This window comes from Mirounga angustirostris, unplaced genomic scaffold (assembly GCF_029215605.1).
Source record: "Mirounga angustirostris isolate CCGP_5_RB_7025 unplaced genomic scaffold, mMirAng1.0.hap1 SCAF_11, whole genome shotgun sequence".
NCBI classification, from domain to species: domain Eukaryota; kingdom Metazoa; phylum Chordata; class Mammalia; order Carnivora; family Phocidae; genus Mirounga; species Mirounga angustirostris.
In genome coordinates, this window is record NW_026991719.1 from 97,113,651 (window position 1) to 97,355,051 (window position 241,401).

Below are 241,401 nucleotides of genomic sequence, written 5' to 3' on the forward strand. Positions count from 1 at the left end.
AATTAACATTTCAATAAAAATGCATTAACCAGAACATCAAGAGTTCAAACTGGAAAGGTTTTGAATTCTACTTTGAAATGCATTCTAAAAACCACCTCCATCTCAATAAAATGCTCTGCAGATTTTTGGTTTCGCTGTTAATTCTCTCACCCGTAAAGGTAAGAGGAGGGACTATCTCTTCCAGAGAACATACTTCATCACTGAAACTCTACAGCAAGGTCGTTTCTGTATCCGGCTGCATCACCGTTATAATCAACTCATGAGAAAGGGAGCGGCTTCTCATTAACATAAGTCAAGGGTCTCAGCCAGGATCAACAAAGCTGGGTTCCAGACTGCTCTTCTTTGAACACTCTCCGTGTGTGCTCATCACTTCAGGTTGCCGGGGTTCCCGGGAAGACTCACAAATTGCAAAGCATAATTAAATGAAGGACCTCACGACGCTGGAGGAACCCTAGAATTGGGCCCTTCAATGGGCAGATCTGGAGAAGGTGGGAGAGGGCAGGAAAGGAAAGTGAGGGATACACACCGTGTGTCTTCGGTGTGCTGGGCGACCTCCGGATCGGCAGCGGTTGCAGTTTACAACAGTATCATTTTTATAAACATTGTTGTGATTACTTAGACATATGATATGTGATTACACTCTCCGCTACTGTTCGGAACCTAAGAGTGCACTCAAGCTAGCAAGTAGGTTTTTAAGGACTTGTCTGGCAAATGCTTACCCACTGCAGGGATTAAGGGGCTCAGTAAGCACTTGTCCATTAACACAATAGCTGTCAATCAAATTCTATTGATTCCTCTAAAAGCTTCTGGAGTTCAGGAATCTACTCAATCCAAGAGCACTTTACTTGGCGTCCAAGGAGCTAAATGCCAACCTAGTTCACACAGCCTCTTAACCTTCCTGGTACGACCTCTTTATTTGGCTTCTGGCTAAAATAATGCCTCCACCCCCAGCCCAGTCCTTTGGCCTCTCCTCTGCCAATTCCCGGCAAGATCTTTGTTAAATCGTTTTTGCAAACCAGAGTCTGGGGCACGCTGACAGTGTCCCAACCCTGCTGTTCCCCCAGTTTCCTCTGGCTTCACCGGGGAAGCTCCAGAGCAGTGCCAGGTCTCGGGTGAAAAGAATGAGGCTCCTGCCCTAGCACAAAATTTAAGGGGCACCAAACAACTCAGCAATCAAATCAAATCAAATGATTTTTAGTGCACCATTTCTAAAAAGTCAAAAATAAGGCCAAGGGGCGCCTGGGTGGCTCAGTCGTTAGGCGTCTGCCTTCGGCTCAGGTCATGATCCCAGGGTCCTGGGATCGAGGTCCGCATCGGGTTCCCTGCTCAGCGGGGAGTTTGCTTCTCCCTCTCCCACTCCCCCTGCTGGTGTTCCCTCTCTCGCTGTGTGTCTCTCTCTCTCTGTCAAATAAATAAAATCTTAAAAAAAAAAAAAAAAAAAAAAGTAAGGCCAAAATCCATGATGAACAGATTAATCAACATTTTAAAATAAAGACAAGACCGCACCCCGCACTCGCAGGACCCTGCCTCATCTGCCTCACCCTAATCCCAACCCTGGGGCTCCAATTCAACTTTATTTGCAGAAACGAGCGACCGGCCGTCGTTTGCCCACGTTATTTTCTTTTTAAATATTATTTATCTTAGCTTCCGAGATTTGGGGGGGGCGTCCCCTTAAATACTGCAGAGGCTTCTATCCAGGCACACCGTGACCTCACCCGCCCTCCCCACCCGCAGGCCTCTCCCAGGGTCCAGCGGCCCGGCCCCGGGTATTCCCTGGGGCCGCCGGGTCCTCGGCGCCGGGTCAGGTGCGGCGCGCGAGCGGCGCGGCGGGGAGGGTTGGCCCCGGGCCCGACTCCGACTCCGCGGCTCCGCCCCCCGCGCGCCGAGCCACTCAGCCGCCCCGCCGGCCCGCGCGCCGGGGTTCGGCGCCCGCCCAGGCCCGCCCAGGCCCGCCCCCGACGCCGGCCGCCCGGGCACCGGCTCGCCCTATATAAACCGGCCATTTGTTTCGCTCCGCCCCAGAGTCCCGGAGTCCCGGCCCGTTCCTCCCGCAGTCCCGCAGTCGCCCGTCTCATTCCTTTCAACATGACAGATGCCGCTGTGTCCTTCGCCAAGGACTTCCTGGCGGGTGGAGTGGCCGCGGCCATCTCCAAGACGGCGGTAGCGCCCATCGAGCGGGTCAAGCTGCTGCTGCAGGTACCTGCGGGGATGGGGGAGTCGGGCCCAGGAAGTGGGGGAGGGGGCGCGCAGAAAGCCTGGCTGGAGGGGGTACAGCTCCCCAGCCCTGTCGGGGGAAGCGGCCCCGTGCGGGCAGGGGTGGCCGCGGAGGCGGACCAATAGGCCAGCTCGAGGGAGCTGCTTTGGTGACCTGGAGTTCTAGAGCTAGGAAGGGGTCGGGGCGGAGGGAGGCGAGGCGGGCCAGGGCCTTGGCATCCCCGGGGCGGGGTGGGGGGGTGGGGTGGGGGGAGGCAGCGAGCTCGGAGGGGCAGCCCGGCAGCGGCCGTCTCCCCGGGGCCTGGAGGGGAGGGCGAAGCCTGGAAGCCGGCGCTGGAGGGAGGGACACCTGGCCGTGCCGAAGGCCTCAAGGTCGCGGCAAGGAGATAACCTCACGGGCTTGCGGAGGCCACGCGGCAGGTCGAGGGGCCGCGCAGCGGGCGGACGCTCCCTCCGCTCGCCGGGCCGGAAGCCGGCGCCGGGAAGCGCGTGCGCCTGCTGCGTCCGCCCCCGCGCAGCCGCCGCGCGTCCCCGCCGCCGCGTCCCCGCCGCGCTCTCCCGCTCCGGCTCTAGGGGGCGCGCCCGGACGGGCAGAGGGCTGCTGGCCCCGCGGGTCACCTCTAGGAGACGAGCAGGGGCGGAGCGGGAGGGAGGCGGCTCCGGAGACCCGAGGCGTAGGCCACGGTCACCAAGGTGACCGCGCCCTACGTGGGACAGGCCCAGATGCCTCAGAACCTGGGTCTGAGGTAATGACCTTTCTCCCAGGTCTAAAGGTCACGGGTCCAACCGAGGGTGCCCCCTCCCCACCCAAAGGGGTGGAGGCTCAATGCCTTCTGGGGGTGCAGAGCACTTCTCCCACGGTGACGGCCTCAGAGGGTCGGAAGGGTCCATCCTGTATGAACTAGAAGACTAGATGCGGGAAGTAGCTAACCTTAAAGCCCCGCCAGAGATTCAGGGGATCATATTCGCTTCCTTTCTCCCTTCTCCGTGGTTGTAACTCTCTCCCTCTTGGCCTCCTCCTTGTCTGTCAGGTGCAGCATGCGAGCAAGCAAATCACCGCAGATAAGCAATACAAGGGCATTATAGACTGTGTGGTTCGCATCCCCAAGGAGCAGGGAGTCCTGTCCTTCTGGCGCGGTAACCTGGCCAATGTCATCAGATACTTCCCGACCCAGGCTCTCAACTTCGCCTTCAAAGATAAATACAAGCAGATCTTCCTGGGTGGTGTGGACAAGAGAACCCAGTTTTGGCGCTACTTTGCTGGGAATCTGGCGTCAGGTGGTGCCGCTGGGGCCACGTCCTTGTGTTTTGTGTATCCTCTTGATTTTGCCCGTACCCGGCTAGCAGCCGATGTGGGCAAAGCTGGAGCTGAAAGGGAATTCAGAGGCCTCGGTGACTGCCTGGTTAAGATCTACAAATCTGATGGGATTAAGGGCCTGTACCAAGGCTTTAATGTGTCTGTGCAGGGCATTATCATCTACCGAGCTGCCTACTTCGGTATCTATGACACCGCAAAGGGTAAGTCCGCTCCGTGCTTTGAAGCTGTGTACCTTTCATCTGAGAGATCATTAATGCCGTCCGAATCTTACTGAGCCAGAGATTTTCTGTAATTGCTATAGGAAGCTACTGTCATCCCGTGCAAACTTCATGTACGGATGAGATGTTGCGGGGGCGGGGGTGTAGGAGACAACAGACCGCTAAAACTCTGCTTTCTAGTAAAAGTGTCTCTTTGCTGTTCTCAGGAATGCTTCCAGATCCCAAGAATACTCACATCTTCATCAGCTGGATGATCGCACAATCCGTCACAGCGGTTGCCGGGCTGACTTCCTACCCGTTTGACACTGTTCGCCGCCGAATGATGATGCAGTCAGGGCGCAAAGGAAGTAAGTTTCCCCTTGAGCTAAAGATAAAAAGACTGTCGGGCCCGGGACAAGCTGGGGCCACAGGCCAGCGATGCCTGGCTTTAAAGCTGCAGTCTGTTCTGGTGGCGGGCTGGGGTTGATGGTGCCTGCCTTTGAGCGGGCCCTCTGGATGCCTATGAATGAGGGTGCTTAAACGGTATTAGAGGTTAAGACCAATGAGTAGGCTCCATAGCCCTGTTCTCTGCTCGGGCGTTAATATTTCAGTGCCGCCCACGTGAATGTGTAAATGTCGGGTTTCCCGGAACTGCCATCTGCTCTTAGAGGCGAGGCTCCGGTTTTGTCTAGTAAGTCTGGGGAGGGCTTTCATCAGCCTTTAGTCCCCAACTCTGTGTCTTTACTCTTTGCAGCCGATATCATGTACACGGGCACAATAGACTGCTGGAGGAAGATTGCTCGGGATGAAGGAGGCAAGGCGTTTTTCAAGGGGGCGTGGTCCAATGTTCTCCGAGGCATGGGTGGTGCTTTTGTGCTGGTCTTGTATGATGAAATCAAGAAGTTCACATAAGTTATTTCCCAGGCTTTCCCCCACTGTGAACAGGCATGTCGTATTATATAACATATCTTGAGCATTCTTGACAGACTGTTGGCTATTTATCAATGGCAACTATTCCACTGGTTGAAAACGGGAAGCAATAATATTCATCTGACCAGTTTTCTCTTAAAGCCATTTCCATGATGACGGGACTCAATTATATTTTTTATTTCAGTCACTCCTGATAAATTTGAAGAAATAAAAAATACCTGAAATATGTTTTTGTCTGTGACTTAATTTGCATGCTTTAGTGAGTGCTACATTTGAGTAGATGCTCCATGTTGAGTAAATGCTACAGTATTTCCTGAGATGGAAAGCTTTCTTTTCAAACCCAGTCTCTAGCCCTTCACTTCTCAAAGAATACCTTGGTTGTGTGACCCATCCATATTCCCAACACAGTAGCAGAATTCAGGCCCTGTGTATCCAAAACTACGGGTCCATTGCCTGTGGATGATCATAACTGAATGAGCTTTCTCCGAAGAAAAGGACCACGTACCCACCTTTCCTCATCCTGTGGTTATTAATCAAGAAATATAAACTGAATTGTCCACTTTAAAATGGCCGTTGTGTGAATTTCATCTAAACAAGAAAAACCTTGGGGCGGTTGGGTGGCTCAGTCGGTTAAGCAGCTGCCTTTGGCTCAGGTCGTGATCCCGGGGTCCTGGGATCGAACCCCATGTCCGGCTCCCTGCTCAGTGGGGAGCCTGCTTCTCCCTCTGTCTGCCGCTCCGCTTACTTGTGCTCTCTATCTGTCGAATAAATAAAATCTTCAAAAAAAATAAACAGGATAAACCTTAAAATATAAGGTAATGGCAAGTTTTCATCCAGTTGCCTTCCCTCATCCACCTTGACCTGGCCCAAGCCATTTTATTTTAATCCCATTCAAAGCGGAGGATTAAAGCTGGCTCAGTTAACACAGGGCTGAGGTCGCAGCGCCGGTCAAGATTACAGAGAACGAGACAACTGCCCCCACCTCAAAACTTTCACAAAAATGGTAAATGTGGCATCTGCTGCATTCTGTCAGACATGCTAATAATAAGCCCAGTCAATGGAGGACATGTATGTTTCTTTTGGATAAGCCCTTACTTGGAATCTACATGAGAAATGGTTTAGGGGCACCCAGGTGGCTCAGTCGTTAAGCGTCTGCCTTCGGCAGGGTCATGATCCCAGGGTCCTGGGATCGAGCCCTGCATCGGCTCCCTGCTCAAGGGGAGGTCTGCTTCTCCCTCTGCCCCTCGCCCTGCACCCCTGCTCATGCTCATGCTCTCTCACATGCGCGCTCTCTCGCTCTCAAATCTCTTTTTTAAAAAAAAAGGTTTCGTTTCTGTAGCTCCTGGCTAGACCTCGGAAATCAGTGGATTTTGCCTGTAACCCAAGATTTGTATGAAGAGTAAAGCCCCACGGCTGTCAAACGGCAACATTGAAAGTAGAAAGTGATGGGGGAGCCATGTGCACAGGCGAACCCCATTCCTGAGCAAGAATGCGCACCCGGCACGGTCAAGTGCGGCTCCCGGCCGGGGTCTTCGGGCTGGGGAGTAATGCCCAGGGGAGGCGCTTGGTGCATGCCCCCTGGCCAAAAATCAAGATCGAAGTATGGCTTAGTTCAGAACACTTCCCAATGTATACATATATCGAAACTTCAAGTCGTACACCTGAAATATATACCACTTTTATATGTTAAAGATATCTCAAAGTTCTTTTGGGGTTTTTGTTTTGTTTTTTTAAAGAGTTTATTAGAGCACACGAGCAGGGGGAGAGGCAGAGGGAGAGGGAGAAGCAGGCTGCCCGCTGAGCAGGGAGCCCGATGCGGGGCTCGATCTCAGGACACCGGGATCATGACCTGAGCCGAAGGCAGTTGCCCAGCCAACTGAGCCACCCAGGCGCCCCGATATCTCAAAGTTTTTAGAAACCTGAAAACTCGTGGTATCAGAGAAGCCTGGATTGTGCTGTTCAGTTGTGCTATTAGGCAAGTTACTCGATTTCTCTAAGCCTTGGTTTTCTTCATCTGTAAAATGAGGATAATAGTGCCTCAGAAGGTTGTTGCGGGGATTAAATAATTTATGCAAAGCATCCACCATAGAACATACGTAATAACCACTCTAAGTGCTAACTATGATCATTGTTAGGAGGCAGTGAAGTTTTCGGGGCTCCAGAATCAGAAATACTTGGATTTGGGGGGCACCAACCTGGCTCACTTCATAGAGCATGGGACTCTTGATCTCAGAGCTGTGAGTTCAAGCCTCACCTTGGGTGCAGAGCTTACATACACACATACATACATACATTAAATTAAAAAAAGAGAGAAATACTTCAATTTCGCTCCTGGCTCTTGTGTACTTAGCTGTATGACCTTGGGCAAGTCACTTCATCTCCCAAGTCTCAGTTCCCTCATTCATAAAATGGGGATATAATAGAGCTAACCATATTTCCTAGGGGTGTTGTGAGTGAGGATTAAGTAACATAAAGCATTAGAACAAGCATGGCATCTGGCATCTAGTAAGTAAGCACTCCAATGTGAATTTTTCATAATTAGGCTCCATTTTGTTCAATGAAGATTTGCCTAAGCAGAGCACTACTTAAGAATGAATTCAGCTGTCGGATACATGCAAAGCTACTCAACATCACTCATCATCAGGGAAATGCAAATTAAAAAACCACAATGAGGTATCACCTCACACCTGTTAGAATGGCTATTATCAAAAAGACAAGAGAAAACAAGTGTTGGCGAGGATGTGGAGAAAAGAGAAGCCTCGTGTAGGTTGGTGGGAACGTAAATCAGTGCAGCCACTACGGAAGTTTCTCAAAAACTTAAAAATAGAAATACCATGTGATCCAGTAATTCTGCTGCTGGCTATTTACCCAAAGAACGTGAAAACACCGATTCAAAAACATATATGCACTCCTGTTCATTGCAGCATTATTTACAATGGTCAAGATATGGAAGTAACCTAAGTGCCAATGGATAGATGAATGGATAAAGATGTAATATATACATACAATGGAATATTACTCAGCCATGAAAAAGAATGAGATCTTGCTATTTGTGACAACATGGGTGGACCCGGAGGGTACTATATTATATTGGAGAAGTCAGAGAAAGCCAAATACCATATGATTTCATTTATATGTAGAATGTAAAAAACAAAACAACAGGCCAACGAACACACACACACACACACATACACAGTCTCAAATACAGAGAACGGTGGTCGCCAGAGGGGAGTAGGGTCGGGGGGATGGGCAAAATTAGGCGGAAAGGATTAAGAGATACTGACTTCCAGTTTTAAAATAAGTCACAGTGATGAAATCCATAGGGAATACCGTCAATAATATCGTAGTAACATTGTATGGCGGCAGACGGAGACTACACTTACCTTGTAATGTACAGCATTGTCGAATCACTCTGTTGTTCCCCTGAAACTAATATAACATTGTATGCCGACTACACTTCAATTAAAAAAAAAAAAAAGAATGAATTCAAGCCTACTTTTCTTTTTCTACAACAGATTAGACACATTATATTATGTAGAATTTATATAAAATAAATTTCAGCTTAGGTCTTTTTCAGCTATAGATTTGATCCTGGAAGAGGGTAAGGGGCTCTCCGCTTAGGGCCGCAAACCGCAATACAAGGGAACCCCCACCCTCTTTATGGTTATTATGATAGATGTGGACTCACTGATCCGGTAGCTATTAAAATAAACCTGGGACCAGGCATTAATGATCAGAAAGCAAGAAATGGTGTAGCCTACAACTGGGTGGCTGACATGGATGAGGGGTTTTTGTTGTTGTTCTTTCTATTCTTGTTGTTCAATGATTTTTGAAATTTAATTTAAAAACAAAGTGGTTTTAATCTCTCCAAGCTGTGCAGGATAGTGCTATAGAATTCATTATGTCCATTATGTTCATGTGAACATTGATGGTACACAATCTTAGCAACACCCTAATTTATGCCGTTGTTTTGTTACTATTCAATGCATAACAGAATCCGTGAAGCCTGATTCCAGGTGAGAGAGCCAGAATACAGGTCAGCTCTCGCACAGCCGCGCTTCTCATTCCAGGGGCCTCTTCACTCGGTCACTGGAGGCAGCGTGCGGCGGGTGCTCCGGACCGCTGGAGAAAGAAACCAGGGGTCTCCCCACAGGGGCAGTTTTCGTGGATGGTAAGTCATTTAAGCCATTATTTTGGTATTAAAAGAGATGCAGATATGTTAGAGAGTCTCTTGCACAATCTGAATGCATTTTAAAAAACATAAGCTGCGAACGAAGAGAGTTCTTGCGTACCGAGGACCATTGATTGCTGGCACTGTCCCCAGACCCCTGGGGAAAACCTATTCAGCCTCCTCTGCCACTGTGGATACTTTGGTAGAAATGTTTTAAAAGTACTGCGGTACCAGGTAACAGATTTTCAAGTGTCAGGGTTACTGGGATGAATTTCATTTCTCCTGTGAAGTTTGCAAATATAGTATCTCTAATTTGTTGGGGTTGTTGTTGTTGTTTTCGATTTTTAACACCATTAATATCTGTACATGGTAATCAAAATCAAAGAGTAAAGGAGAGACACAAGACGAAAGGCAAATCTCTTGTCTTCCCTCTCCCATCCCCTGTGCCCCTCCTCAAAAGTAACCATTATGAACAGTTTCTGGTAAATCTCTCCCCTCCAAAATTGACGCATATGGTAATAGCAGCTGATTTGTTTTTATCGGAATCATATTCTGACTGCTTGGCTTCAAAATGGAATGATTCTTTCAGACTGGTGTCAGACTGTGGGGTCTACCAGGACTCACAGATGCTGTCGGAGACAGGGGCGTTGTGGAAGGGGTAGCTTCTGGACTCGGAGCAAGGATTTATTTCTAAGCGCGACCCTTTATTAAAAGCCCAAACCAGTACTCTCCTTTCGCGTTTTAGCTTTGGTTGCTGAGCGACCGGGGGGCAAGCCACATCTCGCATCAGAGCTTTGGTTTCTCCTGTAAAGTCCTCTCCAGTTTTAGATGTCCTCAGGCTCCATCGTTTTTATATAAAGCCGAATCGGTGAAAAGACTAGGATTAGGTGATTTAATCCTTCCAGAGAACATTTTTAAATATCGAACACAGTTGTAAGTGAATAGTCTCTGACTCAGAGCAGTCATTTGCAGACTGTGTGGGTGGGTTGGCGTTGGCAAGTGAAATTACAAATGTAAAGATTTACATTAATTTCGGGACCAAGAAGCTGAGCAACAAAATTACAGCTTGGAGTTTGGGTCAAAGGTGACCTGATTTACCTCCAAATAATTAACATCTGTCTTTTCAAAGCCCGATCTTATTATGTATAATGTGCACTTCGGTATGCAGATGGAGATTTATTTGAACAACAAATACTGGATGTGGCAATTTCTGGACACAAAAAAAATGCCTTGTGTTCCACTTAAAATGTTTGGAGGAGCTTTCCCATCATTTCAGCCATTATTTGCTTTATGTGCAGGTGAACAAGTTCAGATGCATGGTGCTCTTCTTAGCCAAAGGCTTAACAGAGCCTTTGGTATCCTGGCAACAAATATAAACAATGTTCAAGTGACAGATTGAATGGTTGTTTTTACTGGACCCTCTTCAGATACAAAACTGAGTTAAATTAAAAGAGTCTATGAATCCATGCCTTTTTCATGACTGTCAATGAAGGGGACACGGGAAGAGAGGTCTGCTTTTGATGGTGAACATTCATCCTGGGTTTTCATTTCCTTGGGCAACTTTTGCAAGGCAGGCAGGAAATGTAGCACTCTTGAGATTTAAGAGAACGTGCCAAATGTGATCACATGACCCATTTCACCGACTCTAACGTTTTCACTCCCCAATTGGAGATGGTTGTGGCTGGAAAGGCAGAACCAGAGAGCGAAGTCTGTACTTCGCGGTGGACGGATGGATTCCCCAGGGCCTCGTGTCGGGGAGTGAAAAGGAAAAGTCTTCCATCAAAAGGAGATTCCAGTGCCCTGCTCAGCCAGGAGCAGAGACGTCTCCGGGCCAGAGGCAGGTGCATGGCGAAGCTAATGACGCTTGGGTTTCAGAGCCACCCCTTGCCCGGGCCCCTCCCTAGCCCTGGAAGGCACCATAGCAACGTATCCATTTGGTCATGTGGTCTTGTAAAATGTTCCAAAGTAAGATATGCTTGTGTTTTTTTAAAAGAGGGTTCCAAAATTATATAAGCTGATGTCCTCCACAAAACCTGGACTGACTCCTGCTGGAGGAAGGAATTGGGGGCCAGCCCCGTACGTCGGGGCAGAGGCCTCACCCAAGTCTGGGACTTCCTTGTCACCCGATCTCCCCGCTGTTCCCCACTTTCCCACTCGGGACTCACTCGTGGGACTCTTGAGCTAGAGGTCTCGTTTTCAAACACCAAACTTTCTCATGGAACAACTATCCAACTCAACTGCTTTGCACCTCAGTTTCCCCATCTAGCATATGTGGATACCACCAGCACCTACCTCATAGGAATAGATTAAAAGGGTTAATATGTGTAAAGTGCTTAGAACAATGCTTTACATTATTTTCATTTTATTCATGGGCTCTATCCCTGCCCTCCAGATTTTCTGAAGCAGTCTCAAGAAAATGCCACAGGTACTATAGACAGTGAATCACTGGGCGCCTGGGTGGCTCAGTCGTTAAGTGTCTGCCTTCAGCTCAGGTCATGATCTCGGGGTCCTGGGATCGAGCCCCGCATCCGGCGCCCTGCTCTGCCAGAAGCCTGCTTCTCCCTCTCCCACTCCCCCTGCTTGTGTTCCCTCTCTCGCTGTGTCTCTCTCTGTCAAATAAATAAATAAAATCTGAAAGAAAGAAAGAAAGAAAGAAAGAAAGAAAGAAAGAAAGAAAGAAAGAAAGAAAGAAAGAAAGAAAGAAAAGAAAGAAAGAAAGAAAGAAAGAAAGAAAGAAAGAAAAGGGCACTTTTGAACTGGACTGAATAGGGACACTGCTTATAGTGATAATTCTGAGCTCTAACTCAGAACACTCATTTTACAACAATGATTATGAAACAGAGCAAAGGTCAAAAAAAAAAAAAAAATCCCTCCGGCCTCACACCCAGACCCCACTCACTGCCGGCCCATTGGGTACTGTGTGATCACCAGAGCTGCCTCTGCTCTTAGAGAATTTCAGGGAATCCACGGGGTCGCAGCCTGATTCCCCAGCCCTAGGCCCTCACGCCCCAGGGAAAGAAGCTGCTGGAAAGAGGCAACACACCAAGACCTTTGAAAGCAAGAGATCTCTTTTCACTTTTGCAATGAAGCTCACAGCTCAGGAGTGCATTTATTATAAAAATTGAGCCTTGAGGTGGATTTATCTTAGAAGGGAAGGTCAAGGGGTAAAGGCAGGTGCGTGGGCCACTAGGCAAAAGCATGCCATTTGCCAATTAGGATAGAAAGCTGAAAGCTTGGCCAACCGACATCGTCATTCCACTTCAGCCCCATGCTTCTCTGCGTGTCTTGGGTCATCATGGGTTAGTGCCTTGGTCTGTCCACCAGGAAGACTGGAAATCAACTTTTTCTTGTTGGAGTTACAATACCGTTTCTTAGTTCTCCTACTAGGGGCTGTGGCCCTTTTCAGAATTTCTAGAGCCAGACAGATTGGATGAAGTGAAGCCTGTTTCTTGTGATAAAACAATTGATAAAACCAAATACCAGGGACTTCTCAAAAACTACAGAATCAGGGTAGGATCATGGCTATTTTGACCTCTTCTGTGCCCGATGTCATGCTAAGCGCTTCACAGGATGCAGATGAACTCTCCTGATCCTCTCAACAGGCCTGAGAGATAGGAATTCTAATTAATTCCATTTCACAGCTAACAAAACTGAGGCTTGCCGAGGCAAGATAATGCATGCGCTCTGAGCTGTCTGACTTGACGGGAGTTTCCAACGAGCACGGCAAGGTGAACCTGTCCAACTTTTTATTGCGGGTCATGAAACATATTAAAATATGAAAGCCGGCTAGTTTCAATAACAAAAGACAGAATCCACTTGACAAATAGTGAAGAGAAATTGAAATAACCAAAGCATGGTTTACAGAATCCATTTTTAGAGGATAGGTTATTTTCTCTTTTTATTATTTTTATTATTTTTTTTTTTGTTTTTTAAAGATTTTATTTATTTGAGAGAGAGAGTGAGAGAGAGAGAGCACGAGCGGGGGGAGGGGCAGAGGGAGAGGGAGAAGCAGACTCCCCGCCAAGCAGGGAGCCTGATGCGGGGCTCCATCCCAGGACACCCCCCACCCCCCGAGATCATGACCTGAGCTGAAGGCAGACGCTTAACCGACTGAGCCACCCAGGCGCCCCTATTCTCTCTTTTTAGCCAATTTAAGAATTATTGTTGTAAAAAATCACTGGAACCTAAAGCTCTTGAGTTAAATTTGATTTTATTCAAGTTTCGTTAACCTTCCTTCTAAATGAAGGCTCTTAGCAAAGAACACTGAGCCCCCTGTAAGGCTGCATGCCTGGAGGCTGGGAATATGGGGCCCTGGGGGTAGGCTTAGCCCAAACCGAATACCACAAGCACATGGCCAGATGGTGTTTGGCACCCCTTCGCCTCTCACCAGGGTTGGGTCTCAGAAAAACGCGGAGACCCGGCTGGGCCTTGGTCTATTTTACCCGACTGTGCCTTACCTGGAGAGACATTTCTACCACTCTTTTCAGGGCATGCTCTGCGGTCCCAAACCAAGCCACTTGCCATTCCCTAGTCACACCGCCCGTCCACTTTCAGGTTTCCAGACTGTGTTGTATTATTACTCCCCCCTCCCCAGCCCTTGGCCAGGACACAGTCCTTCAAGACCCAGCTGAGATCACAAGTCCTCCTCCTCGAGCCTTGCCCAGACTCCCCGCCCAGGTTCTCTGCCCTTGTCTTCTTTGAACTGCTCAAGTAGTCTATTTATATCAGCTCCAGGAGCACAGTGATTTTGTCTGTTCTATTCATGGTTGTAGCCCCTGTGCCTAGAGCAGTGCCTGCCACATAGTAGGTATTCAAGAAATCATCGTCAAGTGATTGCATTATAATGTTTATTTCATGGTATGGTAGCCACGTGCTTCCTTGTCTGTTCCATTAGGGGCTCTGTCTTGCTCCTCTTTACGTTCCTAACACCAAGCACAGACCCTAACGCATAGTGAATGTCCACTGGAGAGAGAAATGAGTGAACGAAGGAAAGAAGGAAGGAATGAGGGGCGCCTGGGTGGCTCAGATGGTTGAGCGTCTGCCTTCGGCTCAGGTCATGATCTCGGGGTCCTGGGATCGAGTCCCGCATCAGGCTCCCTGCTCCTTGGGAGCCTGCTTCTCCCTCTGCCTCTCTCTCTCTCTCTGTCTCTCATGAATAAATAAAATAAAATCTTAAAAAAAAAAAGAAGGAAGGAATGACACGTGGGATCTGCTCCTTTGGTTACCCATCAGCATGAATGATTCGGGCTGGATCCAGCCTCTCGATACCTGGGGACAACTCAGCAGGGCTAAATTGCACGAGACCTTTCCTGTCTTGCATCTGTTGTTCGCCCTGCCCCTGGATACAGCCGGGGTTTGGAAATCCTGTACTACTGTTATGCTGTCCATGCTAGAGAACTGGAGAGCCAGGGGCTGGGGACACCTCCCTCCCCAGATCTGTGTCAAAACAGATCTGAGTCCACAGGAGGTGCCCCTACCATCCCGGGAGCACACGGTGCCCGTTGGATCATCAGCCCCTGACACAGAGCCCTCCGTATGGTAAATACGAGGTGGGTATGATTGTGATGGTGACAGTGCGGAACACCGACTGTCACACCAGATGACTCAGGCCACTCCAGGGGAGAGGAACAGGCATGTTACCGGGGCACCTGAGGACACTGCCATCAGAGCTGTACCAACGGCTGTCACCCACGTGACCTATTAGGGCTGATTAGACCCGACATACTTCTGCGCCTGGGCCTGATGTTCCCAGCTCCCAAGACAGCATGGTCACTGAAAGCGGTCAGAACCCTAGAGTGAGCGTGACCCTCTTTGACCTGCTCTCAAAGCAAGTGAGTCTTTTCTTTCCGTCCCTCTCTCCCTCCATCTCTGTCTCTGTCTCTCTGTCTCCTTCTCCCTCCCTCCCTCTCTCTCTCAGGCGGATGGGAGGCCCTTAGGGGTACCAGGGTCTTGGTCTATTGCTGCTCACCCATCGTCATTTCTTGAGCGTTTTACTGGGGGCCAGCACTCTTCTAATTGTGTATGGATTCTCTCATTCAGTGCTTTCAGCAGCTTTATGATGCGAATGCTATGAGGACCATTTCTCAGATGAGAAAACTGAGGCAGCTGACAAGCCACATAAAGCCCCTGCCGCTGAAAGCAGAGGCCCCGCCACTCAGAGAGGGCCAGGGAGCAGCACAGGATAGTGCGGTGCCTGGAAAATGACCGTGGAGAGCTGGGGAAGGGGACTGCTTCAGTCTGGGAACCATCGGCCTGTTTGGGGACTGACCCGACGTCCGCCGTCAGCCGTGAGGAGAGGCGCTTGATACAGTGCTTTCTTAAGAGCATGACTCGGCCTCCTTCCAGCTGCGAGACCGTGGGCAAGGAACTAAGCTCTCGGTGCCTCAGCCTACTCGGCTGTGAAATGGGGTCAAGAACAGCACCGCAGTGCGGACGGAATAAGTGAGTCGGGATCTGCGGGGGGCACGGGCGGCAGCTTGGCACAGAATGTGTGCTTAGCGCGGAAGGCCGCCGGCTCTCGCAGCGACAGGCCAGGCTCCTCCGTTGGGAGGCTGGCTTTTCCCAGGGAAGCTTCGTCGGGGCCGCTCCCCGCGCGGGGGCTGTGCGGCGGTCTTCGCTGTCAGCGGGCGGGTGGCACAGGGGAAGGTCACCGCCGGGCACGGGGGGGACTGAGGACGCGTCCTGGCCGGGAGGAGCGCTGGGCACGCCCTGGGGGGCACAACACGGCTGCCGAGGGCCTCGTGACGACTGACAGCCGCGGGCTGTGCCAGGCTGGACGGCAGACGCGGGCTGAGAACGTCCCCGCGCAGCCGCCGCCGCGCCCCGGGCGCCTCCTCGCGGCTGCCTGCAGGGGGCGCGCTCCTGCGCCCCGGCTCCCCTGCGGCCCTGCGCCCCTGGGGCCCTGCTCCCCTGCACCCTGTGGCCCTGCGGCCCTGCGCCCTGCGGCCCTGTGCCCCTGCTCCCCTGCGCCCCTGCTCCCCTGAGGGCCTGCGGCCCTGCGGCCCTGCTCCCCTGCGCCCCTGCGCCCCTGCGGCCCTGCGCCCCTGTGGCCCTGCTCCCCTGCACCCTGTGGCCCTGCGGCCCTGCGCCCTGCGGCCCTGTGCCCCTGCTCCCCTGCGGCCCTGCTCCCCTGAGGGTCTGCTCCCCTGCGCCCCTGTGGCCCTCTCCCCTGCACCCTGCGCCCCTGCCGCCCTGCGCCCCTGGGGCCCTGCTCCCCTGCACCCTGTGGCCCTGCAGGCCTACGACCCTGCACCCTGCGGCCCTGCGCCCCTGCGGCCCTGCGCCCCTGCTCCCCTGCGCCTCTGCGCCCTTGTGGCCCTGCTCCCCTGCACCCTGTGGCCCTGCGGCCCTGCGCCCTGCAGGCCTACGACCCTGCACCCTGCGGCCCTGCGCCCCTGCGCCCTTGTGGCCCTGCTCCCCTGCACCCTGTGGCCCTGCGGCCCTGCGCCCTGCGGGCCTACGACCCTGCACCCTGCGGCCCTGCTCCCCAGCGGGCCTGCTCTCCTGCGCCCCTGCAGCCCTACTCCCTGGCGGGCCTGCAGCCCTGCGGCCCTGTGGCCCTGCGCCCCGCACTGCCGAAGGCCGGCTCCGGGTGCGGTGCCCTCCGCGCAGGCTGCTCCCCGCCCATGTTGTGCCAGCCCACCTCTGTCCGCTGCAGCCGAGAACTTCCGACCTAGAACCCCCCCAACCTGTCGTCCGCACTTGCGGAATTTGGAACTTGGACGTGTGCTGGTTGGTTCCCTAAGAGGCGGCGCAAGGATAACATAGCAGGTGTTTCTCCCCGCATCAGACACAGCCTCTGGCACCCTGGGAGCGAGCGCCCAGCAAACCCTTGGCTTGCCTTTATGAGGTCTCGCTGTAGTGGCTCCCGAAGGAGAGCCCGGGGTGGGGGGGGGGGGCGGCGGTGGCAGGAGAGGCGCCTGGCAGATTGACTGCATGGCCTCAGTTGTCGCCTGGAGCCTTCACTAACTGGGTGGGACTGGGAGGCAAGTACTCGGTGCGGAGGCTACCGGTCCGCAAGGGAGCGCGCTAACGTGGAACATTTCAGTACGAGCCTTGAGCTGGGCACCCAGGGCGCAGGTATGAACGAGCCGCTGGCCCGCGTGGGAGGCAGGTGGAAAAATTGAAATGAGAGATTTTGAGTTGGAAATCCGCCCCCACTAGCTGTGCGACGTTGAGCACATGTTTCCTCGCCCCCATCTCTGAGGGGGTCTAGGGTGGGGTGGGCCGGGGTGCTCAAAGAATACTGGAGCCGGGTCTATAATGTTTGCCTATTCACGAGGAGAATATATTTAGCTACTAAGTAATTCAAATTACATGTTATTATTAGTTTTTAATTTATTTTTGTAAGATTTTATTTTTTTAAAGTGATCTCTACCCCCAACGTGGAGCTCCAGCTCACAGCCCCAAGATCAAGAGTCGCACACTCTACGGACTGAGCAGCCAGGCGCCCCTAAATGACATTTAATAGTTGAAAAGTAAAATGGCAGTGGTAGCATTTTGTAACAATCAAGTGGTCAAATGTTTATGAAAGCTCTTTGTTCATTCAGAGAGGCTCCACAAAGGTCCTTCAGTTTTTCCATCGCTAATCTTCAGTTTTTCCATCGCTAATCTTGTTTTTCCATCGCTAAAACACACAGTAGCCACTTGCTAACTGCTTCTTGATGAGAAAGAAAGTGTGTTCTGGGTGATGATGTGAATAGTGGGCAAGTTAAGTGACAGAATCCATATACCAATGTGAAAGTTAAGGATGCAAGACTGTCTGGCATGTGTCAAGTGACTTGTGCGGACACCCGAGTTGTCCAGATGGCAAATCCTGAGTGACCTCAGAGCCGGGAGTAATCACCCGTCACTGTGAGTGGGTGGAGGCCAGGCTCAAGACGGGCCTTGAGGATTGGACTGGATTTCAGTAAAGAGGCATAGGGAAGGGCATCTAGACAGAGGGAATGGCATGCGTAAAGGTGCAGAGGCAGGAAGGTATGAAAGGTTGGGCACGGCAAGTGCCCGAGGCCGGGGACCTCTGCTTGGGCTCCCTGTCATGTCCCGGTGACTAGCACGGTCCTTGGCACATAGTAGGCCCTCAGAAAGTGTTTGTGGAAGGAACCAATAAATGAGTGAATGAATTTGGCCGAGTTGAAACCAAAATCTCCCATACGTTGAGAGAGTCAGGACAAGCAGACAGAAACCAAAAGGACACAGTGGCTTTCGAGAACATTTTCTCCCCGGCCAGATCGGAAGCTCTAAGAAGCGGGCCCAGAACCATGCCGGGCCTGTTCCTCCCTGTATCCTCAGCACTGAGAACGGGAACCAGCACCCGGAAAGAGCTCTGTAAATATTCGCCGAAGTGAGTGGATGGATGTGGCGGTTCGCGGGGAGGCATAGACTGTGGAGTCAGAGAGGCCTCAGTTCGGGGGCCGGCTCTGCTGGTGATCGCGTGGGTGACCGCCGAGATGTTCATTTTCCCTTCTGATCACAATTCCCACTTCACAGGGTTGTCCTGAAGATTCAGTGACAGCGCCTGCTGCCACCTGCAGGGACGGTCGGGAGCCCTCCCGATCACACCTGTTGAGCTGGAGCAGATGCGGGTGTCCGCGCCGGCAGTGGGGCAGGCGGAGAGAAAGGGGTGAGGGCGAAAGGAGGATCGAAGGGCCCTGTTATTTCCGAAAGGAGACCGCAGGGTGCATGCGTGCATGCAAACTCAAGGCAGAGATATGGATGAGCTCAGAAAGGGGCCGAAGAGCATGGAGCCAGGGCTGGCTGGAGCCCCCAGGAGCCAAGCAGAAGAACCCAGACGACTCACAAGGGGTCCTGCCGTGCCTGGTCAAGGAAAGCCACCGTAGCCGATTCCCAGACCCTGCCAGGTTTGCGGGCAATGGTATTTTCGCAGGACTTTGGAGACGCGTCTATTTTTTTCTCTTCTCCCAAAATGTCAGAAAAGCACAGTCCACAAGGGGGCAGATGCTATCTGGCAGAGTCCAATCACCGTAGAAACACGGTGATATTAAAAGGCTGCCTTCCCTCATAGATGCTCCAGGATCCTTGGGGGCAGTCCCCTCCCCGGCCTCATTAGCAGAGGTGTGCGAGTCATGACGGGGCCACGAGGTGAGCGCGCTGGGAAGCCGCCGGGCCCTGACTGACGCCAGGGGACATCGGGTCTTGCTCAGACTTGGCATGGCTCCCTGCTTCTGGTCTAGCTCTTGGCCGCCCTGCTGTTTGCGTCTCCCTTGCAGGACCAGGGAGGAGCCAAGGGCCTGATGGGGTGAGCAGAACCCCTGCAAACAGATCAATCTGGCTCGTGCCCACTCCACACAGGGCCCGGGATTGGGTGTCGGGAGCTGGAAATCCAGAAGAAAGCAGAAGATTCTAATGGAAGCAAGGAGGCAAACCCACACTGATTCAGAGAGAGGCTCTGGGATCAGAGAGACCTGGGGTCAGATCCCAGCTCTACCACTTCTTAGCTGTATGTCCTAGGACATGTTACTTAACCTCAGTTTTCTCATCTGGAAAATGGGGAGAGTAATAACAGCGCCCACATCATAGGGTGGTTGTGGGGTTTCAATGAGACAATGTATCAATGAGAGAATGCCTGGGCAAACAATACTCAGTAAATGGTGGCTGACATCCTTGTTACTCTTTATAGTAACAGTAAAGCAATCTGGTACATGCTGAATACCGAAAAAACCTGGAAGACACAGTGGCAAGGTAGTAGGAGGTGGGTTTTATCCTGAGTTGTTGAAGATGAAGAGGCAGGAGTTGTGAGCACAGAATGGGGAGGGCGTCCGAGTAGAGGGAAAAGGGGAATGTCTTCAAGGTTGGCAGGGAGCTTCGCGTGGCTGGCCGCTCGGTCTGCATTGACTAGGGTGAGGCTGCCTCGCTGGGGCTGAGTGGCTGCAGGCGAGGGAGGCTGCTTGGCTCCCCATCTCAGCATTAAGAAGCTGGGGAAGTGATGTGAAGAAAAGAGTGTCTCAGGTGATTGGCAGAAAAGTCTCTTGGTTTCCAGCCTCAGCATTTTAGAAGAGGAAGGCAAATCCAAGAGAGCAAGTGCATTAGAGTTCTCTAGAGAAACAGAACCGATAGGAGGTAGATATAGATCAATGAGAGAAAGATAGATAGATAGATAGATAGATAGATAGATAGATAGATAGATAGATTTTTTTAAAGATTTTATTTATTAGAGAGAGAGAGAGAAAGCACGTGTGTGTACGTGTGTGCAAGAGAGAGAGAGAGAGAGCAGGGGAAGGAGCAGAGGGAGAAGGAGAAGCAGGCTCCCCGCTGAGCAGAGAGCCTGATGCGGGACTCGATCCCAGGACCCCAAGATCATGACCTGAGCCGAAGGCAGACACCTCACCGACTGAGCCACCCAGAGAGATATATATTATAGGAATTGGCTCATGTGATTATGAAGGCCAAGAAGTCCCAAGAACTGCCATCTGCAAGCTGGAGACTCAGGAAAACTGTTGGTGTAACCCCATGCCAGTTCAAAGGCCTGAGAACCATGTGGCCAGTGGCATGAGTCCTGGTCCAAGTTCAAAAGTCCAAGAACCAGAAGCATCAATGTCTGAGGGTAGTATAAGATGGATGTCCCTGCTCAAGCAAAAAAAAAAATAAAAAATAAAAAAAGAGCAAATTTGCCTTTCCTCCATCTTTTTGTTCTATCTGGGCGCTCAACAGATTGGCTAATGCCCACCTGCACTGGTGAGGGCAATCTTTGCTCAGTCTCCCGATTCAATCGCTGATCTCTTCCAGAGACACCCGCACAGACACACCCCAAAATCATCTTTTACCAGCTAGCGGCGCCTCCCTTAACCTGTTTGACACGTAGAACTAACCAGTACAGCAAGCCGAGGAAGAGAAGCGTCCCAGTGTTCTCTCTGCAGGTGCAGACCCAGGGGGAATAAACTGAGAATACAGAATAAAGCAGTCAGACACATATCTAGAATTCCATCGTGGTGACCCAATGGGACCTAGAAGTCAGCTTCTACCCACAAACCCCTCAGCCAGCAGCTGCAAAATGCTTGTCCCCAGGCAGTGCCCTCCCCAACCCCCACCCCAGGGCAGCAAGTTGGAAGGAGGTTCCTGACATTTTGAATCCCAGGGCCTGGTCTAAGGCTTTCATTTCCATACTGATTTTATAAGTTTAACTTTCCCTGTTAGCAGATCTTTTTAGGGCCTTGACTCAGGGCCAGCAGAGCTGGGTTTATTTCCTGTCGGCCCAAATGGTAGGCACCCAGAGAACCCTTGGTCCCACAGGCCCTTGGGGCGAGGCCTCAGCCCAAAGAGCCCCAAACAAGAGATAATAGAAGAGCTTTTTATATTTAGCTTTAGGATATCCTAAGTGATTTTTTGGCAGCACATTTCCTTCCCTAAATAAGGTCGGATTAGGCAAAGATTAAAATTAACTTTATGAGAGGCAGTCGAGCAGAGTGGTTAAAAGCCTCTAAGTGCCCCGGTTATGGGCTCGTAACCACATGGATCGATTTCCAGTGGGTCCCCACCACTTACTAGCTCTTTCTGAGAGGCTGAGTTTCTTCAGCTATAAAACAAAGACAGCCAGAAGCCCTTCCTCGTGGCATGTCCATGAGGACTGCTTGGGAGAGAACGCGTGTATAGCGCTGAGCTCCGTGCCTGACCCACGGGAGCATTCCCGAGAGGGTCGTGATCATGCTTATTGTCACATGGTTACTATTTCCCAGCAGATGGGATGCGCTTCGCAGAGAGGAAGCCTGAAGGTAGTCTGGGGGCGGAGGGCGCAGAGGGAAAAGTCAGAGCCCACGATCCAGAAAAACGACGCCACACCGGAAAACTGACTTGTCCATTTGCCCTCGCCAAAACCACCAGAACCTACTTTGCCGACCCTTGTTCTCAGACTGGGGCTAGCTCTTTAGCAGGTTTCGGCTGGATCCAGCCGGAGGCATTGACCCCTGCCCAGCTGGCCAGAGCTGATCGGGAAACACTTCTCTGGGCCAGGGCCAGGGCCAGGCGGGGACAGGGGCGTGTCTGCAAGGTGACAGGCTGTCACCCCTGGAGTCACCTTTGTCCGTGAAAGGCGGATGACGTGGTCAAAGCCCGTGGAAGGAAAAACTCCCTTCTGCCTTGGGCAGGGCTCACCTGCCTCCGCATTCTTGCCGGGTTATCAGTCTCCTCATGTGATGTGCTTGGAAAAACACCCGCCTTTTTGTAGCCAGGACGTGGTAAGAAGACCTCTTGGGCGTAACCGCCACGGCGAAAGCCCGAAGTGTGTCCCAAGCCAGGAAGACCGATGGGTCAATTCCGTCGGTGTATCCTGGATCCTTCGTTGTTGTCAACAACCTTGGCGCTTTAAATCTGTTTTTTAAGATTTTATTTATTTGACAGAGAGAGACACAGCGAGAGAGGGAGCGGGAGAGGGAGAAGCAGGCTTCCCGAGGAGCAGGGAGCCCGATGCGGGGCTCGATCCCAGGACCCTGGGATCATGACCTGAGCCGAAGGCAGACGCTTAACGACTGAGCCACCCAGGCACCCCTAAATTTTTTTTTAAGTTTTATTTAGTTAAGTAATCTCTACACCCAACATGGGGCTTGAACCCGCAACCCCGAGGTTAAGAGTCGCACGCTCTTCCACCGAGCCGGCTGGGTGCCCCTCATTTATTGTCTGCATAGGTAACGTGTGCTTCTGATAGCAAATTCACAAGGCAGAAGGGGTTTGCGGTGACCCCTTAGTCTCTCTCCCACTGCTGTTGCCCTCCCCGGATGATCGATGGCATGTGCGAGCGTAGATTATATCAACACAGATGGTTGCATTTTTACTCCTATTTGTAGTCCCTGCGCCCAGCAGAGAGCCGAACACGTCTCCCTTTAAAGAAAGTTTGGTGGTTGGTTGAAGGTTTTGGCTCCAAAGTGTGTTGCCCTCGTCCCAGCCCCGGGTGCGTGCGCGGACTGGTTGATATTTCCACGGGAAGAGCAGCACGTGCGCGTCGGGGCTCGCAGCTCTGACCATACTTTCCCAGGACTGAGATTTATGAGGCGGCCACTGGGGCCTTGCTCACTGTAAACAACTTGTTATCTACCCCGATGTACTCTTTTCTTCCCAGTTCTGTTCCATGTCCAGCCAAAGCTTGGCTCTGGCCACTCTTTGGTGGTGGTGTTTGCCCAAGGCTAGGGTTAGAAAGATTCTGATGCCGTGGTCCTCTTTGGGGTGTCGCTAAGCACACTCAGCTCAGAATTTGGGCTACATTAACTGCAGGGGTTTCTGAATCCTGGAGGTACGCCTCAGCCACTGCCAGAGCTGACTTTTCCAGAAGCATCCGAGCATCCAGACAACGTCCTCATTCTCTTTCTCCCTCTCTTTGTCTCTGATGTGACTAGGGGACAGGCTGGACTCCTGCACTTGATCCATATAAAAGGACCTACGGAAAAAAGGAAAAGGGGAGGTGGGAAGATTGCTCCTTGTCCTGCTCTGTTCTCACAAGGATGATAAGCCCAGGGAGGCAGCAGGACAGAGGAGTAAAGAGAACGGGGTCTGGAGTCACACTACCTGGGCTGGAGTCACTCTGCCATTTAACAGCCGTGTGACCTTAAGCAAGTTATTTAACCTCTCTGTGCCTCAGTTTCTTCAACGATCAAATGGGGATGATGACTGGACCTACCTTAAAGGGTTGTTATGAGAATTAATGAGTTAACAGATTGCAAAGCATTTAAAACAACGCCTGGCACATGGTCAATGCTATGTAAGTGCTTTAGAAATAAAAATGAAAATGTTCATGTTAGTGGCTCCTGTGTTAGATCCATATCCCTAAGTCCCCGGCTGTGAGTTTCAAGGCTGCCACTGATGGATCTGGGGCCCGTTGGTGAGTACTTTTCCTATTGGGAAAAAGCTGAATGCCGTGGGGTGGACGGCGCATCTCTGACACAGCGGGAAGGCTGAAGAAGAGCGTCTATCTAGACAAAAACCCTGTACAAATCAGGACTGTCCTAGCTAAAGTCCGATGACACCGACCTTTGCCTGGGGCTGCCCTTGGGGCCCCACGCCATCTCTAGGGGGCTGAGAAGAGCCCTCCCGGGAGCTTCCGGAGCCAGTGCCTTCTGGGAGGGGTTGCCCTGGCTGCTGAGCTGGGCTCAGCGAGACACCAGCCCGAATCCAGGCCCAGGTCTTGGCGGGCATCGGAGTTCATTCTGCCAGATTGGCAGGCTGGGCTCCAGACGGCGGAGGTGCCCTGTGCTCTTCAAAGGGCTGGGTTATCAGCCCGGCTCCTCCTAGGCCTTCTCTCCAAGCCTCTCCTGCTTCTGTTTTATCCTGACCCAAGCAGTGTGCCTTCCAAGTGCCCTAGCCCCAGAAAGACTTCCAGAGTCCGCTGGGCCAGCGGCTCCTGGAAAGTTCCATGGGAGAAGCCAGGGACTGTCATCTAGGAAGACTTCAGAACCCCAAGGATGGGTCCCGGACAGCCCTCAGTCACCTTTGGAGACTCACTCAGGTTTTGGCATCCCTCGGTAATGGGAGCCCTAGTGACCCTGACCACATACACTTACATTTCCTGTGCTCAGGCAGGGCTCGGCCCAACTGTGCGGAACAGCAGGGGTTCGAAGGGCACACCCCCTGGTTCCCAGGTGTCACCCAAACAGAGTTTAGTGCAGTTCTGCATAAAGGTGGGGGTGGGGAGTGTACCCTGATCAACCCGTACACATCTGGGCTTACTCAGCAAACCTTTGTTGAGTGCCTGCTATGAACCAGGCCCTGTGCCAAGTACGGAGGGGAGGGGAAGAGGATGCAGAGATGAATCAAGTGTGGTTCTTGTCCTTAAGGACTTTGTCCTCCACCGGAGAAGCCAGCTATACATACGTATATTATATATACATATATAACTAACTATAACACGAGACCAAACCCGTTCACTGGTCTGACATTTGCTGAATACATATTCTAGGCGGGGCACAGCAGAGAACAAGAGAGGAAAAGTCGTACCCTTAAGGAGCTTATAGCCCAGTGAGGGAGGCAAAGAAGTAAGAAGACAATTACAATGTAGTGTGACGAGGGTGTTGATAAGGGTCTGCAGACAGAGCTTGGGGAATCTGGGAGAACTTCCAGGAGGAAGTTTCATCTAAACCAAGACCCCCCCCGGCTGCCCCTTGGCATGGCCACGATGTGAATGGCGCCCCCTGGAGTTGTGCACCATTTGTGACAGCCCAGGCTGGGGGACGAATAAGAGTTAGCCAAGAGCTCTTGGCAGATGTGGCAAACGGACAGTGGCTCACAATGGCTAGAACGCAAGGGCCAACCGGTGACTGTGGATGGAGGGAGCGTGGGAGTCGGAGACTTGTCATTTTTTGAAAAGACTTATTTATTTTGAGAGAGCGTGCGTGCACACGAGAGCAGGAGGAGGGGCAGGGGCAGAGGGCGAGAGAGAATCTCAAGCTGACTCAACGCTGAGCTCAGAGCCCGCCGCGGGACTCAATCCCAGGACACTGAGATCACGGTCTGAGCCAAAATCAAGAGTCGGACATTCAACTAACCGAGCCACCCAAGTGCCCTGGAAACTTGTCATTTTGCAGCGATCATTGCAAAGACTGGATCGGACAAAAATTATCAATGGATGCTAAACCGAGCGGAGATTTTATTTTTATTTATTTATTCATTTATTTGGGGGGGAGGGGCAGAGAGAGAGGGAGAGAGAGAGCCTTAAGCAGGTTCTATGCCCAGCACAGAGCCCCAGACGGGCTCCATCTCACCACCCTGAGATCAGAACCTGAGCCGAAATCACGAGTCCCACACTTAATGGACTGAGCCCCCCAGACGCCCCCCAGTGGATATTTTCATGAAAAGCAGGATATTTGATGGTTTTAAAGTGTCTCCCCACAGACTGTTTGTTATATGCAAGGGAGAAAAAAAAGTAGCTATAGGGTAGAGACCTCGGGCGCCACCTTGAACTGGTGATCAAAATTAGCATCACCAATGAGAGACAGATATAGGCTGAGCGCCCCCAGATGGGACACCATATGACCTACACAGCAGAGAGGCAGATCCCCAATCGAATCATGAGGAAACACCAGGCAAGCACAGCATGAGGAGCATCCTGCTGAGAAATGTTGGCAGGAAAGAAAAACGCGAATATTTATATTGGCAGGAGGGGGAAGTGATCTGTCCAAAAACAACAAGGTCATAAGAGACCCAAAGATGCTGTGGGGTGTTCCAAATTAACACAGGCTAAATAGAAAGAACAACTCCATGCAACACCTGATGCTAGATCAGCTCCTGTACTGGAAGGGAAGAAATGTTCTAAAGGGCATCAGTGTGTCACCTGACAAAACTGCGATATGGACGGTAGATTAAAATATTGTGACACCAGGGGCGCCGGGCTGGCTCAGCCGGTTGAGCATCTGACTCTTGGTTTCGGCTCAGGTCATGATCTTAGGGTCATGAGATTGAGCGCTTCTCTTTCTCCCTCTGCCCCCCCTCTCCTTCTGTCTCAAATAAAATAAATAAAATCTTTAAAAAAAGAGAGAGAAGGAGAGAGAGTGCTCAGAGGGGAGGGGCAGAGAGGGAGGGAGGGGAAGAAGCAGAAGAAGAGGATGTCTCTCTGTTTAGGAAATTCACTGAAGTGTAGGAGTAAAGGATCATGATATATACAACATACCTCACATGGCTCAGAAAAAAGTGTGCATGTCCGTGTATCAAATGGCATACAGGATGTATACATGTAATGTGGGTATATGTATGTGTGTATATATAATGTATATACATAACGTGTGCGTGCGTGAGTGTGGAGAGAGAACCCAAACAATAAAGGCAATGGGATAAAATGTTAACTATAGGCTTATCTGGGTAAAGGCTATACAAGTGATCCTTGTGCTATTTTTATTCTTCCAATGCTTTCTAAATTAGAAATTCTTTCCAAATAACAAGTTAAAAAATGATGACCAGGTGTCAGGTCCAAAGGAATGGGGGTTGGGGGGAGCGCTGAGAGGTAAAAACTGAAGCCAGATCTTTGTTTTCGCAGCTTCACTGAGCTATATTTCACAGAGAACACTGCGTGAGTTTAAGGTGTACAACGTGATGGTTCGCTGCATTTATATATTGCAAAATGATGCCCATCAGAGTGTTAGCTAACACTTCCATCACGTCACAAACCATTTCTTCTTTGTGCTGAGAACATTTAAGATCTAACTTCCTAGCAACTTTCAAGTATATAATGCAGTCTGATTAACTATAATCACCACGCTGTACCTTAGATCTCTGGAACTTAGTCATAAATGCAAGTTTGTACCCTCTGACCGACATCTCATTTAGCAGCGGCCAGATCTTGAAGAGACTTGCAAATTATGATTGGAATCTGGACTCTAATCCTGAGGACAGTGAGGTCTATACAACCCGTATCTGTAGGAAAAAAAAAAAAAAAGACCTTGCATCATAATGTTGACTCATGTTTTGTTTTGTAATTTGTAGCTTTGGGTAGATTACAGATTTGGGAGCCTCGTCACCTCCTCCCGTGCGTTACAGGGCTTCGGGGCTGAGACAGGTAAAAGGTGGATTCCCCACGAGTTCAGGGAAAGGGGTTGGTCTCAGAGGAAGAACCACCGCAGAGGAAAGACGGGCCCATTGCAGGCTGAGCAGAGAGAGGCATTGGGTAATCTTCTGAGCCCGTGTTCTGTTTGGGGGGGGGGAACGTGGGGCTCTGTCACCTCTTCGAGTCAGAGGTCTCAGAGGGGAGAGTGGGGGCTACTTCTACAGCCCCGCCCCCGGGTTTCGGCCTCCCTTCTGGAAGGAAGCCCAGCCCACCTCCTGGGAGATCAGAGCCCTCTCCCTCTGGGAAGTCTTAGATGGCTCCACCCCTGAGAGACGGGGGGGGGCAGGGGGGGGCGGGGGGGGGAGGGAAGTTTCCACCCAGTCACAGCTGGAGCTGGCCGGTTCCTTCCCCAGGGCAATGCCTTCCTCCTGGCACACTTTCTGCTAGATGGTCTCTTCGGGACCCAGCCCCAGCCCTTTCCAGGAAGCCACTTTTCTCGAATCCTGGGAATCCCCTCTAGCCCCGTGGACCTGCGCATTACCCTACTCTGGGCCTTCCCCTGCCTTCCTCATTGGTGTCAAAACTTACTTTTCATCTCACATTCCTCCCTTTCTGCCCAGGAAAATTCGATGCCAGTAGGAAAAGTCAGAGAGGCTGGGTTCTGCTCCAGAGTGAGCTAGCTAATATGTCAGTATGTGTCCCCAGAACTTACCGAAATAAGAGGCGCTTCGGGCACCTACAAGTTGGAGAGAAAGATGCGTTTGGGCCGGTGGGCCTTCTCCCCGCTGCCTTGGGCACATCATTCAGGGCTGGTTTAGAGACAGGGCTGGGGATGGTGTGGGGGCTGGAGCAGGGATGACGGGACGACTGGAGGCAAGAAAGCACATCAAGAGGCTGTCACTGCGCTTCGAGAAGTTGGTGACCTGGCCTAAAGTCTTGGCAGGGTGTGCAGGGCCAGCTGGATGAGGCACAAGTGTGCAGGAGAGAACAGGTTTGACTTGGTGGCCGAGGGAAATAGGGGGATGTGGGGTGAGGGAGTGCCCAGGTTTCCCGGTTGGCCACGTAGGTGAGTGGCAGCGCGATTTCTTGAGAAAGGGATCGTGGGACAGGACCAACTGTGGGCTTGAGGGGGAAGGAGAGGACGAGAAGCATAGGGTATGTGAAATTGCAGTTGCCTGTGGGACATCCAAGTGACACTTGGATTGGGGCTCTTGAACACGGGAGCAAAGTCTGGTCTGGAAACACAGTTTTAATATTTTAACACACACACACACGGACACAGACACCAGAACTTCAACCTGGTACACTCCAAGGGTCATTCAGCCCAGGACATGTTGGGAGAAGGGGCGCTGTGCTCCCCGGAGACAGGCATCTGGCCTTATTAGAAGGACTGATTGGCCTCCGGCCTTATTAGAAGACGGGCAGTAACAGCGGGCTCAGAGACACCTCACTCCCGGCACTGCAGTGCCGGGCCTCTCTGTGGACCTCCTCGTAAGGCCTGCCCTCTCGCTCGAACCCCCGTGAATGGTGTTGTCCGAAGGTGGTCGCCGGCGGATGCGTGTGGATGCTGGGGTGTGGGTTGGGTGGGACGCGGGGGCTTGGCAGGGAGCGGACCGCTGGTACATCTGTCCCCAGGGATCCCTCCCGCTTCGGAGGGTACTGAGCCCTTATTGTCTGCGTCCTCACCCTGGTCACTTCCCACCCCGTGTCGTAGAGGGAGGGCCGCCCCGGCCTCTCGGCGCACAGCCTGTCCTCAGGCTTGATGCCAAGAGCAATCGCTCCCGGTCAGCACTTGGGCCAGCAGCCCCGGGAGCGGAGGCGTGCGGGGGGGGGGGGGGGGTGCAGACGGAGGGCTGAGGGGTAAAGGTGACTGTTCTCTTAGGGTGGTAGGAAAACCACTGGCATCAGGACTTCCTGGTTACCGAACAGCTAATTGGTAAAAACCCGTGTCGGCGTGGGGGTGGGGAGTGGGGAGTTTGCCCTGCCCCCCTGCCAAGTGTTAGCAATAATAGAGGAGACTCCTTGGACAAGGTTCCAAAATGAGCGCTTCCACACGGGGCTCCACACTGTGATTCGGCTTCACCAGGAAGAAATCTTGACTGTCCGCCAGGCTTTCTCATTGCTGCATTCCGTCACTGAGGACTGCTCTTTGTACTGAGTGGGGGCGGGGGGGGTGCTGGGGACAGGGCCCTCGGAGAGCCACCAGCCTAGGTGCAAACACAGAACGCTCATTCATGCGGTGGCATCCAGAGCGCAGCATGGCCCAACCGTATCCAAGCAGTTGGACCTGCTAAGTTGCCTGGCGGTGACCTGGAGAGCAGAGACCAGGCCATGTGGCCTGAAAGGAAACAGGGTTCGTCTGTGGCCTGCATGCAGAGGATGGCCCAGAATGCTGGGCAGACTTCCCACCAGATTCCAAAACAGACTCAGCCAGTCAGCAAGAGGCCCAACCGAAGACCCAAAGTCACTGCCACCCCTCTCCTGCTGAAAAGGAAACGGGCCCCAAAGGTAGACTCCAAGAGCAGACATTGGACAGCCCTCGGGAGTAGCTTCCAGGGCTCTGGCTAACATCCCAGAGGCAGGAGGGAAGGGTTTGTCTCGGCTCCCCCCTCCACTAACCTATAGTCTCCAAGGTCACCAGCCTTTCTGGAAAGCCTTCAACGAGAAATTATAGCCCAGGAGTAGAGCCAAGTGGACAGAGGGCTGAGCCCGAGCTCTCTCCTGCCCTCACCCCTTCATCCTTCCTTTCTCTCTTAGCCGTGAGTGCTTGCCAGATGTGCCTGCCTTCCAGAGTCACTGCGAGTGTCCCTGACTCTCTTCCACCTCTGCTTTTGCTCCTCAGGCAGAAAGAGGCCACCCAGTCATGGAGAAGCCACTGGTGTCACCCTGTCCCCAGGGCCCTCATTCAAAGTGGCCACTAGGGTTAGCTCCGGAATCTAGGAGCTCCCCATCCATGGCAGTGGGCTGGAGGGTCCCGAATCAATGACAAAGGGGCGTGGGAGTGGGGATGAGGGTCATTCAGGGCCTGGAAATAGAGTCAGGCCCAGGGGTGTGCTGGAGCCGGCTCTTTCTAATGCTATGTTGTCACAAATGTGAGCTGGCTGTGAAAGTTATACTGAAATAAATTCTATTAAAAATTAGGTAAGAGGGGCACCTGGGTGGCTCAGTCGTTAAGCGTCTGCCTTCGGCTCAGGTCATGATCCCGGGGTCCTGGGATCAAGCCCCGCATCATCGGGCTCCCTGTTCGGCGGGGAGCCTGCTTCTCCCTCTCCCACTCCCCCTGCTTGTGTTCCCTCTCTTGCTGTGTCTCTGTCAAATTAATAAATAAAATCTTTAAAAAAAATTTTTTTTAATTAGGTAAGAAATACCCCCGAACTCATCACTTCATCATTTTACTCTATTTCACAGTGATCTGTGCACTTAGGTGATTATCTGCCACGTCCGTGTGGCGGAAATACCGTGGGATAGTGGGCAACAACCTCGCAGCAAAGCTGGTGACTTGCCATGGGCCACGGGCTGAGCGCTTGTGACTCAGAGATCAGTAAATACTCTTAATCAGGCTTTACTTTTTCTGTTGATTTTCTAGACCTAAGAAAGTGAGAGGGAAAATGTTAATAATGCAGATTAAACTCAACTGTGAGCCATGTCGGTAGCTGTCACTTTGTGAAATAATACCAGATAATGAAGAAATAATCTTCCAGTGTCTGAAAACCATTATCCTATTCAAGGAAGAAGTCACTCACATCATTGAGGAATGAATGAAGTTCCGACATATGTCTTTGTTGTTTCACACGTAAATGAAAAGATCAACTCACCTTCATGTCAGAACTCCATTTGTTTAGCAATGGCAACCACAAGTTGGTTACGGATACGAGAGTCTGGCAAAAACCCACAAAAGCCATCTGTGAGAATCAGTTAGCTACTGATTAACAATTAACATTAAAATTACTAATTAATACCAACAATGTTATTAATACTAATAATGTGCTGATAATAAACTAGTTGAATACATTTACAAAATTAATTACCTTATTAATGATATTTTGTACATTTTATACGTAATTTGTGAGGCACACATACTTTATATCAGTAAAATTTAGAATTAACTTATGTACATATATACATGCATACACTTCCCTCCAGAGAGCTAATTGTTAAACATTTACCAACATTCCACTGGTTAAGCCCAAGATTCAGGACTACTTTGGCACCAGAAACACAAGTTTCAAAGGTCTGAGAGGTACTCCAACCCTAACCAAAACTTGGTAGAGGATGGACGCATGACTAAAAATCATATGTGCGTGTGTGTTTTTAAAGCCAACAAATAAAAACCTTTTTGGGATCTCACGAGGCTACCAAGTCTACAAAGGTAGGGAAGGACTTTGCCCTTCTCATTCACAGTGATATCCTGGGCACCCACTCAGCGCCTGGCTTGGAGAAGGTGCTCAGTCACGCCTTCCTGAAAAAAAGATGAATGCCTGGCTGGCTCAGTCAGTAGAGCATGTGACTCTTGATCTCAGGGTTGTGAGTTCAAGCCCCATGTTGGGTGGAGATTACTTAAAAAAAAAAATCTTTAAAAAAAATGAATGGTTCTTCTATACCAACTCACTTAGATCTAACTTCCTCACAGTATTACCCAGAGATGGCCCTGACTGGAAACCTAGGCCTGTAGTCCTGAGCCTAGAAATTCCCCTCTCCACAGGTTCCTTGCTTCACCCTCAGTCGGGCCCTGAAAGGACTCCGGCTCTCGCATGTCACGTGGGCGCCTGACAGGAAGGTCCACTGCTTTGCTTCCTGGCCCCTGGCTCTGCAGAAGTTAGCCTAAGCTAGCTTGGGGCCTCCACCACCTGACAAACCACTTTGGTCTAGCTGCCGACTGTACCAATAAGGACAGAATGAAAGAAAATTAGGGCAGGGAAGGAGAGTAGAAGCAATGAGGGAAGTCCAGAAAAGTATGTCCCAGATGGGAAGCCATTTGGCCTGGGGGAAAAAACAAACACAGACCAGTCTCCCGACTAGGAACCTATGGAAATTTCTAGTTCTACCTACCACTTAGTGGCTGTGAGACCTTTGTCAAGTCACTTTACCTCTCTGATCCTCAGTTGGCTAATGTAGAGAACGATCTCGAGGGGCTACTCTAGATCTCCTTCACCAGCTTTGCTGGCACTGGGGGCCGCTGCTGGTACATATGCCTGCCATCTAGGGGGGGATTCCGATGCACCAGAAGACCACATCGCCTGACACTGGGGAGAGATGTGTTTTTCAGAAAAGAATTTCTCTGTAGGAGGAAGCAAAAGTGTGCGGAAAATGTTCCAGTTGGTGAGGCCGACTGAAAAAAATAGTACTGCAACATCCGAAAGGCTTGGATAAATTCACAGCTGACAGTTTACTAAAGGACTCAAGGGCGTTTGGGTCTTTGCGTCCCATGATGTCCTTGTCCAAGTCCGAGGAATCGGGCCTCACGCACAGCGTGGCATATTCATACTCTTGTGTTCTCATGTCCTTCAAATGCTCTGGCTCAAGTCCCTGCAGCTACAGAGGCATGCCCACACCTTCTCCCCATATCCTGAAACCACCGCCCAAAAGCAGGCAAGGTGATCTGCCAGATGAAGCCCAGCGGCTTCCTGGCTTCAGGAAGCTTCCTCTCGGCTCCGCCCCCGCTCTCGCCACTTCCTGTCCCCAACTGCAGTGTGGGCTCAGCTCCCCGGGGAGTGTAAGTCCTAGGCCCCTCGCTCTGGCCCTATGTCCTGATGCTGTGGAAAGGGTAAGGCCGGCATTTTTCAATCCTGCCACTACACTGCAGGTAGGAGTGGAGCCTTCCCCAATGGTGTTTTCCTCCTGCTTCTCTTCTGCTCAGAATACCTCCACCTGCTTGCTGTTTTGAGCCCAAATCCATGGCCCGACCTTCAAAGGGAAGTTACCATGAGTCGACACTTGCTATGTGCCAGGCATGGAAGCCAAGCCTGGTCATACCCCCTGAACCCAGTAGCTAGTCTAGGTTAGGCTCAAATGAATGAGTAAAGAAGTCCTCAGAACAGCCCTGAAGGGCAGGTGCTTTAATTCCCTGTTCTACCAATTAGGAGACTGAGGCACAGGGAAGTTAAATAACTTGCCCAAGGTCATGGTTAATAAGAGGAAGAGTCGGGATTCAAACCCAGGTCTGTCTGACTCTGAATCCTGGAGACGCTCTGTATCTATGGTTCTTCAGGTCTCTCCCTCCCTCCCGGGGGGCGGTTCTGGCCTAGCAGACACAGCCCTGTGATAGTTTGGGTTCCAGTTATTCCTGTGGAGGCGGCTACAGCCCTTGGAGGGGGGGAGTGCCTATGCCGGCCGCGCCGTCTGCAGGCACTGCCGTCCACAAGTGGCTTGTCGCATCCAGAGGACTGGCCGGGTAATAAGGCGCTGCCCCTGGGAGCTTCCACAGCCTTCCCGGGATAAGCAGACCATTGGCCTGTCCCAACCCCTGGTACAGCCGGGGAGACGCCCGTCCTAGAAGCTCTGGTGGTGGAAGGATTTCCTTCCAGGCTCCTGCCGTGCAGCCAGGAACCAGGTCGGCGATCGGGACGGGGGCGCCGCCTTCCCACAGGAGGGACGCCTCGCATTCGGCACTCCGCGGCCACGGAAACTGCTGACCCCTTGTGGGCAGAGTGTAAATGCGCTGTGGCCAGACAGCCTTCCAGCGCCAGCCCCGCAGCCGCTTGCCTCTCGGGAGCCCGGCTCCCTCGTCTTCCTGTCCTTCGGCAGCCGGTTTACCAGCCTTACCAGGTTTGACTTGTCTCTGACAGTGCCGGAGTAGGTAGGTCTCTGGACCTTGGCTTCTTTCCCTATCAAATGGGGATTAAAAAAAAAAAAAAAAGACCCCCACCATATTTTAAGACACGAGGAAAAGCTTCAACTGGGGGGAAATGTAAATTCAAGACGCCAAAGGCCCCCAGTGCCCACTCAAGAAATTCTTGGTGCCTGGCCAGAGTGATCAGAGATCATTCGACGACATGAATCAACCCTTTTCATGTCACAGCACACCCAGAAAATACTTGGCTAGCACACTGGGAGAGACAGGAAGAGGCTTCTGTGGACCAGAGCTGTGGAAGGAAGGAAGGAAGGAAGAGGCTTCTGTGGACCCAGGCTCGCGGCCCAGCTAGCCCCAAGGCCAAGGGCGCGGACAACGCTGCAATCCTGAGCTGTCCGCGCCAGAGACAGAAGCGGTGGCCGAAGCGGCAGCGAGCCTTGCTGACCTTCTCTTTCCCCTCTTTCCTGGCCGTCAGCCGGCCCAGGGCTGGGGTGGGAGGCCCTGCTCGCCGAGACTCGGGTGGGAGTGGTCGCTGAGCCACGGGCAAGGCTCTTCTCTGCCAGGCTGTGGCCAGAGCGTGGCCGGCTCGCTTGCGCTCCCTCCTAATGCGGGAAGGTGAGGCCATCCCAGCCAGCCGCAGAGCTCGGGGCAAGCAAAATCCTGAGAGGGGCACCTGCCTTCGGTCTCCTCCCAAGCTTCTCGTTCTCTTTCCTCCTCCTGCTACCCCTTCGTGCCTCATTGACTCATCCACCCCCCAAGCCCTTAATTAAGTGGCGACCGATGGCCAAACCCCGTGCCCGGTACTGGGACTGCAGGATGGAACTGTTGGCTTCAAAGAACTCAGTCCGGCGGAAAGAAAGACCTGGAAGGAGAGGCAGTGAAGAAGGTGCCCTAAGTCTAATGGATGTCTGCAAAGAGGAGGGAAAACCCGGGGGCCAGAGACAGCCTCGGAGAGCCTGGGAAGTTTGCAAGGACACTTGCAGCATAGATGGGGCCTGGAGGAGGGAAGAGGAGCCCGGGGAGTAATGGGGCAGCTTTCCAGAGAGAAGGACATGCACAAAGGAGGCTTTGAGACATGGGAGAATGAAGCATGTTCAAAGCACTTCAAGTAGTCCGGTTGTTCGAGAATATAAACCACTAGATGGGGTCGGGGTAGGGGGGTGAGGAAGCCAGGCAGGCGGTAGCCAGATGAGAGAGGTGCCAAGTACAGGAGTTTTTACTTCATTCTAAAGGCCACAAGGGGCCGCTGAGGCATTTTGAACAGGGGAGCCCCACGATCCCAATGCCTTCGAAGGAACACTTCTCTGGCAGCAGAGGCAAGGGCGGGTGTCAAGGCAGAGAGGCTGCTGAGGAGGCTTGTTGCAGTCATTCATTTGAGTTATACAGATCCAAAGCTCGAACTAGGACATTGTCAGTGAGGGCGGGAAAGAGGGATTCGAGAACCTTCGAATGAGCAGAATCAACAGACCATGATGGTTGTGGAGAAGGTGACAGGGGAGAGGGGTCGTGCCGAGAACAGTGGCAGTTTTCCGGCTCGAGCCACTGGGTACGCGGCGGTCCCATTCACTGAGATTGGAACACAGGGAGGACGCAGGCTGGGGCAGGGGTGGAGACGAGCGCCATGGCGTTGAGGTACTTGTGGGACGTCAAGGGGGTGCTGTCTCATAGCTTGGCCTGGAGATAGGAATTTGGACACCTTCGACCTATGGGGGTGGTTAAAGCCATGGTCATGAATGACTTTCAGAATAAGGAGAGAAGAGGACTAAGGGTGGAGCTCTGGACATCACACCATTCAAGGAATGTAAAGAAAATGGGAGAGAGCCACGTGTCCTGGAAATAAAGAGAGAGGAGGGAGTGGCCATCAGAGCCAGACGCCCCAGAGAAGTCAGATGAGACAGGGCCGAAGCCAGATGGCAGCGGGCCAGTTCCAGAAGCTTAGACTGCGAAGGGGAAGAAAGAGCAGAAGCTCGAAGGGGGCTGTGTCAAAGGAGGTTTTTGTTGAAGACAGTTGTTCAGGTTTCCATGCCGAGGGGAAGAGATGGGGGGGGGGAGGTTGAAGCTTCGGGAAAGAGAGAGGAAATGAGTGAGTGATGGAGCAGGGCCCAAGGGGAGGTGAGGGGGACTGGACCCCAGCACACCGGGGAGGTGGGTCTCAGCCTTGGGCAGGAGGAGGGGGTGGGGGTAGGAGAAGAGAGTGTGGCAGGTCGGGTTTGCTGAAAAGCCAAATCTTTCTATTTTAAGATTTTATTTATTTACTTGAGGGAGAGATCACAAGTCGGGGGGGGGGCAGAGGGAGAGGGAGAAACAGGCTCCCCGCTGAGCAGGGAGCCCGAAGCGGGGCTCAATCCCAGGACCCTGGGATCATGACCCAAGCTGAAGGCAGACGCTTCACGACTGAGCCACCCAGGCGCCCCAAGAAGCCAATTCTGAGATCAAGATCAGCAGGTTTATTAGGGAGTGCTCTTGGGAGCACTTCCACCACCCATGGAAGGGAAGGAGTGGGAGCAGGATGGGAGGAAGGAGATGTTGAGCTGCAACATCGGGTCCCCAAAGCCTCAGGCAGCCCTATGGGAAGCTCTGAAGCTAGGAGTGGGGACCAGGGGACGGGCCTTTATACTCAGTCATTCATGGGGTGCAGGCTGCCCTAGGAAGGGGGCCTGCCCTCGGGCAGAGCAGCTTTCTTCAGCTGAGGCAATCCCCAAAGGGGTCTGAGAGCTGACGGCCATGTACCACAAGCACCACTGAGTCCAGTCCTCAAGGGGGTCCCAAGAGCACACCCAGTGCCCACAACAGAGAGGAAGGGGGCGCTGTTGCATTTGAGTTGAATCTGTGGGCCAGCTGGTGACACTGAAGAGGAGCTGCTCGGGGACAAACGACAGGATTGCCAAGTGGTGTTGGGATCTTAGTGAAAACTAGAGGACAAATCATTTAGGCACGCCCAAATAGTGTTTAGATTTCAAGGTCCCTCATCTGTGGCCACATGGATCCGCCCTCTCTCCCTTGGATTAGTTTGTACCAGGAAACGTGTGTATTATTTAGAGAAGAACTGTGTTGCTAAATTCCCCAACTTTTTACCTCAACTACTTCCTTTTTTTTTTTTTTAAAGATTTTTATTTATTTATTTGACAGAGAGAGAAATAGTGAGAGCAGGAACACAAGCAGGGGGAGTGGGAGAGGGAGAAGCAGGCTTCCCGCCGAGCAGGGAGCCCGATGCGGGGCTCGATCCCAGGACCCCGGGATCATGACCTGAGCCAAAGGCAGACGCTTAACGACTGAGCCACCCAGGGGCCCCAACTACTTCCTTTTTTAAAAACGTTTATTTTTTTGTTGTAATCTACACCCAACATGGGCCTCCAACGGACAGCCCCCGAGATCAAGAGTCACATGCTCTTCTGGCCGAGCCAGCCTACCTACACTACTTCCTAAACGGGACTCAGATCCCAGGATTTGGGTAGATAACCACTATTTTTGTTACGACAATCACTACTTATGTTAATGCCAACAATCTAGCTAATAGGCAAATAAAATTATGTGGATATTGCATGTTCTAAAAACCACTCAGAAAACTATTTCTGAACGGACAATGAATAAACACTTGTCTCTGAGCAGATGAATGAAAATTACAGGCGTCAGGACTAAATCTAATTAGTAGGCAAATACAATATGTAGAAAATGACAAAGGAAAACTAATTATAAAGCTACAAAGGAAAACCCACGACGGTGGTGACCCGACATAGAACCGGAGGCTCATCAGGTACTAGAGTGACAAAAGAGAAGTATGCTGCCTAATTACATGGGCTTTCTGAATCCATACAGGAATGACATAGATGACCGTTCAGAAACAGTGCGGTCTGTTCTGAGAAGAAAGGGTCCCTGATTGGGGGGGGGGGGTGCGGCGCAGAATGAGAGCCCCCCTCGGTTTACAGGGCAGGCCAGGCCACCAACTGTGCCTCACTCAGGAAGACAGCTTGCCACCCCTGAGCAACTCTGAGTGAGTAGCAACGACTTTTCTAACCGGCCGTAGCAATAGGGTTCCTAGGACGAAATGAAATATCCAATTCAAGAACAAAGTCAGCCTTGATGACGGGGCCTCACCCTGTGTCCCCACACAGGTTTGCCGCCGAGCATGCATTTTAACAAAGGCTTTGTCGATAGGGCGATGAGTGACTCTGATTGCAGGAACATTAGGACAGAGAGAGTGGCAGACCGGGAGGGGAGATATTTAGGAGGGATCACCTTGGTGTGCCCTAAAATCATTCTAGATACAAGGGGAGTCAGTCCTGCTGCCAAGCCTGGCCTTAGGGGAGAGATGGGGCTACCTACAGCTTCTAGGGGCAGATCCCTCCTAGTAGATACCATCTTCTAGCTCTTGCCGCCAGCCTGCCAGACCACTAGGTGTGAGTTCTGGGAGTGCCAACTCTTGTTCGCCATCCCATACCTCCTAACCCTGGAAACACACACGCGCGCGCGCACACACACTCACACACATGCACACACAAACACATGCACACACACATCCCACAGGTGATCTTCTGAATCTCTAATGACAGTACCTACCTTACCATGTTCCAGACCATCCACTAGGGGTTTTGCCTTGTCTTTTCCCCTCAAGAACCCTATAAAGTAGGCACTGCTGTGTTCCCCACTTTATAGATGAGGACATGGATGCAAAGACGTAAAGTGATTTGCCCAAGGTCACAGGCAAGCTGAAGGTAAGGTTGTGCGTTTCCCATAGACTATTATGCCTCCCACAGTTTGAGTAGATTCCTCTCACAGACAGGTGATTCCTAACCATTCTTTCTTTCTTTCAAGATTTTATTTTTTTATTTGAGAGAGAGAAGGAGCAGGGGAGAGAGGCAGAGGGAGAGGAAGAAACAGGCTCCCTGCTGAGCAAGGAGCCCGATGCGGGACTCCATCCCAGGACTCCAGGATCATGATCTGAGCCAAAGGCAGACACTTAACCAATTGAGCCACCCATGTGCCCTTCTTTTTTTTTTTTTTTTTTTTTGTAAGATTTTATTTATTTATTTGAGAGAGAGAGCATGAGCAGCGGGGAGAGGGAGAAGCAGACTCCCTGATGAGCAGGGAGCCCAACTCGGGGCTCGATCTCAGGACCCTGGGATCATGACCTGAGCCAAAGGCAGACGCTTAACCGACTGAGCCACCCAGGCGTCCCTAACCATTCTCTCTTCATGGGCCCCTCTGGTGAAATCAGTGACTCCCCTTCACAGAAAAATGCCCATCTCTCGCATGCACACAAAACATATTTAATTTCAAGGAGTGCAGGGACTCTCTGAAGCTCAACCTGAACCCTGTGGAACCCAGTTTAAGGACCTCTGTTGTAGGCTAGTCCACTCCCAGGAAGCAGCTTGTCCCAGACCCAGCTTGGCTCATCGTGCCCCTAGCTTCCTCTGGGAGAGCTGACGTCCCGGCTTGGGGGCTACCCTCACAGCTGAGGTTCAGAATGCTCGGGCTTTGTAACCCTGCACTCGCGACCTCCCCCACCCCCACCCCCCCAACCCCGTGAGGTTTCTGGTGGGCTGGCCCAGCCGCGGGCCAGAGAAGAGAAGAAAGCTCTGAGCTGTTCCACAACGAGACCCGGGCACTGGGCTCGGACTGCGGAAGCCGAGAGGGAGGGAAATCGAGCTCCCCGGCAGAGCCGGTGAAAACAGGTGAGGCCAAGGGCGCCCCAGGCCCTGCCACAGGTCAGAACTGGAAATGAAGTGGAGAAAGGATACAAGGGGGCCCGCAGAGGGAGACTCGCTTGAGGGCCTGTAGGGTGGGTGCTGCGGTGTGGCCTCCCCTCCCAGAAGGGCAGTAGATGTGAGCCGTTCCAGAGCTCGAGGAGCTGGCTGTGCGGCCGAGCCGTGCGAGATTCCCCTCCGAGCTCAGGGCAGAGGGGGCGACCCCGTCGGCGGCTCATGCACGAAGCAACAGGTAGCCCGGCACCCGTGCTACGCACTTGACAAATGCGAACCCGCTCAGTGCTCCCAGCGCCAGGGCAGGTGGGTACTACCGTCGCCTCCGCTCGACAGATGGGGAGCCCTGAAGCCCGGGGGCGGGGGGGGGGGGTCAGGCGACGTGCCTGAACTTACACAGCGAGTAAGAGGCAGAGCGGGCTTCAGCCTCCGGCAGTCCCCGCTCGGCAGCACGGAGCTCGGCGCAGAGCGGGACCAGGGGCCGCGCCCGCGACGGGCCAGGGAGCCGGGAGCGGCGCCGACGCAGACGCGGTCTCTGCCCCGGAGGGGGCGCACGCCTAGCGGGCCACAGGTGACCACGGCCCGAGGGGATGCGTGTCCCCACCAGGGCGGGGAGGCTGTGGCCGTGCTCCAGAGTGGCCGGGGAGTGGGGGGGGGCGGCCCAGGCTCCAGAGCGGCAGCCTGCAGCTTGCAGGGGCTCCTTTCTCAGGCCCCGGTCGGAAGCAGATACCTGAGGGAAGAGCATTCCAGGCGGGGGAAGGGCAAACGCGAAGGCCTCAGGCGGGGAATGTGCCAGGCGTGTATGAGAGCCCCTGACGAGACCGCAGGGGCTGGAGAGGAGTGAGTGCAGGGGCATCTCGTAGTAGGAGCTGGGGGTCAGAATGAATGAACGAGCACTGGAGATTGTGCGTGGTGCCTACGAGCAGGGGGAACCAAAGTGGTTCCCCAGCTTGGAAGCCCTCCAAATCGTGCTGGACTCACTGCGGGAGGGTGGGAGGCCCCACAGGAAACTCTATTAATAACTCGCTCTCTCCAGAGCTCCATTCCAAAGGCATGACTGGATTCCCTCCTCCACCCCCGACCCCCAGCCACCCGGGAGGACAGGCAGGGACTTTCTGGAAGCTCATCCTCCCTCTCGGTCTGAGGCTGGGGCTGAGCCGGCAGGAGCAAGCTGAGATTAAGACCTGACCTTTTCGGGGCGCCTGGCTGGCTCAGTCGGTAAAGCATGAGACTCTTTACCAAAAAAAAAAAAAGACGACCTTTAGAGTTGACACAGTCTACCCTTCTACCTCCAGAGAGTACTCCGCTCACTCGTCCTCTTTGAGCCTGCGATGGAGGCCATGATGGGCTGGGCCCACCTGTTCCTTCTGGTCCTTCTGAGACAAAAAAAACCCCTTTCAGTGAGGGTCTTTAGACAGCAAATTCTCTTTCAGAGTCCTACTTTCCCACTTCCCTCCCTCTCTCTGGCTCTACCTTCAGAGGCAAAAAGAGTAAGTGGCCTTGCCCTCCTTGTGGGATGTCTGTGTCTCAGTCCCAAAGTCAAACCCTCTGTTGTCTAGAAGATAATTTGTAGTTCTCTAGAGGTTTTGGACATGAGCTTTATACTTTCCTGTATTAGAAATATCTTCGCCCGCTCTGTGGTTTGCTATTACACTCTCTTAATGGTGGTTTTTTTGTTTTTGTTTTTTATGAACGGAAGCTCTTAATTTTAATGTAGCCAAATGCATACATCTTTTATGGTTAGTGCTTTTTGTGTTTTGATTGAAAGGTCTTTCATTTCCCAAAAATAATGAAAATATTTTGCTATATTATTTCCTAGACTTTTTTTTAGAAGTTTTGTTTATTTGTTTTGTTTAAAGATTCTATTTGACAGAGAGAGCGCAGGCGCACAAACAGGGGAGTGGCAAGCAGAGGGAGAGGGAGAAGCAGGGATCCCACGGAGCAGGGAGCCCGATGGAGGGCTCGATCCCAGGACCCCAAGATCATGACCTGAGCGAAAGGCAGCCGCTTAACGACTGAGCCACCCAGGTGCCCCTAGAAGTTTTTTTTTTTTTTTTTTTTTAAGTAAACTCTACACCGAATGTGGGGCTTGAACACATGACCCTGACATCAAGAGTTGCATTCTCTACCAACTGAGCCAGCCAGGCACCCCATTTTCTAGAAGTTTTTTTTTTATTTAACCTTGCTCAAAATTGCTCATTTAGATCTATGATTTATCTGGAATTGATATTTATGGATAATATGAGGTAGTGGTCAAGTTTTCTTTTTGCCATTCGGCTAGATAATTGTCCTAGCAAAGTTTATTGAAAAAAAAAAAATCCTTTTCCCACTGAAGAGCAATGGCACCTTTGTTATATAGCGGTTATATCTGTGTGGGTCTGTTTCTGGATTCCCTATTCTGTTCTATTGGTCTATTTGCCTATCACTGGGCCAACATCATATTGTTTTAATTACTTCCGCTATATAATAAGATAATATCTAGTAGAACTATCTTCCCACCTAGTTCTTCAAGAGTGCCTTGGCTATTCTTGGACCTTTTCCATAGAATTTATTTTTTAAAAGATTTTATTTATTTGTCAAATAGAGAGAGCGCACAAGCAGGGGGAGCAGCAGGCAGAGGGAGAGGCAAGCTCCCCTACTGAGCAGGGAGCCTGGATGCGGGGCTCAATCCCAGGACCCTGGGATCATGACCCGAGCCGAACGCAGATGCTCAACTGACTGAGCCACCCAGACGTCCCAAGAATTTAAATTACCTTGTCAAGCTCCCCCCCGCCCCCAAACACACACACACATACAAATGTTGGGATATTTGAATGGGGTCTCATTGAATCTATAAATCACTCTGCTGAGAACTGATGCCTTAAAGCTATCGAGTCTTCCAACCCATGAATATCACTACATTCATTTGGGTTTTAATTTTTCTCGATACTCTTCCATATTTTTCTATGTAAAGGCCTTACCCGTTTTCCTAGATTTATCCCTAGGTATTTTTTATGTTATTATAATGACTTAATATTTATTAAGTTTCCAAATGCTTGTTGCTTATATTGACAAATACAATTAGTTTTCCATATTGACCACATGTTCAGCAACCTATCTAAATTCATTTATCAATTCAAATGTTTATCCTTCAATTCTTTTGGATATTCTTTGTACACAGTTGTGTCTTCTATAAATGATGACAGCATTATTTCTTCCTTTCTAGATCTTTAATCTTTTTGTTTCTTTTTCTTCTTTTATTGCACTGGCTAGGCTTTCCAATACAATAATAATAGAGGGAATCCTTGTCTCATTTCCAATTTCAGGAGGCAAGCTTTTAAGCATGATACTTCCTGTATAATTTTTTGTAGATACCTTTGATCATAATGAAGAATTTTTCTTCTATTCTTAGTCCCTTACTCCCATGTGTATCCTTACAGTAAATCCCAATTATTTAAGATAACTTGAGTATCTGTTCCTAATATCCAAAAAAACCCTAATTAAAACAATGATCATTTTGTCACTTCCTTTAAAATATTTATTCCTCTCAATTTTTTTATTTTATTCAGTAAGGTAGAACATCCAAAATAATATTGAGTAATAGCAATGATGGCAGGCATCCTGGTCTCATCCCTAACATTAATGAAAATGCCTCTAGGATATCATCTAAATTTTACTTGTCAGTATCTTATTTAGAACTTTGAAACATCTATATTCAGGATTTTTTATATGTATATTTTTAGGTGAGATTGGTCCACACATTTCATTTTCCTGCTATCATTGTTAGGTTTGGTATCAGTTATCCTACTTTCATATAAAGAATTGGGGGAAATGACCTTTTTCTAGTCTCTAAAACAGTTTAAGAACTGTCTGTTCATTGAAGTTCTGCTAGAACTCAATGACACATTTTCATTACCCAGAGATCACCGCTGTATCTTAACGCATATCCTTCCAGATCTTCCCCCTCCCCGTGTATGTGTATATACACATGAACAGATATATAATAAACCAACTAAGATCACTCCAATACTGTTCTGCAAACTGCTTTTTTCAGCCACTAGTCTTCACAATTTTAATAAATTTTCATCTCATCTAATCCCACATATTTATATTTTTCCAATTGACCCTGAAATGACTATCCAAAGCATAACCCAATCCACAACAAGGCATTAATTGCATCTGATTGGTTTTTTTTAAATATTTATTTATTTGTCAGAGACAGAGAAAGAGAGCACAAGCAGGGGGAGTGGCAGGCAGAGGGAGAAGCACGCTTCCCGCTGAGCATGGAGCCCAAGGCGGGGCTTGATCCGGGGACTCTGGATCATGACCTGAGCTGAAGGCAGATGCTTCACCGACTGAGCCACCCAGGTCCCCTGCATCTGATTGTTTTGAAAAGGAAAGTTTTTCTAACAATTATATCTGCCTTAAAATGGAAATGGCTGCTTTGGGAAATGGTAAGACTGGAGACTCTCAAGCACTGAGACATGGACCAATGTGTCTGGGGGGCTGCCCGGAGAATTCCAGCACATGGGAGATTAGAGCACATGACTTTTAAGGTGGTTTTCTAAAGTTGGGTGATGAAGATACTAGGACTGATTTTCTACAAATCGTATGATTGTATCCCTTTTGCCCTGGCTCCTATCCCCTCCTGTCTACTCAGGTATATTACTCCAGTAATTCTCTCTCCAGCATGATCAATTTCTACTTCTCTCTTGGCTTTTTCCTCACCAGCATTCAAGTATGCTGTTATTTCTTCCATCTTGAAAATACCTACTGTCAATCTTACTACCCACTCCACCCACATTTCCCCTTTACTTTTACAGCAAAACTCCAAAAAAAAAAAAAAAAAAAGGCATCTGTATTCACTGCCTCCAATTCCTCTCCTCCTGTTCTCTCTTGAACTCACTCCTGTCAGGCTTTTTTGCTCACACCACTCTATTGAATTGCTCTTGTCAAGGTCACCAATGACCTCCACTAAATGCGGTACTCATTTCCAAGTCTTCATCTTATTTACATGTGCTGGCTATTTGCCTATTTGCTCTCAGAGCCACCCCCCTTCTGCTCTGTTGTGTAGAACAGACAACTACATTTCCCAGGTGCCCTTCCCCTCTGACTTCCGGTCAGGCTTGGCCAATGGGAATTTCTGGCTGAAGACTGGAGAGCAGGAGGGGAGAAGCCAGCCCCTTCCTTCCCTATGTGTGGAGGGTCCTCTGTAACCGTGACTGCCTCTCTTCCATGGCTCCCCCTAGATAGGCCCTCCCTCCACAGACCAAGGTCCTGCTGGGCCGGCCTTTCTGCTTCTGCTGGGTGGTCCCTGATCCTGGACTTGAGTACCACCACCTTCTACTTTTACCTCCTGTGGAGATGAAGCAGCTAGAGGCTCTAGAGGTGAAGCAGCTTCCTGCCGTTGCTTAATTTCTGGGTTAATTCACCATCTCCACCTTCGCTTCTCAGCACTTCCTGAAAAGAACAGCTCTCACCTGAGTAACCAATTCCTCATGTTAAGTTCTTTCTGTTTAAAATTCTGTGTGGTTTCTATTTTCTAACTGGCCCCTGGCTGAAAGAAAACATCCACTACTCAGGAGCGCCTGGGTGGCTCAGTCGTCAAACGCTGCCTTCAGCTCAGGTCACGATCCCAGGGATCGAGGCCCGCATCGGGCTCCCTGCTCCACGGGAAGCCTGCTTCTCCCTCTCCCACTCCCCCTGCTTGTGTTACCTCTCTTGCTGTGTCTCTGTCAAATAAATAAATAAAATCTTAAAAAAAAAAGAAATCCACTTCTCTTAGCTTTCAGGATGGTTCCCTCTGCTTCCCTCCAACCTTACTAGCCTAAGTAATAGTAAGCCTAAACTTACTATTTCTATTCAGTCTTCTTGGCTGATTTCTCATCTCCTCATCAAGATCCCATTAAATGTTGGGAGTGCCCCAGGATTCAGTCCTTGCACCCATGCTCTTTGCCATTTACACTTACGTCTTTGGGACTCTCATCCTGGCTCGTGGCTTTGAATAACATCTATCTACCAAAACCTCCCAAATTTCTATCTCTAGCTAGACCTCCCCAGTTGAGCTCCAGACTACATAGCCAACTGCCTACTTGATGTCTCCACTTTGATAGCCAGTAGGCATTTCAAACGTAACACATCCGTCCAGTGTTTGGCTTTTCCCCGCAAAAGCTATCCCTCTCCATCTCAGTAAATGGCACTTCGATTCACCCAGTTATTCTAGCCACAAATCAAGAAGTTGTCCTTGATTTCCCTCTTCCCCTCACTTCCCATGTCCAATCCATCAGCTCGTCCTGATAACAACGCCCCCCAAACACATCTCCATTCACTTTCTCCAACTCTTCCTTTTCTACCCTGGCCCAACCACTCTCATTGCTCGTCTGGGCTACGACTGTCGTCTGATTGGTCTCCCTGCTTCCATTCCGGCCTCCCAATGACCAGCCATTTTCTGTGTGGCAGCTAGATTCATTTTAAAGCATAAATCATGTTACTCTTCTGCCTAAAAGTCTCCAATAATTTCCCCACTGTGCCTTTAAGGTCCAAACTCCTTGTTTGGGCCTGCAAGGCTGTATATGGCCGGGCTCCTGCTCACTCCTGTGACCGCACCTCTTGCTGTGTGCTCGTTCTCTCGCTCAGTACAATCTAGTCCTACTGGCCTTCTTTCTGTTCCTCCAACGTGCTCAGCTCACCACTCCGCAGGGCCCTCGTATTTCCTATTGCCCTCATCTGGGTTGCTGTCCCCTCCCATCCTTAGCTGGCTGAAATCTTTCTCATCCTTCAGGTCTGAGAGGATCAACGGCCCCTCCTCAGAGTCCATCCCTGGTCACCGGTCATTCTCTGTCACATCACGCTATTTTAACTGATCCATTTCGTGTTTACTTGTCTGGCACCCCTGCCCCCAGAACGTGAGCTCCTTTGTTCTCCACTCTGTCTCAGCATCTCGTGCAAAATCTAGCATCATAACAGCTACTCAGTATAAAGTAGTTGATTGAGGAAGGTACCAGAGTAGCCTTGAGCAGGAAGCGGGCTACCTCTTCCTCCGGGACTGGAAGAAGAGAAGGTCGGGAATGGATGCAACTAAGGATGCCCCTATGTCCTCGATGCTTTGGGAAGAAAAATGTCTGCTGCGAGAGAGGGGGGGCTTGCAGGCAGAGAGGTTGGGGGAAAGCACTGAAGGCTCTGAATTGTTCCAGGGGAAAACAGGAGGGCTGCTGACGCGAACACACGGGGGGATCGGCTAGCTGTGGCGGGACCCCATCTGATATGAAACCAGATATTCATGATGTCGGACTCCACCCACTTACAAGACCTGGACACTCATCTATTTGGGCAAGAGGTCAGAGAAAGCAGATTGTGGGGCTGCTGCTGAACTGGGAGTTTGCAGGGCAGATGGTATAATATTAAAAGGAGGTAAGGGGCGCCTGGGTGGCTCAGTTGTTAAGCGTCTGCCTGCGGCTCAGGTCATGGTCCCAGGGTCCTGGGATCGAGCCCCGCATCGGGCTCCCTGCTCGGCGGGAAGCCTGCTTCTCCCTCTCCCACTCCCCCTGCTTGTGTTCCTTCTCTCACTGTGTGTCTGTCAAGTGAATAAATAAAATCTTTAAAAAAAAAAAAAAAAGGAGGTAAGATTTATCTATTTATGTTTCCAATGAAGCACGGTTGCTGTAACAGAAAGCAAGTCCAGAGTATTGGTCAGAATGCTTGATAATTAGGAATCGTTGGCAGTGGCTTAGAATATTTGGGCAGAGGGCACCTGGGTGGCTCAGTTGGTTAAGCGACTGCCTTCGGCTCAGGTCATGATCCTGGAGTCCCGGGATCGAGTCCCGCATCGGGCTCCCTGCTCGGCAGGGAGTCTGCTTCTCCCTCTGACCCTCTTCCCTCTTATGCTCTCTGTCTCAAATAAATAGATAAAATCTTTAAAAAAAAAAAAAATATTGGGGCAGAAGAGCGCTACTGTATAAATTGGTGTAAATTTTTTTTAAAGAACTGTAGGCCTGGCCTCTGCACGCCGGACTCTAATCACTGTCATTGCCTCTCACCCACTTCCCAGACCTGCTGTAACTCCATACCGGCTTACCTCGAGACCTCTGAGCCAAGAGACAATAATGTGTCCCCTGGACACTGCCACAAATACATATTATGAATTTTCCTTATGGCCTTCCCCAAAAGGTCCGGCAGCTACTGACCACAGCTCCTGTCAGCTAGAGAAGGAGAGCCAGAACACAACCACACGATAAGTCAGACTGGGGGCTCAGAGCAGGGGGTCAGGAGATAAATGGGAATTTCAGCCAGAGTTCGTATCAGAATAGGTCTCAGGGAGTTTGCAGATCCACTCGGAGATTATTTTCCTTGTTTAAAAGGAAGTAAGGCTTGGGGCACCTGGCTGGCTCAGTTGATAGAGCATGTGACTCTGAGTCTCGGGGTTGTGAGTTTGAGCCCCATGTTGGGTGTAGAGGTTAAAAAATAAATTAAAATTAAAACAATAAAAAAAAGAAGTAAGGTTTACAATAGCACCAGAAAAAAACCCAAGTACTTAGATATAAATTTAAACAAAATAATTGCCAGATCTGTACAAGAAAAACTAAAAAACACTGATGATGGAAATCAAAGATCTAAATAAATGGAGAGATAACTGTGTTCATGGGTTAGAAAATGCACTATTATTAAGATGTCCATTCTCTCCAACTTGATCTTTAGTTTTTACACAATTCCAATCAAAATTTCAGGAAGAATTTCAGAGATACCAACAAGCTGATTCTAAGATGTATATGGAAAGGCAAAGGAACTAGAATAACCAAAGCAATATTTAAAAAGAGCAAAGCTGGACAAGTCATCCTACCCAATTTCAAGACTCACTACAAAGCTATAAGAACCAAGTCAAGCCAGTGTGGTATTAGCGCAAGCATAGACAACAGACAAAAGAGAAAGTCCAAAAATAGTTAATTGACTTTTGACAAAGGTACAAAGGCAACTGAATAGAGAAAGTCTTTTCAGCAGATGGTGCTGCAACAACTGGATGTCTATATGGGAAAAAAAAAAATGGGGCGCCTGGGTGGCTCAGTCGTTAAGCATCTGCCTTCGGCTCGGGCCATGATCCCGGGGTCCTGGGATCGAGCCCCGCATCGGGCTCCCTGCTCCGCGGGAAGCCTGCTTCTTCTCTCCCACTCCCCCTGCTTGTGTTCCCTCTCTCACTTGTGTCTCTGTCAAATAAATAAATAAAATCTTAAAAAAAAAAGAACCTCTACACATGCATCACACCTTATACAAAAATGAATTCAAAATGGGGGCGCCTGGGTGGCTCAGTTGGTTGAGCGTCTAATTTTTTATTTCAGCTCAGGTCATGATCTCAGGGTCATGAGATCAAGCCCCGCATCAGGCTCCATGCTCAGCGGGAAGTCTGCTTGAGATTCTCTCCCTCTCCTGGCTCGCTCTCGCTTTCTCTAAAATAAAAATAAATCTTTTTAAAAAAATTAATTCAAAATGGATCACAGACCTAAATGTAACATATAAAACTTACAGAAGAAAATCTGCATGATCCTGGGTCATGAAAGCTACTATACTATTAAGAAAAAGACAACCACCACCCTGGGAGATATTGCAAATCACATGTCTGATAAAAGATTTATATCTAGACAATCAAAGAGCTCTTAAAACCCAACAATAAAAAAACAAACCCAATTTAAAAATGGGCAAAAGATCTGAAGAGATGCTTCTTCAAAGAAGACATACGGGGCGCCTGGGTGGCTCAGTTGGTTAAACGACTGCCTTCGGCTCAGGTCATGATCCCGGAGTCCCGGAATCAAGTCCCGCATCGGGCTCCCTGCTTGGCGGGGAGTCTGCTTCTCCCTCTGACCCTACCCCCTCTTGTGCTCTCTAATAAATATATAAAATCTTAAAAAAAAAAAAAAAGACATATGGATGGAAAATTAGCTAATAAAAATGTTTAAGACAACAAATCAAACAATCCAATTAAAATGACTAGACCTTTCTCCAAAGATATTATACAAATGGCCAAGAATCATATGAAAAGTTACTCAACATCATTAATTGTGGGGCGCCTGGGTGGCTCAGTCAGTTAAGCATCTGCCTTCGGCTCAGGTCATGATCCCAGGGTCCTGGGATTGAGCCCCGCATCGGGCTCCCTGCTCAGCAGGGAGTCTGCTTCTCTCTCTGCCTCTGCCCTTCCCTCCCACTTATTCTCTCTCCTTCTCAAATAAGTAAATAACATCTTTTTAAAAAATTAAACATAGAATTACCATATGATCCAGAAATCCCACTTATGGGTATTTGCCCAAAGATTTGAAAGCAGGGTTGCAAAGACATCAGCTGTCATTAGGGAGATGCAAATTCAAAAGCACAAGATACCACTGAGAAACTGTCATGGATCAGAGGAGACTAAAGAGACACGGCAGCTAAATGCAGTGTGCAATCGTGAATGGGGTCCTCGAACAGAAAGAGGACATAGTGGAACAGCTGGTGAAATCCAAATAAAGTGTGTGGCTTAAGATTATTGTACCAATGTTAACTTCTTAAGTTTTGGGCACTGTACTATGGTTTTATATATATTAGTCTGCTTGGGCTGCTATAACCAAATACCATAGACGTATGGTGGCATAAACAACAGACATTTATTTCTCACAGTTCTGGAGACTGGGAAGTCCAAGGCCCAGGTGCCAGCTGATTCAGTTCCTAGTGAGAGCTCTTTTCCTGGCTTGCAGATGGCCGCCTTCTTGCCATGTCTTGCGGCCTTCTTGCCATGTCTTCATGTGGTAGAGAGAGAGGCAGGTAGAAAGAGAGAGAGCTCTCTGGTCTTTTCTTCTAAGGGTACTAATCCCATCATGAGGGTCCCATCTCATGACCTCATCTAAACCTAATTACTTCCCAAAGGCTCATCTCCAAATCCCATCACACTGGGGGTTAGAGCTTCAACATAAGAATTCTGGAGAGGACATGTTCAGCCCAAAGCATTATATAAGATGTTAATATTAGGGAACCTGAGTGAAGAGTATACAGGAACTCTCTGGGCTATCTCTGGAACTTTTCTGTATATCTAAAAGGATTCAAAGACTTTAAGGTAAAAAAACCCAAGGTCAGAGGCACCTGGCTGGCTCAGTCAGTAGAGTGTGTGACTCTTGATCTCAGGGTCGTGAGTTCAAGCCCCACGTTGGGCATATAGAGCCCACTTTAAAAAAAAAAAGAACAAATGGGGCGACTGGGTGGCTCAGTCATTAAGCGTCTGCCTTCGGCTCAGGTCATGATCCCAGGGTCCTGGGATCAAGCCCCACATCAGGCTCCCTGCTCCGCGGGAAGCCTGCTTCTCCCTCTCCCACTCCCACTACTTGTGTTCCCTCTCTCGCTCTGTCAAATAAATAAATAAAATCTTAAAAAAAAAAAAAAGAGGGCGCCTGGGTGGCTCAGTTGGTTAAGCAACTGCCTTCGGCTCAGGTCATGATCCTGGAGTCCCAGGATCGAGTCCCGCATCGGGCTCCCTGCTCGGCAGGGAGCCTGCTTCTCCCTCTGACCCTCCCCCCTCTCATGTGCTCTCTGTCTCTCTCATTCTCTCTGTCTCAAATAAATAAATAAAATCTTTAAAAAAAAAAAAAGAACAAACTCAAGGTCAGAAGGTTGAAGGTGAGAGGACTTCAGATCCCCAACCATAGGATCAGGCTGGGTCAGAAAGACGATGGGTAGTGACAGAATGGCAATACTGGGAGAAAACAGGAGGATCGAGGTTCTGTGAAGTGTAGAAGCAGGTTTAGTTCATCATAAGTGATGGTTTTTGTTTTCCTGGAGGAGTATCAGATACTAAAAGCTCAAGTGTAATGGACTGTGCTTTGTTTTAACTGAGTAAAAAAATGGAGTAGTTGGGGACACCTGGGTGGCTGAGTCGGTTGGGCATCTGCCTTCGGCTTAGGTCATGATCCCAGGGTCCTGGGATCGAGTCCCACATCGGGCTCCTTGCTCAGCAGGGAGCCTATTTCTCCCTGTGCCTGCCACTCCCCCTGCTTGTGCTCTCTCTCTGACAAATAAATAAATAAAATCTTTTTAAAAATCTTACAAAAAACAGAGTAGTCAGAGAGGTAAAGCAGCAGCAGAATAAAACATCAAGGAAATTAGAAAGGGAAGCTTTTGCCTTAAGAAAAGGAGGTGGTCCACAGTGATAAGGATTGCAAAATGGTGGAGACAAGCTAGTTTTTTAAAAAGATTTTCAATTTCTCTTATGCGGAAGAATTACACTTCCAAATGTCACTAATTATTAGTGGAAACATTTTATAACATTTTACTATTTTATTACAGTTGACAATCTGCACAAACACACAAAAAAATAGAGTAAGAGTCTCCAAAATTTTAATATGGCTCTTAGTACTAACATTTTTTTTTAAAGATTTCATTTATTCATTTGAGACACACAGATACAGAGAGAGAGAGCATAAGCAGGGAGAGAGGCAGAGGGAGAGGGAGAAGCAGGCTCCCCGCTGAGCAGGGAGCCCGATGTGGGGCTCGATCCCAGGACCGTGGGATCATGACCTGAGCCGAAGGCAGACACTTAACGACTGAGCCACCCAGGCGCCCCTCTTAGTACTAACATTAAAACACCGTATTTGCTGCTAAAATCCTACAAGAAAATAAAGAGAATAGAGAAACCATGGCATATCATTTTAGTAAGTATTTCAATATGAAAGAAGCAAACATTAAGGAGCACATGTTTATTTGGTGCTAATGACATCATGATTTGCAGTCTTTTTTTTTTAAGATTTTATTTATTTATTTGACAGAGAGACAGACAGAAGAGCACAAGCAGAGGGAGTGGCAGAGGGAGAGGGAGAAGCAGGCTCTGCATCGAGCAGGGAGCCTGATGTGGGACTCGATCCCAGGACCCTGGGATCATGACCTGAGCCAAAGGCAGACGCTTAACCATCTGAACCACCCAGGCGCCCCATGATTTGCAGTCTTAAAGACGAAGCAAAATGTGTAATTTGAACCAGATGTTAAAATGGTTTAGGGATAGTATCTAAGGACACATATTTCAGAAAATATGTGGAAACGTGACGACACATCTGCTACAGGGAGTCCTTTATGCAAGTGTCTCGACATCGCATTTTACTTGGCTTCTCAACATGAAATTGCTATCTGTTCTCAATATTAGATTAAAAAAAAAATCCTACAGGAGAAGCAATTCAGCCTAGTTCTATAGTCAGATTTTTGGCTTTATCAGTTCTTGGCTATGGGATCTTGGGAAACTTATGCTCTCGGAGCCTCAGATACTCGTTTGTGAAATGAGAATGAGAACAGTTAGACCTATCTCATGGGACTGTCGTCTTGTTTAGATCTGGATAATACCCCGGTAAAGTGCTTTCCATGGCACGTGACACTTAGTAAGTACCCATTAAAGAGTATTATCCTCATCGGTAAACTACTGCTATTTTTGATTATAAGTACTGATAAAATAACCATCCTTCACATCTAAAAACAAACAGAACAGGTTTAGTGGAAGTAAGAGCATGAGAGCAGCAATGTTAGGAGGCTGTGATCACAGAAGTTTGGATCGCTCTAGAATCTTGGATCTCAGAGGTTGTGGACATGGCAGCCAGGCTGCGGTCATGGGAGTTTGTGGCTAAAGTGGCATGAAGGTAAAGGTCACTGTTTGGAGGGGAGGTCAAGGAATTGTGAGGAGATTATGGTTGGCCATCCACATGCTGCTGAAGTACCTTTCAGAACAAGGACAGGAAATGAGGTGGGGAGAGGACGACTCCGTTGCAAAGACCTCACTGGATGCAGGTGAATAACTTGGGAAGATGGTAACACAGCCACACCCGTGCTTTCCCAGGACCCCGGCCACCCCTCTTTCTCCCAGTTCTTGCTAGCTCACATCTACCCCCCTACTCCAAGCTACTTTGCCTTCCAAATAAGAAAGGCAGGAAAAAAGCAAAGAAAAATGCCCTATTATTTCCCAACAGCACCTCACATACCTGTCTTGGGCGACTGCTCAGTGCAACCCACTGTAGAGAGTACAAGGAGGTTCAAGGCCCCTTCTGGCCCTGGCAGCTTGTAATACAGGTGAAGAGATCACAACAGGCATGTGACACTCCATACTGCTACCACTGAGACAGCGTGACATGAAATATGTTTTTTATTTTTAAAGATTTTACTTATTTGAGAGAGAGACAGCGTGAGAGAAAATGAGAGAGAGCATGAGTCGGGGAGGGGGAGATGGAGAGGGAGAGGCAGACTCCCCGCTGAGCAGGGAGCCCGACGTGGGGCTCGATCCTCAGGATCATGACTGAGCCGAAGGCAGATGCTTAACTGACTGAGCCACTCTGGCACCCCTTAATATTTAAATAGACAACACTCCTCTACAAATAGCAAATGTGAAATACAAGCTAGCCAACAGATACTTTTGTTTTGTCTCAGTATCATTTCTTATTCTAGGTCTCCCTCCCATACCCACATAGGGAAGCAGTACTCTTCGTAGCTGCCTAATGGACGCTAGTTACCTTGGGTTGCTTAATGCGAGCCCGTTTTCCTTTAGATCTGGGCTACCCTACCCACCCCCCCTTACTCTAATCTGGCTGTTCCTTCTTTAAGTACAAAGTCCGATAAGGACTCACCTATAACTTTACCATTTGAAGTAAAGGAAGCAAGACTATACTTTCAGGGATCATTTCTGTAGTTTGTTACCAGGGAAGTTTCTCTGAACGTGAAGTTAAAGGAAGCTTTATGTAGATTCTGGCTTTTCATGGATTCTTTTTCTGACAGTAGAGAGATTCAAACCCTAGCCAATTCCTGCCCATCTAAGAATAGAGTCACTTAAAAGAATCAGAGTTGCTGTAACTTTAAATATAATCCATGCCACTTTTTCTATGACACATCATACTACTTTTTTCAAAAATCTATAAACATTTTATTAACTTTGAAGAGGGAAGAAGAACAGCTACTTTAGAAACGAGAGACACTCGAGCACTGATGTGTTCATAGAGTTTCCACACAGCTGAAGAAGTTTACATCAAATGGACAAAAAATAGTACAGAAGACCTATATACAGAAAGATTTAGAAAGCCCATCTCTAGAAAGCAGGTCAGATGGACTCAAAGACCTCACCAAAAGTAGGAGGAATCGATGGGAAGCAATGGAAAGCCTTCTGCTGGGGCAAAAACGTGGCCACCTGCCCATGGAGTCAAGAAACGGTTCTTTTTCCTCCTCCTCTAAACGCCTGCCTCCGGTCTGGGTTGAGAGAAGGGTCCTGATCACTTGAACTGGTTGTCAATCAAGGTCCCCTTCATCTTTGCTTTCTTGGCTTCCAGTTCAGCCTGGAAAGGAAGAAAAGTATATGCCCTGAGACGTGCCATAGAAATTCTGACTTTCCTTCCTTCTTCTTACTGCCCAAACACTATCCTTTGGTGTTCATTTAGTACAGAAACTAGAATAGTGGTTGGCAGGTCGTTATGAATCTCTGGCAACCGCTTTCCACCCCTTCTGATATTACGGTACAGACAACGATGGTGTCTGTGTGGTAAAAGGCTGCAGTCGAAGGTGATCAGCGCAGGGCTCCTCCAGCCCCAGGCCCCCCAAAGGGCCAAGGGAATGGATACTGTGGTATACCACTGTCCTATACCTGGCAGAATAGGAAGAGAAACACTGTTCTAGAATGGTGTTACTTCAGGTCGTGCGGTCCACGAACTGTTGGTTGCTGGTTCGTGCAAGATACACGTAAAACCGAGTTAGCATTCAGAAACTTACACAATCATTTGCCAGAGTAATAACAAAATAAAATAATTTAACAAGAGCACTCGAGGCAAATGCATTTCTGTGGCATTTTATAAATTACAAATCTGTTCTTGACAAATAAGAGACTTAAAAAAAGAAGCAAGCCCCGGTGTTTCCCCTGGGCAAATGTGACAGGCACGGCTCTCGACCACGAAGGCAAGGCAATGCCGCTCCCAAGACCCACCACCTTTGTCAGCAAAGAAGCCTCTCTGGTCATCAGAAGGGCCGGCACAGCCCCTGATGGGGCAGCAACGCAGTGACGTCCGATGGTAAAGAGCTAGCGGAAGCGCATCAGGACCCAGAAGACCCAGCTTGCAGGCGCCATCAGACGGGAAGGGTGCGCGCGCCACGAGGAGCCCGTGACCGACACAGAAAGTGGGGGCAGCCCCCGTCCCGGTGCTGCCGATGTAGGCCCTGCTGCCCGCCCTCGCACCCCGGGAGCGCATCCACAGACCCCGACCTTCACCTCCTGACCTCGGGCCCCAGGTAGCAGGTGCAAGTACCGTTCTGGTCAGGGCGAGCCGACAAGCCCTCTAACTTCGGGCCTGGAGCCCTTGGTCACTGGACAGGGTATGCCGACCGTTACAGGCCAGGGTTAGACAGCTGGCCGCCAGCTACACCAGGGCCCCCCCGGACTTCCTGCAGGAGTTCCCTGAGCGAGGCTCTCTCAGACCGAGAAATGCCTGCCGCCCTGGGCCCACTCACCAGCTCCTGCAGCCGCCTTTTGCTCATGCCCTTGCGCTCCAGCTGCTTTTCGATCACTTTGGCGTTCTGCGCGTACGAGTCGGCGACTTCTCTCTGGGGGAAGAAAAGCAGCACCCGTAAGCCGGCAGTACCAGAGTCAGAGACCGCAGGTGGCAATTCATGCTACTCACATCTCACAATTATTCCGGAAATGGACTCTGTTCCCTTTAAACTCATCAGCTGTTCAATAATCCAGGAGAGCTCAGGTTTCGGCCGAAACCATTTGAAAAATAACCAATGGCATCTCCCTGTAAACCTCATTATACTGAAGGACCATAAAGGTTAGGAGAGCCTCATAGACCACTCGAGCCGGACTGGACGGGACCCGAAACTGTGGAGTCCAATAGGCTTTACACTCAAGAGGGATGAGGGATTTGCCCCATGAAAGTATCTCAAAACACATTAGGAAAACGCCACCGATCCAGTCCAACTCCCCGGTTCTCATTTTACGGATGTCCTCGGGATCCAGGGAGACAGGAACCGGCCCAGGCTCCTCTAGTTTCTTACTAGCAGACTAACGCCTGGGAGCAACATTTCTTTCTTTCTTTTTTTTTTTAAAGATTTTATTTATTCATTTGACAGAGACACAGCGGGAGAGGGAACACAAGCAGGGGGAGTGGGAGAGGGAGAAGCAGACTCCCCACTGAGCAGGGAGCCCGATGCGGGATTGATCCCAGAACCCTGGGATCGTGACCTGAGCCGAAGGCAGACGCTTAACGACTGAGCCACCCAGGCGCCCCTGGGAGCAACATTTCTAATTACTCCACTACTCGCTACTCAAATGGGCTGGTTTTAGAGTCCCCGTTCCTTCCGGGCCCACCCCCCAATCCAGTTCCCTTGAGAGCAGAAGCACTCACAGCCTCGATCTCCTCTTCCTCCTCATCAATGGTCGACACCGTGACGGAGCTGAACTTGCCCATGTCTTTCGTCCGTTTGGTCATCATGACCTGGAGTCACAGGAGGAGGAATCAGTCTTGTTCACTGCAAGAGGCTCTGTGAGCTGCGCGCGCGCTCCTGCGTGTATCCACCCGCGGGCGCGCACACATGACTGGTTGCAGGGGGAGGCGGTTGGGGGGGAGCACACACCTCTTTGGGACAGGCTGACCTATCTAAAAGTGCCAATGGGGTGGTTTTTTGTTTTTTTTTTTTCTATTTGGATTCTATTTTTCTAACATTTGCCGTCAAGGCTTTTAAAAGTATATTCAAAAATGAGCCTCCTTCCTTTCGTTTTAACGGTCCACACTGAAAAAAGAAGACATTTCAAAGGAAATCAATGTGAATCAAAACCATACAATTTCTAGCTTTACTCCTGGGACAGCCGTAGGAAAGAAAAAAGAACACATACTGGATGTTACATGTAACATCGGCTTACCCATAAAGATGGCGTCCTCTTAATAAAGAATGCATCCATAAAGGGCACTTTCCCATTATAATCTTATTTAAAGATGGAGGGTGATCCGTAGATTCGTAGCTATATAAACCAGTCAGTCTCCTTCAATAATTACCTTCTTAGGAGGCTCTTGTTTCTGAGTATAGATGTTCGTTTTGCCAAAGCCCTGGCCGAACTTGACCACTGCTCCGTCCACAATGAAGGTCACGGGGGCATTCTTAGGCTGGGACTGATAGAAGAGTGGCAGGCCACACCTGCAAAGAGCAGAGCCAATCTCTGGGAAGCTCACAAGCCAAATCCCCGAAACACTGACTCCCAAAGCGCGCTCAGACGCTGGGGAACAGTTTTGTTTGTGGCGTAAACTAAGGATTCACTCCTTCCAGTGTTTCCCAAAACAACTTCGTAAGAATCACTGAGGAATCACTTTAAACAAGTAAGAATTTGTTACAACTGCTGCTTGGATTCCCAGGTCCCTCCTTCTGAAGATCGTGATTCAGCAAATTGGGGAGCTGAGGCCTGGGAACCTGTCACTTTCCTCAGCATCCCAAGTGATTCTTATCATTGGAGAAGTTTGGGAAAGGCTGGTCCCTGCCGCTGTTTGCTTTCCAGTTAAAGCTGCTGCCATTCTGGGGCACCTGGCTGGCTCGGTTGGGAGAGCATGCGACTCCGGGTCACGGGGTTGTGAGTTCAAGTGCCATGTTGGGTGGAAAGCTTACTTAATAAATAAAAATTTAAAAATAATAAAAGTTTCCTAAAAATACGTATTTTTAAAAAAACTGCTGGGGTGCCTCGGTGATGCATCCAATTCTTGGTTTCAGCTCAGGTCAGGATCTCAGGGTCGTGGGACTGGGCCCCGCGTCAGGCTCTGCACTCAGCATGGAGTCTGCTGGGGTTCCCCTCTCCTTCTCACATAAATAGATATATCTTTAGGGGGGGAAAAAACTGCTGCCATTCTTCCAAGAGGTCTGGGTACCTAGCGTGGGGTTTTGTCCGGTTTTGTTTGAGTTTTTGCGGTGTCGAGAGGGAGTATGAAGGCTCCACTGCAGTGGTTAGCAAACTACCCTGTGGAGTAATCGTCGTACTTTCTTTGGTCGGGCAGTTTTACTGTACTTTTTCAGCTACATGAAGTAGACTCATAAGACATGATAAAATGGGGGGCACCTGGCTGGCTCAGTCGGTGGAGTGTGTGACTCCTGATCCTGGGGTTGTGACTCTGAGCCCCACGCTGGGTGCAGACATCACTTAAAAACCAAATCTTAAAAAAAAAAAAAAAAAAGACATGAAACGAAGTTAACAACTCTAATGTGGCTGGGAACTAAAATGCCTTCTCAGGCATTTCCGTGCCTTGATTCTTCCGTCATGAGTCTTCTGAGAGCCGAGATGTAACTGTCGTGCCATCAACAAGATGAACCTTACTGTAGTTTAGTATTCTCACTATTAACGGCCTAAAGCTGGACATGTATACATAGCTTTAAAGAACAGTTTCTAAAGTTCTTGGGTCTGGGGGCCTACAACAGGCTTTATAAATAAGTCTGGATAACATTATGCTATGTTCCATTTACCATATGACCCAGCAATTCCACTCCAAGAGAAAACGCATGTCCCCACCAAGATTTATACTAGAATGTTCATAAGAGCTTTATTCAGAATAGTCAAAACCCTTAGCAACTCAAATGCCCTTCTGCAGGTGAAGAGCAAAACTGGTGCTATGGATACTACTCAGCCACAAAGAGGAACAAACTAGTGATAAATGTGACACCTTGGCTGAAACCCAGAAGCACTGTGCTGAGTGAAAGAAAGCAAACGTAAAAGATACATACTGTACGTAGCAGAACACATGTTGTAGAATTTAGATAACACTTTTAGGAAAGGCAATAACATTTTTAGAAAAGACAAAACCGTAGCTACAGAAGGCAGATCAGTGGCTGCGGTGGGCGGGGGGGGGAGGGCGGTGGAGGGTGAAGAAGGGGACTGACAGCAAAGGGCACACGGGGAACCGGGGAATGGCCTGCATCGTGGCAGGGGTGGTGTTAGAGGACCGCATGCTTCTGTCGGGACTTCTCAAATTGTATGCTTAACACAGGCAAATATGGGGGGCACCTGGCTGGCTCCGTCAGTAGAGCATGTGACAGTCTTGGGGTTGCGAGTTCAAGCCCGACAGTGGGCACAGGGATTACTTAAGGAAAAAAAGGGCAAATTTTGTCATATATAAATTACATGTCTATTGAAAAAATGATACGATGTTAAAAAAAAAAAAACATTTCTGTGACCACCTGGTCAGAGATGTGACTTTGACTAGTCTATCCGAGGAGCATATTGGTATTTGTGTAGCTGAAGTTCGAAGGCAGCTGGGATTGTAAGGATAAAGATACAACAGAGAATTGTACCCGCCTAATTCTTTTCCAAACACGTTATTGCCTCTCCTTTCTTCTGCTTGGAGAAAGCCGCGCTGTTAAATACCTACTTGGCACACTTCTTCCTGTACTGCCGTTCAATGCCTTCAGGTCTGTGCAGAAACGGAATTAGAAAAAAAAAAGAGATGAACAAATCTCATAACCTACCCGCCTTACTACCTCATTTCTTCAAATGCTAAAAAAGGGCCTTTCGAAAGTTTTCATTTCCTAGATGAACCGGCTAGTTGAACGTGTATTAATCTTAAGACATCCCCGCCTCCCACACGTTTCCTGAGCCCCGAGGACAGGTCAGGCGTCCCCCTGACCCGGGGGGGAGGGGCAGAAGCCATAGTCATAGCAACGGCCAGGGTCACGGGTAACAACAACAAGAGCAGCGCTAATACTAGCAACCACGTGTACACCGTGCTCAAGATCACCCGGAGTAAGTCACTTGCGCCTTAGAGCGACGCTGTGAGGTCGTTCCTATTACCATTCCCATTTGACAGATGAAGGCCCCCGAGCACAAACCAAGCACATGATTTGCCCCAGGTCAGAGTCCGGAAGCAGAATAGGCTGAATTCAAGCCGAGGCCGCCACGCTCAAGAGCCCACAAGACTGCCTTAGGTAAGCAACTCTGCCACCCACCCAGATGCTTAACGGAAACCTGGGGACTCATCCTTGATTCTTCTCTTTCCCTTATTTCCCACACCTACTCCATCAGCAAATCCTACGGATTTATCATCTCCAAAAAAAGATCCTGAGCCTGTCTGCTCTGCTCTACCTTCCGGCCACCATCTTAGCCCAGGCCACCAGTATCTCTTCCTTGGCCAACTGTCATAGCTTCTGGACTGGTCTCCTCACTTCCCCTCCCCTTGTTTGTTTCCATTTTTAATAAGCAATATGCATACATGGTATACATATGAGTACAAAGAAAAGCAAATATCCTCCCCACCCACCCTTCACCCACCCAGTTCTCTTCCCTGGGGGGCAAATATTGTTTCTGGTTTCTTCTGTTCCTCCCAGAGATAACTGATGATATAAGCAAAGAATTCTTATTGATATATAAATAAAATATATTTTATTTCTTTTCCTTTTTAGACAAATGCAGCATACCTTACACTGTTCTCTACTTCTTTTTTTTTTTTTTAAAGATCTTATTTATTTGACAGAGAGAGACACAGTGAGAGAGGGAACACAAGCAGGGGGAGCACGAGAGGGAGAAACAGGCTTCCCGCGGAGCAGGGAGCCCGATGAGGGGCTCAACCCCAGGACCATGACCTGAGCTGAAGGCAGACGCTTAACAACTGAGCCAGCCAGGCGCCCCTCTTTGTTTGCTTAAAAATGTGTCCTGGTTAGAAAATATATATGTGACCCTTCCTTACCAATTGACAAAGAGGTGTCCCATGCTTCATAAAGGCTGCATTGTATTCCTTTGTGTGGATGAACCGAAATGTCTTTTACCTGTTGGATAAATTCCTAGAAGTGTATCCACTTTATTTTTTTTTTTAAGATTTTATTTATTTATTTGATGGAGAGAGAGACAGCGAGAGAGGGAACACAAGCAGGGGGAGCGGAAGAGAGAGAAGCAGGCCTCCAGCCGAGCAGGGAGCCCGACGTGGGACTCGATCCCAGGACCCTGGGATCATGACCTGAGCCGAAAGCAGACACTCAACTGACTGAGCCACCCAGGCGCCCCGCGTATCCACTTTAAATTCTGTTAAATACTGCCAAATTACTCTCTAGGGAAGTTGAACCAATTTATGTTCCCACCACCAAAGTGAGAGTTCCTGTTTCTCTCCAGTCTCACCAACACCGAATGTTATTAAATTGCACGACTGCCAATCTGGCACGTGAAAACTGTGCTCTCACAATTTGCATTTCCTTTTTTAAAGAGTGAAGTCAGGCATCTTTTCCATATTTTATAGGCATTTGTGTTTTCTCTTTTTGGGTGAACTGCCGGTTCATATCTTTTGCCTGTTGAGTTGTCTTTTTATTGTCTATTAAGGAGACTTGCAAATGTTGACAGGCCTCATAAATATTTCTTCCCCAGTTTGACATCTGTCTTTGACTGCCCCCCCCCCGGCAATGTGGAAATTTTAGATTTTTGTGCAGTCAAATCAACAGCATGTGTGCATGCGTGCGCACACGTGTGGTATTCAGTTAGGCCTTCTCCATTCTAAATCCATACCTAACATACAAACTTTAACTGCTATTCTAGAATCTGCTTCCACTACTGTTTCGCTCCAAATCATTCTTTAAACAGAGGCAAGAGTGGCTTCCTAAGACACCTAGAATAAAATCCAGCCTCCTTACCATGTAGGCCTCCCAGGCACAAGCTGAGCACAAAATTGGGCCCCCGTCTCTCTCACAGATGCCCTCCCTCACTATGAACTAGCCACACCAGGCTTCTGTTCTTTGAACAAACAAGCGCTTTCCCACCTCAGACCTTTCACACACACGCTTCTCTCTCCCTGGAATGCTCTTTTCACTGCTTTCCCCTTCTCATTTTCGGGGTCTCAGCCACCTTTTCAAAGAGGTTTTCATGACCCACCTCAGACCTTTCACACACACGCTTCTCTCTCCCTGGAATGCTCTTCTCACTGCTTTCCCCTTCTCATTTTCGGGGTCTCAGCCACCTTTTCAAAGAGGTTTTCATGAGATTCTTTGTATGAGCCCTTTGTTTCATTCACAGGACTTCCCCTAATCATAATGACTTTATTTTTCTGTCATCCCACTAGACTGTAAGGTCCATGAGATCAGAGATTAACGGAGACCATGCCTGTCTGACCACTCTATCCCCAGAGCCGAGCAAAGTACTGGAAACAAAATAGACATGCAATAAACACTGGTTGAAAGAATTCTTTTAAGAATTCGGTTTAGTGAGGAAAATTACCATCATGGAGGTAAGTTCTTACATGGAGAAATGCGTACTGGGAACGCAGAGGTGGGAGCACCAAGTCTGTCCGAGGCAGTCATGGAAAGCTTCACAAGCAGGTGATTGAAAGCCAACAGTCCTGATAGAAAGTGGTATTTCAAGCAGTGGGAATACTATGTGCAGAGCCAAAACAGCACAGCACATTCAGGGAATTACACAGTCTAATGTTAGTAGGACTTTAAAAAAAATCAAGAGTACTACTGGTCTGACAGAAAAAGATCTGTAAGATTATACTATGAATGACCATATGGCAACAAATTAGATAATTGAGATGAAATGGGCAAACTCCTAGAATAGAACAGAAACTGCCAAAACTCACTGGAAAAGAAACAGAAAATCTGAATAGACTATTCCATGTAAAGAGATTTAATTAGTAATCACAAAACTCCGCACAAAGAAAAGCCCAGGACGAGTGGCTTCACTGGTGAATTATACTAAAAGTTCAAAGAAGAATTAATACCAACGCTTCACAAACTTTGCAAAAGAGGAAACACTTCCCAGCTCATTGTATGGAGCCAGTATTACCCTGATACCAAAACCAGACAGAGGCACAACGACAACAAACTAGAGATCAGTATTGCTTAAGAATACACAGGCAAAACGCCTCAAAAAACAAAAAATACTAACGATCTGAATCCAGCAGCATTTAAAAAAGATCATACATGACCAAGTGGAATTTATCCCAGGAATGCAAGATTGGTGCAACACATAAACAATACCCAAAGCAAGACACCACAGTAATAGAAAAGAGAAAAAAAAAACACACGATCATCTCAACATCTCAATAGACACAAAAGAAAAGCATTTGACAAAATTCAAAACCCTTTTAATATTCCAGGAATAGAAGGGAACTTTCTCCACCTGATAAAGGGCATCTATGAAAAACCCACAGGCACTAACAGTTACATAAACTAATATCATACTTAATGGTGAAAGACTGAAAGCTTTTTTCCTAGGATCAGGAACAAGACAAGGATACTCACCCTCAACCCTTCTATTCAACATTGTACGAGGAGTTCTAGGAAACACAAGTAGGCAAGAAAAAGAAGTAAAAGGCACCCAGATTGGAAGGGAAAAAGTAAAACCATCTCTATTTGTAGATGACATGATCTTACATATAGAAACCCTAAAGAACCCACAAACATATACACAATTAGAGCTAATAAGTTTAGCAAGGTTGCAGGTTACATGATCAATATATAAAAATTAATGGTAGTCCGATATACTAAAAATGAACAATAAAGGGGCGCCTGGGTGGCTCAGTCTTTAAGCATCTGCCTTCGGCTCAGGTCATGATCCCAGGGTCCTGGGATCGAGCCCCACATCGGGCTCCCTGCGCCGCGGGAAGCCTGCTTCTCCCTCTCCCACTCCCCTCCTTCCTTGTGTTTCCTCTCTCACTGTCTCTCTCTCTGTCAAATAAATAAATAAAATCTTTAAAAAAAAAAAAAACAATAAAAAATAAAGTTAAGAAAATTCCAGTTACAATAGCATCAAAAATAATAAAATACTTAGGAAAAAGTTAACAAAATAAGTGCAAGACTTGTGCAATGAAAACTATAAAACATTACCGAAAGAAATTAAAGAACACCTAAGTAAATGGAACGACATCCCATGCTCGTGGACTGAAGACTTAACATTATTAAGATGGTAATACTCCTTAAATGAATCTACAGCTTCAACACAATCCCTATCAAAATCCAAGCTGGCTTTTTGCAGAAATTGACAAGCTGATACTAAAATTCACATGGAATTGCAAGGAATCTAGAATAGCCAAAACAATCTTGAAAAAGAACAAAGTTGGAGGACTCACATTTGCTGATTTCAAAAACCACAAAAGCTACAGTAATCAAGACAGGGTGGTACTGGCATAAAGATAGACAGATCAATGGAATGAAACTGAGAGTCCCAATAAACCCACACATACACGGTTAATTGATTTTTGACAAGTGTACCAGACCATTCAAAGGAGAAAGAACAGACTTTCAATAAATGGTACTGGATACCCACATGTACAAGGATAAATTTATTAGATCCTTACCTCACACCATCTAAAAAAATTAACTCAAAAAATTTTAACTCAAAATGGATGAAAGGCTTAAACCTAAGAACTAAAACTATAAAACTCTTAGAAGAAAATGTAGACATAAATCTTCAAGACCCTGAATTAGGCAATGGTTTCTTAGATAAGACTCCTACAGCACAAGCAAAGATAAAAATAACTGGACTTGATTAAATTAAAAACTTTTATGCTTCTAAGAATACCATCAAGAGAGTGAAAAGGCAATCCACAGAATGGGAGAAAACATTTGCAAATCATATATCTGGTTAGGGGCTTAGTATCCATAATATATGAATTCCTATGACTCAGCAATTAAAAGACAAATACACCAATTAAAAAATGGGCAAAGAATTTGAATAGACATTTCTCCAAAGAAGACATGCAAATAGCCAAAAGGTACATGAGAAGATGCTCAACATCATTAGCCAGCAGGGAAATGCAAATCAAAACCACAATGAGATACTATTTCATACATACTAGGATAGCTATAATCAAAGAGACAGACAATAACAAATATTGGTGAGATATTGGAACTCTCATACATTACTGATGAGAATGCAACCGCTTTTGAAAATACAGTAACAGTTCGTCAAAAGGTTAAACATAGAATTACCATATGACCCAGCAATTCATTAGTATACACCCATGAGAACCAAAAACACATTCACACAAAATCTTGTACACACGTTCACACATTTACAACATTACCCGTAATAGTAAAAAAAAAAAAAAAAAAAAGGAAAGAGCCCAAATGCCCATCAACTGATGAACAGATAAACAACATGTGGTATGTCCATACAATGGAATGTCATTCAGCCACAAAAAAGAATAAAGTACTGAGTCATTCTACATCAAGGATGAACCTTGAAAACATGCTAAATGAAAGATAGTAGACACAAAAAGCTATAATATTTATGGTTCCTTTTTAATGAGGTATCTAGAATAGGCAAATCCATAGGGACAGAAAGTAGATTAATGGTTGCCAGGGGCTGGGGGAGAAGGAAATGAGGAGTGACTATTATTAGGTACAAGGTTAGTTTTGGGGGGTGATGAAATGCTCTGGAATTGGTGATGATAGTTGCACAACCTTGTGAATATACTAAAACCACTGAATTGTACACTGTAAAATGGTGAGTTTTATGATATATGACTTACCCCTCAATTCAAAATACTAAATCTCTGAGGGTGGAGCTGAGGCATTAGGGCTTTTCTTTTTTTAAGTGTTTTTTTTTTTTTTAAGATTTTATTTATTCATTTGACAGAGAGAGAGATAGCAAGAGCAGGAACACAAGCGGGGGAGTGGGAGAGAGAGAAGCAGGCCTCCCGCGGAGCAGGGAGCCCAATGCGGGGCTCGATCCCAGAACCCTGGGATCATGACCTGAGCCGAAGGCAGATGCTTAACAACTTAGCCACTCAGGTGCCCCGATAAATGTTATTAAAAAAAAAAAAAAAATCAAGGGGCACCTGGCTGGCTCAGTTGGTAGAGCATGCGACTCTTGATCTCAGGGTCGTAAGTTCAAGCCCCATAATGGGCGCAGAGCTTACTTAAAAAAAGAAAAAGAAAAAAAAAAAATCAAGGAGTACCAGGAGACAAGGATCACAGAGAGCCTTCAGGCTTCGATTTTACCCTGCTAACCATGATTTCTAAAATTGTACTCAACCATGACCCCTAAATGAAACTAGATAGGGGGAGGGGAGGAGTCCTTAATGGGTTGGGCTCGACTCTTCCCCAGTCACAGCAGCTTCCTGCTTATTTATACTTCTGGACAAGCACTTCATTTGAAGAAAGGATTCATTGTCTAAAAATGTTTGAAAAGCACTGCTATAGGTGACGAAGAGTCACTGAAAGATTTGAAGCAGGAGACTTATGTAATGTGCATCTGAGATCACTCAGACAGTAGACAACAGACTGGAGGAGAACAAAGTGAAAGGCCAAGAGACCAGGTAAGAGGCTGCTTCAACAGCCCAAGCAAGCGATGGTAGGTACTGGAAAGATGGCACTGCAGCAGGGCTAAACAGGAGGCAACTGCGAGAGAGACTGGAAGGCAGAGTCAACAGGACATGGTGAGCGACTCGACTGGTGTATACAGGGGATGGTGGGGTTGGGGACGGATGAGACAAAGGGAGGACTGGCTCGCAGATTCCGGCTTGGGCCACTGCATGAATGGGGGTGTCATTGCAAGAGGAGGAGGAGGAGGAAGGAACTGTATTTGGCTGATAGTTAGAGACCTGTCTGCAGTGGCTTCAACACCATGGTTTGTTCTCCTGTAAAAGACATCCGGAAGAGGGGCGCCTGGGTGGCTCAGTCGGTTAAGCGTCCGACTCTTGATTTCGGCTCAGGTCATGATCTCAGGGTCGTGAGATCCAGCCCCACATTGGGCTCCATGCTGGGCATGGAGCCTGCTTGGGACTCTCTCTCTCCCTCTACCCCTGCCCCCCACTGTCTCTCCCCCTCTTAAAAAAAAAAAAAAAAAACGTGGTTCATGGCCATGACCGGGACCCAAGGACAGTGATGGCGAAAGCTCTGTAATTTTTGTGGCCTTTCCTTCCCGGTCCCAGGATGGCTGCCAGTCCTCCAATCATCACGTCCGTTTTCCCAAAAAGCAGGAAGGAGTAAGACTAGAAGAGTAAAAAGGCCTTCCCTTGGAAGCCTCATCCAAAAACTTCTATCCCTTTTACTTGGCAAAAGTGAAGTCACATTCAGAATCTTACGGGTCTTGGGGGGGGCGGGCACTGGACTATACACCCTAACTTTGCAGATGCCAGTATACAGGCAGGTATAAAAGAGGAGTGTCTGGTGGTGCTGGGTCAGCCCATCTGCAGTATTTCCTTACTAGAGAAATGAGGAGTTTGGCCTTGGTCATGTTGGATCTGAGACAGAACATCAAGTGAAGAGGTAGAGTAGGCAGTTAGATATACAGTTCTGGGTACAGGAGAGAAATGTAGGCAGATCTAGATTTTGTGAGTCACCAGCACGTAAGTGTAACTGATGCCATGAAAAGTTGTGAGAACGTCCAAGGAGAGTATAAAGAGAGAGGGAGTAAGATCCAGGTCAGAACCCAGGGGAATACCAACATTTAAGGGGCAGGCGGCAGAAGAATCCAGAAGACTGAGAAAGCCAAAGAAGTACGAGAATCTCCAGAGCAGCTTCACAGAACTCAAGGAAGGAGAGCATCAAGGGAGGCAGGGTCAACAGACAGACAGAAAAGCACTGGATTTGCAACAGTGGGACTGCTGGATGGGAAAGGGGGCCCGGGGAACAACAGTGTCAAAAGAGAGGCACTTTAGAATGGAAGGCTTGGAGGGGGACCGTGATGGGCTCCAGGGCATATGTACTCTTTTTTTTTTTTTTTTAAAGATTTCGTTTATTTGGCAGAGAGAGAGGGAACACAAGCAGGGGGAGCGGGAGAGGGAGAAGCAGGCTTCCCGTGGAGCAGAGAGCCCGATGCGGGGCTCGATCCCAGGACCCTGAGATCATGACCTGAGCCGAAGGCAGACGCTTAACGACTGAGCCACCCAGGCGCCCCCCCCCCCCTTTTTTTAAAGTAGGCTCCATGCATGTAGCCCAACACAGGGCTCAAACTCACGGCCCTGAGACCAAGACCCGAGCTGAGATCAAGAGCCAGACACTCAACCGACTGAGCCCCCCCCACAGGCCCCTGGGATCCTGGGCATATGGTGTGCAGACTGCACGTGTTCCGCAACTGGTGCTCTCACACACAGCTGGCTAAGGAGGGAGAATGGGCCGAAATGCCCCCAGGGAAGCACGCCAGAGTGGGCCACTGGACAGACTGCTCATGATTAGTGCAGGAATGACGTCAACTGGGGGGAGGGGTGGGAAGGGAAGTTTACCCTGCCTTGTTGGTAAACTCTTGAGAACTCTCTGGCCCAACAGAGTCACTTGGCCAGAGGCCAAGAGCCTGGGTAATACCTGGCCCTAAGGCTAGGTCCCAAAGCTGGCTCGCTTCCAGGAACAGGCTGGTTCGATGCCGGGGTTTCCACTTCAGACTAAAGCCACTCCGTTTTCTGGCCTCTGGGTGAGGGCATCTGCCTTTTAGTGCCATGGGGGCCTGTGGCCTGCTGAGTTCTTAGATCGGTTTCAATATATAGTAATACTATTATAATTACTGTATGTAACTATGATATATATATAATAAACACATCATAAATATCTTAGTGATCTTAAAGAGAGCGAGAGCGAGTGAGCTCAAGCAGGGGGAACGGCAGAGGGAAAGGGAGAAGCAGACTCCCCCGCTGAGCAGGGATCCCGATGTGAGGCTCGATCCCAGGACCCCAGGATCATGATCTGAGCTGAAGGCAGACACTTAACAGACTAAGCCACCAAGGCACAGTTGGCAATTTTCAAAATGAGAAAACTAAATAAGGGTTAATGGAGGGAGAAAAAGCATAAGACAACGGGTTAGCTTTAGATAGGGCATCTTACTTGTCAACCTTCCTATTTACCATAATGGAGTATTTTCCCCATGTTTCCCAAAGGGCATTCCTTTGTAGATTTCATCAATTTTATAATCTGGTTGTATTATTGGCCTCGAGTTGTATCTGGTATATAACCAATTTCCTCTTCAGCTGCACAGTTCTAGAAGCCCAGTTGTCACAATGGTGCTCGAGGCCTGATTTGCTATTGAATGGCACCTAGCGGTACTTCCTTTCATTACTGTGGGCTGACAACAGTTTGGTTTCTTAAATTAACATAGCAAGATGTCAGCCTGTCACTTTTCCCATCTCAACACTAGAATACAAGCTCCATACAGGCAGGGTTCTTTGCTTGTTGACTGGTTGTACGGGGTTGGATGGTATCCCTTAAAAAGTCATGTCCTTCCAGGAACCTCAGAATGTGACCTTATTTGGAAAGAGGGTCCTTGCAGATATAATTAGTTACAATGAGGTCATGTAGATGAGTAGAATGTGCCCTTAATCCAATGTGACTGGTGTCCCTATAAAAAGAAGAGAAGAAAAACAAGAGACCGAGACACAGGGAGAAGGCCATGTGTTGATACAAAGACTTAAGTGTTGCATCTACAAGCCAAGAAATGCCAAGGATTGCACGCCTGGGTGGCTCAGTTGGCTAAGCGTCTGCCTTCGGCTCAGGTCATGGTCCCAGGATCCTGGGATCGAGCCCCGCATCGAGCTCCTGCTCAGCGGGAAGCCTGCTTCTCCCTCTCCCACTCCCCCTGCTTGTGTTCCCTCTCTCGCTATCTCTCTCTGTCAAATAAATAAATAAAATCTTTAAAAATAAAATAAAATTAAAAATGCCAAGGATTGCTGGCAACCACCAGAAGCTAGGAAGGGCCAAGGAAAGATCCTCCCCTAAAACCTTCAGAGAGACCATGGCTCTGCCAACAGCTTCATTTCAGACTTCTAGCGTCCAGAAATGGGAGACAATTTCTGTTGCTTTGAGCCACCTAGTTGGCGGTACTTTGTGACAGCAGCCCTAGCAAATAATACACTGGCATATCACAGGCTTCTGGACAGGACCTGGCACAGAGCGGGAGCTCAGGAAATGAAATGCGTGGGAAGGAACATCTGGACTTTTTTTCTTTTTTTAAAGATTTATTTATTTATTTTGAGAGAGCGAGAATGAGAGAGAGAGAGAGTACATGAGTGGGGGAGGGTCAGAGGGAGAAGCAGGCTCCTCGCTGAGCAGGGAGCCCGATGCGGGACTCGATCCCGGGACTCCGGGATCATGACCTGAGCCGAAGGCAGTCGCTTAACCGACTGAGCCACCCAGGCGCCCCAACATCTGGACTTTTTAATTCCCTACAACTGACCTCTCTGTGGCCTCAGGCACCTGTTGATAACCACCCTCCCCAGACATACGCACTTCCTGATACTCTCGCCTCCCGTTTTCCACATCGCCAGGTTCCAATTATTTTGTCTGCTTTTTAAATGTCAATGTTCCCCAGGATTATATCTTCAGTCCTCTCTCTTCTTGCTCCACATTCCATGCAATGTTAGCCCTTCCCAGGTTTCAATTCCTTACCTCAACCAAGGACTCCCAAATCTCAAACAGATCCAACCATGTCACTCCCCTGCCTAAAAGAGAGAGATGGCGCTTGCCGGCAGGTACGGTCCAAACTTGCCTACTTCAGCATTTTACTCTGTCCCCACCTCAGGATGCACAAACCCCTTCCTGTGAAGTCACCTGGGCTACAGTCACCAAGGACCATTCCGAGTTCCCAAGCACACCGTAAGTGCTCCTTTCAATGCTTCCATATTCCCTCCACCGGGATGCTCCTCAGCCCCCTCATCTCCTTGGTGAAATCCTAGTTCGAGGCCAAACACAAATGCCATCATCTTTTGGTGCCTTTCCTGAGCATCTTTCAGGAGAATGACCCGCTCCCATCCGTTTTCCCATAGCTTTTGGCTCACAGCTTTAGGCATTTTATCCTATCACAACAGGTGGCCCGTTCCCCCACTGAGCTGTGGGCTCTGCAATGGGAAGGGCAGTACCTTATTCATCTCCACAGAGCCAGTCCCCAGCTTGGTGCCTGGCACATGGCACACTCCAAGACATCACAGGTTGAATGAACTCATTCTACTTGCAAAAAAACCAAATTACAGCTATCAAATAGCACATTAGCACATCTCAGCAGCATTTCAACAAAGCACAGCAAAGGTACTGCTGCATTAACAGAAGTTAGAGAGTGAACACAAATGTCAAAGTGTTGGGCCCATAAGAACAACCTGTTTAGCACTAGATGGGGTACCCACATTCCTCAGAACCAGACCGAAACACAAGAAGGAAAGCCTAGCATCAACCTCTTACCTCCGAAGATACATGGTCTCCTCGTCTTCCGTGTTACAAAACTTGTGGGCGTGTTTGGCAGCATCAATCACACGGGACCGATCCCGGGGCCTCATGGGCAATTTCTCTAACTGACAGTCTGAAGAAATGGAGTAAGATTCGGTCACCAGAGCCACTGAAAGATACCCTGGGGCAATCACAAGTGTTCAGTGGGGCCCTTAGCACTATAATGTTTTACTATAATTACTAAGGCTTATGGAAGCCTATTATTGAATTTCCCAACTGAAAATGACGTGGTGTCAGAAGATCTGGAGCTCTGTTACCATCGTGGCGATCTTTGGCAAGTTACTTCCTTTTGTTTTTTTTTTCTTTCCTTATTTGAAGGATAAGTAGATGACAATATTTCAAAAGTCCCTCCCAGCATGGCAAGTTTGCTGTGTTTCTGTGATCACAGTACACTTGGTTTGAGTTCTAATGCATGAGAATCAGATGAGACAATCAAGCGTCCTGAAACGCCTATGAGGAGGGCATTGGGAAAAGTGGTTAAGCGCTTAGAAAAAGAGAGAGAGGGTCGGTGCTATGCTACATGTGGCGAGGAGTGTCAGTCTGAAAACAATGAAAACATACAGGAAATAAATGAGGTGCAGTTAAAAAGCAGACGGAAATTGATATAATGCAAATGAAGTACCTAAAGGGTCACAGAGAAGTCAAGTGATCACAGTGATTTGAGATTAATGGAGGAAGGGGCGGGGGAGTTAGCACCAGGCAGTCTGCATGTTCATTAATCTTCACAATGACCTGCTGGAGTAGACATTTTGTATTCCTAGTTTAGAAATGAGGGAACTGAGGCTTACAAAAGGCAAGAGACTTGCCACACATTTACTAAGAGGGAGAACAAGAATTCAGACTCAACTCTAGGTGATTAAGAGCGAACTCATTTATACAACAAAGATTCGAGGGCTCTCTACGTACCAGGCGCAGTTCAAACACAGTGCTGGGGATTCAGCAAAGGACAAAGCAGAGTCCCTGCCCTGATGAAGTTTACATTCTAGTGGAAGAGGCAGAAAATTTAAAAATAAGAATTATATAACATGACCTTGGATAATGATAAGTGCTAATAAAAAAAATTAGCAGGATATTAAGAGGATGGACAGTGATCTCAGATAGTGACAAGGGCTACCAAGAAAAATCAGGCAGGGTAAGAGGACAAAGTGTAATAAGGGTGCCATTTTAGATAGTCAGGGAAGAGTTTTCTAAGGAAGGGATATTTCAGCAGAGACCTGGATGAAATAAGAAAGCACCAAGGTTAGAGGGTTTGAGGCAGGAAAAAACAGCAACCCCAAAGACCCTGGGGGCAAAACATTTTGACATGATGAAGAAAAATCAAGAAGGCTACTGCAGCTGGAGCGCAGTGAGCCAAGGGAAGAGTGTTAGGAGACGAAGTCCAAGAGGTAACTGAGGATCTGAACATGCAGGGTCTAGGTACGGACTTTGGTTTTACTCTCAGTTTTACAGGAAAACACCAGTTTGGAACAGGACTCTGGTTGCTGTGCAGAAAACAGACCACTGGAGACAAGGAGTGGAGAGTAAGAGGCTGTGGCAATTCCAGGTGAGGGATGATGGTGGCTTGGACTAGAGCGGCAGAAATGGAAGTGGTAAGAAGTAGTCAGATTCTGGAAAGATTTTTAAGTACTGGCAGGATATGTTGATGGGCTGGATGGGTGTAAGGTAAGGGAAAGAAAAGTCAAGCCTGATTCTGAGATTCTGGGTGACTAGTGCTACCACTGACTCTGCACTAGGGTGGAACAGTGGCGAGCAGGAAGTACGGGATCATGAAGTCGATTTGAACACGACTGTTTTTGAGAGACCCATCAGACATCCAAGTGGAGACAGGGAATAAGCAGCTGGAGTGTGAAGGGAAATGTAGGTTAAAGATGAACATTTGGGAGGCATCAGCATGCAAATGGTATCTAAAGCTTGGGAATGGCTGTGGTCACTTAGGGAGCGAGTACAAATTGAGAATAGGTGAGAGGACTGAGCCCTAGGGGCTTGCAGTGCCTAAAAATAGGAGTCAGAGAAGGAGCTAGACACTGAGGAGGGGCAAAATCAAGGTAGGAGGAAAATCGGGACATTGTGGAGTCTTGGAAGCAAATGAAAAAAAAAAAAACTGTTTTAAGAAGGATGGAATCATCATCTCTGTCAAATGACACAGATGAGGACTAAAATGAGCATTGATAATCGACCACGGGGACTACTAACAGGTTCAGTTATTGACCTTGACGGTGAGGTGGGAAGAGAAGTCTGCCCCAAGTGAGGTCAACAGGCAATGTGAAGTGAGGATGCAGCGACAGGCAATATAAGCAACTCTTTTTAGAAGTTCTGCTAAAAAGGAAGCAAAGAAATGGGGTTACAGCTGAAAGAGAACGTAGGATCAAGGGAACTAGTTTTATTCTCGTTTAAGAGCTATGACAGCATCCTAGTACGCAGCAAAAAGGTTACAAAGTTTCTAGAGGCGGAGTGGGAGGAAAGGGAGATAAACAGTCTATTTTTTCTGAAGGAGGAATTTAGTTTTGAGGGAAGCCTGGATACACTCAAGGTTAAACAGAAAAGCTGCCCTGGAGTGGGGCAGGGAAGCATCAGCATGGAGCAGGAAAGCCCACCAATCTTCCAAGAGACGCGCCTCCCAGATCACAGCCAGAGAAAATCTGCCCTCGAGAACCCGAAGTTTCGCTTCTCGCAGACGCCCTCCGGTTCCCGAAGATCACATCCAGAGAATATCCGCCCTCGAGAACCCGAAGTTTCGCCTCTTGCAGACGCCCTCCGGTTCCCGACTACTTACCCAGCACCAGGACCATCTGGCCACACAAACAGTAGTAGACGTGGAGGGGCTTCTCGCCGTCGTCATACTCCTCCCGATCCCGGGTGTCGGAGCAGACTACCGACCGGGACACTACTTTCGGCATCGTTCGCAGGAGCAGCCCGAAAACGCTCTGCCAAAACTGAGGGTCGCGCAGAAATGACGTCACAGACGGGCGTCGAGCCTTTTCCCAGCCGCAACGCTGGTCACGTGTCAGTAGCGTTCCTGTGGACTTCCGGGCCGGTCCATTAGGCCCGGATGCGCGGGGGCGTCCTGAGCCTTCAGAACTTCGTTTGCCTCGGCCTGAGTTAGGTGCAACTGCTGTACTTGGGACACTCTTAATACTATTTAAATTATTCATGTATATTTCTGTACACGTATGTATATGCAGATACAATAAAACCAGATATAACAAAGAACTGTATTTACACGTTATAGGCATAATACAGGTTTTAGGTGTGCCTCTAAAGAGGATTCTGATTTTAATGGCTGTATTCAGGATGAGTACCTAATGAAGTAGAGGTATCTTTTTTAACTTGAGATATAATTCATATGACATAAAATTCACCCTTAAAAAGTGTATTATGTGGTGGTTTTTAGTATATTCACAAAGTTGTGCAACCAGCACCACTATCTAATTCCAGAACATTTTCATCGTCCCATATAATTAGCAGTCACTCCCCACTTCTTCCCAGCACCTGGCAACCACGAAGCTACTTTCTGTTCCCTAGGGATTTGCCTCTTCTGGACATTTCATATGAAAGGAAGTAAACAGCGTGTGGCTGTTGGTGTCTGGCTTCTCCACGTAATGTTTTCAAGGTTCATCCATGTTTTAGCATGAACGGGTAAAAATAGGAATGAATCCGTAAAAAGGAACTTCATTCTTTTTCATGGCTGAATATCCTGTTTATGGCTATCCCACATTCTGTTTATTCATGAGTTAGTGGACATTTGGGTTTTTCCCACTTTTTGGATATAATGATTAATGCTACTGTGAACATCGGTGTACAAGTTTTTGTGAGAACATATGTTTTTAGTTCTCTTCGTTGTATACTTAGGAGTGGAATTGTTGGGTTATATGGTGACTTTATGTTTCACCTTTTGAGGAACTGCCAAGAGTGTTTTCCAAAGCAATTTTACCATTTTACATCCCCATCAGACTATATATGGAGGAGGGGGTCTGATTCCTTCAAATCCTCACCAATAATTATTTTTGTCTGTCTTTTTGATCATAACCATCTCGGTGGGTGTGAAGTGATATCTCACTGTGGTTTTGATTTTCCTTTCCCTGGTGGTTAATGTTGAGCACCTTTTCACGTGCTGACTGGTTATTTATGTATCTTCTTTGGAAGATACTGAAACAACATACTGAAACTCTGCCAGGACCCTCTTTGTGGAGGACAAGAGCCTGGAGCAATCCAGAATAAGGACACTGAGACAGTTTACATTGGCTAACTTCAAAAATCCAAATGAAGACACCAAAATAGTGGATTTTTAACAGAGAACTTAGTGAAGGCCGTAGGAGCTTGTGTCTAGAAATTGACAGTTTGGCTGCAGGAAGAGTAGTGTTCAAGACACACAGGATGTAAACCAAGGGGAATTTAAAGTCATCTGCTAGACCTCAAATGAACATGAATTAGATAAAATATGCAAGAAATGTGGTGTATATATATACAATGGAATATGACTCAAGCATAAAAAAGGAGATCTTGTCATTTGCAACAGCATGCATGGACCTGGAGGGTATGATGCTAAGTGAAATAAGTCAGACAAAGAAAGACAAATACCATATGATTTCACTTATATGTGGAATTGAAAATACAAAACAAAGAAAAAGCAGAACAGACTTCTAAATACAGAGAACAAACAGTTGCCAGATGGAAGGGGGTGGAAGAATAGGCAAAATGGGTGAAGGGGAGTAGGAGATACAGACTTCCAGTTACGGAATGAAGGAGTCGTGGGAATAAAAGGTACAGCATAAGGAATATAGTCAATGGCATTGTGTTAGTATTTCATGATAAAGGATGGGAGCTACACTTGTGGTGAGCATAGCATAATGTATAGAGTGGTTGAATCACTATGTTGTACGCTTGAAACTAATGTAATATCGTGTGTCAAATATAATCAGATTTTAAAAAATCAATTCAAATCTTAAGGAATCACAGTGTTCCTTAGATCTTACTCAAATGTCATCTCTATGATTTCATGTTATTCAGTATTTATTGATCTTCTACTGTGTAATAGGCACCGCACTATATACTAGTTGTGTAATGATCAATTATAAATAATCTCACCCCCTCATGTGTCTTAGTCTGGTGCAGGGGTGAGGAAACTTTTTCTGTAAAGGGCTAGAGAGTAAATATTTTAGGCTTTGAGGGCCAAGAAGCAAAATCAAGAAAATTATGTAGACCTATATAACAAGAGAGAAAACAAATTTCCACAAGTGTTTTATTGATGAAATTCAAAATATAATAGTAATTATATTTTTGTAATATAGGTCTGCTAATGAGAAGAATAGCATTCTTTTATGGAGGGGGACAATATTTCACTTAATTAGGGTTCAAAGTGAGTGTTCTCTACCATCAGAATCATTTGCAATCTCAATACACCTTTACAGGTTTTTAAATTGCTTCATATCTGGTCAAACTGAAATTCTCAAGAACCTCATTTTTCATTTGTAATACAAGTTTACAACTTTTTTCAAGAGTCAACAAAATGAAAGCACCTGTTAATAAAAGTCTCTTTTAAAAGATTTATTTATTTATTTTTAGAGGGGTGGGAGGGGCAGAGGGAGAGGGAGAGAGAGTCTTAGGCAGGCTCTGTGTTGAGCGCGGAACCCAGCACAGGGCTTGATGTCATGACACTGATATCATGACCTGAACCGAAACTAAGAGTCAGACGCTTAACTGGCTGTGCCACCAGCACCTGTTAATAAAGGTCTTCATGAAATAAATCAGTTGCAAATACTCATCTGTTAATACTTACCTGTAATGAGATTTTACATATTTCATCTTTGAAAAATTTTTTTAACACGGCTAAGTACTGCCAAACACTGATACCAAATACCTGATTTTAATTGAGCATATTTATCTTTTAGAAGGCATTTTTGAAATTCCGTTAGATTCTTCTCTTGGTATTTGCCTTTTAGCATGTCATTGCGTACAGAATAATCACTTCCAATTAAAATTTAGGTGGAAGCTCCTGCAATGCACAGTGAAACTGATTTGTTTAAAAGATTTGATTCATTTATTTGACAGAGAGGGAGAGTGGGGGGAGCACAAGCAGGGGGAGTGGGAGTGGAAGAGAGAGAGAAGCGGGCTCCCGGTCTAGCAGGGAGCCCGATTCCGGGGCTCGATCCCAGGACCCTGGGATCATGACCTGAGCCGAAAGCAGACGCTTAACTGACTGAGCCACCCCGGCGCCCCCAGTGAAATTGATTTTTAAATATAGAAATTTCCTTTGCAATTTTTTTTTCCTTTGCATTTTGCATTAAGTTCAAAAAAACACCACTGGAATTGTAATTTGAGCCCAGAAAAGATATTCATTGCAAATTGGTGTGGGAATGCAAATCTTGATTTTTGTTTTCATTTTTGACAGCACAGGAAGAGATTAAAGTAATGACATTACTTGCAATTCAAACAATGTTAGTTGTCATTGCAATGACTTTACTGAAATGTAAGTTTCACACATAAGCAGTGTTTTGCCTTGTAATTTTAGTTTAAATGCATTAAGTAACGTTAAGTCTACAGCAAAAGTTAATTTAAAAAACCATCCAGCGTTCAACAATAGTGGTTGCAGGTGGTTCGTCTCATTCAGAAAACTTTCCATCTCAGCCCCAAGCTCAAAAAAAAATTTTTTTAACTCAGAAAAACTTTGCCACTGCTAAGCTATTGAACTGCTGTTGGTTGGGCAAGTCAAAATCTTCGGCTTCTACTTCTGACAAAAATTTATGTAACTGACAGCGGTTTAGTCCATGAGTAAATGAAGTGTTGACACTAATAGTTGAAATACACAAGATAGACTCAAATATGTTCCTGCAAAATACCTGCAGATTAATAATACAATGAATAACCAGAGGATTTAAACAACTCACATTCTCACAAGCTTTTTACAATTGTCCAACTAAGCTTTGTTCTGCTCCATACGTATTTGTAACACATCTTAGCAGAGTCTACTTCAGGTTGTACTGAATTAGTATTTTCTTGACTTCTTTGAGAATTTTCTCATCTGGGGCACCTGGGTGGTTCGGTCCATTGAGCGTCTGCCTTCGGCTCAGGTCATGATCCCAGAATCCTAGGATCGAGTCCTACCTCAGGCTCCCTGGTCAGTGGGGAGTCAGTTTCTCCCCCTACTCATGTGCTCTCTCTCAATTTCACTCTCTCTCTTTCTCTCCCCTCTCAAATAAATAAATAAGGGTTAGGGTTAGAAGATTTTATTTATGTATTTGAGAAGGGGAGAGAAAGAGAGAGAGCATGAGCGGGAGGAGGTGCAGAGGGAGAGGAAGAAGCAGACTTCCCACTGAGCAGGGAGCCAGACATGGAGCTCGATCCCAGGACGCTGAGATCATGACCTGAGCCTAAGACAGACACTTAACGGACTGAGCCACCCAGGCGCCCCAAATAAATAAAATCTTTAAAAAAAAAAAAAGAAAATATTCTCATCTGAGTTATTCCACACAGGCCAACTCAGCATTGGCTCTTTGAGTAAAGTACAACAACTGAGCAGTATTGGTAACATCTGTCACCTCATTGAGAGCCGAGGAAAATCACTTGAAATCATTTTCCCTGTTTTTTTTTTTTTTTTTTAAAGATTATTTATTTATTTGAGAAGGGAGGGAGGGGCAGAGAGAAACTTAAGCAGACTCCGCGCTGAGCACAGAGCCAGACGCGGCCTCGATCTCACCATCCTGAGATCAGGGCCTGAGCTGAAACCGAGAGTCAGTCAGCTCAACCGACTCTGCCACCCAGGTGCCCCTGCCCTGTTTTTTTAATGACTGTTGGTGTCGCTTCCAACGTCCTCAACTCTTTGAGCCACTATTCTCTCTGAAAGGCTAATAGTCTTTGGAAAGTTTATTTTCCCTGGACACCTTTCTTTGGCTTCGGCAATCAAACACGATTTAATTAACTCATCATCAGTAAATGGCTTTCCTTGCTTGGCTAACAAATGAGCCACTCAGAAAATTATTGTGGCTGCAGCCTCATTTTCTTTTTTTTTTTTAATTCTTGTGACGAATTTTGCTATGATAAGATATTCCATTTTAAACTTTCTAGTTTTTCTAACCACTGCTTTCCTGGGAGTCAGGAACATTGCAATGAGTGCTTATTTTGGTGATGTTGTTGCATACTGTATTCTTATAGCAACACTACAGGGTCACTGAGTAATAAACGCAGTGCTTTGACATCTAATGTGATAACCAAGTAATCTATGTTCACTGTGCCTTAAAAGCATGACATTCGAAACCCCTTTCGTTTTCTTTTTTTTTTTTTTACATGATAGGTATGCACATCTAATAAAAAAATGAAATGCCATAATCTGGGGATACACGTGGCATTCAAAATGCGGTCGAGTTATAACCGCGTCACTGCGATGTATGGTACACCCACCAACAAAAATGGCCACAGACAATACATGATTGAAATAGCATGGCTGGGGGCGCCTGGGGGGGCTCAGTCGGTTAAGCGTCTGCCTTCGGCTCAGGTCATGACCTCAGGGTCCCGGGATCGAGCCCCACATCAGGCTCCCTGTTCGCCGGGAAGCCTGCTTCTCTCTCTCGCTCTCCCTCTGCCCCTGCTTGAGTTCCCTCTCTCGCTGTGTCTCTGTCAAATAAATAAACAAAATCTTAAAAAAAAAAAAAAAAAAAGAAATAGCATGGCTGTGTCCCAATGAAACTTTATTTATGGGCGTGGAAAATACGAATTTTGTATTATCCTCATGGGTCCTGAAATATTAAATAGTCTCCTTTTGATTTCTGCAACCATTTAAAAATACAGAAAATCACTTTGGGCTCACAGGCCCTAGGGGAAAAGATGGTGGGCTGGATTTGGTTGTAGCTTGCTGGTGGATGTGGCCAGTTTGAATTCCTATACCCAACGTTGAAACCATATGTATTCGTTTTCTGTTGCGGCTGTAACGCACGACCAGACCACAGACTTACTGGCTTAAGAAAACGAAAACGTATTATCTTACGGTTCTGGAGATCCGAAGTCCAAAATCAATCTCACTGGCTGAGAGTCAAGATGTCAGCAGGGCTGGTTGCTCCTAGAAGCTCCAGGGGAAAACCCATTTTTGCCTCATGCAGCGTCTAGAAGCTACCGGCATCCCTTGGCTCCTTGGCTGGTGGCTGTATTGCTCCAATCTCTGCTTCCATGGTCACATGACCTTCTCTCTGACTTCAGACTTTCTTCCCTCTTATGAGGACTCATGTGATTACATCAGGCCCACTGGTTTATCCTGGATAATCTCCCCATCTCGAGATTCTTAATTTAACTACATCAGCAAAGTCCCTTTTGCCATATAAGGTAACGTATCCACAGATTCCAGAGATGAGGATGAGAAGGTCCTGGGGTAGAGGTGCATGATTCAGCCTACCACGCCACGCCTTTGTTTTTGACTCTGCAACTTAGCAGGTAGTGAAAGTCTATGTTCATGGCCCTAATGTCCCCGTTTCTCTAAACTTCACTATTTCTCTCTCCGCTCTCTCCCTCTCCCCTCTCTCTCCCTCTCTCTCCTTATGTCCTAGGGTCTGGAGAGGGACAGCATACTCCTGTTACTGCCAAGAATACATATTGTGACAACTGTTGTTTCCTATAGGCAATTTCCTTGACTTGTCTTCTGAGGCTATTGGAGTCAGGAAAGACCCTGTGGTTTTATATTCTGTTGCTTCTTGGTTGCCATTTGTACTAAATGTTAGTGATAGAAGTGGGAACCATAGGAAAATAAAATTCCTTGCCTTCTCTGGCTAACAGAAATACAAACTCACAGCCTCATAAGGCAGGAAATGACAGTTTATTCAGTCTCTCTCCCCGACCCAAAATAGTTCAGGAAAATCACAATCCAGTCTGCATTTTGAAAGCCCCATGAACAAAATCCCACAGTTTCCCTAGTTATATATTCCTGTACCTCACGGTCCTCCCTTTTAGGAAAATTCTCAAGTCCTTGCCTGGGGATGGTTTGGAACTTTTTATCTTCCCAGCAGCTGCATTGCTAACACACTTTTCTTTCCAGTGAAAAGAACTTCTATTCTGGACCCCTGCTTTTGGGAAGGGGAGTGGTGCTTGGCTGTGAAGAGGGTATTTCTTCAAGAAGTCAGGGTGAGGGGTGCCTGGGTGGCTCAGGCAGTTAAGCGTCTGCCTTCGGCTCAGGTCATGATCCTGGGGTCCTGGGATCGAGCCCCGCATCAGGCTCTCTGCTCAGTGGGAAGTCTGCTTCTCCCTCTCCCTCTGCCTGCCTGCTCTGCCTACTTGTGCTCTCTCTGTCAAATAAATAAATAAATAAAATCTTAAAAAAAAAAAAGATGTCAAGGTGAAAAGGGGATGGAAGGAATGCTTGGCCAAGTAGGCTATGGTTAGCATGTTCTAGCCCGATAATCATCTGTGCTAGAGAACGATCTTCCGTGTTGCTGCTTGTTATGACAACGCTGTTTCTGGTGAGGAATGTGGGGGCACAGTATTTCTGCAGTGGGATTCCACCGTGCTGTCAGGGCCTGCCCTCCCCATCCCCTGGTGCCACGGGGCTTCCCAAACTGCTGTGGTTCGTGTCCCCGAGGTTTCTTGATTAGACAGAGAGCTACTCATGAGCTAGGGCAAAGGAATTTCAGAAAATAAACAAGCCCACAACAAACCCAGCTACATCTCTGACCTTCAGTGAGTTTCAGACATTTCTATCCAGCAGCAGGAGCCTCCCCTCCCAGCCCCTTCCCTGCTCTCCAGTACGGTATAGGCAGCTTCTCAGCACCTCTGCAAAACAGACCTGGAAAACCTCTAAAAGCCCCCTGTCAAGCCTAAAGCCCCCATCCTTGTGTTTGAGGGCATCTAACCAACTTCTGTCCCCCTCACTTTTCCAAGCAGGGGTCTCATCATCCCCCATTAGCCCCGCTAGTCTGTCCAGTATCCCCAGAACCTTCTTGAGCTCCACGTGTTCCTTCATGCTGTTGCGCTCATAGAAACTGCTTGACTTCTCTCCCGGGGAAGTCTCTCCCTGCTGTCACTTCTGTTGAAACAAAACTGAAACAGACCCATTCCAGGAAGCTCGCTCTAACCCCCACCAGACTGAGGGTTTCCCCCGCTGCGCGGTCCCTCCGCATTTGTAGATTCGCACGCTTCTGCTATGTTTCTTGAGGCTGCTCTGGCAGGCAGAGTTCAAAGATCCCTGGCCGTGGACGTACACACACCTTCTCCCAGTTACTCGAACGTTAATCTAGGTTCTGCTGTGAGGGAATTTTGCAGATGTGATTAAGGTCCCAGATCAGATGATATTGGGGGTGGGGGGTAACCCAGGATGGGCCTGACCTAATTAGATAAGCCCTTAAAGTGAACTGGGCTCTTCCTGAAGAAAGATTCCAAGTGTGAGGGGGATTTCATGGGAGAGAAGTTCTCAGGTGCTGGCTTGAAAATGGAGCAGGCCACGTGGCAAGGAATGTGGGTGACCTCTAAGAGCTGCGAATGGCCCCTGGCTGGCAGCCAGTGAGCAAATGGGGGCCTCAGTCCTTACAACTGCAAGGCATTGAACTTGACCAACAGCTTGTGGTGATTTGTTAAGTAGCAATTGAAAACAAATGCACTTGCTTTTGTAACTTACATGTGTATTAGTAGACTGCCAGTTACTAGATGAGAGGAAAAGGACATTTTTCAACTTATTTTTGTACCCCCTGCCCACCACAGTCACAGTGAGATGCTATTAGGGAGACTTGCCTTAGCTCCTGATATCTTGGTGTCAATGGGAGATATAAATCCTTTCCCACGAAAGTACCTGTGTTTAAACAGCAGCTAGAATCACGACCATCGTCAAGTGTCTCCCACCTCCCACCTTAGAAACAAATTTCTGCACATCTGATATCTTACGGACATCTCTGCTCGGATTTCTCACCAGTCCCATGCACTCAGTAAGTCATTGCACTCAGTAAGTCCCCAAACTGCCCCCCTTCCCACTCTGTTCCCCAGTTCTGTCTGTGGCACCTTCAAAGCCCCAGGTATCTTGGGGCTTAGAACTCCAGCCGTTGTTGACTCCTTCCTCTCTCTTGCCTCCAAGTTCAATCTGTTGCTGAGTCCTCTCCATTCATCCCATCCCCTCCGTTTTTGTTGTCACTGCCCGGTTCAGTATTTCTCACCTAGACTACTTCAAGCGTCTCCTAGCTGCTCTCCCGGGACCCACATCTCTGACCAGCCCGACTCTAATTATGCACAGCCACCTTCCAAGGAATCCATTAGCTTGACGTTCAAAACTCTCCATGACTTAACCCAAACTTACCTTTCTCATATTTTCAAAAATCCTTAAAATGAGTGTTTTGCCTACCTTCTAAGTTATTTGAGGTTGACCTTTACAAATTATTCTTTAAAACTGTTATTGCTTTTGCAGGTCCACATAGTAACTGTGACTCTTCTCTGCAACCTGCAGCTTTTTCACGTGCGTCTTACCGTTACTTTTACTTCAGACTCTCTGCCCTTGCAATTCTCCGCAGTCGGATATTCTCACACCTTGGACTCTTCCGAATACATAGTAGCCGCTTGGCTTGTTGAACTGCCAAGGGGAAATGTGGTTCCAGAGCCAAATTGTGAGTGCCCAGAGCTACAACCTCATTGTGCTTGCCTTAAGCTCTCATTCCCTCCCCCAGGACACACACCACCATTTTATCCTGCTTGGGGGTGATCATTGGCCTAAACATTGGGACCGGAGTCCCGCACGTTCATCTCATAGACGAGGGACCCACAGCTCCCTGTCATAGCCGAAGCCGATTTATTCTTTTGATTTTCAGTGATTTGAACCAGTCACACACCCTCCTCCCCAGCCTCCCGGGTCCCTGGAGTTCCCGCTTTCCGAGAACCAGATTTGCCTCCACCCACTGTCTCCTCCCTTCTACTTAGGGACTTCCATCTTCTTCTCTCCCCCTCCCGCCCCCAGCCAGAGTGCGCACTGCCGTAAGTGATCTGATCTCAAAAAAAAAAAAAAAAAAGGAAAGAAAAAACAGAAAAAAGCTTCCCAGGGTCCGTCCGAGCCTGGGCAGGTGGAGACGGACCCCATTCCGCCACGAATTCCTAGTGAATTACAGGCTTCCGCTCGGCCGGCGGCGTGCCTCTCACTCCCGCACCGGCCCGGCGCTCCCCGCCTCCCGCTGGGGTTTAATGACCTAAGCAACTTTCCCGGCCGCCCCCCCCGCCCGGTCTTGGTACGGCCTGTCCGGCGTTCGGCATTCGGCGTTCCACCCCCCCTCTCCTTCCAGGTTGGTTCAGCCCCCGTCTACTCCGGGGTGGTGCTTAGCCGGCGCCAGACCGACCCTCGACTTCGGAGGGGCAGTGCCGTTCCTCTGGGCGCTTCCTCGGCGGCCGCTTCGGCTCCTTCAGCCTCCTCGGCCTCCTCAGCCCCCGCCGGGACCCGAGACCTCGGTGTATGCCCCACCCCTGACCCCGCTAGAGATATGTCCACCCCGGCTCGGCGGCGCCTCATGAGGGACTTCAAGAGGTAAGGCGACGGAGGACCGCCGAGGCCGGGGGCGCTGCCAGGCGGGGCACAGGGCGGGTCCCGAGGCGGGCCGGGGGCGGGGGGGGGGCCCGGAGCGGACGCGAGTGCCGGATCGCGGAGCCCCTGTCTGTTTCCCTGAAGGTTGCAGGAGGATCCTCCGGCTGGAGTCAGCGGGGCTCCGTCCGAGAACAACATAATGGTTTGGAACGCGGTCATTTTCGGGTGAGTCTGCGTTCCGGGAGGTGGCGAGAGGTGGGGGACTCGGGCCGGCCCAGCCTGCCGTCGGGGACCGGCCCCCGGCGAGGACGGAGAGGGAGAGGGGGAATGTTTGGGTCCGGCTGGGCCTAGGCGCCTCCCCGGAGCCTGTGCCTCGATTAGCTCAGTTCCCGCTGCCCGGGGAACCGTTTGGGGTTCTGAGGGGGGCGGAGCGGGGAGCGGTGGCGGTTAGGCGCGGCGGCCTGCGCCGGTTTCCGAGCCCCAAACATCCATTTGTAGTGGCTTTCTGACCCAGGAAGCGGTGGCTTCCCAGCGGGAGAGTTGCCAGAGCTGGGAATCGCAGTGTCTTAAGGGGGAAGGGAGCCCCTGAAGCGGGAACTGACTGTGTTTTCTCTGTGTTGCAGGCCTGAAGGGACCCCGTTTGAGGACGGTAAGAGAGTTTCTTTACCCACCTTTCAGGGGCCTGATCATCTGGGGGAAAGGGTTCCCAGTCGTCCTGGGAGTGCCTCCTACTTAAGAACCCGCTTCTCCCTAGCCTCTGCCTGCTAAAGGCTTGAGTGAACTCCCATACGTGGCAGGTTGTTCTGGCCCTTGTCCGCTGGACTAGGACTGCACCTTTTTTCTTGCTTGCTCCTTTAAGAAAAAAAAAAATCTGGGTAAGGCAGTCACTTTTTAGAAGGAGCCCCATAGCACTGATGTTAAGGATTTTTGAGGTCTGGGCTGTGATCCAGCTCAGTTCAGCACCCTGTCTAGATACTGACTTAGTATCAACCCAACCACTTGCTGATAGACTCAGAGACCCCAGAAACCACCTAGTTGGGAATTCTACCACAAGGGCAGGAACTGTGTTCAGCGGGTGCTTAATATGTGTTTGTTGGGTGTTGGATGGGTGTGAGAGTTCCTTGCACAGAACTATCTGGTTTCTACAATCTGGCGTTGAATACCTGTCAGCCTCTCGGCTCCAAGATGGTCTTTAATGGCACCTTTAATGGCCAGTTTGAATATAACATTGTTTCTTATTTTTAAATGAGTTTTCAGTGGGCTTTTATCGAGACTTGATGGTCCGTATTCTCAAAGCAGCCTCAGAATTGAGGGGAGCCTTCATGTACCCTCTTGAGAAGTGTCCAGCCTACTTGAAGGTACTCTGTGTACCTATAGGTACAGGATTTTTAATGGATTTAGGCTTGACTTTTAAAAACACGTTACTTGCTTTTTAAGTTTTTCTTTAAACTTTCTATTTTGAGATAATTACAGAGTCATGTGCGGTTGTAATTAATACCGCTAATACAGAGAGACCTTGTATACCTTTCACGCATTCCCCCACCCCTTTGGTAACATCTTGAATGACTGTACTAGAGTCTCATGACCAGGAACTTGACATCGATGCAGTTTTATGTACATTCAGTTGTGTGCATGCGTGTGTAGTCGTTCTTGGAAAGCTTAATACATTTAAGACACAATTAAAAGTATTTGAACTACTGATCGACATCTTTAATATTTGAGGTATTTAAAAAAGCAAAGGAGCTTTGTTACTTTTTTCAACGACCATCTTCCTTTACTCATTTAGCGTGTGATACACACACACGCACACACTCATACGCAGAGCTCAGTTTGAAGGTGGGAACAAAAACATTTCTGCAAACTACTAAGTATATACTTATATTGCCGAGTCCGATTGCTCTCTGATTCTCCCAGTCTGCAAGATGTGGTGAGGAAGGGCAGTATCAGCCAACTCTCGGATTTGTCTCAAATGCTCAGATTTCCCTAGGAGACTGTGGACGGTCACCTGAATACTTTTAGCTTCCTCCCTGCCTCCACCCCCTGGGTAAATGTCACTGCTCTTCAGTGCTGCAATAAAAAGAAGTGACAGCAAGAGAGTGATTCTAAAGGCATACTGCTTTGGTGCAGTAAATCATTTGAACTGATCCATAGCAAGAGCTAGCTCGACTTAATTTTCCTCTGCTAGATTGGTGCTCGTTCTTTCTACCTAAGCATTGTGTGCAGATTAACTGTGTTTGCTTTAGCCCTGGCAGGCTTTATTTTCATTGGCTTCTTTTCTTCCTCCTGACTTTACTCAGACGGCTTTATGCTGGGCACAGCTTTATTAATAGTACATCACTTTGCTGGAGGATTGGCTACTTAAATATTTCAAGGGTGCTTCACTCGTTTTAAGTGGTATGCATTGAGAAGGTGCTTAAGGAATCCATTATCTACCTGGATCTTCCCCGTTGACATCACCGGTTCTGTTTTTGATGATGTGTATCTCCATACTGGCATTACTGAAAGGAACTACTCCAGCTAAATAACAATACCCTTTTCTGATTCATTCTCTTGAGCAGTCTGCTATCCATGGATGCTTCCTCAGGTGTCTAGAACTGGGGCTGTGGCTACAAAAAAAATATTTTGACCATTTTTTAATACCCTTTATTTTCAATTAGGGAATTTACTAGGAAAGCCTCATTAGGGACAAGTGGCACAATTGATTTTGCTGTTTCCAATGTATTATATAAATCAACAACCCCAAAACTACTTTTGCTGTTTCCTTGTAAATCATTTGTGGTGGACATTTCTGGAACAGCCAGACCCCAGTTAAAGAGATGAAGACTTAAGAAAAGGAACTCTTGAAGGTATTTTGACTTAACTTCACACACTTAAAGTAAGAGGAAAATGTTCTCAAGAACTTACACTACCAGACAAAACACCGGGGGGCAATGCTTCCTCATCAAAATATCTTGGCATGGATGCTGAATACAAAGACTTTGGAATAAAGTAGTCTCCATCACATCACCTAAAAATTGTTAATACACACAGTGAGATACTAGTATTTGCTTCTTGTAAGAATTTGGTTGTAAGTCCTTTAAAAATTATTCACTCAAAGTCCACTGAGGGTGTACTTAAGGTAAACACATCCTATGATGAGGAGTATTTGGGTATTATCTTAAAAATCAGAATCTCTGGTCATCAAAAAAATTTTTTTTAGGTGCATGTACTTTGTTTTCTCCTCCGGGGTCACAAGCTGGTGGCCAAATGGCAGAAAACACGCAGGTGTTTTTTTGTGAATGTCTTCAGCGAACATACACTCTCTAGTCTAACCATATCACTCCTTATTGCCACGCCTCTGCCATTGAACACAAAGTTTGCCTAGTCCCCTGTATAGATGGATTGATACTTTCCTTACAATGTTTTGGCCTCCTCAGGAAGATGAGCAAAAGCAGTACAGATTGTGTACAATAGTGAGGCTTACGTCTTCCATTATTTTAAAGCCTAACCTTCTGAATATCCAGAGGATAAGCTCTGGTCTCAATTGCATCATATTCTAGGATTTTAAATTTCCTTAACGTTTGTTTTGGATCTCAGAAATTGCATTGAGGGTTGTATTAAAAAGGTTCCAGTAGTATAATGTGGCTGAAAGTATGAACTATCCCCTTTTAAATACGTATTTGAAATACGATTTGGGGTAAGTCCTAATTTATAGTCAAGTAGACATAAGCAGGTTGTTTCACTTCCCAAGATAGTAAATGAGCTGTTTGAAAAGACTTGATTAACTTACTTGGTATCTAGTGTTGAACTTCTGGGCAAGTGTTAGGCAGAAAGTTCAAGTCAAGGGTTTCGAGAGCCACCAACCTCCATACTCAACTTGAATTCAGCTGTGAGCGTTTGGTGTAGGTCAGAAAGAAAGTAGTATTTAATATTTAAATTCATTAATTGTGTATTTCTTACTGATAGTCAAGTTGGGATATTTGGGTTTTGCCTCCTTCAGCTGGGTCTAGGAGTGTGCAACTTTAGAATTATTATAGCTACCATATTTATGGAGCACTTACTTTGTGTCACTGTGCACATTTCCCTCATTTAAACCTCACAACAATGTAATGTGGTGGGTACTATTACTAACCCCATTTTACAGATGAGGAACTTGAGGTTTAGTCAAGTCGAGTGGCTCCTAGTAAGTAGCAAAGCAAGGAACTGAGCCCAGGTCTGACTGCAAGGCTGTGCTCTTCCCCACTATGCTCTACTGTTTCCACTTAACGCCTGTCTTATGTGTTCCTTTACCACTTTTGGATATCATATTTAATGATGGTCTTAATTTAAAGTACCTGGGCCCTAGTACCTGTGTGCTGTTAAATCCGCCCACTTTTAGAGCAATTCCGTGATGATAAATCTCTTACCTCTAATTTAATCAGATTTCAACATTGAGCCAAATGTGTTTATACTTGAGATGCATAAGGAAGCTCAAAGTTTTGAACTCTCTAACACTCATTCCCACTTTTTCCTGTGTATTATAATATCAATGGCACTGAAAAGGAAGAACCAATATTTCTTCCTCACAAATAGGAAGATTCATGACCAGGTGGTAATAAGGTGAAGTAGGTTCTGACAGACTGTAGCGTGTTTGTCCATTCCAAAATATTTCACTTTTTGCCCTTAGTTATAATATACAGTATCTTCAAATCTGTAGCAATTGTTTGGGGAATATGTCTGTATATGTTGCACTTTAAAGTATTCTGAAACTTTGGAACATACGTTCATCATACTAAGGGCAACTCTGTTAGCAAATTGTTTCCTGTGAGTTCGCTGGTAGGAAACAAACTTTGGTATTGTTATGTAATGGATCTAGCAATAGAATGTAGTCTTTTTTTTCTTAAGTGGTGATAAACCTATTGATGGAGGAAATTGCCAACTCTGAAGAAACCAGAATCAAGTTGTACTCGACCTGAAGTGTGGTCTATAGTATTAGAATAAATTTTTTAAAAGGACCAGAGTAATAGTGGAACATCCACCCCCTTATGCCAGACAGTGATTGCTTAAGTTTACTTGAAGAGATTTCAGTCAGGAATAAACAGTTGCCCAATTGTTTTCTTGGATTTATTAAACCCAATTTTAAAAATATTTTGAAGGAAACAATCTCCCCAAAGCAGAACATCCTACAATTCTTGAATGAGATCCAGTTTGTTCATTCCTTATAAATAAGTCTATAACCTAGTATATGTCAGGGCCTCCTGCTACCTGGGTTGACACATATTCAAGGAAAATAAATTCATTTCATTAGAATTGAATGAAACAAACATCATTAGAAAGATAAATTTGCTGGAGACATGAATGCAATCTAATGTGATTTTTTAATTATTTCTGCCATTAATTCCCTCCATTAGTGTGAATAATGGAGTTGATTTTATAGTGTAGTATCTTGTGAGTCATACTTAAGGATTTTTGAGAGAGACTATAAAGTTTTTTCTGGCTTACATTCAATTGTGTTTTCATTATAGAGTCGCTATTGTATGAAAAGGGGCTGGTGAACACTTTTATACTTATTCCCTTCCGTTTTTAAAGACAATTGGGTTATAGATTTGTATTTCTAGCACTGACTTTGGAGGCTTTGTACTCTCGTTCTCTTTAGCCCGTGTCAAAACCACTGGAGAGTTTAAGATGGCGGCTGGTTAAAATAGGCCTTTGAGGTCTCTCAGTCTTCTGAGGCAAGAGCACCAAACTTTGGCTCTAGTTTCTTGTCATTTTAAGGATATCTTCAAAATGGAGAGTGGCTAAAGTTCTCCTGCAGGCAGTACTTTTGAGCTTAAGATGACTGTATTTAAGTTTGGGGGAGAATGATGGCAAAACAAAAAAATCCCCGTTGCGTGGTGGTTCTTACAATATCTGTTTTTAGAGCAGTTCCTAGAGATCATGACTTACCTTGTCTCTCACCTGGCCTTTCTTTCCTCTCTACCCTCTATCTTTGCATTATTTCATCTAGTACGGGAAAAAGTGTCATGTAGCATTAAAAAGAAAGTACTACTGAACAAAGTGATAACTCTGTTTCTTAAACCTTTCTTTTCTAACTACAGGAACATTTAAGCTTACAATAGAATTCACTGAAGAATATCCAAATAAACCACCTACGGTTAGATTTGTCTCTAAGATGTTTCATCCAAATGGCAAGTATCACTTTTAATGCAATATTTTAAACTACACTGTTAATTATGGGAGGTGTTCCGCGTTTCCTGTGTATTTGTCCGTAGTACCTGAGTATTTGTTTAGGCATCTTGCCGTTTCCCGAAAACAACTTGTTCATGATGGTCTGTTGCTATCTTGATCTCTAGCCCTAGAACTGAAGCAGTGAAGGTACTCTGCTTTGGCTTGGAGTCTGCAAGCCTCCTGGTTTTGATGATCTTTATCATTTACTTATTATACAAAAATAAGGACGCTCTTGACGTTTCCTGTTAATGTCGGATTGGGGTGGTCTTGGGTTGTGACTATTTTCACCACATTTAGAACTGTTTATTTAGAACAACAGTTTTCAACTTTAGATGCAGAAGAAAATTACCGTGGAACACTTTACAAATAGAGATGCCTTGGCACCACTCCAGACCTGCTGAATCTGAGATTCTGTGGCTGAGGGCTACGGTGTATTGGAAAAGCAGCCCAGTGATTCTAACTTACATTCTGCTTTTCTTGGCTAGTAGTAAGCCTAGAACAGCTTGCTTTTTTATTTAGGTTAATAAAGTATTTTCCGGGATATCAGATAGTTTGATCTTCATGCTGAAATGAGACCTTGTGAACTCCGAGCTGTCTTTTGTTATTTCGGATAGGAGACAGAGTTTGCAAATTTAGTGGAATAAACTTCCCACGTGTCTGGATGACTAGGGACCCCATTGGAAAACGCGTATGATTTCCTGGTTAATAGGGCAGTCTTTTCAGAAGAAAGTGCACTAAGTATCTTCTAGTTTTATACCAATTATATTTGACATTCTTTGACTATTTCACTAGCAATGATTAGAACTCTTCTTCTTAGGAAGGTAACTGAGAAGCAGTTTAGGAATCTTTTTAAACCTCACAGGCAAAGTATTCTTGACTATGTTTGTCTTGACTGTGATGTTAAAAATCTTAATGGTTTTATTACGTTTAACATACCTACTTCTCTCTTAGTCTATGCAGATGGTAGTATATGTCTGGACATACTTCAGAACCGCTGGAGTCCAACCTATGATGTGTCTTCCATTTTAACATCCATACAGGTGAATTTTCCTTAATGTGACCAACTGTGGCCTTTGATATGTTTCTGTTAGCACTTGGATTGTTTCTGGAAGTCCTAACTTAAGGTAAAGGGCAGGTCATTAAGACCCAAGCCCCCAGAAAACGTATTTGCCTAGCTACTAGCAGATTAATATTACTCTAGGTTAGTATGCTAAGAGATCCACTGTAGCTGTTACTGAGGGCAACTCAGCTGAGTGTTTTGAATATATAGATATAGATATAGATATTTTTTTTTGCATTGAGGAACTGACCTTTTACAAATTGTCTCTGTAGTCCCTATTGGATGAACCCAATCCCAATAGTCCAGCAAACAGCCAGGCTGCTCAGCTGTACCAGGAGAACAAGCGGGAATATGAAAAACGTGTTTCTGCGATAGTAGAACAGAGCTGGCGTGACTGTTGACCCGGGTGCAGCAAAAGAAGAGGCTGGTCATAAGGAAAATATATATTGATGTGTGTGTCACCTTCCTGTTCCTCAATGTCATTACATTACTTTATTAAAAGCAAAATAGCTGTCGTGCTGTTTCCATCTTCCCTTGCCGAGCTTTTCCTACCCCTTGTACCCTCTCCTCGAACCTCAGCAAACACCCTCTACAAGATCAAATGTACTGTACCTGGGTTACGTGCGAACATTACTAATGCTTCATCCCTTTTCTGTTGTGTCTCAGCTCCAGTTTTAGGGCAGGATTGTGTTACCGTACTTTACACTAAGCTTTTAAAGTGAATCGTTATACAAGTGGTGCTTATGCAGAGCTTCATGACCAGGATGTTATTTTTAACAAAAGGATTGCTACAGTGTTTCATCCTGGCTGGTCCTTCACTTGTGTTGGATTTAGAAGTGGATGTTTGGAATAGGCCTATGGGAAACAGGGGAACAAATCCATATAAGCATCCATTCTGAAAGAGCAGTGGAGGCTAGAAATGCTATCATACTAACATCCAACCAAAATGAATTACAAGACGGTTTTTACTGGTACGAGGGAAAAAGTTAAAGGACTCGGCCAAAGGAACGCAGCGATAATTGCAACTGACACATCCTCTCCTTGCAAGATACTCACTGGGCTCACCCATGCTAAGTTTCAGAATACTGAAGTCTTCTGGGTTTTTGCTGTTTAAAGAGGTGTGGGAGCAGAGGAATGGAAACCATCATTCGTTTTTAAGCTAGGGAAGGTGGGAGATCCTTTAATCTTTTTAAGGGAGCAGTGCCACCCTAGATAAATTTATAATCCCCCATCCTTTTTTTAGAGTTTTAGTTAACCCAAGGAAGGGAGCGTATCTGTGGCAAACTATTTTCCACTCAAATCCTGAGTTAATGCTGCATATGCTTTAGTTTCGTCTTCCCTTTCAGTATTGTAAGAACCTCGAAGTCCCGCTTGTGATCTTTCGTTGGCTATTTATACTTTAGATAGGACAGTACCTTTAAGTAGCAGCGTGGGACAAGGCTTGTACATGTTTTGTCTAATGTTCCATCGTCACCTTTGGTGTATTTGTCACTCTTCTAAATCTAACTTTGCACAAGTAACCCATGTAAAAAATGTACATTTTTCAAAACTTGTAAATAAAAATAACCTTAAAACTTTGTAGTCAAGGTATAATTATATTTTAGCTCACTATGAACTTTTAGTATTAACTTATTGGAATCCCATACCTACTCACTTTCCCCCTTGAAATAAACATGGTAAAAGAAAAATACACACGCTGGGAGAGGAAAAAGAGGAGTAGACACTGTTGGAGAGGACCTTCTTTCTTGTCATAAGTGTTAATGCTTTGTTCTTTTTTTAACGTTTTAACAAGAATGTAAAACTGTTAAATAAAACAAAGTTCCTTCAGCACAGAGTATGGTCAATCAAGCAAATGAAGTTGTGTTGGGGAGGGGGTGATAGACAAAGCTGGGTATTTACCAGTGCCTCCAGAAACCAAGAAGCCCTAGCTTCAAAACGAATAGTATCAAACCATTATTAAGTGGTATTTTAACTCCCGAGTGAAGTTTGGTGGGAGTCCAGGTAGCCTCGATCTTATCTAAACAAAACTGCTTTCTTCTGGGGAGCAACCGGTCTCATTTTAAAGAGCCCAGAACAGTGACTTTGTAGAAACGCTCGCCTCTCGTCTGGGGTAGGGGCTAAATGAAATGAAGCTAAGTCTTTATATGGGGTGCCTGGGGGAGCTCAGGTCATGATCTCGGGGTCCTGGCATCGAGTCCCACATGGGGCTCTCTGCTCAGCGGGAAGCCTGCGTCTCCCTCTCCCTCTGCGCGCGCTCTCTCGTATAAATCTTTAAAAGTAAGTCTTCATGGTGTATGGGCTACGCTCATCTTTAAGACATGGCACTTAAAGGAACGTCAGTGTGGCAGAGTTCCTTCAGTGCATACGTTGGTTGGTTCCACCTAGGAGCATCATCCTTCAATGTGCTCAATATTTTCCCTCAAGTCCATTTCTGCTTCAAAGTAGAACCACATGAAATTGGTCTTTATTTGGTAGATGCGTTTTACATTAACTTTTTCCTCCTACTGTGGCTGGGGACCTTAAATAGTGACACTCTTAGTCACACTTTAAAAGGTGAGATCGGTAATGTGCAGATTTTTTTTCTTTTTATACACCTCCTGAGAAACACCATTCCATCTTTTTCATGGGATAATCCTTTTAAAACGTTACAACAGTCAACAAGCTGATCTCTAAAAGCATCATATCCAAGGTCAAAGGCACTACAAAAACCATTCATTCAAACATTTAATGCTAATTTGCCTTTTTCTCTTTACAATGTTTTTTTTACAAATGCCACAGGCTGCCTGCATGTAAATAGAATAAGGTTAAAACAGATTTGTGAGGTCCCCTTACAAATGGCAGTCTGATTTGAACTTGAGTCTTCAATTCTACACCTGCTGATACGGGGAAAGGGGCATGAGGGAACCATGAGGATTATAACCAAGTTATAATCAAAGAGTCCTTTATATAGGACCCATCTCCAGCTTCAGGGGTTACTCACAGTGAAGGGAATGCACTGCATCCTACTAAAAAAAAAGTGTCCCAGCAGAATGCAGGAAATTCCCATTCATTTTGCAATCAAAGGAGAGGGAAAAAAAAATCTAAAAAGTAGATCTGTGAGACTTGAGGCTATCTATGTACCTGAAGGTTACTTAGTATCTAACTTACTTAAGTAATTCAAATAAAACTTGAGGCAGCTCATTTATCTGTGCAGGTTTTATAGCAAAGTTACTGAGCTACAAATGACTGCTCTTTAGAAGAAAAGGAAAACACAGGAGCCAACAGAATGGGGACAAAACAGAACAGCAAGGTTGTCAGCAGCTCATTCTCAACATTTTATTGTCAAGCAGAGTCAAGTGACTTCGCCCTAATTCCACATCAATACCAAAGTCGATCCAAGAAGTTAGGAAATCTGGACCCTCAAATCCAGAACCAAATATATAGCTGGCCCAATTACTTGGGAGCCTTAACTGTGACTACGTTAATACTCTGTTAAACTTATCTAAGAAACCCAGATTTATGTGTAACATGTCCCTACTCCCCACCTCCCTCCCCCTGCCCAATCGTTTTGGGAAAAGAAATGTGAAGAGAGAAATGAGTTTTCACCCCCTGCCCTTGAGCCGCAAAGCCACTCTTGCTAATTGAACCACAGCTTCTCAAGGTTGGCATGAACCCTGTAGGTTTAAAAAAAAAAAAAATCCTATAAAATCTATAAACAGCCTAGCTTATGTTCCCTTTGCCGCTGTTAAAACATTAAGTGCCAAAATAAAATGCACCCCTCATTTCTCTTCCTACCAACATTAGGAAAGGCCACGCACTGTTAAGAAAGAGAGTTAGTGAAAAGCAAACATCATGCAGTTAATCACTGTGGGTGCCTAACACTTAGAGATCCAGGTACAAAAGCCAATCCCTTTGTATTTTTAAACTACTGATTGAACTACAACGGGCAGCTTCTTGATGGAAAATATAAAAGAGAGGGGAAAGGCAATTGCTGTTTATAGTGGGCCAATTACACGTCAAGTGTGGGGCTAAATGTCTTCAGACACTGTAAACACCCTAACTGTTCTATCATTTCATTGGTGTGTTTAACTCTTGAGATTAACATTCGTCTCTAAATATCGATCCTTGATTTATCGGAGGTACAAAACCCAAATCACGGAGAAGTACACAGCCGGAGATTGGGTCGCAGCCAGCGTGTTGGCCCACAGCAAAAACGTGATGGGTGACCGATCAGCTGTTCGCATCTGCTGTCATCACGTTCATCCACATGTGCTCTGGTGTTGAAATATTTTGTGCAAACACCACTTCCCCTCTCCAAAGACCAGAGGGTCTGCTGCCCAGAAATAAGCACACTGCCCATTCTGATCAACGTCCGCTCCTTTTTATTCAGGAAGCATACACTAATTCTTTTTTATACATTTTTGTTTTTTTTTACATTCCAGAAATAAGCGAAAATAGCAGTTTTAAATATGTTACAAAGTTGGCTTTGGGGGCTTAATAAGCTTTTTGAGAGAGGGACCAGCCAACTGACCTTTTCATCAAAGCACCAAGGTGTCTTCGGTCTCTTACCAAGCTCTGCCCCCGCTGTGGTCACCTTGGATGTGCTGTGCACCCGACCCGCGGGAGAAGCTGTAATGGAGAGTTGCCGTGAGGCTCTCTGCAAGGCACCAAGAACAAACAGCTCCAGCTTCCCTTCTTCAGATTGAATCAAAGTTTTTGAAACTTTTCAACTGCTCTCTCAAGTAGTGCTCTCTCAGCATGAAGACTAGAATTTATTAAAATTCATATATCACAAGATAACAGTAAATCACTTCCAATATTCTGGAAACCACATGGTAGAAGTTATAAATAAATGAACACTAAAATTACTTTAAGAAAGTTTTACATCATTTAGTCGGCAGGGACATTTACACGTACAGCACAATTTACTGTTAAACATTCTTTAACTGGCTTCACACAAAGATGAAAATAGTAATACAAAATGATCTGACATTTTCAGGAAGTCTGAAATTAAGACTGTGGTTTTATCGTAATCAGTATCAACTTGACATATTGTTGCAGATTGCTGTGCTATGCCCTTTAAAATGGGAATTTCTTTCTCGGGGTGAAATTCCATTTGGATATGTGTTCTTGCTTTGTACAAACTACTAAAATCGGAGGGACACTGCAATATCAGAGACACAAACAGTAACTGCACAATATCATCTGCTGGATTTAGGCTAATACAAGTGGACAGAATTCTTCGGGTTCCAATAGCTAATAAAGCACTATATGAAATGAACAAGGTGAAACATCTTGAGAATGGATATACTCTGCAACCAGGACATGTGGCATTTCTTTAATTCATAAATCTGCCTCACTGGGCATTTACAAAATAAATTAGTTAAGAGCTCAATTTGCTTGAGGCATCACAAGCTCGTAATGCCCCACTTGGCCTTCCTGTTTGAGCTGATCTAGTAGGTCTTCCTTCCGTCGTTTTCTACCTACCACCAGGTACCTATCGTGGCCTACCCCATGCGACTTACTCTTAAGACCGTACTTCTGGGCAATCTGGTGGATTTGCTTCCGCTCGTCGTTAGTCAGCTCTGTGGAGAAAGTCAAATCCGTGTGGCTCTCCGAGCGGGCGTAGTTTCTGATGATCTGTTCAATATCTCTCTTGGCGATTTTGTTCACCCTCTCTACATCAAGACCGAGCCCTTCTCGCTTATGCTGCTCTTTGACGGAGATTGGCTCCCGAATGCCCTCGCCAGATTTACCTAAGCCACCACCCGTCCAGCCCATCTTTCTCAGCAGCTGGTTTCCTATGTTATCTTCTTTGATTTGTTGTTTGTAAGCCTCCTCTGCTGAGCGGCCCTGAATTTCATTTCTGGAAATCACATCTTCGATAGCTCCTTTCTTCAAATTGTTAATGACGGTCGGCTGGGTCTTTTTGAGGGTTTTCACAGCTTCCCCAGCAGCTTCGTATTTGACCGTTTTCTTCACCCCAACTGCTTCTGCGATCACTTCACTCTCTAGGATCACCTTGCATTTCCATCGGAGGCCCGTCATTCTTTCGTAGACGTACTCGACTGTCATGCGGTTGAACTGAGCTGTGTCGTTCAGGGTGCACACCGGATTTGAAGAATTCTCATAAACTACGAGATCCTTTATATCTTTCTTCTTTCCAGATCCCCTGGGGGAAGAGCCTGTCTGGCACTGTGAACTTTTGACCGAGGGGTAAGTGGGCTGTGTTTTTTGAAGGATTTTCAAAGCCTCATCGGCAGCTGCGTGTTTGCTTGTTTTTTTGGTCCCATAACCTTCAGCTAAGCAGTGATCTTGCAGAAACACGCGGCAACGCCACGTGCGATTCGGCATCATCTCGTATTTGTATTCAACTGACATTTTGTTGTATGAGGCAGAATTGTTGAGGATGCCAATCGCATCGTTTGCATTTTCTGTAAGGACAAAATTGGTCCAGTGTTTGGCGGAAGCATTAAAAATCGGCTGCCCGGAAGCATCTTTAGCCAGCACCACCAGCTCTTCCGGCGGCTTCAGAGCCGGGGGAAATTCGTATGCGGGCATGCCGATCTGACACACCACGAGGTCCTCTCCGATCGTGTGCTTGAATTTCCGCCGGACAACTCGAACTTCGATACGTTTCTGCAAGAGTTTTACAGCTAGCTCAGTAGCTCGATCCCTGGACCCATTCTTGCTGCCAGCATAACCGGTGGTTAAGTAGATATTTTGGCATCTAACTTCACACGCATAACCGTCTGTTAGAAGTTTCTTATTTTTGGGGATGTCGGCAGGAGGGATCTCTTTTAAAGGAGCATATATGTACTCAGGATTTGTCTTACATGCCTGAATACACCGAGTTAACATGTATGTATAATTAATTTTATCAGAGCCAGAAGTCATCTCTGGATTAGAAAGGTTCTTCCAGATAGTCGCTGTTAATTTTTCAATAAAATACTGCTTCTCAGCGACCACAGACTCAGGAAACGTCTGTGATGGTGAAGGCTCAGGAGCTGACTGAGAGTTTGCCTGCTGTGATGTGCTGCCTGGGGCGGGGTTTCCACTGTCGAAATACATGTTGGCTGTTACGGGCTGGTCTTTTGTGAAAATAAATCCTGATGAATCACAATACTGAGAATTCCCGTCTTGCACACTGAAAGAGTCTTGAGTATAATCTTGGTAGATGTCTCTTGGCATGCCGGCAAAATGTGTTTGTTCATTTACCTCTTTTGTTTGAGGGCCATAAGGATCTTCCTGTCTTTCATCTTTTGAACTACTAGCTACAAAATGTACAGGCTCAAAACGAGGTCTCGCATGGAATTTGGAAGCGGCTTGCTTTTTAGGAGGATTCTGACCTACAGAATGAGTGAAATTCACAATTCATTAAAAAGGGAATATTTCAAAAGAAGCAAACAGGAAAATAGTACCAACCATATTATTTGCAGGTTGCACTGTTGGCACAAGATCCTTCCCATCACAAGAACTTCAGGTCATTTAGGTGAAGGGACTACCAACGTAGGATTCCAGCATAACAAGGGATGGTCCCTGTCCCACGGGTAAGGGAAGAAACTTGACAGAAAATATGCCCTGAATCAGGTATGCAGGTCACCACCACACGTGACTGGTAGGTGCTTCTGTATCTCATGAGGCAAAGCCCAGGTGAAGTGTGCTGAGTAATAGGTTGTTCCAGTATAATCTCATGCCACCTGTGCTGGGAAGCGCCCTTCTTAAAACCCCACAAATGCAATAGATGGTTCTACCGCAAAGGAGGTGACGGCCAGGGGCGTTTACACAGCCTCTTGCTTTGGCAGCAGAGGTAACGCTGTCATAGTTCTTTACGTGGTTGTGACTAAAAATCAAATAAAAATAATTATCAAAAGATCCCAAAGGTTTTCAACTTCAAAATCTTAGTTCCGACCTATCCCGCACAAAAGGGTGGTTTGCTATATTTTATTTCTAGAACAGACAGCAGCTGGAAACTAGTGATGTACGGGGGACAGCGAATCGAAAGCTATGGAAGAACTCTCTGTTGAGGCTAGGCCAGACACTAGGGCCTCCTCCCTGTAGCACTGTTCAGTAGAAAGCTGGTCCATCTTGGACCCATCCAAGAGGATTTAGTTACTTAGATGTTCAAATGATCAGAGTATAAGGTTGTTCTATTTAGAGGGAGGTTCCATGGCATGGACTTCAAGGATAGCATTATCGTGTGACATCAGTATTCTTAGTTTTCAGTTCCATTTACCATCCTCAAAAAAACAACAACAAAACACAAAACTGTACATAACTAAAAGTTAAAACTCTTACATTTGTGTAAGATCCAATGTTAACCAATGTTATTTAAGACCATATACCACACTCCTACCATTTTAAAAAAAGCCATGTTGTTTCTTCAAATCCCACCTTCCAAAAACAAGTATACTCACCATCACATGTTGAGAGGTGACGTTTCTGACCCTTGGAAGGTTTGGACAGCATCAGATCATATGACGGCATCTCCCCAATATCAATACCTTCAGCCATTTGGAGAATTTTTTCCATCAGGCGTGGGCTGTACCTATTGAAATTAATATAATCTACCGTTAAAACAGGTAAGAATGCAGTTTTTTAAAAAGCTTCTAAATGAGCTAATCTTGCAATTGCTCCCACAGGACTTCATCAACAGAGTATCTTGCCTATAAAACTGAACAATGTGCCCTATAATACTTACCTATCAAATGAGTAATTATGTTACTGTCATTCGAAGACATATGAACATAAAATCATTTAAGTGAAGATCTTTTAATATGAATTAAAAGCATCCATATAAACTCATGATTTTTCTCTGTCATATATGTATATTATATGTAAATAATTACATTTCTATATTTACAGAGGTACTAAGAGTAAGAGTGTCTGGGTTAACATCCAGACTATGGTCTTTACCATTTCCCACAAAAAGGAATCAGGGTCCTTAGAGAAATGGCTGATTACAAGTCTGGGGGAGGAAATGTACAAGATGAACCTGGGAGCTATTCCTGTGCCTGGAAACAAGGAAGCTGTGAAAGGCCTCAGGGGTTGTGTCAAATGGAGTCAGAAGCCAATCTGAACACACTCCTACTGACAAAGTGAGCCAACTGGATTATCAATAAGAATAATAACCTGCAGTGGAGTCAGATATAACAAATATGCTAACGATCCATTAGTTTGTAATGATACTTACAAACTCATTATTGGTCACCTTTGGAAGATGGTAAGGAATCAAGTCATTATTCCGAAAACAGGTAATATTACAGGAAGAAGGCAAGCATTTATCTGGCATTTTCCTGTATAAATTGTACGTCAGAATAACTAAGAGTTGATGAGAAAAATCTCTTTTACAGAAGCATTCCAGCTAATAAATAAAGGAATGACAGACTACTGCCATTTTGCAACCCATCATAAAATAATAAATTATCATCAATGACTGCTAGGCCTATGAGGTGAAAAGTTGATGGGGAAGAACCCAGAAAGAGACCCCCACAAACATGTCCAAGCTGCAAAAGCAACTCAATAGAGAAGGACATCCTTTTCAACAAATGGTGCTGGAGTAAGTGGGCATCCATCGGCAACAAACAAAACCTCAACCTCACTTCTCATCCAAAAATTTATTCAAAATGTATCACGGACCTAAATGTAAAATGTAAAACTATAAATTTTTTTTAGAAACACAGGAGAAAATCTTCAGATCTAGGGCTAGGCCAACAGTTCTCATACTTGATACCAAAAGCAAGATCCATAAAAGGAAAAACTGATAAAAGGGACTTCATCAAAATTAAAAACTTTTGCTCTCAAAAGCCCCTATGAAGAGGACAAAAAGACAAGCTACAGACTGGGAGAGAGATTTACAAACCAAACACCTGATGACAAAACAAAACAAAACCTGGTATCCAGTATAAACATCCCTCGAAATGCAAGAGTAAAAAAATATATATATTAAAAAGTGAACAAAAAGACATGAACAGAACATTTAACCAAAGAGGATAGACATACTGCAAATAAGCACATGAAAAGATGGTCAACATCATTAACTACCAGAGAAAGGTACTTTAAAACCACAACGAGGTATCACTTTGCACCCTCAGAATGGCTAAAGTAAAAAAGAACGAGAACATCAAATGCTGACAAGGACACAGAGAAACTAGATCATTCATAGACTGCTGGAGGGAATGTAAAATGGTATGGCCACTCTGGAAAACAACTTGGAAGTGTCTTATAAAATTAAACATGCAATTACCACTCGACCTAGCAATGGCCCTTTTTTTTTTGGCCATTTATCTCAAAGAAATCTAAACTTACATTCACACAAAAACCTGTACATGAATGTTCATAGCAGTTTTATTTGTGACAGCCAAAAACTGCAACCAGCTCAGAAGTCCTTCAACAGGTGGATGGTTAAACTGTGGTATGTACACACCTCGGAACACTACTCAGCAATACAAAGTAAATAACTACTGATACACATAGTATCGTGTATGAGTGGGAAGGAAACATGTGGGGTTTTTTTTAAGATTTTTTAAATTTATTTGTGAGAGAGAGAGAGAGCGCGCACAAAGCAGGGGGAGCGGCAGGCAGAGGGAGAAGCAGGCTTCCTGAGGAGCAGGGAGCCCGATGCCGGGCTGGATGCCAGGACCCTGGGATCATGACCTGAGCCGAAGGCAGACACTTAACCGACTGAGCCACCCAGGCATCCCCGGATGTGGTTATAAAAGGGTGATGTGAGGGATCCTTATAGTATTGGAACTGTTCAATATCTTGACTGTGGTAGTGGATATACAAACCTACACATGTAATAAACTGTATTCAGCTAAAAATACACACACACACACACACACACACGAGTACTAGTAAAACTGGGAGACTAAATAAAATCAGTGGATTGTTAACAATGTCACTGTCCTGGTTTTGATATTACACAATAATTTTGCAAAATGTTATCACTGGGGAACTGGGTAAAGAATGCAGGGCATCTCTTTGTATTACTTCCTACAACTGCATGTGAATCTATAATTATTGCAATAAAAATTTTGATTAAAAAAGTTTATGGGAACTTTATAATCTTACTATCACTAAAAAATGAGACAAGCAGACATGTGTCCCCTTATACGAGAGGAAATACAAAGCACTATCTATAAAGTCTTGTCCTTCAAATAATTGAACCTGAACCTAAGCAAGCCCCTCACTCCCAGAAATACGTTAAACATCACCATAAGAACATTGCCAGCCAAATCCAGAACAAAGGAAACACTATGTGACAATCCAATTTCTTCATCAAATAAAAAGCATGAAAATAAAAGGATAGGGGAATGGGGTTATAGATTCAAGGAGACAGATCAACCAAATACAGTGCATGGACCTGGTTTGCATCATGAATCAAACAAACCAAAATACAAATGAGGGGCGCCTGGCTGGCTCAGTCCGTAGAGCATGCAACTCTTGATCTCGGGGTTGTTTGAGCCCCATGTTGGGTGTAAGAGATTACTTAAAAATAACATTAAAAAAATACACTTTGAAACAAGTGGAGAAAACTCAACATGGATTTTAAGAAATTACTGTTAATTTTGTTGAGTGTAGATAATGGTATTGACTCTATTTTTTAAGAAGGCTCCACACCCAGCATGGAGCCCAACATGGGGCTTGAACCCATGATCCTGAGATCAAGACCTGAGCCCTGAGCTGAGATCAAGAGTCAGATGTTTGACTGAGCCACCCAGGCACCCCTATTATGACTCTATTTGTAAAAATTTTTATCTGTGGGGCGCCTGGGTGGCTCAGTCAGTTAAGCATCTGACTCCTGATTTTGGTTCAGGTCATGGTCTCAGGATTGTGAGACACAGCCCCGTGATGGGCTCAACGCTCAGTGGAGCCTGCTTAAGATTCTCTCTCTTTCTCTCCCTCTGCCCCTCTCCCCACTAAAAAAAATAAAATAAAAATAAAAATTCTTGTCTGGTACAGATACATACTGAAGTATTCGCAGGTGACATGATGTCGAGATTTTCTTTAATATACTCCAGACTATCTCCCACAAAAAAACTGGGGGCAACACAGAAGAAATGAGAAGGGCAGCATGACAAACTGTTGATATTGCTGAAGTTGAGTAATGGGTACATGGAAGTCCTTTAAACTCTTTTACTTTTGTGTGTTCAATTTTTTCCATAATAAAAAGCTTCGAAGCATACAATTTTTAAAGGGTTCCTCATAAAGTAGGTTGGCTGCTTGACAGAATATCATATAACTGCAGAGAAACAAACATACAGGCTCAAGTGAAGTTTTTGTTATCATGGGGACCTACTCACCCTTCCTACCTTGAGAGCCTTTCCTGGCCTATGACCAAAAGAAGAGACTCCTGGTGGCCTTTGGGAAGAAAGTTCTGAATACGAGTAACTATCACACCTTGACATGAATAGGTTCTGAACCTGAAGGAGGGTAACGTTTTCCTTTGGGCACAACTGGTTCCACACCCATCAGGTGGCTTTCCTTGCAAAGCCTAAAACACCGTACTTTCTATATATCACTTCCACTCAGATTTGGGAGTCCAGTTTCCAAGGTACAGGATGAAAACAGAAGATTATGCAAGTGGAAGTCTATAAATAATCTTGAACTGGTGATGCCACTTTTGCTACCTGAATTGGCACGACACCCAAGCCACTCGCCTTGAGTTCCAGTCAGACTTTCCCAGGCTTCGATTCCGGCCTGATTCCAAATATGGCATACAACTGTAAAGGGCACGTAGGCCATACACACAGCGTGCAGAAGTGATGCATTTGGGGCTCAGTCCATTCACTCTTCTCTCAGGTTTCTTCCAGCATTAGTAATGATTATACCTACTGTTCCCTATTCATCACATCTGCCACAAAATTCAACATCACCCATGGGCTATAAAAATAAACCTTTGCATAGGTTGTGAACACAGTCAGCTTCTCAGTCCTTTAGCAGGAAGTCACAATACTGAGGAAACCCAACCAGCTCAAACAATAATGGAAAAGACTGTATAGTACCTGACTCTTGACTATTCAGAGAACAATGCCAATATTAATCTAGAGTCTTTAATAAGACCACTAGGATTTCATTCCCATTTCTAAAATTCTTCAGAGAGTAGCTATCCAAGAACAAAGAAGTGGTTCCACAAATTTTAAATAAGCTAAGCCAGTAAAACTTTAATTACTGGTTTCCATTATGTATTCTTTCGTAGATTTATTTATTTTTAAAAGATTTGTTCATGTATTTTAGAGAAAGAGAGAGAGCACACCAGCGGGAGGGGCAGAGGGAGAGGGAGAGGGAGAGAAAATCCCAGGCCGACTCCATTCTAAGCACAGAGATTGAGGCGGGGCTCAATCTCACGACCCCAGGATCAGGACCTGAGATGAGGACCAGACCGAAGTCAAGAGTCGTTCGCTTAATGGACTGTGCCACCCAGGTGCCCCTAAAGGTGTTACTTTAAAAAATCTACTATGAAGGGCACCTGGGTGGTGCAGTCAGTTAAGCGGTTAAGCATTTGACTCTTGATTTCAGCTCAGGTCCCGATCTTAGGGTTGTGAGATTGAGCCCTGCCTCAGGCTCTGTGCTCAGCGCTGAGTCTGCTTGAGATTCTCTCTCTCTCAAATAAACAAATAAATCTTTAAAAAAATAAAGTATCACCTTCACTCCAGAAATTTTAGAGAACCCACCAAGAAAGCACCTACAAATCCAACCACTGATAACTTCATTAACATTTGAAGTTTACTTTTTATTCCTTTCTCTATGCTTTCCATACCACCGCCCCCCCCTCAAATCTCTTATAGATCATCTATGTTGATTTGCACTCTGGTAGGGTTGGGGGTTGTTCTTAATTTATGAGATCATAAGTTTTTTTCTATATCATTACCACATGAGTTTTAATGGCTATACGGTATTTTACCTTATGGAGAGACCTTGATGCCAAGTATCATTAAGGCAAATCTAATACAGTAATTTTAAGATGCACACATATTATATATTTAAGTCTGTTAATTTACCCATTTGATCATAAATGCTTAAAAAAACAAAAGCAAAAAACCTCAGGAGGTCTTTAGCGTTTTCAAAGATAGCTTACTATGTACCAAGCTTTTAGAAATCAGGATGCTATTCAACTGTCCCACCATGCCTGGCATACATAAAGATGATTTATAACGGACAAAGACATGTGATTTCATGAATCTTACATTCTCGAAAAAAGATAAGCGCATACTTATGATCTACGATGCACCTGAAATTTAACAAGTATTTAGTAATGCTTCCAAATTTTTAATTAAACTGCTCTACTAGGTCCAAAAACAGCTGAGGTTTGAAAACTAAACAAAGATCAGGATTTCCAAGTATAAAATTATTTATTCAAAACTATTAAGACTCTTAACATCATAAATGAATAACACACAACCAGATTATTGATAAATCTTTGGAAAGCTCCCACTCCCATTTCTTTAGCTGGTGACTGATGCAGGCTACCTATGTGCAAAGTTAGTTTCACAACATGAGCTCAACTGGCATCTCCCTTCCAAAAATCAGTCTCATAGCAACAAGGAAGAGACAATAATCAAGGCAGCAAACCTGGTTTCATTTTAAGATATATTTTTCCTATAAATATCTCATCAAAAATCAATAGGCCAGGACTCTGCTTCTAATCCTATTGATGAAGAATAATCGAAAACCTGAATGCTCTAGTTAACCATTCTGCTTTATTAAATATAGATATATTATCTACAGTTTTTAAGTAAAAATTTTACAGTTCCCCAGGCATTCATATGAACAATTATGTGAGTGCTATAGATACAGTTGATTAGAAGACTTCACTAACTTTTCTTTTTTTGTTGTTTCAGAGGTAGAGGTCAGTGATTCATCAGTTGCATATCACACCCAGTGCTCATTCCATCAAGTGCCCTCCTTAATGCCCATAACCCAGTTACCCCATCTCCCCACCTACCTGCACTAACTTTCCATTAGCCACAAGACATATTTTAGAAATTGCTTGCACACAAAAAAAATGTTTGACAGGTTGTTTACTTTTATGAAACAGACAAAACAGTGAAGAGAAATAAGTTCAGCTATTTGAGATTCCTGGTTGCCTGGACTATGAGGGAAAAATGACCAAATGGATACTGGAAAAACACTGTTTTATTTTATCCTATAAGGCAGTGGTTCTCATGGTGTAATCACTGGGCCAGCATCACCTGATCATCAGTACCACCTGGGAACTTGTTAGAAATGCAAATTCAGGGGTCCTGCCGCAGACCTACTGAATCAGAAAGCCTGGGGTGGGGCCCAGCAATCTGTGTTTTAACAAGCCTGACAGTTGATTGTGATGCTTGCTTAAGCTTGAGAACCACTGTTGCAGAATCAAGATAGTTAAGCTTGTTCCATGAAAATCGCCACTATCACCAAAAAGAATGAAACATAGTTTGCCTCCCTGAACATGTGAGCTCCTCCTGGCTTGGTCTTATGATCAAGGAGTTTTCAAAGATACCCTTGACCTAGGAGTTATTTCAGCCCTAACTAAAACAGACCACAGAAAGCTCTTCACTGGGGGGGGGGGGAAGTGCTACTATTTACAACCTGTTCCCAAAGTCAAGGGATGAACAACAAATTAACAATTTAAATTCAGAAGAGGTTGTTACACCATGTATTCTGCAGTTCCCTTGAGAGAACAATCTTCTGTCATAGAAGAACAGACCAGAAAATGAGCTCTGCCAACATCAACCTTAAGAAGTACTGGAATATAGATTTTACCCCTCTGAAGCTGACAGCTAACATAAAGCCCGACTAACGTGGAACACTGCACTTGGTCCCTAGCTTCCAAGATTCTTTATTACCCCTTCCCTTTCTCTTGTATCTATGTTATCAGATACAATGTAAACATTATTCTTCAGTTAAGCTATTTGATGTTATGGCACTTCTTGTAGTGACAGAACTGACTTAACTAAAATGTGGTATGATGATGAAATGTGTGTATGTATGTGTGTGTGTACATATATATATTCATTCATCTTGTTACACACACACTCTACACACAGATGTGCTTGGGTGAGTGCACACACACACAAATGTCCTGGATGCTTGAGCTTTTAACACCAACTACCCCTGGCCTGTTCTGTGTTGGTTAATGCCCTAGTTATATAAAGGGCTGTTGTTCTTGGAATGAAATCCTGAGATATAAAAATGATGTGGCTTGGGTCAGTTACTTGCTTTCACTCCTGGGCCATCCTTCCCAAATATAGCAGCTGTGTCTCAGTGGAAAGAGCATTAGAAGACCTGAGTCCTAGTCCCGACTGTGGAACCTTGGAAAAGTCACTTAACTTCTTGGTCTCCATTGACTTAGCTGTAAAAATGAGATACCACCTAATTTTCAAGGTTGTTGTATTAAGAGAGATACATAAAGAATTAAAATATGTTGTACATTATAAAGCTATATTCATCTGTTTACCCCACACATATTTATTGAATGGCGATCATGCAGAAGACACTCTTCTAGGCACTGAGGATAAAAGTGTGAATAAGAAAGCAAAAAGCTCTTTCCCAAAGGAGCTTACATTCTTGTGGGAAGGTAAGATTTATTATTAACACAAAGGATAGCTATTCTCCCCCACGTAAAAAAAATTTTTTTTCAGGATTCAGATTTCCCACGGCCTTCTGTGATATCAAGCAGATGTATGATTATAGGATAAAGGTACTTTTTCAACTGCAAAAACAATATTGTTAAGTGAAGGTCAATTAGATTTATCTGAATTGATTAATAACAGGCTTCCCCAGTTGTAACCAGTTCCTCCAGTGAAATAATCATTGTCTCTGGAGGCAGAAATTATACTAACCTAGAGAAAATAGGAAAAAATAAATTTTGGTGATCAGAACAAAACAAAGTATACACTAGATGCTATGTTCAACAATTAAAGGTAGAGGTGGACAATCCTATTTTTCTCTATCTGTTATGGTCATTCCTAGAACTGAACTGGCTGAATTTGATCATTTTCCAGAATTTCTCATCCTTCCTAATAAAAAATTCACCATGAGGCAGGAGTGTCCAAAAAAAGAAGCTTCTCAGTCTATCAAAGGAATGATTAGTCTAGGACCGATTTGAGGTGCAGAAGGACAGAGGTCCAAGTAGTCTGGTTTTTTTTTTAAAAAAAAATGCGTTGGAACCATACTGCAGTCTCCATTGAACGCAAAGAGCTCTCAAAGAGGCCTGTTCAGAACGCGCACCAGGTTCTAGGAAAGGGGGGGAGGTACACACACACACCCCTAAAACCTCACCCAGAGGCCAAATGTTAATCCTCCTGATCACATTTAAGGTGAAAGGAGAGCAATCCATTTTTAGAGTAAGATATATCCATCTCTTTGTTTGCGTCCAGACACATTATGCGCAAATCTACAAGCAAGGCGGACCCTGCAGCTGAGAGACCTCATACAAACCGCCTCCCCAGGAGAAGACAGTAAAACCCCGTCGGGGGGCTGGTGCTGTTTTATTTAATGGGGATGGAAAGAGGGAGTGGTCAGGAGGAGACTAGCCGGGTTTCCTTGCCTCCCCCCCCCCCAACCTCCGCCCGCAGACCCTCGAAGCCCCGACTGTCGAGCATCTCTGCGGATACCGCATCCTTGCAAGGTCCTACGCAGGTCCGAGATTCTGCTATTCGTCATTTCCCACGCCCTCCAAAACCACCGCCACAATGACCACCCCTCAACAATCCCCTTCCAGGTGCTGCTTAATCTCCATCCCTGGTCCTGGAGGAGCTGCTCCCGCGATCCCCGCACCCTTCTTCTGGCTGTTATGTTATCCTCGATCACCTCGCTCGGCCGATCCCCCCAGACCAATACTGAACCCCCTGGTGTCCTCCAGCACCTCCAAATCTCCAGCCTCTAAGCCCTCGTCCGTATCCTGCCCCCGTCTCTATCCCGACCCCCATCCCCGAGCCCCCTACCGGGTCCCTAACCCGACCCTCACACCTTCCTCACCTGCAGCCCAGGAAAACGTGGTTGGTCCAGGCGGCGGAGAGCGCGAGGAGCTGGTCCAGGGCAGCCCCGGGATAGCTGTGCAGGTGCCGACAGATGAAGCTGCGCCGCAGAGCCCACTGCCAGTCACTTTCGTGGCTATAGCGCCACTGCTCCAGCACTGGCTCGGGCGGGGGCGGCGGGAGGGGGGGCAGCGGCGGCGGCGGGAGTGGGGGCAGCGGCGGCGGCGACAGGAAGTCGCCCCCCAGCAGCAGACGTCCGCCAGCCATCTTCTCCGCCCCCAAGCAGGGACCCCAGGGATGAAGCCGGCTACCCAGCAGGAGCGAGCGGGAACGGGGGTCGGTGGGAGGGGCCGGGTGAGGGGGGGCGCGCCGAGGCGCGAAGACCAACTCTCAGGGCACTGGAGTGTGTGCGTGGGGGGCGACCGTTAAGAAGGAAAAGGCGAGCACGAGCTCACGTCCCGACGCCGGGGCGCAAGCCGGCGGCACTCCTCCAACTCGTGGAGGCGCAGAAGGGCGCCCGCCGCAGTCACTCGCGCGCCGGGGAGGCCGGGCCCGGCCCGGTGCTCCGCACCTCCAGCGACCCGCAGATCCACGCACTGCGCGGTGACGGGGGGAGACACCAGCACGCTCTGCTCCCCCTCTTCTGGGCTCTAGCCTACCTACCCGCGTGCCGCCCCGAGGTTGTGAGGCCAGTGCGCGTGCGCCGCGGCTGTTCCCTAACTTCGAAATCCCGTCGCCGAATCTCGCGCGAGGTACATTTTTCCCTCCTGTGACGACTACGGGCCTTTGACGCACTACGGTGACAAGCGGAGGGCGGGGACTTTGGGAAGGGAATTTTGGAAGGTTCTCTGAGGTTCGGGAACATGATTCCTTGAAATCCCTGGAAGGCGCCCTCAGATGATTGTTGGCACAACGGCTTGCCTGACGCTTTCGCCTGGGTTTTTGAGCGGTGCGACAGTGGGACTGTGCCCTTGGGGGGGGGGCGGGGCGGGGGACTTCGGTTTGGATTTTACACTTTGTCAGCCCTCCGAGGCGCCTTTTCTTCAGAGGCTAGATCGAAAACCTCTACATCGTGCGTCCTTAGCCTTGTATTTTATTGTGAAAACATAGGAAAAATGTAATACTTGGCAAAGAAAATCATCCACAGCGCCACTTCTCAGGTCAGCCACTTGTATCATCCGTATGCCATTCCAGTTGCTGACAAATCCAGACACCATGTTTACACAGTTCTGAGCGCAATTGCAAATAATTCTGCTTGTCATGTATGAATTTAAAACGTGCAAAATAGGAGCGCCTGGGTGGCTTAGTTGTTAAGCATCTGCCTTCGGCTCAGGTCATGGTCCCAGGGTCCTGGGATCGAACCCCGCATCGGGCTCCCTGCTCTGCAGGAAGCCTGCTTCTCCCTCTCCCACTTCCCTGCTTGTGTTCCCTCTCTCTCTGTCTCTCTCTGTCAAATAAATAAATAAAATCTTAAAAAAAATAAAATAAAACGTGCAAAATACTACAAAATATAAAAAGAGCTCAAAGAAGAGGGTTAAAAGCTGCACAGCAGCAAGTGGTTAATCACTCCGTAGTCAAACGTTGTCACTCCACCTGCGGATCTGCTCTAGGCAGTTTCCTCGGTCCTTGCCTGCAGCCAACGTGCGATGTTCAAGTAATCAACAAATGTCTCTCAGCGGGAATTTACACAGCACCTACCGTAAGCTCAATATAGTAGAAATACAAAGGAAAAAGAAACAGGGTTTTCTCTGTTGTCCTAGAACTGATTACGATCTTGGTGGGGAAAAATAGTCCTACATAAAATTCAGCGTCCCACTGGCAGCGGGACCTTTGGATGAGGGGGCTTTGACCCATTGCCCTCTTTACCTCTTTAAATGACATATTTTTTATTTTTTTAAAAGATTTTATTTATTTATTTGACAGAGAGAAAGAGAGGGAACACAAGCAGGGCGAGTGGGAGAGGGAGAAGCAGGCTTCCCCCTGCCGAGTAGGCAGCCCGCCCAGCCGGGACCCTGGGATCATGACCTGAGCCGAAGGCAGCCGGTTAACGACTGAGCCACCCAGGCGCCCCTAAATGACATATTTTTTAAATGACATGTTTCTCATTATATGACACATCTTCTGTGTAGGGGTATATTGGACTAAGAAGAGCAGAAGATAACAGCAGTTTTCACACTGTTGCATAATGATTTATTTCCATGTCTGTCCCATTACACAGAGTGTGCTTTGTCTTTGACTCAACGGTAAGCATTCATGTTTATTGAAGTAATGGTCTTCAAACTATCAAATCAGAGAACTCGATACTAGGAAGGAAGCTTAGAGATCATACATTCAAGTCATCCTTGTATGAGTGAGAAAAATAAGGCCAGAGAGGTGAATTGACTTGCTGAAGGCTGTAGAGACTGTTCTGGCAAAGCTGAGATCAGAATCTCTGTCACCTGACTCCTTATCCAGTGTTCCCCCAGTCATTTGCCATTGCATTGCCCTAGGTTTTGTTTTGTTTTGTTTTGTTTTTTCCTTCTTCTTCACAGCATGTACCAACTTCTGAAATTTATTTTTTAAAGTTTGACTGTTCCCACCCCCCAAGAATGTCAGTTCCATGAGAATAAGGAACTCATTCATCTTGCTTTTAGCACCTAGACCTGGCTCCGGTAGACACTCCAGAGATATTTGTTGAATTAAATGAATCATTGAATGAATGAATGAATGAATGAATGAATGAATGAATGAATGAAGGCTCTTCCCAATGTCCCAACCTTGTGAAATTCATTTTCATGGAGCCTACATTTTAAGCTGATTTGTTATTTCACAGCTGGATTAATTTCAGCCTAAACTGCCGACTTTGATCAAAATCAGCATTGTATTCAATACACATCATGCCTAGAAAAAGATTTGAAAAAATAAAAACTACTTCTTCTCGGTGTGGATTAAAACTTCTCCATCATATAGCAACAAGTAATTGCAATCTGAGTTTTGAACTTGGACTACAAAATGAAAGGCAGTGAAACTGATATTAGGGGGCACCTGGGTGGCTCAGTCGTTGGGCGTCTGCCTTCAGCTCAGGTCATGATCCCAGGGTCCTGGGATCGGGCCCCCCTGCATCGGGCTCCCTGCTCCGCGGGAAGCCTGCTTCTCCCTCTCCCACTGCCCCTGCTGTGTTCCCTCTCTCTTATTCTCTCTCTGTGTCAAATAAATAAAATAAAATCTTAAAAAAAAAAAAAGAAACTGATATTAGAGGCCATTTGCCCTGGGACAGCCATAAGTAGATTTCATTTGTAATTTCCACTGTGGAAAAAAACCCAGCTCCATCCTTTAGAAAACAGAACAAAATTTGCATGGTTCTCCATGACCTTCTTTCCCTAGTAATCCTTCTGATCAAAAAATCCTTCAGCCAACCTATCTTCAGCCCATCCCCTTCTCACAAGCCACAGCTATTTTCTCAGTGAGCAGGAGCTGAGACCTCTAAGCAGAAATAAATTGTCTGTGTAATGGTTGAAGAGAAGTGTAGGAGGGAGCAATGATAAAGGCAGCCATCACAATCCTAAAATGATCCAGAAACTTCCTGTCATCATCCATCCTCCTTTCCTCCATCATCTTTCTCTGCTCTAACACAGGCTCTTACCACCATCTTTACACTGCACACAGGGACAGCTCTGAGCTTCCCTCCCTGTCCTTTCCTATGGGGGAGTCAGTGAGGGTTTAAGGGAGGGAGACCCAAAGCCTGGCCCCAACCCCCATAAACTACCCCCAAAATTAGCTCACTGAAAGTTTTTGACCAGAGTAGTGTGCGTTACAATATCCTCTTGAGGAATGTTTCCTAGCGGATTAGAAGCAATAGGTAGGAGCTCCCACTGGCCAAATCTTGGTAATTTGAGCATCAAAATCATTAAGAACAGCAATGACAGGGGCGCCTGGGTGGCTCAGTCATTAAGTGTCTGCCTTCGGCTCAGGTCATGATCCCAGGGTCCTGGGATCGAGTCCTGCATTGGGCTCCCTGCTCAGCAGGGAGCCTGCTTCTCCCTCTCCCAATCCCCCTGCTTGTGTTCCCTCTCTCACTGTGTCTCTCTCTGTCAAATAAATACATAAAAAATCTTAAAAAAAAAAAAAAAGGAGAGCAATGACATAAGCCCTAAGTCCACAGTGCTACTAAGTAGCTAAAGAAGTAGTGTGGGAGAAGGGAGGGCCTTGGCTTACAATAGAATACTGTGTGCTGACTGGTAAACATGAAGGGAGTGCTGGAGTTGGAAATTCATCATTTTATAGATTAGCTCAGGCAAGAATTACGAATAGATGCTAAATCTAGGGGAAAACTTTTTATGAGGAGTAGGATATCTGCATGGATTTATAGTCCCCCCCCCCCGATAATTAGTAGCAAAGAAGGAAAAAAACCCAGTAATTATATAGTTGAGAAATTGGGCGACACCTTGACCCCAAATGAGAACAATCTATTTTTTTAAAGATTTTTATTTTTATTTATTTATTTGACAGAGAGAGACAGTGAGAGAAGGAACACAAGCAGGGGGAGTGGGAGAGGGAGAAGCAGGCCTCCCGCTGAACAGGGAGCCCGATGCGGGGCTCAATCCCAGGACCCCAGGACCACAACCCGTGCCGAAGGCAGACGCCTAGCGACTGAGCCACCCAGGCGCCCCGAGAACAATCTATTTTTTAAATGGGATTTTTAAAAATATCAATGTCATGGGGCGCCTGGGTGGCTCAGTCGTTTAAGCGTCCAACTCTGGATTTCACCTCAGGTCATGATCTCAGGGTTGTAAGATCGAGCCCCGTGTTGGGCTCCACATTGGGTGGGGAGCCTGCTTAAGATTCTCTCTCTCACGGGCGCCTGGGTGGCTCAGTTGGTTAAGCGACTGCCTTCGGCTCAGGTCATGATCCTGGAGTCCCTGGATCGAGTCCCGCATCGGGCTGCCTGCTCGGCAGGGAGTCTGCTTCTCCCTCTGACCCTCCCCCCTCTCATGTGCTCTCTCTCATTCTCTCTCTCTCAAATAAATAAATAAAATCTTTAAAAAAAAAAAAAGATTCTCTCTCTCCCTCTCCACCTGCCCTTCCCCCCTCTCTAAAATATATATATGTCAAAAAAGACAAAGAAAGATTCTATATAAAAGGAGAATAAAGAGGACACAATGGGTGATCCTAGACCAAATCCTATATGGCAAGAAAAAAATGTTATAAAGCATGTTTTTCAATAGATAAAGGTGTTGTAAAAATGTTAAATTTACCGAAGTTGATAACTGTGGTTATGTAAGAGAATATCCTTATTATTAGGAAATGCCCACTGGAATATTTAGGGGTAAAGAGCCATGATACATGTAAATTACCTTCAAATGGTTCAGAAAAAATATTTATAGTTATCTATAGATCTATATCTGTATACACAGAGAGAGCACACAATGGTAAAGCAAATGGGGCAAAATGTTTTCAACTGGTAAATCTGAGTCAAGAGTATGTGGATATACTTTATAGTATTCTCATAAATTAATTCCAAAATTAAATGTTTGAAAACTGCAATAGCTCCCTACATTGCTGAAGAATCTCAATCTCGATACCTCTTAATTACCTTTTGTTGTGTGGCCAGCTCTTTACAGGGCTCTCTGAAGGGCTATAAATGATGTTCTTACCCTTTGGAAGCTTGACAGCTCTTGAGGAGGGAAGTCTCTCAAACAAGAGGCAGAAAAGATTATAAAAGTTCAACTAAGAAGTTTGAAAATGGAGAAGAGCTCAGGATACGTGGATGGGATCAAGAAAGACTTCAAGGAGAAGGTGGGAGCTGAGCCTCGAAAGCAGGATTTAAATCAGTAGAGGATATTTCAGACAAAGTCAACAAATAGCTTGTGTAATTCCAGGAGAGGCTTGTGCAGACTGGTGAGCTGAGATGAAGACTGGGTAGTAGGAAGGACTGGAACATTGGGTTGAGTAGATAAGATGCAGGCAGTCCGTAAGTTCCGCAAGAGCAGTGTCTACCTAGATCTCATGCAACAATATCCCCCATAGCATAGGGCACAGGGCCAAACCCACGGGAGGACTTCAATATATCCTTATTATTGGATTGAGGACAAGTAATTTAAGCCCCAAACCAAGATAAGGAATTTGACCCCAAGTCTATACATAACAGATAGATGTATAATTTTTTTTATAGATATTGAGCCCAGGGCAGGTACCTTCTAAAGCCCAAGCCAAAGGAGCTAAGAGGTAGCACAGGGTATGGATAGAGACCCAGGTTAAGGTAGCACCTGGTGGCAAAACCACTGTGAGGTACTACTGTCTGATGCACAACGCTTTCCAGGGGGACCCGCATTTTAAAAGAAGGGCTTTGGAAGAAAGCTGTGCTTTTAGCAAAGGGATGAATCTCCCCAAGTCGGGGCATTTCGGATAGGAGAGGATACTGCTTAACCTCAGTGCTTCCAGCTGGGGCCCTGGCTGCTAGGCTATTTTGAGGGTTTTAGAGGCCCGGTTCTCTCCCTAGAAGCAGTTGGCATTGTCACCTGCTCAACAATGTCCCAGGAGCAGGCCCTCATTGCCCCAACAGGCCCCTGCCCCCGCGTCCATGCTCTAGCAGAACTGTATGCAAAATTTCCCCCACTAACTTGCATTAAGTCTTCAGCCATTTGTCTTCATTTCTGATTTCTTGTTTCTTTTTAAGATTTTATTTATTTATTTGAGAGGGAGAGAGCACAAGCAGGGAGAGTAGAAGAGGGAGAAGCAGGCTCCCCACGGAGCAGGGAGCCCGATGCAGGGACTCCATCCCAGGACCCCGGGATCATGACCTGAGCCGAAGGCAGAAGCTTAACCGACTGAGCCACTCACTCGCCCCTATTTCTGATTTCTTTTAACTGGTCAGTTTCTTCTAACACCTTAGGTTCAGTGATACACCAACCAGCACTAAAATGCGTTAGAGGTGGGGTCGGCAAACTATGGCTCACAGACCAAATCTGCTCCCCCGTCTGCATTTTTTTTTTAAGATTTTATTTATTTATTTATTTTTCTTCTTTAATTAATTAATTAATTAATTAATTTTTTGATGTAGTGTTCCATGATTTATTGTTTGCATATAACACCCAGTGCTCCATTCAATACGTGCCCTCCTTAATACCCATCACCAGGCTAACCCATCCCCCCACCCCCCTCTCCTCTAGAACCCTCAGTTTGTTTCTCAGAGTCCGTAGTCTCTCATGGTTCATCTCCCCCTCCGATTTCACCCCTTCATTTTTCCCTTCCTACTATCTTTTTTTTTTTAACATATAACGTATTATTTGTTTCAGAGGTACAGGTCTGTGATTCATCAGTCTTACACAATTCACAGCACTCACCATAGCACATACCCTCCCCAATGTCCATCACCCAGCCACCCCATCCCTCCCACCCCCCACCACTCCAGCAACCCTCAGTTTGTTTCCTGAGATTAAGATTTTATTTATTTATTTGATAGAGAGAGAGACAGAGATCATGACCTGAGCCGAAGGCAGACGCTTAACGACTGAGCCACCCAGGCACCACCCCCCCACCTGCAATTGTAAGGCCCTCATGCTAAGAACGCTTTTTACATTTTCTGATGGTTGAAAAAAATTCAAAAGAATAATAATTTAGGACATAGGAAAATGAAATTCACGTGTGAATTTCAAATTTCAGTATCTATAAATAAAGTTTTATTGGCACACAGCCATGCTCATCCTTTCACATAGGATCTATGGCTGCTTCTGTGCTAGAGTGAACAGTTGCAGAGGCCCCATTGCCTGCGAAGCCTAAAATAACTTACCATCTGGTCCTTTAGAGAAAACGTTGGCTGACCCCTGGCCTACAACAATGGTTGTCAATATGGGATGATTTTGCCCTCCAGGAGGCATTTGGCAATGTCTGGAGACATTTTTGGTTAGCACAGCTTGGGGGGAGGGAGGGTGCTAAACACACTGCAAAGCCTAGGACAGCCCCTACGACAGAGAACTCTCTGGCCTCAAATGTCAGGAGTGCTGGGGTCGAGAAACCCTGGATTAGAGAAGCCTAAGGGACTTCGAGTAAAGGGAAAACTCCATCCTTAATAAGGGGTGTGGTTTATTGAACAACCAGGTGGTTAATTTACATTAGCTCACGTAGCTTTCACAATAACCCTGCAAGGCAATTACTTCTGTTCTCCTTTTACAGACAAGTTTTTTTCTTATTTTATTTTATTTATTTATTTGACAGAGAGAGACACAGCGAGAGAGGGAACACAAGCAGAGGGAGTGGGAGAGGGAGAAGCAGGCTTCCCGCGGAGCAGGGAGCCCGACGCGGGGCTCGATCCCAGGACCCTGGGACCATGACCTGCGCCGAAGGCAGATGCTTAACGACTGAGCCACCCAGGCGCCCCTTACAGACAAGTTTTTAACCCAACTTGCCCCACAGCACACGCGGACGGCAAGTGTGTCGGGCTCCAGCGCCTGTATTTTTCCACCGCGGCTGCTCAGTGACGTCACAAGCGAGCGTGTCTCTCTCTCTCTCTCTGCTGCCCTCTAGTGTGTGAGCTGCGCAAACGCAGGACAGTGTCGTTTCCTCCGGTACCGAGAGGATGGGGACGCTTCTCCGGTCTCCGGGTCTCCAGCCTCTGGCCAATCGGGAAATGAAACCGGGGAAAGAAAACCCTACCTCGACCGCAACCGGAATTGTAGAAAGTTGACCCTTCTCCCCTCTTGCCCACTTTAATGCTGGGGGCAACAGGAGGAGGCTTCCCTCCCTGGTAGACCCAGGACATAAAGTCCTACGTGCTATCTATAGAATGCTTTTCGAGTCATAAAGCACGGTCATATTCATGAATTTCCAGAAGGCGTGCGGTGCAGAGTTCTTTTCCTTCAGGAATTAAAACTCACCAGAATCTTGTTCTGTAGAATCTGGCACTCCACTTCCTCCACCTTTTATCCTAGATGATAATCAGCTCAATGCATCAGTTAAATCCATGCTAATGAAGGAAAAGTAGAGGACTTCCTGCCCACCCCCACCCCGACCCTTAAGAATTGCTGGCCCAAATGGGGAGAGGGGGGCACAGCAGCCCACCCATGAAGATCGTATATGGGCTTGCCTCCCCGGAGCCGCTAGCGATCACCCACTTGGAAGGCAGCTACCCCCTCCTAGGGCAAACCGTGGTGGAACGCATCATCTAACGATTTAAGATCAGATCACACGGCCATTGAGCATTTCTTTGAATTTTATTGAAAATTGACACGGACATTAGAAAGGTATCGAGCTAAACAGTGCTGGTTTTGGGATGTTTCTCCTGGCGAATGAAAACCCCAGAGGGGTGGTGACTGGTCACACTTTTGAGCAAAAAGAACAAAGGAGAAGAAAGGAAAAACACACAGAGATTCTGGAAAACATGCAAAGAGGCTCTCTCTGGAGACGCCAGACAGTGGAATGGCAATGTAGGGATATACAGGAGTGAGCACGGTCACATGGTATTTTGATGTGAGTTAAGCCAATGAATTCAAGGCAGATTTATCAACACGAAAGCTCTCCTCGCAGATCCCAGGTCGAGCAAAAACCTCTCTCAAAACCCCAACTGGCCCTGGAGGGTTGAATGGAGTAATTTTGCTCTTCCTAAGCTTAAACCCCCTCCTGTCTCTCCCTTCTCCACCTGAGTGTGAGTGGATCCATTTTCCCCCTTGCTGGGGAGGAGGGGAGGAGGGTTCTGCAGAAGGCCTGTGAATGCTGAGGAGAGAACTGTCCCTTGACTTTCTCTTCCATATTCAGAAATGTTTAATAGTGGCCGTCGACAGTCAACCCATTGGACCGGAGAATTGGTGTTTAAAAAGGAAAACCGGGACACTTGCGAACAGCACTTCCACACCCACGGCTGAGGTCTCCTGCCCCAGTCACTTACACTTGGGTGAGTCATCCTGCAGTTGTCTCTCTGTGGTTACATTTGGTCCATTCTCCAGGTTCTTTTCCTGCCTTGGTTAGGTTAGGACAGGACATTTCCACTTAGAATACCATGTAAGCCAGGAGAGAGCTTCTTGCCTGGACACAGGGACACGTGAACACGTGTGGAGCGTGTGGGGTGTGTTATGTGCACAGTTTGAGGGGAGAAGGGGATTGGTTGGTTTCTGGTTTGAGACAATATAATGGCAGTCTTCTCCTTTAGACTTAGTGCAGCTGCTGAAGACAAGATTAAAAAAAGCTGGAGAGGGAGAGAGAAAGAGAAAACATGGAATTAGCCAAAGAAAAAGGACATTCAAAGTAAGACAAGGCAAGGGGAGTGGGCAGCGGGAGGCAGCACAGATTATACTTGGAGAAGACAGGTTAGAAAGGGGGTCACCGAGAGACCGCAACCACCGGGAAATCTGCTGAGAAGATTTGAAGAACACCACACACCGGTTTGAAGCTTCTTGTTTTAATAAAAAAACAAAAACAAAAACAAAAAAACCAACCACATGTGAATGCCAAATGATTCAAACCCAAACCCAAACCCAAACCCAAAGTGATCTGCACCGCAGCGAGGAAAAGCAAACTTCTTGGCTTAAGAGAAATGGGGTGTGTGTGTGTGTGTGTGTGTGTGTGTGTGTCGGGATCACATGTGGGGATTTTTCAAGAAAGCCATTCCATTCCAGTCTGGGAAAATAAAAGCGCAGACCATTTCTAATGACTGGATTTGTTTCACCAGAAGCTAACAAAGTACTTAGGGTATTTAAAAAAAATAGTAACAATTGTATTAATTACAAAGCCTCTTCACTGAAGGGGAAAAAAAAATCTTTCTGTCTACCGTGAGAAAAGCTATCCAGTAAAAGAACTATTTTAATCCTTTTAGCTAACTTTCTGAAGGCCTTCTGTTCCCTCGCAGGTTAGATTTTTTTTTTGTTGACCAAACTTCCTTGATTACAAGGATCTTGTAAGGCACCTGTTCAACACTCGTGTGCCTGGGCCCCAGTCCAGACTTCCAGGAAAGCTGACCAGCCGACGGGCACTGTCAGCAGAAACGCTCAGCTCAGGAGCTGGCCTGGAGTCCTCTGCTTTGCCCGGCCCTACCCACTCCATCCTCAGGTAGTTTTCTATGGGGGCAGGGGGAACTCTCAAAGGCCCTGTAATAATGCTAACTGTTCGTTTTCTCTGGACATCAAAAGACCTTGGTCTCCAGCAACATAGAGGAGCAGGTTGAATCCATTTGTGACAGGGAGCCGGGGTCAGGAGACACTGAATTTCGCCTGGGACATCGGGGCCAGTCCCTCGACTTCTCCAGGTCTCCATTTCCTTTGGGTCCTATCTGTTAGACAGACCAAAATTTCTCCCTGGCCCCGACATTCCCGCCTAGTCCTGGAAGTTCTCCCCAGGGCTGGCTGGAGGTCTACTACTTTTGAAGTGTTCAGAGCTCCGCAGGCCTCAAGTAGTTAATGTATAAACAAATGCAGATGAGAGCCCCCCCATTTGTGAGGCAAATGATAACCCCCGGGGAAATGGTGACCGGCTGGTTGTTTCAGTCTGAGATTCTTGGGAAAGAGCCATAAAACTGGACACCGAGACATCACAGCTGCAGCTGAGATGCCTTTCCCAAGGAGACTCGACAGCCCTAATTTAGGATCTCTCTGAGCTCCTGGCGGAGTGTCCAGTTTTTGTTTGTTTTGTTTTGAACCTCCAAGCATGGGGTCTCCTAAAACGCTCCCCTATGAGACTTGGATTTTTCTCAAGAAACTAGTGTATACTCCATACCTGCCTCTGGTCACTAACCAGTGACTCACCCAACAGCACACATCAAAACTGCGCTCTCGCTCTGCCGACAAGAACACAGAAAGTGTGTGCGTAGGTTCGCTCCTTGTTTCTTCTACTTTTCGCTTCCTATTATTTATGATCTCGTAGGGAAGAGAGGAAAGCCCCTCCCCATTCTCAACACCTCAAAAAGCCCTGAAAATTTGGCATAGCCTGGTTTAACTGTGTGTTTTGGGGGAAAAAATAGGTGATCAAGGAAAAAAAAAAACTCAAAAAAAAAAAAAAAGTAAAGAAGAAGAAGGTCATGATCAGTGCCAGGGGACTCTGGAGGCAGAACTCAGAAGAAGAGATGGGACTCAAAGTGGAAGTACATGGCAGGGGTGGGGGTGGGGGCTGCTGCCTGGCGCCCCCGCCCCCCCAACAAAGGAAAGCTGTCAGTTAAAATAGGAACCTTGGCTTAAAAGGCTAAATGGAGTCCAGTCCAGCTGTAGCGGGGGATACTATTCAGTACACAGCCATGGATTACTGCAAAGGAAGGGCAGAGAAACGGCGCGTTAGCCACAGATCATTGCCACGTGACCTTCAGCTCTCTCTCTCTCTCTCTCTCTCTCTCTCTTGCTGGCCGAACACCAAAGGCCGCTGTACCTGGTGGCCCTGACAGTGGAGGGCTCTCTACTTCAAAGGGGTTCCCAAAGCCATTATCAGATGGGCCCGTTATAAAAATTGGGGCTGGAATATGTTTTAAATATCACATCGTTAGACGGGAGATAAAGTCAGGGGCCTTCCAAGACACAACACCTCTTCTCTCCTCCCCAGCTGATGGTCTCACCTCTTCTTATGGGGGGACACATGCGAAATACAGATTAAAACTCATCCCCTGCACCAAATAAACGGACTGGAGGACTCATCAGAGCAAAGCTGAAAACATTGTTTCTTTGACCACGCAGTCTGGCAGTTTCCAGCATGAACCTGCGACTGGGCCTGCCTAAGTGGGATGGTGTGGAGCCCTAAGGGAGATTACAGAGATACTGAGACACCTCAGAAGAATTCCAGAAGTCTATCATTGAAGACACTAGGCTGGTAATAACATTCAGGTTTATTCTCCCTTCTGCATTTGTGGGGTACCCAGAATTATAGAGAGCAGAAATTTATGCTATTTTCTTCAGCAGTCATGTTTTCTGGAAAGGGCTTGGTGTCAATAAACTCATTCTGGATTTTTAACACAACTTGATTTCTGGCTGCTGTTGGGGCTTGGGGGGGGGGTCAGGGAAGCCCAGTGCATGGGGACTAACTGGGACTAACTGGGACTAACTGGCATTTACCCAGGCATGGTGGAGGCAAATACTTCAGGGAAACAAGCAGCCATCAGAATTCGAACAGGGAAGCTGGTGGTGGAGAATAGCAGATGAGAGTGGCTGGCGGGGGTGGGGGTGGGGGGAACGACTGGGATGCAGGAGGCATCGCCATTTCCGAGCCACGTGACTGCTGGCTTCTTGACCAGAGGCCAGACGCCATCCTCAGACTCCCAGGCTTCTATAAACTTTGGCAGGAAGAGAGGGGAGGGCATGGGTTGTGTGTCCCCTCAGGCGTGTTAAGGGGGAATTAGAGAAAGGGAGGCCCAGCTCTGTTGCGCAGGAAAAGGGTGTCTACAGGAAGCCCAAACTGAAAATGAAAAGAGAAGTTGGGTTAATGAATGGATGGATTAATGTATAACAACAACAACAACAACAAAGGTTAGAAGAAAATTGTCGTGATGACTACTGGATAAATGAGAATATAGCTATGTTAGAATAAGGTCTTACTGCATTGGCTTCTGGGAACATGCTCTCTCTCTCACGCGCCCCCACACCCCTCTGAGTGGCAGGAGAGTGGCATTAGCTAAGCAAAATAATTACCAACAGCCACAAGAATACTTTCTCTCTTTCTAATTACTAGGTCCTAACGCCCCCCCTGCCACCCAGACACCGTACGGGAGTCCGGTCAGCAAATCTCCAGGGGGCCTCAGGCCAATGGGTAGAGCGCCAGGCTCTCGGCCATGGATTGCCTTGTCCCATGGGGAAAGCAGAGGAGGTGGAGGTTTCTCCTCAGGTAGACTTGAGCAGCCCCAGTCAGCTAACTGGTACCCTGGGGCAAGATTGTTTCAGAAGTATCTGGAGATGGTTGAGGGGTCTGCAATAGGGTCCAGACCACGGTTACCTGAAAACCTGAACTACGGCAATCTATTATGGGTATACATTTATCTCATTAAATCAAGGCTAGTATTAGACATCTGGGAGGGCTGTTACAAGCACATGCATACGGGCGTTATGTTTGTACAGTCCCTTCCTCAGAGCGAATACCTCCACACAGCTCTTCACACACGCACCTCTACTCTCTCTCTCTCTCTCTCTCTCTCTCTCTCATAGCCATTTACGTCAGGAATTAGGAGTTCTGCACTCCTCTTCCCACTCTGCCACTAACTCACTGTGTGAGCCTTGGTAAGTCTCTGAAATCCCCCACTCCTCCATTCGCTCATCTGGCAAACTGAAGATTATTCCTTTCTTCTCTACCTCACAGGATTGTTGTAAGGTGAAAAGAGTATGTCGTCCGGAGAAAGGCATTAAAAATACTGAAAAGTATTAAAATGCCACACGAACGCTCACCCCTTATTCTAGTCTTTGTCTACTTGCCCCGGGACGATAGACCTAAACAACAGGGCGACGGCCTATGTTCTGGGCTGCGTGGGAAGGCGGACATATTTTGATACGTGTATCCTGTCCGCATACTGCACGCACACACACACATGCCCCCCATGGGCCGAGGGGCCAGTAACTTTGGGGAGGGGACAGGCTGCCTCTGTGGCTTTCAGATCCCCTGGAGCCAAGGCCTCCCTCCCTTATTTGGCGTGGAACCGCTCCTGCGGTCGGCTGGGGAGAAGCCTGCCAAGAAAAGCCAAGCTACTCGGGCTTGGGGTGGGCTTCCCGCTGGTTGCCAATTGCCTCTCACTTGTACAGCATGGCTTTAATTATAGTTTTGCCAGAAATCATTTTCGTAATGGCTACTAACAATGATTTACTCAGGGAAACCTGAACCAGATCGTGTCAGGCCATGTGCACTAACCGGAGTCGACTGAAATCGAACCCACCAGGATTCATCTTTCCTGCGGTCCTCACTGAAAACGGGGGAACACGTGAGCGGAGCCCCTAAAGGCGTGGGACGCTCTGCTAGAGGCACGAGAGCCACGGTGGTGGACAGACACTCTAGGAGTACAAGGTCTTCCCAAAGAGAGATCTGCAGTTTAATTCCTGTCAACTAACCAGAGCTCCAAGACTTGCCTTTAAGCGAGACAATCAATCATGGCATTGTTCTTTTAGGGTTGTTTCCTTTGGCCCAATTTCAGGGGCCTTACGTTTCAGAAGCCTCTGTGGACTTCCTCTTGGAGATTTGCTGGAAAGGAGGCTGTTTTGCTGGCTGCCCGAAGTTTGGCGACTAGCAGCAGGCTCTCCATTTAAACCATAAACTACAGTGGGGAGTGGGGAGTGGGGAGTGGGGAGAAGCCTTCTCAATACTGTATGTTCCCTGATCCAAACGAAGCAAGTGTCAAAGGCATTTATGAGACACCCGGGGTATTCGGAACACTGACGAGAGGTGTGGTGTTAACGAATTGGTCATTTTGTAGGTGTGGTCATGGTGGTGGTGTGGTTACGGGTTTTTTTAAGAGTCATTATCTCTCAGAGATACCTGCTACAGTACTGACAGATGAAATGATACGGCTTTTGCTTTACAATAATCCAGCAGGTTTGGGATAACAGATGAGATGGCACTGGCCATATGTTGAGAGTTGTCTGGGGGCTGGGTTGTTGGGCACATGGGGCTGCATTATACTCTCTTCTCTCTTGTTCCTGTTTGGAAGTTTCTATGGTAAAGTTGAAAAAATAGCAATAAGCTTAATTATGTGAAACATACTTATGTTCCCTCCCTACTCACTGAGTCTAGAAAAATAGATAGAAGGGGCGTAATCATTGCTATAATCAACCTATAAACTACATGATGCGAAGGACTGCATTATTCACTCCGCAGACATAACAGCCCTCAGGAATCCATGCTACCGAAGGTTACCTGCTTCCTTTCTTATCAAAGGTGTTCATGAAGCTGGTCTTTGTAGAATGAAATGTAAGGAAATCTCTATCATATTTGAAATCTCTTCATTTTCTTCTACTTTTATTGTAGTTTTTTTTTTCAGGGGGGGCACACAGCCAAAGGAAATTTGAGAACTTGAACCCCTCAGATAAAAAACAGCCACCAGAGGGAAATAGAGAAGCAAGTTTCCGTTGACTTGGAACATTCCCGAACCTGGGGGTCAACGCCAACTGTGACATTACAGGACAGACTAGCGAGCCCAGTGATTTCCCTCATCATTACCCGTTAGTTAATTTTGAGAGCAACGATTAGGGCGCTTTTGAGAAAAAAAGAACGGCCAAAGTGACACCTCAGCGACTGATCACAGGATCCACCTATGCTACTCAACTGTTCCGGCGGCAAGTCCGAAAACACTCCACTTGTCACCACACAGGCAAACGTTCCGCATGTACACGGGAGACTGCAACAACTGCTTCTTAATACTGTCGGTCGCAAGAGCTAGGACAGTGAAGCAGCTTCTTTCGTGACTGGGTGTGTTGGGCGGGGAGCAGTATTTGGGGAGATGTGTTCTAGAAGCCACCGCCAGTTCTATTTCGAGTTAATAAAGCTTACCAGGACCTGGGTCTCATGCAGCATGCAGCAAACAGCAGAGTTAACTGTAAAACAGTAAGAGCTGATGAAGGTGGAGTGAGCTTGAGGAGAAATCCAACATTACGAGTTGACACAAACGATGAGGGGTAAGCGATCAAAGGAAGTGAGGAAGAGTGGGGGCGGGGGAGAGGGAGGGAGGGCTGCTAGGGACCCCTGAAACACCGGTACTCTTTCTTAACCTCTGCAGAGACATGTCTCCCTATGTAGGGTCTTCTGCCTGGAGCGGGGCCGGGGGGGCGGGGGCGGAGATCAGTCCATGTGAGACCACTAGCAGAGAGAGCCTGGTCTGGGAGGAACTTCCACTGAACATCCGAACAGGGGATATTTATAGTTTAGTGTCAGTGGGGTCCAAACAAAGGAATCTCCTGGGGCGCCTGGGTGGCTCAGTCATTAAGCGTCTGCCTTCGGCTCAGGTCATGAATCCGGGGTCCTGGGATCGAGCCCCGCATCGGGCTCCCTGTTCAACGGGAAGCCTGCTTCTCCCTCTCCCACTCCCCCTGCTTGTGTTCCCTCTCTCGCTGTGTCTCTCTCTGTCAAATAAATAAATAAAATCTTTTTAAAAAAAAGTTAAAAAAAAACCCCACAAAGGAATCTCCTAATTCCTGCAAGCAGGCTGCGAGGCTGCCCCAGGGATGGAGTTAACAAATACCCCAGGCCAGGGAGGCAGCAGGTTAGAGCTAGAAAACAAATTTAGTTCTTTCTGATCTTAAAAGCAGGAACCCATTCCTGCTGGTGTGACTCACACACGATGCCAGATCAGTTAATATAGGGTGTGTCCAAAGAGGCCTTTTTTTTTGGCTGGTTAACCTTTATCCATCAGGTAACACCAAAATAAGTTCATTAGTCAGTGAATCTGACACAGAGTGTGGTGACTCAGTAACAAAAATCTCTGGGCTCATGGGTGAAAATGTTCAAATTACACTTTTGAATAGCTGGATGGCGAAATCGAGTGCTTTCAAATAGTAACTATTTTACTGTTGTACCGAAGTCACGGTCTTATTCCTAAGTGATCAGCCAGGCACGGAGGAAAGGAAGAGGCTCCCTCCTTCTGGCAGAGAGCCTATAGTTGAGTCAGGAGCAAGTCGCTAAGAACAGAAGGCAAAGACCGTGGACACCTTTCGGATCCTCGGGCCCCTTTGGTAAGGACATGGCCCAGCACTCCCTGTGAGGGTTCCCTGTGTCACACTGCACAAGCAATAGGAGCACAGGGATAGGTCCCACTGGACATCCTCTCCTCTCCTCTGACTCCGGGATGAGGAACGGGGAGCTCGGGCCGGCAAAGCCTGGAGTCGGTTCAAGGTTATGGGTCCGCAGGTCCGCACGTAAGCAAGAGCCCATAACCTTACCAGGGGAGATGGACAGACTCTGCTTGAGGATGGGGCGCGTGGAGTCTACTAGCATCTGGGGGCTCCCCACCAAGTTCTCGGCATCCCGGGCCAGGAACAACGAAGCGGCCAAGAGGGAGGGATGGCACAGAGTGGGAGACCCGGACTGGGCTGCAGCCTTCAGTAAAAGCAGTTAAACTGCTGGCTGCAGCTAAGTGAGAATGGGGCTGGGGGGGCTACGGGCATGGGGAGGGGAACACCTCAGACACAAGGATGAACAAGCAGGCCTGTAAGCCAGATCAGCGCCAACTTCTCGGGGGAGAAAGAGGGTGCCCAGAGGCTTCTGCTAGGGCACACTCTCCCCTCTACCCTCTAGCTGTCCTTCTCCTTCACCTCTTTCTTACACCTCCGCAGATCTCATGGTTTCCTCCTTTCTTTCTCCCCTCCCACGTTCCGTTTGCCTCTCTTCTGCCTCTCCCTCTCTTCCTACCTGGAGCTTGCAAGGCTTTCCCAAGCAGCCGAGCGGAGGGGCCGGGCTCCCGGGACCACAGCCCCCCGCCCCACTCTCAGTTCCCCAAACTCAGGGGACACAGAGACCAGTTTAGGGACCCAAACACAAAACGCACCTGTCAGCCCACAGCTCACCTCTGGCCCCCAACCCCACTAGTCTCCGGGCCCTGTGCTGAGGGAACGAGAAAGAAGCCACAACCCAGAGCCGCCTACCACTTACTTTTTCTTCTCTTTGTCCCTTTTCAGAGTCTGTGAGCCTCCAGCTTGGGAGCCCTGGGACTGGAGCAGCTCAGCTGCCGTCTTTCTCTGTTTGAAGGCGTTCACTTCATCGTCCAGGGATTTCTTCTTATCCTCCAGCTTCTTCTTCTCATCCTGGTGTAGTTTCTTCAGACGGTCAAACTTCTCGTGTAGCTGGCAGGGAAGCACAGGGAGTCTGAGGAGAGGCCCCCTGGGGAGCTCCTCCTTGAGGAGCCGAGCCCAGGGCAGGTGGGGACCGGCAGGACCCGGGCACCTGAGGAGACATTTCTGCCAGGGACTGCTAGGATGGCACTGTGTTCGGGGTGGGTCCCTTTCCTGCCACTTCACCTCCACGTTTCTGCTCTCGAATGTGGTCAGGGACTGTTATTAATGAATGTTAATTAATAATTAGTATCAAGAACCATTTCTGTTATTATTGGTATCTTATGAGGAAACAGAAGGTCAGAGAAGTGAAGGAATTTGCCCAAGGTTAATCCATGCTTCGGAGGATTATACAGTGAGATCACCCAATATGAGAGGGGGCCCCTGTCTTTCCTTACCCCCTCTGGTCAAGGAGGATCACCATGGGTTGCAGAGAAAACTTCAGCAGTGGCAAAGCTGGTCAAAGAAAATACTTGTCCTCAGACATGGAAGGAGATGAAAGGATTTTATAAAACGGACTGAGTGCAGAGACCTCAGCTTTGACCAAGGGGAGACTCAGCTAGCCCTGAATAGAACCAGACACCCAAAGGAGAATGTGCTAACAAACCAGAACGTAATAAAGTACCCTGAATACTAAGCAGAACAAGCATAACCTCACTTTCTTTTGAAGGTTCTAGAGAGAATTTAGGATTCCATAGCACTCGAAACATATCACGGAGGAGGGCAGGTCTCCGGCTCTCACAGGTATTTGGGACGGCCACTTAGTAAGGGCTGGTGGACGACAGGCTTGCCGTGTAGACCAGCTTCTACTGGCCCCCTGGGATAGGGTGGTGGAAGCGGTGGCCATCCGTTGCTCTAACCTGGCTCTTGTTCGTTGGCCTTTCACTCATTTATCTTTGAGATCCCCTCCCGTCTCCTCCAAAAGTAGTGGGTGACATTTTTCTTTTTGAAAAGTGAAACTGAAAAAAAAAAAATCAACGTCCACACCATGGACTTAGGTCTTGATTCTTTTTTTTTTTTTTTTAAAGATTTTATTTTTATTATTTATTTGACAGAGAGACACGGCGAGAGAGGGAACACAAGCAGGGGGAGTGGGAGAGGGAGAAGCAGGCTTCCCGCCGAGCAGGGAGCCCGATGCGGGGCTTGATCCCAGGACCCTGGGACCATGACCTGAGCCGAAGGCAGTCGCCCAACCGACTGAGCCACCCAGGCGCCCTTAGGTCTTGATTCTTGAGCAGTGCCGCCCAATAGAACTTTCTGCGGTGACGGAAATATTCTAGAGCTGTGCTGTCCAATATGGTAGCCACTAATCGCAGGAGGACTGAGCCTTTGAAATGTGGCTGATGCGACCGAGGAACTGAGTTTTAAATTTTATTTCCTTTTAATCCGTGTAAGTGTAAATAGACACATGTGGCTAGTGGCTGCAGTATGGGAGGGCGCGGCTCTAGAGAATTACGTAACATGGAATGAGAACACATCCCGGCCTTGGCGGATGAGGGATCAAGAAGACACCGGTCTCATATCGTCCTCGGTGCCAGACAAGGCAGGGCTGCTGATGCTGGGCCCCATTCCTGCCTGGAAGCTTCGAGGCTCCCGCTGGCTGTGTCCAAGCTCAGCCCCCTCTTCCTGCCTGCTGGGCAGTCAGGGTCACACTTACCTCTTTCTCTGCCTCTTTAAGTTCAGCTTCTTTCTCTTTGACTCTCTGGACAAACATCTGTCTCATCTCCTCTTCTTTTTTCTGGAGCTCGCCCAGGAACTCATTCCTTTTGGCCTCATAGGTCTCCTGTAAGCTGCGAATACGGTCAGGTTAATTCCCCTGCCTTTGGAATGGCTCCTAGTCAATGAAAACTGGCCCCAGTGATCCTCCCTGGGTCTCCCGATCCCCCCTCTCCCCAATTCTGGGAGAGGTGCCAAAACAGAACCACAAAGCTGCAGGCAGCCAGCCTGGCATGTGACAGCAAGGTCATGGGCTGCTTGCGGGGGCTGGGGCAGCCCTGAGGAACTAACAAGATACTTGGAACTGGAAGTGACTCAGAGCATCTGTTTCTCTGCCCTGGTTATACAGATGAAGAAAGAGGGCCAGAGAAGTGAGGTGATTTGCTCAAGACCACATGGCTAGATAGGGGTGAGCCAGGGACCAGAAGCTGGATCTCTTGTCTCTTAATCTGGGTCCTTCCTCTGCACTGGGCTCCCAGGTCCTGGCTCTGAAACTGACTACATTAGTGAACTATTTCAAAAAACACTCGGTGAGACTCCATCGTGTGCTAGACACAGGACTAAGCGACACTCTGCTAGTCATTCAACATCTAGAGCCAACAGCCACTGGGCCCACCATCAAGGAACTCATGGTCTACTGGGAGATGCCCGGGCCGAGCCTCCGCACCCCCAGCCTCAGTTTTAAAGCAACAGGGGTCAGCCTAGTGACGAAGAGGAGGAATCATGCTCCGAAGAGGGCAGCAGGTGGAAGGGCACATGTGGAGAGAGGATGATGTACTTGGGGAGCCACGCATAGTCCAACATGGCCGGAGAAGACGGTGGAAGCTGTGGAGTAGAGGGAGGCGAGGTTCCCGAGTCCGGCAGAAGGGAGTGGGTTCTGGAAGTCGTATTACCTGCTTGGTCATTTATCTGCTGCAGGGTTTCAAGCAGGAGGACTGACTTCACGCAATTTGAAAATGAGAAAGACCACTCAGGCTGTTGCGTGAAGGACAGACTTCCCAACAATCCAAATAAGAAGTGATGGGATCGCTCAGTCCCACAAGAAAGCCGGAAAAAAGAAAGAGATCTTGCCATTTGCCACCATCTGGATGGAGCTGGGGGGGTGTAAGGCTAAGTGACGGAAGCCAGCCAGAGAAAGACAAATGCCACGTGATTTCACTCATACGTGCAATTTAAGAAGCAAAACAAACGAACCAAGAGAAAGGAGAGACAAACAAACAAACAAACAAACAAAAAACCAGACTCCTAATACAGAGAATAAACCGTGAGTGGTTGCTGGGAGTGGGGGTAGGGGGGAGTTGGGAGGAGGTGGGTGCGGGATGGAGGAAATAGGATAAAAAAGAAACGATGGGATCTAAATGTTAAGGGCTGGTAGGGATGGAGGATTGGGGGGAACTTAAGGAACAGCGAGGGAAGCAGAACTCCTAGAACTTTTAAGGACTTAAAATAATTCGGGTGTTTGGGCTCGGGCAACCCGGTGGACAGTGGACCCATGAAGTGCAGCAGGGAACACTGGAAAAGGGGTGTGTTTACGAGGGAAAAAGATGAACTGAAGCTCAGACAGCTGCATTTGGAGGTACGTCCTCCATGGGACGTCTGAGTGAGAATATCTGGTCAGCAGTTGGAGCAATGGGTTTGGAGCTCAAAAGTACGATTTTGGCGGGGGACTCATCCCTTTCTAGGTATAAGTAGGGTTGATCGTAGAAAGAATCTGCCAAGAGAACACAGAGTGACACGAGCAGAGGCCCTAGGAAGGAACCCTGGGGCACACCAACATTTAAAGGCGTGAGCTGAGGAAAAGGAGCCTGCCGGTGTTGGCCAGAAGGAGTGGCGAGAGAGAAGGACCCGACCCAGCCAGGCCAGTGCGAGAAGAGCCAAAGGCAGAGAGAATTTCAGGAAAGAGGCGGTGGGGAGGAATATCGAACGATGCATTGAAATAAGAAAAGATGGGACTCAGAGGCCCCATCATAACTGGCCATGAGCATGTGATTGTTGACCTAGGAGAGAGGCATTTCGGAGGCGCGGTAGGGGCAGAAGCCAGTAAATACAAACCACTCTTCCTCTTTCCCACCAGAGCCAAACTTTTTTTTTTTTAAAGATTTTTATTTATTTATTTGACAGAGAGATAGCGAGAGCAGGAACACAAGCAGGGGGAGTGGGAGAGGGAGAAGCAGGCTTCCTGCCGAGCAGGGAGCCCAATGTGGGACTCGATCCCAGGACCCTGGGATCATGACCTGAGCCGAAGGCAGACGCTCAACGACTGAGCCACCCAGGCGCCCAGAGCCAAACTTCTTGAAAGGGCAGGGGGTGGTGACGAGGAGGAGTTAAGGGAGTGTTTCTTTGGGATGAGCATGTTTGCCTGCAATGTGGAAAGGAGCCCGGGCAGAGGGCGAAGACTCGGGTAACAGGTGTTCAGGATGGAGTGGGAGGAGGGGAGGGGACTAGAGAGGAGCAGGCAGACCAACACCTCCTCCTCCACAGATGCAGATTGAAGCTGTGGGAGAGGGACGCCGGGTGGCTCAGTTAAGCATCTGCCGTCGGCTCAGGTCGTGATCCCAGGGTCCTGGGATCGAGTCCCACATTGGGCTCCCTGCTCGGCAGGAAGCCTGCTTCTCCCTCTGCCTCTGCCCCTTCCCCTCCCCCTGCTTGTGTTGGCTCTCTCCCTCTCTCTCTGACAAATAAATAAATAAGTCTTTAAAAAACAAATAAAGGGGCGCCTGGGTGGCTCAGTCGTTAAGTGTCTGCCTTTGGCTCAGGTCATGATCCCAGGGTCCTGGGATCAAGCCCCACATTGGGTTCCCTGCTCCGTGGGAAGCCTGCTTCTCCCTCTCCCACTCCCCCTGCTTGTGTTCCCTCTCTTGCTGTGTCTCTCTCTCTGTCAAAATAAATAAATAAAATCTTAAAAAAAAAAAAGATTAAAAAATAAAAATAAAAAACAAATAAAGCCGTGGGAGGGGAAGGAGAGTAAACTGAGAGAGGGCCCACCAGAGAGGTAAGTACAACTTCCCCTATCCCCAGGAGCTCTGGCAGCCCCTGTCCCCAAAGGGGAGCGAGTCCCCCCTTCTGGAACGAGGCCTCCCTGCAAAACTGGCCACACTGTGCCCGCAGAGCCCAGCTTCGTCCTGGGAACAGACACTACGGGATCTCAGGGGCCATCTGACAGCCTTCTTGGCCCACAAGCGTCCCCCTCACTTCCTCAGTGAGGCCCGACACTTCCTGAGAGGGGACTGAGCTGTAATAAAGGACGCCACATGGTGATTTCAAGTGTGGGGCTCATGTCCCGCATCACGTAGACAGATCGACGATGATACCTGGCCTCTGGCTCCTGTCGGCATAGTAAACTGCTTTCGACAACATTCCTCTTGTCTGAAAGCATCTCCGATTCTGATTTGGGAAGTATGGCAAGGATTATTAACAGCCCGCGGTCGAAACAAAACTTGCCCCTGAATGCAGACACTCAGGACAGCGCCTGAAGAGCCTGAAGGTCCCCGGCCCGAGCGCAATGACTGCTACCCGGTCCCGTCATCTGGGCTTGACAAGGGGAAGGAGGGGCAGCCGGGGTCTGAAGAAGACAGCGGGCCAGAGGACAGGCACGGCTGCCAGGCTGCGGGCCGAAGCCTCGGCTCCGGGGTCCCCTCCGGCACAGCTGACGGCAGCCGGCGCGCGCACGTGTGTGGGGGGGGGGGGGGGGCTGTGGGTGTGCGGCAGGGGTCCTCTGGCCGTCCCCCCTGGCCCGTCGCTCACCGAGCCCGCCCTGCCACCAGGTGCGAGGGGCAGGGGACAGCTCTGCGCTCCTCGGTCCCGGCACCCGGGTGTCGCCTCCCCGGGGGCGGGGCTGGCCCGCGCAAGCCGTCCACGGGCACGGGGTACCTGAAGGGCTTGCTGTCGGGGTCGGTGTCCTGGAAGCCCATCTCCTCCAGCTTGCAGCGGCGGTACAGCTCATAATGCCGGCTGTGGGTCTGCTCCCGGAGGTCCTCCATGTTCACCCGGATCAGCATCTCCCGCAGCTTCACGAAGTCGCAGTGGGCCTCGTTCTCGACTGCACGGCAGGGGAGGGGGGATCGAAAGCGCACTGAAAGGAAGGCCAGAAGCGGCGGGAAAGGACGAATCGAGAGGCCGGATGCCTCACGGCCACATGGCCCTTCCACCTGTGTATCTGGAGCCTGTGAATTTGCCTCCTGATGCACTTTTCCACGGAAAACGCACGCAGAAACTTACAAGGCTCACAGTAACGGAAAACGGCAAGACCATAAAAAAAACATCTAAGAAGACATTCAGTAGCACCTCAACCCAAATGCGCCAGTCAGAGCCTCCCGGGAATGTTTATTTGCTCCGCACCACACTTAGGCTCATGGCGAATGCGCCTTCAGCCGTCTGTCCAATAAAGAGTCGTGGCATCTCTGCTCCCAGCATGGCGTGAGGCACCGGGAATTCAGAAACGAAGTCATGGACTCTTGCCCTAAGGATCTTACAGCGGAGTGGAAGCAGAGAGGCAAACAGGCAAGTATAATACAATGCAAAAATGACCAAAATGGAGGTCCATGCGGTGCAAGCCCAGAAGAGGGGGGCCGAAGGTGCCCCAGCAGAGTGAAGGCTTCACCAGAGAGGCAACCCTTAAGATGACTCTTGAGGGAGGAATCAGAATTTATCAGGCAGATCAGGGAAGAGCCCACGCAAGGTCTCAGTAAGGTTAGGCAAGGTTACGTGGCTAGCAAGTTGCGGGTGGGATTGAAGTGCAGGCGGACTAAAGGAGAGGCAAAGGCTCTGAGCAGATGCCAAGTCTCCAAAGAATAAAAGGGAAGAACTAGGACATCTATAGAGGGCAGGGACCGAGAGGGCTGTGGACCAAGGTGTGGCTCGCCTGGATGGCAGGTCGTAGTTTCAAAGGAGGTGTTTTTTAGAGCATGGATAATGGCCTGGCAGCAGCAATGATGACCAGGACAAAGCGGACCCCACTTTCTGGCCTGAATGAACAACCCCCCCCCACCCCGTCAAAAGAGTACAGCAAAGGTCTGCATTTGGGGCAGTGGCCCAGAAGGACAGAAAGAGAGACCAAATCATAGCAAAGTGGACTTCCGGTTGGAATACAAGGCTGTGTGCCTCCAAGCATGGGTCCCCTGGGTTGTGGTGGGGGTGTCTGGCCTGACCATGTGGGGACAGTGGTGTCTGAGATGATGAACTGGCCTAGTCACCCTAGGTTCTGTCTTCCAGGGCCGGGAGAGGGGAGTGGGGGCAGGGAGGGGGTCTGGGATGACAGGGTGGGTCACAGTTGCAGCAGACTGCCTCGTGGCCATCAGAGTAACCTTTCCAAAGCTCAGATGGGCTCACATAACCCCTCTGCTTAAGACCCATTGCTTTGGGGCACCGGGCTGGCTCACTGGAAGAGTATGCAACCCTTGATCTTGGGGTCATGAGTTTGAGTCCCCGTACAATGGTTGTAGAGATTACTCAAGTAAGTGAAACTTTAAAAAATTAAAAGAAAAAAGACCCATTGCCTTGGGAATAGAGCCCCTTGCTGCCATAGAACATAAGCTAATATTAAAAATCACATCAGTCAGGCAACTTCTCGGGACCAGCTCTTCCTCCAAGTCCGGACAGTGATCCCCGGTGGCTGGTCAGAAGGACTGACTCCAAGGTCACTCGAACAGAACAGTGAACTCCAACTTATACAAAAAACCTTCAAAAACCCTTTGTTGGTTAGGTGTGCACGATCTAAATTGGAGGAAGTCACTGGAACCACAAACTCATTCCCAGTTAGGACTATGGGTCCAGGAACCATTCACAAAACGTCCCTAGCAGAGCATCTCGGCCCCAGACGGCAGAGAAGACCAAAACCTAGCCCAGCTCCGATAAGCAGTCTTGTCCTACCTATGGAAAAATCCAGCGATCACTGGAGAGGCTCCGGCATGCCAGCCTTATACGTGAGGTGGACAACTTCCCACCCACTTCCCGTTGTTTGCTCAATGGCAGCGATGAGCATACAGTGAATCAGCCGCCCTCTCGCACACGGTGCCCCTCTAAGACCCAGCTTAGAGCTGAAGACTTGGAGGACAGACGCCTCGTCTGCCATGGCAGCGTCCCAGGCCTTGCCTTATCCACAGAACTGACTAGTTCCACGGGTAACTTACCACGGGTCAGGCAGACCACAAAAGGAAGTTTCCTGAGTGTATATACATCTGTTTTGAAATTGTGTAATAATTATATATATACAGAAATAAAGAAGAAAAACTGAATACCAATGTATCTACAACCCTATGAAATAGTACCAGTACCTTGTGTCTCTACCTGGTCTCGAAACGAGACTTAACCACTATCCTGACTTTGGGCTTTATCGTTCTTCCTTTTACTTTGTGGTTTCGCCACTTACGTATGAATTCCTAAAAAGATAGATCTTGTTCAGTGTTGTCTCCTTTGGGAATTCACATCAACGGAATCATACAGCATGCATTCTTTCCCCCCCCCTTTTTTTTAAAGATTTTATTTATTTATTTGAGAGAGAGAGAATGAGAGACAGAGAGCATGAGAGGGAAGAGGATCAGAGGGAGAAACAGGCTCCTCGCCGAGCAGGGAGCCCGATGCGGGACTCGATCCTGAGACTCCAGGATCATGACCTGAGCCGAAGGCAGTCGCTTAACCAACTGAGCCACCCAGGCGCCCATACAGCATGCATTCTTTGATTTACTGAGCCCAATGTTATGTTTCTGAGATTCATTCCTGTACAAGTAACTATAATCCATTCATTTTCGCCACCGTCTAGTATCCCATTAGATGAACATTTTGCAATTCATCCAATCTATTTTTGATGGTTATCTGGGTTGTCCGCTACTCATCTGCTATATTCTTGTACATCTCCTGGTGCCCTGGGGCACCTGGGGCCAATACACATACTTTCTTGAACATTCCTTCTTACCTGGCTCCAATAACATTCGCTTTTGTTTTAGGAATGCTTTCTCCATTGGAGACAAAGAGAGCTTGCTCACAGCAGAGAATCCAGGGGTGGGGCCAAAGCTGCTGGAAGCCCAAGGCAAATGAGTACAGACCGGGGACAAGTTAGGGCCTAGTCACACAGCGGCTGGAGACAGGGAGAGGGGCCCCGTGTCCTGGAGACTCACTCACCCTGCACCGTGCCCCAAGGATACTGCCGCGCCTTCATCATCTTGTTGCCTATCTTCAGCTCCTCTGTGCTGCCGATGACAGCGAACGGCAGGTGCGCCTGGAACAGAAGGCAAACCGAGGCTCAGAGCAGAGCTCTGGGAGAAAGGCGCCGGCTCCAGGGCCTCGGGCCTATCACACTGCGGTAGTGTCCCTCCCTGTCGCCATCATCAAGAGGAATTTCTGAAGCTCTGAGCTGTGTGGGGCTGAGAGGCCAGTCCAAGTTTCTGCTGTCCAGAAATTCTCAATGACGTGGCCAAACACACAGAGAACAGACGAAGATGGAAAATAAGCCGAATAATGAGCAGATACCCAGATGAGCGCGCTGTTCAGAATACACAGGTGCTGAGGCGGAAAGCCTTTGGAAGGTGGGTGAGTGGGATGAGGGGGGCTACGTGTGGGTAGAGAGGCTAAAGGATCGCTGCCCCCTCCCCCAAGTGTGAGAGCCCCGGGAGCCGGTATGTACTATAACCACACTGCTGACTGAGCTCTGCGCTCCTTGTTCTCATCCTTCCCTTGAAGCAAGAGCCCACGCGGAACTCTTGAGCCTAGAAGTCAAGTCCACAGGTATTTTCCCACATGCCCATAGCTGTGCTGGGTTGTTTTAAGTGCCATAAGGGAGACAAAAGAGGTAGAAGGCACACACTCCCTCACCCCCTAGGAGCTTACAGTCTTATTGGGAGCACCGGAATTACATACGCGGAATCGTGTAAGACAGAACATGACCAAGGGCTCAAATGTAGGGTCCGGGGCTTGCACGTAGTAGGTACTTAATAAATACTCCTTGAATGGCAGCAGCAGGGCCATGAACACAGTAGAGAGGAAAGAAAGGCGAAGTACAAACAGGGGTATGAGCGTGGTGCTTGCAGGGTCATGGGGGGCTAGGCCTGGCTGATGAAGGTTTTGGGCGTCAGAGAAAAGGCAACTGCCTGCAGCTGGTAGTGGGGGAGCTTGGGAAAGGCTTCCAGCACCCTGTGACCCCTGGCCAAGTGGAACCTGTGAATAAATACTGTTTACAAACCAGGTGATCCTGGGTGGGGCTCTACCCAAAAGGCCTTTCCCCAGACAAGGGCAAGTCCACCGGAGCAAGCTTTCTTCGCCCGCCAGGAGAAACAGGCCTCTGTCACAGATACATTTGCTGACTCATCCATGCTCGCGGATTTACTGAGCCCCTACTGTGTGCTAGGCTTGTGTTCCCTCTCTCGCTGTGTCTCTCTCTGTCAAATAAATAAATAAAATCTTTAAAAAAATAATAATAATATTGACTATAAACAGAGGTCCAAGAGCTGGAGGGACAGAGGAGGGAGCAGCTCACTCCACAAAGTCAAAGCAGGCTTCCCAGAGGAGGCGGCAGCTACTGCGCCAACAGTCGGGGTAGCTATGGAACAGGCATGAGCTGCAGTGGCAGCCTATGCGGCTCGCGGGCTCTTTCCAACAGCACAGTGAGTTAGGTATTCTTATCCCCATTATATAGACGAGGAAACTGAGGTCCAGTTGCCAGCGGGCACACAGCAGTGAGGGCCAGAGCTAGGGATGGAACCCGGGTCTCTCTGGCTTCAAAGCCCGCCACCGGGCTGCCACGCTCACGCAGCGGGTCCGAGCAGCCGATGGGGTGAGCGCTCTAAACCCCCGGGGCGACCCGCTTGCACAAGGCCAGATGATAAGAAGCAGTTGGATTCTGGCAAACCTACAGCAAATGTCTTTTGTTTGCTTAATCTGCGCGCTGATGTCACAGCCAATCCTTCTTCCCCATTCTCTTTAGCACCTGCCCCCCAAGAATGTTCTTCAGAGTGGAAAGCCACAGGACTTAATCGGGAGCTCAGCTCCAGGACACCCGCAAGTCCCCCGAGGCGCTTGGTCATCCCCCTGAGGTGGCTCTCGCATCACCCTCTGTTGGCCGCTCTCAGAGCATCACCTCAGCAACCGCCTCCACCCCTTCCCACTCCACTCACTGTGCCTGAAGCGAGGACACAGGAAAGAGGAGGTTATGGGCATATGGAGGATGCGCCGGGCTGGCCGCCGGAAATGTTGCATCGGTCCTAGGAGGGGACTGAACGTGAGGGTCTGTGGGCGTGCGACACATGGGGCACGAGGGCCAGAGCCTCCCTGACCCCTGCCAGCCGGCTTTGTCGGAGGGACATCCCTCAGGCACGGTTCATTCCCACTCAGGACCCCAAGACACGTGGGGAACCTCAAATCCAGCCCTAAGCGCTTTCTGGGAAAATGCTGCCCCTCCTGCCGAGACCCAAGACTTCAGCCACGTGACACCAAAGAGCCAGAGGGCAGCGACGGCAGAGGGCTAGACCGAGGGACGAGGTGAGAAAGAGAACCTTCTGGCGCATCCCCGGCTCTCAGCTGAAAGTGATGGAGGAGGGCGTGTGAGGTGACCGGGGACTTCTCTGGGCTCGAGAGGAAAGGAGGAAAAAAACCCAAGAAGAGAATAAAGGCATTAAAAAAAAACAAACCCGTTTTGTCTTTCCTTGGGCCCGTTAGATTTATCCCCACAAGCCCCTGCTAGTTAGGATGACAGGGTCACTCGCCTCCCCTCTTCCTCACCGCGCTGTCATTCTGTCCCTGCCCGTGGTAAGGCACAGCGCCCGCCAGGGCTCCCGACACCTCCCGGCACACGCTTGGCACCTGGCATCAAAGTCTGTTCAGATAAGCATCGGCGAGCGGAATTTTTCTGGGTGCTGCCGAGCAGCTCTGGTTGGCTTCTCACGACAGCCCTATGGGGCGGTTCTCATTCACCCCATTCGCGATCTGGGGGAAACGACTAGCCCAGGTCCCTAACTCCTGGGCCCAAATCTTGCCAGGGAAGAGTAAGGCCACCGTGCTTTAGCTGCCGGGCCCTCCCAGCCACCCGCAGCCGCCGGCGCTCTGCCTCGTGGCTAAATGGCAAAAAGCCATCTCCAGGTGTCATCCAAAAACGACAGCTCATGACAATGAATCGGGAGTGACAGTCATTTTGGGCAGGATATCGTGGGGCCGGACTTTGGCCCTCGTTCCACTGCTCTGGAGAGACGGGCAGCTTTGACGACCAGGAGAGAGTCGAGCAGAGCAGGGAGATGGTACACCCTCCAAGCAACCACACTCCTGGGGGTGACACTTTGTAGGTGTGGGCCCAGGGAGGAGACTCTGATGGTGGCAGGACAGCGCTGCCCTGAAACACGGGCGGATGTGCCCCCCGACGTCAGATGTCCAGTCTCCGAAAACTCCAAGAGACACTCTCAAGCCTCCTCTTGGGAGTCTGTTCTCAGATTCACTACCTTTCCTCTCGTATCGACCTTAAATTCCTCTCAGTATAGGGGCACCTGGGTGGCTCAGTCGGTTAAGCGGCTGCCTTCGGCTCAGGTCATGATCTCAGGGTCCCGGAATCGGGCCCCACGTCCAGCTCCCTGCTCAGCGGAGAGTCTGCTTCTCCCTCTCCCTCTGCCCTGCTACTCTGCCCGCTTGTGCTCTAAAATCTTCTTTTTAAATAGATAAAATCTTGGGGCGCCTGGGTGGCTCAGTCGTTAAGCGTCTGCCTTCGGCTCAGGTCACGGTCCCAGGGTCCTGGGATCGAGCCCCACATCGGGCTCCCTGCTCAGCGGGAAGCCTGCTTCTCCCTCTCCCGCTCCCCCTGCTTGTGTTCCCTCTCGCTGTGTCTCTCTCTGTCAAATAATTAAATAAAAATCTTAAAAACAGGGCGCCTGGGTGGCTCAGTTGGTTAAGCGACTGCCTTCGGCTCAGGTCATGATCCTGGAGTCCCGGGATCGAGTCCCACATCAGGCTCCCTGCTCAGCAGGGAGTCTGCTTCTCCCTCTGACCCTCCTCCCTCTCATGCTCTCTGTCTCTCATTCTCTCTCTCGCAAATAAATAAAAAATTTTAAAAAAATCTTAAAAACAAAAAAAGATACAATAAAATAAATAAAAAATCTTTTAAAAATTCCCTCAGTATATTTTAAAGTATTGGATGATCCAGCTGGCGTGAATTAGTCTATTTCAGTTCCAGAACATCCATTATAGTTGGGAGGCTGGATGACCGTTCTCCTCAGCCTGGTGAAATAGAGACGGTCAGCACCGTTGATTCCTTGTCTGATAATAACCCGATCGGGAGTGGCTTCCTCCCAACATAGCAATCTTAGAATTAAAGTCTACAACCTTGAGAGTTACCAGAGCATGGGTTGAAGAGGCATGCAACAAGACCGCTCACTCCCTTCTCTTGCCGACCCCCAATCTGATATCGTTTTTCAGACCCACCCATAGGCCAAGGGGGAGGCTGTGACCTCATTAGTCTTATTTCCCCGCCATGAAAATCCCTAGTAGGGGGCGGTGGGATGGCTAGATGCTCTTCTCCACTTAGGCAAGACACTTCTTTCACTTCTTCCAATCCGGTCCACATGACAATTGGCTGGGGTGGCAGAGGCTGTGGGGCTGGAGTCAAAGCCAGAATTGAAAGGCCAGCACCCATTCCTCCTACCACCCAAGCCTGGGTTTCTGATGACGCAGCTACATACACCACAACAGGTCTGAAGACCCTGGGGACTTTGACACAGTTGTTCGGGTGGCAGACGGGCTAAGCAAGTCCCGCTGCCCATCACAAGAGGTAACACGTGGCGTTCACATGCATGCCCCCCTCCCATGGGGACGCCCAATGCCAGGCACACTCTTCCCCACTCAGAAAAACACAGTGGATCGTCAGGGAATGTTGAGAGATGTTATTATAGGGATAACCCTAAATCCACTCAATTCAGGGATAACCCTAAATCCACTCAAATTTAGTTTTTCAAAGTGAAACGCCAGCACACTTTGGACGGTTGGAAGAAATTACCCAGAACCTCCTCCCAGCCAAAATAGCGTGACTGAGAACCTCTGCTTCACAGCACGAGAAGTTTCCAGCCCAGAGGCTGAGCCTACCTTAGGTTCAAGCAGGAGGGCACAGCTGAGCTGAGAGCAGAGCCCAAAAAACTGTCACTCCCGATTCAGTGTAATGAGCTATCGTTTTTGGATGACACCTCGAGACGGCTGAGAACTCTTTCCCCTTTTTATTCTTAGCAAAGCAAACCACAAGCCCAAAAGCTACCTGGTGACGTAGGGAACCCAAGTTTGAAGGTATCTACGGGGCCCAGTGCTCTGAGGTGACTAAGCGCTTCCAGACATCATGCCAGGGACACCACATGACACTTCTCTCTAGGTTCCCTTTTTTTTTTTTTTAAAGGACTTTATTTATTTGAGAGAGAGTGAGTGAGAGAGAGAAAGAGAAAGCACGAAAGGGGGTAGAGTCAGAGGGAGAAGCCGACTCCCCACTGAGCAGGGAGCCCGATGCGGGACTCAATCCCCAGACTCTGGGATCATGACCCGAGCTGAAGGCAGACGCCTAACCAACTGAGCCACCCAGGTGCCCCAAGGTTCCCATTTGTCTGCAGGCTAGGCACCCTTTCAGGTTTTCTCATCATGGCAGAGTCTGGTTTCCATCAAAATGCCCTGACTGCTTGAGAGGATAAGGGCTCATCTTTCTGTTCCCCCTTTTTTCACACTCACGATGGGTCAGAGAGGATAGGACTCCACCCACCCCAAGCCACATAGCCTTACTCTTAGGCCAGACTGGTCAAAGATGATGAGGGACTTCTAATAACGAACACATCTCGGGCGTACCGATGGGGGGCAAGGCAGACGGAGACAATGACTTGCAGCCCCTCCATGCTAATTTGTTGGCCAGATTCTAGGAGGTAGGGGCTGATACCATAATGATAACTCAGGGGTGGCAGCAGCTGGGAAGTTTTCTAAAAATGGCTTTTATTACCAGGCTTTCCTGAGTTTGGTTATACCCGGGCATTATGTCATTAGGAAAAACTGATGCCTCTCAAAAGAGAGAAAAAAAAAAAATCTGTTCTCAAAGCAGAGGCTTTCCAAAAGCTATTAGCTGTCTCCTTGAAATCACAACATTGAAGATTTCGCAGCAACAGCATCAACACGTTGTAAAGAAGCATGAGATGCTTGACTCCCCGCCTTGCTCATTACTCATTCTTCTAGTTGGGGGAGGGGGGAGTGGGAGAGGAGAGGAAAGATGGCAAGTTGGGGTGGTTTTTTTTTTTTTCATTCATTCACACTCAATAAAGCAAAGCATCACCCTGAAACTGAAAAATAACATTTCTCTAGTCACCAGAAAAATCAGAGGCTATATGTCATTTTTCCCCCCGGGGGTAGAGGGCTCGATGATCTGAGTACATATTATCCTGGAGTCCCAGAAGCCAGCCAACTTTTTCTGCTGTGGTTGTCATGGCATTGTTTTGGTCAGAGAAGAAGACTGTTTGCCTTTCTGGCAGGCCCAGGGGGCCTGGCTTAGACCGAAGCCGCATCCAAGAGGAGGGTGGAAGGAGAGGTCCGAATCCCCGGCTCCAGACTCTTCCTGAGGTCAGCCTCTCCCTCCCTCAGTCTCTGGCTATTAATCTCTGCCTCTCTGAGACTTTGAGGCAACCAATACTAGGGGAAAGGAGCTGTTTGGGTTCTGGATTCTTTCTCACAAACACCCGAAATTCAGATGATGGAGAGATGACCGCACTAAAATGGATGGTGATGTTTGACGACTAGTTTGTAAAATAATAATAATAAAAATAGGGGCGCCTGGGTGGCTCAGTCGGTTAAGCGTCTGCCTTCAGCTCAGGTCATGGTCCCAGGGTCCTGGGATCGAGCCCCACATCGGGCTCCCTGCTCGGTGGGGAGCCTGCTTCTCCTTCTCCCTCTGCCTGCCGTTCCTTCCTACTCGTGCTCTCTCGCTCGCAAAAAATAAATAAATAAAATCTTAAAAAAAAAAAGAAAAATAATAAAAAGAAACAGTAAATCGTCAGAAAGTTGAACCCCTGTGCCCCCACTCACGTTCATGGTTCCATTGATCTCTGCCACTGACTCGTCATCTGTAGGGAATTGGTAGATCTGGACCCCATTGCTGACAAGTTCGCTGGTGATTTTGATTTTGAACTTTGTTAGCTCACTCTTCGAAATGGCATCTGATTTGGCGATGATGGGGATGATGTTCACCTGGGGAAGGGAGGAGAAAAGCGGGATCATTGTTGGTAATCTGCAACCGATAGCAGCATGGCAGAGGGCTTCCACCAGCTCAACCCAACGGCCCGGGACTGGCCACCTCTGTAGCCAAATCACAATATAATAAATGACAGTGGGTGCCGCTTACTAAGCTCTGGGTACTGGACTAAGTGCTTTACGTGGATTAACACAATTAATCCTGACAACACCTCTCTCAGTTTACCAATGAGAAATTAGTGCACAGAGAGGCTAAGTAATTTGTCCAAGGCCACAGAGCAGGTAAGTAGCAGAACTGGGATCCAGATCTAAGTTTAGCCTTCTTCCTAAATCCAGAGTCTTAACCAGCTCAGCTCCAAACTGATGAGCTGTGTGATATCTTCATATTGAGATCACTGCTTGGGTGATTCCAAGCAGAAAAAGGACAGTTGGGAATCTGTGGTTGACAAGGCGGGGAGGCGGCCACTCCTTGTTAACAGTAAATTGTCCCAACCTATCCGGTGCAGGCTCGCCCCAGTGTGTTAGAGACCCAGCCCCACGGGCCATGGCAGGGAGGGGAGGCAGGGCAGAGCTCAGGGAAGGCGCTCACCTGGCCCCCTTTCTGGCAGCAAACTTATGAACCAACCCAGCTGGATGAAAAAGACCCTCGCGGTTACCAGCGTGATCCGAGACTTCATGCAAAAAGGAGTGACGCTACCTGAGTTTCGCGATTACTTTCTGCACAAAGCAAGCAGGTACATATGCCCAATTTCCGACAGCAGGACAAAGGCCTAACGCCACCCCGAAGTTCAATCCCCCTGAACCCTGCTCCTTGAAAGGACTTCAAGGAGAGACAGGGCTTCTGCAGCGGGCAGGTGAAGAATTGCGACACGCACATGCCTGTGGGGCAGGGCACACGTAAGCTCAGGCTCACATGGGGGGCAGAGGTATTGCTGCCAGCAGGCTCCTGTGGGGCAGCATCCTTAGTGCTTGGGCCCCGGAAGGAGCTCTGCACTTGGAGGCCGAAGTCGGCCTGCTCTACGCTTTGCCTGGGGAGTACCTGTGAAGGTGGCCTCCAGTTTCACGCGCCGGGGCAAAGGAACACTGGACCCTGCAGGTACCTTCCTTGAAGTCTTCGCGGGAGGGGGGAGGGTCAAAGCCTTTGCCAAGGTGGAAGAGTAGAGAGAGCTAATTCTCCTTGTCACTTTTCCCTGTGTCCCCATGGACACAAGACAAGCATATGCCAAAGGCGGCTTCACTTAACCCAACCCACCCAGCGGGCCACCGCCGCATGGCTCTCTGCTGCCCCATACAGGACATGCAGGGCAGAGCGACATTTCCAGAGCAGCCGGGTACTCACGGTGGGGGGGGGGTGGGGGGGGTGAGCTCATTGCTGCAAAAAAAAAATGAAAAAAATTGCTCCTATTTTGATTTGAGCTGAGTGTCGGTTTTTTTTTTTTGTCACAGAGAGCCTACTAAATAATGCATATAAATTAGACTTTCATAAAATAAAATACCTTGGAGTCAGAGAGAGCCAGGTCCAAATCCCAGACCCCTTACAAGTTGTCTGACCTGGAGCAAGCTCTTTGACTCTCTGTACCTCAGTTTTCTCATGAGGGAGTGGGAATAATAGCATCCACCACACTAGATTCTTGGAAGGATGAAATAAAATAATGCCTATAAAGTACTCATCCCAGTGCTAGGCACATAGGAAATGTTAGGGGGAAATGTATTAGGCTTTTTAAGGAATCCTGCATCAACTTTTTTGTACAGAAAATACTCCCTTCACAGGAAGAATCCTTGTCTGATTTCTATCTGGTGTGGGACTTACATTTTTCAGTTCCTTTTAGAGCAGGACACGACTGATTCCCACAGCCATCTTTCTCAGGAATGGAGGCCACAGAACGTGGTGCCCGGGATCTGAGTTCGAATCTAGACTCTGCCAGGAACTAGCTACATGACAACACGCAAGTCCCTTACCCTCTTAGGGCCTCGGTGTCCACTTCCATAAGTGGGGGATAATGATGCTGTTTGCCTTATCGGGTTGTGAGAATTCAAGGAGATACTCCAGAGGGTGCTTGCATAATAGTGGCATATAATGAGGATTTAACAAATGTTAGCTGCTGTGCCTAAAATTATTATTGATAATAAAAATAATAACTTTCCATTGCCAACGGCTGAGCCCCTAGGCCCGGAGGGATCAGGGCAGAGAGACGGCTCAGGGTAGACCCACGCCCAGCGCTGGGAAAACAGATCACAAAGCATACAACGCAGCTGCTGGATCAATAACACCATCTCTCTGGAGGGACAGGGGATGAAGGAGAGGATGAGGAGGCCATAGAGCGTCTCCTGGAATTTGGCACCTGCCTGGCCTGAGAGACCAGTAAGGGTGATTCCGGTGTGCCCTGCCTCCCGCCCGCCCTCATGCCTGCCTCTGTACCTTACTGTCCAGCTTCTTCATCGTCACGAGGTCCAGAGACTTCAGGGAATGGCCCGTGGGGGCGATGAAGTACAAGCAGGCGTGGATTCGGGAGTCGTGGTAGGTGTGCAGGACCCTGCGGATCTTCAGCTCTTCCTGCAGGTAGGCCTCGAACTGGGCGTCAATGAACTCCACGATGGGCTTGTAGCTGGGGAGGGGTCGGGGGAGAGCAGGGACATGGCCCGACCGCTTCCAAACCCGGGCTTTCGGTACAGTCCCTTCTCGAAGTTTGAAATGCCCTGGGTCATCTGACTCTTCCCGTCCAGCTGCATTCCCTCCATCTCCCCTCGACGGGCCGGGCCGGCCACCAACTTGGTCGGCGCGGGAGCCGAACTTCTGCCTCTGGGCATACCTTTCCTTTGGAATGCCCGCATCTCTCTTCTCATCCCACTCCTGCCCTCCCACACCTCAGGGCCATAGACTGTCCACCTCGTCTTCCACACAGCCTTCCCCTGTTCTGCCAGAAATCCCTTCTGTGACCCCGGAGCATAAACAAAAGCAATTATGCTATGGGATCGCTTACTCTCCCTTCACAAGGATTACCGTTCCCTCAAACAGACTGCGTCCCTCTGAGGGGCAGGGGCCACGAAGGGCTCTTCTCTCTCCCGCATGGGGCCCCGATGCAGTGTGGAGACCACTGGCATCTGTGCTCCCTGTGTCTCCCCCCCCCGCCCCCCCCCCCCCCGTGCCTAGTGTGGGAGCTGGGTACCCGGTGGTGGTGGCCGGGACCTGTCCTTGACCCACTGCGGGGGAATCTCGTCACGATGCTCTGGGTTCTGCTCAGTCTTGCTGGGTCTCCGGCACTGCCCACATGGCTCTCCTAAGGTCCATATTTTTCTGGTTCTCATTTCCTCCAAGAGTGTGACTTTAAAATCTAAGCATGTGGACAACATTTGGTAAAGATTGCCCCCCCCCCCACACACACACGTACACACACACACCCCCAGCTCACTGAGTCTCCACACAAGTCCCCTTCACGACCCCAAGTCTTGCCAGGGCGTCTTAAACCAGAGCCAGTCTTCTGCTCCTCCCCGTCCCGGGAAGCTTCTCTCTTCTCTCCTGGGCCTTTCCTGCCAGCCCTGCAGCCTCCTTCTGCTCTAACTAGGTCGGCGTGGCTTCAGCCCTGCCTCTGGTCTCATGCCCCCATCTGTCTGCCGCCTCGCCGTCCAAGGCTTCCTCCCTTGAAGCCAGAAGAGGTTTGTAACCCAAGCAGTGAGCTTGTAGCTACAGCATCGCCAGCTAGAAACAAGACCGAAGGGAGCGGGAACCGGGCCAGGGCTTCTCACCTGCAGCAGCCCTCAACCTGAGCCTTTCCGAAAGATCCCCCTGGTAGAGAAGGGAAAATAGCTTTAAAAAAAAAAAAAAAAGAATCGACAAATCCTAGATTCTGAGCGCTACATACAGACGAGAGATCCAGGTGCAAGTTATCTCTAGAGCCCCAGAGAAAATTCTAAAAATAAAATCCTTTTTTTTTTTTTTCTTCTTCCTTTGATCCCTCTGAGCCAAACATCATTCTGAAGGGTAACAGCATCCAAGAATCTCTTGGTTGCAGAGATCCTTCGAAGGTTCCTGAAGAATTAGGAGCAAGGGTGGGGGATGCGTCCCTTTGACTCCTCTAATTAATTTTTGGATGATTGGCTCATTTGAATTATCGAATCATGGCACTGCTTCTTTTTTTTTTTCTTTCTCCATTACATAACTTTTTTTTGTTACTTCATTTTTTTGTTCTGTAAAAGGAACCAAAGGAGAAAAGAGTGCTTTTTGAGTTTTTTCTCACCCTCCCTCCCCCTCATCTCTGGTGATACCCTGGGTCTATCTTTCTGCAGCTGCCTCAGGCCCTTAGGGGGTCCCTGGATCAGACCAGCCAAACCAGCCAATCAACCGACAGCATTTGGTCTAGACTAATCATAATGGGTGATTCATCTTTGTCTTACTCATCTGTGTATCCTCAGTGTCCAGCGTGGTTATCTGGAATCTAGTAAGGATTCCACCCCACTCTGTTATGCTCACTGGCCCTCAGTCCATGATAAACCGAATCCCTTATTCACACAGGCAGTCTCTGCACAAATGTTTCTTTCTCCCAGGTCATACCTGACTCCCCTTCAAAGATGGAGCTTCCCTCAGATACCTTCTCAGCTGGAAATTTCTACATCTCTCACACCCAAGTTCCATGGAGGGGTGGAGAAGGCAGCTTTCTTCTCACTCATTATTCCCTGGCCTCCTACAATCTCTTCCATCTGCTACAAAAACCCAGCTCTAAGGCGCACCTGGGGGGCTCAGTCGGTTGAGCGTCTGACCCTTGATTTTGGCTCAGGTCATGACCTCGGGGTCGTGAGCTCGAGACCCGCGACAGGCTCCGCACTCAGCAGGGAGTCTGCTTGAGATTCTCTCCCTCTGCTCCCCCTGCTCATGTGCACGCACGCAACCGCGCGATCTTCCCTCCCCTCTCTCTCTAAAATAAATAGTCTTTTAAAAAAACCCAGTCCCAACATAATCCACCCCTCCTCATCACTACTGTTTGTCTTTCACATTTTAGGGCAGGTGCTCTTTTTTTTTTTTTTTAAAGATTTATTTATTTATTTGTCAGAGAGAGAGCGAGAGAGCGAGAGCGTAAGCAGGAGGAGCGGCAGGCAGAGGGAGAAGCAAGGTCCCTGCTGAGCAGGGAGCCAAATGTAGGACTCCTGGGATCATGACCTGAGCTGAAGGCAGACGCTTAACTGACTGAGCCACCCAGGCGCCCCTGGGGCAGGTGCTCTTAACCTGGGGTCCACAGACTTCCAAGGATTCACAGGATCCATGAACTTGGATAGGAAAACACCACCTCGTTTTCACTGAGCTCTCACTGAAGCTTAGCAGTTTCTTCAGGTACAAATGTAGGTAACAATCTACAGTAATTTTAGCAGTACCTGTGATTTCACAGTCAATAGAAATCACTGATATTTCTGCTTCCTATTACAGTTGTTGCAAATATCTCAAAATAGCATTTATACTTACATACCTTCTAAATTATGATAGTTATTACAGCTGCATATAGATATTACCTCAGGAACTAATAAAGAAGGACATAGATCACTAAACCACAATTTGAAAATATTTTGAGAACTGTATTTTTAGTATAATGGGCATATTTTAGGCATTTAAAACCATTATTTGAAGTATGAGTCCATAGGCCTCACTGGATTGCTAAGGAGGCCAAAGGCACAAAACAGTTCCTGGTGTGGGGTGCCTGGGTGGCTCAGTCAGTTAAGCGTCTGCCTTCGGCTCAGGTCATGATCTCAGGGTCCTGGGATTGAGCCCCACATCGGGCTCCCTGCTCAGCGGGGCGTCTGCTTCTCCCTCTCCCTTTGCCCCTCCCCCTGCTCATGCTCTCTCTCAAATAAATAAAAATCTTTTTTTAGAAAATTATTTAAAAAACAATTCCTGGTCTGGACACTACTTCTTACTCCTTCCGATAATGGGGATAAAAAGTGACTGTGAAGGCTTCCCGACAATGTGACCTTTAAGCTGCATAAGACAGCCATGGGAGAATCTAGGAGAAGAGCATTCCAGTGGAATAACAAAAGTAATGGTCCAGAGGCAGAAGCGAGCTTGAGGAGATCTGCAATAGGAAGAAGGCAAGAGAGCTGGGAGCTAGTGCAGGAAGGGAGAATTATTCACAATTGCCAAAAGGTGAAAACAACCTGGGGCGCCTGGGTGGCTCAGTCGGTTAAGCGTCTGCCTTCGGCTCAGGTCATGATCTCAGGGTCCTGGGATCGAGCCCCGCATCGGGCTCCCTGCTCCGCGGGAAGCCTGCTTCTCCCTCTCCCACTCCCCCTGCTTGTGTTCCCTCTCTAGCTGTGTATCTCTCTGTCAAATAAATAAATAAAATCTTTAAAAAAAAAAAAAAAGGTGAAAACAACCTAGTGGCCATCAACTGATGACTGGCTAAACAAAATGTGGGCAATCCAGACAATGGAATATTACTCAGGCTCTAAAAGGTAGACAATTCTGGTGCATGCTGCCCTGGGGATGAACCTTGAAAACACCGTTCAAGTGAAAGAAACCAGACACAAAAGGATAAATACTGTATGATTCCACTTACAGGAGGTGCCTAGAATAGAGTCATAAAGAAAGAAAATAGAATAGTGGTTACCGGGGAAAGAGGGGAGAAGGGGGTGGGGAGTTAGTGTTCAGTGTTTCCTTTTGGGGAAATGAGAATGTTTGGAACGAGGCAGAGGTGATGGTTGCACCACATTGTGAATGTATTAAATGCCACTGAATTGTTCACTTTAAAATAGTTCATTTTATGTTGCGTGAATTTCACCTTATTAAAAATAAGAACAGGGGTGCCTGGGTGGCTCAGTCAGTTAAGCATCTGACTCTTGATCTCAGGGTCATGAGTTCAAGCCCCTCACTGGGCTCCATGCTGGGCGTGGAGTCTACTTAAAAAAGGGGGTGGACCAAGAACAGTAAGAGATGAAGCAAGCGAGGTAGCCGGGGACAGATCACATCGGGTCTGTGGGCAGGATAGAGTAAGGGGTTTTTACTGTGAATGAGGTCTTCTGTTCCATTATGTTTTCTAGTTAGTTATTGTCGGTTGATAAGAAGTCCATGGTTTTCTTCATGTCTCTTTTGAAACTGGCTACCTAGGGATGCCTGGGTGGCTCAGTCGGTTAAGCGTCTGCCTTCAGCTCAGGTCATGATCCCAGGGTCCTGGGATCGAGTCCTGCATTGGGCTCCCTGCTCGGCAGGGAGTCTGCTTCTCCCTCTCTCTCTGTGCGAGGTCTCTCTCTCTCAAATAAATAAATAAATAAATCTTAAAAAAAAGAAACTGGTTACCTAACTGAACTGGTATTCATTAGAAGTGTTTTCCAGATGATTGATTCCCTTGGGTTTCTTAAACAGTCATATTACAGAACACTAATGATTTTACCTCTCAGCGAGCACTTTTCAATTGCCATCTCTCTGGACACTGACGACCAGTCCCTTCTTGAAACACTGCCCTCTGGCTTCACTGCCTTGAGAACTCTTCTTTCTCACTCGCCTTAAATCTTGGCCTGTCTCAAAGGTTCCATCCCGGACCATCTTTTGCCCTCATTCTACTAACATCGCACACACATTATCCCTGGGTGGTCTCGCTCATTCCCACGGCTGCAGTGGTCACCGCCCCCCAATCATGCTTGCTGGACGCCCGCAGGTCATCCCAGTCTCCCCCCTCTCCCACGTGCTGTCCTCTGTGTAGCCCCACCTTCAGAGCCCCGCCCCTCCCCCGCTGGAAACTCACAAGGCCCGGCCACAGACACGTGCTTGAGCACAACCATCTTGGCCAGCAAAACCAAGGGGGCACAAGGTCAGCTCTACAGGAACAAAGCCAAACGTGCGGGCTTGTTGGAAATGCAGAGACCCCAGTCCCCAGCCCAGACCTACAGGATCGGAGTCTGCGTCTTCTCAAGAGCCTCAGTGGCTTGTATGCAACATGAAAGTTTAAGCAGGCTGGCCTCTATCATCTTCCTGTCCACAGAACTTGCCTACCTCTTCGCCCTAATGGAAACCTAATCCCTTCCTGCTCCCCCCCACCCCTGAAGGATACCACAGCCCTGAGGACCTCAATACCTGACAGCCCGCTCCGGAGTAGGCTGCTCATTCTCCCACAACCTGTGTGCCTTGGGGTCAGTGGGGTGGGCATTCGTGTAGCCCCCGCCCAGTGCCACTTCTAGACCATTCCATCGTCTTCTGGTGGCGCCTGACCCACGCAGTCTCTCTCCCCGTTCTGGGTGACAGCAGTCAGCAGTGTGCTCGTAGACAACCCATCAACCTGCAGCCTCTTTATCCCCTGATTGTCTAAACTCCACAATCTTTGGGCTCCCTCTACTTCAGCCCCCAACACACCTTACCATTGGCCCGATCAGCTTCCCCCAAGACATCCTCTCTCTAACTCCCTGCGCTCTGGCCACAACCTCTCATCTTTCCAACCCTCTTATACCTTGGATCCTCCCAAACCTGATCTTTCACCTCACGGAATCCTCGGGTACCTTGACCTCTCTACTGTCTCATAGGCGATCAGCCCCTCCCTGGCCTCATCTCCTTCTCGGCCCCGGCTGAACCCCATAACTGATTACCCAAACCACTCTTTTGTCAACACCTTCATCTCCACTACGCCCCTGCCTTCCACCCTCTGGCCCAGCAAAGTGCTGCGTGGAATACATTTCAGGATCTGCCCTTGGCTGCCACACCGCTGGGGTTGAAGTTAGCCAGAGGCCATCACAAAAGTCTTGGCACTCAAAGCCATGGCCTCCAACCTCAGATAGGGCAACAGGACAATCCCTTTACTTGACCTTGATTGGCTGCCTTCCCACTGTCTTTGTTGACCATTCCAAACTGGCACTCATTTCCTCAAGCTCCAAAATTTCACTCTCGAGAGATGGTCTTACCTCCAACATTACCAAAAAACTGGGGCCACCAGCCTCACACCAGCTCAACTTCCTGCCTCAGTCTCTCCCTTCTAGAACTGAATCAGCCCTTCCCCACCGCCCTCTAGTCTCATCGTGTGCAAGGCCCATCACCCTCCACGCACTCACTCTCATCCCTTCCAGGCTCTTTGAGAATCTTGCTTCATCTATCAGCTCCTCACCCCCTACTGACTCCTCCTCAACCTATAAACATGCTGAAGTTTTCCCTCATCTCAAAAGAAAGATCTTTCCTCAACTCAATCCCCCTTAACCACACATTCTCCCCAACTACTGCCTTATGTCTTTTCTTCCCTTAGGAATAGAGTTTGTCTTCTGCACCTACCACAGGGCCTGGCATATAAGAGAAGTTCAATAAATATTTAATGGATAAATGGAGATTTTTTGGAAAGAATAATCTACTCATTCATTCATTCCTTCTCATTCACTCCTCAACACATCGTAGACTGTTTTCTACCCTCATCGACATCCTCGTTAACACATTCAATGGATGCATTTGGTCTTGAAAGATAAAACCTTAGAGGTATTTTTTAAAATGTATTTAAGATTTTATTTATTCATTTGAGACAAAGAGATACAGAGAGAGAGAGAGAGAGCATGAGCAGGGGGAGAGGCAGAGGCAGAGGGAGAAGCAGGCTCCCCGCTGAGCCAGGAGCCCGATGCGGGGCTCGATCCCAGGACCCTGGGATCATGACCTGGGCCAAAGGCAGACGCTTAACCATCTGAGCCATCCTGGTGCCCCCAGATGTATTTTTTTAAATTTTCTTTTTCCCATCAATGCATATTTCATTCACTCGACAAATAGGTACTGAATACCCACAGTACGCCGGTTGGCTAACCTGTGCGCATCCTACAAGATTTCAAGACTTAGCCCAGCCATTCCTGACCACCTCCTTTCCACCTTATACTCCCACTGGGCTCTGCTGATTGCTACGCTTTTCCCCACAGTTCCTTCCATGTGCCTTTGTCATCGTATTCACTACACTATGTAGAATTTGTATGCTACGTATTAGTCCTTTCCACTAAACTACAACTTCCTTATTTCTTAGTATCCCTGGCACCTCACACAGCTGACATTTAGTATAATGTTATCAACTGAACTAGATCCCCCATATCAATTTGGTTACTAGGTGTTGTGGATTCTTTCTCTTATACCTGCCTCCTCCTCTCTGTCCTCGAAGCTTCTGTTCCTGTTCAAGCCCTCATCCTCTCTCTCAGCCTCAAAAACATCACCCCTGGGGGCGGCCTGGCTGGCACAGTCGGAAGAGCATGCGACTCTTGATCTCGGGGTCATGAGTTCGAGCCCCACGTTGGGGGTCAAGATTACTACAAAAAATAAATAAACTTAAAAAAAAAAAAAGTCGCTCCTGACCTCTTTGCCTCCCTCTACACACTGCCTTATCTCTTTTTCCCAGTTCAGGAAAGCTTTTTAAATGAGCGGTCTACACCCACTTTATCTGCTTCCTTTTTTAAGACTTCATTCTTTTTTAAAACTTATTCTTAATTGCGTGACCAATACGTATACTTGTGCTCCCCTCCTCAGAGGTAACTACTATTGTCAGTTTGTTGGTTCACCTTGCAGATCTTTTTCTATGCATTTATATGCGGGGGCTGTTTGGTGTTTCATTGGGAAGGGTGGATTTATACAAATGGCATCGTGATCTGTGTATCATTCTGCAACCTCTCTTTTCACTTAATAACACACCCACGTGAGTGTACACAGATCTATTGCATTCTTTTAAACTGCCAAATGTATTCCATGGTACAGTTGTACCATAGCTCATTCAGTTGCTCTATTGGTGGAAATTTCAGCTGTTTAAAATTTTTTTTATTCCATATCCAATGCTGCAGTGAACACCTTTTCTGTATGTTTTTCATGAACGTGTGCAATTGTTTCTCTCGACTGTATTCTTTTTTTAAAAAATTTATTTATTAGAGAGAGAGAGAGTGAGAGAGAGAGTGCAAGAGGGGGTAGGGTTAGAGGGAGAAGCAGACTCCCCGCCGAGCAGGGAGCCCGATGTGGGACTCGATCCCGGGACTCCGGGATCGTGACCTGAGCCGAAGGCAGTCGCTTAACCAACTGAGCCACCCAAGGCGTCCTCGACTGTATTCTTAAAAGTGGAACTGCTAGATCATAGGGAATTCACATTTAAGATTTTAATAGGTCCCACCAAATCTGCCCTCTAAAACATCTGTATCCATCTACATTCCCAGCAACATGAATGAAATTTGCTGGTGTTAGCGGCCATTGTATTTTTATCTCTTATTTTTGCAAATCTGATGGATAAAAAATATTTCATTGTTTCATTTTGCACTTCCCTAATCACTGGTGACATGGGTTGAGCATCAGTTTGTATGTTAGTTGGCAATTTCTAATTCCCCCTTCTGTCAATTACCTGTTTATTTCTCGTAGAACTGTAGAAGCTCTTTTTACACTTTAGAAAAAGCCTTTGTGATACAGGTTGCAAATTTCCTCTATTTGTAGTTTGTCTTTACTTTTGTTTATAGCATCTTTCAGTATGCATAGGGTTTTTTTTTTTATTTTAGTAAGTTTAAATCTGTCGGTCTTTTCTTATATGGCTTTGGGATTTTGTATCACAATTACAAAAACCTTCTCTACTCCTAAAGCTATAAAAACATTCTCCTATATTTTCTCCTCATATTTTTAGAATTTGTTTTTAATCCATCTGGAATCTATTTTTGTGACTAGTGTTTGTGTGGGATGGTCTCATTTTATTTTTTCCTGATGGATGGCCTATTTTCCCAGCACATTTTCTTGAATAGCCCATTCTTTCCCTGCTGACTTACATTATGCCAAATTCCCGTGTAAACATGAATTTGATCTTGGTCTCACTTTTCTGTCCTATTGCTCTTTTTGTTATTCGGATGCCTTTACTTACTTATCTTCCATTCACTCATGGCAATTTAGCTTCCACCCACAACTTCCCTGGAATTATTATTCCTTAGTGTATTAATGACCTTCATGGTGCCAAACCCAATGGATATTTTTCAGTTCCATTTATTATTCCCTCCCATTATGCTACATGGTACAACTCTCCCTCGATTCTTCTACCAATAAAAGTCATGATCATAACAATATCTTCTGTTTGTTAGTTACTCTGTGCCAGGCACTGTTTTTTCTTAAGAATTTATTTATTTATTTGAGAGAGAAAGACAGCATGAGTGGGAGGAGGATCAGAGGGAGAGGGAGAAGCAGGCTCCCCGCTGAGCAAGGAGACCAAGGCGAGGCTCGATCCCAGGACCCTGAGATCATGACCTGAGCAGAAGGCAGACGCTTAACCGACTGCGCCACCCAGGCGCCCCTGTGCCCGGCACTGTTGAAGCATTTCATATGCCAGACACGTCAAGGATGCCTCACCACAACCCTCTACGGTAGATATTAGTATCATCATCATCCCCACTTTACAGGTGAGAAAACTGAGCCATAGAGAATTTAAGTGTCTTATAGTGTAAGCTCTGAGAGTTGGTTTTTCTTTTTTGCCATGCAAGTGCCTGATTTAAGTTTTATTGCTGAGGCATCCACTTCAAAGACAACTGACTATCTGGAATAAACACACTGCCAGCCACCTAAAGGTGAAGTCAGCCCTCCCTTCGCTCCCTCCCCGCCCCCCGCACGGGGCTCCTTTGTTTCAGAAATCTTGGTTGATTTCCATAAGTGACCCTTTGGGCCACTTGTTTTTTCTCTTCCACTGCTTTAAATTCTCGCTCTTATGTTTTCAATTCACCCATCTAGGGGCGCCTGGGTGGCTCAGTAGGTCGGGCATCTGCCTTTGGCTCAGATCATGATCCCAGGGTCTTGAGATCGAGCCCCACGTCCAGCTCCCTGCTCAGTGGGGAGTCCGCTCCTCCCTCTTCCTCTACCCCCACCCCTCCCCCGGCTTGTGCTCGCTCTCTCACTCACTCTCTCAAGTGAATAAATAAAATCCAAACAATAAATTCACCCATCTAGAGCAAGCCCACCAAATCCTAGACCTAAACCCTCCATCTCAATAAAAGCAGAACACCAGACCCACACCCGCGTTCTCTTTCTCTAGCCCGAGACCTCACTGTGTGGTCCCAGCTGTGCCATGTGTTTCCCAGGACCTGTGAATAATAAACCTTTCGGGTCTCCAAGTTCCCTGATGGTTATTGCTGACAGCGTCTTGCAATCATAAGAACCACAGGGGCCGGACCAGCCAGAACATTAGTTATCAATAGGCTGACAGAGGCACAAAACACTTGTCCAGCATCACCGGGCTAATCAGTGACAAGATGGGACTGGAACCCAGGTCGGTCTGAGACCAAAGCCTAAGTTCTAGCCTGTCCTCGGTCTCCCTCCTGAGTTCCTTTTGCTCCTGCATCTTTTTTTTTTAAGATTGTATCCATGTATTTGACAGACAGACAGAGATCACAAGCAGGGGGAGGGGCAAAGGGAGAGGGAGAAGCAGGCTTCCTGCTGAGCTGGGAGCCCAATGCGGGGCTCGATCCCAGGACCCTGGGATCATGACCTGAGCCGAAGGCAGACGTTTAACCCACTGAGCCACCCAGGCGCCCCGTGCTCCTGCATCTTTTAAATAGTGGCTTTCCCCAGGGTATGGCCTTAATCACTGTTTTTCTTAGAAGACCACGCACCGTGGGTAAAGGATCACATTCTCGTGCTCTGCTTCAATACGGCTGCACTGACATATCCATGCCCGAATGAGCCCATCAGTATGGAGAAAACACTGCTTTTTATTACGAATCCCTGGAGCTTGCTCTACCCCTGCTCTCCAGCCCAGTTTCTGAGAGGCTCTTCATTTCTACTTATTTGAGTTTGTATTATTTGATTTTGCATTAGTATGCATCATGTTTATAATCAGGAAAAACAATAAGGATATTACTAATGTACTGGAAGTAGATTAGCCTCTAAGGGGCTGTATCAGCTCAGTCCTCCCAAACCATCATTACCAAAGCGGTTTCCAATATCACATATGTTAAATGTATGTTGCCGAGAATTGTGAGAAATTTAATTGAAAAGATCCTGAGCCATCTGTGGCTGAGATGACCCCAAATATCAATCCCCTTTCCCCAGGGTCCAATTTATTCTCAAGCAAACAAAATTAGCATAATAAGCAAAGCTATAAAAAGCAGAGGTGTCCGTCTAGGATGTCAAACGAAAAACAAAATTCAGTTCCATTATTAAGAAGCTGAATATATGTATTCATTATCAGGAAATGGGTATGGCTGTTGGAACTTCAAGGGAGAAATAGGAGAACTGGGGATCCAGCTCAGCTAAGAAGCAGGAGAATCCTAAAAGGATGAGCAGACACTCCTCAAAATGATGAATGGCCTTTTCTGAGATGGGCATTGTGATAACCACGTGACGTCTAGTTAAGTGCAGATGGTGCCTGGCCCCCTCCCTGACCCCGGCCCTCAACACATCCCCCGTGTCTGAGCCGCCCCACCCCTCACTCACACTCCATTCTCAACTCCCCCCACCCCGCTGCAGTCTCTCCTCCTACCTCTCTGCATATTCCTGCTCAGTCTCTTTCCAGAATGTGTCATTTGCTCCATCTGCTGACTTAACATCCTAAGGTTTTTGTCTGTAGCCCAGTGTTCACCACGCTCCACTCTGAACCCTGGGTGGTCTTACACGTGTCTGCGGTTGGAACATAGCCCCTATACCTTGATAATCCAAATCGGTATTTCCAGTGCTGACCCTCTGCCGACCTCTAACCCCTGTATATTCAGCTGCCTACCACAGAAGGTCATCAGGGGTCTCAGTAGTCCACGGAGAGCGCAACCTCAACAGGTCTAAAACACAGCTGATTCTTTTCACACGTGGTTCTCTTATATTAATTCTCCAGAAATCTGGACCTCATTCTAGATTCTTCTTTTGCCTTCACAACCTCACACCAAGTCTCTGCCGAGTCCTGTTGATTCTACCTACTCGATATTTACCAAACCTGCCTCCTTTTTCCTATCTCAGCACCTGTGTCACCTCTGGCCTCGATCTAATTGGTCCAAGAGTCTCCTAATTGGTCTTCCTGCTCTCCCTACCCTTCCAAACAACCTACTTCAAGACCAATCAGACTATCTTCTTTTTTTTAAGATTTTATTTATTTATTTGCGAGAGAGAGCACAAGCAGGGGGAGGGGCAGAGGGAGAGGGAGAGGGAGAAGCAGACTCCTGGCTGAGCAGGGAACCCGATGCAGGGCTCGATCCCAGGACCCTGGGATCATGACCTGAGCCGAAGGCAGATCTTCACCAACTGAGCCACCCAGGCGCCCTGAGACTATCTCATAAAACCTACTTCATAAAACCTCTCAATGGCTCCATGTCTGCACATTCTCCCCACATGGAACAGACTGTTCTCCCCCTCATGTGCTCATTGTTACTTGTCCTGTACCTCTTCGCACCCTGTCCTTCCCAAAGCATATCACACTCGATGGAACTTATTTGCTCAAAACCGGTCTCCCCGGTGAGTGCCTCAAGGGCAGAGACAAAGTCATTCCTTTCTAGATTGTCAGGGCACGGCAGCGCCTGGCACAAGGTAGGAAGGAGCTCAAGACATGCCTGCCACATGGACTGGAGACCTCACCCCATGTATATTGGAAAGACACCTTTCCTTTGGCAGAGCGCGTGGAGTAGACTGGTTGGTGGAAACAGGGACCCTGGGTGGAGGCGCCACTTGGAGGGGTCTGCGCCCTGCACACGCCATTTTGGGAGGAGGTCCAGGCAGGACCCCGTGGTGAGCTCCTCCCCGTGGCCTGCCACCAGCCTCCACGCCCCATCCCCTTCCTTACCTGTCTTCCTTGTTGATCTGGTCCCCAAAGCCCACCGTGCTAACAATGGTGAGCTTCAGCCCCACGTTGCTCTCTTGGAGGTCATAGGTATTGGACCGAAGCTGGACACCCGGCTGTGTGTGGGTGGCCGGCTCCCCCTCAAACTTGGTGTTGAACAGGGTGTCCATGAGGGTAGACTTGCCCAAACCGGTCTCTCCTGAAAAGCAAAAGGACAAATTACGGAACGTTCACACAACAGCCGTGCAGACCCCACATCATGTTTTGGACGTATATTCATCGACGTGGGGGCACGTACGCAGTAAGACACTAAATGAAGAGCGAATAAAACTAGATAGACTGTTCGCTCTCAGTTAAGTGAAAGAGACTGACAGGAACTGCTTCAACATATCAGCAACAGCATCTCAGGATAGTGGAACTGGGGTAATTTTCCTTTTAGTCTTCCTATTTTTGTGTCATTTGAAGGTTGAGGATGCATGGCTTTTATCGTCAGAAAAAGAAACTCTGTTGCAAGCAGTGATGGAGAGACAGCAGTTATGCCTGGAAAAGTCCAGAAGGACATACAATATACTCTTACCAAGAGGGCTATCACTACGTGGTGGGGGTGATGTGTGGTTTTCGTTTCTCTCTTCACGCTTCTGTGTATCTTCCAAGTTTTCTAGGTGGAACATGCATAGCTTTTTTTTTTTTTTAAAGATTTTATTTTTTTATTTGACAGAGAGAGAGAGAGCGAGAGCAGGAACACAAGCAGGGGGAGTGGGAGAGGGAGAAGCAGGCTTCCCGCCAAGCTGGGAGCCCGATGCGGGGCTCGATCCCAGGACCCTGGGATCATGACCTGAGCCGAAGGCAGACGCTTAACGACTGACCCACCCGGGCGCCCCATGCACAGCGTTTGTAATAAAAATCAAAGGGCTGTTTTCGATTTTAAAAGAAAGGGACAGTGGTCCCTCGTCGAATAAATATCCTCTCCTTTTCATCGCCACCTCACCTCCCTGCCAGGCCCAGACTGCGCTCTGCACATGCCCGGATGTGTATCCCAGTGGGGAGGCCATTTTTAGCTAATGGGGAGGGAAGTTAGCAGGCCACAAATTCTTCTTCTCCTTAAATTTCAAACAAACCAGTCATTTGTTTGTTTAACTAACAGGCTGCGGGATACTAATAAATTAAACCATTGGAATTCCAAGTCTTGACTTTCACACCAAGGAAAGGAGGGGGGAAAGCCTGTGGAGACCAGTGAAGGTTTTTTGGAGGTCATTCCTGGGAGACCCGAGGGAGGTCAAGCCACTGCCAGGAGCCAAGGGGTCTTGAGGAAAAGAAGACATTGGAGGAGAGTTGGTGGCCTGGGAGTTGGGCAGGAATGTGCCAGGAGGCCCCAAGCTGGGCGGGGCACTACAGGGGCTTGTCACCTGCAGGGATCCAGACCATATTTGGGCTTCTCTGTCCCCCCCCCCCCCCAGCGATTTAGGAATGCCAGGAATAAAGGATTCAGTAGCTAATCACCCCGGATTGCCTTTTGAATACCTAGACCACCCTGCTATTCTGCTTTCCAGGGCTAGGGTTAGAGCCACACGTCTAAATGCAAATGGCCCCGCTCCCCCTTCCACCTTCTGGGTGTGTCTAGCTTTGCATCTTGCATGCCTTTTATCCTGAATAACGAGCGATGAATACAGGAGGTGCTTTTTCAAATCTCTGTCTCCGATGAGAGCTGTGTGTGTGTGTAGAGATTGATGAGAGAGAGAACAAGAAGAACATTCAACTCAGCCTGGCTCCCCAGCCCCCCCAGCCCAGCTTCGTAGCCAGGTCTGACTAACGTGGTGGATTGCCAGGGTGCAGGGAAATGGTCCCTCACACAGATCATGTTTCCAGCCAAGGTCTGCTATACCTATTAGAGCAAAGATTCTCTCAGAAGAGGCCCCCTTTTTTCCCCTTCCCTAAAGGAACAGGGAGTATTTGGGTCTCAAGAAAAATTTGGTGAGGTGGGGCCTTTGCAATGGGAGGTGAGAGACTTGGCCAAGCAACGGAATGTATCACCCCGCCCTCCCCGCCCAAGGTGGGGGTGCAGCTCAATTGTGTAGGGGACCAGCTCCTCTGAGGTGGGAACACAGGGGTGGCTCCTTCACCCCTAATTCACCTTCCCTCTGGGCGCAGAGGTTTCAGCTCCATTTGAGCTCATGTTTGTGTGTGCCTGATGAACTTTCCATGTACGTTCCCCCCCACCCCCTTCTGCTCCGTGAGCTCTCGGCTGAATGCCCTGCAGCTCCTAGAGGGCTGGGCCCTGTCTCCCCAGCACCCAGAGCTGGCTCCCTGGTCCCTGGGCCTAAGGATCATCAGAGAGCAGGGGATGGGGCATCCTCCCGTACTCCCCAGAGGGCCTAGCCCAGGCGGGCATGGAGGCCTCGGGCGCAGGCTACAGTGTTTGCTCAGCCGGAGGGATGGAGGCCGGCCAGGCAGGGCAGGGCAGGGCAGCAGGGGGGAACGGCAGGGCAAATGACCACGCAAAAGCCTGCCAACACAAAAGGGCTGTGGAAATTAGACGCCCAATGATGAGAGGAAGAAAAGAACCCGCGGGTGTCCAGGGAATTGTGATAAATGCAACCCGAGGAGAGGACAGAGACTCAAGCGAGCTGGTCCCATGGCCATGGGAGGGCTCCCGGTCCTCTGTGCCATCAGTGTGGAGCCTGTGGGGTGCAGGGGTCCCTCTCCATGGTTGGCATGGACCCAGCCTGAGCCTAGCATGCCGTCCTCTCCCGCGCTGGCCGGGGGCCCAGCATCGAGGAGGATCAGGTCGGCAGACGCCACACCCCTGCAGGAAGGTGGGGACTTGGCAGATGCCGCAGGAAACCTGGGGAGTCCCCAGGGGTCAATTTCTCTCTCCTCCTCCCTCCTCGGACAGACAGCAGGATTTCTTAACCCTTTTAAGGTCTTCACCACCCGGCCCAGAAGATTCCATCTCGCTTTGCTTAATGGAGATAGGATGTTGGAAACACCCAGGGTTTTTAAAAAGAATTTCCATTTAAAACGTGCAATGTGAAACACGCGTTTTCAAACTACACTCCCTAGGACAATCCACTGTTGACCTCTCTACTCAGCCTTTTTTCCTCATCTGCTGCTAATATCGCCTCCTCTGGCACCTTGTGGCCTTAAGTCCTTGCAGGTGGGGAAACGCAGAGGCCCGGCCACGTGACGCCCGGCCAGAGGCGTTGCCCTCTCTGGGCCCCAGTCTCTTTCCCCAGAAAATGGACAGGTTGGATTGATAATAATAACGATGGCTTCTGGAGCAGTTCCTATGTGCCAGGCACAGCTGTGATACTCTCTTTTCTTATTTGGTCCCCACAGTAAACCTATGAAGTAGATACTTGTCTTTCAGTTACGGGAGGGTCAGCCAAGCCACTTCGCAGCTATGTGAATTCGCCGCACTCCCCAGTCTCTCTGCACCTTACCTTCCTCATCTGTAAAATGTGGAGGAGGGAGCTGGTCTAGGGTCACAAAGGACTCAGTAGCAGAGAGGGCCCCGAATCCAGTGCGACACTGGAGACACTGGAGCCCAGACGTATAACCAATACGCCCTAGTGGGTCGTGCAGGCGCGCTACGTCGGCTCATTTGGTCATTCGACAAATGTTCACGGGGCCTCTAGCCAGAGCCACGTGCAATTTTAGGGACGAAAGATACAACAGTGAACAGGACAGCCACCATCCCTGTCCGCAGGGAGCTCATGGTCCCCAAAGCGAAGGTCTCTGCCGGCTCCGAACGGGGGGGGGGGGGGGGGGGGGGAGGGGAGATCCACCAAGAGAGACGTCTCCCGGGTTCAACAAGGAGGTGTTCAAAAGGAAACTCTCCTGGAACTCCAGGGAGCCTACCAACAGGGACAAGGTCATGGCTGACACTGTAACCTTGCCCTCTCCTTCCTGACCTTGCCGAGGCCTGGCCCACAGGGGTGTCCTGGAGCCGGCTCCCCCAGCCTCTTGCAGATCTGCTTCTCGTGTGTGTTTTATTCCAAGTTCAACGCGGCCCAGTTGAGCCTGGAATCCTGAGCAGCTTCAAAGTAAATATTGTCATGATGACTCTCTGCACTCCTCACAGGCATTACTGTTGCTGGCACATTCGGAGGGCAGCGTGTCTCCTGGGCTCTTTCTCAGCAGTGCAGAGCAACGGGCCCCAGAACGTTTGGCCCGCTGGTTCCAGGGGCTGAGGCCTCCTGCACTAGATCTAGGATCGTGGGATCCTTGCAATTTCCAGAGCTAAGCAATTAGTATATGTTTTTTGTCTGGGGTGGGGGGTGCTGGGGAGGGAGAGGGCAACCTCACCCCACTCAGTCATTATTGTCAACCATAGAAAATCTGTTCGAGAGGAGTCATAATATGCCCACACCCGTGTGCCTAGCCCTCCAAATAACTGTGGGTGCCATTTATTGGTACCCTTACATATGAATTAGGCTCTGGATTCATAAAACTCCTCTCTCCCAATCCCACCATGCATCTGTGCACACGGACACACACCTCCATCACGGTGAAGGGTGCTCACTCTGCTGGGGCGCCTACGGTCAGCAGCCCAGCACCCAGATAAACAACGCCGTGATCCAGATGTCTTAGGTCTCTGTTAATAATCGAAGCTAGCGCTACCATCAGTTTACGCTTAACATGCCCTATGAGAAAAGAAAAGAAAATCCTTTGGGGGAACATAGTCTATGCCTAACCAGACTCGTTTGAGAGCAGTCGTTAAGGGAGTAAACCTGATAGTTATGCACCGGCCGTGAGCACGAAGGAACGATCACCGAAAATCCTGCGAGAAAAAAGATCACCTTCCGCAGACAAGCTACGGACCCTTGGCCAAGCCGGTGACAGTACCCAGCCCCACGGCTGGGCTGAGATTGCAGCCTGAGAGCCCATCTCAACCGCTCGTGACCTTGGCCCAAATTGTGGGTTCTCTGAGCAATGACAGGGTTGCGAGAACAGACAGAGAGCAGGATGCGCGGACTGCCAGCTTGTTTGAATCAGGGATGGGGAATGAAATGAACCCAGTCCAGGTGGGGGCATCCACTGCACGCACCCGCAGTGCCAAGAGGGGAGCTACTGGGGCGATTTCTTGGGACTTGGCAGGTGCGGGAAGAAAGAGAGGGGGTGACTCTTTGGGGGTGAGGATCTCCTTCCTACCCCTCCCCCCTTGAAGGGTCTGGGGCAGTTGAGCAGGTGCACTCCGAGTGGCTGAGCTATACCACGCCTGGGTGGGAACTCGAGGACAGGGGTTTACTATTTCTCCCACTCACTTTGCCTTGAGTGTAGCTGCCTCCTCTTCGGGGCCCTACGGGAGCCCAGAGTCCCCATGTCTAGTTGCACTACACTTCCGGCCCTCGGAGAGCCATTCCGATTTCTGCGGCCTCCCTCCTAAAGCCTCACTCATCCGCCCAACTGCACTTAGTTGAAAGGTTGATGAGGGTGGGCCTCTCATGTCACTTCTCAACTCCTCAACTTTAGTGCAGGTCATACCGAGCTCTGGGAGGAATGCCAAGGGAATCCAATATGTTTGTGCGGAAATTTTTCAGTAATCAAATATTATGCAAAATAAGTTGGCCAACCGCCAAAGATTGGAGCGATTTGGCAGTGCTAATATTGGATGTGATAGCATCTTGATGTTGATCACCGTGACTTCTATTTATTTTGTATCCTTCTCCTAATAGCATCTCATCATAACCACGAGTAGACTTCTGGCATTTGAAGAATTGTTGGCCTAGCTCTGGATGCCAAGGCCCATGATATGTAATTCTGTGAAGCACATATTGTCATCTCCTGGCTTCCCAAGCTGATGTGTGGGAGTGAGTCATTCGGCCACTGAGTGAGCCTAGCTGACTGTCATCCATATTGAGAAGTGGACTCCTTGTTCGCTACTCATCCCTGAGTGCGCAGTTATTCTCCTATAGGAAATGATCGAGAAAGAGCACTAAGGGGGCACCTGGGTGGCTCAGTTGGTTAAGCATCTGCCTTCGGCTCAAGTCATGATCCCAGGGTCCTGGGATCGAGCCCCGCGTCGGGCTCTCTGCTCAGCGAGGAGCCTGCTTCTCCTTCTCCCTCTGCCCCTGCTCATGTGTGCTCTCTCTCTCTCTCTCTGTCAAATAAATAAATAAAATCTTTAAAAGAAAAAAAAAAAAGAAAGAGAGCGCTAAGGATGGAGGAAAAGAAAAAGAGAGAGTCCAAGAAAATGAACGACCCCAGTTAGAAAACAGAGCTTCAGGCGACATTAAAGAGTAAAATATCCAATTCAGCGGTGGGTCGGAGCCTCAACATGAATGAGTTCCCCATACGCTCTCTAGAAAAATAAGAAAGGGCAATCAGCAAAAGTGTCTGAGTGTTCCAACCAGCGGGAAAACAGACTCTATTATAGTATTTATACAATCATTAAGGTTTGGAAGTAGGGCACTGAAAATGAGCAAGTATACTTTGCTGCACAATAGAGTGAAAATCATATGCTATGATCGCGTTTGCAAATTCGGGACTTTGGAAGGTCTAAGGAGAGATTCTTCAAGAATGTCAAAGAACTCTTGTTCCTCACATTTGCTTGGCTGGTGCCTGACCAGTTCCTAAGTGCCTTTGTGTTCTCAAGAGATGTCGCTAGCAGCAGTTAGAGAAGCGGTGGGAGGGCCAAGGGGTCAGCCAGACCTGGGGCCTTGTCCACTCCACCACTTACTCTGTGTCGCCCTGGTCAAGTCTCTTATCCTCCCGAAATGTCTGTGAAGATACAAATGTTACTCACTCTACTCACTTCACGGACTCCTAGGAAGGACTCAAATTGCTACTATGGGAAAGTATCTGAGAAATAGAAGGAGTGGTGCCCGTGGGGTTAATGCATTCATTCATTTCACAAACATTCCTGAACTCTCTTGGTGCTGTGATTAGCACATTCGAGACTAAAGGTCCAGGTGGAGATACGCTTTTTTTTTTTTTTTAAGATTTTATTTATTTATTTGTCAGAGAGAGAGAGAGTGCAGAAGCAGGGGGGAGCGGCAGGCAGAGAGAGAAGCAGGCTCCCTGCGTAGCAAGGAGCCCGATGCGGGGCTCGATCCCAGGACCCCGGGATCATGACCTGAGCCAAAGGCAGACGCTTAATCGACTGAGCCACCCAGGCGTCCCTGGGTGGAGATAGGCTTAAAGGCAATAAGAGAATTCGCACCCTTGAGCTCAGACTGTAGCGAGCATCGCAGGGCTACAGAGGACACAACACCAGCCCACTGCCCACAGCCGGTGGGCAGGCATCCTACCACAGCCACCAACCTCCCTCCCAATTCTGCCCTGGCTCCTGTTTTCTGCAGTCCAAGTGAACTTGACCGCAGAAGCTGAGCCAGCCGGCTCCCTTACAAAAATTTCCACTGGGCGTCACGCGGCTCCCCAAGGTCCGGCCCCGTATTCTGGTCTGACCAGGGAAAAATAGCATCACAGCCGGCTGCTCACAAAGGCAAACAGAGGGATAAAAGAGGAAGAGGGGGGAAGCCAGTTTTGCAAATAGACCAGAATGACACAGTATTTAACCTAATTACCTGCCAAGCCACATCCAGCCATTAAGGATCCATATTCTGTAATAGAATTTCCTGCTATGGAAATACTCACCCACGCACAGGATGTTGAAGCAGAAGCCCTGGCTGACTGACTTATTCACCAGCTGGTCGGGCAAGCTGTCAAACCCCACATGTCCAGCCAGGGGGACGGTGCGGCAACCTTCACCCTAATGTGGAAGGGAAGGGAGGGAGGGGAGAAAACGAAAATGGGCTTAAAAGCAATCCGGGTTCTCACTTCTCATCCAAATGACTTGCGAGCGAGGAAGGAGCCCCTGCCCAGGCCCAGGGTGTCGTGTCTTCCCTTAGGTCCTCCCTGCTCCAAAGCAGAACGGCCCCCAGCTTGGAAGCCATGGGTTCTTAGGTGCAGGCCTCTCGCAGGCTCCGAGGGCAAGGTCGCCCTAGGTCCACACAGAGCCAAGTGCCCAGGTGGCTTCCGGGCCGGCGGGGGAGGGCGGGGGCAGGGGATGAGGTTCACGGACTTGGGGTAGCTCTCCAAGCAACCACTTATAAGCCGGGTCACCTCTCCGTGACTCCGTTTCCTTGCACGTCTGTCCCATGAGATAATAGCGTCTATCTGACAGGTGGTCGGGGGGGGACTCAAACGAGCTTAGCACAAGGCCTGGGCCGTGTCTAAGCGTCCGGTAAATATCACAAAAGGACATCAAAAAGCAACTCCTCCTCTCTCCAGGCCATTTTGGGGCAACTACAAAGGTGGCATAGGCCCCACCCCCTGCCCCTTCTGACCTCGGACAAGTTACTTCAGTCCTCAGAGTCTCCCCATCTGTGAACTCAGGGACAAGCAGCGACTAGCTCACAGGACTGGGGCGAGGATCACACAGCGCTGAGTGTGGTGCTTGGCACGTGGGGAGCATCCCATCCACAGAAGCTGCTCCTCCTATCGCTCTGCGACGTTACCCCTCTCCTCGGACTCCCCAAATAACACGGGACACCATGGGACACTTGGGGCTCCCCCCAGCTCGCGAGAGCTGCCTCCGTGCTCCCCCGCACTGGGTTCCCTGCTCTCCACGGGGGTCAGCCAGGCCATTCACAGCCCTGAAAAGCAGAGGGCCCGTGCTCCACCTGCTAGTCCCAGCGCTTCTTACTGTTAATGGTTTTATAAAACAGGGAGAGCCTCAAACTGGGGCAGGCTTCCAAGGAGCCGGGGAGGTGGGGGGGGGGGGGGCGGGGAGGCCTGCATGTACTCAAGAAAAGTGCTAACCACCAATGGCCCCAGGGGAAGAGAGGAGGACGGTGGGGCGCAGCTAAACAGGAGGTATGGGCTATGTAAGGAGCCAGCAGTTTCTGTTGGGCGGGGGCTACACTGAGATTTCCGGGAGCCAGAAGGGTGCCCAGAGCGATCCAAGAAGGGCATGGGCAGTGTCAGGAGGCCCGCCCCAGCATCCCGGGCTGTGCTAGCGGGAACACTTTCTGCTCGCCTGGACCTGCTTTCAGGCTAGGTCCCTGAGGGGGCATTTGCACCCAGAGAGGGATGGGCTGAGCCCCTCAGCAGCTGCTGTTGCCAGAATGAGTGCCCAGATAGCCCCTGCACCCAGTGGTGCCATCGGGTGTTCCAAGAGCGAGAGACAGGGCTAGGGCCGGGACTGCCATCTGGCAAGTTCATTACCCTCACACATCTCACCCCATGCACTCCCAGCAGAGTATTCCTGACACACAACCATATGCCATCGCTCAGTCTGAGCTGGCGTCTTCCGGGCCCCAGAGGGGCACCTGAAAACAGCTGGGGTTCATGCGTGGCCCACGGCACTCGGGGCTGGTTCTACATACACCCCTTTCTGCTTCCCCTCACCCCTTCCTCCTCCTTTTTCTTAAAGCAAACAAACGAAGATGTAAGTTTCCCACTGGTTGTTCTTGGTCCTCAACACTGCAGGGGAGAGAGAGACTTAAGAGCCAATATGCTTTCTCGATGGATCCTCCTACGTAGCAGGCATCGGAAATTGGGACAGACTCAGAGTTGAGGTTTCCTGAGCCATATTTTATCACCCCTGTCTGCCTCTTCCTGTCTCCAAATTCAGCACCGTGAAACTCTGGCCTCTGGTCCAAGTGCCAAAAGGCGAGGAAAGGGGATTTTCAAACTGAACACAGCGGAGACATGGGGAGAACTCCACTCCTTCTTCTCTTCTTCTTTTTTTTTTTTTAAGATTTTATTTATTTATTTGACAGAAAGAGAGAGAGAGAGCTCAAGCAGGGTGGAGCAGCAGAGGGAGAGGGAGAAGCAGACTCCCTGCTGAGCAGGGAGCCCATCACGGGGCTCCATCCAACACCCTGGGACCTGAGCCAAAGACACTTAACCGACTGAGCCACCCAGGCGCCCCCCTCCTCCTCCTATTTTTTTTTTTTTAATTAAGAGAGGGAGAGACGGGCACCTGAGTGGCTCAGTGGGTTGAGCGTTGGACTCTTGGTTTCAGCTCAGGTCTGATCTCCGAGTCGTGGGATCGAGCCCCGCATCAGGCTCCACTCTAGGTGCGGGGTCTGCTTGGGTTTCTCTCCCCCTCTCCCTCTGCCCCCCCAACCAGCACTCTCTCTCTCTCTCTAAAATAAAGGAATGGATAAATCTTTTGAAGAAGAGAGAGAGAGGGCAGGGGGAGGGGCAGAGGGAGAGAATCTTTTTTTTTTTAGGGAGAGGGAGAGGTGGGGAAGAGGGGCAGAGGGTGAGGGAGAGAGAGAATCTTAAGCAAGCTCCACAACCAGTGCGGAGCCTACAGAGAGCTCGTTGCGGGGCTCGATCTCACAACTCCGAGATCATGACCTGAGCCGAAATCAAGAGTCAACGCTTAACCGACTGAGCCCCCCAGGCGCCCCTCCACACCTTATTCTTAAAGACTTCTTTCATTGTCAATAACTCACCAAGGACCTCCCGTGTCCCACCCCCCAACTGTTACCTCCCATCTAGCCCAGTGCTGTAAAGAGCCCTAAATAGCCAAAGAGTATGGGCTTTATTCCCTAGGCAAAGGAGTTTGGGGGCCCTCTGAGTGTTTTGGAGGGGGGAGAGCCACAATACAAGTAGCGTTTTTCAAAAGATCATTCCAGCTGCGGGACGTTTGATTGATTGGAGGAGTGAGGGAGCAGAGGCAGAGGACAGATGACTCCACTAACATGGAGTGCCATCCAGGCAGAGTGACATCCGGGCACGGTGCCAATAAATGCTGGTTGAACTGAGCTGCTCTGACTTGGGACTCAGGAGGGAGGAACAAACTTGAGAGATGTCCTAAAGAAGGGTGATCACTCAGTCGGTGATTGGGTAAGGGGGAGTGAAGGGACAATCAAGGCTCCAGGGCTGCAAGGTTCTGAGCCTGGGAGCTTGAATTGGTGGCCCCATGCCCAGAAAAGAGAAAAGCCAGGAAAGGGTGCTCGCTTAGTGGGGAAGGATTCTGGTCTTAAATAAGCTATTATGAAAACATTACATTTATTGGGGGCTTTTTTTTTTTAAAGATTTTATTTATTTATTCATGAGAGAGAGAGAGGCAGAGGGAGAAGCAGACTTCCCGCAGAGCGGGGAGCCCGATGCGGGACTCGATCCCAGGACTCCAGGATCATGACCTGAACCGAAGGCAGACGCTTAACCATCTGAGCCACCCAGGCGCCCTTTATTTATTTATTTATTTTTTTAAGATTTCATTTATTTATTTGTGAGAGAGAGAGCCCAAGAGGGGGTAGGGTCAGAGGGAGAAGCAGACTCCCTGCTGAGCAGGGAGCCCGACTGGGCCTCGATCCCGGCACTCCGGGATCATGACCTGAGCCGAAGGCAGTCACTTTACCAACTGGGCCACCCAGCCACCCCGGGGTTTTCATTTTCTAAAAAGTAAGCAATGTTCGCTGTAAAACTTTTAGAACACAGGGAAAAATGACAAACGAGAAAACAACAACCACTCATAACATTTATATGTGTTTCCCTCCAGTCTGCATACTTTTTGTTTCTTACAAAATAGGGATAATTCTGCAAATTCCTTTTCATAGCCTGACGCTTAATAGATGGTGGATGTTTCCTTGAGAAATTAAGCATACTTCTAAAACGTTATTTGTATTGGCCACATAACATTCCACTGAGCCAATCTTCTACTGCTAGACATTCAGCATGTTTCCAAGTTTTAAACAATATAAACAATAATTCTCGTTCTTACAGGTTTGCATAGATCTTTGATTATTGGCTTAAGTTAAATTCCTAGGATTGAAGCTCGCTGGGTCCAAGGGCACACACATTTGAAAGACTTTGGTACATACTGAGAAATCATTCAATAGAGAATAGTACAAACGTCTATTTCCACCACAAATATGTGAGAGGGTCTGTTTACCTATACTTAGACCAACACTAAGTTTCTGAAGCTTTTTAACCACTGTGAAAAGAATCATTGAAAAATGGCATCACGTTTAATTTGCATTATATTAGTGAAGGTGAACATTCTTTTTATAGTTCAGCTCTATACATGTGTTGTGTATATGTACACATATATGTGAGTTGCCTATTCATGTCCTTGCCCATTTTTTTTAAATTGGTGTTTGTCTCTGTCTTATGGATTTGTGAAGGCATGTTTTTCAAAGATTTTATTATTTATTTATTTATTTATTTATTTATTTATTTATTTATTTATTTATTTATTTATTTAAGAGAGAGAGAGAAAGAGCGAGAGCATGAGCCGGGGGAGGAGCAGAGGGATAAGGCCAAGTAGATTCCAAGCTGAGCACAGAGCCCAATGTAGGGCTCTATCCCAGGACCCTGAGATCACGGCCTGAGCTGAAATCAAGAGTCAAACACTTAACTGACTGAGCCACCCAGGCGCCCCAAAGCATTTTGTATGTTAAGGAAAATAAGACAGTTTTGATTTTCTGGTGAGACATGCAGAAGAAATCCAACAATTACCCATATGGGATTGTAGGCTCAAGGAGAATTCAGGACTGGGGTATGAATTTAGGAGTGGGAGGTATGAAACTGGATGTGTTCTCCAAGAGACAGTACAGAAAAGAGCTGGAGATTGAATATAGGAAATGCCCACAAGTAAAGAATGGGAAGATGGAAAGGATTCTTCCATGAAAGGGAAATGATCAGAAAAATAAGAGATGACCCAATCATTTTCTAGCACCAGAGGCCAAGGTTGAAGTCAGGAAGAATTACAGAGAAATAAACACTAATCTGGAATTTGGTGAAGGTCACTGGTGACTTTAGAATCTTTATTTCTTCTGTATCTTTTTACCCAGTATCCATCCAATACACAGAAATTAACTGGAAGGTTTGGGGACAAGGGGACATGGGAGCTGGTTACTGTGTTTTTCTTGCTAAGATTTAAGAAGCAAACTTTTTGTCTCAGTGCTTATAGTCGAGAAAGCTTCAAAAATATATTTGTATATATATTTCCTGCTTTAGGAAATCCTGTCTAGCAAGCACCATTGACTCTTGTTTTGATAAATCTTATAAGATGTCAAGGTCATCATTATGAGTATTAGTCCTCATTGTTCAGAGCTAAATATGTAGAGGTAAAAAGGACACTGGACTGAATGTACACTGACCCCAGGACAGCCCCTGGAAGTTTCTGCCCCCTCCCTCATTAAAGCTCTGCTATCTTATCTCTTTCCTCTTTCTCCTTAAGGTGGCCTGATTAATTGAAGTCTTAATTACTCTGATTGCAGTTAATTTGAATGTTCCCTGGATTACAATGTGCACAAGAGAAGATGGAACTGACAACTTGGCTCAAAACTAATACCTCAAGATATCATCTTGAGTAGCAGGTGGTGGGTGCCATGTTTAAGGCTAGAACTGAGATGCCAGAAAGGCCACGGTCACCAAAATGTTAAAGGGCCCATCTCCCGCACGCCTGGGTGGCGTCTGCCTTCAGCTCAGGTCATGATCCCAGGATCCTGGGACGGAGTCCCACATCGGGCTCCCTGCTCAGCGGGGAGCCTGCTTCTCCCTCTGCTCCTCCTCCCCCATTTGTGTGCTATTTGAGAGAGTGAGAAAAAGCATGAGAGGGGGAGGGTCAGAGGGAGAAGCAGGCTCCCCGCTGAGCCAGGAGCCCGATGTGGGACCCGATCCCAGGACTCCGGGATCATGACCTGAGCCGAAGGCAGTCGCCTAACCAACTGAGCCACCCAGGCACCCCTAAAATCGTTTTTTTTAAAGGGCCCATCTCCTGTCACCCTGCAACCTCCCCTAGGAATCTATCCTATAGAAACTCAATGTCTGTACAACGATCCATGTACAAGGAAATTCATTACAGCATTGGTAATACTGAAAAACTAGAGGAAAAACCCATAAATGTCAGATAAAAGAAAAGTATTGAACTAAATCATAATACATGCACATTCTAGAATATTCTGCAGCCATTAAGAAGAATGTGGTAGGTCTTGGGGCACCTGGGTGGCTCAGTCCGTTGAGCACCCAACTCTTGGTTTCCGCTCAGGTCGTGATCTCAGGGTCGTGGGATCGAGCCCCACGTTGGGCTCCACACTCAGCGGGGGAGCCTGCTTAAGATTCTCTCTCTCCCTCTCCCTCTGCTTCTCCCCCCACTCATGTGCTCTCTCTCTCTCTCTCTCTCTCAATCTAAAATAAATAAATAGGGGTGCCTGGGTGGCTCAGTCGGTTAAGCGTCTACCTTCGGCTCAGGTCATGATCCCAAGGTCCTGGGATCGAGCCCCACCTTGGGCTCCCTGCTCAGGGAGGAGCCTGCTTCTCCCTCTCCCTCTCCTTCTGCTGCTCCCCCTACTTGTGCTCTCTCTCTGTGTCAAGTAAGTAAATAAAATCTTTTTAAAAAATAAATAAATAAATAAATAAATAAATAAATAAATAAATCCTTAAAATAGAAGAAGAATGCATCAGGTAAGCTCCAATGCAAATATCCCCAAAACATATTATAACGTAGAAAAAAGAAGATGTAGAACAACAAGCACGGGGGGGGGGGGTCCGTGTATGCAAAAAAGCCCCATATATATGTGTGTTTGCACATAAATGTATGTGAGTGCGTGGAGAGGAGCCAGAAAAGACCCCACCAAACCAGGAATGTCGGTGGCTACCTCAGGGGAGCGGAGTGGAAACAGGGGCTTACTCAGGGGGCTAGTCAGTATGCATCCTTATTGTGCGATCTTTTTACAGCATGAATGTATTCACACATTACCCATGTCATTTAAAAACATTTTTAATACAAGAAAAAAGAGTTCTCACTCAGCTTTGCAGCAGGGATAATTACGATGCAGAGTCTGAGAAGAGCTAAAAGGAAGGCAAAATGAAAGAGTGCTCCTGAGAATTGAGAGAGCCCCCCCTCCCTCCCTCCCTTCCCCAATTACATTTCCTGTTTTCTCCCCATCTGCAGTCACCTGCGGTTTGAAATACGTTATACCACATTTCATATCACGGGCAGAAACACGGCTCTCTTTCTCTTCCGCCTCCTCCCCTGGGGACACACCAATTTCATTTTTTAATTGAATATTCAAAGGTTCATGTTACAAAGAACGAGTTATGGCCTTTCCAGCTGTGCATCTTGCTCCCACCACTGTTATTCTGAAAATAAAGAGTCCCATAAGCACCCCAATGGGCAACCCCTGTCCCCCTCTATGCGTCCCCCCGGCCCCTCTTCCAACCTTAGTGGTAGAAGAAGCGAGCAGTACTTGAGGCCTCTGGGAACTGAGGGCGCATCTGTGTCAATGGAGCTTCCTGCCTCCGTTTCGAGCTGGGGTGGCTAAGTTAGTAGCCGACATGTTAAAGAAGGAAACCAAAACAAGGCCCCTGGCTGGCTCAGTGGGTAGAGCATGGGACTCTTGATCTCGGGGTCATGGGTTCAAGCCCCACATTGGAGGTAGAGATTACTTAAATAAATAAATAAGTACAGAAGTATGAGACCAAAACAAAAAGGTTGGAACGCATCGCCGACGACTGGCCTGTCCCTAAACTTTCTCCTCTGGCCTCTGCACATTGTAGATACACTGAAATAGGATTCGCTCCAGCAGCCTCACATGTCACTTACTGGTGGGCCTGATCTCTTCCATGTTTCCTTTCTCTATCTCTATCCCAGCCCTGAATGCCAATCTTTGGGGCGTGGGGGCAAAGGGAGAGGGAGAGAGAGAGAATCTTATGCAGGCTCCACGCCCAGCGCAGAACCTGAGGTGGGGGTCGATCTCACCACCCTGAGATCATGACCTGAGCTGAAATCAAGAGCTGGGTGCTTAACCGACTGAGCCACCCAGGCGCCCCTAAATATCGACCTTTGATAGACCCTGCAAACCCTCAGGATGATCAAAATCAATTAATAGTTCAAGGATGCACAATGGAATATTAAGCAGCTGATAAAAATATTTTCTAAGAATATTTAGTGACATGGGAAAATGATCACCAAATAGGCAAATAACAAAACAAAACAAAACCCTGTATATACAGGATCGTTCCAATCATGGGGGGAAGTGTATATATATTTTTTAAAGCTTGGAAGAATATACAGTTGACCCTTGAACAGCACGGTTTGAACTGCCTGGGTCCACTTATACATGGATTTTTTTCCATAAATTTGTACAAGACAGGGGTGTAAATGTGTTTTCCCTTCCTTATGGTTTCTTTTTCTTTCTTTTTTTTTTTTTAAGATTTTATTTACTTATTAGAGCAAGAGGGAGCGGTGGGGGAGGGGAGGCAGAGGGAGAGAGAGAGAATCTCAAGCGGACTCCACACTGAGCTCGGAGCCGATGTGGGACTTGATCTCACGACCCTGAGATCATGACCTGAGCCGAAATCAAGAACTGGATGCTTAACCGACTGAGCCACCCGGGCGTCCCCCTTATGGTTTTCTTGATAACATTTTATTTTCTCTAGCTTACTTGATCTTAAGACTACAGTATGTCATACAGATAACATACAAAATACGTGCTAGTCCTACTATTTCTGTTATCGGTAAGGCTTCCAGTCAGCAGCAGGCTGTTGGTAGTTAAGTTTGGGGGGAGATGAAAGTTATACGTGGATTCTTCACTGTGCGGGGGTCGGCACCCGCAACCTCTGTGTTGTTCAAAGGTCAACGTTACACCAAAATGGTGACAACAGTTACTTTTGGGTGGAGGGAATGTAGGTGCTGTTGCTTTTCTGTGTCTTCCAAATTTTCAACAGTAGGCATCTTTTACCTTTTGGGGGGGCAGATTTTACTTTTATAATCAGAATAGAAATGTTATTTTTTTAAAAAAAAGATTCTATAATCATACTTTCCTAGGCAGGAAAGTAGCCTCAGATATTCTGGCAAAACCTTCAACCACAACTACCAGAAAGGTGCTTTACATACAGATCATCAGAAAATCCGGTTAAGTAGTCTGCTTTGGGGAAGTTTTATTGTACGTACACATTTATTTTACCAACAATACAACAAAGCCCTATTATTATCCTTATTATAACACCATACATACATAACTAATTATTTTACAGTATAACTTATTATTATAAGGGTTCACGGGAACCAGAAGTCAAATCACATACATATCCTGAAACATGCAGCAAAACTGCTTGCTGAAGTAATCAGGTGGATGAGAGCCCTATCCGCTGCGTCCAGTCAGGGGAGTGGATGCCACTGAATTATCGGCCTTAAGAACCACAAAAACACTGATAAGTTCCCAGAGGTTAAAAAAAACCCTCCAGTGTGCCTCACACACCAAATGTCAGGATTTCCCTCCTGCCGATTAAGCCGGGCTAAGAGGAAACTGACAAGAGTGGCAATGCCCTGAATTGGGAGAGAGACATTTGGGGGCCTTTCCAAGGAGCAACTAAGCCTTGTGGACACTGGCCTTTCAGTGGGGGAGAAGCTTCGGCGACCCTGGGGAAGCACAAAGGAAAACTTCCTTACCATACAGGGAGAAGGTCCATTTTTGGCAAATCCAGTAGATGAAACTCTGGACTTTAATACACCAGATCAATTCCCGAGTGGCTTTTCATTCTATAAAAGGATTCGCAGCAGGATTCCATTAAATGGCCAGCTCGCCTAGTGCATTTAAAACAGGATTCAAATACAGAAATCCCGCTGTCATGTACTTTTATAGGAAGACAATAGCTATATACACCTACATGGACAGACTCTCTGAACGGCTCTTTCTGCTCCGCTGACAGGGATCCTGCTGAGCTCAACGCACAGACTTGCCTTTTCCACAACCCTCTCCCCACCCCGCTGGAGGAGTCATAGCAGGGACGAGGTGGAGTTCAAGTGGGCCAACTCAGTTGGAAGCAGAAGTGGCAAGAGCCTTCGAGAAATATAGCCGGAGAACCAGGAAACCGAAGGAAGGTACAGCGTTAGAGCTGATCACGCCCTTAAGGCTCACCTACTCCAACCCGCTCGCTCGGTTTACAGAAGGGGAAACAGAGACTCAGAGAGAGGAAGTGACTTGTCCGGAGTCACAGAGGGATTTCGGGGCAGAGAGCGGTGCGGGGCTCTGGGGCCCCATCGCCGACTGCCGCTTCCCAATGGAAAAGCTTGACTCCACGTTGGCAGGTATATTCCTTCAAGCTGCTAAAGTTTGGGGGCATTGGGCTGGTGGCTTAAGGACAGTCAAGAGGGACAACGGTCGTGGATCACGACCTGGACCCCTGTGTGCTCACCAAGGTGGCTCTGGCCCACGGAAGGCAACTGAGGCAGCGGATGCCACAGAGGGGCTGGGACCCTTCTCCTGCGTGCTCTCTTGTCATTTGCCTCTCTTCTGACTTGGGCCTAACTAAGCCTGAGCCCCAGGGCGACCTAACCCAACGGGCCAGATTCTAGGTGAAAACCAGTTCCGCCTCAGGCCAGGGGCAACTGCTGCTGGGAATGGGTCACCTTTCCCACATAAAGCCAGACAGATTCCCTTCCAGCCAGGCTCTTTAAACAGTTTTCGAGGTGTTCTGGCCACTGTTATCTCCAATCTGCTTTAAAAAAAAAAAGAAAAGAAAAAAGGTTTACTCACAGGCCTCTGGATGAATGCCCAACTGTCCTCTAGGGAGCCTGAATTTGCCTCTGCCTCCATCTGGTCCCATTTAAAGTGGATCTGAAAAAACCCAGTTCCTGCCTCCGCGCCGGTGTTCAGAGCCGGGGCCTCCGCTGGGAAAGGAAACTCAGCACCACCTCACACCTCATCAGGGTCAGAAAGCAGAGATCTGCTCCCATTACCCCAGGGCCTTCGTGAGGGGGTCACAGGGGGGCCCTGCCAGGAGAAACCTGAGCCCTGAGTCCTGTCCCCCCCTCCCCCTGCCAGAGAAGGCCTGCAAATCTTTTCCCCAGTCACCTTTAAGTGAGTGGAACGAATGACCCAAGTCCAGGGCCAACGGAGAGCACACGGCATAATTCAGCAGATGGCTGCCTCTAATGGGGAGACCCCGAGCAAGAGGATAACATTATTTCTCACCCTCCTGAGCATGTGGCCTCCTTCCTCTTGCAGGCAACGGAGGAAACCCAGTTTCAAATCCCAGCAGCAGAAGCCTCCTCCTGCTAAACTGAGGAGGAAGGGTCTGTGTTTTGTTTTTGTTTTTCTTTTTTTTAAAGATTTATTTATTTATTTATTTGAGAGAGAGAATGAGAGAGAGAGACCACATGAGAGGGGGGAGGGTCAGAGGGAGAAGCAGACTCCCTGCTGAGCAGGGAGTCCGATGGGGGACTCGATCCCGGGACTCCAGGACCATGACCTGAGCCGAAGGCAGTCGCTTAACCAACTGAGCCACCCAGGCGCCCCCGGAAGGGTCTGTGTTTCTAATTTATTCTGCTCCCCCCCCCCCCCAGTTGTTACTTAAAATAATCCATCATTACATGGCTGGTGACTCCAAGATTTTTATTTAAAACAATATGGGAAGAAAGAAAAAGAAAGAAAACCTACACATAACCCATGACGGCGCTATCTGGGATTGAAGCTGAGAATCTTTTTACCATCACGGAGTCTTCGAGGCACCCAAGTATACTCTTCTCTGGCTCCCCACAGGTGTGCTGGGGAGGGGGAATGCAGTGAAGAGAGGGGGAAGTTAGGGTCTGGCAGGAGTTTTATTTCTCAGAAACGTCACGAAAAGGGCAGGTTTGGTTGTTTTGAACATATCTGTGTCATCCGGTGTGTGTCTCGTTGTTTCATCCACTGAGCAGCACTAACACTTTGGACTACGTCCCTTGGTCTCCCTGTACCCATAAAAGAAGAAGACATGAATACTTGTCCAGGAAATATAGATGAAAGCATTTTGAGGCCATTGAAAGAAACATGTTACACTTATCCATGGTATTCTCTTTCCTTTCTTTTCTCTTTCTCTTTCTTGAATGTGGTCTTAAGAATACATGCAACTTGGGGCCCCTGGGTGGCTCAGTTGGTTAAGCGACTGCCTTCGGCTCAGGTCATGATCCCAGAGTCCCGGGATCGAGTCCCGCATCAGGCTCCCTGCTGAGCAGGGAGTCTGCTTCTCCCTCTGACCCTCCTCCCTCTCATGCTCTCTGTCTCTCATTCTCTCTCTCGCAAATAAATAAAATCTTAAAAAAAAAAAAAAAAAGAGTACATGCAACTTAAAAGCCCTTTTCAATTGTTCGGGCTAATACGAAACCATGGCTCTGATAATCCAGACACCCAGGCGAGTCTAGAAATCAGTCTTATTTAGTTTTGGAATACCTTTTTCCAGGGGCTTATCTTCTTATTAGTTTTGCTCAGACTCTTGCAACGGGTTTGTTCCCTTAGGGCACACAAAGGGAGGGGCCGCGCTGGGTAACAAAGCCAGCAATTAACAGAAAATTTACAGCAGAGACTCCACAAGGTAAATGCTATGCACATGACTGCAGATCAAAATCTCATTATCCTATACAGACAAATCGCTCAGCTGTAATGCAGTTTTGTAATAAGAACACTGCTAACACTCAACATTTCCAGGATTTGGGAAATGAAAGGACACGGGGCTGATTCCTGCCTGTCATCTGGAAGCTCTCAGAGGGCATGGTCCTGTGTGTCTTGGCGCCCGCCACCACATCCCCAGCACCTGGCACAGGGCCTGGCAGAATTGGTGCCCAATCAACACACGTTGAAGGAATGAATGAGAATAGAAGTGTGTGAATTAACAAATGAAATGTTCCCAGCCCAGGGGCAGAGTGAGAGCTCACCCATCTTCACACCCACCCCCCTTCTTAGCTGAAGCCCTCAGGAGGCCTTTCCTGTCACCCACCGCCCCCACTGGAGGCTGGATTGGGTTCGCTTATAATGAATTCTTACAGCAGCACTGATCACAATGATAATTATATAGTTATTTAAGTCTGCCTCCACCTACTAGATCGTAAACTCCTCGAGGGAAGGTGCCCGTAAGCATTTGGTGGTGGGGGTGAGGGGACATTGTCGTTCCCCGCCCCCCAACTTTTTCTTTGGAAAAGTCTCAAACACAGAAAAGTTAGAAAATGGTACCATGATCACCAATGGACCCTTGGTTTAGAGTCAATCATTTTTTAATATTTGGGGCCATGTGAATTTTCTTTTTATGTTTAAAGGTTTATTTATTTGAGAGAGTGCACGTGCATGCGAGCAGGGGTGGGGAAAGGGCAGAGGCAGAGAGAGAATCTCAAGCAGACTCCCCGCTAAGCACGGAGGGGGGGCCCCCACCCCAATGCAGGGCTTGATCCCACGACCCTGAGATCACGACCTGAGCTGCAATCAAGAGTCAGCCGCTCAACAGACTGAGCCACCCAGGCGCCCCAGCCATGTAAATTTTCTTCTGTGCTGTATCCTCAGTGGAGGTATGGGTACATACTGGGGTTGTGCTCTCCCTGCTTGGGCTAGAATATTACTTTTAGTGGGAGGTGGTACCGATGGCTGAGGCAGGGAGCTTCCAGGGGAATCGAGGGTAGGTGCCATTTGGTAGCAAGACCCGAATGCAGAGGCAGGCTTCTCCCAGCCTGTAGGCAGTTGCCCTGAGATACCTGCCCCAGACCAACCCCAGGTAGGGCAGATCTTTCTTTTTTTTCTTTAATATAAATTTTTTTTAAAGATTTTATTTATTTGAGAGAGAGAGAGAAAGTGAGAGAGCACGAGAGGGGGCAGGGTCAGAGGGAGAAGCAGACTCCCTGCTGAGCAGGGAGCCCAATGTGGGACTCAATCCTGGGACTCCGGGATCATGACCTGAGCCAAAGGCAGTCGCTTAACCGACTGAGCCAGCCAGCTGCCTGCCCCTCCGCCCCCCTGCAAGATCTTTCATCAGGGAGAAAGACCATTACCTGGCTGCCACCGGAGGAGAACATCACTGTCCACATTGGGATACTGGTTCAAGCCCGAATCAACGAGCCATTCCTTCTATGGGCCAACACTTCAGTCTGGACCCCAAAATGCAACACTGAAAGAAACAGCTCAATGAAAAAGCCAGAAGCAGCAGCCCCTGAGGCCTGGGCTGCGCCTTGCTAGGTGACCTTGGACAAGTCATGTAACCTCAAAGAGTATATATTAATAGCAGCCCAAGCCACCTCACAGGCAGGGACTGGGAGTGGGGACATCCCAAGAATCTTCTATAGTTCTTTAATTATTTCACAGTGTCCACAATCTGTCTCCAACTAGACCATAAGCTTAAAAGCCAGGAACTATGTCTACTAACTTCTTTTTTTTTTGTCAAGTTGGCCAGGGCTAGCCATACTGCTGGACACTTATCAGTCAGAAGTCAGTGAGTGGACACAACGGAGAAATAGTTTTGCCACACAGAATCTTCACAGTGTTCATTCAGATGGGATAGGACTCTATTGAATACACAAGAGCTGAACTTCCAAGCGACACGCATGTCCAAATAAGGGTCCTATCCAACAACTCCATGGCCTGTTCTAAGTCACTAATTATGTTACCTTACTAGCCACGGTGACCTTCAACTGATTCTGGAAAGAATACCCCCCCCACACACACACCAGAGCACTGCTTGGATGGCACCATGTCTCAGAACTCCTCCAAAAGAACTCCTACGCTAGGCACACCTAGGCTGATTCTCCAGGCTTCTCTTCCCAAACCCTGGATGTGTGTTCTTTGGAAGAAACAAGCAGCAACCAGACATCCAAGGTCTCCTGAGTTAATTCCATCTTCCCCTGGTGAATTACAACTTCTTGCAGACACAAAGGATAGCAGAGAGACAAATGACACATAAACAAGAGCTTTACAGACTGGGGGAGGGGGGGCAGGGAGAGTGACGTCAGTTTTCCCAGAAACCATTTATCCTGATAACAAGGTCTCAAGTGCTTGGGCTGCTCTTTGAGCTTCAGAATCTGGCGTACAATTATGTTCTTCATCATACAGTATGGGCAAAGCCAGCCAGAGCAAACTGGAACCATGCAAAGCAAACCAAATGGCCCTAAATCACCCCCACCCCCATCTGCCAAACAAAGGGGACCTCTGGGTTGCCTCAGTCTGCCTGAGGTGAAACACAACCTTCTGGAATGTTCCCCGTTACAACAGCAATCCTAATCCAGGCAAGGGGGACTGGGGACAGAGCAAGGACAGGTCGATGCAAATTAATTAGCTGACAAGAAAAATCATTAGCATCCTTTTTGGTCACTAAAGATGGAGAAAGTATAAGCCAGGAGACTAATCCCTCTACTTAAGCCATGCCATTTCTAAAAATGCAGGTAACAGGGAGCAGAAAAACACTCTGGGAACCTTCAAAATGCCACAGCAATAAATATGACAGTGCCAATCTTAGAAGAGAATTCTCTCAAATTCCATTATCACAGAGCCTGGTCTATTTACTCCTCGCCCTTCCACATCATGACTGCATAAAGAGCTGGTGCTGGGGTCTGCAGGGGTTGGGGAGGTTCAAAAGCAATCACCCTACCCTTCCAGACAGGGACAAGAGGGTGGAATAAATTCATATATATCCTGTAGAGAAAATACTACCAGATTCCAGATTCAGATTTTGAAAACAAAAACAAATCAATTTCAATTACACCAAATACCTAGAGGCTTTTTTTTTTTTTTTTTTTTTGCACCGGAATTGCATGGACTATTTCCCTAAATAAGTAAGCTACAAGGTTTAAAAACTTGTGTGTGTGTGTGTGTGTGTGTGTGCGGTTGGGAGATTTTCATCCAGTACTCTTTGGTGTTATGGAGTTCACCTACCCCTACTTCACTCTCCCTCACCACAGAGTGCGGGTAATTGTGGGCTTCTGAAGACCCCAGATACCCATGGATGAACAGAAAGGCTAGATTGTTACCCCCAAATGGAATCATCCCCTCCCTTTACAACCAAACTTCTGGTCTAAAAAACACCCCAAACAAATATGAAGCCTCAGGTCACTTCGGTGTGATTTCTCTGAACATCCCAGGCTGGAAAACTTCAGTTCTTTAAAAGAAGGTGTTTTTTTGTTTGTTTGTTTTTGTTTTTTCCAGAGTCTGCTGCCAACAAAAAGAGAGACGGCACCGCTTTTGCAAGCCTCACACTAATTTTCCTGAGTCCCCGTAGAAGGAAGCCAGCTCCACAGGTTTTGGCATACAAGCCCAGTTACACTGAACACGCACCCGGGGCGGACCCCCAGAGGCCCGCATAGCCAGAAACATGCCAAAATACGCAGCCGGCCACCTACAGACCAGCGAGCTGCACACACGCACACGCACAAGCACACGCACTCACGGGACCCAGAGGCACCCAGCACAGGCAGAGAGGGGCCGGAACACACGGACACACGCCACGGAGGTGAGCGCCCACAGAGAACCAGGCGGACTCCTCCAGGGTCACAGACAGCCCCGGCGCCGCCGCCCGCCCGGGAGGCACGAGTGCGCGCGCGTGCACTCAGACGCACACGGTGATACACACACACAGACGCAGTCACATATGTAATGCATATGGAGAAACCCTACCCCAGCCAGTCACCTCCCCGCCCCCCCCCCCCACTCACCGCCTCCTGCCCGGGGCTCACCCCAGCCCCGCGCCCCTCTTCCGCAGGAGGCCCGGGTCCCGCGGGGGGAGGGGAGGGGGGACGCTGGGCGCAGGGGCGCGGCCCGACGGCCGGAGGAAGCGAGACCGGGGGGCCTGGGACCCCGAGGGCTCGGCGGCTCGCGCGGCCATTCATTCGGCAACGCCCCGGCGGCGCGGCGGCAGCTGCAGCGAGGGAGGCGGCGGCGCTCACTGCAGCTCTTAGGCAATGCAAGTTCAGCTGCCGGCCCGCAGCCTCCGCCAGCCCCCCCCCCCCCCGCCCGCCACCGGCGCTCTCGGGGACAGGCTGGGGGAGTGAGCCGCTGACCCCGGGAGCAGAAGTCCCGCCGCGCCTTGGCTCCTGGATGCTGTCCGCTGCCCTCGCCGCGGCCGCGGCGCCGGCCGGGTCTCCTCCGCCCTTCCCAGGCCCCCGGCCCCGGCGCCGGCACCCCAGCTCCGCACTCACCACCTGGCGAGCTATATCGGTCGCTGCCATCGCTCCTGCGTCCGCCAGGGCTGCCACGGGTGCCGCCGCAACCGGAGCTACAGCACAAGAAACAGCGGAGCTCCTCCGACAAAGAGAAAGTGTTACACTTCGGGCGCGACCAAGTCCGGTGGGGGGAGGTGCGAGGGAGGGGCCCCCGCGCCGCTGCTCCAACCCCAACCTCCCCTCTATCGCCCACCCCCTCGGAAGTAGGGTACGGGGAGGGGGCGGGTTTCACGCGCCGCTTCCCCCTGCGGCGAGCCCAGTTCCAGTTCTCCCTGCAACCTCAGCTGTAGGCCTTGGCGGAGGGGGGCGGGGGCTCCCCTCGGTGACCACGTCCTCTGCCCCCCCCCCCGCCACTGGGCTCCGTGGTACGTCCCGACCTCCGCTGAATTGTCACACCCCCCTGCTCTCGCCTTACATCCCAGAGTCCCCAGACCCCGGAGGCTGGAAGGGAGCTCCTGCCCCTCCCCCTCCCGCGCACAGCTCGGCGGCTGAGCTCTGCAGTCCTCCTCCCCCTCCTGCCAGCCCCCTGTATCCCCTCTTCCTCTCCACCGAGATCTCAGGGTGCTCGGTTGGGAGCGCCCGCGGCTGGAGACTCGAGACTCCACTACACCTCCTCCCACCCCCCACGGCCCGGGAGTGCTGCTGGGGCCGGGGGTGGGGGGGTGCCGCTGCGGCACCTGCCGCTCCACAGGGGACCTTAGAGAGGGGGCAGTTGGGGGGGAGCCGCACTGCGGCCCCGCAACTGAGCTGTGACGTGCGGAGTCCGAGGCCGGTGGACTCGAGGTCCCCTTCTGCCCTGGGGTTTCCAAACCTCCCATGCTGTGGGCTGTAATTTCGTGGAGCCGAGCTCACCACCGCTGGGTACTTAATACAGACGGAGCCCACGCCTCCTCTCCCCACCGAGCCCTAGAAGCTCAGCGTGTGAGCGGGGGCTCAGACCACGACCCCCTTCTAGTGAGTGCCTGAGTCGCCGGGGAGTCTCAGAGGAGGAGCTTGAGGATGAAGACCCCCAGCTCTGTCGAGCGGGATGTGGGAGTGACGGGGAGCCTCCGGTGGCTCCGTCCCGCCCGGATTTCCCCTTCACCTTCGCTCAGCCCGGGAGAAGGCGGCGGGCGGTGCGCAGTGAGAGCCTCCGAAGGCAGAGGCTGTGCCAGCCTGCTTTCCTTTTCCTCCTGGCCAGCCGCCGCCGCGGGTCCTCTCCCTCGCCCCTCCGCACGTCTCCGCCTCTCCAGCCCTGACGCCCCCCACCCCTCCCGGGGAGTGGCCCCTTGCTAGCTCCCTGGGACTAGCGAACCCCGGCAGACTTGGCGTGCCCGAGGCCCTAGCGGGCGGACACTGCGCTCCACTCCTCGGTAGGGCTGGTGCCCTGGTCTCGGAGAGGCGCCCAGACCCTCGAGTGGAACCCGGGACCGCAGGGGGAGGCAGGCCCACGGGCAAAAGCCGGGACAGCATGGTGGCCCGGATAGGACAGGGGAGATGGCCCCGCAGCGGCCCAAAGGCGGGAGCGGCAGAGAGGGAGGCAGGAGAGAGGAAAGGAGAAAAACAGGAACCAGGGAGAGAGGAGAAGGGCCCCGATGCCGAAGCCCAGGCCTGGGGAGAAGGAGGGAAGGCAGAGAAGTGGGGTGGCCACATATCGTGCTTTCCTGGCACTGGGTTCCACCTGCCGGGACAGTGCTTCTCACACTGTCTCAGGGAGCTCTCTACGTGCGGTGTGCACCTTGAGAACAGGAACTCCGCAAAATGCATCCCCGGTGCCTAGTTCGGGGTCTGGCATCCAGGAAGCGCCCAAGTAAGCGTTTCCTGAGCAAGAGGGCAGGGGATTGGGGTGGGGGAAGGGGTCCAGAAGAAAAAGACACAAGGAGGGGGTAGCAGTCAGGACAGCCGTGACGAGCCAAGTATTGAGGGTGCCCACCGTGCGCCCATCACTGCGGTAGAGACCCAGGAGAGGCCAAAAGAGAAGAGCCTGGCACAATCAGGGACCAGTACAGGGGAGTTCAGGAGGCAGCGCGGGCCCTCGGGGCAGATGGTGATGGCAGCGAAGAGGGGTGGCTGTAGTCTCCGAGGCCCGCCAGGGTGCTGGAGCAGGGCCTGGGGGAGGTGCTGGGCCCTGGATTGGGGTGGCAGCGACGCGCGGGACCAGCGCTGTATATGAGGAACCGCTGTAAGGCTGGGCCCAGACCGGATGGGGGCGGGGAGTCAGAGGTGACTGGCCGCTTCCCTGCTGGGTGTCTGGGAGGGAGACAGGTCTTCCCTGGCAAAGGCTGGGGTGTGGTGGACGGAGAAGGGCCTGAGGTCACTAAATGATCTGGACGTGGGACTTGGGTGGTGGCTGGAGGAGAGGGGTGCATCTGGAAGCCAGAGGCGAGAGCTGATATCCAGAGCGTCGGGGAGTGGAGCCTGGAGGAGGGCCTGGTGCAGCTGGGCTTCCCGGGAATCCTGCCTGCTCTCTGGCGTACTGCCCGCCCCCAACCCCCCTGCCAAGGCCCCCTCCCCGCCCCCCACCGTAGCGCTCCGTGCTGACCAAAGCTCCGTACATTTCAGCCCCCCCAGCGGGTACCTTAGCTTAAAATCCTTGGTGCCCCCGCCCAGGTGACCCACTCTACCCACCTGTCCCTAGGGACCCTCAGAACCTGGGAGGCCCCCTCCTCCAAAAATCTGGACCTCCAGACTGGAACCAAGTATGTAATTCAAGTCTCCTACAACCCTTTGGCCCCTCTAAGACCTGCTGCCTGCTGCAAGCCCTTGCGGGGTTCTGGGCATCCCAGTTTCCGTGGGCTGTAGGTTGGTACTGACGTGTGAGTAGGTGTGCATTTGTGTGTCAGTGGGCGTGTCAGCTACGTGTCCGTGTGTTTCAGCATGTGTCGATGTGTGTGTGTGTTAGCATGTGTTTACTCCTGTGTTTGTGTTTGTTGATGTGTGTCTGCCCGGTGTGTCTGTTTCAGTGTGTGTCTGTGCGTTGATGTGTGTGTGTTGGTATTTGTGTCATTGTGTGTGTGTGTGTCGGTGTATGTCCGCATGGGTGTGTGTATGTCAGAGAGGTTTTAGCTCACTGTGTGCTAGGCTTTACATACCTTGGCCTCACTCAATACAGTGGGCCAATAGCTGAGAGGTGTGGATTCTAATGTTTATTTCTTTTTTTTTTTTTTTTAAGATTTTATTTATTTGACAGAGAGAGACACAGCGAGAGAGGGAACACAAGCAGGGGGAGTGGGAGAGGGAGAAGCAGGCTTCCCGTGGAGCAGGGAGCCCGATGCGGGGCTCCATCCCAGGACCCTGGGATCATGACCTGAGCCGAAGGCAGATGCCCAATGACTGAACCACCCAGGCGCCCCTATAATGTTTATTTCAACAAAGAGGTCTGGAAACTCACTGGGTTGGTGTTTCCCAATCCTTGGTCCCGGATCACCTGCCCAGGCACAGGGCAAGCAGGAAGGCTGAGGCAAGAGGGCTCATGAGGGGTCAGTTTCTTCCTTGAATGTCTGTCCCCCTTGATGAGTGGAGCAAAAGATCCGCTTCATGAAGAGGCATTGTGGACCCTCAGGCGCTGCCCACGGACACAGGCCCATGTTCCATGTGTCCTGGGGGGTCCCTCAGGCCCAGCGCAGTGTCTGGCAGGTGCTCAACCAATGTTTGTTAACAGAGTGAATGAATGAACGGAAGCATTTAAACGTGCTGTTTTCAGTGTTTCCACTGTCCTTGAGGAAGCCAGAGCACGCTGCGATTTCCCAGGGCCAGCAGGTGACTGTCATTAGCATGCTAATGTTGTTTGTAGAACCAGCCTCCCGGGGAGGGGAAGTGGCTACCCCTGCTAGGTGGGAGTGGACCTTAATGGGAGCCAAGCTTTAGAAAGGTCACTCACTGCTGGGGTAGGGGGGTTGCTAAGACTGAATGGGGGAGCGGGGAGGGGAAAGAGGGCGATGAAATGGAGCTAACAGCTCAGGAGAGCCTTTGTCCTGAAATGGTAGCTTTATGAAAGGAGGAAGGGAGGGGTGGTAACGTTGGGCTAAAGTGAAGAAGCTAGAGAACAATCTGAAAAGATCAGAAAGTTGGAGGAGGAGGACCAAGCAAAGCAGAGGGAAAATGATGTGGGATAGAAGAAATCCAGATAGCGCCTGCCAGAATCAGAACCTCAGTTAAGGGGCGGAGTCAAGATGAAGTAAGGGTTCCTTTGTGCCTCATTACCTGCTGCTCCTGGTTTTACACTAATTTATCCCACTGGTTCTCAAAATGTGGTCTTTGTCTAGCAGCATCACCAGGGACATTAGTAGAAATGCAAGCTCCCAGCCCCCAGCCAAGACCTACTGAATCAGACCCTAGAGGGCTGGGACCCAGCAACCGGTGTTTGAACTTGATGCTAAAGTGAGTTCATCTGAAATCTAGCCCATGGAGGGATGGGACACAGGACGGGTAGGGGACGGTAGGATAGCGAGGGAAAAGCTTGAAGCCGGGGCTCCAGCGAGGATGGTAGGTCCTGGTGGATTTCTACATGGCCAGCATAAGGTTACAGAGTGCATGGGGTTGGGGAAGGGGTGCCAGAAAAGGCACAGATGGCACCCCTGTAGGGAGCTGGAAGATTCTAAAAATAGACTTCACTTCCTTTGCAATTGTACTCATTCGTTCCACAAATACGCACCAAGTCCCCACCTCACACCAGCCACCACGCTAAATGCCAGGGAACTCAAGAAAAGGTGGGCAACAAGAACCCCTACTGCGACCTGAGGGAGCTCCCAGGCCAGTTGGCAGATAGCCTCACGAACGAGCAGTGACGTCATTAGTCCGGAGCAAGACCTTGGGGAGATAGAGACCCAGAGAGGTGAAGAAAGGCCCCTGAAAGAAGAGTCCTTGGGTGGAGTCTTGAGGAATGAGTAGTAGGTTATCTGGTCAACAAGGGGGTGGCAGTGGGGGGGTGGGGAGTAGAAGAATGGTATTTGTAAAATCACAAGACAGCGAACATTTAGCGAATTCCAAGTCTTGGCCCTGGGGGTGGGGGGTGCAGTGGCTATAAATGAGGCTAGAAGATAAGATGGGGTCAGATCTGGAAGCATCGCATTGGTCATGCCAAAGAGTTTAGACTTCATGCTCCAGAGTAGGGGTTCTCAAGTTGTGCTCTCCAGGGACAATGCCTGCTCAGTCTGGAAACATGCCTGCCGCAAATGGGTGGATGCTCACAGTGAAAAAAAAAAAATCACATAATGGGTAGAAATTTCTCTATTTTAACTTTTTTTAATCATAAATTTTCCCTAAATCTTTGACAGATGCTCCTGCTTATCTGCTAGCAAGCAACAAAATGAATGAACAAGAAGCAAATGAATATTAAACAGACAATCCCAGTATTGATCATGCTTAATTCAACGGTTTATTTTTTTCATGGACATCTGTGCTTGTGGCTATGATTTCATATTGCACACACATAATGTGGACGTATTTTCTGCTAGCAGAAGTAGTCTTTTGAAAAGTGTTTTATTTCTTTTTTTTTAAAGATTTTATTTATTTACTTGAGAGAGAGACTGAGCGAGAGAGTGACAGAGGGAGAGGGAGAAGCATGCTCCCTGCCAAGCAGGGAGCCTGATGCGGGGCTCGACCCTAGGACCCTGGGATCATGACCTGAGCCGAAGGCAGATCCTCAACTAGCTGAGCCACCCAGGTGCCCCAAAAAGTGTTTTCTTTCATATGGTGCGATTTAATATATCAATTATTCCATGGCATTCTGGAAAGAACACCATGACATCCAAATGTTGTGCCACCTGAGCCAGTTGGAGAAACTGTCCCTTCGATGGTGAGGAGCCACCAAATGGTTTTGAGCAAGGGAGTCATATGAACGTGTCTGCAGTTTTGGAAGGTCGCTCTGGCTCCAGCTTGGGGAAAACACTGGAGCAGGGAGTGATTAATGCAGTTAGGACTTGGGAATCAGAACACTATCACAGCAAGAAATGATGTGACAGTAACATGAGAGTGGAGTGGCAGGGAGGGAACAGAGTCAGCATTAAAAGGGGCCACCCATCAAGGGCTTTGTGGGCCATGCTGAGGGTGCTCAAGTTCCAACCCGCAGGAACTAAAAGAGCCTTTGAGACTGTGTTTCCTCATGGATGGTACCTGAACCAACGGCCTCACAATCCCCCACAGTGCTTCTTTTTGTTTTAAAGGTTTTATGTATTTATTTATTTGAGAGAGAGAGAGAGAGAGAAGTGAGGAGCAGAGGGTGAGGGTGAGGGAGAGAGAGAATCTCCAGCAGACTCCATGCCGAGCGCAGAGCCCGACGCGGGGCTCAATCCCATGACCCTAAGATCATGACGTGAGCCGAAACCAAGAGTTGGACGCCCCAGGGACTGAGCCCCCCAGGCGCCCCTCACCCACAGTGCTTCTTAGGGATGCCGCTGAACTAGACCCCACCTTGGACCTGCTCACTCAGACTCTGCATGGGGAAAAGTGCGGGTTTGTAACAAGCCTCCCAGGTGCGTCACCGCTGGAGACCCGGTGCATGAATGATTACTGAGCAGTGGCATGATACAGTGACATCTTTGTCCACACAGGTCACTCGAGTCACCACCCGAAGAACTGATTGAACGAGGGCAAGACGAGAGACCCGAAGGCCAGTTAGGAGGCTATCCCAATAGTTCCAGGCTGGCTTTCTACATTGGGCAAGAGCCAGAACTCAAGAGAAGGCTGGGCTCACCGCCCACATCATGATGTACTAGTTATCCTTATACCCTGATCTGTACACACAGATTTAGGCAAATGATACAATTTTGTCTTCCCTCAAACAATTCTCGTTTGCCAAAATTAGTCCTCAGTGGTCTTCCCAGAGTCACAGAGTTCACCTAAGATGCAGAATCATGTGAAATGCATCGCGCACCTACTATATCTAGGGCACCCACTGCACTAGGCACCAGGAGAGGTATAAAGAAATATAAGGTATGATTTTTGTTCTCAGGGAACTGTCTAACTGAGGAGATTCACTATGTGTGCACTGGAAGTCAAGTAGTCAGCACCGAATGTGCTGGAAGACAGGATCCAACACGCACCCCAGACAGTAAATATCAATGCTTTACTTCTTAAACTGGTGGTGGTCACATGAGCGTTTGCTTCATAAATACTGATTTTTGCTGTGTATGCTTTAGGAACTCCTCTGAAGTGTGTTAAATTTCGCAAGATAAAAAATGGTCTAAAAAGACAAGGGGTGCCTGGCTGGCTCCTGGCTGCTGGAACGCACGACTCTTGGTCTCGGCGTTGTGATTTCGAGTCCCGTGTTGGGTGTAGAGATTACTTAAAAATATAAAATCTTTAAAAAAATTTTTTAGGGATGCCTGGGTGGCTCAGTCGGTGAAGCGTCTGCCTTCAGCTCAGGTCATGATCCCAGGGTCCTGGGATGGAGTCCTGCATGGGGCTCCTTGCTGAGCAGGGAGCCTGCTTCTCCCTCTGCCTGCCGCTCCCCCTGCTTGAGCGCTCTCTATCTCTCTCTGACAAATAAATAAATAAATAAAATCTTTAAAAGAAATTTTTTTAAAAGACCGTAAGTTCTGTGATTTGAATGATAATAATCAACTGCCCCTAGACAGGGTACAGAATCTAGAGAAACAAGGTCTCTATCCAGAGTCCTTACAGTCCACAGATGAACCACAAGCACTGTGAAAGGTTGGAAATATGAGACAGAGGGATGCCTGGCTGGCTCAGTGTGACTCTTGATCTTGGAGCCCCATGTTGGGGATAGAGTTTGAAAAGAAAGGACAGAGCCGAAAAAAAGATGGTAACGACACGTTGATAAAACACTAGCTTCACCATCACCACTATCATTGCTTAAGATGAGGTCGTAAAAAAAGGTGGGGGGGGGGCGCCTGGGTGGCTCAGCTAGTTAAGTGTCTGACTCTTGACTTTAGCTCAGGTCATGATCTTGTGGTCCTGGAATCGAACCCCACATGGGGCTCTGTGCTCAGTGGGGAGTCTGCTTGAGGATCTCTCTCTCTCTCCCTCTGCCCCTGCGCGCGCACGCACGCACGCACTCTTTCTCTCTCTAAAATAAATAAATAAATCTTAAAAAAAAAAAAAAGATGAGGTCTTCACTTGTATCAATCTCTCAACACTTTGCACTTAGGTACTGATTTATTTTTGTATCCATATATATGTTCACGTGTGTGTGTGCATGTGTGTGCATATGAACACACATGCACACGTACACACAGCATCTTATTCCAAAACAGGTTTTATGGGTCAATAAAGTAGGAATAGAACACCAAACTAGGAATAGAACACCAAGATTAAAAGAGATGATTCACATATCTTATTTATAGAGGGTTGATATGATTACTGTGATTAAGCTTTAAATATGATTCTTAGCTTCCTGGAAGCCTTAATAAAAGGAGAAATACTAGCTGGCCTAGTTTTATGAATTTCCTATACACAAGAATCACTAAGTGAGGGGCGCCTGGGTGGCTCAGTCATTAAGCGTCTGCCTTCAGCTCAGGTCATGATCCCAGGGTCCTGGGATCGAGCCCCGCATCGGGCTCCCTACTCAGCGGGAAGCCTGCTTCTCCCTCTCCCACTCCCCCTGCTTGTGTTCCCTCTCTCGCTGTGTCTCTCTCTGTCAAATAAATAAATAAAATCTTTAAAATAAAAAAAGAATCACTAAGTGATTCATTAATCCTGCAAATATTAATTATGTACCTACCGTGTACCAAGTCTTAGTCTAGGTGCTAGAGATCAATGATGAGCAAAAACAGACTTAGTCCTTGCCTTCGTGGAGATTATGGTCTAGTGGGGAAAACAGAAAATAATCAAATAATCACACACATAAATGCAAAAATAAAACTGTAACGAGAGCAATTAAGGAGATATTTAATGTACCATGAGAACCTATAATGGCGGGCTGGGGTTGGGGGGATGCAGATTGGATTTAGTCTAGCATGTCAGTATAGGAGGCTTCATGGAGGGAAGTGACATTTGAATTGAGATGATAGATTAGCAAGGTGCAGGGAGGACAGGAGGGGAAAGAGCATTCCAGGCAAAGGGCAGAGCATGTGTGAAGGCTCTGTTCAAGAAACCATAAGAAAGTTGGCGTGCCTGGAGTACAGAGGGACCAGAGTGGTATGAAATGAAGCTGGAGACGTGGGCATAGAGCCAGATATTTCAGGGACCTAGGCCATTGCAAGTTGTTGTTTGTTTGTTTGTTTTTAATTCTAAGCAATGGGAAACCATTGAGAGGTTTAAGGCAGGAGTGTGACACGATCGGACTCCTGTTTTGAAAAGTTCCCTTGGGGAGGGGGTGCCTGGGTGGCTCAACTGGTTAAGCATGGGACTCTTGGTTTCAGCTCAGGTCATGATGTCAGGGTCATGAGATCAAGCCCCCCATCAGGCTCTGTGCTCAGCAGGGAGTCTGCTTGAGTTTCTCTCTCCTTCTTCCTCTGTCCCTCTCCCGTGCATGCACACGCTCTATCTCTCTCACTGAAATAAATGAATAAATCTTTAAAAGAAATAAAAAGAAAAGAAAAGAAGACACTCATCATTGTGGAGAGTGTATCTAAGGGAAGAAAATGGAGGCAGGAAGACCAGTTAGAAGGCTGTCCAGCTGAAAGATCATGGAGGTTTGTACTAGGGCAGTGGAAGTGGACGTGAGAACTTACCTGGGAAGGGGTGCCTGGGTGGTTCAGTCGCTAAGCATCTGCCTTTGGCTCAGGTCATGGTCCCAGGGTCCTGGGATCGAGCCCTGCGTCGGGCTCCCTGCTCTGCGGGAAGCCTGCTTCTTTCTCCCTCTCCCACTCCCCCTGCTTGTGTTCCCTCTCTTGCTGTGTCTCTCTCTGTCAAATAAATAAATAAAATCTTTAGAAAAAGAGAGAGAACTTACCTGGGAAATATTTAGAAGGCAAAGACAACCCAGACTTGTGATGTGGGAGATGAGGAAGACAGAGATGCCAAAGTTGGCCCCTAAGTTTCTGGCTTATATCGTGGTGCATTTTATCGAGATGGGGAACACTAGAGAACCTCTGGTTTGAGGAAAAGAGAGAAAGCCTTTGGCTCCAGTTTGGGATATGTTGAGTCCGAGATGTTTTTGAGACACTGAAAGGGAGACATTGTCAAGTAGGCAATTGGAACTCAGAGGAGAGGCCAGGGCTGGAGATACAGATCTAGTAATCATTTGCATATAAGTCGGTAATGGGGGCACCTGAGTAACTCAGTCGGTTAAGCATCCAACTCTTGGTTTTGGCTCAGGTCATGATTTCAAGATCCAGTGATCAAGCCCCAAGTTGCGCTCCCCACTCAGTGGGGAGTCTGTTTCCCTTCTCTCTCTCCCTCTGCCCCTCCCCCCACTCATGCTCTCTCTCTCTCTCTAAAATAGATAAATAAATCTTAAAAAAAAAAATAAAGTCACAGGAATGGATGACATCACCTAAGGAGAGAATAGAGAAGAGAAGACGACTCAAGACTAATCTCTGGAAATCACCAATATTTAGATGTGGGAAATGTAAAGAAGAATCTGAGAAGGGAACTGAAAAGGAGGAGCTAAAAAGGTGGGAGGAAAACCAGGATCATGTATTACACTGATGCCCAAGGACAAGAAGATTTCAAGAAGGTAATGGTCAACAGAGTTGAATACTGCCAAGAGGCCAGGAAGGTAAGGGAAAACTCTCCCTAGAATTTAGGGTTCACGGAGCTCATTGAGCTGGGCAAGATCTGTTTCAGGGGAGTGGTGGTGGCAAAAAATGGCTTAAGTGTATTGAAGAATAATTAAGAAATGAGTACATGGATGCAGCAAGTCTAGTCAATTTTTTGAAGAAGTTTGATGTGAAGGAAGACAGAAATGGTATGGCAGCTGGAAAAGAATAAAGTATGGGTTGGGGCTTCTTTAAAGATAGCAGAGAAGACTTGAGAGTGTTTAAAACTAATTGGAAAGGAACCAGGTGAGAGAGAATGACTGATTATGCACAGTAGTTTGCAGGTTAACAACCTGTTCTCCAAGGAAGAAAACCAAACTCTGATACGCAGCACTTGCTGGTTTCCATGGTGGAAATACTCTCACCATGAATGATTTCAAGCCATCTATATAAGGTCTCAAGCCCTCAATTAGCCTCCAGCATTCCACTAACAAGAGAAAGGATTGAAATGTTATCACCCAACTGTATTTTTTCTTTTATGAATTTCCTGTTCATGTCCTTAGCCACTTTTATATTGAAACACTTATTTTTCTGTTAATTTGTATGAGCTCTTTATATAGTATGGATATTAATCCTTTGTCATTAATTTTATATGGATTTTGGTGTAAAGAAATTAAAAATATTTATACAGTCAAAATTGATCAATATTTCCCTTTATGATTTTTCCCTTGGTGTTCTAGATTTCTTTGTAAATTGGTAAATTGGCACTTTGCTTTAATTAATGTGAAATTGGCTACCATGAGTTCATTTTCTTGGTTTGGAGTGTTTTGTTTTTTTTGTTGTTTTTAAATTTTTTATTATTTTTTAGTCATAGAAAAATATATATAAAATTTACCATTTTAACCAATTCTTAAGTGCACAGTTCACTAGCATTAAGTGCATTCACATTGTTATGCAACCATCGCCACCATCCATCTCCAGAACTTTTCTCGTTTTCCAAAACTGAAACTCTATACCTATTAAATAATAACTCCCCATCCCTTTTGCCCCCGGCCTTTGGCAACCACCATTCTACTTTCTGTCTCTATGAATGTGACGACTCTAGGACCTCTCATAAGTGGAATCATACAGTATTTGTCCTCTGGTAATGGACTTATTTCACTCAGCATAATGTCTTTAAGATTGGTCCATGTTGGGACGCCTGAGTGGCTCAGTCGGTTAAGCGTCTGCCTTCGGCTCAGGTCATGATCCCAGGGTCCTGGGATTGAGTCCTCAGCCTGCTTCTCCCTCTGCCTGCCTCTGTCTCTCTCTCTCTGATAAATAAATAAAATCTTAAAAAAAAAAAAAGATTGGTCCATGTCGTAGCATGTGTCAGAATTCCCTTCCTTGCTCAGACTGAATAATATTCCATTGCGTGTATATAGCGCATTTTGTTTATCTAGAGGCTTAAGTGTTCTTTTGGGGTTTTTTTAAAGATTTTATTTATTTATTTGACAGAGAGAGACACAGCAAGAGAGGGAACACAAGCAGGGCGAGTGGGAGAGGAGAAGCAGGCTTCCCACAGAGCAGGGAGCCCGATGCAGGGCTCGATCCCAGGACCCTGGGACCATGACCTGAGCCTAAGGCAGACGCTTAACGACTGAGCCACCAAGGCACCCCATAGAAGCTGAAGTGTTTTAAGTTGCAAAGGTAAAGGACAGATTGTGGATTTTAGTAAATTCACCAAGGTACTACCATCTTGTGAGTTCTCCTGGTGGCCAGGTAATTCCTCTGATCTCATCTTTTCTACTAATTAGTTCCAATATTGTAGTAGGTCAGAAAGCACTTGCCAAGAGCCTGCCTACTTCTTTTTAAATTTCTCCTCCAATAATTTGAATCTGCATTCCAATCACCTGGACACATATTCTCCCCTACCACGGCGAATAGACACGGGGACCTTTAAATAGGCTGGTGACATGATTCTATCATCACCTGTCAAGAGGTATCTTAAAAGATAATCAGTCATAGTATTTTGCTCCTATTAGAATTAATTAAGATGAAATTGTAAGCAATGAGTTCAGCACATATTTTCTATACTCAATTGGTCAATATTAAATAAGTTTATAAAGTAGGTTCAGTCACTTGGGGGCATACTGACTTGTAGCTAATTCAACCAAGTCAACTCATGGGGAAGTTGTGTTACTTAAAATCAGACATTTCATAGTGTCAATCTCCAGCTAAAAGTTCAAGTCAAGGACACAGGCAGGGCTTAAAGGAGTGAGTGAGTAAACACTAGCAACCAGAGATGGGTTGAGAAATGTCAAGCGGTCAACAAAGGCTCAGGAGCGGACTCAAATGGTATGAGTCCATTACCTCGAGCTGGAATCAAAAACTGAAGGTGAGCATGGATGTGTATCTGAGAGGTGGGGGGCGAAGGTTCTAGAATTAAGAACCCTTGGTTCTCCCTGCCGAGATATGGGATATGGGAACTTTGAAGAGACCTCTAAAGTAAGTAAGGCTGAAATCATCATGTCTCAAGTGCAGGTGGGATCTGGTCAGAAAAGACAAACACCCTTTACTGAAGCGCACTTTTTTTTTTTTTTTAAGATTTTATTTATTTATTTGACAGAGAGAGACACAGCGAGAGAGGGGACACAAGCAGGGGGAGTGGGAGAGGGAGAAGCAGGCTCCTGGCTGAGCAGGGAGCCCAATGTGGGGCTCGATCCCAGGACCCTGGGATCATGACCTGAGCCGAAGGCAGACGCTTAACCGACTGAGCCACCCAGGCACCCCCGAAGCGCACTTTCATATGGTGTGCCCCACCCCCACTCCCCAAAGGGGCTTTATGTGGTCTTTCCAGAGCTGGAATAGTATTGAGGTTACTGGTTAATCCCATGCTTCATACTGTGAAACTCAGGGACTCCATAAAGCACTTTTTGACATGCTGGCAAATAGCCAAGTTTGCTTCCTGAGGAAGATCTGGGCTTCATTGTAAGTAGCTTCATGGCCCACCTCCAGAGGTCCTATGACCTTCCATTTAGGTGAAACCAGAGGTTAAGCTTCTCAGCTCCCATAACAGAATATCTCCCAACCACCTCCTCTATTGGTTTCCAAAATAAATGGATTAGCCCTCAATAAACAATAGAGAAAAAATACTAGCTCTCTAAGCCCCTTATCAGATATTACAGGTTTAAATGACTTCCCATGTAGTTTTGATCACAAATCTAGACAAGAGAACTGAAATTTCAGTAAAGTTTGTTTAAGGCGGGGCATCCACATTTTTTCCATCAGCGGTCACATAATAAAAGATGCAGATATGTACAAGCCACATAAATGGATAGTAATAGTGAAATATGGCTTGGTGGTTCTTCAGTGGTAGGGACTGTAGGGACAGAAACCCAAAGGATCCAGAAAAAGTTAAATCAACTGTATTCACTCAAAAGTGCACATTTATAGGCCTATTGTTGGTCATTGGTCAATTTCCATTGGTTCAATGAGAATAGAACCCTGATATTTACCAAAATGAACTGGAAATGCAGGAGCTATTCAGTCTGGGCCTGTCTCAGGCTGACTCCAGAGACAGACCATCCGGGGCTTCGGTTTTGGCAGTTTTCAGAAAGACAGCACACTTTCAGCTGCATCAGGAAGACCTTAACCTTGTCTAGAGATTGGCTATCCACCTGGAGAGGTTGGGATAATGTTTACCTGCAAAATTCTTGGCGGATCCAGTTCACTGAGCTGAATGCTGACACACGTTAGTAGTAGTGGGTCTGATAATTTAGCAATAGGCAGGGTATACACAAATAAATGACAGCCTAATATCTGTACTCTCAACACAATCATAAAACTGTCTTTTAAATTATATTTTGTGTGTTTATGAAAATTAAGGACTGTCTGTACTCAGCAAAACATATAAGCCCGATGAATTGTGTGGTATGTGAATTATAGCTCACTAAAACTGTAACACTGGAGAAAACAAAACCTAGCACCCTCTTCTGACCATCCTGCCCCGGTGCCTTAAATTCAGCTGGGCCCTCTGCATCCTATCGAGGCTGCTACAGAAAATGCAGGGCAATCAAGCATGCTTGGTGCCTGCCAAGCATGGCCCAGGCCTGGAAGTTGGCTCTGATCCTGCTGTTACTGCTCTGGCCTTCTTGGCTTGCAGATAGCTGGCTCTGTGTGTCTAGCCCAAGGTAGGAGACTCCCTCCCTCCTCCAGTCCTGGGCTCTCAGGATCCTGTGATCTAAATGCTCCTCTGCACCCCTCCCCCTGCATCCAGGGAAGAAAATCCTCACACACATTGACTTATTTTCCACCAAATGGAGTGCAGCATTCTTCAAAATCTATGCATGCATTGAACTCGAGATAGCTTGGTAATGGAAAATGAGCGGCTTCCTGTCACCATCTGCCCAATCCACATGTCCAGTTGGAGTCTCCATTTCCTCGAACAAATCAACAGAGCTTTTGTTTGTCCCCTGCAGTTTCAAGTTCAATGTGTTTAGATGTCTTGTCACATCCATACGAAAATATAATCTTGTGAATCACTGGAGGTCTAACAAATTGGATTTGGGAACTCTTATTCCAAAAGCCCTTGACTGGAGATGGCAGCTCGGTAAATCTCCATACTTGAGATCAATCGCTTCTAAATAGCTCATGATTAAAGGCATGAGCACAGATAAAATTCATAATCTTTATTGCTTTCTCCAGCACATCATGTGGTGAACCGGACTTGCAAAATTCATGACATGAGGCATGAGGCAATGACAGCTGGACCCACCAAATTTCTCTTGGCTTGAATAAATTGTTTTAACGTGGGTTTAAATTTCAGTATGCCTCTTACTAGCTATGTGATCTTAGGCAAAATGAACCTCTTTGTGCCTTGGTTTCTTCTCTCCCTGTAAAATTCAGATAATGATAATAACAGTACCTATTTTACAGGGCTATTATGAAGATTTAATTAATTGATTGATTGATTTAGAGAGCACGCAAGCAGAGGAAGGGGCAGAGGAAAAGGAAGAGGGAGAGGGAGAGAATCTCAAGCAGATTCCCCATTGAGCATGGAGCCCGACACAGGGCTTGATCTCACGATCCTAAGATCATGACCTGAGCCAAAAGCCAAGAGTCAGGCGCTTAACCAACTGAGCTACCCAGACACCCCTAAATATATCTAAATTTGCAAAATGCTTAGGACAGTACGGGCATACAGTAATGTCATATGTCAATTATATCTCAATAAAAAAATAAAAGGTAAAAAAAATAGGCAACGGATCTGAATAGACATTTCTCCAAAGCAGATAGACAGGTGGTCAATACATTTGTGAAAAGACGCTCGACATCATTAGCCTTCAGAGAAATGTAAATGAAAACCACGAGAAACACCCACTTCACACATACTAGGACAGCTACAATAAAAAAGACATACAATAGCAAGTGTTGGCAAGAAAGTGGAGAAATTGGAACCCTCCTTCACAGCTGGCTGTAATGTATAAGGGTGCAGCCGCTTTGGAAAGCAGGCTGGCAGTTCCTAAAATGTTAAGCATAGTCATTATATGACCCAGGAGAATGACCCAAAAGAAATGAAAACATATGTCTACCCAAAAACTTGTATGTGAAAGCACATAGCAGCATTCATCATAATGACCAAAAAGTGGAAACAACCCAAATGTCCATCAGTGGATGGGTGGAGAAATAACATGTGGTACTTCCCTACAACAGAATATTATTCTGCCTTAAAAAGGAATGAAGTTCTGATACGTGCTGCAACATGGATGAGCCTTGAAAACATGATGCTAAGTGAAAGAAGCCAGTCACCAAAGACCATGTATTGTATAATTCTAATTTCACTAAGTGTCCAGAATAGGGAAGTCTATAGAGACAGAGAGTAGATTCGTATTTGCCTAGAGCTGGAAAGGTTGGGAGGGGGGTGGGGGCGTGACTGCCAATGGCTATGGGGTTTCTTTTGGAAGTGAGGAAGATGTTCTAAAATTAGATTGTGACAATGGTTGGCGTATCCGTGAAATGCTAAAAGCCACTGAATTGTACCTTTTAAAAAGGAGAATTGTATGATTATGTGAATTATATCTCAATAAAGCCATTATTAAGAAAAATCTCTGGGGAGCCTGGGTGGCTCAGTCGGTTAAGCGGCTGCCTTCAGCTCAGATCCTGATCCCAGGGTCCTGGGATCAAGTCCCACATTGGGCTCCCTGCTCAGCAGGGAATCTGCTTCTTCCTCTCCCTCTGCCTCTGCTATTCCCCCTGTTTGTGCCCTCTCACTTTCGCTGTCTCTTAAATAAATAAATAAAATCCTTGAAAGAAAGAAAGAAAGAAAGAAAGAAAGAAAGAAAGAAAGAAAGAAAGAAAGAAAGAAAGAAAGAAAGAAAGAAAGAAAGAAAGAAAGAAAAATCTTTGTGGTGACAGGTGCAGAAAAGAAACTGGAGACAGTGAGACCAGAGGCCACAGAAGTGACTGGTGCATGGTCAGGGCAGGAGAGGATGAGGTCTGAGCTGGAACAGGGTTGATGGAATAGATTCAAGAGAGAGATTCCAGATGGAGATAGGCCAGGACTCGGTGATGATTGGGTTTTGGCTTGATTCTTCGTTGCATAGTATCTGTCCCGACACTACCAGAGTTTGTATCCGTGCATTGCTCTTTGTGTACAAAGCTGCCACATACTCCCAGCCAGCACCATCATCATTCATCTCAACTACTGCCCTCCTGGATGGCCTGCCTGCATCCACTCGTGCTCCCTGCCAATCTCTGCTCTACACGGGAGCCATGGCGATCTTCTCACGCTGCAAATCTGATCATGTCAGCCTCCTGCTTTCAACTCGTCAATGATTTCCCTTTGCACTTCAGATAAAGACCAAAGTCCTTAACCCACTTGACCCTCCTGAATGCCCTAGCCCCTGCCTATCTCTCTGAACCTGTCCTTCACTCTTTGTGCTCCGAGTCTGCTGACTGCTTTGCCTCCCCGTGCTCTCTCCTACCACAGGGTCTTTGCACATGTTGTTTTCTCTGTGGAATACTTCCTTGCTTTGCTTGATGTCTCCAACTCTCCCTTCACACGTATCAGAACTTCATTCCTTTTTAAGGCAAAATAATATTCTGTTGTAGGGACGTACCACATGTTACCAACCTCACCATCACTTCCTCTGGGAAGCCTTCCCTGATGGCCCAAGTCCCCTATTTTATGTTCTCAAAGCTCTTGGTGCTTCTCCTTCATGACTCTTATCACGGGGTGTTTATTTATGGCATCCTTTGATTAATGTCTGTGTCTTTCATTCAATTGTAAGCTTCATTAAGATCGGTATCTGTGGCCATTTTTGTTCACCATTGTGTCTCTGGTACCTAATACAGTGTTCAGCACATAGTTGGTCCTGAATTTTATCTGTTAAATAAATAAGCCTCAGGAGCAATTTTAAATGCAATTAAAACCAACAGTGATCTACCCTATGGTGCCCATAGATTGGCAAAGTTGAAAAAGATTAAAACTACTCAGCGTAGGGGCGCCTGGGTGGCTCAGTTGGTTAAGCGACTGCCTTCGGCTCAGGTCATGATCCTGGAGTCCCTGGATCGAGTCCCGCATCAGGCTCCCTGCTCGGCAGGGAGTCTGCTTCTCCCTCTGACCCTCCCCCCTCTCATGCTCTCTCTATCTCATTCTCTCTCTCAAATAAATAAATAAAATCTTAAAAAAAAAAAAAACTACTCAGCGTAGGCAAGGATTGAGGAAAATGGGCACCCTCACACTTTGGGTGCTGGGTGGGTAGATTGCTATGTCCTTTGTGGAGGGCAATTGGACCTTCAAATGTTCACACTGTTGGATCCCACAATTCTACCCATAAAAATTTATTCCAAGGAAATGATCACTCATGTGCATAATGGTATACACAGGAGGATGTTTACCGAAGCACTGTGTGTAATAGAAGAAGGTTGAAAACAACTTAATGTTCAACAATAGGATATTAGTTCAATAAATCATGGTACATTCATACAATGGAATACCGTGCAGCCAAAAAAATAATCATGTGAATTGTATTTATTGACATGATAAGATGTTCGTGATAGAATCTATAGTAAAAATAAGCAGTTAATAGTGTGATAGGAGGATGTAAGGTTTTCTTTTTCAATAGTATGTAATGCAGATCTCTAAATTCAGAGAAAAACAGCTGCGAGGATAAATGGCAAAGCTATTTACTACGAATTGCTTCTGGGGTCTTTCACATTTTACCCTATATTGTTCTATATTTTGTTGAAAGCTTTTATGAAAATGTACTCAGGTATCACTTGCATAACCGAAGAAGTTTCAAATCAAAAAAAGAAAAAAGAAAAGAAAAGAAAAAGAAAGATAGAATGCCAAAGGCAAATATCCACATATGACCATATGGATATCTATTTTAGATAAATGTACATATCAAAAGGATCCGAACTCATCACAGAAGTACTAACACAAAATCACAAAGGTACTAACAGTGGTTGTTCTGGGTCGTGGGGTTTATGGGTGACCTTTATGCTCTCGTCTTGCTTATCTGTATCTTCTATAATTAGCATCTATTACTTTTGTAATAAGAAAACTTCATGAAATATATGTCCAAGGACAGCAAGCAACGGTAGGGTGCTACGTTCACCTCCCCTGCAGTGAGAATCCGCCTGCCGTACCTAGTGCCCCAAGAATCCACCCCAAGACTGTTGGATCCCATTACACTGGACCTCCTTGCTTGTATATATATATATATACACGACTTGGCCTCCCCCGACCGTGTCTTAGAGGCCGACAGTAAACTCACAGCTGCACCACTCAGCTTTGCATCCATTTGAGGTCTGGCGTCTGACCCTCTGTTTTGCCCCTGGACTTCTCGAGGCTTCATCTGCAGCCTCTCCCCAGTGGATTTCACTTTGGACTTGCTCCTTGACTTCCCGCTAAGCTTCTCTAGCTCCACAACCCCAATAGGGGCCCTGCCTCTACCCGCCCCACTCCCGGGGTGGGGGCAGGGCACGGGCATTCGGACACATACCTGACAAGTGACCCAGACAGTTCAAGAAGCTGAGTGAGACCCTCAGACGTGAGGGCACTGGGTGGGCCCTGCCAGTTCTTTTTCTAGTTCCCGCTTCTCTGTGTCTGGTGTTGACTGCTTCCCTTCTGAGCAACACATCCTCTCTTCAGCTTATAACTCTCTGTTAAGTTACAGTCAATTTCTTACTCTCCCTGCTTTGGGCCTGGGAAACATTTTGCCCTTAAAATATTATTTTTAATGTCTGATCTTCTCCATCATATGCTGATTTTATTACTTTGAGGGAGGGATTGCCCTGCTAATCAACAGAAACCAAAGCGTATTTTAAATTTCTTATATACCCTTAGCATCCAACACAAGGCCAGGCATACAGCAGGTGCTCAGTAATAACTGAGTGAAAGAATGAATTCAATGAAAGCGGATGCGAAATATACGGACAACAGAGTGGGGATGTGGGACAAATCAGCCTTTTAGAGTTTGAGTCTTAAAACATAAATGCATTATTAATTGCACAGATAATGCATGAATCCAATGTTATAAAAAAAGAAAACAAAAGACAAAAGAATAAAGTCAAAGTTCCCCAGGGTGCCTGGCTGGCTGGGTCTGAGGAGCGTGCGACTCTTGATCTCAGGGTTGTGAGTTCGAGCCCCACACTGGGTGTAGAGATGACTTAAATAAATAAATACTTTTTTAAAAAAAGTCAAGTTCCCTTTCATCAACTATCCCCAAACCTAATCTCTTCCCTACAGGTAACCACTGTTTGACATGCATCTTCTGAAGCACTTGTTTTTTTTTTTTTAAAGATTTTATTTATTTATTTGACAGAGAGAGACACGGCGAGAGAAGGAACACAAGCAGGGAGAGCAGCAGGCAGAGGGAGAAGCAGGCCTCCCGCGGAGCAGGGAGCCCGATGCGGGGCTCGATCCCAGGACCCTGGGATCATGACCTGAGCCGAAGGCAGACGCTTAATGACTGAGCCACCCAGGCGCCCCAAGGCTTGGTCTTTCTGGCGAGCAGTCCTCATCCAAGCATCACCCAAGAGCCCACCCAGAGTCGCCATTTGTCAGAAAAGGACACTGCTGTCACCCTGAAATGATAAGGGTTTGGGAGTCCTGTGCCAAAACTTGTCAAAAGACCCCAACATTAGAGCAAAAGAGGCTCCTGGTGCTCTGATCGCTTGGGAAATCACAATGGCTCAAGGGCCCCATGCCAGGAACCGGGCGCAGAGACAGACACATATTTTTATTTCTATTATCTCACAGCCCATCCCCTGGTCTCTGGCCACAGAGCCCTTACAGCAAAATGATACACAAGTCAAAAGGTAAAGGCTCATTACTAGAACCTCTTGCAGTCATTCATACCTACCCAGTCCATCATCTTATTGTAGGAAAATGTGTCCCAGCACAAGGCCACTCAGGCGTGCGGGCTTCCACTCGGTCTCGTCCCAAAAGCAAGAGTGGTTTCAGCAAACATATGGCTTCACCACTTCAGCCATCTGGTATAATCAGCTAAGAGCCAATATCATCTTTTGCTCGGAGCTTCTCTCGAAGTGTTACTGTAATATTGGATTTCCCTTTATTACGTAACCCATGTGTTTATTTCCTTACCCTCCATGACTCTTTTTCCTTCTCTCCACTTATAGGCAAACATTTTCCCCTCGGGGAGGGACATTAGGTGCTGTCCACTGTGTTGGTCTAGACTGCAGGCAGCTCTATCAGCCCAGCAAGGACCCACGCTCGGTGCACCGCTGTTCACACAGGGTACGGGTCACGGGTACAGAGCTAGCAGGCTCTCTGCCCCACCAGGCCATATATAGCTGCGTTTGCTGTTCGTTCCAATTTTGTCAGAGGAGGCAAAAGTACATCCTGCCCCATTAGGCTCTTAGAAATTCTGTCTGACATGCAGGTCACAACCATAGTTAACAGTGTCTCATTCCGAAATCAGCCCTACTTCCAGCCCCTGTAATTGCAGCCCCGGTCCTATCACCCCTGCTCCAAGTAGGGAGAAAAAAGTTGAGGTGATGTGCAGAAGAAGAAAAAAAAAGTATAGGGGCGCCTGGGTGGCTCAGTCGTTAAGCGTCTGCCTTCGACTCAGGTCATGATCCCAGGGTCCTGGGATCGAGTCCCACATTGGGCTCCCTGCTCAGTGGGGAGCCTGCTTCTCCCTCTCCCTCTGCCTGCCCCTCCACCTGTTTGTGCTCTCTCTCTGTGTCAAATAAATAAAATCCTTAAAAAAAGAAAAGAAAAGAAAAGTATAGCCATGATACTGTGTCTTCCCTTGGAAAGAACTGCATAGTCAACAGTGTACTATGCTAAGTGGAATAAGACAGAGAAAGACATATACTGTATGATTTCACCTCTATGTGAAATCTAAAACACAAAACAACGGAACAAACAAAACAAACAAAACAGAAACAGGCTCATAAGTCCAGAGAACAAACTGGTGGATGCCAGAGGGGAGAGTGGGGGGGTGCATGAGGTAGGTGAAGTGCATCCAAAGGTACCACCTTCCAGTTATACAATCAATAAGTCACAGGGATGTAAAGTACAGCACAGGGAATGTGGTCAGGAATATCGTAATGACTTTGTAGGGTGACTACACTTATCACAGTGAGCGTTTTGTAATGTATATAATTCTCTAATCACTATGGTGTGTGCCTGAAGCTAATTTTTAAAAAGAATTGGATTTTTTAAAGATTTTATTTGTTTATTTGAGAGAGAGAGAGAGAGATCATGAGCAGAGGGGAAGGGTAGAGGGAGAAGCAGCCCCCCTGCTGAGCAGGGAGACCGATGCGGGCCTCGATCCCAGGACCCCGGGATCATGACCTGGCTGAAGGAAGACGTTTAACCAACTGAGCCACTCAGGTGCCACAGACAACCAACCACTGTTTTATTTATCCGTTCCCTTCTCTGTCAAATCAGATTTCTGAGGACATAACTCTCTGCCCACGGTTGGAGATTACGGGCTGCAAAGTGAGTCCCATGGTCTGAAGAAATGACAGTCAGTTGTTCAAACTGCAGCAATGTCCTCTGTTCCGGGTCTTTTATTTATTTATTTTTAAAGATTTTATTTATCTATTCATGAGAGACAGAGAGAGAGAGAAGCAGGCTCCCCACAGAGCAGGGGGAGCCCGATGCGGGGCTCGATCCCAGGACTCTGGGATCATGACCTGAGCCGAAGGCAGACGCTTAACCATCTGAGCCACCCAGGCGCCCTGATCCGGGTCTTTTAGAGCACTCAGAGCATTGGCATCTACCACCCCGTAAGCAACACCCAGGCTAGAGTCAACATCTGTCTATTTGTGTCGGGACCCATTAGCGGCCCCCAGCACTGCCACAGTCAGTCTCGCTTGCCAGCTACATTCACGGCCTTCCCACCCTTGGCCACACAGCCATCTGCAGTCTCTGTCTCTCTTGATGGCAGACAGAACTGTTTTTATTGGCATTTTGTGCCTCAGAAGGTGCAGGAGGAACATGTCTACACTCAGCCCATCTCTGCCTTGCTAGAGACCTCCAATGTCCACTTATTTCATGGACCCAGGTGGCCATCTCCAGGGAGCACCCGGGGATATCTGTTTGTCGATTCCTGTCATCTTCCAGACCTGGAAAGGAGCTCTTCTGATGGGCATTGACATGTCCTTCTTCAATGCACCCATCTAATTTCCATAGAACTAAGCCCCATACAGGCATCCTTTTAATAGGCCAGATTTTCATTGTCCTCCTGTCTGACCATACGACCAGGCCATTGGCCACTTCCTATGAGTCGGTAAAAACCCCAACATAAGGGCTCTTTCCACTATTCAATTCTTCCATCACTGCAGGAAAACAGTGTGTGTTTCAGCCCACTGAGCCAATTTGTTTTGACCTCTTTGATCAGAGTGGTGGCCATCCCAACAAGATGTTGTCCATTCACCATGGAGCTGCCACCCACAAATCAAGAGGCTCTTTGTTGGGCCATCAAGAGCTCTGTGTAGGGCACTGTCCAAGTTACAGTAGATGCCAACAAGTCCTCATGCAGTTCCAGAGTCAGTCCTAGGGAAAAAAAGTCTCCTTGCTCACAAGCATCTCCTCCTCATGATCCCGTATAAACCACTTCCATTTTCTTATGGAACACCTCTGGGTGCTGCCATTTTCATTAGAGCTTTGCTCCAACATCACCCAAGACATTGCAAGTATTTCAGGTTTCAAGAACCTTTTATGTCGGGCGCCTGGGTGACTCAGTTGGTTAAGCCACTGCCTTCGGCTCAGGTCATGATCCTGGAGTCCCGATATCGAGTCCCGCATCAGGCTCCCTGCTTGGCGGGGAGTCTGCTTCTCTCTCTGACCCTCCCCCCTCTCATGTGCTTTCTCTCTCTCATTCTCTCTCTCTCAAATAAATAAATAAAATCTTTAAAAAAAAAAAAAACAACTTACTCTTTAAAAAAAAAAAGAAGAACCTTTTATGTCCTTCAATCATCAGAGTAGCTTTTTAAAGATTTTATTTTATTCATTTATTTTTTTATTAGAGAGAGAGAGACAGCGAGAGAGGGAACACAAGCAGGGGGAGTGGGAGAGGGAGGAGCAGGCTTCCCACTGAGCAGGGAGCCCGACGTGGGGCTCAATCCCAGGACCCTGGGATCATGACCTGAGCCGAAGGCAGACACCTAGGACTAAGCCACCCAGGCACCCGCATTGGAGTAGCTTTAATTACTGTCCGAAAGCAAGGTAGTGAGTGCCCCTTAAATTGAATTCTCTAGTCCTAAGTCCTACTAGTCATTGCTGGGAGGCACTCAAAGACTTTCCCAGAAGTCCTAGTCCATTGTCTATACAGCTATTGCCCCAAGAAATGGTCCCTACCAATACTCCAGCTTCTATTCCCCACTGTGCAGGCTCACGTGGTCTTCCTGATTCCCATTCAGCATGCCCAAGTAATATCGCATGAAAGGCCAATTTGCCGGTCTTCTGTTTATAAAACAGAACACTAGGTGGGGGAAACATTCCCCAGTCAGATACAATGTTTATTTCCAAAATATAATCAAGTAATGACCCAACCACTTCACAGAAAGACAATGCACACATACCAATTCTCCTACAAACTTTTACTGAATTCCATCAACCCTTACATTCCTAACTGTAGCCTCCATTAGGACTTCATCAGCAGGTTTGGGTTTTACAGAACTGGATAGGGAAAGGGTTTGGGGGCCAGACATAATATCCACTCCCATGTAGGGGAGGGCTGAGACCTCCCTGTAATAAAAGACAGAGTATCGGGAAAAAAAACCCCACAGAAGTTTAATAACAGGTACACCTCCTGTAAACATGGGACATACCAGGAAAACTAACTTCTAGAAATGGCCCAAGCTACCACCTTAAATATCTCCAGCTAAAGACAAAAGATGGGGGTGGGGGAAGCAGTTATGGGAGGTTCCCAGGCAAAGCACAGTAAAGGAGGGTAAGTCTCAGATTTCAGTGTCTGCCTTCTCCACAGATAAAAATTTCTAGAGATTTCTCAGCCACCCTTCTCTTTCTGGTACACCAAAAGAGTGTATATTTCCCTTATAAACATAAATGTCCCTTACAAAAGGGTTTTTAAGATTTTATTTATTTATTTGTCAGAGAGAGAGAGAGCACAAGCAGGGGGAGTGGGAGAAGGAGAAGCAGGCTCCCCGCCAAGCAGGGAGCCTGATGCGGGCTCGATCCCAGGACCCCGGGGATCATGACCTGAGCAGAAGGCAGACGCTTAACCACTGAGCCACCCAGGCGCACCTCAAAAGGGTAACTTCTATTTGTTTTTCAGAGCTTCTCCTGTGTCTGCTGTTTCTTAAAAATAACCAGCTCAAGATAATCCTTATGCCAGAGAGACTTTTTTGGGGTGGTTGCTTCTGCTCCCCTTTACCCATAAAACATTCAGGGGGCCCAACTTTTTTACACGATGCCTGTTGACACGTTCCAACCTTCACAATCCTATCAGCCATTTTCAAATTCTTTTGATCTAATTGTAGCCCGAATCAGGGCTTCACCAGTGTTTTGGTACCACAGTGTGTGAGGCTCCTGAACTGATGAGTCCTGGAAACTTCTCTTCTCCATCCCCTGACCATTTTACTCACTCTTGTTCAATGGGTTTGCATCACCATCGAGGGGCCAAGCCAAGGGACCCTGGACCTTTTGTCAATCTTTACCTTGATTAACCTGCTTAACCATCGCCCCCAGTGATTGCTGGTCAACTTTCTCATAGTAATCTCTACCTTCCAGCTTTTAAAAATTTAACACCAGTGGCGCCCGGGGGGCTCAGTCGGTTTGGTGTCTGCCTTCAGCTCAGGTCATGATCTCATGAGCCCAGCATCCTGCTCTGCAGGGAGTCTGCTTCTCCCTCTCTCTCTGCCCCCACCACCCCCCCACTCCCGCTCATGCTCACTCTCTCTCTCTCTCAAATAAATAAAATTTTTAAAAAAGAAAGAGGGGCGCCTGGGTGGCTCAGTTGGTTAAGCGACTGCCTTCGGCTCAGGTCATGATCCTGGAGTCCCGGGATCGAGTCCCGCACGGGCTCCCTGCTCGGCAGGGAGTCTGCTTCTTCCTCTGACCCTCCTCCCTCTCATACTCTCTGTCTCTCATTCTCTCTCTCTCAAATAAATAAATAAAATCTTTAAAAAAAAAAAAAAAGATTCTCTCTCCTTCTGCCCCTGCCCCCCCAAATTTTTTACACCATAAATAATATAATATAATTATATATTATATATATATAATATAAATATATATTTATATATATGGGCCCTGCATCAGTTCCCTAGGGCTGCTGTATAGCAAAGTACCACAAACTAGGTGATGAAAACTCCAGAAATGTATTGTCTTACAGTTCTGGGGATTCCGAGTTCAAAATCAGGAGTCATCAGGGCCACACTCAACTCTGCCACCTGCACAGGAATCCTTCCTTGTCCCTTCCTAGCTTCTGGTGGTTCGCCGGGGACCCTCGCCGTTCCTTGGCATTGCCTCGACCCTCCAGGTTCCTACGCCATCCTTGCCATCCTCCCTGTGTGTCTCACACCGTCTTTGCTCTGGCCCTGTCTCTGTGTTCAAATTCTCCCTTTCCATGAGGACGCCCGCCACATTGGATTGGGGCCCACCTTCTTGACTTCATCTCAACTTGATTACCTCTGTAAAGACCCTCTCTCCAAATAAGGTCACATTCTGATGTACTGGGGGTTAGCACTTCAACATATCTTTTTTTGGAGGGACACGGTTCAGCCCATAACAGCCCCCGGGGAAGCCATGTTAAGATCGCAGCGCTTGCCCTCCTGCCCATGGCTGATTGAACAAGGGTGACTCAAGGTGAATTAGTTGGGCTTTTTCTCTCAGGATGTTGGATCTAGAATCGAGAAACATAATCTTCAGGTGTGAACTGGGAGCTGAAAAGTGCTATTTTGCACTCTGTGGACCAGAAAAGCAGAAAAAGCCAGTCTGTAGAGGGAATATGGAAGCAGATGCACACAGAGAAATAGAGGAGGAAAATACTTAGAGTCTACGCAATACCCATGTACTGAATACGGCTAATGTGTAAGGTCTGGGCAACTCCTTTCTAGCTGATTGCCTCATCTTAACATATATTATCTCCATTGTAAAGACGAGAAGAGTGAGGTTCAGAAAGGTTAAGTTGCTTGCCCAAAGCCACCCAGCTATTAAATAACAAAGCAAAGCGTCAAATCTGCCTGGATCCACAGTTCTATACTCTCAGTGCACATACTAGATTGCTGTCCTGGCTCTAGTCCCATACTGAGGCCCACATACATTTCTGCTCTTGAATTCCAAGACACGTTATAATAAAGTACATACATCTTAAGGGTATAGATCAATAAATTTTTACATATTTGGGGGGCTCCTGGGTGGTTCAGTCAGTTAAGCGTCTGTCATCGGCTCAGGTCATGATCCCAGGGTCCTGGGATGGAGCCCCATGTCAGGGTCCCTGCTCAGCGGGGAGCCTCCTTCTCCCTCTCCCTCTGCCCCTCCCCCACTCATGCTCTCGCTGATTCTCTCTCAAATAAATAAAATCTTGAAATAAATAAATAAATAAATTTTTACATATTTTTATATACGCCTGTGTACATGTACCTAATTCATGATGGATTACATTTCCGGCACCCCAGAAGCCTCCCTCCTGATACTTCCCAGTCAATTCCCCCCAAAGGTGACCACTTCTCCGATCTCTCTAGCACCATAGATAAAGGCGTGGGGTTTGTTTTGTTTTGTTTTGTTTTGTTTAACCAGTTCTTGTGCTCTTCTCTTACCTACAACCTGAGAGTCCTCTAATTCAGTGTGTTTCATACTAAGTTTCGACCCATTAGTGGCTTTTGAAATCGAGCATTTTCTTTTTAAGGGAAAACATCGGAGTACATCAGACGTAGTAAGGGCGTTATTTTGAAACTTGTATGATAATGGCGTGTGCCTGTGTGTGTGAGAGGGTGTGTACTGGGTCGTGATGGAAAATGCATTTCTCTGTAGGAGTCATACTAAAAAAAAAAGTTTCCAAAACACGCATTAACTCCCACAGGGGGCTGGGGAGAAGGGCGGCCCCTTCTCTGTCCCAGGCCTGGGGGGTGGGGGGGCATTCCAGGTGGTTAGCTACCGGGGCCTCAGAAGACACAGAGACACAGAACAGCTCGCTGAGCCCTGGGTCTCTCTGTGGGGTGACTCTCTCTCACTCCGTGCCGGGCCGTGTGTATCCGTCCAACCCCAAGGGGGTGTATCTGTGCATCGAGAAAGACAGCAACCACTCTCTCTCCCTCTCTCTCTCTCTCTCTCAAATAAATAAATAAATAAAATTAAAAAAAGAAAGAAAGAAAGAAAGAAAGATAGCAACCAGGCTGGCGGCGAGCTACGTTGTGCCGTTGGATCTGTGGCCCTGACCTTGGGCTGCCCTTGAGTCTGCCTCACGCTGCCTTTCAGATCACCCGGGACGGTCTGCTGTCCCACCCACCTAGTGTGTTATCTTGGTGGCTCGAGGGCCACAGTGGCTGAGAGGAAGGGCAGCCTGACGCGTTCAGAAAGGACTGGCGGCGCCCGAGAAACAGAGACTTTTGAAACGGGAGCTATACGGGGGTTCTGTGCATCAATCTTGCAGCTTTTCTGGAAGCTAGAACTCATTTCCAAAATAAAACATTTTAAGTCGAAACCATTTTAATTGCCTTCTGGAGACTCCTTCCCGTTAGAAACAGCTCAAAGAAGCCAGGATGGTTCTCGCTGGGTAGAAAAAATAAAAACATGCATTTTCGTTCCTTCATTCCCTAAATATTCATCAAGAAGCAGCTCTGTACTCAGCACTGGGGACACAGCTGAGGAAAGGACCGCCAGCAACAAGCCCTCATGGAGTTCACAGTCTAGCAGAGGTCAATAATTAAGAATCACATACAGGGGCGCCTGGGTGGCTCAGTCGGTTAAGTGTCTGCCTTCGGCTCAGGTCATGATCCCCGGGTTGTGAGATCGAGCCCCACATCGGGCTCCCTGCTCCGCGGGGAGCCTGCTTCTCCCTCTCCCTCTGCCCCTCTCCCCTGCTCATGCTCTTGCTCTGTCTCTCTCCCAAATGCATAAATCAAATCTCTAAAAAAAAAAAAAAAAAAAAAGAATCACATTACAGGGGCACCTGGCTGGCTCAGTCGGTAGAGCATGTGACAATTAATCTCAGGGTTGTGAGTTCAAGCCCCATGTTGGGCAAGGAGCCTACTTAAAATTAAAAAAAAAATCACATACAGGGGTGCCTGGGTGGTTCAGTTGGTTAAGAGTCTGACTCAGTTTCAGCTCAGGCCATGGTCTCAGGGTCCTGGGATCGAGCCCCGTGTTGGGCCCCCTGCTCAGTTGAGACTGCTCAAGGATTCTCTCTCCCTTACCCCTCCCCCTGCTCACTCTCTCTCTCTCTCTTTCTCAAATAAACCTTTTAAAAAATTTTTAAAAAATTAAAAATCACATACAGATATGTAAAATTACAACCATAATCAGGTCCGGGAAGGAGAATTAGGTGAGAACCCATAATCAGAGGAATTCTCAGGCCTTTTCTGAGGCAATGATCATAAAATCAAAAGGATGAATAGGTGTTAACTAGGCAGAGTGGAGGGAAGACTTGTTTCAAAAATGGGGGGGGGGGCAGTATGTGAAAAGACCCTGCGGTAGAAGGTAGCTGGGCATCCACAAGGAATCGAAAGCTTGCCAGTGACACTAGAGTCCTGAGATCAAGGGGGACCTTGGGGATGATGAGGCTGGAGAGGAAGCAGAGCCAGACCCCACAGGACCTCAGAGGCCTGGCCAAGAATTGTGGCCTTTATTTTAAAGGAAGGGAAACCATCAAAGCATTTTCGACAAGGGTGAGTAGAAGCAGGGAAACCAGTTAGACGACCATCCAGGATAACAGTTAGAAAGATGGGTACACTGGTGAGAGTGGAGATGGAGACCCGAAGAAGATCCATAGCCACAGGACTTGGTGGTGGGTTAAATAGAGGGGCTGGAAGAAGAGAGTACAACTATGGAACCCACTGGAAGACAAGAGGGCCAGAGGTCTGGAGGTGAGCGGATCATGTTGAGTTGGCGAGGCCTTTGAAACATTCAGGCCGAGATGTTCGAGAAGCAGCTAGATACGTGGTCTGGAGTTCAGAGGCATGTCTGGGTTGGCCATATAAATGTGGGAGTCACTGGTGCTCAGATGGTTTCGACGCTGGGCACCACGGGGAGAGGAGCCAAGAGGGAAGAGTACAGAGACCAGAAGGACCAGAAGAAAAGGCGCTCAGGAACGAGGCTTGAGGCGCACCTCCTTAATGGCCAGGGAGAGAAGGTTGAGCCTACAAAGGAGACGAAGGAACAGCCAGAGAGGGGGCAGGAAAGCCAAGGGAGGGTGGGCCGCAGAAGCCCAGGATATCAGCCATGTCAAAGTCGGAAAATCCGCAATCTCCAGAAAGGGGCTGAAAAGTGACCTTTGGGCTGGGTGAAAACGGAGACCCTTCGCGACCTCGCCGATTGCTGTTTCAGCCGAGTGGCCCTGTCAGGAGCCAGGCTGGCGGGGGTGGAGGCAGGGGCGAGTGGGGAGGAAGTGGAGGTAGCCCGTATAGACACCCCAGGTAGTACGGTTCCGAGGGGGCGGGAGAAATGGCAGTGGCTGGGAGGGGGTGTCGTGGGATCGGTGCAGGGATGGTGTGTTGTGTTTTACATCGGGATCTTGAGTTGACTTTGATGCAAACTAGCCTAGAAACAGCAGAGGATGGTCGAAGGAGCTTGGCCTTGACCTCGGGTTAAATCTCATCCGTGCCAGATGCCAGCTAGGCTGCCTCCCCTGTAACCCCAGCTCCGCACTCAGATGCCCTGGTGTGACCGTGGGCCAGTTACGTGCTGTGCCTCAGTTGCCCTTTCTGTCAAATGGGTGTAGTAACAGTACCCACTGCATAGGATTGCTGTAAGAAGTGAGGTAATTCCTGTAAAGTGCTTAGAGCAGCGAGCGCCCGGTGCAGAGTTAGCGCTTGCTGCGCGTTCACTGCTGTTATCGTTGCTGGCTGATTGACCTTGGCCGTGTCATTTAACTCCCCATCTGTCTTTCAACCTCTCATTTAACTTCTCATCATTCCTCACTTTTGCTCTAAGGCTTCAAAGCACCTGGTACACAATAGGTATTCAATAACAGTTCCCTTCGTTCTTTATGCAGTAGTAATAATATTTCACATATGAATCCTTCCTATGTGCTGAGCATTTTACCTATTGCCTTAATTATCCGACCATATGAGGAAGGTGTGAGATTGGGAAGCAGGTATCCCTAGTTTACAGATGAGGAAGCGGAGGGGCGTATACATTGCGACTGGCCCAAGGGCTTATACACAAAGTGGTGGCGCTGCGATTTAAACGATTTACCTTTCGAATATTGATGCTGGAGCGGGAGATGGCCGGTGGTTTGTGAATTCTGTGGCTGGTCCTTTACTGTTATATGGCTTCAGACTGATTCTCCTTACCAGCTGGCGAGGGAAGGCTTCCTAGCCTCCCTCTGAGCAGGAACGCTTTGCTGCCCCCTTGTGACTCATCAAGGTCTTACTTCCAGGTTCAGCTTCATTTAAAAAAAAAAAAGATTTTATTTATTTATTTGACAGAGACGGAGAGAGAGCACAAGCAGGGGGAGTGGCAGGCAGAGGGAGAGGGAGAAGCAGACTCCCTGCTAAGCAGGGAACCCGATGCAGGGCTCGATCCCAGGACCCTGGGACCATGACCTGAGCCAAAGGCAGACGCTTAACGGACTGAGCCACCAAGGCGCCCCCCATAAGAGACTCTTAATCATAGGAAACAAACTGAGGGTTGCTGGAGGGGAGGGGGTGCGGGGATGGGGTCACTGAGGAATGGATATTCGGGAGGGCACATGATGTAATGAGCACTGGGTGTGACATAAGACTGATGGACCTCTGAAACTAATAATACACTATATGTTAGTTAATTGAATTTAAATAAAAATAAATAAATAAAAGCCAAAAAATTCAATTGCGTAAATCTGAAGATCTAAATGGCTTTATTAAACAATTCATGGATTGAGTAGCATCCCACCCAGAAAGTAGAAAGGATCTCCGAAGAGCTACACAGAACGAAGGGCTTTTATAGACAGAAGGGGGCAGGTAAAGGACATTTCTAGTAAAGAGTGGATTTTTTTAAAAGATTTATTTATTTATTTGAGAGAGAGAGAAAGAGAGAGAGCATGGGCATGCGTGGGGAGAGGGAGAGAAGCCGACTCCCCGGTAAGCACAGAGCTTGATGTGGGGCTCGATCTCACAGCCCTGAGATCATGACCTGAGCTGAAATCAAGAGTTGGACGATGCTTTTGGGGCGCCTGGGTGGCTCAGTCGTTAAGCGTCTGCCTTCTGCTCAGGTCATGATCCCAGGGTCCGGGGATCGAGCCCTGCATCGGGTTCCCTGCTCAGCAGGGAGTCTGCTTCTCCCTCTCCCTCTGCCTGCCACTCCCCCTCCTTGTGCTCCCCCCACCTCTCTCTCTCTGTCAGATAAATAAATAAAATCTAAAAAAAAAAAAAAAAGAATTGGACGATGCCCAACCAACGGAGCCATCCAGGCGCCCTGAAGAGTGGATTGTTTTAGGCAAGGTCACCTTCCTATAGGGGACAGGAGGGGCTTATCATGTGGATTACCTCACTAGCGCTGACCAGGTGATTCCAGACTGACTGGTTCAGGCTGATGTTGCCGGGAGAGGCTGAAACTGCAGGTAGGTTAGGTATTAAGTCTTAGTTTGCTGATGTGAGGCTGAGCACAAATGACTCCATTTTGGGCCTGTTGTTTCTTTTTTTAACAGATAAGATTTTTAAAATTCAGGCTTGTTGTCTCTACAACACATGCTTAAACCTGTCAGAGAGTGGGTCCTCATTCTGGAGTTTGGAAATTAAAGTCATTGTGGCTGAGAGGTTAGCATCTGTTTCTAGAAAGTTTGGGTAAGGGGCAAGGTATTGAGGTCAGTCTGGAAAACAGGGGAACTTCCCTAGTGAGGGGCTTCCAGGCGCCCTGAGGACACCTACAGGGAAAGAAATGGTTCCCTCTTTCCCCCCTTTCTACTTCCTTCCTCTTCCCTCTTTTCCTTCATTTATTCACTCAGGCAGCAAACCTTTACCAAATGCATAAGGCTGTGCAGGCACTGGATGAGGCCCTGGGGATACAGGGCTGAAAAGACACAGAGTCTGCCCTCAGGAAGCTCACAGCTTCCTGGAGAAGAAAGACAAACTGCACGAGAGGCAGGCATTAACTGAGGTGTGTCCAGGATGCCGTGGGATCCCTGAGGACCATCTGGCTAACTGTGCCTCGGGACATGGGAGCTTCACAAAGGTGGTGACAGTTGGGTTGGGTCTTGAAGGATGAGTAAGAGTTTTCTAGGCCGATGAAAAGGAGGAAGGGCCTTCCGAGCAGAGGGAACGGTATTGGCAAAGGCAAGGAGAGTTAATGGAGCACTGTAGGATTTTAAGCCAGGAGAGCAGCAGGATCAGATTGATTCATTCATGGACTCCATATATGTGCCACGTCCCACTAGGTGCTGAGGGTGATGGTGGTGAAAAAACCCAGCCCCTAAACTCAGGGAGCTTACGTTCTAGTTGGAGAGATCGACAAGGAGCAAAGGGATAAAAATCAAGAGGAGATGAGGATACAGGGGCACCAGAAGATGCTATTTTATTTTTTTTAACATCTTATTTATTTATTTGAGAGAGAGAGCACGAGCAGGGGGAGGGGCAGACAGAGAGAAACAAGCAGACTCCCCACTGAGCAGGGAGCCCAATGCGGGGCTCCAACCCAGGACCCCGACATCATGACCCAAGCCGAAGGCAGACACTTAACCAACTGAGCCACCCAGGCGCCCCAGAAGATGCTATTTTATTTTTATTTTATTTTTTTATTTTTTTTAAAGATTTTATTTATTTATTTGAGAGAGAGAGAATGAGAGACAGAGAGCAGGAGAGGGAGGAGGGTCAGAGGGAGAAGCAGACTCCCCACTGAGCAGGGAGCCCGTGTGGGACTCGATCCCGGGACTCCAGGATCATGACCTGAGCCGAAGGCAGTCGCTTAACCAACTGAGCCACCCAGGCGCCCCAGAAGATGCTATTTTAGACAGGTGGTCAGGGAAGGCCTCCCTGACCAAGTGACATTTGAGCGGCACCAAATGAAGTGAGGGAGCAAGCCTCCTGAATAAATGAGGACAGATACACTAGGCAGCAAGGACTGCAGGAGCAAAGGCCCTGAGGTGGGAGTGTGCTTGGCATAATCAAGGAACAAGCAAGCTGGGTGGGGGAGGACTGGAGCGGTGTGAGGGGGTGGGGTGGAGTTGGTAGGAGAGGGAACAGGGGAGATAAAGGAGGACTCGATCATGTAGGGCCTTGTGGGCCACACAAGGCGAGGAGTGGAGATCTCACTCTAGGTGGGATGGGAGTTGTGCTGAGACTGCATGTTGGGGCGCGAGAGGACAGTGAGGCATTAGGATGACATGAAGGTTTTCACCCAAGCAATTGGAAGGATAGAGATGCCATTAAGGGATGCAGAGGAGACTGGGGGCAGCTCAGGAGGACTTCAATTTGGACGTGCTAAGTTTGAAAGGCCTATTAGACCTCCAAAGGGAGCTGTCCAGGAGGCAGCTGGATCTGTCTGTCTGGAACCCAGAGGAAAGTTCTGGGCAGCAGGTGTCCTTGCAGATAGAGTGTTTAAAGACCTGAAATTAGATGAGGTCCTTGAGGGGGTGAATGTACAGAGAGGTAGTCAAAGGCCGGAGCCCCAGGGCTCTCCAACCTCCAGACTCTAGAGGATGGGGGGAAGAGGAGCCAGCAGAAGGCACAAAGAACTGACTGACTGGTGAGATCAGAGATAAATCAGGAGAGCTTGGTGTCCCAGAGGCCAAGAGAGCCAAGGGTGGCAAGAACAGGGTGATCAGTTATGTCAGATGCCACTGAGAAGTCCAGTAAGGTGGGGACTTCGAACTCGCCATTGGCTCTGACAGCAGGAAGAGAGGCCATGGATGACCTTGGCACACTCCTGCTCAATAGGCATGCAACCGATGCACTGGGACAGGGTCCCGATCTCAGCAGGGTCCTGTGCTTAATTTAATGCTCTTCTTCAACTATCTTGACATTCTTAAATAACTTTTTATAGTGGGTTGAATGACGGCTCCTCTCCTAAAAGATATGTTCACCCCAAGTGTGACCTTATTTGGGAAAAGGGTCTTTGCAGATGTAATTAAGGTAAAGATCTTGAGATGAGATCAAATTAGGGTGGGCCCTAATTTAACGGCAGGTGTCCTCACAAGAGAAAATTGGGGGAAAGACACACAGAAGGTGATGGGAGGACAGAGGCCGAGATTGGAGTGATGTATCTACAAGCCAAGGAATGGACACCATCAGAAACCAGGAGAGAGGCATGGAACAGGTTCTCTTTCAGAGTCTTCAGAAGGAATCCACCCTGCTGACACCTTGGTTTCCAACTTCGGCCTCCAGAACCATGACAGGATAAATTCCCGTTGTTTCAAGCCACCCAGTTTGTGGTCATTTGTGATAATAACTCTAAGAAACAAAGGCCCCACATTTTTACTTTGCACTGGACCCTGCAAATTATGTAGGCGGCCCTGCCTTGGCAAGTGTGGATTCCGAGGTTTGGTGAACTTTACTGGAATGTGTTCGAGAGACAATGGGAGGTGAGGAAGTAGAAACTGCCAGAAAAGACAACTCGAATTCCGGAGACTCTTGCTGCAAAGGAGGGCCAGGGAATGAGGTGGTGGGTAGATGGGGATATTGGGTCAGGAAGGTTGTGGGTTTTTTTTTAAAGAGAGGAAACATTACAGTATACTTGAATGTGGGGTCAATGTTCCACTTTGGGGGAAGGTGTTAATGATGCAGGAACAGGACCCCTCCTGCACTTGCTCGAGCCAAGTCCTTGAGTACTTGTCAAACTGACTAAAGGAAACCTTATTTAAAATGGAGTCGGGGAGCGCCTGGGTGGCTCAGTCGTTGAGCGTGGGCCTTCTGCTCAGGTCGTGATCCCGGAGTCCCGGGATCGAGCCTGGCATGGGGCTCCCTGCTCTGCGGGAAGCCTGCTTCTCCCTCTCCCACTCCCCCTGCTTGTGTTCCCTCTCTTGCTGTGTCTCTCTCTGTCAAATAAATAGATAAATAAATAAATAAATAAATAAAATCTTTTTAAAAAAATAAAATGGAGTCGGGATGGGGTGTCTGGGTGGCTCAGTCGTTAAATATCTGCCTTCGGCTCAGGACATGATCCCAGGGTCCTGGGATCGAGCCCCGCATCGGGCTCCCTGCTCAGCTGGGAGCCTGCTTCTCCCTCTCCCACCCCCCTGCTTGTGTTCCTGCTCTCGCTAACTCTCTCTCTCTCTGTCAAATAAATAAATAAATAAAATCTTTAAAAAAATAAATAAAAATAAAATGGCTGCGGGAGGCCAGAAGGGGGAGCTCTAATGCCCTACCACCCCTCATCAGTGGCCCACCCAGCTGGGTGAGAGGTACCTGGCCGCCTCGCCCAGCAACAGCTCAGCCAATAAGAAAGTAGCACAGCCTGGCCAATGAGACACCGCCACCTCCCTGAACTCTCGGTTTCCTCCAATAACCCTTAGTTCAAAGCCGCCCCTTCCAACTTCCTCTTTTTCTCTATAAAGTAACGTTCCTCTCCCCTTTGTCTTTTTAAAGATTTTATTTGTAAGTAATTTCTACACCCAAGGTGGGGCTTGCGCTCACAACCCCCAGATCAGGAGGCACAGGAGCCCGGAGCCAGCCAGGCGCCCCTCCTCTCCGTTGATCTCCCCGCTTGCGTCTAGTTTTGCCCTCCCTTGCATGCCCTGAATTGCCGTTTCCCTATTTCGAATAAGTTCATTTCGCTGGTATAATATCTGGCTGTTTTACTTTTAAGGTCGACATACTTCAGAGGAGCATCAATGGCAAATTCTATCTGTGCGCGCACACACACGCACACACACACACACACTTTTCAATCAGTGTTTTTGTGTCTTATTTGAAACGCTATGCCCATACCACACAGTATGCTTACCAAGGGTGTTCCTGTCCAGGATCTCATTTGATCCTCACAAAAAACCTGTGGGGTAAAAAAAAAAAAAAAAAAAAAAAAAAAGAGTAGTTCCTCTCATGTCCATTTTTCAGATGAGAAAATAGAGGCTCCGAGAGGTTAAGTCATCACCCAAGGTCACACAGCTGGTGACAGGCAGACAGACCTAGGGCTCCGATCCTAATAAGGTCTTACCCTCTCTCCTTGGCTGCCCATTTTTAGCCAGTTTTCAGAGTAGGGGGAGTGTGGGGAGCAAACTCCTGGGGCATGTCCACTCGCCCGTTTGGAAACCATGTCTCTGTGGGGACTGGTGGCTACTTCTCTCGCAACGGGGATCCGGGCCAGCCCTTGGCACGACTCCCCCGCTGGAGTTGGCTTCAGAGTCGGCCGGCTGGCAGCCAGCCGGGCTCACAGAGAGGCCCCGAGGGGAGTGAAGAGCCCTGGGAAGGGCAGCGCAGGGACATGGGGTCCAACAGGCCCAGGCTGGGTGCTTCTGCCCCATGGGAGACAGGGCTGCTGGGGGAGACAGAAGCACAGACAAGGGCTGCCTTGAGAAGCACTAGAATCCTCCATGTGGCTGCCGAGCGCGGGTGCGCACGGCGGGGGGAAGAGTGCCCAGGGGCCGTGGCTGTCGAGCTGAGGCTGGATCGGGATGGCAGTTTGAGGTGCCGGATGAAGGAGGGAAGTGACAAGCTGAGCTAAGTGGTGGCGGTGGGTAGGAGGGCAGTCCAGGCTCTGGGGGAAAACAGCACATGAACCTTCCTTTGTGACAGTGAACTGAGCAGGAAAATGTCACTTTCAGGGCCTGGACACGGCCAGGGAGGCCTGATGCTGATTCCTGCGGCAGCCTCCTTCCCACTCAGGAACTGGGGCTGTAGGGCAAGGTGGCCGGCCCGGGAGACAAAGAGACTTGGCACTCGGTGTTCAACCAGCAAAGTCAAGATCAGGAGCCCCGAGTTGCATCCCTGGAGGAGCTGCGTGGCCCGGACGCTTCGGGGGGCCTGAGGATGGACAGGGCCAGGTGTGGGGCACCTGTTACGGACCATCAGGCAGGAGCCAAGGGGCGAGGGGAGGGCTCGAGGCTGCTCTCTGAATGACAGCTGAAGAAAGCAGGCCCCAGGGAGAGGGCAGAGGAGCTCAGGGCGAGCCAGGGAGGTCACAGCTGAATCAGGATCATAAAACAAAATCAAACCAGCTCCAGCTGCCATTAGCTGAGGCTTGCCGCACGCCAGGCTTGGTGCTAGATGCTATCTTCGGAAGAGCTACTTCAATTCTTGGGACCATCTTGGGAGGCAGTCATAACTACTATGACTTCCACTTTATATATGTGGAAGCTAAAGTACAAACGTCACATAGTTAAGACCCCAAGTTGAAGTTCAAACCCGGTCTGTCTGACCCCAAAGCCCATTCTGTTCATTCTCCTCCATACAGGGCCACGATAAACATGAAATAAAATAAAATATGGCATTAGTAATATTAAAAATAACCACCTCCTTGCGTTGAACACCTGCTATGTGCCAGACATTCTTCTAAGAGCTTTTACAGGCCAAAAAAAAAGAGCTCATTTAATCATCACTACCGGCCTGGGAGTAGATTTTACCATTGTTGTCACCTTCCTTCTACAAGTGAGGAAACTCATTTGGGGAAAATGAGGCAGAAGGTCTAGTTTTTGCAAATTGCCCAAGGGCTCCTGGATGGCTCCTGGATGGGGGCTGGTCGGAATGACCAAACCAGGGGCACCTGGCTGGCTCAGTGGGTAGAGCATATGACCCTTGATCTGAGGGTTGTGAGTTCAAGCCCCACATTGGGTGTGGAGATTACTTAAAAGTAAAATCTTTTGAAAAAGAAAGAAAGAGGGGTGCCTGGGTGGCTCAGTCGGTTAAGTGACTCTTGTCTTCGGCTCATGTCATGATCTCAGGATCCTGGGGTCGAGCCCTGCATCGGGCTCCCTGCTCAGCAGGGATCCTGCTTCTCCCTCTCCCTCTGCTGCTCTCCTTGCTTGTGCTCTCTCTCTCTCCCTCTCTGTCAAATAAATAAATAAAATCTTTCAAAAAAAGAAAAAAGAAAGAAAGACCAAACCATGATTAGGAGCTTGGAATTTTCAGCTTCCTCCATCTTCCAGAAAGAAATGAAGTTAATAATCAATTATGCCTGCATAAAGAAGCCTCCATAAAATCCCAATAGTAGGGGGTTTGGAGAGCTTCCAGGCTGGTGAACACATCCACAGAGGAGAGTGACACATCCCAACTTCAAGGGAACAGAAGCTCCTGCACTCAGAACCCTCCTGGTCCTTGACCTATGTATCTCTCTCTCTGTGGCTATTCCTTTTATTAAACAAGAAAATTTTCAACTGAGTACATTTATTTTTTTCCATTTTTTAAAGATTTATTTATTTACCTTAAGAGAGAGGGAGAGAGAGAGAGCATGAGTCAGGGGAGGGGTGGAGGGAGAGAATCCTCAAGCAGACTCTCCACGGGGGAGCCTGACATGGGTTTGAATCCCACGAACCCAAAATCATGACCTGAGCCAAAACCAAGAGTTGGACGCTTAACCGACTGAGCCACCCAGGTACCCCTCAACTGAGTACATTTAAAGATTTGGCTTTATTCAATGATTCATGAATCGGGCAGCATCCCATCTAAAAAATAGAAAGGCACTCCAAGGAACTGTACAAAATGGAAGGCTTTTACAGGCAGGAGGGGGAAGAGATAAGGAAAGAACAGATTGCCTCACCGTTCTTTGGGGGATAGAAAGGATTTATGTGGCAGATTCCCTCACCAATGCTAACCAGGGAGTTCCAGACTGACTGGCTAAAGGTCACATTCCTGGGAGACGTTGAAACTGTAACTAGGTTAGGTATTAAGTCTTGCTTTGCTGACATGGGCCTTAGCACAAGTGACTCCATTTTGGGCCTGCTGTCTCCTTGTTAACAATCTGTATCCTCTATCATATCCTTTAATAAACTAGTAAACATAAATGTTTCCCTGAGTTCTGTGAGCTACTCTAGCAAATTAATCTAAACCAAAGAGTTTGCTGGAACCTCTGATCTATAGCCAGTTGGTCAGAAGCACAGGAAATAACCTGGCATCACAGACCGGCGTCTGAAGTGTGTGTGTGTATGTTGGCGGGGGAGTGAAATCTTGGGGGACCGAGTCCTTAACTTTCTGGGATCTGGTACTATCTCCAGATAGATAGTGTCAGCATTGAGTTCAATTGTAGGACACCCAGCTGGTGTCACAGAGAATTGCTTGGTGTGGGGGGAAAACCTCCACACATTTGGGGACCAGAAGTGAAGTGGTTTGTGTGAGCAGCAAGGGAGACTCACAGGGAAGAAACACACAGCAGGGGAAGAACTGGGTTTTGCCCCACATAGCGCAGAGGGAGGAAAAAGAATTTCCCCCTACCCTTCTAGGTAATGGCCAAGACACCCCTGTAATAAAAAGACATATTAACAGGAGAAAAACAAGAAAAAGTTTAATAACATATATAGCTCCTGCATCCGTGGGAGAGACCCAGGAAAACTGAGTAACTCTCCCAAATGGCCCAAACCACCAGCTTAAATATCTCCAGCTAAAGACAAAAGATGTTGGGCGGTGGGCACAGGAGGAAGGAGCTACGGAAGAAATGACCATAGCCCCTTTTCCTTTGGCGGAATGGTGTTTTGACAGTGGGGATTTGAAAGAGGATGCCAGTTACCTCCATTTTCTTCTTTCCGACTTCTCTCTTAGCTCAGGCCAAAGACCCAGTGGGCAAAGCATCCTGGGATGGGAACTGAAACTCCCCCCTCAAGCAATAAGGACCGCCCCGAGCCAGCAAGACCCCGCGGGACGACCCCAAGACAGTGATCGACCTGACCTTTCCTGCCCACCTGCCTGTACGCACCGACCTTTGTCCCACATTTTCCTTATAGGGACCGGGAAGGATTTTCAGCACTTTGGAGACCATCTCTGAGACGTTAGTCCGCTGTCTTCCCGGTGGTGCCCTCACTGACGTACATCCCTTCCTCGTCTCACCACTACTCATCTCCCTGCCTTTGGATTTCGGAGTGGAAGAGTCTGGTCTGTTTGGGACTCCCGGAGCCAAGGGCTCTGGCACCCTCTGTGCCCCCGTTACAAGAAGCTAGGGGGCCTGCTCACCAATGAGAACAAGAGACAAGGGGCAGTAAGAAGCCCCATCCTCCGGGATCTGCAGAATGGAGCCCCCCACAGTCTGCGCCTGGGGCGGGAGTGGGCGAGAACGGTTGAGAAAGATTCCCGGTAGGTTCAGTATTTGTTAACTGCAATCCGTGTGATGGTGTCATTCCATCCGCGAAACCCAGCCAAGTGCCAAGTGCGAAGGAGGTGGCTCCTTCGTTCTCTACGAGGACAGTTCCCAGGACAAGTCTTCGGAGGCCTGAGCCAGCCTGGCCCAGGACATCAGCCCTCAGGGACACCGTTCCTATAGCTGTAGAATCCACACCTTCAATTTAACAGAGGCCTGGCTGAGCAGCTGGGGGGCTCTGGCTCCCCCAGCGGGAAGTCAACCCTGTGAGGGAAAAGGCTCTCTCTCGGTTTCTCTATCCCCAGCTCTTAGAGCACCCCAACAAGGGATAGGCGCTGGACAAACAGCATGTGTGAAGTGCAAGGGGTGGGGGGAGGGGTGGGGGCCGGAAGGGGTACAGTCCTGGAGACCGATCAGCACACCCCAGCCCCAGAATGGCTTTTGGCACTTACTGAGTCCTTCAAACCTTTTCTGTTTACTTCCTGGATACTGTGGCCCCATATAATTCTTTTTTTTTAAGATTTTATTTATTTGACAGAGAGCACAAGCAGAGGGAGAGAGAGGGAGAAGCAGGCTCCCTGCTGAGCAAGGAGCCCGATGTGGGACTCGATCCCAGGATCCTGGGATCATGACCCGGGCCGAAGGCAGCGGCTTAACCGACTGAGTCACCAAGGCGTCCCGCCCCATATAATTTTTAATGGATTTCATTTTTATTTCTTTTAAATCCCACAAAAGTAATACAGGAATACATTTTCCTTGGGAAAAAAACATTACGCATATGACTACAGTCTTCTTTGACACCCCTCCCCCAACCCCGGGTCCACTGGGGACAACCCTAATTATAACCACTGCTATCGCTTGGGTGTGATCCTTCCAGAGCCCATTCCATGCATTTACATTCATTTGCATATGCATATATGCAGACAGAGAATGGTGCCTTGTGGGCGTTCTTTTACATAAATTAGCTCACACTATTCTTGTTGCGCGGCAACTTGCGTTTGTCACTTACCAGTCCATCTGGGAGATTAACAAACATTTATCGAGCACTTACCCTGTGCCAGGCACTGTTCTAGAGGCTGGAGCGACCTCACCACGCTACAGTGTACAACACAACACAAAACTCCCTGCCCTCGTGGAGCTTACGTCGTAATGGGGGGAAGACAGTCCACAATAAACAACATACTTGAGTAAAACATATAGTATGCCAGATGGTGATGAGTGCAAAGGAAAAAATAAAGCAGGGAAGGGAGAGTGGGACAGAGGGGCTGGCCGGAGAGAGAGGGGGAAGCTGCAATTTTAAGTAGGATGGTCAGGGAAGGCCTCACCAAGAACACCTGAAGGAGGTGGGTGAGCAAGCAGACCAGATATCTGGGGAGAGAGCATTCCAGGCCAGGAGCTTGGCCAGCATCTTGGAGGAATAGCAAGGAGGTCTGCTGATTCCTGGAGCAGGTTAAATGGGGAGAATAGTTGGGAGATGAGGACTTTGGCTTTTGCTTTGGTTAAGATGGAGCCAAGGGCACCTGGGTGGCTCAGTTGGTTAAACATCTGCCTTCGGCTCAGGTCATGATCCTGGGGTTCTGGGGTCCTGGGGTCCTGGGATCAAGCTCCTCATCAGGCTCCCTGCTCAGTGGGGAGTCTGTTTCTCCCTCTCCCTCTGACCCTCCCCCTGCTCACGCTCTTGCTGGCTTGCTCTCTCTCTCAAATGAATAATAATAATTAAAAAAAAGATGGAACCACTGGGCAGTTCTGTGGAGAGAGATAACATGATATGATTTATGTTTTACTGGGAAGTGAAAAGTGGCTGGGTTCTGGCTACACGCTGAAGGTAGAGCTGACAGGATCTGCTGATGAACTGGATGGGGGTGGTACAAGATGACCCCAAGGTTTTTAGCCAGAGTGACTGAAAGCATGGAGTTGCTATTTGCGGAGTGGGGTGGATGGTGGGAGGAGCGGGTTCGGGGGTAAGGCGTGGGGGATTTGGTGTGTAGCCTGCCGAATGCAGTGTGGCAATTAAACATCCAGGCGGTGATGTCAAGGTTGATTATACAGGGATGGAATTCAAGACAGAAGTCCTGGCTGGAGATGCGAACGTGGGGGCTATCCTGTATATAGAAGCAAGAATGATGTTCAGTGGGCGCCTGGGTGGCTCAGTCGGTTGAGCGTCTGCCTTTGGCTCAGGTCATGATCCCGGGGTCCTGGGATCCTGCTGGGGGAGCCAGAGCCCCCCAGCTGCTCAGCCAGGCCTCTGTTAAATTGAAGGTGTGGATTCTACAGCTATAGGAACGGTGTCCCTGAGGGCTGATGTCCTGGGCCAGGCTGGCTCAGGCCTCCGAAGACTTGTCCTGGGAATCTGTCCTCGTAGAGAATGAAGGAGCCACCTCCTTCGCACTTGGCACTCCCTGCTCGGCGGGGATCCCTCTCTCCCTCTCCCTCTGCTGCTCTTCCTGCTTGTGCTCTTTCTCTCTGTCAAATAAATAAATAAAATCTTTAAAAAAGAATGATGTTCAGTATATATTTAAAGCCCTGGTCTGGATGAGACTGCTAGGAAACGCTAGGGAAGAAAAGAGATCTGAGGACACAGCCCTGGGGGCACTCCACCCTTTAGAAGTCAGGAGATGAGGAGGAACCTAAAGGAGACTGAGGGCCAGTGAGGTAGGAGAGTGTGGTGTCCTGGAGGGAGGAGTGAGGTTAACTTTATTGATTATGCGGAAGGGACAAGTCAGAGGAAGATGGAGAAAATTGATCCTTGGATTTGGCAGCATATAAATTGTTGGCGATTGTGTAAGGAAAAACCTCGGTTTTAGCCCTTCCAATGTAGGGGCAAACCCAGTTCTTCCCTGTGTGTCTCCTTTACCTTCACAGAGAACACTTCACTTCTGACACTTGTGGTCACCGAATGTGGAGGTCTTTCCCCATGCAGGCAAGCAATTCGTGGACACCCACAAGGTGTCCGGGAATTCAACTCCGTTCTGACAGTATTTACCCAGAAATGGCATCAGATTCAGAAGTTAAGAGCTTAGGCCCAGAAGACTGCCCCCCAAATTCAGATGCCAGTCACAAGCTCAGGCTCTCCCCTGTGTTTCTGACCTCCCGGCTGTGGAACAGAAGTTCCAATAACCTCTCCCCCTCTTAGGTTCCATGAATTTGCTAGAGCGGCTCACAGAACTCAGGGAAACACATTTACCAGTCTATTAAAGATATGGTAAGGGATACAGATGAACAGCCAGATGAAGAGATACATAGGGCAAGGAGCTCCATGTCCCCATGGAATTGGGGCACCTCACCCTCCCGTTGTGGATGTGTGTGGATGTGTTCACCAACCTGAAAGCTCTCTGAACCCCCTACTATTGGGGACGTTATGGGGGCCTTCCTCATGTAGGCATAATCCATCATTACCTCCATTCCCAGCCCCTTTCCCCTTTCTGGAGGGTGGGATTGAGGCTGAAAATTCCAAGCTACTAACCACGGCTTGATCTTTCTGGTGACCAGCCCCCACCCAAGAGCCATCCCAGAGCCCATTCACAGTCACTCCAACAGCATAAAAGATGCTTCTAGTGCTCTTATAACTTAGGAAAATACAAGGGTTTTAGGAGCTCTATGCCAGGAACCGGGGGCAGAGGCCAATATATATTTTGTCTATGAACTCACAATGATCTTAAGAACAACTTTGGTGGAATGGTGGGGGCAAAGGCCAGATTGGAGTTTGTACAGGAGAGGCTTGGAGCGGGGGCGCCTGGGGGTTAAGCGTCTGCCATAGGGCTCCCTGCTCAGCGGGGAGCCTGCTTCTCCCTCTCCCTCTGCCCTCCGCTCCCCCTGCTTGTGCTCTCTCTCGTTCTGTCAAATAAATACATAAATAAAATAAAATCTTGTAAAAAGAGAGAGAGAGGCTTGGAGGAGAAAGACGAGAGGCAGCAAATGCAGGCAGCTCTTTTGAACTGTTTAGAAAAAAGGGAAGGAAAGAAATGAGGCAACAGCTAGAGGAAATCGGTTTTCTTTTTCTTCAGTTGGAGAATCAACAGCATATGTGTGTGTGAATAGAAAAGATCCAGTAGAGAAGGAGAAACTGATGATTCAGGAAAGCGGGGCCAACTGCTAGGCAAGGAGCGGCAAACAGGCGAGAGGGAATGGGACCCAGCACAGAAGTGGAGACTTACAGTAACAGTTCCTTATAGTAACAGGACTGTGCAGGAACTCAGTACAGAATCTTCAACCCAGGGGGCGCCTGGCTGGTTCAGTCGGTTAAGCGACTGCCTTCGGCTCAGGTCATGATCCCAGGGTCCTGGGATCGAGCCCCGCATCGGGCTCCCTGCTCCACGGGGAGTCTGCTTCTCCCTCTCTCTCTGCTCCTCCCCTCCCCACCCCCCCCCACCCCCGCTCCGGCTCGCTCTCTTAAATAAATACAGAAAGAAAGAAAGAAAGAATCTTCAATCTTAAAGGTTGGGAAGGAGCTTAGAAGTGATGCACTCTGGGGTGCCTGGCTGGCTTGGGGTTGTGAGATCGAGACCCATGTTGGGTGTAGAGATTACTTAAATAAATAAAATTAAAAAAAAAAAGAAGTAATGCACTCCAACTTTATTCCACATGCAGGAATTCCCCCATGCAGCCTTCCAGAAAACACTGGTCTAGCCTCTGCTTGAACATCTCCAGTGATGATGAACTGGCTCCTTCTCAAAGGAGCCGTTTGCATGTTAAGATCCCTCTGTCGGTTAGGGAGCTCTTGTAATTGTAGGGCGCCAAAGCCATCTCTCTGTCAGGCCCACCCACTGGACGGCGCTCTGTGCTCCTGCGCCACAGACACTCACAGGAATGTAAATTGCCAGGGATTTTGTAGATTTCAAGCACTCTTTTGTAGACCACCTCTCACTGAATCCTCACACCAGTGAGGAAACTGAGGCTCAGGGAGATTCAGTGACTTACCAAAGGGAGCAGCCTTGGTAAGTTGCAGAGCCATGAATTAGGCTGGGGGTCCTGAGCCCCAAGCCCACTCTACACGCCTCCACTCTGCCTTGAGTCCCCGCCAGCTCTCCCACGGGCCAGCCCTTCGGGTTTTCAAAGGCAGCTGTCATGTTCCCCCCTGAGCCTGCCCCTCCTCCAGCTAAACTTTCTCAATTTCTTTCAATCATTTCGCATCGGGAGTCCCTTCACTCCTGGCCACTGCCACAAATAGGCTCCAAGACCTGAGTACCATATTCCGCGCGGGGTCTGGCCAGTCCCATGTAGAGCCACCTTCTCGTGCCCCACCCCACCCCCCTTTGCAGCCTGGAATCAAATGCCTGGCTTGGTAACGGAGCCTCTTCAATCTGTTGTCTTACTCAGTTTTTCACTCATAAATATGAATAATTTGCATATGTGTTTGGTCTGTTTTGTTCCTTTACAAAATCTCCAGTCCCCAGGAGCCCTGAGAAACAAGTGTTATACGAGCACAGAAGGAGATGCATGAGGCAGCCCCGACATTTCATTATACTCTGAAATGTGTGGAGAAGTGTGAAACCTGTCCTACCCGACTTGCTAGATTAGGCATGTGGGTCCTATCTGTCGTTGGAAGGAGTGTGTCCTCCCTCTGGATCTCGATGAATGAAACCATGTCAAGTTGTTGCATCCGTGTGGATTTCCAGCAGCTCTGAGCGTCTGGCAGACAGGAAACAGATCAAGCAACTCTTCTTCCCAGCCTGCTCTTGCCAAACCGGCGGCCAGGGGACCCCAGCAACAGAGCCCTTGATGGTGCCAGCTGGCCAAACTGGAACGTGGTGGCCAAACTGGGGCAGATTCTTCCTTGTGCCTTAAGGGAGCAGCCAAACTCCCCAAAGAATGGGGTCGACCCCTTGATGGGTAATACTGAGCTGTGGGCTTCAGGGTCCTAGAGCACCCGGCAGGTATTGGACCCTGATCCCTCCACGATCCTGGACCAGGCAGGGTTGTTTCCCTTCAAGGGGCTGACAGCCTGCAGCATGCGTGCCAAAGATGGCAGGCAAATCCATTCGCCATGGCCCGGGTACCCGCTGCCAGGCTCTCTCCCTCTCCCTTCCCCTGCTGTTTGTGGGCACCGTTAGCCATTCACTGCAAGAGCTGACCCACGGACAGTGTCTGTCTTCTCTCGAGAGCCCGTGCTGAGCTCGAGGCCCTCCTCGCCCCCTCTACCAACCTGAACCCAACCCCAGCACATCAGGCAGAGAGCTCATGCTCTTAGCAGACCAGCTGGGAGAGACTGTCCACGCCTGCTCTAACCGATAGGTGAACACAGAGCATGGTTTCCACAAGGCCACGGAATGTACAGGTGACAGCCTCAGACTCAGGGCCATCAAAGGCACGGGCCCGGTTTCTTTCTCTTTTCTCTCTCTTTTTTTTTCATATTCTATTTACTTGAGAGAGAGAAAGAGAGCATGGGTGAGGGGAGGAGCAGAGGGAGAGGGAGAAGCAGGCTCCCCACTGAGCAGGGGGCCCGACACCGGGCTCGATCCCAGGACCCGGAGATCATGACCTGAGCCGAAGGCAGATGCTCAACCGACTGAGCCATTGATTAATTTTAATCAATTAATTAACATATAGCATATTATTAGTTTCAGAGACGAGCCCTGTTTCTTAATCTCCAGAGCGAGAACAAATGACAACGAAGTATGATACACCCAAGAATGCTGCACGTTGAGATCTCACCAGATCCTGCCCACTCGAATCAGAACAATGTTCAAGTAAACTCAACCCTTACGAGGGCCACTGAAACATTGAGGTCAAGGCTTGGAGGCCTTGAGTCATTCGGGAAGATGCCACAAGCCCAAGCAAGGAGCTATGTTCCCTCGTTTACTTCCCGCAAGAGGCAGGTACGGTCTCCCAGAGAAGCCGCCATGAAACATAGGACTCAGATGGCAGAGGTGAGTGTGCCTCCATGAAAGGTCTCCAGCACCAGAATTCTCTCCCCTGTCAGGCTCTCCCATGTCTGAGATCTCCACCATTAAAGCCACTCCTTCAGTTTAAGGCGTTGAAGGCTCGTTGTGATGATAAGGCAAGTATTTCAGAGTATCAGCTCTCGGCTAAGCATCTGCCCCTGGAGCCACACCGCCTGGCATCCAATCCCAGCTCCACCACATACTAGCTGTGCAATCTTGGGTGAGTCACTTGACCTCTTAACTTCTCTGGGCCTCAGTGTTCCCATCTGTGAAACGGAGATAATAATGGACCCGCTGATGAGGCTAGTTGGAGGACTCAATGAGTTAATGCACGTAAACATCAGAAGTGCTCACCAGATGTTAACTGTTATCATTACGATGGGGTCAGATTGTGGAGGGCTTTGAATGCCAGGCTAAGGAACAATGCGGGCTCAGGTCCGGCCTAGGACCCAGACCTAACTCCTCCTCACTCCATGACTGGAGCCAGTTTCCAAGGATGAACCAACCCTCTAGCCATGGGCTCAGGCCTGGCCCAGGCTCTAGGCCAGCGGGACATCTGAGACTCTGTTGAGCCAGCCCTGACTTTAGATCTCAGTTCTTTTTTTTTTTTTAAGATTTTATTTATTTATTTGACGGAGAGAGACACAGCGGGAGAGGGAACACAAGCAGGGGGAGCGGGAGAGGGAGAAGCAGGCTTCCCGCGGAGCAGGGAGCCTGACGCGGGGCTCGATCCCAGGACCCTGAGATCATGCCCTGAGCCGAAGGCAGACGCTTAACGACTGAGCCACCCAGGCATCCCTCAGACCTCGGTTCTGATAACTCGGCAGCCCCCTCATGTCCCCTCCCATCCTGCTTCAGTTCTGGCTGCTAAATTATTGCCTTTTCCCCTGTGCTTGCTTTGGAGACCTTTCAGCCAGGTGGGAAATTGAGACATAAGTCACTGAGAACCATTCAAGCTACTATATGATAACACGTTGGGTTGGGTGTTCCAGACGGCAAGGATTCTGTGAGGGGGCAAGTGATTAGGATTAGAGCAGTCAGGCAGAGCGCCCGGAGGGAGCAGAGCTGGGATAGGTAACATTTGCCCTGGCAGAAGGGAAAAGCCGGAGTCTGGTCATGTGCCTGGACCTTGCGCTTAGCCCCCTAAAAACTCACCTGACAATCTAGTCCTAGTTCCACTGTCTGTCCTGTCCCACAGCAGTTAACTGGGTCATGTCCAGCTGTCTCTGGAGAGATGGCAGTGCCTACTAACGCTGAGGACAGCAGTGACATGAGTGGACCTGGAGGATGGCACATCAATGCCCTCTGTTGATGGCTGGTCATCGGAGCACTACCAAGAGAACCCTAGAAATAAAAATGACACTGGATCTTTTTATCATCTAAAGCCAACCGCCTCATCCTCTTTGGAGAACCCCCAAGAGGCAGAGGGTCAGGCCCTTATTGTCTCTCACAAACCCTCAGCATCAGGTTCAACTCGGGATGAATCAAGTCATTCCCAGAATCCTTTGAGAACCACTTGCAGGCAGTTCACCACTCCTCTGGCTTGGAGTTGACCACTCCTGCTCTCCAAATGACAGACCACGCGCATGCATGATGCACAGGATTTGTTTATACTAGCGCTTCTCAAACGATCTGTGGTGAAAGATCAGTTATTTATTTTCTTTTCCTTTCCAATCTGTCATGAGCAGATACTTTAGTAAGATGAAAAAAAATGAATCATGGGCTGAGATGCCTCAGTAATATCAAATTTCCAGGAATGCTTCTAAGCTCTCAATTTCTTTTCTTCTCCTGTTGAACTGGCGTCAGTCCACAGACCACATCATTCTAGGCCGCTCTGGATTCCATCTGCTCAGGGAAGAGATGCTGATGACACCTTTATCGGGCTCCCCAGGACCAGCTGGCTCTACTGAGAGTCTGCCCATTCCCTGCCCAAAGCCACGACGGAAGGGACGCCAGCCTGGGAGAAGATCTGCCACTTGCTAGCAGCCCTGTGACCCCCAGACAAGTTGCCTAGCCTCTCTGAGCCTCAGTTTCTGCATCTGTAAAATGGGTTCCTTTCTTGTGAGAGTGCTATTTGAATTCAATGAGATATAACCCATGGCACACAGCACCGGGCATGTTGCTAAGTCTTACCGTGGGCTTGCTGAAACTGCATTATCTACGAGGCAGACAGTCTAGAGACAATACTACACATTGGTTAGGAGCCCAGGTTTTGGAGTCATTGCATTTTTGGCGTGGAATTAGGTGGTCACCTAATCCATCTGTCATCTGTGAAACGGCCGTAACACTCAGACCCACCTCCTAGGGCTGCACGGGGGATGCGGTGCTCAGCTCTGTGTCTTTCACAGAGTAAGTGCCCAGGGACTGGTAGTTAGATTCCAATTGTGCCCACATCCTCTCTCTAATCCTAACCCCTACTCTGCCATAGACCACCCGGAGGGAAACGTGCCCTTAGCTGAGAAAATAAGATCCAGCGTTCACCATTCTGGTATCTGAAACCAGAAACTATGTCTCGCTGAGTCAGCCAGAATCTTTTGCTCGCAATTGAAGGAGCATGGGCAACTGAGTCAAACAGACCTGTTTGGGGGCGCCTGGGTGGCTCAGTTGTTAAGCGTCCGCCTTCGGCTCAGGTCATGGTCCCAGGGTCCTGGGATCGAGCCCCACATCGGGCTCCCTGCTCCGCGGGAAGCCTGCTTCTCCCTCTCCCTCTGCCTCTGCCTCTCCCCCTGCCCATGCTCTGTCTCAAATGAATAAATAAAATCTTAAAAAAAAAAAAAAAAAAAAAAGGTGGCGCCTGCATGGCTCAGTTGTTAAGCGTCCGCCTTCGGCTCAGGTCATGGTCCCAGGGTCCTGGGATCGAGCCCCGCATCGGGCTCCCTGCTCCGCGGGAAGCCTGCTTCTCCCTCTCCCACTCCCCCTGCTTGTGTTCGCTCTCTGGCTGTGTCTCTCTCTGTCAAATAAATAAATAAAATCTTTAAAAAAAAAACAGACCTGTTTGATTCCTCGCTCCGTCACCTACTGGCTGTGCATCCTTGACTCAGTTGTTTCACCTGCCTGTACCTGTTGCCTCATTTGCAATGAGCCGGTTGTCTCCAAAGTGGGGTATGTGAGATGACTCACTGAGGTGTGGGAAGAAGATATGAGAACTTCTATGAAAATTTATTTTGTGACAAAGATACAAGGGAAATTAAAGTGTAACGCACACAACTCGTGGGTTGGTGCCAGTCCCCTCATCCGGTCCCTTTGTAAGATAGTCCTGGATGGGTGTCCTGAGGGAGGAACAGGAATTCCACAACGCAGAAAGATGGATGGTGACACCAGCCCTCTTTCATTTTATTTTTAACTTATTGCAAAGTTCTGCAATTTCTGTGTTGGGTTGTGAATTTACAGATTATACCATCTGGTTTTAACTACACCAGTCCTCCCCAAATGGAAAAGTGGCTTGAAAAGATGCCTACAAAACCACAGCCCAAATGAAGATAATATGAAGAATACAAGTACAAATGGGGAGAGGAAAATGGCAGAACTGATTCATCTCCATTCCTAGCATGAGCTTCTTATCTGCCCCATTACAAAGTAACAGCAACAGGGGCGCCTGGGTGGCTCAGTTGTTAAGCGTCTGCCTTCGGCTCAGGTCATGATCCCAGGGTCCTGGGATCGAGCCCCGCGTCGGGCTCCCTGCTCCGCGGGAAGCCTGCTTCTCCCTCTCCCACTCCCCCTGCTTGTGTTCCCTCTCTCGCTGTGTCTCTCTCTGTCAAATAAATAAATAAAATCTTAAAAAAATAAAAAAATTAAAAAAAACAAAGTAACAGCAACAACAAACACATTGATTCTGATAAGAAATCAGCCAAAAGAAACAAAAAAGAAAAATATCAAGAAAGCTACTTAAAGTATGATTCACATCCACTCTGTTAATAACAAACTCACTTTAAGTGTATACTTGGCCTTGAGATACTGGCTACGAAGGGATCATGATTAGCAGAATCCAGGAGCATAATAAAATGGTTATTTCTCACCACTAAGCTTAGGGGTGATTTGTTACACAGCAATAGGAAACGAAGGGTAGGGGCACAAAGGACACTTCTGGATACTATGATGCTCTATTTCTTGATCTGGGTGCTGGTGGTAAATTTGTAAAAATTCATCAAGCTGTACACTTATGATTTGTGCACTTTTCTGTACATATGTCCTAGTTTTTTTTAAGTTTACATTTAAAAACTGGGTATCCAGGGGCACCTGGGTGGCTCGGTCGGTTAGATGTCTGCCTTCGGCTTAGGTCGTGGTCCCAGCGTCCTGGGATCGAGCCCCACATCGGGCTCCGTGCTCAGCGGGGAGCCTGCTTCTCCCTCTCCCTCTGCCTGCCTGTCTGCCTACTTGGGATCTCTCTCTGTGTCAAATAAATGAATAAAATCTTAAAAAAAAAAAAACCTGGGTATCCAGAATATAATGATAAATCTCTGGGGCACCTGGGAGGTGCAGTCAGTTGAGTGTCTGACTCTTGGTTTTGGCTCAGGTCATGATCTCAGGGTGGTGAGATCGAGCCCCGCATCAGCCTCTGCACTCAGCAGGGGTCTGCTTGAAGATTCTCTACCTCTGCCCCTCTCCCCACTCATGTGCTCTCTCTCTCTCAAATAAATAAATAAATAAATAAATCTTTTTTAAAAAGATAAATCTCCACTACTTTTTCAGCAATGTTTAACATCATGTGATTTTCAATACAGTACTCTATTAAATCTCACTAAATGTAAAGATACATGTTTAGAAGCTTCATTTGGAGTTTCTTGCCAAAAAATGAAAAACAAAACAGATCCCTCTGGGAAAACACTTGTTTTTCCTATCATGGTAAAAATGGTCAAAATAGGGGCACCTGGGTGGCTCCCGTTGCTTAAACGTCTGCCTTTGGCTCAGGTCATGATCTCAGGGTCCTGAGATAGAGCCCCACGTTGGGCTCCCCGCTCAGTGGGGAGTCTGTTTTCCCTCTCCCCCTGCCCCTCCCCGCCACTTGTGTGCTCTCTCTCTCCCCCCCAAATAAATAAATAAAATTAAAAAAAATAAAAGTGGTCAAAATAAATCCATGTGAAATAATATGGTGACAAACTAAAATTCGTTCTTTTGTCAGCAAATACTGTTGGAAGGGCATCTAGAGAACATTGCTGAAGATTTGAATAAAGAGTATTAGAATAAATGATAGTGTGGGAAGTTTGCTATACAGCTGGATAAAATGTTTCTTTTTTTTTTTAAAGATTTATTTATTTATTTGAGAGAGCGAGAGAGTACATGAGAGGGGGGAGGGTTAGAGGGAGAAGCAGACTCCTCGCCGAGCAGGGAGCCCGATGCGGGACTCGATCCAGGGACTCCAGGATCATGACCTGAGCTGAAGGCAGTCGCTCAACCAACTGAGCCACCCAGGCACCCTGGATAAAATGTTTCTAACATTTGCAGGTTTGTATTTGCTAGATTCTGTTTCATTAATGAAATCCACAAAGAACTACTTTTTTGTGGGCTACGAAAGGAAAGATATAAAGAAAAAGATGTAATTTCATCAAAACATGACTGGTTTAATTATTTTATTATTTTTTTTAAAGATTTTATTTATTTATTTGAGAGAGAGAGAGACAGAGATAGCGAAAGAGAGCGCAAGCAGGGAGGAGAGGGAGAAGCAGACTCCTGAGCAGGGAGCCCGATGCGGGGCTCAATCGCAGGACCCTGGGATCATGACCTGAGCCGAAGGCAGACGCTCAACCTACTAAGCCACCCAGACGTCCCTTTATTTTATTATTTAAAAAAAAATTTTAAGTAGGCTCCACACCCAACATGGGGCTTGAACTCACGACCCTGAGATCAAGAGTCGCATGCTCTACCAACTGAGCTGGTCAGGCACCCCTGAATTTTTGAAAATATCTTATAGAAAAACTGGAAATACAGTAGTGCTGCTTTGACAGGATTTTTTTTCAAAAGGTGGGGGGTGGATTTCAAGGTAAGTTTACTGAGAAAGTTGGCAAGCTGTTTCAGCTAAGAAACTGGAAGCGTGAAATATGCAAAGTGTTCTATTTTGTAACAAGGTAGAGAATGATACTCCCATGGTCACCTCGGTACCACACAGAGGCTGACTGTTTAGTGACAAAGTCCTTAAAAGAGTTTCAACCTAAAAAAAAAAAAAAAGTTTCAACCTAAAAGATACGCTTTTCTTTCCCACAAAGGTGTTTCAAATTTACTGATTTCTTCCATGGTGTCTGTAGCAGTCAGTGAACATAAAAAAAAAAAAAAACAAAAAAAACACAACAATTTGGGCGCCTGGGTGGCTCGGCCGGTTAAGCGTCTGCCTTCAGTTCGGGTCATGATCCCAGGGTCCTGGGATCGAGTCCCGCATCGGGCTCCCTGCTCAGTGGGGAGCCTGCTTCTGCCTCTTCCCATCTGCTTGTGCTCTCTCGCTCTCTCAAATAAATAAATCTTTTTAAAAGATCAATAATTTCCCGATTAAATGGCAAAAAATGTAGTTTAAAAAAATAAAAAATAAAACAATTATAATAAATACACCCAATCTAGCTATTCAAAGTTAAATTGATATTTTAAGAATGAGTGAGAAAGTAACTGCTTTGGAAGGAAACTCAGTACATGGAGAGAACATTTGGAAAACGAATACATGTGTTTTCACTGTTATGTAATTTTATTGCCAAAAATGACTTAAGTTGCATACCTAGAAAACCTCTCATATCTGTACACTTACAAACCTGGGACTGAAATTTTCTACCCTGGTTTAAAATCTTTCCAGTGTAGAGTTTTTGTGGGTGGAGACATTTGTTAAAAACACAAAAGTGCAACGGGCGCTGACTCGTTGGCAAGAACCAATGACTGACATCAGGAAAGGTGACCATTTGTTTACCAGCTGAATTTCATCAAAAACCGTTGCCTAATTGGTGGGTGGAATTGAAAAATGAGAATCATGATGTAGTAAGCCCAGCCAGTGGAACTGGCCTTCTGTTGGTGGCTGGTATCTTTCTCATCTATGACAGCCCCTGACGCCAAGTGCGGAAATAAACTAAGTTCAGAACCACACCTTTGCATAGCTATATTACAGTGTTAACCTGAGGTTTGGGTTTTTTTATTTTTTATTTTTTTTAAGATTTTATTTATTTATTTGAGAGAGAGAGAGAATGAGAGAGAGAGCACATGAGAGGGGGGAGTGGGGAGGGTCAGAGGGAGAAGCAGACTCCCCGCCGAGCAGGGAGCCTGATGCGGGACTCGATCCCGGGACTCCAGGATCATGACCTGCGCCGAAGGCAGTCGCTTAACCAACCGGAACCACCCAGGCGCCCTAGGTTTGGCTTTTTTTAAAGGATTTTATTTATTTATTTTTAGAGAGAGTGAGAGAACACAAACAGGGGGAGGGGCAGAGGGAGAAGCAGACTCCCTGCTGAGCAGGGAGCCAGACGTGGGACTCGATCCCAGGACCCTGGGATCACGACCTGAGCTGAAGGCAGATGCTTAACCGACTGAGCCACCCAGGTGCT

The 241,401-nt window shown here is 48.1% G+C and overlaps 5 protein-coding genes, 2 long non-coding RNA genes and 1 pseudogene across 18 annotated transcripts; 4 read left to right on the forward strand and 4 right to left on the reverse strand.

The window, feature by feature from the left end:
- The first annotated feature begins 2,003 nt into the window (after nucleotides 1-2,003).
- SLC25A5 (solute carrier family 25 member 5) lies at nucleotides 2,004-4,885 on the forward strand. The gene is made up of 4 exons (XM_045881843.2): nucleotides 2,004-2,196; nucleotides 3,246-3,732; nucleotides 3,957-4,097; nucleotides 4,484-4,885. Exons 1-4 carry the CDS (start codon nucleotides 2,086-2,088, stop codon nucleotides 4,639-4,641), a joined length of 897 nt encoding a protein of 298 aa, XP_045737799.1. The 5' UTR covers nucleotides 2,004-2,085; the 3' UTR covers nucleotides 4,642-4,885.
- Nucleotides 4,886-8,523: 3,638 nt separating this feature from the next.
- LOC135361958 (uncharacterized) lies at nucleotides 8,524-74,668 on the forward strand. 5 transcript variants are annotated; one of them, XR_010406236.1, is made up of 7 exons: nucleotides 8,524-8,830; nucleotides 60,281-60,504; nucleotides 60,612-60,686; nucleotides 62,801-62,965; nucleotides 66,790-67,000; nucleotides 73,330-73,477; nucleotides 74,380-74,668. It is a non-coding gene; the product is annotated as an uncharacterized LOC135361958 (long non-coding RNA). The 5 variants fall into 5 exon arrangements; XR_010406233.1 differs by lacking the exon at nucleotides 8,524-8,830 and having other exon boundaries at nucleotides 60,450-60,686; XR_010406234.1 differs by lacking the exon at nucleotides 8,524-8,830 and having other exon boundaries at nucleotides 60,450-60,686; nucleotides 73,330-73,431.
- On the reverse strand, nucleotides 21,310-32,311 carry LOC135361959 (uncharacterized). Its single transcript, XR_010406238.1, has 3 exons — nucleotides 28,018-32,311; nucleotides 27,026-27,175; nucleotides 21,310-23,213 (listed from the first exon to the last, which is right to left on the reverse strand). It is a non-coding gene; the product is annotated as an uncharacterized LOC135361959 (long non-coding RNA).
- On the forward strand, nucleotides 54,411-54,524 carry LOC123851876 (small nucleolar RNA U3; annotated as a pseudogene).
- Nucleotides 54,665-74,796, reverse strand: STEEP1 (STING1 ER exit protein 1). Of its 2 annotated transcripts, XM_045881844.3 has the most exons (7): nucleotides 74,662-74,796; nucleotides 71,844-71,961; nucleotides 60,134-60,175; nucleotides 57,785-57,923; nucleotides 57,137-57,226; nucleotides 56,241-56,333; nucleotides 54,665-55,078 (listed from the first exon to the last, which is right to left on the reverse strand). In XM_045881844.3, exons 1-7 carry the CDS (start codon nucleotides 74,783-74,785, stop codon nucleotides 55,016-55,018), a joined length of 669 nt encoding a protein of 222 aa, XP_045737800.1. In that variant the 5' UTR covers nucleotides 74,786-74,796; the 3' UTR covers nucleotides 54,665-55,015. The 2 variants fall into 2 exon arrangements, with proteins under 2 accessions (XP_045737800.1, XP_064430587.1); XM_064574517.1 differs by lacking the exon at nucleotides 60,134-60,175.
- A 10,323-nt stretch (nucleotides 74,797-85,119) lies between these two features.
- UBE2A (ubiquitin conjugating enzyme E2 A) lies at nucleotides 85,120-94,173 on the forward strand. The gene is made up of 6 exons (XM_064574520.1): nucleotides 85,120-85,353; nucleotides 85,495-85,575; nucleotides 85,974-85,999; nucleotides 91,407-91,496; nucleotides 92,488-92,576; nucleotides 92,869-94,173. Exons 1-6 carry the CDS (start codon nucleotides 85,310-85,312, stop codon nucleotides 92,995-92,997), a joined length of 459 nt encoding a protein of 152 aa, XP_064430590.1. The 5' UTR covers nucleotides 85,120-85,309; the 3' UTR covers nucleotides 92,998-94,173.
- A 2,145-nt stretch (nucleotides 94,174-96,318) lies between these two features.
- On the reverse strand, nucleotides 96,319-111,358 carry NKRF (NFKB repressing factor). 2 transcript variants are annotated; one of them, XM_064574519.1, is made up of 4 exons: nucleotides 110,543-111,358; nucleotides 100,993-101,123; nucleotides 98,101-99,924; nucleotides 96,319-97,204 (listed from the first exon to the last, which is right to left on the reverse strand). In XM_064574519.1, exons 1-4 carry the CDS (start codon nucleotides 110,806-110,808, stop codon nucleotides 96,987-96,989), a joined length of 2,439 nt encoding a protein of 812 aa, XP_064430589.1. In that variant the 5' UTR covers nucleotides 110,809-111,358; the 3' UTR covers nucleotides 96,319-96,986. The 2 variants fall into 2 exon arrangements, with proteins under 2 accessions (XP_064430589.1, XP_045737802.1); XM_045881846.3 differs by having other exon boundaries at nucleotides 96,321-99,924; nucleotides 110,543-111,345.
- Nucleotides 111,359-118,697: 7,339 nt separating this feature from the next.
- SEPTIN6 (septin 6) lies at nucleotides 118,698-185,926 on the reverse strand. Of its 6 annotated transcripts, none has more exons than XM_045881850.3 (11): nucleotides 185,628-185,923; nucleotides 168,392-168,506; nucleotides 160,799-160,994; nucleotides 147,529-147,715; nucleotides 144,945-145,106; nucleotides 138,054-138,150; nucleotides 134,808-134,976; nucleotides 130,879-131,011; nucleotides 129,043-129,233; nucleotides 126,949-126,992; nucleotides 122,803-123,879 (listed from the first exon to the last, which is right to left on the reverse strand). In XM_045881850.3, the coding sequence occupies exons 1-10, from the start codon at nucleotides 185,655-185,657 to the stop codon at nucleotides 126,989-126,991; spliced, it is 1,284 nt and encodes a 427-aa protein (XP_045737806.1). In that variant the 5' UTR covers nucleotides 185,658-185,923; the 3' UTR covers nucleotides 122,803-123,879; nucleotides 126,949-126,988. The 6 variants fall into 6 exon arrangements, with proteins under 6 accessions (XP_045737805.1, XP_045737803.1, XP_045737806.1 ...); XM_054509071.2 differs by lacking the exon at nucleotides 122,803-123,879 and adding an exon at nucleotides 123,908-126,112; XM_045881849.3 differs by lacking the exons at nucleotides 122,803-123,879; nucleotides 126,949-126,992 and adding an exon at nucleotides 118,698-120,697 and having other exon boundaries at nucleotides 185,628-185,924.
- Nucleotides 185,927-241,401: the final 55,475 nt, after the last annotated feature.

Bases quoted from the DNA above. Each gene is read 5' to 3' on its own strand.
- SLC25A5 (XM_045881843.2), top strand. From the start codon at position 2,086: ATGACAGATGCCGCTGTGTCCTTCGCCAAGGACTTCCTGGCGGGTGGA. The intron at 2,197-3,245 runs GTACCTGCGGGG...CTTGTCTGTCAG, and splicing joins GGGTCAAGCTGCTGCTGCAG to GTGCAGCATGCGAGCAAGCA. The intron at 3,733-3,956 runs GTAAGTCCGCTC...TGCTGTTCTCAG, and splicing joins TATCTATGACACCGCAAAGG to GAATGCTTCCAGATCCCAAG.
- STEEP1 (XM_045881844.3), bottom strand. From the start codon at position 74,785: ATGCCGAAAGTAGTGTCCCGGTCGGTAGTCTGCTCCGACACCCGGGAT. The intron at 57,227-57,784 runs GTAATTATTGAA...CTGTGACTCCAG, and splicing joins AACAAGAGCCTCCTAAGAAG to GTCATGATGACCAAACGGAC. The intron at 56,334-57,136 runs GTGAGTGCTTCT...TTCTTCCCCCAG, and splicing joins AGGAAGAGGAGATCGAGGCT to AGAGAAGTCGCCGACTCGTA.
- UBE2A (XM_064574520.1), top strand. From the start codon at position 85,310: ATGTCCACCCCGGCTCGGCGGCGCCTCATGAGGGACTTCAAGAG. The intron at 85,354-85,494 runs GTAAGGCGACGG...GTTTCCCTGAAG, and splicing joins CTCATGAGGGACTTCAAGAG to GTTGCAGGAGGATCCTCCGG. The intron at 91,497-92,487 runs GCAAGTATCACT...CTTCTCTCTTAG, and splicing joins TAAGATGTTTCATCCAAATG to TCTATGCAGATGGTAGTATA.
- NKRF (XM_064574519.1), bottom strand. From the start codon at position 110,808: ATGGCTGGCGGACGTCTGCTGCTGGGGGGCGACTTCCTGTCGCCGCCG. The intron at 101,124-110,542 runs GTGAGGAAGGTG...TAATTTCAATAG, and splicing joins CACGTTTTCCTGGGCTGCAG to GTACAGCCCACGCCTGATGG. The intron at 99,925-100,992 runs GTGAGTATACTT...CTCATTCTGTAG, and splicing joins TCACCTCTCAACATGTGATG to GTCAGAATCCTCCTAAAAAG.
- SEPTIN6 (XM_045881847.3), bottom strand. From the start codon at position 185,657: ATGGCAGCGACCGATATAGCTCGCCAGGTG. The intron at 145,107-147,528 runs GTACAGAGGCAG...TCCCTTCCCCAG, and splicing joins TGAAGAAGCTGGACAGTAAG to GTGAACATCATCCCCATCAT. The intron at 131,012-134,807 runs GTACCCCGTGCC...CCGTATTCGCAG, and splicing joins CCCGACAGCAAGCCCTTCAG to CTTACAGGAGACCTATGAGG.